Genomic DNA, 229644 nt, shown 5'->3' with positions numbered 1-229644 from the left:
TCCTTCTGAAACTAAATTTATCATTAAAAAAATCGCAAACCATACGTGGGTTTTGAAATCCATTTTACTGAGATGCAAGCCAAGGAATGGCATAATTATTAGCTGTTAATTGGACATAATCAACCTCAACAAATTGACAATATCTTGTTTAAGCTGTCAGGACATTTTATTATTTGCCAAAATATACATCTCGATTTTTTGCAATTATCCACATTTTATTTATTTATCTATTTATTTATTATTTCATGCACATTGACAACCTGCTCCCTGGAGATGTCATTTTAGCTGAACGCGGTTTTGACCAAAGATGATGCCGGATTTTACGGTTGTCAAGCAGAAATTCCTGCATTTACAAGAGGAAAAGCACAACTATCTGCGCTGGATGTGGAAAAAAATCGTGAATTAGCACATTTACCCATTCATGTAGAGCGTGTGATTGGGGGTGTCAGGCAGAAATACCTATTTCTAAGTCACACTGTGTCATTGGAGTACATGATGACCAACTCTGAAAATCAAGTACCCAAAATTGATAAAATTGAAAGGATCTGTTATGCACTTTTCAACTTAAATGAATCTATGGTCTCGCAGTAGGTGCAGATGTGCTTTCGTATGGGGTATATACGAACAATAAAAACTTTCAAAAAAGTTACTTGGCTCATCAGCATTTATTATGGATGAAATTGCAAGTAATTGCCAAACCATTGAATTACAAACACAGAAGTTAAAGTGCACTTTAAAATCTTTAACATTAAACTTAAATAGAACAGTTTCAAAAAGAGACTGGTGTTTTTAAAGTGAACACAAAATAGCCTATTACGTGGCTTTATGCAAATGCAATACAAATGCAAGACTTGGTATTTGTAGATTAGTGGTCCCAAAGAGAAACATGTTCAGCCACCACTTGCCGTTCATTTCTCTTTGGGAGCTTTTCTTTTTGATTTTGGGAGGAGCCTACAATCTGGGCAAAACCATTTTTTTGGTGTTTCATAATTTTCTGCAATTTTAGGCATTCAAAATGAAACCATGAAATAGGACACTTTGGGTTATCAAACATGAGGTCCGGTAACACTCCCAAATTGAACAACTGAGTGGCAGCAGCTACAGCATCTGTCCAAAAAGTATGATTACCCACGATACGCTCTATCGGGGACGAACGTCATCACTGGTCCAAACCACAAAATCGCAAAACAATCTCTCCGAGACAAAAATTTGGGCCTGGACCTGGTAGTAGTAAGCATGCTCATTGGACAGATGAAACTCACCATTCACATTCTGAAGACAAAACGTTTTGTCCTCCGCAGCGGTCATTAAAGACATGTCCTTCTTACTGAACGGATATATAATTTCACAAACACCAAAACGCTCATCCCCGCAACAAAGCTCAGCACACTGAACCACTCCATCCGCTGTTGCATTCAGATGAGGGTACTTGGTGTTTATGATGTGTCCTGAGTCTTTCATCATGAAACCGGAGTGTTCAGTATGCATATAAGCCTCATAAGCTTGTTTTACTTGCTGTTCTTGATCACAGCCCCATCTTGTTGCTAAATCAGCACAGATCGGGGTAGCACACCGATTTGATCACACTAATTGCAGGAGAACCTGCATTTGTGGTGCAAACACTTCAGTTTTGATGCTGTTATGCGTCCTGCCCGATACTGAAACCATAGATCTGATTTTGCTTGCTGACGACTGTGTGCCTCCACATTCTTTGCCCCCTCCCCTGTAACAGAATAATCAACATTCATATCTCTTTAGAAGATCAGCATATGTTAAGGTGAATGGGTCTTTGTCCGTTACGTTTGTAAGAATGGGTGGAAATGCTATAACAGTCTCAGCAGGAACAAATCTTGCTGCATAAGGGTCAACAGAGTTGAGTATGGCCGATCTTGTTATCAAGGACAGGCCTAACAAAGGTCCACTCAGTGCTTTGTCCTGCAGCACTTCCGATGCTCGACACAAAGTGGATGACACTCTGCTTTGTTTCATCTCTGCTTTGCTCATCTCTGCTTTGTTGCTGTTTCGGCCCAGTCCCATCTATGGCAGCATCAGGCCATCTGTGCTGCTGAAGAGAAGTCAACTTTGCTGACAGGCACAGCTTTAACCTGCTTTTGTGTTGGCTCCATCCAATATGCTTTGACCTGGGTGACTGTTGTCTTCTCTTGAATCCGTACTTCAGCGTCAATACCAAAGAGAAGCGTTGCAACATGGGTATAAATTTCTCCGAGCCCTGCCTTGCAATCACTGTGGGCACTGCATATCTGGCCATTTGTCGCAATAACCCACGGCATCAATGGCTTAGATGTCACGCCTATAGCTTGTGAGTGCAGGACCCGTAGTACGAGGATAATTGAAAAGGAAAAGAAAGTGTTAAAATAGCTTCCAATAAGTAATAACATAAGTAACATAAATAAGTAATAGAATAATGATAGAAAACATACTTTTCCACACACCACTCGTAGGTCTGGAGAATTATTTGGGATGTATACACTAGTGTCGTGTAACCAACTATTTGCAAACTGATTGTAAGCCTCAGATGATTTGTAGGCCTGAAAATCCTTTGCTGTGTATGGACTGGGCGTTGAATTGAGGTAGGTCATGATGTCCATGGAATTAAGTCCTGGCAGGTGGGAGATGTCACGGGATCTCTCAACTTCATGCACTAAGTAAGGGTCAATACCAATCAAGGAGACTTTTTGAACATATCCTTCGTACTCCTCAGTTGATATATTTGAGGCATTCTGCGACAATTGAATGTATACGGGGGCAGAAGATGGGCCCGCTACGCTGGAAGCCATGGTAAGTGCTTACCTGCAATTCACCGCGTGTACTCCAGTTGGCATTGCCTAGCAACAGTACGGGTCATGGGTCGTGACCTTGACTGCCGTGCAACCTCCCTATACCCTTTATTCCGCTCGCCCTAACAGCTCTAACTCTCTTTTGAATGCAACCAGTGAATCGGCCTCCACTGTCTTCTGAGGCAGAGAATTCCACAAATTCACAACTCTCTGTGTGAAAAAGTTTTTCCTCTTAGTTCTAAATGGCCTACCCTTATTCTTAAATTGTGGCCCCTGGTTCTGGACTCCCACAACATCAGGAACATGTTTCCTGCATCTAGCGTGTCCAATCCCTTAATAATTTTATATGTTTTTATAAGATCACCTCTCATCCTTCTAAATTCCAGTGAATACAAGCCCAGTCGCTCCATTCTTTCATCATATCACAGTCCCAATGTTAATCCTGGTCAAATTAGGGAGGCCAGGACCCTAAAATTGAGTAAAGGCTTCAGACCATTTGGTCAATTTAAAAGTGCTTTCTGTAGAAATGGGATAAGCTGCAGAATGGTGCCAGTTTGGCTAGAGCCTAGATCAGAGCTGCAAGAAGAGAATGGGAACATCTGCAGACCCTGACAATTAGGTGCAAAATGATTGGAATGGATTGGATGAATGCAAACCAGACATACACTTTGTAAATAATTGTAAATAATGTTGCAAAGCTTTACTTTGTTGAATGTTGATTGGATTAAGTATTGAGCCTTGTCTGGTTTTCTTGCATATCAGGGCAAATGTTGCGATGTTCGTTTCCTCTGAGAAACACTGTTTGAATACAATGTATCAGCCACTGTATTATTAGTTTAGGGAAATGTCTGTTATGTATGGGGTTAATCGATATCTGTAATTGGATTTTAAAGCGACCACCCCCATGTGGTTCGGCCCCTTGAGGTCCGGGGACCTATAAAAGTCTGCTGCCACGAGGTCCTGTGTCGATCTTCTGGGAGAGCGCTTGGGACTGCATGACCTTCTGGAGTGTCTCTGTTTGAGCGAGGCCTAGAGGGCTTGATCAGGCAGATACAAGGATTGAACCCGCGGTGGTTAGGTATGGTAGTTGAACTGTAATTGTATTTTGTCAAAATAACGTTCAGATGCTCAAGTGCTTGACAGTGATTTTTGACTGAATCTAGACTGGGGGGGAGCTTAGAGCGAGCAATTTACACCGCCATCCCTGGAATTAACCTTGTGAACCTACGCTGCACTCCCTCAATAGCAAGATTGTCTTTCCTCAAATTAGGAGACCAAAACTGCACACTATACTCCAGATGTGGTCTCACCAGGGCCCTGTACAACTGCAGAATCTGCTCCTCTACTCAACTACTTGTTATGAAGGCCAACATGCCATTAGCTTTCTTCACTGCCTGCTGTACCTGCATGCTTACTTTCAGTGACAAGGACACCCAGTTCTCGTTGTACTTCCCCTTTTCCTAACCTGACACCTTTCAGATAATAATCTGCCTTCCTGTTCTTGCCACCAAAGTGGATAACCTCACGTTTATCCACATTATACTGCATTTGCCATGCATTTGCCCACTCACCCAACGTGTCCAAATAACCCTGCATCCTCATAGCATCCTCTTCACAGTGCACACTGCCACTCAGCTTTGTGTCATCCAGCTATACCTCTACATCTGGAACTAAAAATACAATTGCTTGATTTAATTCATGCTCTGTATTAATTCCAGTGTGCAACATAAACAAATAATTGTCGCTAAAGAAAAGGTGGCGCTATGGTGGCTTAGGGCACGCGCTATTCACCTCCGCACCGTTTAACGCCGAAAAACTACTGAAAATCCAAACCGGACAGATCTAAAAATACTCAGCAGTCGCGTAAGTGACGTCATCAGAACGCAACCCCGGGACTTTTAATAAATGAAAGGTAGGCGTCTGCCTAAACTCCAGAAACATCAACTGAAAGTTACTGAAGACCAAGAAGAAGCAGCATGGCAAACTCCGGGTTTGGTGGAGGAGATCCGTTCAGCACTGTGTCAGGAGCTTTCGGCTGCGAAGGCAGAAATCTGTGGGAAGATTGACAATATTGATGCCCGTATAGAGGAGGTGAATGCCGACCTGAAAGGGTAAATCCACAGGCTTGAAACCGACATCAGCCGTAAGTTGGAATCTATCCTTGCAACTTCACAAAAACAAAGCGAGGCTATTCGGGAATTGGAAGCTACTGTGGATTCAAATGTCGAGACAACACACAGGCTGACGGATGAGGTGGAACGTATCTCCGAGTTACTAGCTAAAGTAACAAAAAAATGTCTAGATTTGGAAGGGCACGCTAAACGTCAGAACCTAAGGTTTGTTGGAGTGAAATAAGGCAAAGAACTTGGTCGAAATCTTCGAGATTTCACGGCTCAACTAATTCAAGACGTACCCGCTTTGGATGAAAAACCAAAACTTGACCGGGCTCACAGAGCTCTGAGAGCCCGGTCAGACAGCACAGCCCCACCAAGACATTTGATCCTGAGGGTACATCACTGCCATGTTCTAGAAGACATTCTGCAGAAAGTTGCCAACAACAGAAACCTAACTTTTCAAGGTGAAAACATACGAATCTTCAGAGACTTTCCTGCCGAAGTCGTTAAGAAAAGAGCGCTCTTCTCCAAGTCAAGAACTATTCTGAGGAACATACCAGACCTCCGATTTGGCCTATTATATCCTGCCAAATTGCGAGATACTTATAAAGGGACTGAATCCTTTTTTACAAATCCTGATAAAGCATTCAAGTTTGCCCAGGACACTGCGGGATCCGTCATGGGATAAGTAATTGCTCTACTGAGTTTATACCGTGATGATAATCAAGAGGTTTATACTGTGTTTATAATTAATATGTTGTTATAAATCTACTGACTTAGAGTTGGGTAATATGTCAAAACAGAGAACTTGACAGATAGAGAGAGGGAGAGAGGGGGAGGGGTAGAGCGAGAGAAAGAGAGGGAAGCAGAGAGTGGGAGTGAGAGAGAATGAATGTGGGAGAAAGCTTGAGAAAGTTTTGGGAGAGAGGGAAGGGAAGAGGGAGAGAGAGAGAACAATTGTGTGAGACAGGTTGGGAAAGCGTTGGTAAGTTTTGAGGAAGTTTTGGAGAGTCTTGGAAAGTTTTGGAGAGGGAGAGGGAAAGAGTGAGAGAGAGAGGGAGAAAATGAGTGTGTGAAATTGTGTTTGTAATAAGTTGTTATAAATTTACTGACTTAGAGTCGGTTAATATGTCAAAACAGTATTAATAGAAAGTTAAGTAATAAGTGCCGTAAATTAGTTAAACCTCAATATTCAACTACTTAGTTAGAGCACACCAAGATACTTAACATCTTGGGAATGTTGATTCCATGACGGATTTAAATATTGTTAAACATTTTTACGGTTTGTTCTGTTTAGTTTTTATTAACTCCTTAAGGTGCGGAGTTATCTAATATTATCTATCCTACGGAAGCTTTCACTAATCTAACCACCGTTGGGTGGTATTCACCAGCAGCATTCCTATATGCTGTAATTTCCGTTGTTTCTCTTCCTCACTTTCTAATTTCTTTACTAAATATCTTATCTATCTTTACTAATGCACATTTTTCTTGGAGATATCTCTGGGGAATAGGAGAAAAGTGGATAGGGTTTCACCCACTCAGCAGTTAAAGGAAATATATCAAATAATGTATTGGACCTTTTAAATCAAAAGAGACCATGTAAGCTTTAAAATGCAGGATGATGTAGCTAGGAAAATAGGAGGAATTACATTTTGTAGTTGGAATGTTAGGGGTTAATGAGCCAAATAAAAGGGGTAAAGTATTAGCCTACTTAAAATCTATTAATACTGATATATTATTTCTTCAGGAGACGCATCTCAAAAATGGAGCTCACAACAGGCTGAAGGGTAGCTGGATTGGTCAATTATATCATTCTACGTTTTCTTCCAAAGCAAGAGGAACAGCAATTCTAATTCGTAATGGTATACCATTCAAACACAAATCCACTATAGCTGATAAGGAAGGCAGACACATTATAATATCCGGGGAATTGTATTCAACTCCATTGACTGGTGAATATTTATGCTCCTAATTTCGATAATCCCCAATTTTTTAATAAAATATTTGATATAATTTCAGACTCTGGTCAGCAGAATTTGATAATTGGAGGAGATTTAAATTGTGTATTAGATCAATACTTGGATAAATTTTCATGTCAAAGGAAAAGTACTTCAAAATCGAGTGAACTTTTAAACACGTATGAATAATACAAATATAAGTGATGTATGGAGGATTGCCAATCCGTCTGGAAGAGAATACTCTTTTTATTCAGGTGTTCATAACATTTATACACGAATTGACTATTTCCTGGTTGATGCCAAACTTATCCCTTTTACCTACAACCCAAAATATCATAACATTGTTATTTCGGATCACTGTCCTCTCACTTTTTCAGTAAAATTGGAAGGAATGTATAATAAACAATCGTTTTGGAGATTCAACCCACAAATACTAGCTGAGGCAAGTTGTTGTGACTATCTGAAGCGACAGATGAAAACATTTTTTGAGACAAACGACACCTCCGGTATTTCACCATCTTTGCTGTGGGAAACTTTTAAAGCCTATGTTAGAGGCTGTATTATCGCATACCAAGCTTTTCAAAACAAGAAAAATAAGACTGAACAATTGGAATTAGAAAAACAGATAAAACAGTTAGATCTAGAAAACGCGGCTGACCCAAACATTGCAAAACATAATAAGATAGCTGCATTAAAATTTAAATGAAACCAGATTCTCTCTGCAAAAATTATTAGGGTATTTCATTATACTAAGCAAAAAAAAAATTCAATTTGATGATAAACCATACAAGCGACTAGCACGTCAACTACGCAAATTAGAGAATGACCGTACAATACACAAAATTAGATCAGAAAAAGGAGACCTGATTACATTGCCTAAAGATATTAATGAAAGATTCTTACAATTCTATCAAACACTATATTCATCAAAAACAACAACCGATCCTGTAAAGATGAAAAGCTTTCTTGAGAATTGCAATCGCCCATTCCTTAATGAGGAGGAACGGGATGAATTTGGAGCAGAGATAACAACAAAAGACGTAGAGACTATTAAATCATTGAAAAGTGGAAAAACTCCTGGCCCGGACGGGTTCAGTAACAAAATTTTTTTTTAATTTAAAGATTTAATTTCTCCATGCTTACAAGCCCTTTATATTCAAGCATTTAAAGAACAGACTTTACCACAAACTCTTGCTGAATCAACTATTACATTAATTAAAAAAAAAAAAATCTCGAGGAGCCTGGATCCTATAGGGCAATAGCCCTTTTAAATATGGATCAGAAGATACTAGCTAAGACTTTGGCTTGTAGATTAAGCTTGGTTATTGATATACTAATACATCCAGATCAAACTGGGTTTATACCTAAACGACACTCGTTTTATAACTTGAGACGCTTGTTTAACATAATATATTCGCAGCGAATGCCAAACGAAGATCTAACAATTATTTCTCTAGATGCAGAAAAAGCTTTCAACCAAGTGGAATGGTCTTATCTTTTCACAGTGTTGGAAAAATTTCAATTGGGAGAGAACTTTACTTTACGGGTGAAGCTTTTATACACTAATCCAACAGCTAGAATACTGACAAATCAAATGCTTTCACCTAATTTTTATTTATCTAGGGGTAACAGACAAGGATGTGCTCTTTCTCCAATGTTATGTGCTTTAGCCATAGAACCTCTTGCCGAGAGTATCAGGTCCCATTCAGGCATTTATGGATACAATACCAAATATACCACCAATAAAAGAACAAGACCCTTCTCAACTCTAACAATTTCCTTTCAGAATTGTTACTGAAAAGTTCAGATATCTTGGAAGTTACGTGACTAGAAAGTATTCCTCTCTGTTTAAAATAAACTTCCCACCATTAATCACTAAACTATAAGCCTACATTCAATTTCGGAAAACACTTCCTATCTCTCTTATTGGTAGATTAAATGCCATAAAGATGATCTTCCTTCCGCAACTTTTACATTTATTTCAATCAATAGTGATATCTCTCCCTAAATCCTTTAAAAAAAATTGATTCTAATGTCACTAACTTTGTTTGGGACTACAAAACCCATAGAATACACAAAAGACATTTGTGCAAAGGAAATGGAGGATTAGCTCTACCTAATTTTCTTTTTTACTACTGGGCAACTAATATTAAAAATATAACTTTCTGGTTGGACGATACATGTCAACATGTAAATTGGTTAAAAATGGAGAGGGGAGATTGTTTGCCTTTTAGTATAGGCTAGAGATCCTCCTATCTCCAATACATTTGAATAAGTCAACGTATGAGCATAATCCGATAATACATAGTACTATCCGTATCTGGAAACAGCTGAAATTCAGTCTTGAGAAACATGTCTCTCCTTCTTCCTATTGCAAATAATCCCTCGTTTAAACCATCTACTTTAGATATGGTGTTTGTTCAATGGAAGAACCTGGATATCAATACTGTGGGAGACCTCTATAAGGAGACTCTCTCTTCTTTTCAAGAACTACAGGAGGAATATCACTTGAACGGCAACGGGTTTTTTAGATACCTACAAATCCGAGATTATGTGAAAACATATACACAAGATTGTCCTCTTATGGGTCCAGATATATAAGACGATTGTTTGAATAGACATGCCGATACAAGTAAGTTGATATCTTACATTTATAACACTCTTCTAAATATTGACAGCCCACCTTCTGAGATTTATAGGCGAGCATGGGAGGACGAGCTGGGTTTACCCATTTCGAAAGATATATGGGAGGAAAGCCTACTACTATACATACATTACTGTTCTTTAAATGCCAGGCATTGCCTGATACAATTCAAAGTATTGCATAGGTTATATTACTCAAAGACCAAATTGAACAAGATCTTCCATTCTGTCTCCCCTCTCTGTGATAAATGTCACTTCCATGAAGCTACCCTATCCATTCTTATGTATCCTGTATAAAAATACAAAACTTCTGGACGGGAATATTCATTTCTAAAACATTCAAAATTCAATTGGTCAGATTCAAAATTAATAATATTAGGAATGTCAGAGGACTGCCCTAAGTTGTATTGTATTGTATTGTATTGTATTCCTTTATTGTTATTCAGACTTTTCAGTCTGAATGAAATTTCGTGCCTTGCTGTCATAACATAGAATAAAATAACGAAACTCACAATAAACACAGATTTACCATCTACCACAGTGAGTCAACCATGCACCTCCTCACTGTGATGGAAGGCCAGTCTTAAAGTCCTTGTCTCTTCCCTCCTTGTTCTCCCTCTGCGCTGAGGCTTCCGATGTTGCAGGCTTCCGATGTTGGGACCCCACCGGGTAATGGTAAGTCCCGCGGCTGAATCCGAGCTCCGCAAACGGGCCGATTCAAACTCCGCGGCCCGGGGCGGTCGAAGCTGCCACCCTCCAGTCCAGCGGACGAAGCAGCTGTTGCGGGAGCTCCGGAGAACCGGTCACCAACCTGGGACCTGTGAGCTCCCGACGATGTTGTCCACTGGGCCCGTGGCCAAGGCTCCGAAGTCGGGCTGCCGCCGCCGCAACGCCACCACAGCCCTGAAGTCGGCCAGCCTCGCGTTGGTAAGTCCTGGCTCTGCCTCCGGAGCCTCGAGGTCAGTCCCAGTTGGAGGCCGCCAGCTCCGCGATTAGGCCTCAGCGCAGACGGAGACGGATATTCCAAGTTAAAGATATTCCAAAGACGCTTCCTCGACTATGGTTTAATAACTGTGCAAAAACATACTTAAATTCTGGAAAAAGATAATAGTTCCCACAGTGAAGATGTGGATCACAGAAATGACCGAGACATTACATTTAGAAAAAAATAAGGCTTGTTTTGTGTGACAAACCAGATCAATTTTCCAAAATATGGTCTCCTTTCATTGAATTTCTTCAACAACATAATGGTTGAACACAAATTCAAAACCAATGCTAGGGTCGGGTGAGCGGGCATAGGGATGGGTAGTGGGATATACCTATTGGGTTTTTCTTTTCTCGAAATTCTTTCTTTTCTTTTTCCTTTCTTCTTCCTTTCCCTTCTTTCCTTTTTTCCAATTTACTTATTAGTTTATAAAATGTTAAAACTGAAGCTGTACGAAAATTGTATAATTGTTATGTCAATTACTTTCTCTTTGTACAATTGCTTCTAATAAAATAAATATTTAAAAAAAAGAAAAGGTGGCATGCATCACCATTGAATATCATGGCTAATAAGCCCCAGGCCTCAACTCTTCAGTGCCAGTTCTAAATAACCAAAAATAATTGGCTACCTCAAGAGTCAAGAGAGTTTTATTGTCATGTGTTCCAGATAGGACAATGCAATTCTTGCTGCAGCACAACAGAATATGTAAACATAATCCAAAACGGAAGATAAAGTTCAGTGTGTCTATAGACCATAGACCATATATACACAATAAATAAACAGATATAGTGCAATAATAATAATAATAATAATAGACTATTATTGTTCAGAGCTTCTTTGATATTGTGTTTAATATCCTGATGGCTGTGGGGAAGAAGCTGTTCCTGAACATGGATGTTACAGATTTTAGGCTCCTGTACCTTCTTCCCGATGGCAACGGTGAGATAAGTGTGTGGCCAGGATGGTGTGGGTCTTTGATGATGTTGGCAGCCCTTTTGAGGCAGCGACTGCGATAGATCCCTTCGATGGTGGGGAGTTCAGAGCCGGTGATGGACTGGGCAGTGGTCACAACTTTCTGCAGTATTTTCCGCTCCTGGACGTTCAAATTGTCAAACCAGGCCAGGATGCAGCCAGTCAGCATGCTCTCTACTGTGCACCTGTAGAAGTTCGAGAGAATCCTAGACATACCAACTTTCCGTAATCTTCTCAGGAAGTAGAGGCTCTGATGTGCCTTCTTTATAATTGCACCAGTGTGCTGGGACCAGGAATTTGAAGTTTTTGACCCTTTCCACTATCGTCCTGTTAATATAAACAGGATTGTGGGTCCCTATCCTTCCCCTTCCAAAGTCCACAATTAGTTCCTTGGTTTTACTGGTGTTGAGAGCCAGGTTGTTGTGCTGGCACCATTTGGTCAATCGGTCGATCTCACTTCTGACTCATCACCATCTGTGATTTGTCCCATAACAGTGGTGTCGCTGGCGAACTTGATGATGGATTCGCACTATGTCCAGCTACACAGTCATGAGTATAGAGTGAGTACAGCAGGGGGCTGAGCATGCAGCCTTGAGGTGCTCCCGTGCTGATTGTTATCGAGGATGACATATTTCCACCAATACGGACACACTGTGGTCTGTGGATGAGGAAGTCGAGGATCCAATTGCAGAGGGATGCGCAGAGACCCAGATCTGTGAGCTTGGTAACCAGCTTGGAGGGGATGATGTATTAAACGGTGAGCTGTAGTCTATGATCAGCCTGACGTACGATTTTTTGTTGTCCAAGTGGTCCAGAGCGGAGTGGAGAGCCAGTGAGATCGGATATCCACCGTTGACCTGTTGTGGCGGTAAGCGAACTGCAGTGGGTCGAGGTTCTTGTCGAGGTCGAGGTAGGAGTTGATTTGTGCCATAATCAACCTCTCAAAGCACTTCATCATCACAGACGTTAGTGCCACTGGTCGATAGTCATTGAGGCACGTCACCTTGCTCTTCTTGGGGACCGGTATTATTGATGCCCTTCTAAAGCAGGTGGGAATCTTAGACCTCAGAGGTTGAAAATGTCCGCAAAAACTCCAGCCAGTTGGTCTGCACAGGTTTTGAGAACACGACTGGGTATACCATCAGGTTCAGGCGCTTTCCGAGGGTTCATACCTCTGAAGGATCTTCTGACGTCGGCCTCTGTGACTGAAATACCATCACGGTGAATGGGGGCTCGGGAAGGCACATCAGTATTTTCCCTATCAATGCGTGTGTATAACGCGTTGAGCTCGTCAGGGAGTGATGCTTCGCTGTCGTTTGAGCTGCCTCCTGATTTTGCCTTGTAGGAGGTGATGGCATTCAAGCCCCGCCACAGTTGCCGAACATCCGTCTCATCCTCCAGCTTAGAGCAGAAGTTCCTTTTGACCTTTTTGGTGGCCTTACCAAGGTCGTATCTGGACTTCTTGTAGACCTCTGCATCGCCAGACCTGAATGCCCGGGATCTGGTCTTCAGAAGAATGCTGATCTCATGGCTCATCCAAGGCTTCTGGTTAGGGATAGAGCGATAGGCATCCTTGATGGTCGTGCAGCAGTGGTCGAGGGTTTGGTCCTCTGGTGCTGCAGGAGACATGTTGGTGGAAGTTAGAGAGAGAGATTAAAATATCTCCAATGATCTCCTGTTCAAAACCCAGAGAACTGCAGAAATTCTCCACCCTTTGGGAGTAGAACTCATGTTCCCTTTGTTCAAGATATTTGTGGAAATATCTCTGCATAAATGTTCCTAACCTCAAAAGTCTAAAGCAGTTCCTGATAGGATGACCCACCTTCCAGACTTGTATTTTCTTTAAGGACAATGCATTTGTAAAAATATTTTTAAACTCCAATGCCTCCTTGTGTACTATTTGTCCTCTTTGCATTGTTAGAGCAGCAACTATTTTTATTACTTACACAACTTGATCCCTCTGTACTCTACTCGTTTGTAGTCTCACTATATTTAAATAAGTCTGCTTCGACAATCACCACCCATCAAAATATAAGACCTCACACTTTCCTACCTTAAACTACATTTGCCAAGTTTTTGCCCATTTGTTCTGCATTCTTCTACAGACTCCCAAGTATCATTATTGCAGAATACGCTCCAATGTATTTTCACATCATCATTTTCAGTCTGAAGAAGGGTCTCAACCTGAAACGAAACCCATCCGATGCTGCCTGGCCCGCTGTATTATTCCAGCATTTTGTGCCTTTTTTCACGTTATCAAATTTTGACATACCTCACTCAATGTCCCGTCCTCCCAAGTCATTACAATGGTCAATAGTTGAGGTGCGGAAATTGATCCTTGGGGCACTCCACTAGTTATTTACAAGTCTGTAAAAGACCATTTTATTCTTATTTACAGTATTCTGTAATGACCAGTCCATGTTGTGATCCCTATACAGGTTGGAATCATCCAATGGCTTTTAAAGGAAATGGTGCAGGATGCAGTAACTGGTGCTGTGAGCTTGTGGGTACATAACTACATGGGACAAAGGCCTTTAAAAGGTGTGTGGGTTTTATACCCGTGGACATCCTTGCATATCATCTGCCCAGAGGTCAAATCCTTGCACGAACCCATACAAAACCTGTAAAACTAAGCCCAGTTATGTCTAGACTGCAAGCCAAAAGGAAATGTGGGAACAAACCAAGGCATCTGCAGATGAGACCAGAATTCTGGCCTCCGCTGTTGTCCAAGTGCTAATCATGTTGAGGAAGAATATGACAGTGCATGTGGATTGTGTGGAGAAATGCAATGAAGCTGCAATGCTCACAGCTGCAGAGGAGATTGAAAGCATCCCAGAGGATGGGCAGAGTCAAATGACATGGAGGGAGGTACTAACGTTCAAGCAATCACAGGCAGTGAGACCCATGAAGTTCCATAGGACAATGATAGTTCTCGATTGAATAAATCAGGAATAAAAAGAGCCCGGGGGTGGGAGAAAGTGATACTGACAACACAAAAATTAAAAACACTAATACAGCCAGCTCTGAGGAAAGGGGCAAGAATGAAAGAGTGTGGCACACCTAATCTTTGAAACTGGGAGCACAGTATCTAACACCACACTCTACACTTCTGAGAGCTGCTCAGCTTCAAGGGACTCCAGTGCTGAGAATCTGGGAGCAGCAGCCTTGAAGACTAGTCAGAATGAAGGATGTAACAAATTGAGAACCAAGCAGATCTCTCTTCAATGCCACCTACGTTATAGTAGAACTCGATCCTGCAGAGAAGGGGAGACATCTCAGATCAGGGTATGTGCAACAGTTCGTGCCCTGCTTAGACTGTAACTAACTGCTGTGACATGACTATTGATCTTGAACCTTGCCTTAATAGTTTAAAAATTGCAACCATTAATAGAGATTTTACTGTGATCGTCTTCCAAACTAACCCATGCCCATGGAGACAACACTAAGGCACACACCATCCTGACTTGGAAATACCTTTACTATTGCTAGGTCAAACTCCTGGAATTCCCTCCCCAATAGTATTGTGGGCATAACTATACCTCAAGGACAGTGGTAGTTCACAACAGTCACCACCGTTAATGGGGCAATTAAGGATGTACCATTAAATGCTGGCTTTGTATGAAACCCTCACCCCTTGAATGAATAAATAAATAGGTATAGCATTAAGACGATCTTGTTTATAGCTTCTCCAAGGACATCCCCGGACTTGCCTACAAGAGACATTGCCAAAATTCTCTCCAGTCTTTCCCCAGCCTTACTGCAGGTGGATATTTCTCTCCTTCCAATGAAGTATGAAGGGTATCTGGTCAGATTGTAATTCTCTTTCTATATAATCTACCTGACCGGTTCAATAATTTTCTGTTTTATTTCTGTTTCTGTTTGTTGACCCTGGTATTTCTAGCCCAAATTTGCCTTGGAACAAGCCATTTGCAAATATGATATTTCAAGTGCAAGTTATTTTTGGCATAAATTCAGGTTCCACGATCTGTCGTGCTAGCTCACAAAATGTCATGCTTATGTTGGACCCTTCCATTTGATTGTACACTGTCCTAGACTGAAACAATTGCCGTAGCAAGTTTCTGCTAATTGAGTCTGTTTACAAATTTTCCAAGAAATCTTAAAACAAAGGATTACATTTTAAATGCAAGGGTATAGACAGTTTGTGTAAATGGTGCCTAGCAAATTTAAATGGAATTAAATGCACCAAAAATGAACATTTCCATTAATTTGACAAATATATAGTCTATGTGGAAATGTTAAATCACAGAAAATGAATTTTAAATGATTTCCCTTGGTATGTGATATTCTGTAACAAATCCTTTAGTACCAATGTACCAGTTTGCCATTTGAAAATAATTATATTTCAATGAAAAATTACATTCTTGCTTAGGTTCTGGCCAATTTTGTTTGTATTTACAAAAATCTGAACAAAAGCTTGAATCATGAAATAATGTTAAACAGCAGCTAAAACTGTGCTTAAATTAAACTCGTTAAAAAATATCACGTCATGTAAAAGTAAATGATCTCAATATGAAACGATTACTTATTTAACTTGACACAATCCTACTCATGCATCATGGAAAGTTCTGCAAATTATTCTGTTGCATTCTCCATGAAGTTAACATAGATCAAGCTAACTAAATGTTATAAAATGTCTAACTTAAAAATCTCTAACTTAATAATACCCTCAATAATAACAGATTTCCAAAAAATGACTTGCATATTTGACAAGGTAATTTATATCTCCCATCAAACCCTTAAATAAATTTGAGGTTAAAACTGATGCTTTGTGGTAAGGTTATGGGTCTGTTTAAGGAGAATTTTCAGAACTTTCCATGATGCACGAGTAGGATTGTGTCAAGTTAAATAAGTGATCATTTCATATTGAGATCATTTACTTTTCCATGATGTAACATTTTTGATTTGAGTTTAAGATTTGTAAATGGCCAGAATTTAATTTTTAGTTAATACAATTAATAAAATTTAATGTGGTTGTGTAAATCTAAAGTAGCAATTTTGAGCAATAATAGAGCAAAATTTCCATTGGAGTAATATCATGATATTCAATCAAAAATTCCAACTAACCAATTTATTGAATTAATTGCTATTGTCTACCAAGCATTTTAAACTAATTATAGACAAATTAGTAATAGGCACATTAGTAATTCTGACAACAATGCAAAGTAATTGGAAAACAAAATGTACCCATGATTTTGGTTCATAGGTAATGTGGAAGATACTTGCCAGGTTAGGTATATTCTTTGCAGATGGAAATCAAATTTCTCAGACTGATAATCTTTATCAGAATAGGGAAAATAATTGATTAAAGGAAAGCTTTCAATTGTAGAGAAAGGGTTGCAGTATGAAAGAACTAAAGGGAAGGTGTACATTTAGGAGAAGGCGTACATTGGGGAGAAGGCAGAAGAGATAAAAAAACAAAAGTGATGGAGAAGCTGCCAGAAAGACTGTTGAAGACTGGTGAATAACAAACGTTATGTCAGGAGACATTGAATAAACTGGTCAATAAGCTTATTTTCCCCTCGCAGTAGGTGCCTACAAAAAATTAGTAGCTCTCCAGCAATGAAAGAACTAAGTTGAAGCAGCTATATTTTTCTCTCAACATCTGTTAACATTATATATAGCTGAAGGATAGTCATAGCTGCTGTTTAGACAACTGCAATAACAATTTTAAGGTCTTAAGGTCCCACAGAAAGCAATGAAAAACTTTGCCTCGGGGATAAATGGTGGCCATGACAGCGGAATTCCTCTGCTGCACCTTGAATATGGAGACAAAAAAAATTGGTTGAACTGGGTTACATGGAAAAGGCTGAAGCAAAAGTAAAAGCTAGTACCAGTGAAAGTTTAGGTCTGATGTGACAGAAATAGATAAAAGATCTGTTAAAAAGGAAGTGCATTGTTGTATATTCTTTTCATGTATCGATAGCAAAAGCAAGATCAAAACAATGTTGAAAGATATTCTAATTTCCCCAAAAATACAATGCAAAGTGACTACCACATGCCTGTTTTACAAATAAAAACAAGATAATTGGAATAAAACCTATTATTTATAGTGAGCTGTACAGCACAGAAACGGCTCTTCAGCCCACATTGTCCATACAAACATAAATGCCTGCATTTGGCCCCTTCATATCCATATGTCTGTCCAAATGTTTTTAAATGTCAAATGTATCTACTTCTATAGCTGTTTTAAACATTTGGATGACAATGTAAAGCTCCAGATGACACTAACATGGGGTAGAGTGAACAGTGAAGAAGGATATTTAAGTTTGCAACAAGATCTGGATCAGTTGGGAAGGTAGGTCAACGAATAGCAAATGGAATTGAATTCTGACAAGTATTAGGTATTGCATTTTGGTATTTCGAACCAGGACAGGACTTGCACGGTAAATATTAATGTTTGATGTGTCAATCTTAACTGTCACTGTGTCTCATGTTGTCACTTGCGGGCGGAGCATCAAGGCAAACTCCTTGCATGTGAATACTTGGCCAATAAACGTATTCATTCATTCATTCAAATGGTGGAGCCCTGGAGGGTGTAACAAATGACAGTCGCGGGGATTTACATGGGTGCCCGCCTTCAAAGTTTATTAACGTTACCAAATTTGCTTAAACACTTTCAGCAGAGCAATGCTCCAGCAAACCCTGGAGTTTGCCTATCCCACTGCTTGCAGACAGATTGATGTGCCCAGCTCCTCAAAGATAGACACAAAATGCTAGAGTAACGCAGCAGGACAGGCAGCATCTCTAGAGAGAAGGCATGGGTGACGCTTCGGGTCGAGACCCTTTTTCAGACTGAAGATGTCCATGTCACCCATTCATCTCTAGAGATGCTGCCTGACTCGCCAAGTTACTCCAGCATTGTGTGTCTCGGGTGTAAACCAGCATCTGCAGTTCCTTCCTACACATAAGGAAAATGTAGAATGGCTAATTGTTGGCTGAGATGAAGGTGACAGGCGGCAAAAAATTAATCAGAACAGTGAAACCTGTCGGAGAATTCGCGTGTGGGGCACTAGGAACGGAGAGAGACGGGAAAGCAGGGAGTCTGAAGAAGGGTTTCGACCCGAAACGTCACCTATTCCTTCGCTCCATAGATGCTGTCTCACCATCCGAGTTCCTCCAGCATTTTTGTCCACCTTCCAGTTACTTACTGAAGTTACACAAAATTGCTGGGGAAACTCAGCGGGTGCAGCAGCATCTATGGAGCCAGCTGAGTTTCCCCAGCAATTTTGTGTACCTTCGATATTCCAGCATCTGCAGTTCCCTTTTGAACACTTACTGAAGTTAGGCTGGTTATAGTCTGAAGAAGGATCTCGACCCGAAACCTCACCTATTCATTTTTCTCCAGAGATGCTGCCGATCCCGCTGAGTTACTCCAGCATTTTGTGTCTCTAATCTTCTATTATAAGGGTAACTTGTAAAGGTTCTCTTGAAGTCGGGGGGGGGAAAGTCGTTGTTCCTCGGCCGGCGCTGGGGTGTCGCGCGTGGCCGCCCCTCCGCTCTCGAGCGATAATCTTTGCTCGAGCGTACCCGCCCCTCGCGCCCGTGAGCGCGCTCCCGCCGCGCGTGCGTGCATGCATGCGCCGTGGTGACAGGCGGCACTGGGGCGGGCCGCTCGCTCGCTCGCTCGGACAAGTGGCAGCGACGCCACCGCCACCGCCGCCGCCGCCGCGTTCGCACTGCCCCCCAACCGCAGCGGGTCTGTTTAAAATACTCCCACACAAACTATTCATTTTGTTGTCGGGAGACACACAACAACAACAAAATAATTAAAACGTTAAACCGACCCTTTTTCCCCCTCTCCTCCCTCATCCTTACCATTTCCACCCTTTCCATTTTACATCTTTAAAAAAAACCCCAACAACGCGATCGGGGCGGGAGGTTGGTTGTTCACCGGAGAAGCGGCAGCAACGTCGACGGACGGCTCTAAGATGTCGCAGTTCGTGGATAATTTCTGGGTACGTCCGTTGCTTCTTGTCACTTTTTTAAAATAATAATAATATAATAATGTTCGCGGCGAAGGAATGTTCTCGTCCGCCTGCTTTGTTTTTTTTGCGTTGTGTTAAGGCGCTGGGGCTTGTGTTTGAGAGCGGGGCTGGGGAGTGGAGGTGGAGGTGGTGGTGGTGGAGGTGGGTGGCTGAGGGAGCAAGGCTCTCGGCTTGTGCTTGAGGCGAGGGCGCCGGCTCGGGCCTTAGGGCGCCGCTTCAGCCCCGAGCGCAACCGAACTTGCACGTCGTGGGTGGGGCGGAGATTGTCCCGCCCAACCCGCTGATTGGTGCAACGCCCCTGGGAACCGACCGTCCGCTTTTCTCATTGGCCAATGTGGACGACCGTCAACATGTGCCTGCTCTTCCGTAAACAAGTTAGTGTGGCGGGTGGCAGGCAATTGAAACACTGTTGTGGATAAACACATTCAAGAGTGTTTTATTGTAATATGCCCCAGATAAAACAGTGAAATTCTTACTTGAATACAACAGAATATGTAAACAATATAACAAACGAGAAAAAGGTTCACTGTGTATGTGTGTACATATGCATACACACTCTCACACTCGGACACACTCACACATACATATATGTAGGAAAGAAATGTAGATGCTGGTTTAAATCGAACGTAGACACAAAATGCTGGAGTAACTCAACGGGACGGGCAGCATCTCTGGAGAGAAGAAATGGATGACGTTTCGGGTCGAGACCCTTCAGACTGATGTCGGGGGAGCGTATATGTTATTTATAATATATTTTATATTGACAGCAGGAATTCAACAAGTAGACTTCGTGAAATTTATTTAACGTTAATGTTTCCTATTGATTCTGATTGTTAAATGCAGCCGGAGTTTATGGATGTTATATTGGCGGGTTGTGGAATGTTCCAATGAATATTGGGTGTTTCCCATTTATATTTTACGAACGTAGGGTGTTTCAGGATTGGCATTATAAACTGATATGGTGCTAGGAGAGCAGATGCTTGTCTGTCCTGACGGAATCAACGAGTTAAATTTGTGTTAGCCAAAATATTTACCTTTTCAGCCGCACCCAACAGTTGTCAAATCTGGAGACACTGAAAGAGTAACACGTTACTGTAAACTATTCTCAGTAGCTCGGTCAGGATTTATAGAAAGAAAACAGAATTTAATGTCGAAGACCTTTCATCACAATTTTGTTTAACCATATCTGTTGTCTTAGATCAGAAATCTGTAATAATATTGATGGGTTTTGTGAAATGGGAATCAAGCATTTAAAAAAAAATTGAATCTCGATAATCTATGTACTTTAGATACCAAACGTGATTAGAAAGTTTCCCCACGAAAACAAAATTTACATTTATCTCAATTTGGAGGCAAAATAATTTTTTGTTCACGGAAGTGTTACTTTCCCTGAACAGATCAAGATATAGTTGGTGAGTTACTTGTAATGATTTCAGCTGAAAATGTTTTCTGGACTTTGAATTAGTGCAAGTGTGTAATGAAACATCAGTGGTGATCCTGAAAGTATTTTGGAATTCTGATTTCCTCCTTAGCATTATATAGCACTTAGCTATATAAAGTTAAATAGCACTTGGAACTGCTACCCTCTCATAGCAGATCAGGTACACCTTAGTCAAATGGGGGTGGGGGTTTGTTCAGTATAGAGTCTTAGCGTTCAAATAGAAATTCTGCAAAGGAACATTTGGCCCTTTGAACCTGTTCCATCATTCATCTTCTACCTCAACATCATTTCACTGCATTGTCCCCATGATTCCCAATTCCTTTAATATCCAAAAATATATTGATCTTTGTATTGAATAAACAAAATGACAGTCTCTGCAGTCCATTGGATAGAAAATATTAAGATTCACCAATCTGCGTGGCAAAAGTTCCTCTTTAACTCAGTTCTAAATTACTTATTCTGAGGCTATGAACCCTGGTTTTACTGAAAACATTATTTTACATCTAACTCTTGAAGGATTTTGTAAGATTAATGAGATCTGTCATTCTTCTAAACTGTATGGGCATACAGTGCAGGCATTGGCACTTTAACCCATCAAAGCCATGCCAACCATTGAGCTGCCATTTGCACTAATTTTACACTAATTGTTCCAGCTGAATGACATCCTTTCTTTTGCAGAGTGACAAAAACTGAACGCTTGTGGCATCACAAGCATGTTGTATAACTAACATTATGAGTCAATTTCTATACTCAGTACCCTAAGTGATGAAGGCCACTTAGTACGGGAGACAAATGTACTGACTGTGTGGGCAGACACTTTGGTAGTGATTGCCCATGGGGTTCACTGTCAAGGACTTAATAATGCAGAGAGCAATATAAACAGTGGATCGATTAACCCTGGAAAGGGGGGGGGAGACTTCTCTCTGAGTTGGACCCAGGAAACTGAAGCAGGAATTTTCTTGAGGTTATTAACGACAGATAAATGGATGGGAAGGGTTTAGAGGGCTATGGGCCACATGCAGGCAAATAGGACTACCCCAAGACGCCAACTTGGACGGCACGGCCAAGCTGGGCCGAAGGATCTGTTTCCGTGTTGTACAGCACCATGACAAAGGCCTATCCAGTGGGATTGACATGTTTTGTATATTTCCTTTCTAAAGATGCAGTGTATTTTGATGACTATTGCACACTGCAGACCAGAAGCGCCTTCAATACCCAGAGAGAAGGGATGGGCGGGTTAGGTGAGCAGGAGAGTGGGGTTGTTTGCAGTTGCAGAGGGAGGGGGCAAAGGCGGTACAGTTCCCAGTCTCAGCTCCTGTTCTACCGAGCGCGTGGACGTGGATGGGTGGGTTGGTTGGCGGCGGCCGATTGTGTAGCAGAGCTGGCGTGCCTGCTGACTCCCAACTTCCCCCCCCCTCCGGGTCCGGGGCCATGCCGGGAGAGAGCCCCCGAGCACCTGCCCCGGGGCGACTGGCACTGACCTGCTGGCGTCGCCAATGTGAAGACAGTGGAAAGCCCCCGCGCCCGGTGCAATGGGCGGGGAGCTGGAGAGGGGAGGGAAGGGGTCACACACATGGCCGGGAAGCAGAGGGGTGGGGGTGGCGACACACAGGCCAACAATGAGTGGAGAAGGACAGAAACACCGACGTGCAAAGGAGATCTACAATTGTGCATGATCTCTCTCGCGTTATGGCGGGTGATTATGGCCCGCTGTTTCTGATGCTAAAGCCTTGGGATCATTGCCCTTCGTATTGGCGTGGAGGGGGAGGGGGGTATTGTGCTGTTTGATCGCCCCCTGCTATCCCAGGGACAGGGAGACACAGCGGATTTTGAGACTGGTGGGCAATCACTACCAAAGAGTCTGCCCACACAGTCAGTATACCTCTCCTACACTTGTCTCCCGTACTAAGTCACCCAACCCCCCCCTCCTCCCCCCATCTTTCCCTCCCAACTCCAGTCCCTTCCCGACGCCCTGGGAAACTGAAGAGAGCGACAATCAACTGCCACGGATACAAATAATGTCATACACAAGAAAGGGCAGATGCTGGTTGACAAAAAGTGAACACACAGTGCTGGAATAATACAAAGACGCAGCAGAATTTTGGAAACGTCATCCCGTCACCCATTCCTTCTCTCCAGAGATGCTGCCTGTCCCGCTGAGTGACCATACTGTGGGAATTCCCATGTATATGAAGCAGAGAGAGACGCTCTGGCACTGGACCTTTGTAGGTCATCTCAATAGATGCAGCCGCGCTGAATTCTATCTTTAACTCAAAGCCGCAGGATGGAGCTGTCTTCTTTAACACTTGCTTCGCCGCCACCGCCTCCTTGCTGCACAATGGCAGCAAGTGCGGGGCCGAGATCCTGCTTAGTTTTTTTAAGTTCTGAAATGGAATAACTTTCAATACTGAATCATAATATACTTACTGTATGAGATGCTGTCCAGCTCCTCTATTTGATACTTAAAACAGGCCTTAATTCACAGTTGGCTCAAGAGTAACTCGGGAGAGGAACTTGGTAACTCGGGAGAGGAACTTGGTACATCGCAGAAATGAGAAGTAAACGGCAAAGTTAGACATACACGTGGGAACTCGTTTAAAATCGTGAACAAAAACTTGGAATCTCGTAGACAACCACGAGTGTGATTTTTTTTCTTTCACTCGGGATCACTCGTGGGTGGACGCGCACCGTGAGACAGGGCCTTTAGCATTTATTTACATTAAACTCCATTATCAATTCCTCCATCCACTTGTCTAGTTGATCAAGTTCCTGTTGTAATTGTGGACAATCATCCTCACAATCTACAATGCCACTTTACTGTCTTCTGCAAACTTACTCATCATGACATACATTCTCATCCAAGTTGTTGTCATAAACCGCAAACATCAATGGGCCCAGCACCGATCCCTGGGGCACACCACCAGTCACAGGCTTCCAGTCAGAAAAACAACCTTCTATCACCATCCTTTGCTTCCTTTCATGAAGCCAATTCTGCCTTCAATTAGCTAGACGATAGGGTTGAACTAGGTCTCTTGAGCTGTGAGACAGCAGCTTGACTAGAATAGTAGGTGCACCCCATCAATGGCAGTTATATCCTTTTTATGGTAAAGAGATAAATACTCTACTGGGCAGAAGAATGGAGACACGAGTAGAGTGTGCCGCATAGCTCCAGTTTTCTCCCACATACTAAAGAAGCGTTAGTTAATTTAGATACGTTAACTGCCTATCATCAAATGCATCAGCTGTGCAGGCAAATACTAGAATGAAGGAGGAGTTGTTGAGAACGTGGGGAGAATAAAATGTGGCATAGTCTGCTCAAACTTAGTAGAGCTGAACAGTTCATTTCTATTTTCTGAAATGTTGTTGCAAAGAAGATAAACATACCATTTGTCTACTAAATTAGTTGCTGTATGTGTGTTGACTTGTATGCGAGAACATCTGAGTGATTTTAAACATCGGCATTGCCCACTCTTTTAAAATTTAAAAAAATCATGCTGTTTTGTGCACAACAGTAGGTAACCACATTTTCGCAACCTTACATTGCATTTGTCATGTGTCATTTGTCATGTTCTTGCCCACTCATGCATTTGCTCTGTCTACTTGACGTTTTTGTATATCATCCTTCTTACTCACAACCCCACTGTTTTTGATATCAGCAAATTTGGAAATACTCCATGACTACATTATTCATATAGATTGCGCATAATTAGGGCCCACTTGTGCACCACACATGTTACAGCCAGATAAAGATCTGTTAATTCCCTCTCTTCCCTTAATGTCCAATAACTTATTCTCAATCCATGTTTGTGTATTTCAGCCAACTCCATGTGCTCAAACCTTGTTGACCGACCTCCTATGCGACTGATCACAGAACTCCAGCAGATCAATCAAATCATTATTTTCATCAATCCATGCCGACTCTGCCCTATCTTATGATTCCTTTCAAGGTGTTGTTGTATTGCATCCTTTATTGTTGTCTCCAGCACACTCCCACTGCTGATATTAGGGAACAGGTTGATAGCCCCATGTTTTCCCACTCCCTCCTTTATTAAAAATGTGGGTTCACGTTCCAATCCACAGGAACAATTTCAGAAGCCATAGAATTTTGAAAGATGATAACAAGAGCATTCACCACTACAAGAATTAACAGTATTTAATTGTCATATATACCAATAACAGAACAACACATTTCTTACTCCCTGGAGCTTAACAAGTCCATAAACCTAATAACATACAGATAACATATAATAATCAAAAATTCATATATTAATCAAAAGTCTAAAAGGTAACCATAGACACATTCTATAGAAGATCATAGTCGCGGAGGTTAGTGTTGTGTAGTGATCAAGAGCCTGATTGTTGCTGGGAAGAAGATGATCTTGCATCTGGTGGTAGTGAAATGACAGTGTGACAAAGGTGATGTGGGTCTTTGATGATACCAGCAGCCTTTTTAAGGCAGTCTCACTTTGAAGGTGGGGATGTCAGTGCCTGTAATGGACTGGGCAGTCTCTAACAACCTATGTAGTCTCCTTCTTTCCTGGGCATTTCAGGTATCGAACTAGATACTTTCATACCCACCACTTTCAAGACTTAGATGTGGATCAGCTCTTTGGGGTTTATTAGGATTTTTTTCTTACTATGTCTCTTGTATATTTTTTGTACGGTGACATATTTACTTCAGGTCCACATGAGAACCTAGTAATTGGATATTACTGGTAGGTTTTTCATCTTTATGTGAAGAAAGAAACGTTATTTAATTCCTCTGCCATTCCCTTACTCTTTGTTACAAATTGTAGGGTAATCAATCATAGGAAAATGATGCTGGCTTTGCAGAAAGACAAATGTTCACCAGAATGAGTGGATTTAGAGAGTATAAACATAAAGGCAGAAAGTGTCATATGAATGGTACTGTAGTTACATAGAAATGAGGCTGAAATGTGGGGTGCACAAATTCGCACGGATAAGAAAGTTGGTTGAAGGACTATAAGCAGTAAGTCAAAATAGATCATTTCAGGTTGTCGAGCATTTACGAGAAGAATATCACATTGGCCAGTCAAGGGGCTATTTATCTTTATTAATCAATTTGGAGAATGGAACACATTATATTTATCCAAATTTGTAAACAATACAAAGTTAGATGCAAAAGTAAGCTCTGAATGGGCTGCAGAAAGTCTTTGAATGGACAAGGAGGTGATAGTTTTATAAAGTGTGAATTTGAGATTATTTAGTAAGAAGAATATAAAAACAGAATGTTTTATATGGTGGAATAAACTAACTAGTAAGTATTGCTCTTCAGAGGGGTCCTTGTGTCTGTGTATTAAAAATTACCATGCAGATAATGTTTAACCAACTGTTTTATTCATGCCAGCAAGCAATTGAGGAAATAAATGGAGATTAAAGAGACTTCAGTTGCTGGAATCTTAAGCAAAAATCAAATTGCTGAGGGAACTTAGTGGGTCAGGCAGCACCTGTGAAGGGAAATGGGCAGGTAATATTTTGGGTTGTGAACCCTCTTCACAGTATTGTAATGAATGGGATCAAAAATACATAAGACTGATAAGAAAGATTCATTACCAAAAGTGGAGAGAGAAAATAAACTAGTTCTGCCATTCATGGAAACTGACGTATGCATGTATGTCAGACTTCTGAATTTAATAATATACAGTAATGGGAGCTCGTTCATACATAGCGGAGTCTACGATTCTGGCATTTATAATACAAGTTTAGTACCCAAGTATCAGGACAATGTTGATACACTGAATTGATTTGTGAGATAAGAATGTTTTCCATTAGGAATGGGATGAACCTGCATTCACTGGGGTTTTGAAGAATGAGAAGTATTTTCAATGTACCATATAACATTTTTAAGAGCTAGAGAACCGTTTGAAAATCCAGAACTAGGAAAGGTATGAAAAGGTTGTTTTTTGAACTGGAGGCCTGTGGCTGGTGGTGTGCTTCAATGATTGGTGCTGGGCCCATTATTGTTTGTGGTTTATATCAATAATATTGATCAGAATGTACAAGACATGAGTAGTAAAATTTGCAAATTACACTAAGTGAAGATGGTTATCATAAATTACTGCAGGATCTTGATCATTTGGGAAAGTGAGCTGAGGAATGACTAATGTAGTTTAATGCAAGTAAGTTTAAGGAGTTGCATTTTCGGAAGTCTAACCAAGGCAGGACCTTTACAGTGAACTAGACCAAGTGGGACCCATTGGGTTCCGTCCCCTCAACGTGCAGTGGCGGAGGGGTCGGCCTGCGGCGTCACACACACACACACACACACACACACACACACACACACACACACACACACACACACACACACACACACACACACACACACACACACACACACACACTAACCACCCCCCACAGACACACACTAACCACCCCCCACAGACACACACTAACCCTTGCTATATATTAATGTTATTCATTTGCTCCTTTCCCCGCTATCCGCCGTCCTATCCACTCATGCATAGCCTCCAACTGCGCAGGCACGGCTATAGAGGCAGGGGGAGGGGGTAGAGAGGGAGGGTAGAAGGAAGGGGAGGGGGTAGCGAGGGAGAGGGAGGGGGGTAGATATTGAGGGGTAGGGGGGGCGCACGGCATCATGGGAGGGCAGAAGATGGTAGATGGGGCATCGTGGGCGGCATGGACAAGTTGGGCTGAAGAGCTTTTTCGGTGCTGTATTACTCGATGATTACCCAGTTTGGCATGAAAGGCTCGTAAGATTTTGAATCCTTCGAAAATTCCACCACAGAGGACTGAGTGATTGTTGAGTACATTCAAGGCTGAGAGCACTAGATTGTTTTGACTTAAATTGAATGAAGGGATATGGGGATCAGTTGAGAAAGCAGACTGGAAGAAATAGAGGATCAGCTATAAACTCATTGAAAGATGGTGCAGGCCTAATTAGCTTGCCGTTTTATTCTTCCTAAATGTGGAATCCCCGGTGGGGAAAAATATTGTTGCTCATGGGTCAGCTTGAACTATGATAATCAGATCTGTTAAATATTTCTTCGATGCACATTAATTGATACCTAAAGTGGGTAAATAGGATTGAAGTGCACATCAAGCAGGATTTAATTCAATGGCCTCTTACCATTTCTAAGCCTTAGCCAACCGTGCACTGTATTTGCATCCTTAGGTTTATCCAGTGCAACAATGGAAGTTCTATTGCTTGCACCAATTACTGAGATTGGGAGTAGGTGTCAAAATATACTAAGTTTTATAGAATAACTGAACGCCCAAAGGGTCTTGGATTCAGACCCAGTTATTTTACATAAAACTTTTTATTCAAAATCATTATCTAGAGATGGCTTTCACGACAAATCTTGGATGTGAAACAAGGCAAGAATTGTTTAGTGTGACTAAACACTTCACATTCCATCCATCCTCTTTTATCTATTTAACAGTACTATTTTGTTTGACCTTTATTCCAGCAGAGCATATGACTATAAAACATCAGAAATCAACTTTGCAGTGGTGTCATTTTGAGTTATGTTAAATCTGTACTGCACCATTGAATGATACAGCCAAACTAGCTGCAGAATCAAGTTTACTAATAAAAAGTGTATTGCTGTTGCTCACTGGTTTGTGATGGTTTTTAGTGAGTGATGGGGCCAAAAATAATTGGACCTGGATAATTCAAAGTAAGTGGGCCATGTTTGTTTTGTTCATCCAAAGTAGGGCCTAGGAGAGAAAGTTCAAGGTTTTAATTACTTATTAACTTTAAACTATGGCCCCTTGGAGTAATAATCTATCTGAAACCTTACCAGCAAATTCCTATACAAAAGTTTGGTGTTTTGGATTGTGGAAAATTTCTTCCACGTTCAGGTATTTTAAATCATGCATTTGTATGATCAATATCAGTTGTGTTTCTGCATTAATACATTTGAATAAGCCATACTGTTCACAGATACAGTGGTGTACCCTTTCTGAATTTATGTTGACATGTTCTTTAATATATTTTTATATTTCAGTTTTCTTAAATCTGTATTAAATGCTACTTCTTTTAGGTAACATCTCTGTAGAAAAGGAAAAAGGTGACATATCGGGTCTCAATCCAAAATGTCACCTATTCATTTGCTCCAGAGATGCTGCCTGAGCCGCTGAGTTACTCCAGCTTTTTGTGTCTATCTTGGGTGTAAACCAACATCTACATACATCTTTTAAGCTTTTACCATGTATTTTGCATAATTGTCAGACTTATATGGCAACAGCTTGTGTGTAATAATATCAGCTGGTAATTGTTTCTGAAATGTGAATTTGACAGTAGCACCTAATAATAATAATAATAATGGATGGGATTTATATAGCGCCTTTCTAATACTCAAGGCGCTTTACATCGCATTATTCATTCACTCCTCAGTCACACTCGGTGGTGGTAAGCTACTTCTGTAGCCACAGTTGCCCTGGGGCAGACTGACGGAAGCGTGGCTGCCAATCTGCGCCTACGGCCCCTCCGACCACCACCAATCACTCACACACAAGCACTCAAAGGTGGGTGAAGTGTCTTGCCCAAGGACACAACGACAGTATGCACTCCAAGCGGGATTCGAACCGGCTACCTTCCGGTTGCCAGCCGAACACTTAGCCCATTGTGCCATCTGTCGTCCCAACAATTTAAAAAAATTTATATAGCACATTTTTAGTCAACTTGCATTGACCCCAAAGTGCTTCACATAATTACATTCACACACACAGGCAAAGATGGGTGAAGTGTCTTGCCCAAAGACACACACAGGCAAAGGTGGGTGAAGTGTCTTGCCCAAGGACACAACGACAGTATGCACTCCAAGCAGGATTCGAACCAGCTACCTTCCGGTTGCCAGCCGAACACTTAGCCCATTGTGCCATCTGTCATCCCACAATGAACAAGTGCAGCTTGTCATGGTTTTAAACAATTGCAAAATCTGAAACATTTTAAGGCAAGATCATAGGAGATTTTTTTAGAAAGACCCATTAGGTTACTTCCATCTTCATAGTCATCATTATAAAAATAATAGCACGTAGTCTGTCAATCAGTCCATAAAAGGCTCACACCTAAGCCCAATTGGTCAGAGGGTTGCGGATTTTAGGCCTACGTCCCTCAAGCATACTACATTAATATTTGTTATGTGAATGCTAAATACAAGGTTAAACCTTCATAGCCACATTCAGCCAGGGCTGCGGCTTGAGGTCCCAACTATCACAGATACCAGCCGTCAGTGAATTTGATTCAATCTGCTTGACAGCAAGAAATGGCTGACTAGGCTAGATACAACAACAGCTTTGGCAGCAGAAAACATTTTGGCTGTTGTACTGAACTTCCACATTCCTAAACTAGCTGCACTCCCATTATAAAAGTATTGTGCTGTTGGAACATAGGCAGCCACCCAACAATGTGGAAAATTGCCCAGGTGTGACCTGGTCACGAGAAAGGAGAAAAATCCAATCCAGCTGAATTTTGCGAAAGGTTTCTACTCTCAATCATTTGCAAAATGATGGAAATTATCAGCAGCTATTATTAATCAATAATCTGCTCACCAGAGTCCAGCTTGAGTTTCACTGGGACCACTGGAACCCCCAACCTTGCCTCATCTTAGTTCAAGTGTGGACCAAAGAATTGAATTTGAAAAATTAGTGACTACCGAGTTTGGCTTTTACATAATGCCGTTCCATAATGCCAATGAGCGTATAAGGAAAAAAAGCACTCCAGTGCGTGGAGTCATATCTCCCATAAAGGATGATTGTTGTGATCTATGAAAGCCAGTTATTCCAACTCCAACTCATTGGAAAAGTTCCTCAGGGCAACGTTCTTGTGCCTTTCATGTTTGGCTGCTTCATCAATAACCTTCATCAAACAGTCAAAGCTTGACCATGTCAAAAGATACCCAGGCCCCCCAAAATAGATAAGCACTCAAAGTTTTAAATTATTTTAATTTTATATTCTATATTATAAGCTTCTGAAAGCAATATACCACTTTCCATTTGAATAGGTTTGTAATATCTGCTTTCAACCATCTCCCTAGAAAATCCGATCATGGATTTACCAATTGCTTCTGCAGTTGTTCTGGATTTGTTTATTTTAACAAAGAATATTACAACACAAGAATAGACCTTTTGGGCCACAATATCTGTGCCAAATATCATGCCAAAACCAACTCTTATCTGCCTGTACATAATCCATATCCCTCCAATCTCTGCATATCCATGTGATTATCAAAAAGTCTCTTAAAAGCCAATATCTTATCTGCCTCCAGTCCATCCTCGACAGCGTGTTCCTGGCACTCACCACCCTCTTTCACTAGTGTGAAACTAAACTGGCCCTGCACATCTCCTTTAGAATGTGTCTCTCTTATGTTAAAGCTAAGCACTCCAGTATTTAACATTTCTATTCTGGGAAAAAGGTTCTGACTTTCGTAATCTGAAAGGTGAAGCATTTTTGTTCCTGGTTAATTTGTTTTGAAATCCTAAAACCAGCATTGTATATCATTATCTAGCTAACAATTGCAACTTTCAAAATACATTTGATCAGATATATAGATAGGAAGGTGTTAAAGCGACATGGACTTAATATGGGAAAATAGGACTAGCATACAATGCCAAATTGGTCGGCAAGGACAAGCTGGGCCGAGGGACCTGTTTCCATGCTGTGTAGCTCTGTCTCAATTACCATTTTAAAGCTTTAAAGTATAATTTACATTTTAGGGAGAACATGTCCTGAGGAATCCTGTACATGTTCTGTAGGGAGAACCCGTCTGAAAATGGGTTCTGACCTGTTATATCACCTATTTTTCTCCAGAGATGCTGCCTGACCTTCTAAGTTACTCCAGCATTTTAGGGAGAACATGTTTCCTGGCTGAAGAGTTCAGAACCAGGGTTCACATCTCAGAATAAGGGAAAGAACTACATAGGATTTTTGAGGAGGTTAAAATTCTTCTCTGAAAGCGTGGTGAATCTTTGGAATTCTGTAGCCTGACGGCTGTGGCAGCAACGTACCACAGATGAATTAGATGGATATGTTCCCATATTTGATACTGGTCTCCACAATATATAGGAGAGCGCATTATGAACAGATAATAATTATATTAAATTGAAAATGGACCGCAGAACCAACCAATTTCCGTCAGACCGCAGAACCAGACAATTTCCGTCCACCAATGCTCTCCTCCTCCTGCCAGAGCTGATCTTTGTCCTCAACAACTCTTCCTTCGACTCCTCCCACTTGCTCCAGATGCAAGGCGTAGTTATGGGTACTCGCATGGGCCCGAGCTATGCCTGCCTCTTTGTAGGGTACAGTGTTGCGTACACTGGCCCTATCCCCGAACTCTACCTCGGCTACATTGTCGACTGCATTGGTGCTACCTCCTGCACCCATGCAGAACTCACTGACTTTATCCACTTCACCATTAATTTCCACCCTGCACTCAAATTCACTTGGACCATCTCCGACATCTCCCTACCATTTCTAGATCTCACTGCCTCCATCACAGGAAACAAACTATTGACCGACATCTACTATAAACCTACTGACTCCCACAGCTATCTTGACTACACTTCTTCCCACCCTTCTTCTTGTAAAGACTCTATCCCCTACTCCCAATTCCTTCGTTTATGCCGCATCGGCGCCCAGGACGAGGTTTTCCACACCAGGTCATTGGAGATGTCCTCATTCTTTAGGGAATGGTGGTTCCCCACTTCCATTATAGATGAGACAGTAACAGGATTGGATAGCACTAACAGGATCGGTCCGAGTCGGCATGGATTTACGAAGGGGAAATCATGCTTGACTAATCTTCTGGAATTTTTTGAGGATGTAACTAGGAAAATGGACAAGGGAGAGCCAGTGGATGTAGTGTAGCTGGACCTTTAGAAAGCATTTGATAAGGTCCCACATAGGAGATTAGTGGGTAAAATTAGGGCACATGGTATTGGGGGTAGGGTGCTGGCATGGATAGAAAATTGGTTGGCAGACAGGAAACAAAGAGTAGGGATTAACTGGTCCCTTTCAGAATGGCAGGCAGTGACTAGTGGGATACCGCAAGGATCGGTGCTGGGACCGCAGCTATTTACAATATACATCAATGATTTGGATGAAGGGATTCAAAGTAATATTAGCAAATTTGCAGATGACACAAAGCTGGGTGGCAGTGTGAACTGTGAGGAGGATGCTATGAGAATGCAGGATGACGTGGGAGTGGGCAGATGCATGGCAGATAATGTTTAATGTGGATAAATGTGAGGTTATCCACTTTGGTATCAAAAACAAGAAGGCAGATTACTATCTAAATGGCGTCAAATTGGGGAAAAGGGGAAGTACAACGCGATCTGGGGGTCCTTGTTCATCAGTCTATGAAAGTAAGCATGCAGGTACAGCAGGCAGTGATGAAAGCGAATGGCATGTTGGCCTTTATAACGAGAGGAGTTGAGTATTGGAGCAAGGAGGCCCTTCTGCAGTTGTACAGGGCCCTAGTGAGACCACGCCTGGAGTATTGTGTGCAGTTTTTGGTCCCGTAATTTGAGGAAGGACATTCTTGCTATTGAGGGAGTGCAGCGGAGGTTACAAGGTTAATTCCCGGGATGGCAGGACTGTCATATGCTGAGAGAATGGAGCGGCTGGGCTTGTACCCTCTGGAGTTCAGAAGGATGAGAGGGATTCTTACAATACAATTCAATTTATTTGTCATTTGGACCCCTTGAGGTCCAAACGAAATGACGTTTCTGCAGCCATACATTACAAAACAAAAAGACCCAAGACATAACACAATTTACACAAACATCCATCACATCGCTGTGATGGAAGGCAAAAAAAACTTCTCTCCACTGCACGATTGTCCCGCGGCCATTAAAGCCACGCCGGGTGATGCAAGGTCGCACACCGGGTCTTGTTAGAGCCCCCAGCCATTCCAAGCCGCGCGGGGCGGTGCTGTAAGGCCCCGCTCCAGGTGCTCTTCAACCCTGCAACTCGGGCGGGAGAAGTCGCCGTTGCGGAAGCCCCGAAAAGCGGTCTCCCAGCAGGGACCCGCGGGCTCCCGGTGCCGCCGTCCGCCAGACCCGCAGTTGCAGCCTCCGAAGCTCCGGGGGTTGGGTGGCAGCAGTGCTCCACCACTGCTCCACCTGCTCCGGACTCGGCCAGCTCCGCGACGGTGAGGTGAGTAGTCGGTAGCTCCACAACTGGAGCCCCAGGTCATTCCTGTTGGAGGCTGCTCCACGTTGCAGCCCCAACGACAACGGAGACCCGACAAAGAGAAGGTCGGGTCTCCCGTGCAGGGAAAGATTTTAAAGTTACCCCCTCCCCCCCCACCCCCACACACATACCCCCAACAAAAAAAATAACAAAAACTACATAAAAACGAGACAAAAAATAAAAAAAACACAGACGGACTGCAGAGGCCGCTGCTGACAAGTCGCGCCGCTTATTGAAACGTATAAGATTGTGAAGGGTTTGGACACGCTTGAGGCAGGAAACGTGTTCCCGATGTTGGGGGAGTCCAGAACCAGGGGCAACAGTTTAAAAATAAGGGGTAAGTCATTTAGAACGGAGATGAGGAAACACTTTTTCTCACAGAGAGTTGTGAGTCTGTGGAATTCTCTGCCTCAGAGGCCGGTGGAGGCCGGTTCCCTGGATACTTTCAAGAGAGAGCTAGATAGGGCTCTTAAAGATAGCGGAGTCAGGGGATATGGGGAGAAGGCAGGAACGGGGTACTGATTGGGGATGATCAGCCACGATCACATTGAATGGCGGTGCAGGCTCGAAGGGTCGAATGTTTTTACCTCAACATGTTCAGTCCATATGATGGGTCCTGACCCAAGACGTCGATTGTCTATTTCCTTCCAAACATGCTGTCTTGATGAGCAAATCGAACCAGTTGGGTGAGCAGATAGCAGAGGTGAACAAAGGGAGAAGACATCAAGCGTGATAGGTATGCGAGTGACAGGTAAAGGGAACCAGATGTGGGAAGTTGATAATTTGAGACAACAATGGAGAGGGAGAGGGGGAGGGGGCTGGGAAAGGTTAACAAAGCGAGAGCCTGAGTGGACAAGTGGGAGTGAAAAAGAAACATGGGGATTGGATTACATGAAATTGGACAACTCACTGTACATACCATTCATTGGCCTGTAGGCTACCCATGCGAAATATGAGGTGCTATACTACATTACGTTTGGTCTCACTGTAGCAATGGAGAAGGCTGAGGGCAGAGAGGGAATGGGAGGTTGAAATGACAATCCAAACACAAACCAGAAGAACAACACCTTAGTCGTTAATATTGAATGTTGTCTGTTTTTTCCTTTGATTATGTTTGTACCTATCACCTACTAGCTCCTGTGTCAACACTCCCCACCCTTACACCAAAATGGAATCCGCTTATCACTCCCCAACGCCTGGACCAACCCAGCCCATCTGGTTCAATTTATTGCCTACTATCCTCTGCCTCACCTTTTCCTCATGTCTATATACTGGCAAGTCAAGAGTGTTTAATTGTCATATATACTGAAACGCAACCATGAAATACGTAGGTCTTTAACACAGTACTCAATAGATAACATCATCCATAGTCGCTAATATGGTATAGAAGCTGGGATGTAATGTTAAAATTGTACAAGGCATTGGTGAGACCAAATCTGGAGTATGGTGTACAATTTTGGTCGCCCAATTATAGGAAGGATGTCAACAAAATAGAGAGAGTACAGAGGAGATTTACTAGAATGTTCCCTGGGTTTCAACAACTAAGTTACAGAGATAGGTTGAATAAGTTAGGTCTTTATTCTCTGGTGCGCAGAAGGTTAAGGGGGGACTTGATAGAGGTCTTTAAAATTATGAAGGGGATAGACAGAGTTGATGTGGACAAGCTTTTCCCTTTGAGAATAGGGAAGATTCAAACAAGAGGACATGACTTCAGAATTAAGGGACAGAAGTTTAGGGGTAACATGAGGGGGAACTTCTTTACTCAGAGAGTGGTAGCGGTGTGGAATGAGCTTCCAGTGGAAGTGGTAGCGGCAGGTTCGTTGGTATCATTTAAAAATAAATTGGATAGGCATATGGATGAGAAGGGAATGGAGGGTTATGGTATGAGTGCAGGCAGGTGGGACTAAGGGAAAAAAGTTGTTCGGCACGGACTTGTAGGGCCGAGATGGCCTGTTTCCATGCTGTAATTGTTATATGGTTATATGGTTAATATCTCCGAGGCTTTATTAGATCCTTATGTTTGGTAAAACTCCATTAATGTGGTATGCTCGTGACTTTATTGATGCTGGACTAGTAGATTTTCCAGATAATTCACGCCTTTCAATGCACTTTTTTTTACACTTTTTTTTTGATGAACTCGGTGTGTAAAGGGACCAGGAACTAGAACCTGCTCAGTGTCAATATGAATGTACTCCAGTGTACCCAACCACCACCCCAGCTGCACCCACATACCTTCCTGCACCTTGACCAGCTGCATACTAAGCACACGGCCCAGACGCCCCAAAAACACCCTGGTCTCATGAGTGAGCAGTATGATAAATCATTATAAAATGGACCATCAATTTTTTTACTGTTCTAACCATATTGCTGTAATTTTTTATTACCTATAACCAAACCTTGAGGATAGATTCAGGGTAAGAGATTTGAAGAGGATTTGAGGGGAAATTTTTTCAGGCTAAGAGTTGGAGCACCTAGAAGGCATTGCTGGGGAGAGTGATGGAAGCAAGTCGCATTCAGCATGTAAAAGAAACTAGACGGGCACTTGAATTAACTATACATTGAAACCTATGGGCCAAGTGATGTAAGGTGGGATTAATATAAATGGGTACTTGGACGTGGTGGGCGGAATGATCTGTTTCCCTGCTGTTTGATTATATAACTATGAATTTCTTCACTTTACTAAAATTGGAGTAGGCCATTCAGCCCTTCGAGCCAGCAGTTTGTATTCTTTTGATCTTATCTATGATATGTTTATTGCTTAGTCATTGCAATAGACAATAGGTGCAGGAGTAGGCCATTCGGTCCTTCGAGCCAGCACCGCCATTCAAAGTGATCATGGCTGATCATCCACAATCAGTACCCCGTTCCTGCCTTCTCCCCGTATCCCCTGACTTCGCTATCTTTAAGAGCTCTATCTAACTCTCTCTTGAAAGCATCCAGAGAATTGGCCTCCACTGTCAGCCGAGACAGAGAATTCCACAGATTCATAACCATCTGTGTGAAAGTTTTTCCTCATCTCCGTTCCAAACGGCTTACCCCTTATTTTTAAAGAGTGGCCCCTGGTTCTGGACTGCCCCAATATCGGGAACATGTTTCCTGCCTCTAGTGTGTCCAAGCCCTTAATAATCTTATATGTTTCAATCAGATATCCTCTCATCCTTCTAAATTCCAGAGTTTACAAGCCCAGCCGCTCCATTCTATCAACATATGACAGTCCCGCCATTCCGGGAATTAACCTCGTGAACCTACGCTGCACTCCCTCAATAGCAAAAATGTCCTTCCACAAATTTGGAGACCAAAACTGCACACAATACTCCAGGTGTGATCTCACTAGGGCCCTGTACATCTGCAGAAGGACCTCTTTGCTCCTATACTGAACTCTTGTTATGAAGACCAACATGCCATTCGCTTTCTTCACTGCCTGCTGTACCTGCATGCTTACTTTCAGTGACTGATGCATGAGGACCCCAGATCTCATTGTACTTCCCCTTTTCCCAACTTGACACCATTCAGATAATAATCTGACTCCTGTTTTTGTCACCAAAGTGGATAACCTCACATTTATCCACATTAAGCAGCATCTGCCATGCATCTCAGTGCTCTCATTTAACTTTTTTTCCCTCTGTTTCCTGCCAGGCAACCTTGTCAGCTTTTTAGGTTGCCAAATGACAGTTTAGGTGGTCATTTAAGACGGCTTGCATGACACGTGCGATAATGTGCTCGGACGAAGTGCGTAGTTACCAGTCGGAATTATACTCAATGAAGCATTCACATATTATTTCTGCTTCAAATAAAGTCACAAACTAAACATATTCACCAATCAAGACATGATATATCCCACAATGACATGCAGCAAAATTATAAGACAGTATCTCAACTCTTTTTACACATTGCAATTAATGCAATTTCTATTAGTTCTTTCCACTTCCAAACAAAAATGTGGTTGGATTATTCAGCGCATGATCAACCTGTGTCAATAAATCCTGGACCATGGTAACATATATGCGTACGTATAAGTTGTGAATGTTGCTCATTAAATAACTACAGTACTGATACTCCATATTAAGAGCATTGATTTGTAGGAGAATCAATGCGAGGTGGATAGGGTGATCAGCGCAGGATGAATAGATTGGGGGGGGGGGGGGTTGAGAAGTGGTCCCAGGCTAAGGGGGGGGAGGGGGGGGGGGAGGGGGGGGGGGGGGGGGGAGGGGGGGGGGGGGGGGGGAGGAGAGGGGGGGGGGGGAGGAGGGGGGGGGGGGGAGGAGAGGGGGGGGGGGGAGAGGGGGGGGGGGGAGTAGAGGGGGGGGGGGGGGAGTAGAGGGGGGGGGGGATGAGGGGGGGGGGGGGGAGAGGGGGAGGGGGGGGGGGAGGGGGGGGGGGGAGAGAGAGAGAGAGAGAGAGAGAGAGAGAGAGAGAGAGAGAGACCTTGGCCGTTGGGAACTCCTCGCCACCGCCTCCCTCCGCCAGCCAACAGCAAGGTGCGGGGCAGAGCGCACCCCGCCCGCCCTGATAACGACCGCTGTTTGTAAACCCACTAACGGCGCATTCAATACAAACCCTCCTCCCTGCCTCGGCGTGCGGGAGGGTTTGTATTGAAAGCGCGGGTTTGCAAGCAGCGGCCGCTATCGGGGCGGGCGGGGAGCGGGAGGAGGTGGAGATGGAGCCGCTGTTCGGGGCCCGTCATTCCCTCACCCCGCACCTAGTATCTTTACCACGCAATACAGCCGTCACCGCCGACACAAAATGTTGCGTTCCTTTTCTCCATAGATGCTGCCTGACCCGCGGAGTTACTCCAGTTTTTTGTGTCTGTCTTCGGTTCAAACCAGTATCTGGTTGCCAAGCCGGGCAAAATGACTCGGTGTTGAGGTTGCCTAGCGGCGCTTTGAGTGGTCAGTGGCACCCGGGCAACCGTTAATTTCGAGCCCTGGAATCTGCCTCCCTGTTTTTGCTACCAAAGTGGATAACCTCACATTTATCCGCATTAAACTTCATCTGCCATGGATCTGCCCACTCCCCCAACCTGTCCAAGTCACCCTGCATTCTCATAGCATCCTCCTCACAGTTCACACTGCCACCCAGCTTGTGATCTGCAAATTTGCTAATGTTACTTTTATGTTTCTCCAGCTACTCTGGTTTCCTACCATGTCGTAAAGATGTGTTGATAGGTTAATTGGCCACTATAAATTACTACTTGATAAATGAGCAAGCAGTAGAATCTGGGGTGGAGTTTGTGGGAATGTGAGGGGAATAAAAACTGATAAGGATTAATGCAAACGAGTGCTTAATGATCCAAGCAAACTCTGTGGGTTGAATGGTCTGTGTTTCTCTGCTTGATGACTAAATACAGTTAAAAAAGGAATGGTCATTCTCTTCATTAGATTTGTTTTAAAATCCACCAAAGGGAAATCCAAATAAAGAGGCTATAATCCTAATATAGTTTTTAATAAATCATTTTGGGAATTCAGTAGAGCATTTTTGACCAGAAAGTATTTGAATGTGTAAAGCGGTAACAGAAAGCATACGAGGGAGAAAATATAGAATCGTATGATGTGGTTAAATGAAGAGGGTTAAGGGGAAGCATGTGTGGTGTGTAAACACCACGAGAGCTCGTGGGCTAAATGACATTCCCTGCTGTATAATTATGTAGTCAAATCTTGAACAGTCCCTGTCATTTGAGAAAGGATGGAGGAAAGGAGATGATAAACAAGATTGTCTTAGCCAAGGGCTTAGAAAAATAGATAACCTGCAATGCTGTTTTAATAAGTATAGCTGCAGTCAAAGATTTTGGGACGTTTTCCCTTGTGTAGTCTAATCAGCATATAGAATAAATGCACTATTTAATAATGTTAGGAATTGTATTATGGACTCCTGTAGTCACTGGGAATTAGAGGAAGAAATATGCAGGGCGATCACTTTCTAAATATTGATTGTGATTGCCATAATGGTAAGGATTTGCATGGGGTGGAATTTGTTGTGTGTTCACAGAGATTTGTTCAAATAATATGCGAAGAGGCAAAACTCAACCTCCTTATGGGAAATAAGACAGGACAAGATGTTAGTAGGGGAGTATTTTACCCGTGACCATATTCTATTTGTTTTAAAATAGTTATGGAAAAGAATAGGAGTGATCCAAAAGTTGAAGTCCTAAGGACAATTGTGAGAAGCAGTACGAAACCCTGGAAGACAAGAGATGTTGAGGCTCTGGTCAAGAAAAAGGAGGAATATGTCAGGTGTAGGTGGCTGGGATCAAGTGAATCCAACAAGGTTTCAAGTTCAGTTTATTGTCACATGTACCAATTAAGGTACAGTGAAATTCCATACAGCCATACAAAAAAAAAAGTATCAAGACACACAACTACATAAAAGTTAACATAAACATTCACCACAGCGGATTCCCCACGTTCCTCACTGTGATGGAAGGCAATAAAGTCCAAGCTTCTTCCTCTTTTATTCTCCTGCGGTTGGGGCAGTTGAACCATTCACAGTCGGGGCGATCGAAGCTCCCGCAGCTGGCGGTCGACGCCCTCGCGTCAGGACGGTCGAAACTCCTGCGGCTTGGAGTTCCTGCAGTCGGTCTCTACCAGAGAACGCAAGCTCCGTAATGTTAAAGTCCGTAGGCCCTCGCAGTTGGAGCCCCAAAGCCGATCCCCGGCCGGGATCGCGAGCTCCGTGATGTTGTCCGCAGGTTCCGCGGTGGAGCTCTTGAAGTCGTTCTCCTTTGAGGAGTATAGGGGGTGTAGTAGTAAAGAGAAAAATCAGGAGGTCAAAAAAGGGACATGAGATATCTATAGCAGATAAGGTAAAAGCAAATCCAATTAAATTCTATATGTATATTAAGGGCAAAAGAGTAACTGGGGAGAGAATATGACCCTTCAAAGATCAACAAAGAGCCACAGAACATGGGCGAGATGTGAAATGAATATTTGCGGATGACACTAAAATTGTGGTATAGTGGACAGTAAAGAAGGTTATCTAAGATTACAAAGGTATCTTGATCTGGGCCAAGATTACAAAGGGATCCCAGTTTACAAAGGGATCAACTGGGTCAAAGGGTTGAGGAATGGCAGGTGGAGTTTAATTTGGATAAATTCGAGGTGTTGCATTTTGGTAAGGCAAAGAAGGGCAGGACTTGCATAGTAAATGATAGGGCCCCAGGTAGTGCTGTAGAACGGAGAATTAGGAGTGCAGGTGCATTGTTCCATGAAGACGTTTGGCACCCTAGCCCTCATTGATCAGAATATTTTTCAGGAATTGGGACACAAACTGGACATGGAATCTTGATCAAAACACAAGCAAGTCACGCAGTGTCCTGGAGCGAATCAATAGGCAACGTTCTAGGTCAGGACTCTCCTCAGAGTGAATGTGGTGGGTTGGGGAGGGGGGGTGGGGCGGGGCGGGTGAAATAGGTAGAAAAGAGGTAGGGTGGGACAAAGCTTGGCAAGTAATGTGGATACAGATGAGGGGGGGGGGGGTGATTGGCAGATGGGTGGACAAAGGCTAGAGATGAAAAGGAGACAAAAAGTGTACTGTGTGTAGTTCAGGTCCCGAGCTATAGAAAGGCCTGGGTAGAGTGAATGTGGAGGGGATGTTTCCACTCGTGGGAGAGACAATAGACAATAGGTGCAGGAGTAGGCCATTCGGCCCTTCGAGCCATTCAATATGATCATGGCTGATCATCCCCAATCAGTACCCCGTTCTTGCCTTCTACCCATATCCCCTGGCTCCGCTATCTTTAAGAGCCCTAACTAGCTCTCGCTTGAAAATATCCAGAGAACCAGCCTCCACCGCCCTCTGAGGCAGAGAATTCCATGGAGTCACAACTCTCTGTGTGAAACTAGACTAGGACCAGAGGCCATATCCTCAGAATAAAAGGGCATATCTTGAGGAGGAATTTCTTTACTCAGAGGGTGGTGAATCTGTGGAATTAATTGCCACAGACAGCTGCGGAAGCCAAGTCAATGGATATTTTTAAGGTGGAGATTGACAGAATTTGATTAGAAAGGGTATCAGGAGTTATGGGGCGAAGGCAGTAGAATGGAGTTGAGAGGGAACGATAGGTCAGCCATGATTGAAATGTCAGATTGGACGATGGGCCAAATGGCCTCATTCTGTTCCTTGAACTTATGAAGTCATTCATTTTGAAAGAGTGCAGAAGAGATCAACCTGGATGTTACCTGAGCGTGTGGGCTTGCGTTATAGGGAGAGTTTGGATAGGCTGGGACCTTTTTCTTTGGAGTGCAGGAGGCTGAGGAGTGATCTTATTGAGGTGTACAAGATCATGAGGGGCATGGATGTAGTCAACACTCACTTTCATTTTTCCACACTGGAAAATGCTAAACAGGGGGGCATAGGCTTAAAGTGAGATGGAAAAGATTTGAGGGACCCCTAGGGGCAACATTCTTATTCAGTGAGTGGACCATATCTGGAAGGACCTGCTAATGGAAGCTGTGGAAGCAGAAAGACATTTCAATAGATACATGAATAGAACAGGTTTAGATGGATATGGGCCAAGTGCAGGCAAATCTTTTAGGTGGCGCGACCGACGTTGCAGCGGCCTCTGCAGTCCGTCTGTCATTATTTTATTTTTTGTCCCGTTGAGTGTATAGTTTGTCGTGGTTTTTTAAAAATTGTTTTTAACTGTGTATGTGTGGGGGGTGGGAGAAACTTTTAAATCTCTTCCCTGCACCGGAGACCCGACCTTTTCCCTGTCGGGTCTCCGTTGTCGTTGGGGTCTAGCACCGTGAAGCGGACTCTAATCGGAACGACCTGGGGACTCCAGTCGCGGAGCCTGCGGACTCACCAGCGTGGAACTGGCTGGCTTCGGAGGGTGGGGAGCTGTGGTGGCGCGCTGCTGCGGCCCGACTCCGAAGCTTCGGAGGCTCCAGCCGCAGGCCCGCTAGATGGTGACATTGGGAGCTCGCGAGTCCCTGGTGGGAGACTGTTTTTCGGAGCTCCCACAACGGCAACTTCTCCCACCCGAATTGCGGGGTTGAAGGCGACCCGGAGCGGGGCCTTACATCGCCCGGCGCGGCTTTAATGGCCGCCGGGGGCTCCAACATCAAGACCCAGGCAGGGCCTTACATCGCCTAGCGCGGCCTTAATGACCGCAGGACTTACCATCGCTAGCCCGCCGGGGGCTCGAACATCAAGACCCAGGCAGGAGCTTACATCGCCCGGCACGGCTTTAATAGCTGCGGGACTTGCCATCGCCCATCGGGGGCTTTGACATCGGGAAAATAATGGAGAGCAGGGGAGAGACAAGACTTCGCCTTCCATCACAGTGAGGAGGAGATTCACTGTGATGAATGTTTGTGTAAATTGTGTTGGTGTGTGTCTTGGTTCTTTTCTTGTTGTATGACTGCAGAAACCAAATTTCGTTTGAACTTCATTTGAGTTTCAAATGACAATAAACGGTATTGTATTGTAAATGGGACAAGCCAAATATACCAATTTGGTCAGCATGACAAGGTGGGCTGAAAGGCCTGTTCCTGTGCTATATAGCTCTGTTGCTTTATGGGTGATGAACAATGGACTGCTAATTTATTGTTGATATATAACAAATAATTATAATTTATATTTTCACTTTTTTGTTTTCTGTCAATTCTGTTTTTTTGATGATTTGAGATGAAAGCAAACTTTAAACAATTTGTTCCTGGGAAAGAGGAATACAATAGAAACCTTTGTTCAGCACATCCTGTTTGTATCATGATGATAATCAAAGCTTCTAATTAGGTATAATAAGAACAGTTTGCAGTGTCAGCAACTCCATACACTCAGGATAGAGAGGAATAGCAATGTATAGGTTGTGCCAACATGCAGTGTTTTGTTGCATGGTGCATTTTCTTTTTTACTAAAATTCTGAAAGCATACATGCAAAAATAATATTCCTTCAGAGCAAACCCAATGTATGCCTGGTCCCCAATTAAAATGTCTTTGAGACTATTCAGAGGTTTGCCATCCTGCACAGTAGTTTCAAGAAATGGGTAAACATTACAATTTCCATAAATATGTAAATATTTTATAAAACAAAAGAAATAAAAACAAATAAAACTGCAGTGTTGGAAATCTTAAATAAAAATTGATATTGCTGCAAAGGCAAATGAGCCATTGTTTCAGTTTGCTATCCCCCTCTATTTATTTATTCCTTGATTCCATCCTTTCTTCTCAGGTTCGATGCCTTCCCATTTATATCCCCGACACCTTTGATGCCCTCTGCCTTTTTGATGTGTTCCAATTCCCTGGTCACAATTGGTCATCTTTACAATGCACAAACAATCCCTTTACATTTCTATCCCAGACCAGGACCTTCTACTTCTTCCTTGTATAGAGGCTCAACCCGTAACCCTGCACCAGAGTGTAGGAAAGAACTGCAGATGCTGGTTTAAATCGAAGGTTGACACAAAATGCTGGAGTAACTCAGCGGGGCAGGCAGCATCACTGGAAAGAAGCAATGGCCGACGTTTTGGTTCGAGACCCTTCTTCAGACTGATGTCAGGGGAGTGGGCGGGACAAAGATAGAATGTAGTCGGAGACGGTAAAACGTGGGAGAATTGGAAAGGGGGAGTGGATGGAGAGAGAGGGACAGCAAGGGCTATTTGAACTTGGAGAAGTCAATGTTCATACCGTTGGGGTGTAAGCTACCCAAGCGAAATATGAGGTGCTGTTCCTCCAATTTGCACTGGGCCTCACTCTGACAATGGAGGAGGCCAAGGACAGAAAGGTCTGATTGGGAATGGGAGGTGCAGTTGAAGTGCTGAACAACCGGGAGCTCAAGTAGGTTAACGTGGAATGGGCGGAGGTGTTCAGCGAAATGATCGCCGAGCCTGCGCTTGGTCTCACCGATGTACAGAAGTTGACACATGGAAGAGTAGATAAAATTGGAGGAGGTGCAAGTGAACCTCTGCTGCACCTAGAAAGGGGGGGGGGGAAGGTAAAGGGACAGGTCTTGCATCTCCTGCTGCAGGGGAAAGTAACTGGGGAGGGGGTGGTTTGGGTTGGAAACAGGGGGTTCCCTCTTCCATTATAGATGAGGCTCTTACTAGGGTGTCCTCGATATCCCGCAGCTCCACTCTTGCTCCCCCTCCCCCTATTCTCAACAAGGACTGAGTCCCCCTTGTCCTCATCTTCCAACCCATCAACCGTCGCACATAGCATATAATCCTCCAACACTTTTGTCACTTCCAATGGGATCCCACTACTGGCCATGTCTTCCCATCTCCACCCCTTTCTGCTTTCAGCAGAGACTGTTCCTTCTGCAACTCCCAGGTACTTTCCCCTGCAACCGCAGGAGATGCAACACCTGTACCTCCCCCCTCGACTCCATCCAAGGACCCCAACAGTCTTTTCAGGTGAGACAGAGGTTCACTTGCACCTCCTCCAACCTCATCTACTGTATCCGTTGTTCCAGGTGTCAACTTCTGTATATCGGCGAGACCAAGCGCAGGCTCAGCGATCGTTTCATTGAACACCTCCGCTCAGTCCGCCTTAATCTACGTGATCTCCCAGTTGCTCAGCACTCAATTTCCCCTCTCATTCCGAATCTGACCTTTCTGTCCTGGGCCTCCACCATTGAGTGAGGCCCAGAGCAAATTAGAGGAACAGCACCTCATATTTTGCTTGGGTAGCTTACACCCCAGCGGTATGAACATTGACTTCTCCAACTTCAAATAGCCCTTGCTTTCCCTCTCTCTCCAGCCCCTCCCCTTCCCAGTTTTCCCACCAATCTTACTGTCTCTGACTACATTCTATCTTTGTCCCGCCCATTCCTCTGGCATCAGTCTGAAGAAGGGTCTCAACCCAAAACGCCACCCATTCCTCCCCACCACCAGTGCATCTTTTCACCTGGCTGAACTAATTTCAACTTATCTTTCAACACCACTCACTTTCTCTATATCATGAGTGTTTCCATGGGAACTCACGTGAGCCCAAGCCTCTGGGTCTGCATTTCCGTATCCGTCATCTCTCCTTTTCACAGCATCTTCCGATGCAGGATATGCAACACCTGTCCTTTTCCCCTCCCACTATCCAGGGACCAAACAGTACTTTGAAGTGAAGGAGAGGTTTGTTTGCACTTCCTTCAATCTGGTGCATTATATTCAGTACTCACATTATGGTTTCCTCTGGAAGACGTGTTGATTTTGAAGGGGCATCTCTTGTTTCACGATTCTTGCCAGTTTAATTCTCCATCGACAGCATGGCCTAGGTGGTGTGGGTCTTTGATAATGCAAAGCCTCCTGTAGATCTCTGATGTTGGGGAAGTCAATACCTCTTAATTTATCGGATAATGTCCACCACTTCCTATAGTCTTCTTTGTTCTTAGAAACATAGAAACATAGAAATTAAGTGCAGGAGTAGGCCATTCGGCCCTTCGAGCCTGCACCGCCATTCAATATGATCATGGCTGATCATCCAACTCCGTATCCCGTACCTGCCTTCTCTCCATACCCTCTGATCCCCTTAGCCACAAGGGCCACATCCTACTCCCTCTTAAATATAACCAATGAACTGGCCTCGACTACCCTCTGTGGCAGGGAGTTCCAGAGATTCACCACTCTCTGTGTGAAAAAAGTTCTTCTCATCTCGGTTTTAAAGGATTTCCCCCTTATCCTTAAGCTGTGACCCCTTGTCCTGGACTTCCCCAATATCGGCAGCAATCTTCCTGCATCTAGCCTGTCCAACCCCTTAAGAATTTTGTAAGTTTCTATAAGATCCCCTCTCAATCTCCTAAATTCTAGAGAGTATAAACCAAGTCTATCAAGTCTTTCTTCATAAGACAGTCCTGACATCCCAGGAATCAGTCTGGTGAACCTTCTCTGCACTCCCTCTATGGCAATAATGTCCTTCCTCAGATTTGGAGACCAAAACTGTACGCAATACTCCAGGTGTGGTCTCACCAAGACCCTGTACAACTGCAGTAGAACCTCCCTGCTCCTATACTCAAATCCTTTTGCTATGAAAGCTAACATACCATTCGCTTTCTTCACTGCCTGCTGCACCTGCATGCCCACTTTCAATGACTGGTGTACCATGACACCCAGGTCTCGCTGCATCTCCCCTTTTCCTAGTCTGCCACCATTTAGATAATAGTCTGCTTTCCTGTTTTTGCCACCAAAATGGATAACCTCACATTTATCCACATTATACTGCATCTGCCAAACATTTGCCCACTCACCCAGCCTATCCAAGTCACCTTGCAGTCTCCTAGCATCCTCCTCACAGCTAACACTGCCCCCCAGCTTAGTGTCATCCGCAAACTTGGAGATATTGCCTTCAATTCCCTCATCCAGATCATTAATATATATTGTAAATAGCTGGGGTCCCAGCACTGAGCCTTGCGGTACCCCACTAGTCACTGCCTGCCATTGTGAAAAGGACCCGTTTACTCCTACTCTTTGCTTCCTGTTTGCCAGCCAGTTCTCTATCCACATCAATACTGAACCCCCAATGCCGTGTGCTTTAAGTTTGTAAACTAATCTCTTATGTGGGACCTTGTCGAAAGCCTTCTGGAAGTCCAGATACACCACATCCACTGGTTCTCCCCTATCCACGCTACTAGTTACATCCTCGAAAAATTCTATAAGATTCTTGCGCAATCAAGTTACCGAACCAAGCCAAAATGCTACCTGTCAGTATGGCCTCTATTGTTTACCTGTTCAATGGAGTATTTGGAATCATTCTGAATCTCCTCAATCTTCTGACAAAATAAAGGAATTGATGAGCTTTCTTTGTGATTGCATCAATGTCCTGAGCCCAGCACAGGTCTTCAGAGATATTCATGCCCAGCAACATGAAAATGTTCACTGCTGTCCCATCGATGAAGGCAGGTTCTTGGATCCTTGGCTTTTGTCCTGAAGTCAACAATCAGCTCTTTGGTTTTAGAAAATGCTGGAATCATTAAGAAGGTCAGGGAGCATCAGTGGAGAGAAGTTTTTCTCTCTTTCCCAGTACTGACAAAAGGTCACTAACTGTGAATTTTAACTCTGGATATAAGGAACTGTGTATGTTAGTTTATATTTTTTTTTAAAGACACAAAAAGAGAAACAATGGGTCAGGCAGCATCTCTGGAGAACATGGATAAGTGACATTTCTGGTTGTATCCTTCTTCAGACTGATTTAACGTTTTTTTTCCTCCACAGATGGTGCCTGACCCGTTGAATGTTTCCAGTATTTTCTGTTTTAATTTCAGTTTTTTTTCAGCTTCTGCAATGTTTAATTTTACATTTCCTGTTACTCGATGACCAAATGCAGCAGTAGGTAGCATAGAGCAAAGCTCAAAAAGCAGCTTAGGCAAAATGAATATAAAATTATGGAGACAGTGGAAATCCAAAATAAAACAGACATTTCAGAATAGTCAGCAAATGAGGCAACCTGTGAGAAGATAAATACAGCTAATATTTCATGTCCAAGACCTCTCCATACACCTTGTTCACTTAACCTCACACTCTGCCCATCCCTGCTTTTGCCCACTCCCTTCCCCCACCCACAACCAACCCAGCTCACTTATTTGATCTCTTGCATGTTTATTAATGATTATTAACATTACAGCAATTGCAACTATTCTAAATATTTGAAAATATAAGTGTTGTTTCTCCCTGGCATCTTTAAAACATCATGCCAAATAAATGGGCTCAGATTTATTTTAGCAAATTCCCCAATGTAAATTTTGGGGTGTTCCAGCACGTTTGTGCTCTTAAATTTGACTGCATGCAAGTTTAAGACTTATGTGGAAAATCCACCCATGAAATAACCACCAATGAAATGAAGTTCAATCAAACATTATTGGACTTTATCTTGTTCTAAATGTTGTACCCTTTATCATTTATCTGTGCACTGTGGACAACTTAATTGTAATCATGTTTAGTCTTTTCGTTCGACTGGATAGCATACAATAAAAAGCTTTTCATTGTATGTCGGTACACATGACAATAATAAAGTGAACTGATTATTTCCAGCAGATTTTATCCATATATTATTACGGAAATATAATATATAATGGATACAATATTTGAAAATGTTGTTTAAAACATCTGTGCATTTCATTTTATGTATGAATTCTTTAGTTTTAAATCACCATTGTATTAAGTGAATGATTGTTTAGATACGAGATGTTTAAATATTGGAATAGTTTTTTGTTGTCATTTTCAGGGAGAGAAGAACAATGGCTTTGATGTTCTTTACCATAATATGAAACATGGTCAAATATCAACAAAGGATTTGGCAGACTTCATACGAGAGAGGTATTTCATTATTTTAAGGACATTACAAATCTATTGAACAGTGGTGGTTTTTCAAACTTTAAAGTTCAAATTTTAAATGTTTGATTTTATAACCTTGCAATTTGAGATTGAAAATTTATTTTACCTTCTGTGAAAAAGCATAAAGCAGCATTGCATACCCAAGAACAAACATTGAAATAAAATGAAAATACAGGCAATTGATTTTTGCATTCTTGAAAATGTCTTTCAATAATTTGATGTTTACTGTCTTAAAAATTGCAACTATATAGCATCAACATCATTTGTATGGTTTAAATCCATATTTTATGTCCAGTATGCACACCAATTGTAAAAAAAATCTTACGGGCCTGTCCCACTTAGGCGACTGCAGGAGACTATGCAGTCGTCACATGTTCCTGGGTGGTTGCCGGGTCGTCACCTTCATGGTCGTGAGGAGTTCCCGCATTCTGGGAACTAGTCGTGGCCTCATTCTGGTTGCCGCAAATTTTTCAACATGTTGAAAAATTAGCGGCGACCAGAATGAAGCCGTCATGGAGAGTAGCGAGGTGGTTCGCCAGGAGGTCCTAGTGGGTTGCCAGGAGGTCGAAGGTTCTCGTAGGTTGTAGCCGGGGCTGACCGGTGAATTTCATTGGCTCATTGGGGCAAAAAAAGGTAGGCAGTAGTTTTCAGAACCAAGGGATAACAACAAGGATAATGTTAAATGTCTGCCGAGCTTCACAGCTGTGTATCTCTGTCTTCTTAAAAGTTGTCTCCACTGCTTATTCCCCTTCTCCCCCCTCTTCTAAAGGACTTACCGTACACTGTGTAGCAATGTTACAAAATTTTGAGATTTTAAAATTCAAGTCTGCAATTTATCCCATCAGATAAAGCATAAAAATAAGTTTAATTTGACACCTAATTCACTTTCATATCTCAAGTATTAAAAAAGTTATGGCCATTTTCATACTCGGAAATGAGCATCTTGTTCCCTATTGATTTTCTATGGACATAACAAAAAAGCTGTGATCGTGAACAGTCAAAACGCCATAACTTTCTTAAAAATTAAGAGAACTGAATGAAATTTTCAGTTATCATAGATTGAAGCATTCTGAAACAAATATAAAATAATCTTACTTGGATGACCTGAAATTAAAGCATATAATTAGTTAGTTACCTAATTGTAGCTAATTTCAGACTTCAATTACTAGATCTAAACATCTATCCATTTCTTGCTAAATGATTAACATTTTTAAATAGCCTAAATGTCCAAGTAATATTCACAAATAATTCACAATAAAACATGATTTTTAAATCTCATTTACATTAATTTATAGGCCAAATGGAAGGAATTTAGTGTTCAATTGCTGTAAATAAATGCCCATTTAAATCAGCTTTCTAGTGGGATCCTGTGAACGCGCTGGTTTAGAACGTTCACATTGCGGTAGATTTGTGCCTCAAATGCCGAGAAAAATACTGCGGGATATAATGGGTCCAAAATGAGCTACTCGCAATATTAAACTTGGTATAAAGGGATCTTAAGAAGCCCTTTTTAATGTAAAAATATGCAGCATACCTTCAGTTGTTTGCTTTATGAGACCCTGACGGTTGCTGGTGGTCGCGGGTTTAGAGATTGATTTTTAAACTACTATAATTATTATTCAAGGCCTTTAAAACTGATAATAGCTTTTGCGACGGGGTCTTCCAGCGATTTTTCGTTAATAATTAACTAGGCTGAACATCTTCGATTGGAACAGCCTAGAGAAAATCGCGTTTTAAACCCGCCCCCCTCTAAACGGCGCCAAAATCGCGCACACCCGCAGCGACAGATTTTCAGTGACGCTTCAGGTAGGCTTTCCAACATACCTACACTGTGCTTTAGCCATCTTAATTACAGCGCCAACCTTCCCGTTCATTGCAGTATGTGCACCTTGGCTTTGCACTGTGTGAATTTCACCCAGATAGCGCTCCCCCCGCTTGCCCTGTCCCCCGCCTGCATAATGGGCTGGTGAAGGAAGGTGTGTGAGTGTGTTGCTGAGTTTTTTTAAATCATGCCAGTAGCTGGGCCGATAACTGAGTGCATACATATTATTAAGACTTATTTGTGATGGCGTAGTTTGAGGTGCTACACAACAAACAATAATGGTGGAAACATCTGGAGTTTGAAAGACTGGCATGTTTGTAGGTTAATTGGCTTCCGTAAATTGCCACTATTGTGCAGGATGCGCAACTGGGATAACAGGTTATCTTTTCTTCGGTGCAGACTCGGTGAGCCGAAGGGCTTGTTTCCACTGTATCTATAAACTAAACATAAACATAATCACTCATGACGGCTTAATTTTTACACTGCACCACTTTTTTCTAGTATTCTCAACCAACAATACTTTCTCACTCTGCACACCATCATGATATCATGAAAACTAATTTTCAATCATCCTTCCTCAAAGGCTAATGTATCCTTCCTAAAGTGTGAACCCAAGAATCACATAGCTCCTCGGTGTGGCAAGACCAGGATATGTACAGTTGTAATTTCTACTCACTTAATTATTCTAACTCTCTGAATACAAATGTGAACATTCCATGAGCTTTCTTGATTATTTTTTTGTCTCCATCCATGACGTTTTAATAACAATGCAAATGTATCCCTCAGTCCTTCTGAAAGAAAAGCCTCTGTTTATTTTCCACCATTTAGAAACAACTCTGTTTGAATAACCAACCTCACATTGATCTTCATCTGTTTTGTTCATTCATGAAACATATTAAAATCTCTTTTTCAAATTGCTTGAAACTAAACTGCTTCCTTTGCCATCTTTCTGTCATTGGCAAATTTAGATATGTTTTTTTTAATCCCAGTATCCTAATCATTTATAATTATGGTATGTGGCTGTGATCTAGTTGCAACCACAGCACAAGGAATCTTACCTGTCAGAACCTGCCAGTGTAAGTGGCTGCTCATTATCCTTCCCTCTGTCTCTGCCATGCGAACAATATCCAAGCATGGCCTGCTCAATAATGAGTTTTAACTTGCATTAAATTTCCTTACAAAGGACTTCATCAGATGTCTCCTGAAATCAATATTAATAACATCCATAAACATTATTCTGTTCAGAACTTTAGTTACTTTAAAAGATGCAATCAGCTTTATGAAGCTTGACCTACCTTTACAAATTCCCACAGCCTCCTTCTAATCAACTAACTGAAAGTTTCCAGGATGTTCAGTCACTTTATCCTTAATTATGGAATGAATAAGTTCTCCTCAAAGATTCAGGCTAACTGTAATTACCTGAAGTCTCTTTCTCATCTTAAATAACAAAATGATATGTATAATTATCTAACTTAATGGAACTTCACAAATCAAGAGAAGTTTGAAAGATTATACTCAGGAAATCTCTAATAATTTCATCATTTTTCTTTAAAGCTTTGAAATGGAAACTAATTTTCCCATGGTGCTGCCACTCTTTAGGGCTGTCATGTCTTTTCAAACAATTTCTGGTATTTTTTGTGAGTTCCCAATCCCAATACCGGTTTCTTTGTAATGTACAGCATGCAACCCTCTTTCCCTATTGTTAATACTGGCACAAATAATGATTCAATATATTTGTTATTTCCTTGTCATTTACAAAACCATTTAAATTAATTTTCCACATGATTTTGTCAATTTTCAGCTTGCAGCTGACATCTTTTTCATAATATTATGGTAAAAATATTTATCTTAGCAAGTTTATTTTCATTCTCTGCCTTTACAATTGCGATTGGTTCTCATTTTCTGTTAGTACCAATTGGCAGATTTAGTTTTGCATTTTCCTTTTTCTTTTAATGCTGCCATTTACTTCATTGCTCAACTAAGTTCAAAAATGATTTGGCTATATCTATATTTTTCTATTATTGATTCATTTGCTGAATAAAGGGAAAGTGTCTTTCAAATTCAAACATTTTGCTTTTTTGTTTCTCAATCGCATGTTGAGTCTATTATCACTGATCAATTGTACTAATAGACAATAGGTGCAGGAGTAGGCCATTCGGCCCCTCGAGCCAGCACCGCCATTCAATGTAATAATGGCTGATCATCCACAATCAGTACCCCGTTCCTGCCTTTTCCCTATATCCCTTGACTCCGCTATCTTTAGGAGCTCTATCTAACTCTCTCTTGAAAGCATCCAGGGAATGGGCCTCCACCACCCTCTGAGGCAGAGAATTCCACAGACTCACAACTCTCTGTGCGAAAAAGTATTTCCTCATCTCTGTTCTAAATGGCTTACCCCTTATTCTTAAACTGTGGCCCCTTGCTCAGTAAACCCCCCAACATCGGGAACATGTTTCCAGCCTCTAACGTGTCCAAACCCTTAATAATCTTATATGTTTCAATAAGATCCCCCTCTCATCCTTTTAAATTCCAGAGTATACAAGCCCAACAGCTCCATTCTATCAACATATGACAGTCCCGCCATCCCAGGAATTAACCTTGTGAACCTACGCTGCACTCCCTCAACAGCAAGAATGTCCTTCCTCAAATTTGGAGACCAAAACTGCACACAGTACTCCAGGTGGGGTCTCACTAGGGCCCTGTAGAAGGACCTCTTTGCTCCTATACTCAACTCCTCTTCATATGAAGCCCAACATGCCATTTGCTTTCTTCACTGCCTGCAGTACCTGTATGTTTACTTTCAGTGACTGATGAACAAGGACCCCCAGATTGTACTTCCCATTTTCCCAACTTGACACCATTTAGATAATAATCTGCCTTCCTGTTTTTGCCATCAAAGTGGATAACCTCATATTTATCCACATTAAACTGCATCTGCCATGCATCGGCCCACTCACCCAACCTATCCAAGTCACCCTGCATCTTCATAGCATCCTCCTCACAGTTCACACTGCCACTCAGCTTTGTGTCATCTGCAAATTTGCTAATGTTACTTTTAATCCCTCCGTCTAAATCTTTAATATATATTGTAAATAGCGAGCCTTGTGGTACCCTGCTAGTCACTGCCTGCCATTCTGAAAGGGACCCGTTAATCCCTACTCTTTGTTTCCTGTCTTCCAACCAATTTTCTATCCATGTCAGCACCCTACCCCCAATACCATGTACTCTAAATTTACCCACTAATCTCCTATGTGGGACCTTATCAAATGCTCTCTGAAAGTTCAGGTACACTACATCCACTGGCTCTCCCTTGCCCATTTTCCTAGTTACATCCTCAAAAAATTCTAGAAGATTAGTCAAGCATGATTACACTACATCCACTGGCTCTCCCTTGTCCATTTTCCTAGTTACATCCTCAAGAAATTCCAGAAGATTAGTCAAGCATGATTTCCCCTTCGTAAATCCATGCTGGCTCGGACCGATCCTGCTACTGCTATACAAATATGCCGCTATTTCATCTTTTATAATTGACTCCAGCACCTTCTCCACCACCGATGTCAAGCTAACTGGTCTATAATACAGAGGCTACTCCCAAGAGACTTATTTACCGGTCAAGCTTTGTTTGATATTGTTGTGCAAAGCACTTTGGGGATGTTGTCCCATGATAAAAGTACTATATTAATACAATTTGTTATAGTGATGCCATCTCTGTCCACAGCGTTTGATTTTAAGTTACGGTAGACACTATGGTGTTAACTGGTGTGATAATTGAGCCACAAGTTCTTGTGATCTTGGTCAGAGCATTTGCTATGCCAAGCTGTGATTATGTGCGATTATGTGCAGAAAGGATGTTTTCTGTGGTGCACCTGTGGAAATTAGTAAGAGACATTGAGGATATGCTGAATTTCTTTAGTCTCCTGAGGAAGTAGAGTAATTGTGTGCTTTCTTGGCCCTATCGTCGATATGATTCTACCAGACCAAATTGTTGCTGACATTTTCACCTCAGAACTTGAAGTTCTTGACTATTTCCACTTCAGCACCCTTAATGCGGCTTGGACATGTACTCCACCTCTGTTCATTAAGATGATGACCCATACCTTCATTTAGCAGACATTCAAAAAGAGGACATTGAGATCTCGTTGACTTTCCACTGCACTGGACCACTTGGACAATACAAACACATATGCCAGGCTGTTGTTCATAGACTACAGCTCGGCGTTCAACATCATCATCCCCTCCAAACATGTTACCAAGCTCGGGGAACTAGTTCTCTGAGCATCCCTCTGCAACTGGATCCTCAACTTCCTCATCAACAGACCACAAATGGTACGAATTGGCAACAACACTTATTCCTTGAAAACCCATGACTGTGGAGCTGGTTCTAATTCCATCTTTAAATTTGCTAATGACATTATCGCTATTGGAAAAATTGAATGAATTAATAAGTTTATGAATGAATACGTTTCTTGGCCAAGTATTTACATACAAGGAATTTGCCTTGGTGTTCCGCCCGCAAGTGACAACGACATACAGTGGCAGTTAGGAATGACACATAAAACATTAAACATTAATAATAAAACATTATTAATTAAACATGTGAAGTAAATAAAATACCAGAGCAAAACGAGGCTACAGATTTTTGGTTATTGAGTAGAGCTACTACTCGTGGGGAAAAAAACTGTTTTTATGTCTGGCTGTGGCAGAGGAGAAGTGATTCAAAGAGTTTGTGGCCAGGGTGAGAGGGGTCAGAGATGATCTTACCCGCTCGCTTCCTGCCCTTGCAGTGTAGAGTTTGTCAATGGAAGGAAGGTTGCAGCCAATAGACAATAATAGACAATAGGTTCAGGAGTAGGCCATTTGGCCCTTCGAGCCAGCACCGCCATTGAACATGATCATGGATGATCATCCCCAATCATACCCCGTTCCTGCTTTCTCCCCATATCCCCTGACTCCGCTATTTTTAAGAGCCCTATAGAAACATAGATGCAGGAGGAGGCCATTCGGCCCTTCGAGCCAGCACCTCCATTCATTGTGATCATGGCTGACCGTCCCCTATCAATAACCCGTGCCTGCCTTCTCCCCATATCCCTTGACTCCACTAGCCCCTAGAGCTCTATCTAACTCTCTCTTAAACCCATCCAGTGACTTGGCCTCCACTGCCCTCTGTGGCAAGGAATTCCATAAATTCACAACTCTCTGGGTGAAAATGTTTTTTTCTCACCTCAGTCTTAAATGACCTCCCCTTTATTCTAAGACTGTGGCCCCTGGTTCTGGACTCGCCCCACATTGGGAACATTTTTCCTGCATCTAGCTTGTCCAGTACTTTTATAATTTTATATGTTTCTATAAGATCCCCCCTCATTCTTCTAAACTCCAGTGAATACAAGCCTCGTCTTTTCTATCTTTCCTCATATGACAGTCCCGCCATCCCAGGGATCAATCTCGTGAACCTACGCTGCACTGCCTCAATCACAAGGATGTCCTTCCTCAAATTAGGAGACCAAAACTGTACACAATATTCCAGATGTGGTCTTACCAGAGCACTACACAACTGCAGAAGAACTTCTTTACTCCTGAAAGACTTTCATTGTTCTATTTCAGTACATATGCCAATTAAACACTTGAGTCGTGAGGTTGTTGTCTTGACTCCAAGCTACTAAGCTCTTTGTCTCTTTCCTGTATTCCATCTCGTCATTTTTGGAGTTCCGGCCTACTACAGTGGTTTCTGCAAACTCGTAGATGGTTAGGGCAGAATTTGGCTACGTAGTCGTTAATGCATAAGGTAGTATAGTAAGGGGCTGAGGACGCAGGTTTATGGGGCACAAGTATTGAGAATTATTGTGAAGAATGTTTTGTCAGCTATCCATATTGATTGCTGCCTGTGGCCCATGGATTCAGTTGCAGTCAGGGGTGCTAAATCTTACCTCCAATAGTTAGGAGATGAATTTTTGGATAGGTATATAAATATACAGGATATGCACTATGAATGGAGGTTTGAATGCAATCACCTCCTACAAGCCCAAATCAGGAGGCAGCTCAAATGTCATCGAAGCATCGCTCCCTGACGAGCTCAATGAACCAAGGAACTGATTGTGGACTTTGGAAGGATTAGGAGGGGGACCCATACCCCCATTTATATCAACGGGTCGATGGTTGAAAGGGTCCAGAGCTTCAAATTCCTGGGCGTGCACATCTCTGAAGATCTTTCCTGGTCCGAGAACACTAATGCAATTATCAAGAAAGCTCATCAGCGCTTCTACTTCCTGAGAAGATTACGGAGAGTCGGTTTGTCAAGGAAGACTCTCTCTAACTTCTACAGGTGCACAGTAGAGAGCATGCTGACCAGTTGCATCGTGGCTTGGTTCAGCAATTTGAGCGCCCTGGAGAGGAAAAGACTACAAAAAGTAGTAAACATTGCCCAGTCCATCATCGGCTCTGACCTTCCATCGAGGGGATTTATTGCTGTCGCTGCCTCAAAAAGGCTGGCAGTGTCATCAAAGACCCACACCTTCCTGGCCACACACTCATCTCCCTGCTACTTTCAGGTAGAAGGTATAGGAGCCTGAAGACTGCAACAACCAGGTTCTGGAATAGCTACTTCCCCACAGCCATCAGGCTATTAAACCTGGCTCGGACAAAACTCTGATTATTAATAACCCATTTTCTGTTATTTGCACTTTATCAGTTTATTTATTCATGTGTGTATATATTTATATCATGGTATATGGACACACTTATCTGTTTTGTAGTAAATGCCTACTATGTTCTGTGTGCTGAAGCAAAGCAAGAATTTCATTGTCCTATACAGGGACACATGACAATAAACTCACTTGAACTCACTTGAACTTGAACTTGAACTTTTACGCACGCTTTGATAGGGAGAACACTGATGTGCGTTCCTGAGCCCCCATTTGCCATGATGGTATTTCGGTCACAGTCACAGAGGCCGACGTCAGAAGATCCTTCAGAGGGGTGAACCTTCGGAAAGCGCCTGGACCTGATGGTATGCTCGGGCGTATTTTAAAAGCCTGTGTGGACCAACTGGCTGGAGGTTTTATGGACATTTTCAACCTCTCACTTCTGAAGTCTGAGGTTCCCACCTGTTTTAAAAGGGCATCAATAATACCGGTGCCCAAGAAGTGCAATTTGACATGCATCAATGACTATCGACCAATGGCACTAACATCTGTGGTGAAGTGCTTTGAGAGGCTGATCATGGCGCAAATCAACTCGTACCTCGACAAAAACTTGGACCCACTGTATTTCACTTACCGTCACTACAGATCAACGGTGGATGCGATCTCACTGGCTCTCCACTCCGCTCTGTACCACTTGGACAACAAAAACTCATATGTCAGGCTGTTATTCATTGACTACAGCTCGGCCTTTAATACAATCATCACCTCCAAGCTGGTTACCAAACTCTCAGATTTGGATCTCTGCGCATCCGTCTGCAATTGGATCCTCAACTTCCTCATTCACAGACCACAGTCTGTCCGCATTGGTGGAAATGTGTCATCCTCGATAACAAAATCAGCACGGGAGCACCTCAAGCCTGCGTGCTCAGCCCCCTGCTGTACTCTACGTGCTCAGTTCCCTACTGAACATAGTGCGAACTCCATCATCAAGTTCGCCGACGACACCACTGTTGCGGACGTATCACTGATGGTGACGAGTCAGAGTATAGAAGTGAGATTGACCGATTGACCAAATGGTGCCAGCACAATAACCTGGCTCTCAACAGCAGCAAAACTAAGGAACTGATTGTGGACTTTGGAAGGGGTAGGATGGGGACCCACAGTCCCGTTTATATAAACGGGTCGATGGTGGAAAGGGTCAAGAACTTCAAATTCCTGAGCGTGCATATTTCCGAAGATCTCTCCTAGATCCAGAACACTGATGCAATCATAAAGAAAGCACATCAGCGCCTTTACTTCCTGAGAAGATTACGGAGAGTCGGTATGTCAAGGAGAACTTCTACAGGTGCACAGTAGGGTTGCATCGTGGCTTGGTACGGCAACCTGAGCGTCCAGGAGCGGAAATGGCTGCAAAGAGTTGTAAACACTGCCCTGTCAATCATTGGCTCTGACCTCCCTACCATCGAGGGGATGTATCGCAGTCGCTGACACAAAAAGGCTGCCAGCATCATCAGGGGCCCACACCATACTGGCCACACACTCATCTCTCCGCTGCCTTCAGCTAGAAGGTACAGGAGCCTGAAATCTGCAACATCGAGGTTCAGGGACAGCTGCTTCCCCACAGCCATCAGACTATTAAACACAACTTCAAACAAACTGAACTATAATTGTACTTTATCTGTTTATTTATGTGTGTGTGTGTATATATATCTATTCTATGGTATATGGACACACTGATCTGATCTGTATTTATGCCCTCAATATTCTGTTGTGCTGCAGCAAGCAAGAATTTCGATGTCCTATATGGGACACATGACAATAAACTCTCTTGACTTGACTTGATATGGATTATGCACAGGCAGATAAGATTTGGTATCGGCATCATGTTTGGCACAGACACCATGTGTTGAATGGCCTTTTCCTTTGCTGTACTGTTCTATGTTCAATTTTCTATTAATTTGATTGGAATTATGGTGTTAATGAATGTGGAATTTTCTAATTTTGTGTCTTATCTTCCGAGGCATGTGCCTATTATTTTTTGCATTTGATAAGGTCCCACATAGGAGATTAGTGGGCAAAATTAGGGCACATGGTATTGGGGGTATGGTGCTGAAATGGAGAGAAAATTGGTTGGCAGACAGGAAACAAAGAGTAGGGATTAAGGGGTCCCTTTCAGAATGGCAGGCAGTGACTAGTGGGGTAACGCAAGGCTCGGTGCTGGGACTGCAGTTATTTACAATATACATCAATGATTTGGATGAAGGGATTCAAAGTAACATTAGCAAATTTGCAGATGACATAAAGCTGGGTGTCAGTGTGAACTGTGAGGAGGATGCTATGAGAATGCAGGATGACTTGGACAGGTTGGGGGAGTGGGCAGATGCATGGCAGATGACGTTTCATGTGGATAAATGCGAGGTTATCCACTTTGGTATCAAAAACAGGAAGGCAGATTACTATATAAATGGCGTCGTTGGGAAAAGGGGAAGTACAACGGGATCTGGGGGTCATCAGTCAATGAAAGTAAGCATGCAGGTAGAGCAGGCAGTGAAGAAAGCGAATGGCATGTTGGCCTTTATAACAGGAGGAATCGAGTCTAGGAGCAAAGAGGTCCTTCTGCAGTTGTACAGAGCCCTAGTGAGACCACACCTGGAGTATTGTGTACAGTTTTGGTCCCCTAATTTGAGAAGGACATTTTTGCTATTTAGGGAGTGCAGCGTAGGTTTACAAGGTAAATTCCCGGGATGGCGGGACTGTCATATGCTGAGAGAATGGAGCGGCTGGACTTGTACACTCTGGAGTTTAGAAGGATGAGAGGTGATCTTATTGAAACATATAAGATTGTTAAGGGTTTGGACACGCTAGAGACAGGAAACATGTTCCTGATGTTGGGGGAGTCCAGAACCAGGGGCCACAGTTTAAGAATAAGGGGTAAGCCATTTAGAACGGAGAAGAGGAAACCTTTTCTCACAGAGAGCTGTGAGTCTATGGAATTATCTGCCTCAGGAGGCTGGTATAGAGGCAGTTGTCACTTTGTTTAGAAAGGAAACGCATCAATAAAAACTTACTTTTATATGCCATTTTTAAAAAGTAAAATTACGTAAATCGGCAATGATCTCAGGAGCGGTGATTGAAAGGTTTAGTTATAAAGTAGGCTTTAAAAAGTAGTTGTGAAGTTTATGAACCTAGAAAACGAAAGGCAGGTGAAAGAAAGTCAAAGTCAAAGTAGCCTTTATTGAAAGAAAGAACTGAAAGAAATGAAAGATGCACGAAGGTCAGGGTAGAAGGAAATGCGATTGTGAGACTGAAATTTGGTACGTAAGTGCAAATGGGTGACTGATGTCTGTGCTGACCTGCTGGGCAAAGGTTCTGATTTCTAAGACTCCGATATACCATTCAGAATCTTTGCGTTTGGATGTAAAAGCCCTTCATTGACTTAATCTATGATAGAACAAATACAGGCAACCCCTGTATAACAGGTTTGGGCAACAGAAATTTGCAAATCACTACCCAAAAATTTGTAGTACAGAACAAATTCGCTCTTATGGAACTTGTGGAGAAAAATACAAATAAATAAACACAAGATGCAAAGGAAACAATTTTGAATGGGATGATGATCGCAGTTGAGTCCCTCCTTTGCCACTCCCTCTCCAATCCAAGGGCATGTGCACAGACGTTTCAGAGTGCGATATTACTGCATTCTACTTTCTCTGATGCGCTGCATTGTGGGAAGCCACGGTAGCTGTCCCTGCATAAAGTAATCCTTTGGCCTTGAGGAAGTATGGTGACTTCCCCCAAAGACTTTAACCTGTTACCCCCTGAACTACTTCAACACCATATTTCTCCCATGAATCCTGATTCTCAAATTCCAACCTTTTCCCTGATATGCCCACTTCCTAACCCTTTCCTAATTTTTTGGCCTTGTCTATTTCCTGAGTCTAATGTGGGCCTCATGTGTTAAATAATAGCAGTGGGTCACTTTATCATTGCCGATAATGTGGCTTGATAGGACGGAAAAACATCCTGAAAGAATGCATCTCCACTTATAACATGGGATTCAATAGGAAAAGAGGTCATATGGAAAATCACAATGCAGATGGTTTTCCTAGGAATGCCGTTTCTTTGTAACGCTTGAATCATCTGTACAAGGTTACAACATTTTGAATGACGATTTTCTTTTAAAATGTTTGTCATGTTATTTTGAAAATGATGCACGGAACTAATTGTTGAGAAATTTGCAGTTTGCATGCAGTATGTCCAGGTAGACATCAGTATGTCCAGGTAGGTAACTACTTATAATTTGCAAATAAAAAAGAATAATTGTAATTTGTAAGTTTCATGGTCCATCCTGGTCAATAACTTATTTTCTGTATGTACGTCTTTCTGTATGCCTACATATAGGCATTAATCTTGTGCCTCAGTCGTTCTTTTCTTCTCTTGAGTCTTTCTACTTAATTTGACATTGAATTACTCATTTTAAATAAGTCTCTTTTTAAGTGTGTTCCCCCCCCCCCCCCCCCCCCCCCCCCCGTTTGAGTTTCTTGGATATTTGTGTTTCTCCTGTTATCCGTTTGTGGAGTTAGTAAAAATTACTCATCCTGACCAAAGGTTTACTCTATCTCACTGATTCCATTTGTCTTATTGCCACCTAGTGGTAAATGTGAAATATTGTACTTAAAAACAACAACATCTGTTGATTGCAGAAACAAGGAATTGCAGATCCCAGTTTCCAAAAAAAGATGCAAAATTCTGGAGTAACTCAATGTATCAGGTTCATCTCAGGAGAACATGGATAGATGATGGGCAGGCAGGAACTGGGAATAATGGTTTATACTGAAGATAGACACAAAATGGTGAAGTATCTCAGCAATTCAGGCAGCACCTCTGGAGAAAAGGAATAGGTGACGTTTTTAGGCCGGGACCCTCCTTTAGATTGATTGTGGTGGAGGGGGGTGGGGAAGAAAGCTGGAAAAGAGGAGGGACAAGACGAAGCCTGGCAAATGATTGATGAATACAGGTGAGGTTGGGGGAGGGGTGGTTGATTTTGCAGATGGTTGGACAAAGGCCAGAAATGAAAAGACAAAAGATGTGAGATGAGGACAGAAGGGTTGCAAATTGTGAAGCCAGAGAAGGGACAAGTGTTCGGCGAAACATTCACCGAGTCTTTGCTTGGACTCGCTGATGTAAAGGAGACCATATTAGGAACACCAGATGCAGTGGATGGGGTTAGAAGATGTGCATGTGAACCTCTGTCTCACCTGGGAGAACTGTTGATTTTCTGACATGAAACGTTAGTGGTTACAAGAAATTCTGTTGCTAGCAATTTTCACGTATTCACAATCTCCTTTGTCATTCTGCCAGTATACTCTCCCTTGGTAAATACTGATATATGGTGGTTACCCGCCTCTTACGAAATGCTTACTATTTACATGATAATAGGACATTTTTTCGGATTGATATTGACGCACATTTTGTTTTCATGTTTTTTGTTTGTTTCATTTTTCCTATTGACATATTGAATTTAGCCTGATTCTGGTTTGAAAAATGTCGTGTCTTAATGGTAGATGGTTGCCCTAGATTGAGGGTGACTATTCTTCCTCTCTGATCACAGTTATACAACATGGAAACAAGCCCGTCAGCTCACCACATCTACAAAAATCTAGTTTGCCCGCTTTAGGTCCAAATCTTATTGTGCCTTTAATTTAAGTCTAAATGTCTCTTAAAAAGAGTGATTGTATATTACACTACGAGCTCTGGCAGAGAGTTCCAGATATCAATCACCCTCGTTGTGTAAAAATCCTTTCCCCTTAAATCCCATAAAAAAATATTTTCTGTGGATTCTGAGGTGACTAATAAGTCAATGTGGATTCCATAATATGAGGAATTCACTACTATAAGTTGTTTTTCATTATGTTTTCTGTCTTATCTCATTATCCAAGAATCTAGATTTTTGTTCTCTCATCACCAACTCATACCGTAATGTACCAAGCCTTTATCTGAAATGTTAATGATAAAAAACAACACATCATGAACCGTGCATCCAGATTCTTACCAGTTTCTCACTATTTAAAATAAATGTTTATATTATTAAAGTGCATCATTCAAACGTTCCCACTTAGTACTGTTACTCCAATTATATGTGTCTATCTTCGGTTTAAACCAGCATCTGCAGTTCCTTCTTACACGTACTCCATTCTTATAGTTCAAAACACAACCTCATTTGGAGAAATACTACTCGTGTCCGAAGGAATAGGGGTAGATTGAGGCCATTCGGCCCATCAAGTCCATTCCGCCATTCAATCATGGCTGATCTATCTCTCCCTCCTAACCCCATTCTCCTGCCTTCTCCCCATAACCCCACAGCTGTACTAATCAAGAATCTATCTATCTCTGCCTTAACTCACCGCAAGTTATCTAGCAGCTTGTGTGTCACACCTCAATTTCTTTAGAAATACTCGGTATGAGACTGGTGCATGATTTGGTTTGGACTTTGACAATGGCCTACTTCTATCCCCCAACCATCGCTTGAAAAGATTCCCAATGTTCTAAAATCGCTTCTCTCACTAACACCTCATTTATGCACATCCAATCAGTTATATTAGTCACAACCACAGATATGTGACTCCTCAAATGATTTATACAACAAATTTCTCCTGTGCCATATTGGGCAATGTCAATCCAATTATTGTTATTGGCAACAAACTTTCCTCCTGTGCCTTTGGCACATTGCATCTTCCTCCATTCTATTATCAAATTTCTAGGTGTGTTAACGTGTAAATGTAAAAAAGGTGTGGAAACAAGTAAAATATAAAAGCACTAGTGAAAAAATTGTTAACATTTAATAACAAAAATGTAAAATTAATTCAAATCTAGATTATGAAAATCAAGTCATAGTAATGGTCAAGAGATTATTTTAGATGAGATTTGTTAAGATATTTTGCATTTGAAGAAGCATTACATTGGGTTTTTATCCCCCAAACAGTGTCACAATAGAAGATACTTATTCAAGGTCCATGACCAAATTAGCCAAAACAACAAGCAATAACAGCCAGTTGGGGTAAGTCTCTCAGATGTATAGTGACATTTTAAAATGTTGTGGAGTTAGATATTTTGAAATTATCTTTTTTGATTCCTTTTCCTACTTCCACCATGTTTTATTACTTTACAATATGTACTCCTTCAGAACATTTGCACCAGTATGGGATGTTTTAAAATTGTCAACGGAGAAACTAGCCAGTAGCCATTTAGATCTTGTACGAAAATTACAAGAATTAATTAAAGAAGTACAGAAATATGGAGATGAACAGACCAAGGCACATAAAAAGGTAAGAAGATATTTGGTAAATTAGGTATCCATTATCACAAAATGATTTTGGATTGAAATTTAGAAACAATATTTTCATCAATAAATATATATGCCTTATTTAGTATCCAACCTGAGAAGAATTATAGTAATTATATATTTTTGCATTAATTTTTGTCAAGCATCTATTCAAGTCAATCATCCAAATATTTCCATGTTGAAAATGTAATTAGATCAATCATTTGTCTGCACTTAAACTAATAAATATTGCTACATATATAGTGCTCTGTAATGCAAATGCTTCATAATTCAAATTTTGAATACGTTTTGAAGTGCATTGTTTGCTGAGTATCCAAAAACAGCCAGTTTATACCAGCAGTATCCCATCAACTAACAAGCAACCTGTTTATCAGGTTTTGATGAGGAGTAAGAGTGTAATATAATATCTTTGTAGCCACCTCTCAGAAAAAGCAAGAATCATTCTGAGTAACCTTTGCTGAATTCACTCCATAGCAGGAACATCCTAAGATAAGGAGATCAAAATACACATAACACTCAAGGTGCAATCTCACCAAGGCCTTGTAGCATGACATTCCTGCTCCTACACTTGAACCTTCCTATGACGGACAACATAGAATGTGCCACGTCAATAGCATACTGCACCTGCATTCTTACTTCCAGCGACGACTGTGCAAGGTCACTGCACCTCGCCCTTTTCCAACCTATTGCTTTCTAGACAATAATCATCCTTGTCTTGTCCAAATCAACCTGGCCTTACCTAAGTTACCTAAGATCTCACAAATCCATCCTTGAAATCAAGAAGTTGAAGTTCCTATCGTTGAGGATTACCATTACGTTGGCCTGCCAGGTGGAAATTCAATTTAACATGAGATTTAGTTTCGGACATATGAGATTTGAAATGTTTAGTCTCCAATTAACATGGAATGCAACTAGGTACAGAGAAACAGAAATATCCATCCTTGATTTCAAAAGAAATAGGTTTGCATAACAAACTATATTGAATTCTTTGAGAATATAACAGACTTGAACAAAACACAATGGGATATAAGATGCATGGTGTTAATATATTTTCCAATATCACAAAACTTTGCAGCAAAGAAAGAGAACATTCAAGTATCTAATGACTATTATAGAGGTATATAATTAGAATCGTTTCCTGCTCAATTTCCATTTCGAACCTCCCCGGGCTTTGAACGTCCAATTTATGTGCAGCTTGTACATACGAGTGAGCGTTTGGGAGATTGTGATGGATTTTCCGCCTGATGCGGGGCTGCAGGCATCTTCTTCAATGTTTGTAGCATCTGTTTCTGAATGGTAGAGTTAAACATCCTGGTTTTAACTACATCTTGCCCTTGGTTGGCCAAGGCGACCACATTTCCATCTTGCGAATTGTTCGGGTATTGAAGAGTTCTCAGGAGTGGAACATTGTCGTAACCTGAGGAGAACATGAAGCTCTACAGATTTCCTTTATTATTTACAAGAAGGGCTGATGGCTCTTTCTCTGCAATATTTAATTTAAAATAAAGTGATTAATTATTTTGCTTGCACAAAAGTAAATCAACAAAGTCATCTCTCAGACTGACAAAAAAAACTAAAATATGCTGTGAAGTTCAGATGTGAAAGATACTAGTAATTGTAATAAATTATTACATTTGAGTATGTAGCCCAAGGAGTGTATTATCTAACTAAAAGGGAACAATCTGCATGTGGGTAGAAATTACATTTTAAGATTTCAAAATATAATATTCTTTGGCTATTTCCAGTTTATTGCAGGTATAAGCGCAACAAAGATAGTTTTGGTGCCAAATATAAGTTTTAAATTGGTACAGCTTTATGCTTGATAATATTCCTCAGGCTGCATGCCAATTGAAAGGTAGTTGGAATTCAGTGCCTTCACTGTCTTTGATTATATTTTATTTCCAATCATGCAAATTAATGTATAGGGTTTGGTGTTAGAATCATTGCTGTTTTTGATCCACATTATAGTACTGAACTTCTAAAATGTCACCATGGTCTGCATGCAGTGATCATAATCAACAAGTCTTCAGCAAATTAATCTCAGTGCAGGCACAGCTGCCTTACTACCTTAGCATTATTCATAAACTAACAACGCTGAACCTCGCATCCAACAAGCTTCCAGCTGGAGCTAATTTATAGGATGAATGCTTAACAAAAAATTAAAGTTTGATGAAATTAATGAACCAATGCAGGAGGCAGGAGCCAATTAAATGCACATGGAGGACACCTTTGAACTGTAAACTCGCATATCTCAAAGGAAAAATAAATACCTGCACAGTCATTTGAAGACCAGGGCTATATTGAAAACCCATGAGCCGATTGTGGTGGAATGAGCACAGGATATGCAGCAGCCAACTGATAATCATGATATGTGCAAACTTTTTGTATTTTCTAAACAGTCAATCATCCAAATAATCAAAGGTCCAGCCTGCTGAAAGCCACGAGCGGAGTATTTATCTTATGTATCTAGCACCCATTGGAAAAAGTATGTTGCAGAACATCTCAACTGTGAATCTGTTCTTGTCATTAGTGCTCAGTCCAATCTCACTGCCACCTAGACTGACAAGAAGTTGATAAAGCCATATATCAACAGAAAAGCAACATTGGGGGTCAGATGGTACCATTGCTAAAGTTCTATAACTCATAGGAGGGCTACATGACTCACAAATTCACAGCCTTGCCCCCCCCACGACAGGGAAACGAAGTACATGCCAGGAGACCTTGGAAATGATGAAGATGGCCACAGTTACAAGATGGGAGACAAATTCAATTGAAATAACTACAGAGAGGGAAAGTCACATCAACGGTTTCGCTCCTCCAAAAGCTGATTTGTTCTCCAATTAAGTGTGAATCCAGTCCATCTAATGTACAATATACATGACCTTCACTGGTGACAAGTTGAGGAAAGATGATTTTTTTAATCTCACAAAACCACAATTCTAGCATTTTATGACCTTGGGAGTGCTCCATGCTGACTTGTGTTCTTAATTTGATCATTAAATTATTCAAAAGTGCTCTGAAACATATCGGTTAGTGATTAAAAGTCTCACAACCATTTTCTCTGGTTGAAACTCTTCAGTGAAACTTAATTGAAGACTACAGTTAGAATGGGTTCATGGATTACATTTTGTTGAGTCACTGCTGCTTCAAGATGTGGTTAATCAATTATTTTCAATTATAGACAAAGGAAGAGGTGTCAAGCACTTTGGATGCTGTACAGAATATTCAGAGTATCACTCAAACATTGCAAAAATCTAAGGAAAATTACAGTGCCAAATGTTTTGAGTACGAAAAGTTAAAAAAGGAAGGAGCAACACAGAAAGAAATAGAAAAGGTTTGTTTTTAAATCTATTTAGCTTTTAAATTTAAATTATTACCCCTAATTTTCTCCTGCTGAACTGGAATTCCTGAGTTGAAATGTCAATAGAGGACTGATTTCTAAAAACATGGGTAAATTAATATATATGCTTTTATTAGTATTGTAAATTATCCGGCAATTTAGTGATTTATTTGTCGTGTGCAACTGCACAGTGAAATTCTTTTTGCATATTTACACTTGCAGGCGCAGACATGTTGTGGCACCAAGTGTAATAGCTTGCTAATGAATTATGGCTAGTTGAGCTAGTACCAAGGCTAACATATTATATTGCCCAACAAGCTGAGGCAGGAACGATGTAATTGAGTCAAAACCAAGACACAGAGCTGATAACAAAAACCATATTGTTCAAATTTTAGTCAGTACATTTAATCATCTCGTATAGTTACTCCGTATAATTGAAAATCAAATGCTAAAGGATCTCCTGAGTTGTATACCTCTATTAGGCCTCCCATCAGCCTTCTCTACACAAAGGAAAACAAACTTAGCCGATCCAGTCTCTCCTTATAACTGAAACTCTCAATCCCAGGTAAATTTGTTGTAAATCTCACTACAGAGCAAAGCTGCACATAATATTCCAAATGCACTCTTACCAATTTTTTTAGAAAGCTATACCATAACTTCCCTGATTTATTTTTTACACTGCGCTCTGGTTAAATAAGGTTAGTATCCTCCATGCCCTCTTTAATATCCTATTTAGCTGTGCTGGGATATTGGACGTATACTAAAGTCCTTCTGTTCCTCGATACTCCCGGAGGTCCTACCATTCACAGTATATGTCCTACTCTTAATTGACCAACTAAAATGCAAGCACTCTGCACTTATCAGGGATAAATTCCCTCTGCCTTTTCATGTAACATTTACCAGCTGATCAATATCATTCTGGAGTTTGAGACTATCCTCCTCACTATTTATGTCACCACCAATTTTGCATGGAGCTTAGATATATGTTGGACATATTTTCAGGGAGGAAAAGGAAAGGTTGTGATTTAAAGATGACATAATTTATTTATAATAATGAAAGCTTTCTGTGTACCAGATGATACCAGATTGGTATGTGGACCAGTCTGTACAAAATGCATGAACTAGAGATAGTTCAGTTCAGTTTAGTTTATTATCTTGTGTACCGAGGTAGAGTAAAAAGCTTTTGTTGCATGCTAACCAGTCAGCAGAAAGACAATACATGATTACAATCGATCCTTTTATAGTGTAAATAAGCCCTGATAGAAATAAATCATCAGTCAGAAAAGAAAAAAGAGTATTATATAATGTAGTTAGCTAAACAGACTCGTTTTATAATGGGCTAATAGTTTTTTTTAAGAGATCTGATTTGACATATGGTATTTCACAGTCTATGTCCTAGTTCTGTGCTCCTTATGGAAATAATTCCCTGTTCTGATCAAAATAGTACATCAATTTGTTTTGCATTTTGTCTTCTGTTTAGGCAATTGTCAAATCTAAAAAAGCTACAGAAACCTATAAATTATATGTGGAAAAATATGCAGTGGCCAGAACAGATTTTGAACAAAAATTAACAGAAACCTCAAGGGTATGTATTTGATGACTGATAATTGGTACATTTTAGGTGGTTCGGGCATAGTGTTCTTTTTTTTCCACCTATATGTGTTCATGTACATAAATATAAACAGCATTATTATTTTCTATATACATTCAATAATGAATATGGAGGGAGGCAGAATATTAATGTTGCAGTGAAAATGAATGTGTACTGCGGGCGTATAATTAAAAAAATTGCATGCACAATCGACGATTTTCTGTCTGTAAGGTGAAAGAAATGGTGAGGTTTTTGTGTCAGGTTCTTATCATGCAGACATAGAAAATAGGTGCAGGAGTAGGCCATTCGGCCCTTCGAGCCTGCACCTCCATTCAATATGATCATGGCTGATCATCCAGATCAATATCCCATACCTGCCTTCTCTCCATACCCCCTGATCCCTTTAGCCACAAGGGCCACATCTAACTCCCTCTTAAATCTAGCCAATGGACTGGCCTCAACTACCTTCCGTGGCAGAGAATTCCACAGATTCACATTTTTCATATAATAAGCTAGCTGCAACATTAATAAAGTGAAGGAGGATACATAAATGGGCATATCCAACTGCTCTTCAGTCAAGATAATGGTACATTTCATATACATTACTGAATTATATTGATCCACACAATGTGAGTTTGGTTTATGACATAATCAATGGCAATTAGTTTAAATCATTTTGTTTTGAAATCTATAGCTACTAATTTCACTAAATCATTGATGGAATAAAAGCAGTTTAGAAATCCAGGTTACTGCTAATCTAGCCGCAATACTGAAAGCCTTGTGCAAGCCTCCTATACCAAATGCATGAACTGTAGATGAGTCCTGGTAAGATGTATTTTACAAAGAATAGCATAAACTGAGTAGGTATTTGAAGAGGTAAGATGAACAATGTCTGTAGGAAAATGCAGCAAGAATGACAAATGCAGTCACCTGATTAAATTTGCATTTGATGAACATTGTGGATAGAGAGAAATAAGGAAGAGCAAGCAAACAATATGCAATGTGGATGTTCTTATTTGGAAGAGAAATGGCTTGAATCTGAACATACATGTTACTTGTGGTGACCACTATTGAAAAATAATAATCTTTTCCGTTTTCTCCATAAATCAACATTTTGGTTTATTTAGTGCTAATTTAAAGTTTATTTATTGCTGAAATTTCAGTACCCAAGCAGTCTGACGTTCAGTACGAGATATGATTTTCTATGGGAATTGCATAGTGCCTTCAGGTTAAAAAGTGATGCCCTAGTTTCAAGAGCCAGCATAACCTTAAATTTGTTTTTTTTTAATATGGATCATTGGTGTTGCAATGATCATTTTAGAGATTTGCCAATATGGAAGGAATGCCACCCTTAAAGGGACTGCGTGAATGGTTGCCAGGATAAAATCTTTTTTTTTCTTTTTCTGAAGCATACATATGGGCTTTTAGAAGGTATGTAAGAGGTTGAGAAAATAGTGAGGATAGACGTTGGTGAGTGATGGTACTTTCTATTTAACACAAAATTCCTTGTATTTGTCTGCAGTTATCTGCATCATGAATTGGTATTTTTTATCTGCATCATGAATTCAATTTTTGCTCTTTATACTACTGTTTTTAATTATTTTAATATGCTGTGCAGAATATTTTTTAATATTGGACCGTATCACACTTTAAAGCCCATAAGATTATCTGTAGTTACCAGTCACTACAATATCATCTACTATCACCTATCCATGTCTGACCATTCACAAATAGTTGATTGCCAAATCATTTGGTTGCTGTATATGGAATGTAAATAAAATATGTTCAAAGAGCAGTTAAGATAAAGCATTGTATCTCAACTATTGGCTCTTTAATGCTTACCTCCAAGGTTTCTGGATCATTGCCAATAATTAAATAACTTTCCATAGACACAATCCTGATTTTATTTGTGTTTGCTTTCTTGTTGAAGCTGGGCCCACAGTGCTTGTTCATCAATATGATTTAGACCAAATGCGTTTTTATTTGCAAACTCTTTTTTTGCAATCAGTCTGTAATCACAGGATTTCTGGCACTGTCAAATTAAATGTCAAAATGCTGTGTTATTTGATGTTGCTTAATTTTTTTATTGCTGCTTTTCGAATATTTGTTGCCCTTTAATGCACTTGGAATTGTGTGAATGGAATTAAGTTTTAACATTGTTGTATTTATTCACACCAGAAATTTCAGGAAATTGAAGAAGCTCATCTTAAGCACATGAAAGAAATATTGAGTTGTTTCACACAATCTATAGAAGAAACTCATATACAGATTGGTCAGGTAGGTTACCACTGAAAATGAGTTAAAGAACAGTTTTTTTAATAATCCCAAGCTTTAAATATTACATGGTCTGAAAAAGTTTGGAACACGAAAAATCTATTTGATTTACATTCTGTCTAATAAACCATTTATAAATTGTGCTTTTGCACAGTAACAACTGCATATAATTAAGATATCGTTCGCTCATAGTAAGTATCCACCCAACATTGTAAGCAAAGATTTGGGAAGAACCAAGTCACTACACAAATGTGTTTCCTTGGCAGACTAATTGGATAATAATAATAATAATAATAATAGGTTTCATAATATTAATATTGAATGTGTTCAATCCAAATTTTAAAAGGAATTTTACACAAATGTGTTTAGTTTTTTCAGAAATTACATGATACCAGCCCTAATCTGTTCTAATTTACATCTGGTTAAAATATTGATTCAAAATAGATAATGACAATTTAATACAGAACTATCTGTGGCAAACCAGTAATTAATCAATGCTGTGGGTAGCACAGTAATGCAGCTTGTAGAACTGCTGCATTTCAATTCCAGTGACACAAGTTCAATCTTGACCTCTGATGCTGAGAGTGTGTATTTGCACATATACTGTTTGCAGAAATGACCCGTTCTTGAATACCAGATCCAGTCTGGGTGTCAAGGGATAGTCTGACCATAAAATGAACAATTTGATTATGGCATCCTCTGACTCCAGTTCAATATTTTGCTTCATTCTATTTTTCTGTACTTGCTGCTCTGTAGTTTAATTTTCTATATTTATTAACCTTTACAAAACGTTGATTATGCTGCATTTGAAGTATTGTGAGCACAAGTAGATAGGGATAGTAAAGATGGTGCATGGCATGCATGTTGTTATGAGTTGGGGCGTTGAGGTCACATTTGGAGTATTCCATGGCGTTCTGCTTGCCACATTACAGAGAAGGTGTGGAGATTTTGGCGAGGACGGGAAGAGTACTCCTGGATGTTGTCTGGATTAGAGAGTATTAGCTATAAGGAGAATTCAGACAAACTTAGATTATTTCCTCTGGAGTGTGGAGGTTGATGGGGAGACTCGAGAGAAGTTTATAAAATTATGTGGGGCATAGATGGGATAAACAGTTAGAATCTTTTTTCTCATGGTGGAAGTGTCAAATGGTAGACAGCATTAGTTTAAGTTCAGGAGTGAACGTTTAAAGGAGCGTGCAAGGCAATTTTTTTTAATATGGGGATTTTTAGGTGCTGGAACATGCTGCCTGCTGGAACATGGTGGTGGTGGAAGCAGATACGAGAGCGGCATTTAAGACAATTTATATAGGCACATGAATATGCAGGTACTGGAGGCATATGGACCATGTACAGGTAGAAGGCATTAGGTTAATTTGGCATTTGGTATAGACATCGTGGTCTGAAGGACTGTTCCTGCGCTGTACTGTCTTAATACATTATACGTTGCCTGTTCTGCTTTATTTCATGCATGTTATGTATTTTTCCCATTCATGTGAAGTGATTCATATTGTTTAATTTTGAGTTGATCAATTCTAATGGTGTTTAACTTGATCTGTAGCTATTGAACAGCTTTCACTAATTCTTCTGCTGCTCCCACTTTGGTCTGAGAAATAGCTGGATCCTAATATCAATCCTACACAATATCACCCCACTTCTGCATATGTGGTCTAAGAGATACAAACACGTCTTAGTTTTCAACCAATTTATTGGACCACGTACAAAGTTGCAAATCTGTAAATTTGACGAAGTCTTACATGAAGTTATTTCAATGTTCAGGTACCAGCACACTAGAAAATACATATCACTGTCAACTCCCTCAAAAAAGCTTGTTAATATTGTCAAGCATAACTTTCAAAAATAACCTTCCTTAATGCCAATTTACGAGCAGGTTACTTCACAGAAGGAAGAGAGGAGCAAAGGAAAAGCAAGAATTGAGTCATGATGTTTCATATTAAATTCTCATGGGAATGGAGGACTAATCTATCAATCTTTTATAGTTGTAAAATCTTACCATCTATATGCAAAGATTTTCTTATTTTATTCCAATATTGTACCTTAGAAATTTAAGGTACAATATCTTGGTTTTTATTATGGGGATTTTTAATTCTCAAATCCTTCAGAGAGCAATCCTTTGGAGATATCCTGTTGAATGTTTATTGACTGCAGGCATTCTACAATTTTCACTTACAGTAAATAAAGTAGATTTATTTAAAATATATTTCATCTACCCATTTAAAAATAAACTGTTCTTGATTTCTAGGTACACGAGGAGTTAGTGCAAAATATTGAGAATACTACAGTTGAAAGTTTGATACAGAGGTTTTCTGAAACAAAAGGCACTGGTAAAGACAGACCTGGTAAGCATGCATACTCTTGAATGCTAATGAGCTATTTCTGCTGAGTAGATGAAACCTCATACAATTGTATCATTTGTCTATTAAGAATTTTGGTGTATTCATCTTAGGTTAATTTATTGCCATGTGTAACAAGGTACAGTGAAAAGCTTTTTTGTTGCGTGCTATCTAGTTCACGGAAATACTGTATATGATTACATTCGAGCCTTCCCCAGAGTACAGATACACGATAAAGGGAATAATGTTTAGTGCAAGATAAAGTCCGATGAAAGATGGTTTCCAATGAGGTAGATGGTAGGTCAGGACCGCTCTCTAGTTAGTTAGTTCAGTTGCCTGAGCTGGGGAAAAAAACTCCTTGAATCTGGAGGTATGCATTTTTACACTTCTGTCCCTCTTGCTCAAAGGGGGAGGGAAGTATAGGGAGTGTCCAGGGTAAGACTTGTGCTTGATTATGTTTGTGAGCTTGTCGAGACAGCGTAAAGTGTAGATGCAGTCAATGGAAGAGAGTTGGTCGGCGTCCACAATTCTATGCAATTTTAACAACTGCAGGAAATATTTCCTACATCATAATTGTGTCTTAATTTCAAAAATCATACTTTGTTTGCTATAAATCACTGATAATTTGAGAATAGCAATTCAAATTATTTTATCATAATATAAAATACATCTTACATATAACAGGCAAAAGTACAGGAGCACTTCCCTTTGCAACGCTGCATTGACAATAACAGACTTTTGTTCAAGTAAGGTGAGAAATGGCATGGTATTCAGGGATATTATATTCAGGGAAGACAAGAGAATGGGAAGAGAGCTGCTAACGGTATGGAACAAATATACCGTTACAAATTAGAATAGCATAATGTTAAAGAGAGTTACTGTCTGGTTAGAATTGAGATAGAATGCCAGGAGCTATTAGGATTTAGGGAATTTGCTACCAAGATACTAAGATAATGGGAAAGGATTAGGAAAGTAATTTTATGGTGGTGATTACAAAGGAATCGAATTATCCTAAAAATCTGCATAAATCAAATGCAGATTTTTAATCAAAATTAAAATTCTGGAAAATACTTTAGAAAATAATTAAATACCTTTTTAAGTTTTCAATTCCAAATATTTGCATTAATTGGTTCAGAATAGTGCATATTATTTAAAACTTACCTCTCCTTTGCAACTCTTCCTCAAGAATCAAGAGTTTTATTGTCATGTGTCCCAGATAGGACAATGAAATTCTTACTTGCTGCAGTACAACAACAGAATATGTAAACATAATACAAAACGGAAGATAAAAATTGTGTCTATAGACCATAGACCATATATACACAATAAATAAACAGATATAGTGCAGTAATGATAATAGACTGTTATTGCTCAGAGCTTATTTGATGTCGTGGTTAATAGCCTGATGGCTGTGGGGAAGTAGCTGTTCCTGAATCTGGATTACAGATTTCAGGCTCCTGTGCCTTCTTCCCGATTGCAACGGTGAGATGAGTGTGTGGCCAGTATGGTGTGGGTCATTGATGATGTTGGCAGCCTTTTTGGGGCAGCGACTGCAATAGACCCCTTTGATGGTGGGGAGGACAGAGCCGGTGATTTCTGCAGTCTTTTCCGCTCCTGGACGTTCAAGTTGCCGAACCTGGCAACGATGCAGCCAATCAGGATGCTCTCTACTGTGCACCTGTAGAAGTTTGAGAGAATCCTCCTTGACATACCGACTCTCTGTAATCTTCTCAGGAAGTAGAGGTGCTGATGTGCCTTCTTTATAATTGCATCAGTGTGCTGGGACCAGAAAAGATCTTTGGAAATATGCACGCCCAGGAATTTGAAGTTTTTGACCCTTTCCACCATAAATATAAACGGGATTGTGGGTCCCTATCCTTCCCCTTCCAAAGTCCACAATCAGTTCCTTGGTTCTACTGGTGTTGAGACCCAGGTTGTTGTGCTGGCACCATTTGGTCAATCGATCAATCTCACTTCTATACTCTGACTCATCGCCATCTGTGATTCGTCCCACAACAGTGGTGTCGTCGGCGAACTTGATGATGGAGTTCGCACTATGTCCGGCTACACAGTCATGAGTATAGAGTGAGTACAGCAGGGGGCTGAGCACGCAGCCTTGAGGTGCTCCCGTGCTGATTGTTATCGAGGATGACATATTTCTACCAATACGGACAGACTGGTCTGTGGATGAGGAAGTCGAGGATCCAATTACAGAGGGATGCGCAGAGATCCGTGAGCTTGGTAACCAGCTTGGAGGGGACGATGGTATTAAACGCTGAGCTGTAGTCTATGAACAACAGCCTGACGTAGGAGTTTTTATTGTCCAAGTGGTCGAGAGCGGAGTGGAGAGCCAGTGAGATCGCATCCACTGCTGGCCTGTTGTGGCGGTAAGCAAACTGCAGTGGGTCGAGGTTCTTGTCGAGGTAGGAGTTGATATGCGCCATAATCAACCTCTCAAAGCACCATCACCACAGACGTTAGTGCCACTGGTCGATAGTCGTTGAGGCACATCACCTTGCGCTTCTTGGGGACCAATATTATTGATGCCCTTTTAAAGCAGGTCAGACCTCAGAAGTGAGTGGTTGAAAATGTCTGCAAAATCTCCAGCCAGTTGGTCTGTACAGGTTTTGAGAATACGACCGGGTATACCATCAGGTCCACGCGCTTTGTATACCATCAGGTCCTCTCCATTGAAATGAATGAGATCACTGTTCCTGCCTCAGGACTGACTTGGTGCAGGTTCAGTGCTAACATTTCTTAACATGACTACTGAGACGCTGCAGTTAATTGGCATTCTGCAACAGTCAAACTTCTGCAACAGTAACTTACGTGAGGATCTTGGGAGGTGTGGGACCAGAGCTTCCACACCTCAAATTTTTTTTTCTCCCTGAAATAGAATTTCAAATTACCTGGAATTTGGTGGTATTTCCCGGCCCAGTAAGCCTTCCCCAACTGCGCATGTACGACTGCTGCTGCAACTGCGCATGTGCGACTGCTACCGCAGCTGCGCATGTGCGACTGCTACCGCAGCTGCGCATGTGCGACTGCTTCCGCAGCTGGGCACGTGCGACCACTGCCGCAACTGCGCACGCGCGGATACCGGGCTCACTGAGCATGCTCGGGCAGTCGGTGTCCCTAACATGTCACCGGCGCCATTTTCAATTGTGATGCGGCTGATGGGCCTCACCGAACTGCGCAGGCGCGGATGGTCGTAAATTTCCAGGTACATACTTTTATTCCGCAAATCATCCCACGGTCATGATTGGACCCTTTGGCGTCTCCCCGCGCGTGTGATGTGGGCCCGGATTCTGCGTGTGCGCAGTTGGGGAAGGCTTACCGGGTCAGGAAATTTCCGAAATTATTTAATTTCCCTAAAATTATCTGCAGACAACCAGAATTTCCCAAATTTCAGGTGTTTTCCTTCAAAGTGGAAACACTGTGTGGAACATTCAGATGAATACAAACGTTCCACAGAAGTAATTCAACTTCTCAATGTTGCCATCACTGAAAAATAAAAATTCTTTATAATGGTGAAATGTTATAAAACTAGCATTTGATCTTCATGTAGCCATTTCATGGCCGCCTGTTTTCACATAGTAAGAAAAATTCCAGAGGAAAAACAAAATTGGAGCGCAATCAGCGTTTACCCGAAATGCTGGCTCCATCCCACTGGCTGAAAATAAAAATCATGGCCATCCGCGCCTGCGCAGTTGGGGGAAGCCGGTGACGCAGTAGGGACGTAACATGATGCTGTATCACCGCGCGTGCGCAGTGGGTCCAGGCGGGATCAGATCAGATCAATTTTCACTCCACACCAATGATACTAGAGGAGCCTTTGCTCCACACAATCAGAGATCTCCTCGATGCCTCGTGTCTCCTTCTACCTCCCAATGGCTTCAGAGACATGGCTCACCCCCAGCTCCCCAGACTCAGCGGTCCAGCCTGAAGGGTTCTAAATCCACCGTATGGACCGTACACTCTCATCTGGAAAAGGGAGAGGAGGGGGCGTCTACCTCATGGTCAACTCTGCATGGTGCTCAGACGTGGCAGTCCTGTCCAACTCCTGCTCTCCACACCTCGAACATCTGGCAGTGAAGTGCCGTCCCTTCTACCTGCCAAGGGAATTCACCTCCATCATCCTGCCAGCGGTCTACATCCCACCCCAGGCAAACGTTCGTCTGGCACTGGAGGAGCTGCATGCCATGGTCAACAAACACCAGGCTTACCCCGAGGCATTTACCAACATTGCTGGGGACTTCAATAAGGCAAACCTCAAGAAGTCACTCCCTAACTTCCACCAACATGTCTCCTGCTGCACCAAACACCTTTGACCACTGCTACACCACCATCAAGAATGCCTATCGCTCTATCCCTCGCCCTCACTTCGGTAAATCCGACCATAGATCGTTGCTGCTTCTTCCTGCCGACAGGCAGCAATTAAAGAGCGCACCCCTACAAAAATCTTCCGAGTATTTCCCAATCAGAAACCTTGAATGAACTTTGAGATCCGCACTCTTCTGAAGACCAGATACCAGGCATTCATGTCTGATGATACAGTGGTCTATAAGACGTCCAGATACGACCTTGGTAAGGCCACCAAAAAGGCCAAAGGGGACTTTTGCTCCAAACTGGAGGATGAGACAGATGTTCGGCAGCTGAGGCAGCTCGAATGTTGGCGAAACATCACTCCCTGACGAGCTCAATGCGTTTTACGCATGCTTTGATAGGGAGAACGCCGATGTGCCTTCCCGAACCCCCATTCGCTGTGATGGTATTTCAGTCTCAGTTCTGTTGTGCTGAAGCAAAGCAAGAATTTCATTGTCCTATCAGGGACACATGACAATAATCTCTCTTGAATCTTGAGAATAAAACTGTTAGAGACATCAGCCAAAATCAACTGTTTGGAACATCATTAAGAAGAAAGAGAGCACTGGTTAGCTTACTAATCAACAAGGGACTGGCAGGCCAAGGAAGACCACCACAGCTGATGACAGAATTCTCTCTATAATAAAGAAAAATCCCCAAATACCTGTCCGACAGATCAGAAACGCTCTTCAGGAGTCAGATGTGGATTTGTCAATGACCACTGTCCGCAGAATACTTCATGAACAGAAATACAGAGGATACACTGCAAGATGCAAACCACTGGCTAGCCACAAAAATAGATGGCCAAGTTACAGTTTGCCAAGAAGTACTTAAAGGAACAACCACAGTTCTGGAAAAAGGTTTTGTGGACAGATGAGACGAAGATTAACTTGTATCAGAGTGATGGCAAGAGCAAGGTATGGAGGAGAGAAGGAACTGCCCAAGAACCAAAACATACCACCTCATCTGTGAAACATGGTGGTGGGGGTGTTATGGCCTGGGCATATATGGCTGCTGAAGGTACTGGCTCACTTACTTTCATTGGTAGCATAATGAATTCTGAAGTGTATAGACACATCCTATCTGCTCAGGTTCAAACAAATGCCTCAAAACTCATTGGCCGGCGGTTCATTCTAGATCAAGACAATGATCCCAAATATACTGCTAAAGTAATAAAGGAGTTTTTCAAAGTTAAAAAATGGTCAATTCGTGAGTGGCCAAGTCAATCACCCGATCTGAACCCAATTGAGCATGCCTTTTATATGCGGAAGAGAAAACTGAAGGGGACTATCCCCCAAAACAAGCACAAGCTAAAGATGGCTGCAATACAGCCTGGCAGAGCATCACCAGAGAAGACACCCAGCAACTGGTAATGTCCATGAATCGCAGACTTCACGCAGTCAAAGGATATGCAACAAAACACTAAACATGACTACTTTCATTTACATGACATTCCTGTGTCCCGAACAGTATGGTGCCCTGAAATGGGGGGACTATGTATAGATATAGCTGTCATTTCTACATGGTGAAACCAAAATGTATAAAAAGGGCCTTTATTTAAATCTGACCACATGTGTTTTTTTCTATTACAAATCTCAAATTGTGGAGTACCGAGGCAAATAAATGAATGATGGGTCTTTGTCCCAAACATTATGGAGGGCATTATTATTTAACTCATTGTACTTTCTAATTTATTTCCCCTTAAAGTTCTATAAATAAATAAAATAGCTGTCTTCTAATGTTTAAAAACTACTATTTAATAATATATATATTGGTCTCCATCTGCCATGGTTTGTTTTTAACATAGATACAAATGTAATTTTCTGTTATTTAGAAGTAACAGGAAGAGCTCAGACTCTGGAATTAGCACAGAAAAATTGACCTTTTGTGTTGAAGGTCAACATTGAAATACCAACAGTTACCCTTTGTTTTGACAGCAGAATTAATTGAGGCTAAAAGATTTCAAATTCCTCTTCTATCAAGCTGTTCATTAAAAATTGCACTCTGGCTTTAGTGCTGTCAGAAAAATAACATGTTTTGCCATGATTAAATAGCAGAATGATAGTCGGTTCAGTGCTTTTCAGAGAGAGGTTGAATAAACTTTCTACTGCGGAAACAATTCAGAAGTGACGCGCTGTGAGGAGGGTCAGAGTGTGTGCTTCTATCCAGCTGAGTTGTCAACTGGCTCAGCGCCAGGCACGCAAAGGCTTGTCATCTCCAGCAACATTTGAAGCATATCCAATGTAGAAATTGTCCTGTCATGTGTGATTTCATGACTGAATCATAGCTCGTTATAAAAATTGGTCGGTTGCTTGCTTACAATTTTTAGTATGGGCATTTGTTTTGCTTTGGTTATTCCAACTTTGCTACAAAAGCTGGAAATTGAAATACTTTAAAAAAAAAATTATCACATGATTTGGACACATTGAATACTAGATGCGCTAATAGTTTAATCTGATATTTTCATTTGGAATTGTATTTTCCATTGAGAGACACACTTAAGACATTTCCAAAATGGCATTTGATGTACTCAGTTGATGTACTCAGTATTTCATTCTAGTGAACAAATCTTGTATAGGTCCTTTAAGATTTATAAAATGTAAATCAACATCCAAAGATGTTGCTGCTAAGATTACAGAAGTATACTCTCTTTATAAATGATGGTTTAGTTTTAACTTTGCCAGGATTGTATTTTTACAATGTCAGGGAAATGATTATTAAAGGATAGATAATCTGGCAACATCCTCAAAATGAGATTTTTTTTTCTGGTCTATTTGTTGCTTACAGCACAAGATCACACTAGTGTTTTCAAGTTTAACCAGCTGATTTTAATTGTTTTTAACATGGCAGACATCGCACTGAAAATTAAAATGTAACCTGAAATATAATTTATGTTCAGTGTAATGATAGAACAATGTATGTTTGTTTCAATTTTACTCATCAGTAATCTAATTATTGGCAAACCATAGTAGGTACACATTGAATATCATAAGGTCATGTGATAGGAGCAGAATGAGGCTATTCGGCCCATCAAATCTACTCTGCCATTCAATCATGGCTGACCTATCTCTCCCTTCTTACCCCATTCTCCTGCCTTCTCCCCATAACCCCTGACACCTGTACTAATCAAGAATCTTATCTATCTCTGCCTTAAAAATATCCATTGACTTGGCCTCCACAGCCTTCTGTGGCAAAAAAAATCAACAGATTCACCAACCTCTGACAAAGGAAATTTTTCCTCATCTCATTCCTAAGGGAACGTCCTTTAATTCTGAGGCTATGACCTCTAGTCCTAGACTGTCCCACTAGAGGAACCATCCTCTCCACATCCACTCTATCCGGCCTTTAACTATTCACTATTCCAAACACATTACGAATGTACATTTAAAAAAGAGACTTGCATTTATAAAATGTCTTTCATTTCTTCCTGACATTTGGAGAACTTTTCTGCCAAATAAGTATACAAGAGATTGTAGATGCTGGAATCTTGAGCAAAAAACATGGCTCTCATTCAAGCCAGGAAGCATCTGTGGAGGGAAATAGATAGATGATGTTTCAGGTCAAAATGTTGTGTTTTGAAAACATTACATTTTGAAAACCTCTACTCCTCAACTTCACCTTCTGGATTTGACCTAACTACCCAAATATGTATGTACACTTGGATGTACTCATGGCCTTGTACTCATTAACTGAAAATTTAGGATCCTAGGAAGAGGAGCATTTGTATACAGCACCCTCCATAATGTTGGGGACAAAGACCCATCATTTATTTATTTGCCTTTGTACACCACAATTTGAGATTTATAATAGAAAAAAATCACATGTGGTTAAAGTGCACATTGGCAGATTATAATAAAGGCCATTTTTATACCTTTTGGTTTCATCGTGTAGAAAGTACAGCAGTGTTTATACATAGTCCCTCCATTTCAGGGCACCATGATGTTTGGAACACAGCAATGTCATGTAAATGAAAGTAATCATGTTTAGTATTTGTTGCATGTTCTTTGCATGCAATGACTGCTTGAAGTCTGCGATTCATGGACATCACCAGTTGCTGAGTGTCTTCTCTGGTGATGCTCTGCCAGGCCTATATTGCAGCCAACTTTAGCTTGTGCTTGTTTTGGGGGCTAGTTCCCTTCAGTTTTCTCTTCAGCATATAAAAGGCATGCTCAATTGGGTTTAGATCGGGTGATTGACTTGGCCACTCACGAATTGGCCATTTTTATGCTTTGAAAAACTCCTTTGTTGCTTTAGCAGTATGTTTGGGATCATTGTCTTGCTGTAGAATGAACCGCGGGCCAATGAGTTTTGAGGCATTTGTTTGAACTTGAGCAGATAGGATATGTCTATACATTTCAGAATTCATTATACTACCACCATCAGCAGTTGTATCATCAATGAAGATAAGTGAGCCAGTACCTTCAGCAGCCATATATGCCCAGACCATAACACCCTGCCACTGTGTTTCACAGATGAGGTGGTATGCTTTGGATCTTGGGCAATTCCTTCTCTCCTCCGTACTTTGCTCTTGCCATCACTCTGATGCAAGTTAATCTTCATCTCATCTGTCCGCAAAACCTTTTTCCAGAACTGTGGTTGCTCTTTTAAGTACTTCTTGGCAAACTGTAACATGACCATCCTATTTATGCAGCTAACCAGTGGTTTGCATCTTGCAGTGTAGCCTCTGTATTTCTCTTCATGAAGTCTTCTGCGGACGGTGGTCATTGACAAACCCACTCATGAAGAGTTTTTCTGATCTGTCGGACAGGTGTTTGGGGAATTTTCTTTACTAAAGAGAGAATTCTTCTGTCATCAGCTGTGGTTGACCTGCCTTGGCCTGCCAGTCCCTTTGCGATTAGTAAGCTCACCAGTGCTCTCTTTCTTCTTAATGATGCCTAATAAAGCCTAAGGTTTCGCTGATGTCTCTTAACAGTTTTATTCTTATTTCTCAGTCTCATAATGGTTTCTTTGACTTTCATTGGCACAACTTTGGTGCTCATGTTGATAAGCACCAATAAAAGTTTCTAAAGGTGATGGAAAGACTGGAGGAAAGAGTATGTGCTGAGAGCTCTCTTATACCTGCATTAAGGAGGCATTTAAACACACCTGTGCAATTTCAAACACCTGTGAAGCTATGTGTCCCAAACATTATGGTGCTTCGAAATGGGGGGACTATGTATAAACTCAACTGTCATTTATACATGGTGAAACTAAAATGTATGAAAATGGCCTTTAATAAAATCTGACAAGGTGCACTTTAACCACATGTGATTTTTTTTCCTATTACAAATCTCAAAATGTGGAGTACAGAGGCAAATAAATAAATGATGGGTCTTTGTCCCAAAAATTATGGAGGGAACTGTACATCCTTCAACACTATGCCATTAATTAGATAGAAAATTAGCTTTTTTGTGACCTACATGCACATATCTCCTTTCGTTCACAATAATCACTCAGATTTGGATTTAACAATAAACGAGTTTGATATTCCGACTGGGCATGCCCAGGTCATAGGTCACTGGAGATAAACATTCTCGGTAGCTAAGTTGTTGCATGTTTACAGACCTGCATTTCATTCATAGTCAGGATCGCACTCGGGTCTCCGGTGTTGCAAGCGCTGTTGAATTGCTACTGGACCGTCCCCGTCCCCTCCAGAGTGTCCCATCCCTGTCCGAGGGCGGCCGGAGATGTCCGGGGTGACCCTGGACTGACGGGATCCTGGCCCTGAGCAGTGACGGCCCCAGGCTTACAGCCAGCGCGGACAAGAAGCGCTAACTCCAGCGCAACTCTGCCTGTCCCACCAGGTTAATTAACAGCCCTGGACTGACGGGACACCGGCCCAGAGCAGTGGCAGCCCCAGGCTTACAGCCAGCGTGCTGAAGAAGCGCTAACTCCTGCTCAATTCGGCTCCAACTCCTGAGGAACCCGTTCCCCGACAAGCCGGGGACCGTCAGCTGCACCTCACGCCTTATCCAGTGGCTATCGGTTAACCCCCTCGGTGCCGGTGAAAGCCAAGCACCAGTCTTCAACGGGGATGCACACAACATGCTGCTGTAACTCAGCGGGTCAGGCAACATCTCTGGAGAAGGGTCTCGACCCGAAACGCCACCCATGCTGCCTGTCCCGCTGAGTTACTGCAGCATTTTGTGTGCATCCCCGTTGATGACTGATGCTCGGCTTTTGCCGGCACCGAGGTGGTTAACCAACAGCCACGGGATAAGGCGAGAGGTTCTTCTCTGCGCTGGCTGTAAGCCTGGGGCCGCCACTGCTCCAGGCCGGTGTCCCGTCAGTCCAGTGTCACCCCGGACATCTCCGGCCGCCCCCGGACAGGGATGGGACACTCGGGAGGGGACGGGGACGGTCCAGTAACAATTCAACAGCACTTCCAGCGCCGGAGACCCTGGTTCGATCCTGACTACGGATGAAATGCAGGTGTGTACACAGGCAGCAGCTCAGCTGCCGAGAATGTCTCCGCCAGTCCAGTCTCTACCCCTGTCTCCCACTTGCATCTGCCCCCTCTCTCGCTGTTACACCCTGCTCTCCTGCTACCTGGCACTCCCGTTCCTCAGATAAAATATATTTTTACACATAGAAACATAGAAAATAGGTGCAGGAGGAGGCCATTCGGCCCTTCGAGTCAGCACCACCATTCATTGTGATCATGGCTGATCGTTCCCTATCAATAACCTGTGCCTGCCTTCTCCCCATATCCCTTGACTCCACTAGCCCCAAGAGCTCTATCTAACTCTCTTAAATCCATCCAGTGATTTGGCCTCCACTGCCCTCTGTGGCAGGGAATTCCATAAATTCACAACTCTGGGTGAAAAAGTTTTTTCTCACCTCAGTCTTAAATGACCTCCTCTTTATTCTAAGACTGTGGCCCCTGGTTCTGGACTCGCCTAACATTGGGAAAAATTTTCCTGCATCTAGCTTGTCCAGTCCTTTTATGATTTTATATGTTTCTATAAGATACCCCCTCATCCTTCTAAACTCCAGTGAATACAAGCCTAGTCTTTTCAATCTTTCCTCATATGATAGTCCCGCCATCCCAGGGATCATTCTCGTGAACCTATGCTGCACTGCCTCAATCACAAGGATGTCCTTCCTCAAATTAGGAGACCAAAACTATACACAATATTCCAGATGTGGTCTCACCAGAGCCCTATACAACTGCAGAAGAACTTCTTTACTCTTATACTGAAATCCTCTTGTTATGAAGGCCAACATTCTATTAGCTTTCTTCACTGCCTGCTGTACCTGTAAGCCAACTTTCAGTGTACAAGGACGCCAAGGTCTCGCTGCACCTCCCCCTTACCTAACCCCATTGAGATAATAATCTACCCCCTTGTTTTTGCCGCCAAAGTGGATAACCTCACATTTATCTATATTATACTGCATAAATACATAAATTATGAATAAGGACAAGAATTTATACACAGTTTATGCAGCCAGCGCTTCGTTCGCTTTATCTTTATCACAAATGACCTTTGACAAATCCCATGATTCCTTGCATTTTTCAGAATACTGAACTCGCTTATTGACCAAGTATTAATTATCAAATGCAGATATCACCCTTTGTGTGAAGAAATGTCTGCTAAATTAATTCTTGATAACTTTAGTTCTGATTTTTAAACCCTGAATAGTTATTCTAGATTCTCCATCAGGTGAAAGTTAACCTTCAAAACCCAGGAAGTACAGCAATAGTCTGTACAATTTCTCCTCTTAATTTACGCTTTGAAACCCAAGTATTTATGCCTTTTCTAAAGTGTAGTGAGCAGAACAAATCATAACTCCCAAGTTTAATTAAACTGGGGTATTGTACAGTCGAATTTGTTCAACATAATCTACCATCAGATACTAATCCTCTTAACGAATCTGACATTATTAGCTGTATTCCTTTAATCATTTGCTTATATTCCTTAAATCATTTAATCACTTTCTACATCTATCTACAATCTTCAATCTTCTTCTTGCGTTTGAGGCAGCAGAGGTTATGTAACGCCCTCCAGGCGCTGTAGCCAGTTCAATGTGCTGTTGTCGAGGGCCGTGAGGTCTACCCCTCCACCAGGGGAGGCGGAGGACAGCGCAGTCCAAAATGATGTGCTGCGCTGTTTGCTCGTCTGCTCATTGAAGGCTGTCGATCCAGAAGTCCACCAGACTTGTGAACTGTTTCCACCTGGCCTTGCGGACATTCCACCTCTTCGCAGATTTAGTTGGGACCAGCTCGATGGGGTTGTCCGGGATAATCATAGATGGACGTTGTTGTGATTTCGGGAAGTGATCCAGGATTATATGGTGTGGGTAGACAAAAATGCTGGAGAAACTCAGTGGATGAGGCAGCATCTATGGAGCGAAGGAAATAGGCAACATTTCAGGTCGAAACCCTTCTTCAGACTGATGTGGGCATGGTCCATTCAGGTTTGCAAGAGCCAAGTCAGGGTTGGTAGTGGTGTTCCACCTGTCCGGTTGTTTTGGGTCGTACAGGATTTGAATGCCAGTAGCGGAGGCCCAGTCTTCTAGTGCAGCACCATCTGAGTTTGTTGAACGGTAGCCCCAGGTGCTGTTGTGGCAGTTAAAGTTCAATAATCCAAGTACGTTATGGGAAACACTTCAATAATCCAAGTACATTAAGGGAAGGAGGGTAAATAGAGAGTGAATAGGGCCTTTCAGAATCACTGTGTGGAACCGCAGGAGATGGGCAAGGTCCTTAATAAATATTTCTCCTCTGTTTTTGCCATGGAGAAAGAGGTGAAGAATTGGGAACCTGGGAGAGTTAATGAAGATGTTTTGAGGACAGTCCGTATTATGGTCAAGGAAGTGGTGGAAGTCCAAAGGCATATAAATCTCCCAAACTTGTAGTATGTTTGTAGAGCAGAGGGATTTAGGAGTGCAGGTACATAGTTCCTTGAAAGTGGTGTCACAGGTACATAAGGTGGTAAAGAAGGCTTTGTTCTTCAGGTCTCGACCTGAAATGTCTCCCTTTCCCTCTCTCCAGAGATGCTGCCTGTCCCGCTGAGTTACTACAGTAGTTTGTGTCTATCTTCGGTGTAAACCAACATCTTTCAACTCAAGAAGGCTTTCGGTACATTGGCATTCATCAGCCATGGTATTGAGTAAAGAGGTTGGGATGTTATGTTACAGTTGTACAAGACATTGGTGAGGCCTCATTTGGAGTATTGCGTTCAATTTGTGTCACCCAAGGAAGGTTGTTAAACTAGAAAGAGCAGAGAGAAGATTTACAAGGACTTGAGATCATGAATTATAGGAAGAGGCTGGGCAGTAGGACTTTATTCCTTGGAGGCCAGGAGGCTGATTGGTGATCTTATAGATGTGTATAAGACCATGAGAGGCATAGATAGGGTGAATGCATAGAGTAGGGGTATCAAGAACCAGAGGACATAGGTTTAAGGTGAGAGGGGAAAGATTTACTAGAAATCTGAGGGTGAACTTTCTCACACAGAGGGTGGTGGGTATATGGAATGAGCTGCCAGAGAAGGTAATCAAAGCAGGTACTTCAACAACATTTAAAAGATATTTGGACGGGTACATGAATAGGAAAGGTTTAGAGGGATGCAAGCCAAACGCAGACAGGTGTGACTAATATAGATGGGGCAACTTGATTGGCTTGGGCAAGTTGAGCCCAAAAGATCCAGTTTCTGTCCTGTATGATTCTAATGACTTTATAACACAGTATTAAGTCATCTTGCACTTGGCTTGTTAGCTTTTTGCTGTTTAGAAACTATTCCACTTATTCTAGATGTGAAGGCACTGCCCTTATATCTGGCTGGATTAAATGTATTTTTCCATAACTTTTTCCAATTCTGTAATTTATTGTAATAATTTATGCACCCATTTCCACTCCTTTTGATGTTGTCTTTATGTCACCTCACTTGGAAAAATAGCTTTCTTTTTCATCATCAAGGCATAATTAAATGACAATTTTTGAAGCCGCAAAATGGATTTTTGAATTTATGTAGTTACCTTGGAATTTTTATTTCGTAAATAGTAAATGGCATTTTACAATTCTCCAATCTAAAAGAGAACATTGGAACAATATATGTAGAAATGAACAGCAAATGCTGGTTTAAACTGAATAGACACAAAATGCTGGAGTAACTCAGCGGGTCAGAGTAGAGACCCTTTTTCAGAATTTAGCATATCTGCCATGTGAATTACTCCAGCATTTTGTGTCTATGGTGTAAACCAACATCTGCAGTTCCTTCCTAGCCATGTTATTTCTCAATTCTATTAAAAGTCTGAGATGGAAATTATCTAATCCTCATAGATTGTCATTGTCTGTGTCATTTATTTTCCTTCCTTAATAATACATTGCACTTGTGAATTTTAGCTAGACTCCATTCTTCTTTAGCAATTTTTGGAGGGATTGTTAGCATGCTACCCTCTTCCTCTACTTGCTACAGTTAAGGTATTATTCAGATTTTCTGATATTTCTTTAACGTTTACTGTTATTAGTTTTTAATGGGCTTGTGTTGGTTCAAATATACTCTGTTCCTATAAAATTGAAGTGGTGCACACAGTTGATTTTGATATCCCTTTAATATTTATTTACATGCTTTTATATTTCTTACCAATTGCAACATCCTCTTTTTAATTCTGTGTTTATCTTTTTCATTGCTCATGGCTATATTTCATGTCAACTGGAAAGTGTTTTAGATTATTTTCTGAACACTTCCCTCCACTCTGATTTAGTTTTGATTCACTCTATTTATTCCAGAGAGTCTGTTTTGTTCTGTTGAACCACTAAGAACTTAATTGCCATTGTCTAAGAAAATATGGGATTGGTAATAACTATCAACTGTGGAATTCGTTTGGTTTGAAGCTGTAAATAACAGCCAGTCAGCTTTGATTCGCGGGCGGATCTGGTTGAAGGTGGCGGAGGAAGGCCTTGCAGGAGTCTGGGGCTTATCTGGATCGTGAATCACTCCAGTAGACCAAGCGCAGGTGGCCCGGACTTTGGTCTTTGGAAATGGTGCCAAAATATGGTCACACCTGCTTGTGTAAAAATGCAAAAAGAATTTCACTGTGCATTTGCATCTTGGACAAATGAAGTTCCATTTAAGGCCTTAACATTTAGTTGTGGTCTGAAAGCAAAGGGAACTTGCCTTTTCTGAACTATTCCTACTTGGTGAACTTATCTGAGAAAAACTAGATAAATAACTAAGGGCTATTGCTTCTGGGTATTCTTTCGATTAGATTGGTTGTTTGGCCTGGAAACATATTCACCACAGTTTTATGCCTTTCTGAAGAGATATAGAGGGTGGAGATGATCCTGCTCACCTCATTTGTTGCTTCTGCCCAGAACTAAATAATCTCTTGAAACAAAGTAGAAGATTTTTGGGCAAAAACGTCATATAAAAGTTATCTGATTCATATTGAAGATATTCTAAATGTATAAGATATAAAAATAATCAAAAATTAAGCATCTCTCCATAAAAAAAATAATTTGACTGCTGATTTGGCATTTTACAAATTTCTGGCGAAATCTGCAGGAAAATATGGTTATTCTTTTCTTTTTGTTTCAGGTTCTGTTGAATTTGAAGAATGTAACGTAACCAATGTTTTAGAAGGTACATTTTCTACTTTTGTTAAATATAAACATGTTACTTAATTCCCCAAAAATAAGGCGATCACAAATTTCTAGGTTAATTTTTAATGTGTTAATGTCATATAGTAATAAGGAAAGATTTAACATTATTACATGTTTAAGAAAGAACTAGATGCTGGAAAAATAAAAGGTAGACAAAAAGCTGGAGAAAATCGGCAGGTGAGGCAGCATCTATGAAGCGAAGGAATGGGTGACGTTTCGGGTTGAGACCCTTCTTCAGAATGACCCCCTCTTTCATTTTACCCATCATCCTGTTTTCTTTCATATGGCTCTCCACCCCTCCTACTATTTCACTGCTCTTCTCCATATCTTCTTTTTTCTTCCCGTCTCTCTGTTTTCATCCCCTTTACTTCCTTCCCTGTTACTCACAGCTTTCCCTCCTATCTCTTCTCTCCTTCTCTCGCTCTTTCTCTACACTTATCTCTCTGTTCTCTCGCTTCACTTTATTTTTCTCTCACTGCTCTCTTCCCTCTCTCTTTCTGCTTCTGCTCTTTCTCCCTACTCTCCACTCCCTCTCTTTTTGTTGTACTCCCACCTGTGTCTCTGCTCTCCCTCTACTTCTCTGCCTTTCTGTCTAATTTCCTCCCCTTTTCTTTGCTCACTTTCCCCTCACGCTGATTGATGCTCTCCTCCCACCCCCCCCCCCCCCCCCCCCCCCCTTCCCTGCCCTTTCCGACTTTCTGTTCTCTTCCCTCTTTTTCTGTTCCTCTCTTTCCTGTTTCATGCTCTTGCCTCTTTCCCTCTTTTCTGATCTCCCTCTTTCTTTGCTTTTTCCCCCCATACTGTGTTCTTCGCTTTTGCTGCTCTCCTTCCTATCTCTTTGCTCTTTCCCTCCCTTTTTGCTTTTTTTCATCAATCTCTCTGCTGCATTAGCCCTTCACTCTCTCCGCCCCTTCATTCTCTGCCTGCTCCTCTTCCACCATTCTTTTCCTCCATGTCCTTTACCTCTTCTTGTCCCTCTCTGCACGCTTTTTTTCACATTTGCTCTCATCCCTTTCTTTGAGGTATATCACTCTTTCCCTGTCGTTTTATCTATTTGTCTCTTTTCCCTGCTCTTCCTTTCTTTACCACCTCTCTTTTACTCTCTATTCCCTCCTTTCTCTTTCTCACCACTTTCTCAAAGGCAAAACATTTTCCTTGGAGCATTCAAACTATTAGTTTCTATTATTAATAATGTTGCTCTATATAATTTGTTCACATGCATACATTGATGATGTTGATGTCATAAGTAAGGTGTTTATAAAGCTGCTACTTTTAAATCCTGCCTTGAACAAATTCTCTTGCTCTCCACCAAGCTAGAGATTTATTTTAACTGTCACAATAAGCTTTCATTCACTTTCATCTTTTCTTCTTACATAGTGCAATAATATACTGAAACACTTTACCTAATTCATCTTACTCATCAAGATCTCATTAGTTTAGTTTAGAGATAGTGCGGAAACAGGCCCTTCGGCCCACTACGTCCGCACTGCCCAGCAATCCCTACCCATTAACATTACACATCCTACACATACACCAAGCCAATGAACCTACATACCTGTACGTCTTTAGAGTGTGGGAAGAAATCGAAGATCTTGTAGAAAACTCACGCGGTCATGGGGAGAACATACAAACTCCGTACAGACAGCATCTGTAGTCGTGTTCGAACATGGGTCTCCAGCACTGTAAGGCAGCAACTCTACCGCTGCGCCATCGTGCCATCTCATTCTTTATGTATTCTCTCTATACCATCTTTTCAATTCTTCCATATCAACGAAACAGGGCTAAATGGAAAACAGGACAAGTTTGGAGTAACAGAAAAACTGTTTCCTTTTCTTCCTTATCCTTCTTCACTCCATGGATGTTTTCCATTCTACTTCATCTCCTACCCATTTCTTTCTCCTTCTCTTCACCATTTCTCATAGGTTCTTAGTCCCACCTTACCCTTTAAGCCTGCACTGAAAAGGAATAAAACCACAATGGAGATGGATGGCTCTTGGGAGAGATATGGAGAATTATTTGAAAATAAATGATACCTCTCCTATTTAGAAAGCGCATCTTTTGGCATGGATAGGTACATGAATAGCAGGCGCGTGCCATCAGGGTAGGCAAGGTAGGCACTGCCTACCCTGACTAAAATTATAAAATGATAATTATTAAATATATATAGTAAAGGCACGGGAGAATTATGCCTGCCTAAGAGATCGATCTCTAAGGTAAGCATAATTCTCTGTGGCTTTCATGCGCTGGGTACATGTAATACGGGAAAGTGTGTGCAGCCTACGTGCCGTGGACGCTGCTTCAAACCGTCAATTTCAAGCAGAGCTGAAGGCAACTGAAATTCTGCCTTTGCAGCGTGGACTGTGTACTGTGCATGCGCAGCAGCTTACTGCGGCTTTAAAGTAGGAAGCGGCTGTAAAAGGACAGCGCCGCGGGGGGGGGGGGAGGAGGAGAGAGAGTTCCTTTCACAGCGTTTGTGGGGAGTCTGGCCAGCGGTAAAGTTGCGGGAAGGCAGGAGCGTTGAGAAGGAGGGTGTCGGGGATCATGCCAGAGCAACCAGCTCAAGAGCGGTTCAGCGGGCGATGGAAAACAGGACAGCGGGCAGTGGAGCTTACTCCATGTGTCAGTGCGAGTAACCTCAATTGGTCCCTTGTTCGCGCTGACACAGGAGTGTCCACTGCCCGCTGTCCTGTTATCCATCGCCCGCTGACCCGCTCCGCTCTATGATCTTTGCTCTTGAGCTGGTCCCCTTACTGTTCAGATGGAGAGCAGTGCCAGAGGTGAGCGGGCCGGCAGAAGGCGCTGAGGGCCACCCGAGCTGCTTCCCTCCCCGGCCACAATGCTGTGGCTCCGTGCCTGGAGCGCAGCGGCAGCGGTAAGTGAGTGAGTTGCTGACATGATCCCCGACCCCCTCCTTCTCAACGCTCCTGCCCTCCCCGCAACTTTACCCCTGGCTAGACTCGCCACACGCTGTGAAAGGAACTCTCCCCCCAATTGGTCCCTTGAACTAGTATTGTCATTCAATAAGATCACAACTGATTCAACTTGTCCTGGTGTGCTCCCGTTTTCCCCACCATCTCTCCACCTGCCGTCACCCTACACCCCCCCCCCCCACCCATTCAGTAATTCAGAATGAAGGAGATTTGGAATCTTCGGGCAAATTGAATTGTTACTTTCTTTATTTTTATTCTTTATTTTTACGGAGAGGAGAACAATCTGCGCATGCGCGGTTTAAGATTTTTTTTAAAGTCGACTGACTGCCTTCCCCGAGTAATTACTCACGGCACGTGCCTGATGGATAGGGCAGTTTGAGATGGATATGGGTCAACGCAGACAGATGAGACTAGCGTAGATGAGGCATCTTGATTGACATGGACAAGTTGGGCTGAGGGGTAGATTTCTGTGCTGTATGATTCTATGACTTTATTAAATAATTTGGATCTTAGAGGACCAATTGCCTTTTTAGAACTTGATAGAACAAGGTTTTTTCTTGTTGGGTTGAGTTTGCAAAATGATATTTCCAATGCAGGGGTGAAGAAGTCCAGAAGGAAAACTCTTGGAATACCTGGACGAAAGAAAAGAGACAAAGATACGGATTCAGTGTAAGTTCATGTTTTTAATATTTTTTGTGCATAGGTTAACTATCGCATATAACTCATCAGTTTATTGCAGCATATAAATATAGCATATTGAAGCAGAAGTGTGTTTTATGGCCAATTGAACCCGTTCTATCATTCAATGTTCATAGCTGAACCTGTACCGTGTCCACTTTCCCCTCCAATTATCACATCCAATAATATCTTTAGTTTATAAAAAGGTTCACTCTTGATCTTAAACATACCTAACGAAATAATATGCACAGCCCTCTAATTCAGAGAATTTCAAAATTGTATGCAAAAAAAATTGGCCACAACCAAAAGGAGTTTCTCCTCATTTTGGTCCAAAATAATTGACCCTAATCTTGAGTCTTTCCTCCCTAGTTCTCCACTCTCCACTTTGAGAAAATAGAGTCTTGTCATCTTTTCTGTCAGTCTCTTTCAGAATGTTTATGTCTCAACGACATGCTCAGAGAGGATGGTGAAGGTTTGTTAATTGCAACTGATTTATCCGGAGGAGAATTAATTGATGAATGAGTGGTGTGGATGGAGACAAAATCTCATGCTGGGAATGTGAGATACAAAACACTGTAGCCGCTGTAGATTTAAAGTAAAAATTGAAGCTGAAAATATTCAGCAGGTCTGGCATCAGTGGAGATTAAAAATGGAAATGTTTCTCAGAACCACCCAGTTCTCATGCAAACTGTAAGGATGTTGCTCCAAAATCATTTAATTCAAAGTTGAGTCCTGAAGATTATAATGCATTTGGTTCATAATTATTTATAATATGCACTTCTGCAGTCCTTATCTCACAGCTTTTCCGCATCTGTCCATCTACCCCCCTGCCCCCCTCGTCTGTATCTACCTATCAACTCGCCAGGGTTATTCCTGCTCCCTCCTCTCTCTTCCAGCTTTCTCCCCACTTCAATCAGTCTGAAGAATGATCCCAACCTGAAATGTCACCCATCTATATTCTCCCAAGATGTTGCTTGTCCCACTGAGTTACCTCAGGACTCTCACCTTTTGCTGTTCGAAACAGTCACATGTGCCATGAGACATTGCTTGCCTCTAATCAGCTGATGCCTGAAAGCTGTTGAGATATTGCCACATCGCTAAATTGCCAGTATGACATACAAGCACTTTCTAATTCCAGTGCGCTTTTCAACTTGAACTTGTAACAGAAGCGAGGGAGTCTTTCAGTTAGACTCTTTTTAAGATTGAGTGAGAAAAGCAACCATCCAACCATGGGCATTTTTACTCTCACAGTTTGTCCTTTTAAAAATCAAAACTTTCCGGAGTAACATTGTGATTTAGTCAGTCTTTTGTTTCTCTTTTATGGTCGTACCATGTATTATGGTACAGCGCGTCAGTTTTTCCAGCTTTTTTAAATTTTTTAGTATGTTTTAAAGTGTGTATTTTGTGTTTCTTCGTGTGTTTTGTGTGGGGGGTGGTGTGGGGGGGTGAGGGGGAAACCGCTTCAGTCGCCTCCTCCATGGAGAGGCGACTTTTTCCAGGTCGCCTCCCCCGTGGCCTAACATCGAGGATCGACGCGGCCTTTCCCGGAGACGCGCCCGGGGCTTCAGCGGCGGGCGCAGCGTGGACTCTCAGCGTGGAGCGGGCGACCCTCGCTGGAGGGGAGCGCTCCGTTTCGCTGGCCCGGGGCAGCCGGCAGCCTGAAGTCGCAGCCTGAAGCCGCGGTCTGCAGAGCTCCAGCTGGTGCGGCGTCTACAGCCCGGGATCTCACGTTGGGGACCCGGGGGAAGAAGCAGCCATCACTGCCGGCCCGCGGCCAACTTCTACCGCGGGTGCGGCATGGACTTACCATCTCCCCTGGAGGGGAGCTTCGACCGCCGGCCCTGCAGTCTACGGTGCTTCTGGCTGCGGCGGGGACTTTAAATCTCGACCGCCGGCCTGCGGCCTACAACAATCTAAAGCCGCGGTCTCCAGTGAGGAAGAGACGATCCTGGACTGACTGGACTCTGGTCCTGTACACGGGGGGGAAATGGAGGAGGATTGGCCAAATTTTTGTGCCTTCCACCACAGTGATGAATGCTGTGGTGGATGTTTGTGTTACAGTTTTATTGTGTGTTCTTTATTATTGTACTGCTGCTGACAACCCAAATTTCCACCAACCCTGGTTGTGTGGCAAATAAATTATATCTATCTATCTATCTTATGGAATTTGATGTCAGAATTGCAAATTAATATCCAATTTTCCTGAAAAAATATGAACCATTATATTTTGTACTGTTTGGTTTGAAGAATATTAGGTTGCTTAGGTCGTTGTCAAACAGCAGCAGATCTTTTCTATATGTAGCATGGCAAGTTGATTTGAAAAAAACCTGACAACAGCATCATGGACAGTATCTGAAAGCTAATCCAATGCAATAAGTGTCTTTATATTTGAAATTGCAAATTATTCTATTATAAATGTTAATGATTGTGGGTATACGTTAATTAGGTTTGTTTTATGTATTAATTATTAGAATATTTACAGTGACTATAATTTCACTTTGTTTGATTCCTCCGACAGGGAATCTCCAGATGCTGATTCAGTTGTAAGTAAATCAAGCAAAAGTAGAAACATGGTAATGGTCGCAGGACTATTATTCATAATTCAATGTAATTATTTTTATACCCGTGGACATTACATTTCATCGTAAAATAATGATGAGCAAAACTATCAGGATGATCTTTCCTTTCTTCTTTTGCTATTGTGGGCATTGTGAACTTGAGTATAGTTGAGTATAGGAGCAAAGAGGTCCTTCTGCAGTTGTACAGGGCCCTAGTGAGACCACACCTGGAGTATTGTGTGCAGTTTTGGTCTCCAAATTTGAGGAAGGACATTCTTGCTATTGAGGGAGTGCAGCGTAGGTTCACGAGGTTAATTCCCGGAATGGCAGGAACGGGGTACTGATTGTGGATGATCAGCCATAATCACAGTGAATGGCGGTGTTGGCTCGAAGGGCCAAATGGCCTACTCCTGCACCTACTGTCTTTTGACATGTGAGATTGAGATTTCTGACTGTTGTGATATATGAAGATTGATCAGGTGTGGCTAAATGTTTCTTAAGAGGCAAATACATGTATAGATGTGGAAGAAGATAATTTTATTCCATAGTTTTGAAAACATTGCTGAAAAAATCTAATATTTAAAAAAATGAACATGCAGTTCACGCTATAATCTTTATTGGATCCTCATGGCAATACAAGTTACAGGAAATGTGTAGTTGATTACTCCCAGTACTTCAAATTAAAGGTATTAGAACTTCAATTATTTGGAATTGTGTGATTAATCTGTCATAAGTAGCACATTGAACTGAATGTGAGAACTTGGCTGCCAGGAGAAAGTGAAGTTATTTAATTGTGACTTGATTGTCAAATGTTTTTAAGAACATGTGTTTTTAGTCTTTTGATTTAGATTTTTTTTTAATTGATTTGGAATGCGAAATTAAGGACATTGACACAGCAGCTTTGATAGCCAGAGAATCTGTGACCTCGACCTCCCTGATGATTGTCTAGGCCAGTGATTCCCAACCTGCGGCCATATGGCCCCCAAGGGGCCATGGCAAATTTCAGGGGGGGCCACAGAAAAACTTGGGGATTTAGGGGGCCACAGGTTCAATGAAGGGGGCCACTTTTTTTCTGCTAATAATGTCGGGGGGGCACAGAAAAATTAAAGAGCTCAAGGGGGCCATGAACTAAAAAAGGTTGGGAACCACTGGTCTAGGCCATTCCCTCACCAGAACCAACCTCCTAGCAAATGACTACATCCTGGACTATGTTGCAAGAAACAGTATGGTCCAGGATGCAAAGGATCAACAAACTCATAGCAGCAGAAAACTGTCCCAGCCTTTGAATGCAATTCAGTAACATATATTAATAAGAAGCTAGATTCTTTAGAATAAATATACTCAGTGCAAAAAAGTGTTTTCTGATATTCTCCTGTTGTAGTTCACTTAGGAATTGCCCTGAACCAAGAAGTCCACTTTATGCAGTTGATCAGGACATTATGTTTGTTTTTCTAAACTTTGTTAGTCAATCGTTTCACAAACTATATTATTCGTTACTTATTTTGTAAAGCTTCTAACCTTAACTCAAGAAAATAATTTGTCTGATATATTGCATTTCCTATTTAAGAGATAATTCTTTGTATTAGTTTTCCTGATTCTTCACAGATAGTTAGCTTTATTTTATGCCCAGGTTTACTAATTTTAGTGGTCTGATACTAAGTGGCAGAGAGCCTATTGGAAATACAAATGCATCTTGTTGTAGTTAACCATTATATCATTCTGTTTCTTCATTAGAATATACCAGAGGTGGACGAGGAAGGTTTCTGTATCAAGCCAGAAGCGAATCAAACTAATATCCTTAACTTGAACTAACCAATTTGAATGTTATCTTTATTTCAGTATTATATTCAGGCAGCTATTGTGGTGCATAATGCCTACAAGCAACTGTGATATATTGTGTATGTCAGTCAACAAACTGCTATTCAGAGTAAAATTAATCAGAAAGTACAATAGACAACATTTTCAGAAAGAGTGGAATGTTAACAACTTGTACTTCAAATCATCATCAAACTCTCACGCAAAGGGTGGTAGATGTATGGAACAAGCTGTGAGGGGGTAGTTGAGGCAGGTGCTATTCCAACGTTTAAGAAGCAGTTAGACAGGTACATGGATAGGATAGGTTTGGAGGGATATGGACCAAGCGCAGGCAGGTGGGACTAGGGTAGCTGGGTCATGTTGGCCGGTGTAGGCAAGTTGCGCCATAGGGCTGTTTCCACACTGTATCACTCTATGACACTACAGTGCCCTCCATAATGTTTAAGACAAATACTCATCATTTCTTTATTTGCCTCTGTACTCCACAATTTGAGATTTTTGTTAAAAAAAAAATCACATGTGGATAAAGTGCACATTGACAGATTTTAATAAAGGCCATTTTTATACATTTTGGTTTCACCATGCAGAAATTACAGCAGTCGTTTATACATAGTCCCTCATTTCAGGCTCCATAATGTTTGGGACACAGCAATGTCATGTAAATGAAACTAGTCATGTTTAGTATTTTGTTGCATATCCTATACATGCAATGACTGCTTGAAGTTGTGATTCATGGACATCACCAGTTGCTGAGTGTCTTCTCTGTTGATGCTCTGCCAGGCGTGTATTGCAGCCATCTTTAGCTTATGCTTGTTTTGGCGGCTCGTCCCCTTCAGTTTTCTCTTCAGCATATAAAAGGCATGCTCAATTGGGTTCAGATCGGGTGATTGACTTGGCCGCTCAAGAATTGAAAAATTCCTAAAGAGTGTTTCTGATCTGTCAGACAGGTGTTTGGGGATTTTTCTTTATTATAGAGAGAATTATTCTGTCATCAGCTGGGAAGGTCTTCCTTGGCCTGCCAGTCCCTTTTCGATTAGTAAGCTCATTAATGCTCTTCTTAATTATGTTCCAAACATTGATTTTGCTAAGCTTAAGGTTTGGCTGACGTCTCTAACAGTTTTATTCTTGTTTCTCTGTCTCATAATGGCTTCTTTGACTTTCATTGGCACAACTTTGGTCCTCATGTTGATAAACAGCAATAAAAGTTTCCAAAGATGATGGAAAGACTGGAGGAAAGACTAAGTGCTGAGAGCTCTCGTATACCTGCATTAAGGAGGCATTTAAGCACACCTGAGCAATTACAAACTCATGTGAAGCCATGTGTCCCAAACATTATGGTGCCCTGAAATGGGGGGACTATGTATAAACACAGCTGTAATTTCTACATGATGAAACCGAAATGTATAAAAAATACCCTTTAATAAAATCTGACAATGTGCACTTTAACCACATGTGATTTTTCTATTACAAATCTCAAATTGTGGAGTACAGAGGCAAATAAATAAATGATGGGTCTTAGTCCCAAACATGATGGAGGGCACTGTAATTCCCTGGGAACACACACCTGCAAATAAATCTTGGCCATGAAATAGAATTTACCAAATTGTGTACTTAAAAGCTATTACTGAATTTATTTCCACAATTCTTTTCAGGTAAAACTTTCCAAATGGTAAAAATACTCTGTTTCAATTCCCCCTCCCACCCCCCTAATGTATCCTCAAGTTCATTTTTAATTTTCCTGTAATCAGGATTCTCTGATTAGTACTGCCATAAGAATCAGTTTGTCCTTAGATATTCTTTCAATGGTTTTCACAATTTTGAACACTTTGACCAGGACCTGTCTTAGCGACGTTTGCTGTAGGAAGAGCAATCTGATTTTGTTTCTCCATTGAAGATTTTCCATTTGATAGCACGCTAGTAAATGCCCCCCTCTAAGGCAGTGACACCTTTCCTAAAATGTGGTCTCCTGAACTGAGTAAAATATAGCAGCACAGGACATTTGGTGGAAGGCTGATCACATACAACAACAACAAATGTAGATAGCATTGCAAGGTGACCTTAAGCAGCTCTGAGCTGAATTGGCCAGATCTTTGCACTCTGCTCTCACTGTAAAAGGGAACAATTTGAGTAGGATCTCTGACTGCAACAGTAAGGATTCTGGCATTGGAAAGATCATAAATACAGTTGATCTAAGATAGGAACAGGCAATTATTGCTTCTTGGTCATTGTAACTGTCATACAATACAAATTTATTGTCATTTGAGCCCCCAGTGTATGTCATGCCACTACACCTCTGCATCCTGCAGTGTCCAAAGTATTAGGCTGTTGCAAAATGCTATAAGCCTCTCAAATCACATGTGTGCAGACACATGATGGCAGTGGTCTGAGCTTCCATTGAAGAAAAATATCATTTGCCTCGACCTGTGCAGACTGGAAGCTGATATATTGGCTGTCAAATGCTGCATTATGGTTGGCTCCACAACCATGTTGGAAGTTATCCACCACTACCATGCTGGAAAAAAGAGGACTTGAGCATTCAAAACTCTGCACAAGTTTGGCATTGCATCAACATCAACCTTGCACAGGTTGGTGCAATTTGCAACAATATTCTTGGTGATAGTTGGGTTACAATTCTCATTCCTGATATCTAAAACTACACATATAGTAGATGCACTTCATATGTTCAGGACGCACATCCAATCATGTTCAAAGTGCAAAATGAGAGCTTAAGATTACTTAGCAAATAATTTTGCTTACAATAACTATTTGTCTAAAATTCAGCATTGTGCTTCTTTTATAACTGGTAAGCATCAAAGGAACTCGAGATGGTAGTAGGTCATATGGTCAGATGACCATGTTTTGCCATTCACCAAGTCTGTGACAAATCCTGTGCCTTGATTACTTTCCCACTAAAATCCACTTCCTCTAATTTCATTATTAACCAAAAACATTTCAACTTCAGCCTTCAATATAGTCAATAACAGAGCACCCCCAATACTCTGAGGTAGAGAATTCTGAAGTTTTATTATCTTCCTCTTTAAACATCTCAGTCCAACCCTATATGCTGATGGTCTGGAGTTCTAAAACTTTCCAACTATGGAAACAGCCTTTCTGAATCTCTCACATAGATCTCCTCTTCTTCTAAATTTGAAGGGTGAAAGCCCAATCTTTCTGTAGAGGATAAGTATTGCATGTTGCCCTAACTCCAACAAATGTGATGCTCTTGAGCACACAGATGAAAACTGCACTCATTCCAGTGATTCACCAAAGTCGGGCACAATTTTGTTGCTTTTAATATTCCAGTCTCTGTGTTTGAAAGGGTAACTCACTGCTTGCCCTATTGTTTGGTCTTCCTGAATGCTTATCTTCCTGATTTCATGAGCTGGAACACTAAAAGCTATCTCTGTGCCAACACTGGTCTTGGCAATCTAACATGCCAACATTCACTAATTCTCACTGTTTTGAAGCTGCTTTTCTGTTCTTATACAGTACATTCAGAAAGTATTCAGACTCCTTCACCTTTTCCACATTTTGTTATGTTACAGCCTTATTTTAAAATTGCTTAAATTTTTTTTTAATGATCAATCTACACACAATACCCCAGAATGAGGAAGTGAAATCGGGTGTTTAGAAATGTTTGCAAAGTAATTAAAAAGAAATAACTGAAATATCACATTTACATAAGTATTCAGACCTTTTGCTATGACACTCAAAATTGAGCTTCGGTTCATACTGTTTCCATTGATTATCCTTGAGATGTTTCTACAACTTCATTGGAGACAACCAGTAGTAAATTAAATTGATTAGGGCATGATTTGGAAAGGTCCCACAGTTGACAGTGCATGTCAGACAAAGGAATTGCCCGTAGAGCTCCGAGGCAGGATTGTGTCGAGACACAGATATGGGGAAGGGTATAAAATAATTTCTGCAGCATTGCAGCTCCCGAAGAGCATAGTGGCCTTAATTGGAAGAACTTTGGAACCACCAGGACTCTTCTTAGAGCTGGCCGCTCAGCCAAACTGAGCAATCGGCAGAGAAGGGTCTTGGTTAGGGAGGTGACCAAGAACCCGATGGTCACTGACAGAGCTCCAGAGTTCCTCTGTGGAGATGGGAGAACCTTCCAGAAGGACAACTATATCTTCAGCACTCCACCAATCAGGCCTTTATGGTAGATTGGCCAGACGGAAGCCACTCCACAGTAAAAGGCACATGACAGCCCGCTTGGAGTTTGCCAAAATGCATGAGAAACAAGATTCTCTGGTCTGATGAAACCAAGATTGAACTCTTTGGACTGAATGTCAAGCGTCACGTCTGGAGGAAGCCAGGCGCCGCTCATCACCTGGCCAATACCATACCTACGGTGAAGCATGGTGGTGGCAGCATCATGCTGTAGGGATGTTTTTCAGTGGCAGGAACTGGGAGACTAGTCAGGTTCGAGGGAAAGATGAACGGAGCAAAGTACAGAGAGATCCTTGATGAAAACCTGCTCCAGAGCATTCTGGACCTCACTCTGGGGCGGAGGTTCATCTTCCAACAGGACAACGACCCTAAGCACACAGCCAAGACAACGCAGGAGTGGCTTCATGACAGGTCTGTGAATGTTCTTGAGTGGCCCAGTCAGAGCCTGGTTACTTGAACCCGATCGAACATCTCTGGATGGACCTGGAAATCTGTACATTGATGCTCCCCATCCAACCTGACAGAGCTTGAGAGAATCTGCAGAGAAGAATGGGAGAAATTATGCAAATACAGATGTGCCAAGCTTGTAGCATCATACCCATTGGACTTGAGGCTGTAATCGCTGCCAAAGGTGTCTCAACAAAGTACTGAGTAAAGGGTCTGAATACTTATGTAAATGTGATATTTCAGTTATTTCTTTTTAATTACTCTGCAAAAATTTCTAAATACCTATTTCACTTTTTTATTATGGGGTATTGTGTGTAGATTGATGATAAAAGAAATGCATTTAATCCATTTTAGAATAAGGCTGTAACGTAACAAAATGTGGAAAAGGGGGTCTGAATACTTTCTGAATGCACTGTATAGCAATGTTACAAAATTTTGAGATTTTCAAAATCAAGTCTGTAATTTATCCCATCAGATAAAGCATAAAAATAAGTTTAATTTGACACCTAATTCACTTTCATATCTCAAGTATTTAAAAAGTTATGGCCATTTTCATACTCGGAAATGAGCATCTTGTTCCCTATTGATTTTCTATGGACATAACAAAAAAGCTGTGATCGTGAACAGTCAAAAGCCCATAACTTTCTTAAAAATTAAGAGAACTGAATGAAATTTTCAGTTATCATAGATTGAAGCATTCTGAAACAAATATAAAATAATCTTACTTGGATGACCTGAAATTAAAGCATATAATTAGTTAGTTACCTAATTGTAGCTAATTTCAGACTTCAATTACTAGATCCAAACATCTATCCATTTCTTAATAAATGATTAACATTTTTAAATAGCCTAAATGTCCAAATAATATTCACAAATAATTCACAATAAAACATGATTTTTAAATACCATTTACATTAATTTATAGACCAAATGGAAGGAATGTAGTGTTCAATTGCTGTAAATAAATGCCCATTTAAATCAGCTTTCCAGTGGGTCCCTGTGGAACGCGCTGGTTTAGAACGTTCACATTGCGGTAGATTTGTGCCCCAAATGCCGAGAAAAATACTGCGGGATATAATGGGCCCAAAATGAGCTACTCGCAATATTAAACTTTGTATAAAGGGTTCTTTAGAAGCCCTTTTTAATGTAAAAATATACAGCCTAACTTCAGATATTTGCTTTATGAGACCCTGCGGTTGCTGGCGGTCGCGGGTTTAGAGATTGATTTTTAAACTACTATAACTATTTTACGATGCCTTTAAAACTAATAATAGCTTTTGCGACGGGGTCTTCCAGCGATTTTTCGTTAATAATTAACTAGGCTGAACATCTTCGATTTGAACAGCCTAGAGAAAATCGCGTTTTAAACCCGCCCCCCTCTAAACGGCGCCAAAATCGCGCACACCCGCAGCAGCAGATTTTCAACGACGCTTCAGGTAGGCTTTGCAACATACCTACACTGTATGAATTTATATACATTTTCTCCATATGCCACTTTCCTGCTCACCTGCTTAATCTGCCTATATCCTTAAGTAGACTTGTCATGACTTCCTCATAGCCCATTTTCCTAGCTCGCTTTGTTTTATTAGGAAATATGGATATGTTTTGGTATCAATGCCAAATTAGTACGAGTTGCTTAGTACATGTGTCAGAGGTTATGGGGAGAAGGTGGGAGAATGGGGTTAGGAGGGATAGATAGATCAGCTATGATTGAATGCCGGAGTAGACTTGATGGGCCGAATGACCTAATTCTGCTCCTACCACTTATGATCTTATGATGCCATTAATATAAATTGTGACAACTAGTCCCAGTCTACTTACCTGATGCAGTTTTTGGATTGGCCATCCACCTTTAGTCTTTATTCACATTTGTAGAATAATACCTTTTAACTGTTAGGCAAGGTCAAAGGCCAAGGTTCCTGCATCAATGAATGATGAGTCTTCAATCCTGCCTGATTATAGCCACATCCTTTCCACTGTCCATATCTAGGCTACCAACTGACCAAAGAAGCATGGTTGCTTTGTGGATTAAGGTGTTCAGGTAATTTCTGTCCTCCCAGAAACATTATTTTGGATTACAACTTTTTAGAGAGTTATAGAAGACATAGGAAGCCATTGTAGATGTTGCTGCTGATGATCTCGCTGGCCTTGGCAAACTAACACGTTGTGACATTTCATCTGCTTTCCATTTCTATTAAAATGTTCATAATTCAGTAAGTAGAAGATTTCTAGTGATTTCATTTTTATATCAACTAAATATCGATTAGCCTATCAAAAGCTTGTTTCAAAAAATAGTCGTCACATTTAATAAGAAGTGATGCAAACATTGAGCCCGTGTGAGAATATTGTGTAAAGTATCAAGTGGTTGAGCTATGGCCATAGAGTAAAGCGTTGAGTGGTGATAAACAAATTTGATCCATTCATCCTCGGAACAATTACCTATCTTCAGCGCAGATTTAAGACTGCAAAGCCTATGCAGTTATATTTGAATTGCTTTTCTTTTCCTTAACTGATGCAAACATGCCAAAGAAAATAATTTCTATTCATCAAGCGACTCAGGCTCTGGTGATGACGAACCCAAAAAGTTCCACGTGCAAATTAAGCCCATGGAACCTAGTAATGATGCTAACCACACATTAGAAGAGCTGAAAGCTTCCATCGGGAATATCACACTTTCTCCCTCCCCATCCGTAAGTATTACTTTATGCTTGTTCATTAATATTTTAACTAAGGATCAAAGTTAATTTTCTGCTAAACCTAACAGTATACTGGCATTCATTCCACATAGGTAGTGTCTTTTTTGGATCTTGTTTCCACAAATGGAAGCCAGAGTTGGTGATAGTGACCAAATCTTCCAAGATGTGCTCATAATTGCTCAGCAGATATATTATAAGATGCAAATCAGTAATTCGAAATAAATACGTAATTTGCTAATAATCTGTATGTGAAAATGTGAAGTGAAAATTGAATGTTTAACATTTTTGGTGCTTGCTGTGTTGGAATTTATTATGATTAATTAAAGTCAAAGATGAAATAGCTTGATTTAAAAATGCACTCTGAAATGGCTTAACAAGCCACTCAGTAGTGAAGTACAATGATTCAAGAACCCAGCTCACTGTTGACTTATCAAGAGATGGACATTAAATTCTGCTCTTGCCAGCAATGCCCAAACCCAAAATGCATTTCAACAAAAGTCTTATGCCATAATTTCAGTTCTGAAAATGATTCAATTTTTTTTAAATATCTGCTATTTGTTATTTTCGGTGAGCTCAAGTTGGGTTCTCTGTCACCCATCATAAAGGAATGTCACCTTACACCTTTCAACCCATTAGTGCTTCTGGCACAAGCCGCCCAAAGATGATCAGAATATCAGTTATTTCTCTTTCTATGTCATCAGTCTCTACCTTTCAAAATGGTGTCGTTTAAAGGAGGTGGAAATTGTGTAATTCAATTAAACGATTCTCCATATTTGGAGACAGGGCTGGTTCTTAAAACAATTCAGTTGTTCATATTAGTCTAAGCAAGTTATAATTATGCACCTTTTACTTATTAGCTCAGTGGATTTTGTTATGCTGTGGAGAAATGTGAATCAAGAATGGAATTGCAGGATTAATACAATTACTTGTTAATAATTAAAACAATTTTATGTATATTAGATGTTAATATAAACCGATAATGCTTAATATTAAGCTACATTTGGTTGATCTGAGTAAGAACAAGAGTAGATTAGTCTGTTCCTCCTGCCTGTTCTGCTACTCAATAATATCACATTTAATATTTTCCCTCAGCAGTGGTCTCATGCAAACACCACAAAACCTTTGATTCCTTCAATACATAAAAGTGTATTGATCTGACTTGAATAACAGTGATCGAGTCAGTGACAGTGACAATGACTGAGCCTCCAGTGGCCTTTTGGATAGTGAATTTCAAAGGTTAACTATCACTCCAAAGACGTACAGGTTTGTAGGTTAATTGGCTTGTATACTTGGTATAAGTGTAAATTGTCCCTAGTGTGTGTGGGCTTGTGTTAATGTGCAGGGATTACTGGTCAGTGTGGATTCGATGGGCCGAAGGACCTGTTTCCGCGCTGTATCTCTAAACTGAACCAGAAACAAAATATCTTTTCATCTTTGTTCTTGTTTTAAGACTTTGTCCCTTAACTCAACAATTTATTGCTAAGATCCTTTACCCTTTTTGGTTTGTTTCTTTCCCTTATTCACTTGCCTTGTAAAGGACCAACTGGTTCATTATTCTTAATTGAAGATTAAAAGTGTGTTGAGTACTTATTTGCATATCTCTAAATAAAAGTGTTTGGACCATCATATGAGTGCAACATCAAATATATTTTGACCACTTGAAAGCTGCTAGAGAGGCTCAGATTTGGCTTTTAATCATGACTGGGCAGACGCTTAAGACAGCAAACCTGGGCTGAAGTCTCGACTTTTGCTCCACTCCAGCCAAGTGCTATTACTGAGTTACCTGCACTGTGTCACTCAGGATAGTACACACTTCCTTAGATTTTCTGGTACCGAGACCTGTAAATCCGTCTGGATCAGCCTAAAGGGGCTGACTGAAAGCAATGGGTAAAAATAGTCGTGGAGTGGACAATAAATGAAATCTAATTTCCTTTTCTACTTGATTTATTTCAGATGATTTAAAGGTATTTAGTAATTTTTAATTTTGCCCATGCTTTTTAGTGTTTTAACCTACTTTAAGAAATTGTGAATTTATATCTTTAAATAGTAATTTTATTTTTCAGTGGTGTGTGTGTTTAATATTCACAAACATTCAATTTAAACCACAGCTTTGATAGTGGTAAGCTCAGAAGCTAGACCTTACCAGGCTGAAAGTAACATTATTCAGGGACAGAGTTTGTTCACTGACTCTCTGTGAGAAGCCAGGGCTTGCTTATCAGTGGAAGACTGCGTCTGCAGGCATGCTGTAAAAAATGATGTACGTTGAAAGCTGGTGACTGATGAGCTTTGGCATCTTATCAATCAGCAGAAGATCCCTCCCTTCATTTTAGAAATCTATCTTTTGATGCAAATGTTTTGTGCCAATGTCATTCCACAGATGAGTATTTGACATTACCTTTATCTTTCTGTTTGCATGCTGACATCAGAGGCATAGTCCGGTAAGTATTTATTTCATCCCTGAATGATCGCTTGATGAGAATTTTCTTAGTGATAATTTCTATTTGAATTGTAGTTTTAATGCATTTCTGAACTAATTTTGTTTTGCCACTTTAGATCGCAATGAAGAGAAATTCATCGAGTAAGTATGATTATTAGATTTATTTTATTCTAAGTAAATGAGAATGTATTTCATTTTCTGTATTTTACAACTATTTCAGTTGGCAACTATTTTACAGTGATATTTGATTTATTTATGCATACAAAATATTTGTCTTTATGCTGATAGGGGATTCATTGCAGTCAAGGAGGATTGAGAAAAAAGATGCAATTTCCTCCCTCGCTTTAAAGCCAGGGATACTCTTCATCAGGGCTTGTAGGGCCTGCCAATCGAATATTTCTCAAACTTCCTCTTTATATACTATATATTGGTTTGTCTCAATCTAGTGTGCAAACAGTTGCAAAATATTCAATGGAAAATAAGAATCTTACCAAATCTTCTGCCTCCACAAATTTTCGTCACTATAGGCCCTTATATTTCCTTGGTTTCTTCTCACTCTTTATGTATTTATAAAATAAATTTGGATTTTCTTCAACATCACAGTATTCTTTCATGCCCTTTATTTCCCTTTCAGTTTTATCTGCGCATTTTGTACTTTGTGAGGCTTTGTGCATTCTTATGTTCTTGGTGTCTGACACAAGTTTCTCTTTTTTACCATTTCTTACCTCTGTGGCTCTTGCTATCCAGGAGACTGTAGGTTCTGCAGTGTTACCCTTTTCCCTATGAGAACATATTTATTCTAAACAACTTGAATCTATTTCAGTGCCATTGCTCTGAAACTGATTTGCCTTCCAGTAGCAGTTTCTGGTTCAATTTTGAAAAATTACTTCTTCAAATGAGAATCTTCCAATACTACATTAAATCTAACTACATTCAAAAGTACACTCCCACTGATATTCCTTCCAACTGCTCAGCTTCATTCCCTAAAACTTGGTCCAGATTTGACCCCTTGTGCGTTCAGTCAGCTTGCTACATATTGGCTAAAAACATTGGCCTGAATGCATCCTGTCCCCTCTAATTATTGAATAAGCAATTAGATATATTGCTCTTAGAGCTGTAAGAATCAAAGGATATCATGAGAAAACTGGATCAGGGTACTCAATCTGGATCCCGACCCGAAACGTCACCTATCCATGTCTTCCCGAGATGCTGCCTGATCCACAGAGTTATTCCAGCACTTTGTGGCTTTGTTTTGCAAACCAGCGTCAGTAGTTCCTTGTTTCTACTGAATTTGGATGATTGGCCATGATCACATGGAATGGTGGACCAGGCACAACAATCAAATTGCCTACTCCTGCTCCAATTTTCGGTTTTTATAAGAGGAGGCATGGAGGTGCTATATAGGTATAAATTGGATAGGTATATGGACGGGAAAGGAATGGAGGATTATGGTCTGAGTGCAGGTAGATGGGACTAGGTGAGAATAAGTGTTCGGCACTGACTAGAAGGGCCGAGATGGCCTGTTTCCGTGCTGTATTATATAATAATTATATGGTTATATAATCCATTTTCTGAAGGTGCAAAATAAATTTACAAATATGACAGGCAATAGAACAAGCCAGTAATTGTCTTTCCGTAAAAGAGAAAGCTTGGTAAAAGCAAATACTTGCATATTTCAGTTGTCAGATATATTGAGGTTTGGCAAACCCGACTGGCCATTTTTGAACTGGTGCAGTAGGTTAAATCAGACACTGGCAACTTTAAAAAAAGACATTGATTCAGCATCTGAGATAAATCTGTTTCCCAGCCAATTAGTGGTTGGGATTGAGCTACATCATTCATATAACATAGTCACAAATAACTCAATAAGAAGGGTAGAACATGATATTTAATACCACAATGAGTACTTGAGACAAATACTGACGGTGATTAATGGGAAGCTTGATAAACATTAAAAATAATGGAATAGAAGGTTAATGTGACAGAGGTTAACTGAAACGAGGTGGAACAAATCTCGAGTTAGTTGTACCAAATTGTCTGAGTCTATTGCACATTAATATAATACTGAAATTAACTAATGAGAATAATGCAATCAAAATTGCCACATGAAAATTAAAAGTGCATATAATCTCAAGATTTTTGATTTGGCAAATGCAGCAGAATTTTACAAATATCCACTGTATCTATGGATATATATTTAACATGTCCTCGTTAAAATGTTGAAGAGATAAAGCACTTTAAACTTTTTGAAGATTAGTACCAGATGATGGATCGTGATGGATCTGGCTTGTCAGCCAGAACTACCACCTACAAACGAAAGAACCTACAGTTAAACAAGTACTTTGGTTCTATCTTCACTAAGGACGACACAAACAATCTCCCAGAAATACTAGGAGATCGAGGATCCAGCGTGACGGAGGAACTGAAGGAAATTCACTTTAGTCATGAAATGGTGTTGGGTAAACTGTTGGGACTGAACGCAGATAAATCCCCAGGGCCTGATAGTCTGCATCCCAGAGTACTCAAGGAGGTGGCCCTAGAAATCGTGGATGAGGTGAGGTGCAACGAGACCTAGGTGTTCTTGTACATCAGTCACTGAAAGTAAGCATTCAGGTACAGCAGGCAGTGAAGAAAGCTAATGGCATGTTGGCCTTCATAGTTAGAGGATTTGAGTACAGGAGCAAGGAGATCCTACTGCAGTTGTACAGAGCCCTGGTGAGACCGCACCTGGAGTATTGTGTGCAGGACATTCTTGCTATTGAGGGAGTACAGTGTAGGTTCACCAGGTTAATTCCCGGGATAGTGGGACTGACATGATGAACAAATGGATCGACCGGGCTTGTATTCACTGGAATTTAGAAGGATGAGAGGATATCTTATAGAAGCATATAAAATTCTTAAGGCATTGGACAGGATAGATGCAGGAAAAATGTTACCCATGTTGGGAGAGTCCAGAACCAGGGGACACAGTTTAAGAATAAGGGGTAGGCCATTTAGGACTGAGATGAGGAAAAACTTTTTCAGCCAGTGAGTTGTGAATCTGTGGATTTCTCTGCCACAGAAGGCAGTGGTGGCCAATTCACTGGATGTTTTGAAGAGAGTGATAGTTATAGCTCTTGGGGCTAATGGAATCAAGGGATATGGGGAGAAAGCAGGAACAGGGTACTGATTCTGGATGATCGGTCATGATCATATTGAATGACAGTGCTGAATGGCCTACTCCTGCACTTGTTTTCTATGTTTCTATGTACGTCAAGTCAACTTATTTTGCATATACACATACAAGATGTACAGTGATGTGAAAGTGGCAATGCTTGCGGGATTGTGCAAAACAACACAACACAACAGAACCAGTATTTACATTAAAAAAAAGACACAACAGTATTTACGACCTGATGAGATCAGAGTCCTGATGGCCTGTGGGAAGAAACTCCGTCTCATCCTCTCTGTTTTTGCAGCGTGACAGCGGAGGCGCTTGCCTGACCGTAGCAGCTGGAACAGTCCGTTGCTGGGGTTGTAGGGGTCCTTCATGATCTTGCTGGCTCTGGATCTGCACCTCCTGGTGTATAGGTCCTGCAGGGGGTGAGTGTAGTTCCCGTGGTGCGTTCGGCCGAATGCACTACTCTCTGCAGAGCTTTCCTGCCCTGGGCAGAGCTGTTGTCAAACCAGATAGACATGTTTCCGGTCAGGATGCTTTCTACTGCACCAGAGTGGAAGGATTGAAGGATCCTCAGAGAGACTCTGAATTTCCTCAGATGCCTGAGGTGGTAAAGGCGCTGCCTTGCCTTTCTCACCAGTGCGGCAGTGTGTGTTGTCCATGTCAGATCCTCTGTGATGTGGACTCCCAGGTATTTAAAGCTGCTCACCCTATCCACAGTAGTCCCATTTATCCCCAGTGGCGTGTACGTCCTCGGTTGTTGTGTCCTTCTAAAGTCCACAATCAGCTCCTTAGTTTTAGTGACCTTCAAGAGGAGGCTGTTGTTCTGACACCAGACTGCCAGGTCAGCCACCTCCTCCAGGTAGGCTTTCTCATCGCTATTGGAGATCAGGCCCACCACCACTGTGTCATCAGCAAACTTGATGATGGAGTTGGAGCTGAATCTGGCCACATAGTCATGTGTGTACAGGGAGTACAGTAGGGGGCTGAGGACGCAACGCTGGGGGGATCCTGTGTTCAGGGCGAGGGGGTTGGATGTATGTCTCCCCATCTTGACCACCCGGGGCCTGCCGGTGAGAAAGTCCAGGACCCAGGCACACAGGGGAGTGTTCAGTCCCAATTCCAGCAGCTTCTCAGCAAGTCTGGTGGGGACTATGGTTTTAAAAGCTTAACTGAAGTCAATGAACAGCATCCTCACATAGCCCCCCTTCTGGCTGTCAAGGTGAGAGGGAGTGGTGTGCAAAACTTGGGAGACCGCATCATCCGTGGATCTGTTTGGACGGTATGCGAACTGCAGCGGATCCATTGTGTGAGACAGGAAGGCGCAGATGTGGTTCTTGATCAGCCTCTCGAAGCATTTCATGACCACTGAGGTGAGGGCCACCGGCCGGTATTCATCCAAGCAGGCTGGAGAGGCATTCATGAAGCAGGTAGGGACCACAGACTTGGCCAGGGAGAAGTTGAATATTGTGGTGAACACTGGAGCGAGCTGATTAGCACAAGACTTTAGTACCATCTGGGCCTACAGCTACAGTGTTCACACGCGTCAGAGCCCTCCTCACGTCGTGCTCGGACAGAGAGAATGTGTGCACATCCCCAGCGGTTGAACTCCCTCCAGCCTCGCTAGCCAGCGCGCTGACGATGTTGCTGTTAGCCAACGAGCTAAGGGTGTTGTTGCCCGCCTCAAATCGTGCGTAAAAAGAGTTCAGGTAATCAGCTAAGGAGGTGTTGGCACTCCCGGTTGAGGCGGGGTTGGTCTGGTAATTAGTTATAGTCCGTAGCCTCTGCCATAGGCGTCTGGTGTCACGCTGCTCCATCTGCAACTGCAGGAAACTAGTCTTACTGTCCCTTAAAAATCTCAAATGGGGTGGCGAGTCGAGCTGGCTACAAAGATACTCATATCTGTCTGGCAGGCTTTGACAGAGAGCAAATGTAGCCCTCTCAGATTTGTCTTCTAATAAAGCTGTGAAGAAATTTAACACATTTTTAATTTCTCTGACATTTTAGGAAAGGACAATTTTTAAAAATTAACATTATTTTTAAATATTTAAATGAAAACACTTAGAAATTGTTAAACTCTAAACTGAAGTGAAGCATGTAATGAGTCGACTCGAACACACATCAAGATACAACATATGTTTATTAAATCTACCTACAGCAAGAATCTGCAGTCATCACATCTCCGAGCTGCTACTCATTGTAACTAGCGTAAGCAGGCACTTGATAATATGAAGCACATAATAGGCGGAGTCACTACTAACAAAAACTATAATTGGCTTGTATGAAATAGCCAATCTACAAAGCATTATTTTAACAACTCTTCTCCCCATCACCTCTCAATTTATAGGCCAAGGATGTTCAATTAAATAAATTGATAACAATTCCGTAGCAAGACTGGGCTCCACCTTTGAACTGTATGCGAGTGATGGTTGCAGCACTCTTTTCATTAAGCTCCGCATTCAGCAGCAAATGTACAGAAGTTTACTTATTGATGTTCAAACAGCTGAATGCATTTAATTTTGATCAAAGCTTCCAATTTTAGCCAGCAAAATTTCCTTCAGTAAATGCACATTGGAATTTGTATGGTATAGAATAAAAATGAGTATAATAAAAATAGTGAAACTTGGGTCGACTGCAACTTCCAAAACAATATTGCATATTTACTTGTAAAATTTGCAGACCAATGGAGAAGGGGCAGGAATGTGGAACCAATTCAATAATTGTTTTAACAAAAAGACATGAGCATAATGAGCCATTCAAAACTATATATTTGTATTATATATCTTATGAAATGTTTACAATCTTGACCAGAATCTTACCAGCTACTGGTCACGGCGCAGCGGTAGAGTTGCTGCCTTACAGCGAATGCAACGCCAGAGACTCGGGTTAGATCCCTATTATGGCTGATGTTTGTACGGAATTTGTACGTTCTCCCCGTGACCTGCGTGGGTTTTCTCCGAGATCTTCGGTTTCCTCCCACACTCCAAAGACATACAGGTTTGAAGGTTAATTGGCTATGTAAATGTAAAAATTGTCCCTAGTGGGTGTAGGATAGTGTTAATGTACGGGGATCGCTGGTTGGCACGGACCCGGTGGGCCGAAGGGCCTATTTCGGCACTATATCTCTATAAACTAAATTACTGAAACATTTATTCAAAACAATTGTTACGAATTTTAGAAAAGATTTAAAAATTATCTTGGAATATTGAGCAAAACGTGTGATTTTGTAAGTCTGTTAAACTGTTCAATTTATTAAGAAGCCTATTACAATGTCTTGACTTTGACCCCCTTTCCTTTCTACAAGGTGAAGAGCTGATGCGATCAAGATCACACGTTCCATCTGAGTAAGTTGATAAAGAATAAATAAAGAGAAAGTAACTGGTTACACAACTGGAGATCAATTAAATGAGATTCAGAAGGCTGTTATAATAATAATAATAATAATAATAATAATAAACTTTATTACAGACTCGAGGTCCAGACAAGGGGCAACATTACATTAAAAAAATGCATTGCATATTAAAAATATCATAAAGTACATATAAAATCTCAGTATATCACTTATAAAAGCATCATAAATTATATATTTTAAAAACACAATACATAAGTTAAAAAAGTTAAAGTCATGTGTTATTGATTAATGTCATTTTCAAATTGACCATCAGCCGACTTCCGTGGAGATCAAGAATTGGTTATTAGTTGCTTAACTCTTGACAAAATGCAATTTCTATCGCACCTTTTTATTGGCTCAAGAGTACAACAAAGAAGGAACTGCCAACTCGTATTTAAGCATTTTGGTGACTTGACATTTTTAGAGGTGATGGTGAATTAAAAATGTGTGATAACATATTTTAAAATTCTACACAGCTAAAAGTGACAGATCAACAAAATGCTTAAATGGGTTGGCAGATCTTTTTGTTTGCAATTTTTGTTTTTCTTTGTTTTTCTTTCTTCACATTGCTTCCGAGATGGCACCCAACCCAGGGGACTATTTGCGTGCTAGCAACAGAAGCAAATCTACAATCACATATTACAATCGCTCCACACTTTTAAATCTCTACTCCTATAGCAATATTCCCTTTATTCCCTTATCATGTATCTGTAAAGCTGTTTGCATGGGTCGATTGTTCACAAGTTATAGGAGTAGAATTAGGCCATTCAGCCCATCGAGTCTACTACGCCATTCAATCATGACTGATCTCTGCCTCCTAATTCCATTTGCCTGCCTTCTCCCCATAGCCCTTGACACTTGTTCTAATCAACAATTTGTCTATCTCTGCCTTAAAAATATCTACTGACTTGGCCTCCACAGCCATCTGTGGCAATGAGTTCCACAGATTAACTCCCCTATGACTAAAGAAGTTCCTCCTCACCTCCTTTCTAAAAAGAGCGCCCTTTAATTCTGAGGCTATGACCTTTGGTCCTGGACTTTCTCACCAGTGGAAACATCCTTTCCACATCCACTCTAACTATGCCTATCATTATTCTGTACATTTCAATGAGGTCTCTCCTCAACCTATTAAACTCCAGCGAGTTGAGGCCCAGTGCTGTCAAACGCTCATTATATGCTAACCCACTCATTCCGGGAATCATTTTTGTAAACCTCCTCTGAACCTTCTCCAGAGCTAGCACATCCTTCCTCAGATATGAGGCCCAAATTTGCTCTCAGTACTGCAAATGCGGCCTGACCAGCGCCTTATAGAGCCTCAGCATTACATTTCTGATTTTCTATTCCAGTCCTCTTGATATAAATGCTAGCATTGAATTTGCCTACCTTACTACCGACTCCATTTGCAAATTAGCCTTTTGAGAGTTCTGCACCAGCACTCCCAAGTCCCTTTGCACCTCCGATTTCTGGATTTTCTCTCCATTTAGAAAATAAGCTGTAATCATTTATTGTAATCATGTATTGTTTTCCGCTGACTGGTTAGCACGCAACAAAAGCTTTTCTCTGTACCTCAGTACACGTGACAAGAAAACTGAACTAAACTAGTACATTCGGGATTGAGGATGCTTGCAGAGATAAAGTAGAATAATAGCTGCAAACATTATAAGGACAAGGATTTTAACAATAATTAAATGAAATGAATGTGTTCACTTTAATTAAATCTGGGGTGATGTCCAAGCAGGTATGTGCATAAAGTTTAGTGTTATCATACCTAAGATTTAGTATCATGGGACTGAAACAAATACAGGCTCATTGCAGTGAGGCAAGCAGAATAAAGGCATGGTGGAGTAAATTGGAATTTCAGTATAAATTAGTTGAAAAGAATAAAAAAATGTTTATAATTTTCCAAAGTTGCCAATTTTAGGGTTTGCAACAATCTTTATTGTCAGTCAAAATTAAATTAAATGGGTCCCGTCATGGCTTTTGGACAGTCTTAATTAGTGAATTTTAAATGAGCAATTAAATTGCCCACAGCAGAGTCAACTGAGGAATATTTTGGCCACGATACAATGCTCTTGAGTTATTTGGTTCCCACCAAAGGCAAACTTTTAATCTATTGCAGCAGTTTTGTTTATTTAAAAAAATGCTCTCTGCAGGCTAGTTCTTGGCAACATTTGGATTTTGATTTGAAAATATTATCTACAGTAACAAACCGTTTCTCAGACAATTTGATCCTGCACAGCTTTGACATCTACGTGATATTTATTAATGAAGTATACCAGCAAACAGAAAATAGATTCCAGATATGAATGCCATCATTTAATATGAAAATTGGAATGAAAGTACTTATCTTTGATGCTGAGGCAAAAAAAAAAAACACTTTTGGACCAGATCACAAGCTTTAAATCATTTATGTACTCTTTCATCACTATGAAAGTATTGCTGATTATCTTTGATTAATTTGTATGTCTCACATTTCCACATCATCTATCATTGTTTTGCTCACTCACAAGCTGTGTATAAAATCGCTAATATCTGATTGATGAAGCAATTGTGTGTAAAAACAGTCTACATATGTATATAGTGAACAAAACATGAAAGGCTGACTCCATGCCCATTTCTGGATCAATTTTCATTAAAATGTTGTCAGTTATACAATCTTTTGGGAATATATTAGGAATGTTCTTTATGCCATTTAAAGCAAAGTTACAGTGAAGCTCCAATAATCTAGCATCTGATTGTTCGGTAATCTTATTGGACTGGCATCTATGAGCCAGGGATCCAGAGTGCAAGTGTGAATAGCTAGAACCAAAAGTTTGGAGTGCAGCTGAAGTTCTGGACTGTGGGTCTAACTACGTTAGGCAACTTGTTTGTGGTGGGTAGGAAGGAACTGCAGGTGCTGGTTTAAACTGAAGATAGACACAAAATGCTGGAGTAACTCAGTGGGACAGGCACCATCTCTGGGGAGAAGGGATGGATGACCTTTCGGGTCGCGACCCCTCTTCAGACTGGTCTCAACCCGAAACATCACCCATTCCTATCCAGAGATGCTGCCTGTCCCACTGAGTTACTCCAGCATTGTTTGTAGTCGGGTCCAGAACATCGGGAGTCAGAAATGTGAGCAGCTTTGCAATTGGAGCCAGGGTCCGAATATATCTGTATTTCCTGCTCTATTTAAATTCACCTGGTTCATTTGAAAATGTACTATGCTACCGTGTAATGTGTAAAAAAAAAAATGTTTTAATTAAAGAATATATACGATTAATATGAATAAAATACAATACTCAATAACATTTGCAAGTCTAACACCACTAAAAGTCTATTGCTACCAAAGTAACAGAATTGTATTCTATTTATGATTAATGGGAAGGTGCCTTGCATTAAAACTTCTATTTTGGTTTAAATTATAAAGGGCCAAAAGGGTCAACAGTGACTTGTTTTCATTGGATCCATTGTTTGGACCCCCACTTGATTCCTCGTCTTCATCCACATCAACAACTTCATCAGGTAGATATTTAGGTTCTTGTGTTGTTCATTTGTGTAAATATTTCAAATTGAACAAAAGTACTATTTGATATTTTAAAATGAAGTGTATGATTCTTAGGCTTTTTGTTATCATAATTAACACTGATATGCAAAATAATCCTACAAATGTTTATGCTAAACAGTTGCAAATATTTTCATTTGATCTAATCATTTCTTGATTATTTGATATAATTAACTCCATGATGATGGCATTCTATTGATCCAAATCTCTGTTTCTTTAAGTCTTTTTTTCCCCATTGAAGCTCCACTTCAATTGATTTTATAAATTTTAGCATTGATTTCTGTGTGCTCTCAGTTTAATGAAATGTAGAGGAAGCATTGTCTTGTTACTTCATACTTCTAACTGAAACAAAATGATATATTCATTTGTCAACCACAAGCAATTACTTAATTCAAACACAATATTTTTAATTTGTTCAATTTATTTTGGGATACATAGAAATATAGATAACATGTTTGAAAAAGTAATTCTACTAAATATCATTAAATACACACAATTTATTGGTTTGCATGGATGTAAACATATGCATACAAATGGCATCCAGTCAAGGCTTTTGGTATTTCAGGCCAATACTATAAACCCCAGAGAGGAAAAAACATTTATGTTAAGTGACAGTTCCAAAAGAAGTGAGTTAACCAGAAATTATTGAAGTTGCTATTGAATCTGGAGGTGTGCGTCTTCACACTTCTATACCTTTGGCCCAATGGGAGAGGGGATAAGAAGGAGCAACCAGGGTGTGACTCGTCCTTGACTATGCTGGTAGCCTTGCCGAGGCAGCGTGAGGTATAAATGGAGTCGATGGAAGGGAGGTTGGTTTGTGTGATTGGGCTGGGCCTACAGTTCTCTGCAATTTCTTGCAGTCTTGGATGGAGCTATTCCCAAACCATGCTGTGATGCATCCCGATAAAATGCTTTCTATGGCACCTATAGAAGTTGGTGAGAATTGGTGTAGATATGCCGAACTTCCTAAGCCTTCTAAGGAAGCAGAGGTGTTGGTATGTTTTCTTGACCATTGCTTCAATATGGGTCATACAGGAGAAGTTGCTGGTGATATTTATTCCAAGGAATTTGCTTTCAACCATCTCTACTTCTGCGCCGTCAGTGACAACTGCGGTATCTGTGTCGATCCTGAAGTCGATCACTATCTTCTTTGTCTTGCTGACATCAAGAGAAAGGTTGTTGCCTCGACACCAGGTCACGAGGTTCTCAGTCGATTTCCTGTACTCTGTCTCATAATTATTTGATATCCAGCTCACAATAGCGGTGTTGTCTGCGAATTTGTCAATTGAATTAGGCTTGTTCATGGCTGCACAGTCATGGATGTACAAAGAGTAAAGAAGGGGGCTCAGAACGCATCCTTGCAAAGCACCAGTGTTGAGGGTTATCGTAGAGGCTAATTTGTCCCCGACCCTCACCGTTGGGGTTTGTTGGTCAGGAAGCCGATTTTTCCAGTTGCAGAGATGAGTGCTGACTCCAAGTCCCGCAAGTTTAGGGATGGGATAATGGTGATGAAGGTCTATGAATAGGAGTCTGACGTTGGTGTATCTCTTATCCAGGTGTTCTAGGGATGAGTGTTGTGGCGGGAGGCAAACTGCAGTGGGTCGAGAACCTGTGGCAAACAGCACGGAATCAGGCCCTTCGTCTCAACTTGTCCATCGGCCAATATGTCCCACCTGCTAACCTCAGTGCAGTTTTAATGTTTGAAGAGAAATGACCCCCATCGTACTGCTTCTAAATATTCACATTTATAACTTTTCAATTAATCTACATAAGCTTGCAAGATGATGTTTTCCCCATTCAGGGCAGTTAATGATGCAGCTGTGCAAAGTAAATAGGATTATGGCTGTTTGGAAAATCAATTGTATCTTTTTGCCCAAAATTTATGAATGCACCTTGATTTCACTCATAGAATGTGAGCATAGCTAACAAGGTCAGCCAGACCACCAGTGGCCGGAAAATTGGTGGCGGACCCGTATTAAGTACCATGGTAAAGTTGGGTTTATGGAGAAGAGTCTCAAATTAGCCATCACATAGATGGTGTGTGACTCAGGAGATTTTGCACCTCTGGTTGTGCGGTACCTTCTGCATGTAGTACAGTTAGAATTTCAAGCTTTTTCAAGATGAGAAAATGATAATATCGTGATAGTATAGATGGTGTGTGACTCAGGAGATTTTGGACATTGTACCATCGTAATGTACCTATTGCTCTTGTGCTTCTGGTTTGTTGTTTATGGGTTTGGAAAATACTGTTGGCAGCCTTGGCAACTTACTGCAGTGTATCTTATTAATAGTGCACAATTCAGTTCAGTGCATTAGTGGGGGAAAAACTGAATGTTCAATGTGATGTATAGGATGCAATTAAGCAAATTCCTGTAATCTGGATACTGTTAAGATGGATATGCCAGTGCGCTTTTAAATATTGTTAGAACTGCACTAATCTTGGCGTGGAAGTTCTTTTTAATGTCAGAAGTTGGGTAACATGCTGCAGAATATCTTGAGTCTGACAAGCATATACATAATAAAAACAGAAATAGGCCATGTGGTCCCTTGAGCCTGCTCTGCCAATCACTAGGTCATGGCTGATCTGACCTTTGGCTTCAATTCCATTTTCCTGCCAATCTCAATGATCCTGTACTTCCCTGTACTGATCAACTAGGCAGTGCTAATTGAAGATTATTGCGAATACCTTGTCTTGATGCACTTATTTTACATAAACTTTCCATAATCAAAGATACAAGTTCACGATTTCCCAGCACCCGAGGTTCCAGAGCCTTTCTGGATTATCTGTTTTGCCAGACCAACAGTGATCATGTCCTCCAAGAGGAGTTGAACAGAACAAGGATGGTCTGCCTAGGGCACTGAGGGCTAAATTTCTCGCCCGCAAAGTTGGCCTTGGAGAACGTGTCTGCCAGCTCCGGCTGGGCCTGAGTTCCATCGCCCTGGCCACAGGGGGCAAATTTGACCTGTCCACCCGGAGGTCCCAGTGAGGTCAAGATTGGCTGCCTCACGCAGTCTAGGTGCCACATTTTCGGGGGATTTTCAAGTGCGCCCTTGTAATTTTGTCGGAAATAAAGGAGTGCCAGACCACCAGTTGCTGGAAAATTGGTGGCGGACCCGTATTAAGTACCATGGTAAAGTTGGGTTTATGGAGAAGAGTCTCAAATTAACCATTTAATGGTGGAACAGATTTGAAGGGAAAATGTCAATTATTATTCTTAAGCTCCTGTGCACTTGACTCAGCAATCATTAAAATTGACATAATTATTCAATGTTTCCTCGCAAAATAACTGTTCAATTACCCACCATTATTCACAGAACTGAAGAATTCAAAGCTAATTGTTGGGTACGGATTCATGGATTTTCGTCTGATATTTCTCTTTCCACTATTAAACATGCATGGAGGCCTGTGTAAAGTTCTGCATGGATAATTTTAGATTCACCTGGTGCTACACCTAACATATTATTCTGCAGACCTTGTTGATCCAAATTGGTCCTCCACTTAGTTACAAGTTCACCAGCCATAACTGGTGAACTTGTAACTAAGTGCCATAACAAATCAGGAGAGAATGTGGCAGTGATTAAGATATTGGTTTAAAGAGAGAAGGCACGATGTAATAGTATAGAGAAGCAAGATAGGTTAACAGCTGCAGGATTAAGTGCTCATACCCATGTCAGAAGAATTTAGATCAGTTGATTCACCAATGTCATTTGCTGCATGCTGGTGAGGACTGTCCATTTGCTAAGAAGTTGTAAGTGCAATTGAATATCAAACAATTATCCTTTTAATGTCTATGTGTCCTCATAACATCTCTGGTGCATTCAGCTCATTGGTCAATGATTAGACCAATACAAAATTCTCCAAGACCACCGCACTATGGATAAGTGGTGACCCAAAACTCACTGTGTGTCAAGGTGGTGGAAGCAGTCAATCAAGGCTTGAGAAAGGGAACTGGAAGGCAACTGAGGGAAAATAATTTTCAGAGCTGTGACAGAATAGAACTGACAAACAACTCGATCAGCTGAATAATCTACTTCTGAGCCATATTTTTTTACTGAAGCACTGCAAGTTTAAGAACAATGATTCTTAATTTCAAATTTCAAAACTAAGAGTTAGGCAAACTTATCCTTGACTGGAATGCAAGTCCAGAAGCACAACAATGTGGCTGATGTTTAGTTTCACTTTGAAATAACCTCTCTAGGCTCTATTTCATGGAAATAATTGCTGGAATGGCAAGCATTAGGTTTTGTGGATAATGGATGTTATTTTTAACATGTCACATCTTAATCAGTGTTGTGTCAAGTTCAGAGTGAGAACAACCAGATGCTAGTGGTATAATTATCCATGTCCTGTTTATTAAAAGTCTAACATTATTTTATTAATGGATTTTTGATATGTAATCATTCTGGCAGTATATTTCATTAACGAGTTTTGCTTTCGTCTTCCTTCTTGTTTTTCTTAACTTTGTTTCTAGCTTTCCCTTTCCTTCCAGTAAGTAACACTTCTGAAGTACACACGTTTTTAACTTCAGGTAAATAAGACTCTAATGTATTGAAAAGCTATCCAATCGAACATTTTTGTGCTCCATTATCCAACAAAGTGGTTTTATCAGTAACCAAGTAACCACAGTAACCAAGCTTTTAAGAAGGCAATAGAATACAAAGCACCTCAATAATATTTTTTTAATTAGTCTATTGAGGTGTTTTCAATAAGAAGTGTACAATTATTCTCAAATTAACTTTTTCAACTTTACATTGTTACATTTAAACACATTTAATTTGATACGAATAATTAGGAAGTGATCATTAGGAAGTGATACCACCTTGCTGATTGATATGTAGAAAATGAATGTTATTATGTTTGTCGTATTTTGGCGCACATAACTTTTTCCAAGAATGCCTGTTAAGTTTTTCCTACTTCATCTGCACATGACATGAAAACTGACATAACTTTCTCATGAATTCCAGGGCTGTGTAATATATATGAAATAAATATGGTGGTATTTTGTTGAAATATTTTGGCTAGGTCGACAACTTGGAAACCCAAACTTTATTATCTAATTGTAATTTAAAAAAACATAATGTCATACTGCTTCTGTTGCGGTAGTTTCATTGATTGCCCCATTTATTTTCAATTTAACTTTATTACTAAATTGCTACCGTTTCTTTGAAGGATTCTTTAAAAATCTATTAAAGTAGAGGGTTCTTTATAAAATATACAGTGCCCTCCATAATGTTTGTGACAAAGACCCATCATTTATTTATTTGCCTCTGTACTCCACAATTTGAAATTTTTCTAATAGTAAAAATCACATGTGGTTAAAGTGCACATTGTCTGATTTTAATAAAGGCCATTTTTATACATTTTGGTTTCACCATGTAGAACGTACAGTAGTGTTTATACATAGTCCCCCCATTTCAGAGCACCATAATGTTTGGAACACAGCAATGTAAATGAAAGTAGTCATGTTTAGTATTTTGTTGCATATCTTTTGCATGCAATGACTGCTTGAAGTCTGCGATTCATGGACATCACCAGTTGTTGGGTGTCTTCTGCCAAGCCTGTATTGCAGCTATCTTTAGCTTATGCTTATTTTAGGGGCTAATCCCCTTCAGTTTCTCTTCAGCATATAAAAAGCATGCTCAATTGGGTTCAGATTGGGTGATTGACTTGGCCACGCAAGAATTTACTATTTTTTAGCTTTGAAAAACTCCTTTGTTGCTTTAGCAGTATGTTTGGAATCATTATATTGCTGTAGAATGGACCGCCGGCCAATGAGTTTTGAGACATTTGTTTAAACTTGAGCAGATAGGATGTCTATACACTTCAGAATTCATTATGCTACTACTATCAGCAGTTGTATCATCAATGAAGATAAGTGAGCCAGTATCTTCAGCAGCCATATATGCCCAGGCCATAACACCCCCACCACTGTGTTTCACAGATGAGGTGGTATGCTTTGGACCTTGGGCAGTTACTTTGTTCCTCCATACTTTGCTCTTGCCATCACTCTGATATAAGTTAATCTTCATATCATCTGTCCACAAGACCTTTTTCCAGAACCGTGGTTGCTCTTTTAAGTACTTCTTGGCAAACTGTAACATGGCCATCCTATTTTTGCTGCTAACCAGTGGTTTGCATCTTGTAGTGTGGCCTCTGTTTTTCTGTTCATGAAGTCTTCTGCAAACACTGGTCATTGATAAATCCACACCCGACTCCTGAAGAGTGCTTCTGATCTGTCGGACAGGTGTTTGGGGATTGTTCTTTATTAGAGAGAGAATTCTTCTGCCATCAGCTGTGGAGGCCTTCCTTGGCCTGCCAGTCCCTATCGATTAGTAAGCTCACCAGTGCTCTCTTTCTTCTGAATGATGTTCCAAACTGTTGATTTTGGGAATCCTAAGGTTTGGCTGATGTCTCTAACAGTTTTATTCTTGTTTCTCAGTCTCACAATGGCTTATTTGACTTTCATTGACACAACTTTGGTTCTCATGTTGATAAACAGCCATAAAAGTTTCCAAATGTGATGGAAAGACTAGGTGCTGAGAGCTCTCTTATACCTGCAATAAGGAGGCAATTAAACACACCTGAGCAATTACAACCTGTGAAGCCATGTGTCCCAAACATTATGGTGCCCTGAAATGGAGGGACTATGTATAAAGCCAAAAAATAAATTATGGGTCTTTGTCCCAAACATTATGGAGGGCACTGTAGTTGTCACATTTGAAGGAAGACACTTCCTTAAATTGTGATGTACTGTAACATTTTGAAATGAAACTAATGATTAGGCAATGAATGTCAAAGAGTACAGTGGAACATGTTCGAGAGATCATTCAATGTTTACATACCTCACATTCATTGAGCACTGATTTTAGCTTAATGCATAGTTCAACACATATTTGGTGTAGGATCGTACATTTAGGTTTTTGTCTTGGTAATTAAAATTTATAATTGGAAAATGAGAAGTAGTATGCCTATCATCATTCATCTTCGATTGTAGAATGAATTCAGTAAATTGTAAAAACAATTGATTAAATTAATTTTTTTACTCTTTTTTTAAGTGTAATATTGTAAAGTTAAAAAGCCCTGGTTTTCATTTGTCTTAGTTTATTAACCTTCACTTTATTTATCTATTCTTTTTGCTGCTTAATGTATCAAGAATGTTGAACCTTTAAAAGAGTTTTGTTAATTTTCTGTCATTTATTTTTTGCCAACTAATTACTAAAGATTTAACTCCATTCATCATATTTTATATTGGTTTACTGGCATTATAAGTTGACCTCTAACCATTCACCTACCTTTTTGACGTGTTATGACTAACACTTTTATTAATATTTAAGTTACAGTGATTCTGTAAATATGAAGAGAATTCACCTGCGGCCACAGTAGTTGTCTATTGAAATATGTGCGATATTTCCAATAAAAATCATTTAGACAGTTTAGTAGTTCACATTGGAAAAAATGCCTCATGAGGATGACAATGTATATGATAAAGTTAATATTCTACATTTTTATTGCATATTTTTTTGCAAGCTTTTAACTCTTCCTTTTCCTTCAGCTGAATTAACATGGCATGAAGGGAGTTCAACTTTCTCGAGCCCTAATTCACCATGGGGTGTAGAATATGAGTCCTCAGTGAAGCACCAGTCAAGCTGTGAGTCTAAGAGTCCTAGTCCTGGTTCAGGTTTTAGTGTAGCAGCAATTTTAGAGACCTTAAATGGCCACACTGTCATTCCTACTTCACGGACTCAGTGGATTTCATTTAATGATGAGCTAAATTCAAGCAGACCTTTAAACTTATTGAAGGAACCAACACATATTAAAGCTCCATCAAACTCCAATCCTCCTGTGGCCTCCTTTCAGTTGTCGTCTTCCAACAGCACTTTTGATGACCAAAGTGACCTTCAGAATGATTTTACAGGCAACAAGAAACTACCTATTGAAGAGAATGACACAGGAAGTTTTCCATCCTCTGCATCTCAACCTGTGGATGTTAGTTTAACGCCTGTGGTTGCACATTTAAATAATGGTATGCCAAATAAGATTTGTACAAATATGCTTCATAGTTTATGCCCTGAACTTTTAAAATCATTACATCAGAGTGAAATAGTTTGGATAAACTGATTTTAACTGACTGGAAAGTGACTCTAATTTGTGCATCTTTTGTAGTCATGTAAATTGATTGCAATGACTATGCTAAGCTACTTCATTGTAATCTGCAAACTTTTTATATCTAATTCTGGTTTGTGTTATTTGGGGTCAGATAATATATTCTTACTGATTGATTATGAACAATTGGGAAAATGAATTCATTGTGAAGACACGTATTTTGCTTTTAGGATTAAGATTTTAATTCAGATCGACGAGTGGAGGCTATTTCTATAATAGATGTCAGGGCTATTCAGTTCCATATGTTTAAAAAAATCTTATGAACTAAATTTTGGAGAAAAGAAATGCAGGTCTCCCCTGATTAGCAAGCCTTCACGTTGCTATATTGAAGGGCTATATTTAATTTAACTTAATGAAGGTTTCATTTACTACATCAAATGATAAGGAACACATTTGGAAAATGGCTTTCAAACAGGAGGGAAGTTGTGGACCAAACACGCTATTTAAAATAGTGGCAAAAAATTAAGCATTTGCACACTTTCAACTGGCTTGAAAGTTTCAATTTGTAGGTTTCAGCTTGTCAACACAGGCACAATTTGCTTTGATTTACCGCATCCTCACTGGGAGGAAATCAACTGGCTCCTGACGTTTATTCTTACAATCCATGGAACTGGTATTGTTCTTTAAGAACCTAAACTCTGTTAACCGGGGGGGAGATCTGTATACTGATATCTAATTAACACAATCAGTACAATTTAAGTGAGGTCAGGATCTGTGGAATTCTCTGCCACAGAAGGTAGTTGAGGCCAGTTCATTGGCTCTATTTAAGAGGGAGTTAGATGTAGCCCTTGTGGCTAAAGGGATCAGGGGGTATGGAGAGAAGGCAGGTACAGGATACTGAGTTGGATGATCAGCCATGATCATATTGAATGGCGGTGCAGGCTCGAAGGACCGAATGGCCTACTCCTGCACCTATTTTCTATGTTTGCTATTAATGGTGAAGCATTGATCTAAAAACTACAGAACATGCCCTCAAAGATCTGGGTAGATATATCCTTATAGATTGGTAGAAATTTTAGATTGTTTATCTTGTTCTATACCTCTCCAGAAAGGATTATATTTGATTGGAAATTGAGATCTGTACTTCACAGATGAAATAAAATATTTTTAGCCTGGAGGTATAGTGAAATGACATTTGTTGTACCATGTATCATACGATGAATGCTCCATCTGATCAAGTGCTTACCAGAAATTAGGCATGGTTCCTATATCGTGCTACAATCCTTGAAAAATATTAAGATCTGAGATGATCAGATTAACTGTGCACCAATTTGATCAATTAGTCATTTCTTGAACTATTTTGCGCCTTTATAGAGTTTTGTTCAGGAATGCGATTACAGAGGCCTGATCCTAGACAGTTTGGCCAATGATGACACATATGCAAAAGCAATAGATTTGTATAAAACATGGAGAAACAAATGTAATTATTGCAACGACTTATCTGTATTTATTACATAAAATTTATTGTTTTAGTGTTGGATTTTTTTTTTAAACTCCACTTTCTCTGAAGTTTGTAGTAGACAACCATAAATTGCAAAAAGGATGCTGATGTTTAGCTGATGCTTGGAGCTCATTTTGATGGTTCGGCTTAAATATGCCTCAGATTACTCTGAATAATCGTTGTCTTAAATCTTTTATAATCACCTGTTATTGAAATTTATTAATGTCTATCAAAAATATATTTAAAAATTATGCTCAAGTTTCTTTCCTTTTTGTTATGTTGTTTGTCACAACTGATATGGACCTGTATGTATCAAAACATTTGCTCTGGGATAAATTGAAAACAACAGAGCTGGGTATTTGTGGAGCTTTGATTATTTTACACAATGGTGACAGAGGAGAGAGCAGTTATAAAGAAACGTCCAACATGGGATACAAATGTTCTTTCAATCCAGAGACATGAATGATTGAACACAAAAAAAATATGACCATTTTTACTTCAGTACAAATTTTGAGTTTATTATATTGCTATGTGAACATGAGATACAGGGAATTATGTTGTTGAGAAATATGATAACATACCAAAATAACATGCACGTTTTATTGAGAATTTTAGAACCAGATGTGGATCTATTTGAAAGGACATTCTGTTACTATTTTATGAAACCTGTATGTGTTCATTAGGATTAGTTTGATTTCAGAATGCATCTTAATTTCAAAGATATATGCTTTATTTTTAGACTAAAAATAAGATGGATTTAAGTTTAGGTATTTTAAATGATACTAGATTATGCAGGCTTCTTCACAATTCTCTTCACTGTATGCAAAAGGATTGTTTAGAAATGATTAAAAACTTGATAATTAATATGTTTAGTTACTTTATCAATTAGCATTTCTCATTTTAATTTTATTTTTTCTTCTCTCCTCCCCAACTTCTCACCAGTATCGCCGCCAGCAAGACCCACTACTCCACACAATACAAGTATGCTTGTGCCACCACCGCGTCCTACTTCCAGACCAAAGCTTTCGGCGACAAAATTGGGTGGAATTAATGAAATAGTAAGGTTCTTTTTATCATATCATAAATCATCCTTGCATTGTTCATGCACTAATTTTCTAAATAGAGTATTGAAGTAATTTGTAAAAGTTACTGCAGATGGTTTTATATTCATTCTTGAGTACTGAGACAAATATTTCATGGTCAAAGTTTTCAGACTTATTACATGTTTCAGATATTTGGGACAGGAAAAATAAATAATAATAGACATTCCAATTTCTCCTTCATTCAATAAGGTTGATGGGCTTTACAATTACCCCTGGTCTGGGAGATGTAGTGTGGAGTTGTTGAGAGAGAACACGTTAAACATGCTGTGTCAAATGGCCTCCTTTCGTGTTTTATGTTTAGGTTTGTTATTGTTACATACAGGTACAGTGAAAAGCTTTATTTTGCATGTTATCCAAACATATCAGATAATATTATAAGAAGTACATTCCAGTTAAACCGAAGTACAATAGGTAAAGCAAAGGGGAAGATGTAGAGTACAGAATATAGTTCTCAACATAACAGCACACCAATTGTATAGACAAAGTCCAATGACTGCAATAGGGTAGAGGTGAATCGGACAGTACTCGTTTTCCACATTTTGTCACGTTACAACCACAAACGTAAATGTATTTTATTGGGATTTTATGGGATAGACCAACACAAAGTGGTGCATAATTGTGAAGTGGAAGGAAAATGATACATGGTTTTCAAATATTTTTACAAATAAAAAACTGAAAAGTATGGCGTGCAAAAGTATTCAGCCCCCCTGAGTCAAAACTTTGTAGAACCACCTTTCGCTGCAATTACAGCTGCAAGTCTTTTGGGGTATGTCTCTACCAGCTTTCCACATCTAGAGACTGAAATGTTTGCCCATTCGTCTTTGCAAAATAGCTCAAGCTCAGTCAGATTGGATGGAGAGCGTCTGTGAACAGCAATTTTCAAGTCTTGCCAGAGATTCTCAATTGGATTTAGGTCTGGACTTTGACTGGGCCATTCTAGCACATGAGTATGCTTTGATCTAAACCATTCCATTGTAGCTCTGGCTGTATGTTTAGGGTCGTTGTCCTGCTGGAAGGTGAACCTCTGCCCCAGTCTCAAGTCTTTTGCAGACTCTAACAGGTTTTCTTCCAAGATTGCCCTGCATTTGGCTCCGTCCATCTTCCCATCAACTCTGACCAGCTTCTCTGTCCCTGCTGAAGAAAAGCATCCCCACAGCATGATGCTGCCACCACCATGTTTCGCAGTGGGGATGGTGTGTTCAGGGTGATGTGCAGTGTTAGTTTTCCGCCACGCATAGCGTTTTGCGTTTAGGCCAAAAACTTCAATTTTGGTCTCATCTGACCAGAGCACCTTCCTCCACATGTTTGCTGTGTCCCCCACATGGCTTGTGGCAAACTGCAAACGGGACTTCTTATGGCTTTTTTTCAACAATGGCTTTCTTCTTGCCACTCTTCCATAAAGGCCCGATTTGTGGAGTGCACGACTAATAGTTGTCCTGTGGACAGATTCTCCCACCTGAGCTGTGGATCTCTGCAGCTCCTCCAGAGTTACCATGGGCCTCTTGGCTGCTTCTCTGATCAATGCTCTCCTTGCCCGGCCTGTCAGTTTAGGTGGACGGCCATGTCTTGGTAGGTTTGCAGTTGTGCCATACTCATTCCATTTTCGGATGATGGATTGAACAGTGCTCTGTGAGATGTTCAAAGCTTGGGATATTTTTTTATAACCTAACCCTGCTTTAAACTTCTCCACAACTTTATCCCTGACCTATCTGGTGTGTTCCCTGGGCTTCGTGATGCTGTCTGTTCACTAATGTTCTCTAACAAACCTCTGAGGCCTTCACAGAACAGCTATATTTATACTGAGATTAGATTACTCACAAGTGGACTCTATTTACTAATTAGGTGACTTCTGAAGGTAATTGGTTGCACTGGATTTTATTTAGGGGTATCAGAGTAAAGGGGGCTGAATACTTTTGCACGCCACACTTTTCAGTTTTTTATTTGTAAAAAAATTTGAAAACCATGTATCATTTTCCTTCCACTTCACAATTATGCGCCACTTTGTGTTGGTCTATCACATAAAATCCCAATAAAATACATTTACGTTTGTGGTTGTAACGTGACAAAATGTGGAAAAGTTCAAGGGGTATGAATACTTTTGCAAGCCACTGTATGGAAGCACCATTCGGAAGCCTGAAAACAGAGGGGAAGATGCTGTTCCTGAGCCCCATGATGTTCGCTTTCAAGCTTCTGTATCTTCTGCCTGATGAGAGCGGGGATAAGAAGAAATGACAGGGGTTAGATTTTCAAGTTTCTGGATGTTCTGTTCAACAGGAGCGGGAAGAAGAAAGAATCACAAGTCTTTGATTATATTGGCTGCTTTTCCAAGACAGCGTGAAGTGTACATGGAGTCAACGGTGGGGAGTCTGGTCTGTGTTGAGGTGGCTACATCCACAACTCTGCAATCTGTGAGACATGATTTCCCATGCACAATGCCATGCTAACTATCCGTAATCAGTCCATGCCTATCTAAATGCTGGTAGATCCTATCCCTAAGAATTCCCTCCAACACCTTTCTCACTGATATCAGACTCATTGGCCTGTAGTTTCCTGGTTTATTCTTGCTGCCCACTTGAAATAACAGTATAGGGCACTTTCCCAAAAAGTGGTGAGTCAGGTGGCTAGTGTGGTGAAGAAGGCGTTTGATAGGGTAAACTGGGTAAGCCATGGAGATGAGCTGTAAAGAAGGTTTATCTGGTCAGTGAGTAAATGAAAGCAGTTAGAGGGTGAGAACGTGGTAATTGTAAAATGCAGAGCAGGAAAACAAGCCCAACGGGTCAGGCTGGACAGTGCCCCACTCCCAGAGAGAGAGAGAGCAAAGGAAAACATACCAAAACCTGAGGTAATAATACAGATGGGTGGCTGATAGAGAATGAGAAATCAAGTTACTCAAATGCAGTAATTAAATAATCTTTCGCTCTTCATTAGTACGAAAAGAAAACGTCACATAATTGTTAGCAAGGTAGGAAAATGTGGATCCTATGAGTACAATTTGACAGTCATGTTTACTTCCTGGAGTTCTGCCAAAGGTTCAGAAGAAGCCTATTGTACTTCTTTAGGATTTGATCAAGTAATTTTAGGCCCTAAAATCATAAAATGCTATAAATACTCAGCAAATCATCAGCATTCGTGGGGAATGAAACAGAGTTGGTTTCATGTTCTTGACATATCTATTCTAATGAAAAGCCACTGATCTGAAAATTAACTTTGTCATTCTGTACAGATGTGACCTCACCTGCTGAGTATTTCCAGCATTTTCTGTTTTCATTTCAATTCTGCTTTTAGTTAGGGGCCAATTAGTTTAATTCCAGTTATAGGGAAAGTAATCAAATCCATCCTAATGGACAGAATAATTTTTCACTTAGAAGGACACAAAGTGAGCGCTGTTCTGTAAATGGAAGGTTGTGTCTGAGGAACATGGTGAACTCTTTGAGGAAGTAGTAAAGGGGCCGACAAGAACATTGCTTTTGACCTAAATCAAGGGGCATGAAAAAATGTTTGGAGATAAATTAAAACTTGGCCACGTGTATGACAGTGGAGAGAAAATCTTAAGACTGAAGGGAGATAGAGTCATAGAGTTGTACAGCGTGAAAACAGGCCCTTCGGTCCAACTTGCCCACGCCAACCAACAGTTTACACTAGTCCCACCTGCCTGCTTTTGGCCCATATATATCTAAACCTATCCTATCCATGTATCTGTCTAATGTTTCTTAAATGTAGTGACAGTACCTGATATGGTATATTGTGTATATATAGTTGGAGAGCTGTGACCTGTAAGATTTTAGACCAATTGCTGGAAGGTATGTTTAGCTCATTTTTGACCATGGAAGATAGGATAATAATATTTAGTAGGCACTTAGACTGGCAGACAGTCATGCAAGGAACAGAGTGAAATGGACTAAGGCAAATTGGAATAGTTGGAGTGGCATCATGGTCAGATGTGATGAACAGAACCGAACGCATTATTGTAGCAGTCTCATAACTGACCACTCGTATAATCTGTCAAAAATACTTTTAAGCCTTATCGCATCCTTCATGCACAATATTTCCCCAATGCATGATATTTAGTCTCCTCGTTATGTATTGGTGGAAATTATAGATAATTTCTGTTGTACATTTCTACAGTTCACTAATAACATTAGGGAAAATGTTGTCTGTAAGCGTGTGTCAGAATTAAATTGCTACCATCATCAGCATAAATAAAATGAAAAATGTCAGGATGAAAAGGATAATGGGATCTGCTGTATCCAAATGAAACGGATGCTGAAATGAAAATTGACTTTTGAGAGCAATTGAAAATCATTTAAACTGGGATAGAGTATGTATGAATGTGGAGTGGTAACTGGTTAGCAGTAAATGCATCTAGATTAGCAGGTGAACACAAGTATTTCATAGATGCTGGAATCTTGTGCAAGTGTGCTGAAAGAACAGCGGGTCAGGCAGCATCAGGGGAGCGAATTGTCAGGTGATGTTTCGGGTCGGAATCCTTTTGATTTCTCCCGCTTTCTGCAAATCATAGGTGTAGCCATAGGTTCTTGTTCCAAACCTACTCCTACACTCCTCCTCAAATCTTTCTTCTCCACTTCAATGGCTTGTCAATGTTACCACTGACCACCATCTTCCACCCTATCCACAAATTCACCTGGACTATTTCTGCCAATCACTTGTCCACGAATGGATCCCATTATAATTTTCCTGACTGAACAAATTCCAGGTCTGGCATCCTTTCTGTTGCCGCTTTATACCTTCAGCTTTCAAGTCAAGTCAAGAGAATTTATTGTCATGTGTCCCAGATAGGACAATGAAATTCTTGCTTGCTGCAGCACAACAAAATATTGTAGGCATAAATATAGATCAGATCAGATCAGTGTGACCATATACCATAGAATATATGTATATCTATATATACAGAAATAAACAGATAAAGTGCAATAAGCTGTTATAGTTCAGAGTTTGTTTGAAGCTGTGTTTAATATCTGATGGCTGTGGGGAAGAAGCTGTTCCTGAACCTGGATGTTGCAGATTTCAGGCTCCTGTACCTTCTACCTAATGGCAGCGGAGAGATGAGTATGTGGCCAGGATGGTGTGGGTCCTTGATGATGCTGGCAGCCTTTTTGAGGCAGCGCCTGCGATAGATCCCGTTGATGGTAGAGAGGTCAGTGCCGATGTTGGACTGGGCAGTGTTTACAACTTTTTGCAGCCTTTTCCGCTCCTGGACGCTCAGGTTCCCGTACCAAGCCACGATGCAACCGGTCAGCATACTCTCTACTGTGCACCTGTAGAAGTTAGAGAGAGTCCTTCTTGACATACCGACTCTCCGTAATCGTCTCAGGAAGTAGAGGCGCTGATGTGCTTTCTTTATGATTGCATCAGTGTTCTGGGACCAGGAGAGATCTTCGGAAATATGCACACACAGGAATTTGACGTTCTTGACCCTTTCCACCATCGACCCGTTGATATAAACGGGACTGTGGGTCCCCATCCTACCCCTTCCAAAGTCCACAATCGGTTCCTTGGTTTTGCTGGTGTTGAGAGCCAGGTTATTGTGCTGGCACCATTTGGTCAATCGGTCAATCTCAACTTCTACACTCTGACTCATCCCCATCAGTGATACGTCCCACAACAGTGGTGTCGTCGGCGAACTTGATGATGGAGTTCGCGCTATGTCCGGCTACACAGTCATGAGTGTAGAGTGAGTGCAGCAGGGGGCTGAGGGGATCTGATTCTCTTTATTCCTATTTTTTTCCCTCTTCTGTCTTCGTGTCATAACTCCATCCTTCCTCTCCCCTACTTGGCTCTGTATGGCTGTCATCCTTCACCCCCTCCCTGATCCTTCAATCGTCTACTGCTTCTGTCTCACCACTCCCCATCTCTGCCGAGTCCTGATACAGAGGTTTAATCCAAAATGTCAACCGTTCCTCTTTATCCACAGAAGCTGTTCAACCTGTTGATTGTTTGTTGTCCATGGTCAGTTTTTTTAATTAAACTCTGACACATTGTGGAATGTTTTAATGTTGTTAATAATATAACTATCCTTTACTATAACTAACCTTTAAGATTATTGCATTTGTACAGTTAAGAAGACAGCACAGATGGCAAATTTCTATCTTTTTCACAATCATTTGAGAAAGCTGCTAATTTGTACATGGCTGAATAAGCGAGTTCCGTATTCCGACTGCGCATGCCCAGGTCATAGGTCACTAACTATAAAACAGTATTGGCAATGGTGGTGCTGCATTGTGTGCTGCAAAGATACTAGAGCCTTCTATTATCTTTGGTGTGGAGGCTTGCGTTTTGTCCGTGGTCGGGGTCGGGGTCAGCTCTCCGTCGCTGCGGGTGCTGTTGAGCTGTCCCCCTCCCCGGTGTCCGGGGTGGCACTGGGCTGGCGGGACGTCCCCAGACTTGCAGCTGCTAGCTCCACCTCGGCTCTGCCTGTCCCGCCGGGTTGGTCCCGGCAGCCCTCCACCTCCACCCCCCTCAGTTCGACATCGAGATCCTGTTGAAGATGGGCGACTCGGAGCCGCTGCTGCTGGAGTCGTCCGGGTCGGGGAGAGAGTCTGCGGACGAGATCCTGCCGGCCATGGAAGGCCGGGCGCCCGCTGGAGCTGCGGGTGATGGCGGTGCTGGTGGCAGCAGCAACCTCCTCCCTTGCCCAGCCCCAAGCCCAGAGTCCGGGCCAGCTCTAACTCCAGGTCGGGGCTGAAGGCCGCCCGCAGCGTGGCCCAGTCTAGCGCCGGGCCGGAGGAGGCTGAGCCCAGGCTGGCGCTCTGGCGCAGGTGAGGCCGGGGCCCTCGCTCCTCCTCGGGATTGTGGATGAAGTGGCAGTGGGTACCATAGGGGAAGATGCCGGTGGTGTGCAAGGTACGGCTTGTACTTGGGGTGGCAACTGAGGCCGTGGGCGAACTGGCACTTGTCGTCGTAGCGGCCCATTGGAGAGCGGGTTCCTCTGTAGTTGGAGCGGGGTTCGGCTGGAGTTGGCGCTGGCTGTGGGTCTGGGGCCGCTGGTGTCAGTTGGCCCGGCGGGAGAGGCGGAGGTGAGCTGGGGTTGGCGCTTCTCCGCGCTGGGCCCTGGGCGGGGATGGGACACCTGAGTGGGAGGGGAACGGGGACCGGGGACGGTCCTGTGGCGGTTCGGCAGCGCTTGCGGATGTGTGTGTGTGTATGTCCCGCCTGGTCTCCCATTGAAAAGAGACAAAAAATCGAACACAAACTATACTCACTGAATCTACAGCACTTTGTTTGATTTTAATTTATAGCGTTCGACCTCTGACAAATCCCATGATTCCTTGCGTTTTTTGGAATACCGAACTCGCTTATCATAAGCTGAATTTTGGTGGGGTGAGAGGTGAAAGGTCTATAGAGACAGTGGAAAAGAGGGACAGAAAATAGGATTTTTATATGTATATATTTTTAATGCTGGTCACTCCCGAGAAGAGCTGTGGTGGTTGTGATTCTTAAATATTTGCAACCACCAATTATATTGCAGGCAACAAATCAATGTTATGTTTCGTGTCGATTAAAAATGATTTATGTGAGCAGTCAACCTTGGGGGAAATAGGGGTTGTAATTATTGACATTACATTCACATTAGTTCTTCTTGACAATCATGAAACCAAAAGAAAGCCCAATTTGCTTCCTTCCTTTCTCTACCTCCACCTCCTCCTCAGTTATTAGTCAAATTGCTAATATCACGAGATGCCCCCTTGTGGAAGCAGCAAATGGTCACAAAAGTTGGCACCTTTCTTGCCAAACACCACAGGTCCCCCTCAAACTCATTCCAGCCAATTCGGGCATTATTTCAAAATGTCCCTTTCCTGCCATCTTGCTTTGTGTGATATATCTTTGTTCTCCCTTTTTGCGTACCCTGTATCTTCATGTTCCTGCTTAAGCTCCACTATTCTACCTGTTTCCAATGCCCCCTGGTAGAGCCTCCAGGCACCTAGCACTCTCTGTGTTTAAAAAAAAACCCCAAAAAAACCTTGCCTTGCACATGTTCATTAAACTTCCCCGCTCTACCCTCAAAGCTACGCCCTCTCGTATTTGACATTTCCATCTTGGAGAAAAATACACTTGACTATCTACCCGGTGGGCGGCGCGACTCTCGTCAGCAGCGGCCTCTGCAGTCCGTCTGTGTTTTATTATTTTTTGTCTCGTTTTTATGTAGTTTTTGTTATTTTTTTTGTTGGGGTATGTGTGTGGGGGGGTGGGGGTGGGGTGGGGGGGAGGGGGTAACTTTAAAATCTTTCCCCTGCACGGGAGACCCGACCTTTTCTTTGTCGGGTCTCCGTTGTCGTTGGGGCTGCAACGTGGAGCGGCCTCCAACAGGAACGACCTGGGGTTCCAGCTGCGGAGCTGCCGACTACTCACCGTCACGGGGCTGGCCGAGTCCGGAGCGGGTGGAGCTGTGGTTGAGCACTGCTGCCACCCGACCTCCGGAGATTCGGAGGCTGCAACTGTGGGTTTGGCGGACGGCGGCACCGGGAGCCCGCGGGTCCCTGCTGGGAGACCGCTTTTCGGGGCTTCCGCAGCGGCGACTTCTCCCGCCCGAGTTGCGGGGTTGAAGAGCACCTGGAGCGGGGCCTTACAACACCGCCCCGCGCGGCTTGGAATGGCCGCGGGACTTTGCGAGCGCGCGCCGGGGGCTCTAACACCAAGACCCGGTGCGCGACCTTGCATCACCCGGCGTGGCTTTAATGGCCGCGGGACAATCGCCATCGCCAGCCGGGGGCTTTGACTTTGACTCTGACATCGGGGGGGGAGAGTGCAGTGGAGAGATACGTTTTTTTTGCCTTCCATCACAACGATGTGATGGATGTTTGTGTAAACTGTGTTGTGTCTCGGGTCTTTTTGTTTTGTAATGTATGGCTGCAGAAACGACATTTCGTTTGGACCTTAAGGGGTCCAAATGAAAATAAATTGAATTGTATTGTATTGAATTGTACCCTGTCTATCTCTATGTGGTTCTGAACTCTGGCTACCAACTAGTTCTGTAACAACAACTACTTTGTCATACCATACAAAATCTGAAAATACAAGAGCTTTTGCAGTAGACAATCTAATTTTGCCATTTGTTGTCTGTTGGAGTCAGTAACCCAATTAAAATAAAGTTATTTTATATTTAGCTACAAAAATATGTATGAATAAGCTGTGCTTATTCTTTTGTTTCTTTTTCAGTCCAGATCATTCAGTCCTACTTCTTTGTCCACGACAAGTCCACCACCTATAGCCCCACTGGCACGTGCTGAAAGTACATCCTCAATTGGGTCCTCTGCTTCTCTAAGTACAACAACCACACCAACAGTTGGTAGGTCCATAGTGGAAGTCATTTATAGCTGTTAGTATTATGTAATTCAACAACCAAACTGGACCTCATGGATTATTGTTGCTTTACTTGCTTTGAAGGTTGCCAGCGATTGACAAGTTCAATCTCACTTTCTCGTGGGAGTGATATAAATAAGATATCGGTGCCCTGCAGAACACTGATTTATCCTCCAATCCAAACAGCCAGAATTATGCCCCAATCTATTTGTACACTGTGAATGACTCAATTGTAATCATGTAATGTCTTTCCGCTGACTAGTTAGTACACAACAAAAGCTTTTAACTGTACCTCGGTGCACGTGACAATAAACTAAATGAAACTATTATGTGGAAAAGGACATCCTTCAAGTTCACACGAGGTTCCCATGCTGGGGATCTGGCGTGAACCCCATGCCCTCTTTGTTGCTATGCAATGACAAGACGTGGCATTATTCACTGTTGGTTTTATGCCAGGATGCCAGCAGAGCAATGCTGTCAATAACATTTCTCTCTATGTATAATTGTACAATGGCTCATTTTAGAGCTGATTTTGTTACTGCTCTCATTCCTGGAAAAGCATCCCACATGCTGTGAGAAACCAGTGCAGGGACAGAAAATCACTGTTTAATTTGTGGAGCTACTCAGACCATGAATAAAAATTGGTTTACTTATGAGGAATGTAGGTGAGAGCAAAAGAGAGGGACAGTAAACTAAACTAAACTGAAACGGAGAGAGGGGGAGAAAGATTGACTGACTGGATGATTGAATCTGTTATTAGCACAATAGTCAAAAGGCGGAGGTGTCATGTTGCTTTGTGTGCAATCTTGGGTTTCATCACTGAATTTCAATGGGGCAAATTCGTTGTTTTGAGATTAACAAGAGAAAATGCCAAAAATACTCAGCAGGAAGGTTGTATCTGAATGAATGAATGAATAAGTTTATTGGCCAAGTATTCACATACAAGGAATTTGCCTTGGTGCTCCGTCTGCAAGTGACAACATGACATACTGTGACAGTTAGGAATGACACATAAAACATTAAACTTTAATAATAAAACATTATAGTTTAAAGATGTGAATTAAATAAAATCTGTGGAGGGGGAAACGTAACATTTCAGATCAAATGATCCTTCACGAGAATTGGAAAATGTTCACAATATTTTTTACAATTACACTTTAAGATTAGATGGCGATTGTTTCAGTTCTGTGCTGAAAGCCATGAATTTTTGGAAATCATAAACAATGTCCCTTATATGTTGGGGTTTGTTGCATTGGTTTTGGTTTAATTTTATCACGTGTACCAAGATAGTCTTAACAAATCAATTAGATTCATGCAAGCTGGGAAGTAAAATGGCTGAGAAAATCTTGAGTTCTGAGGAAAGGTTCCTGACCTGTAAAGTTAACTGGTTTAACTTTCCACAGATGTTACATGCTTGATTGGTTAAGTTCTTCCAGCATTTCTGTTTTTATAAGAGAAATATCCGTTTTTTCTGAACAATAGCTGCAAGAGGTCATAATGTTGCATCTCAGAATATATTAACTGTAATCAAGGTTTAAGGACCATTCTATCCCTTGAGCCTGCTCCACCATTTAATAAGATTATAACTAATACGTCTGTAATCTCAGCACAGGAACAATGTCTGTGCCAAACATGATGCCAAATTAATCTATTCCCTGGTGCCTACAAATGGTCCATACCCCTCCATTCCCTTCATATTCAAGCGCCTATGTGAAATGCCACTGTTGTATCTGCTTCCACTACCACCTCTGGCAGCACATTCCTACCATTCTTCATGTAAAAGCAAATGTACCCTACATATCCCTTTTGACTTTCCTTTTACCTTAAAGCCATAACTTCTAGTATTTGATATTTCCACCCGGGGGAAAAATTTTCTGTCAACACGATCTATTATAATTTCCTTTTATAATTTCCCAAAGTTCTATTAGGTTTCCCTTGAGCCTTTGATGTCCCAGAGAAAACAATCCAATTTTGTGCAACTTCATCTTATAGTTAATACTGCTTAATCTTTACAGCATCCTGGTAAACCTCTCGTGGACCCTCTCCAATGCCTAAAGGGCCTGTCCCACTGTACGAGCTAATTCAAGAGTTCTCCCGAGTTTACCCTGATTCGAACTCTGAGAATTACGGTAATAGCCGCTTGTAGGTAGTCGGGACTCTCGTGGACATTTTTCAACATGTTGAAAAATCTTCACGAGTCTTCACGAGCTCACCACGTTTCCCGAGTACCTGCCGTTAGCGTTACGAGCCCCTAAGAGACGTCCCGAGCTCCCACGTACCCGCTACTTACATTCTACGTGCTTACTACGAGTTTGATTTTTTTTAAATTCGGGAGAGGTCTTGAATTACCTCGTACAGTGGGACAGGCCCTTAACCCTTCCTGTAATGGGGCAACAAAGACTGCACAAAAGAATCCAAATGTAGCCTAACAAAACTACTATAAACCTGCAATATGATTTCCTGACTCTTATACTAAATGCTTTGGCCAATGAAGGTAAGCACACCACACCACTTCTCACTCTATCTACTTGTGTTGCTACTTTCAGGGAGCTATGGACTTGGTGTCCCAAGTTCCCTCTGTACACCAATGCTGCTACAGGTCTGCCATTAACTGTATACATTTTCTTTACGCTTGATCTCCCAAAGTGTGGCATTTTACACTGGTGTGAATTATACTCCATCTGCCATTTCTTCTCTCATATCTGTACCTGAACTATATCCTGTCATATCTTTTGACACACGTCTTAACTATTCATAATTTTTGTGTTGTCAGCAAACCTAGCCACAAAATAGCCACCCAATCACCAATTCCATCCATGGTCATTTACATATATTACAAATATCACTCTTGCAAAGGTTACAGATTGAGTAAAGAAAATTCATTTTATCTCTGTCTTAAAAGAAAGGCCCTATAATTTTTGAACTGTGGAGCTCTTGGTCCAGATTCTCCTCCTGTTTGTGGACTGGACATTTCTTTCACATTGTTGGATGGATCCTTCTGTTCTAACTTGATGAGTGCAGCTTGGCAAGAGGCATGACTAATGTTGGTGCTGGTCTTTGGCACTACAGCGGGAACGTTTCAATTGTCCTGAGCTGTACTTGGTACTTGTTGATGTTTCTTGGAGCTTGGGAAGTGTTTAAGTTTGCTGACTGTGACGATGAGGGTCTTAGAAAGAAGCGAGATATATCATACATTCGTCCATGTTATTGGCATTCGAGTGCTGGGTTGAGCTAATATGCTGGATCTGAATGTTTTTGTAGACTCCTCCTCCTTCTATACCCTGTTTAATTGTCCAGCAACATTCACAGCAGAATACTTATCTCTATTTAATGCTGCTTTTACTGTTTAACACACATTGGCAGTTGCACTACAACTTGACAATTCACTTTCAGATGTTTTCCCATACCTTGTGATCTTTTTGCTATGCCCTTCTACAGTTGTTATTGAAGCAGGATTAATTGCCTGGCATGATGGTGTGGTAGAGTGAGGGATATGCCAAGCCACAAATTTACAGATTATGGTCAAATACAACTCTGCTGCTGGAAACAGCCCCTTCAGCCCAACTTGCCCATGCCGACCAACATGTCCCAACTTGCCCATGCCGACCAACATGCCCCATCTACACTTCTCCCACCTGCCTGCGTTTGGCCCATATCCTTCTAAACTATAAAGAGTGCAGGAGGATGAGGGGTGATCTTATAGAGGTGTATAAGATGATGATAAGAATGGATAGGGTAAATGCACAGTTTTTTATCCATAGTCGGGGAATCAAGAACTAAGAATCAAGAGGACATTGGTTTAAGGTGAGGGTAAAGATTTAATAAGAACCTGATGGGCAGATTTTTTACACAAAGGCTGATGGGTATATGGAACAAGCTGCCAGAGGAGATAGTTGAGCCAGGTATTATCATAACATAAAAAAAACTATTGGACAGGTACATGGATAGGATAGGGTTAGAAGGATATGGCCCAAAAGTAGACAGGTGGGACTATTGTAGATGGGGAATGTTGGTCGGCATGGGTAAGTTGGGCTAAAGGGCCCATTTCCACGCTGTATGACTGGAGTTACAATTAGAAAATAAGAGGTAGGCTATTCAGGGATGAGACGAGGAGACATTTCATCATTCATTTATTGAGATCATACAAAATAGAGATTGATAGATTTCTGGGTATTAAGGGAATCAAGGAATATGGTGCACGTGATGAGCTGGAAGATCAGCCATGAACAACAGCAGTTCAAGAAGTGAGTGCATCACCACTGTCATCATCTTGAGGACAGTTAGAGGTGTCGTTACATTCAGGCCTCAGCGAGCTTCCCAAATCCTACAGGTGGAAAAGATCTCGTAGGTTCACGGGATTGATCCCTGGGGTGGCGGGACTGTCATATGAGGAAAGATTGAAAAGACCAGGCTTGGATTCACTGGAGTTTAGAAGGATGAGGGGATATCTTATAGAAACATATAAAATTATAAAAGGACTGGACAAGCTAGATGCAGGTAAAATGTTCCCAATGTTGGGCGAGTTCAGAACCAGGGGCCACAGTCTTAGAATAAAGGGGAGGTCATTTAAGACTGAGGTGAGAAAAAACGTTTTCACCCAGATAGTTGTGAATTTATAGAATTCCCTGCCACAGAGGGCAGTGGAGGCCAAGTCACTGGATGGATTTAAGAGAGAGTTAGATAGTGGAGTCAAGGGATATGGGGGAGAAGGCAGGCACGGGTTATTGATAGGGGACGATCAGCCATGATCACAATGAAAGGTGGTGCTGGCTCGAAGGGCCGAATGGCCTCCTCCTGCACCTATTTTCTATGTTTCTATACAAGACACGACTAATGTGTACGACCTAGATGTCACAAAATACTTTTGCCTTCAGTTCAGTTGGTATATTTGTATTCTTAGTTTGAACTTTTATTTCACATTTAGCAAACAGGTTTTTGATGTTGTTATGCTTTTAAAAATGAAGACTCTGCATATCAATCTTGATTGTTTGATAGTTTATTTTAATCCATGTAATGAGAAAATAAATTAATATCGTGAAAATTACTGGCATTTTTGCAATATTTCTTGCATGTTTGAGGGCTACAATTACAATATCTGAAAGGATTTAGTTATGTTAATAACAATTACAATTGACTCCAGCAGTGACAACCCATTGGACACTTGAAAACATTTCCAGAAATTGCTTCTTCAAGTTCCTTCTCTACAGTTGCTTTCCTTTATCTTTCCTCAGTCTCAGAGCTTTTACGTATGAATTTTGCAGTTGGAGGTCACGTGTCTGGTAATTTTTTTTATACATGCACTGATTGTTATGCTTTTATAATTTTGCTGTATGCCTTTGCATCATTTATGACACAACAGAAAGATCTTTGCAAATTATTTTGCAGCATTGCTATAATTCCATGACAGAAAAATGTACTTTGTTTTTCCTGCATGCAAAACAGTTGCAAATATAAACTCATGTTTTTCATACATATTTACAAATAACTCATTCTCTATTGGTATTATTATGAAAGATTAATAGATGATAGTTCTATTTATATGATCTCATGAAATATTAAGCGTCCATTTGAAGCAGCTTTAACATATTAACACATTAACCTTAAACCACTTCCCCGATATCTGTTATTATTTTAATGCTATTTATGCCTTAAATTTATATTGCACCAATCATGCATTTAGAAGGCTCCAAAGTTGTTCTTTATTCATGAAGTCCTTTTGAATTGGAGTAGCTCCAATGCATAATTATGTTGTCACTATAAGAAGATCAATGGCCACATTGTCATAGAGTTTTACAGAACTGAAACAGGTCATTTGGCTCACCTTCCATGCCACCAAGATGCCCCATCCAAGGTATCCCATTTGCCTGAATGTGGCCCATCTCTCTCTTAAGCTATCCTACCTATGTACCTATCCAAATGTCTTTCAAACATTGTTATTCTATCTACCTCAACTACTTCCTTGGGCAGCTCATTCCAAAAACCCGCCGCCATCTGTGTGAAAATGTTGCCCCTCAGTTTCCTACTTAATCTTTTCCCTCTCATCTTAAAACGATACCCTATAATTTTTGATACCCCTACCCTGGGGCATTCACCTGGTTACGATACGATAAATCTTTATCCCAGGAGGGAAATTGGTCTGCCAACAATCATAAAATACAACCAGATACAAGAAACATGAAATGAAAGTGATGAGTGGAAAGGATTGGGGATGTGCACAGATTTGAGGGGGGGGGGGGGGGGAGGGGGAGGGAGGAAGGAGGAAGAGGAGTTGTAATTTGATAGCCAGAGGGGGAAAAGGATCTCCTGTGGGTTTCTATATTGCATCTTGGTGGAATCAGTCTGTTGCTGAAGGTATTCCTCAGGTTGACCAGTGTGTCATGGAGGGGGTGAGCAGCATTGTCCAAGATGCTCCTCACCGTCCACCTCCCATGATCCAACTCCGCCTCCAACATGGAGCCAGCCTTCCTGATGAGCTTGTTAATCCTGTTGGCGTCCGCGGCCTTCGTCCTGCTGCCCCAGCACATGACAGTGAAGAAGGTGACACTGGCCACCACTGATTGGTAGAATTACTGCAGACATTGAAGGATTGGAGCCTTCTCAAAAAGTACAGCTGGCTCTGTCCCTTCTTGTACAGAGCCTCAGCTGGACCAGTCCAATTTACTGTCCAGGTAAACTCCAAGGTACTTCTACTATTTGGTACACTGCACATCCACACCCTTGATGGAGACGGCATAGGGGTGTTCCTCTCCTCCTAAAGTCCACTACTAATTCCTTAGTGTTGTCGGTGTTGAGCTGCCCACAACACTCAACAAAGTCTATTCCCCTCATGATTTTAAACACCTCAATAAGATCACCCTCAGCCTCTTGTGCGCCAAGGAATAAAGTCCTATCCTGCCCAACTTCTCCCTCAGGACCTCAAGTCCTAGGGATATCCACGTAAACTTAATGACATTTTTCATATGGTCATACAGCATGGAAACAGGCCCTTTTGCCCAACTTATGCATACCAATGCCAGATGCCCCATCTGCATTGGTTCCATGTGCCCATGTAGCAGGCAGCCAAAACTGAACACAATACTCCAAGTACTATTTCATTAACATCATGTACAACAGTAACATATAGAAAAAGAAATCCTTATTTGATGAGGGGCAGCATTCCAAAAGCCTTCCTCATTACCCAACCTTTCTGTGATGCCACCTTCAGGGCATTATGTAACTGTACTCCTAGATCCTTCTGTTCTACAAAACCACCCAGGGCTTTCCATTCACTGTGAAGTTCCTGCCCCGGTTTGACTTCCCAAATGCAATAGCACACACTTATCTAAATTCAACTGCATTAGCCATTTCTCTGTCCACTTGGCCAGTTGATCAAAATCCTGTTGTAAATTTATATAATCAACAGCATTGTCTACGATACTTCTTTTAGTGTCATCTGCAAACTTATGTTCATGCCTTGTACATTCTTATCCAAATTGCTGAAATAGAAGACAAATAGCAATGGACCAGCACCGATTTCTGAGGTACATCACTCATCACAGACCTCAAGACCAAAAAAAACACAACCTCCTTCACCACACTCTGCTTCCTACTATGAAACCAGTCATGTGTCTAATTAGCTAGTTCTCATTGAATCCCATGTGATATAACCTACCAGGGCAGCCCACCCTGTGGAATCTTATCACGGGATTTGCTGAAATCCATCTAGCCCACGCCTATGATTCTGCCCTCATCAGCCCGACTAAGGGAGGGACAGGACTTACTCTATTTCATTGTTGAAGAAACAAGGAACTGTAGATTCTGAAGAAGATCCCGACTCAAAGTGTCACTTATCCATGTTCTCCAAAGATGCTTGCCTTAGCAGCTGAGTTACTCCAACACTTTGTGTCTAATTCATTGTTGTTGTGGAGATCTTGGTTTTTTTTTTGTAAGTGTTCTTTACATCTAGGTGAGAAAACACAGGATTACAATTCAATCTTATCCCATAGGAAAGGAATTGTTTCAAAGTGGATGTTGTGCAAATTGGAGCTTTTATTGTTTCAAATGACTGTAATAGGTTTAGTTACCATATCACACCCTCTTGGTTTTTGGCTGCTAGTGTTGTTTATGTAATTATAATTAGTGAAGGAGATTCCCATTTTTTTAATAAAATGAAAAAATATATATTTACCAGCTTTTGTCATCTTCAGACCATGACTCAAATTGTTTTGTAGTGCTCTATTCTGCCAACTGCTAGGAATTGTTTGATTTGCTTCACATTGTTTTTTTCCGTGGTGTTAGTGATGGGCATTATTAATACACATTCTGGTTTTGTAAGATCATTATTTTAATGTTGTTCTGATGGGCTTTGAAATTATTTTTGAGCCTAGCCCTTTATTGTGCATCTGAATTTTTTTTTAACTGTCTGTATAATCGCACATTTTACTGCAATCCCTTAATTCCTAGTTTGCTTTTTAATATATGTACTTGCTTAATTTAGATTTTATATGCATTACAAATATTTATTATTAATGGATTTTTTTGTTTTAGCTTATGATAGCTTTAGTTTAATTCATGCATTTGCCTTCCCTTTTGACCTTGATGCTGCCTTGTATTATGATTTGGTTTTTAAACTGACTTTTATAATATAAGCAAATCCTTGTGACAAGACTGATGCTTTAGAAATGTTGTAGATTGTAACTACAGCATTTTAATTGTGGTGCATTTGTAATTTACTACAAGCTTTCTCTGCTGTGTCTTCTTTCCTATATGAAATAGGTTAATTGTGCAAAATTACAATGATTCTTATTTCGATAACGTTTGATTGGAATAATTTATGTCATGAAACTACCAGTCATGAAACTAACATAAGTACACCATTCATTTGGCATTAGGGACTGAATTTGGCATAATTGGTATTAATTTGAATATAAAAGACATGAACTTCATATATTGCATTGTTTAAACCTACTGATTAAAGCACTGTTAAATACAGTGGCTGGAGATCAGTAGCATTTTCAATCTGCAAAACAAAATAGACACAAGCTGAATACAAGGGTGAAAATCCTGGTACAAATGAGTTATAAGTGCACATAGCATTAAGAAGATAAGATTATTTGGATTTGTTATTCCTAAAACATAACATTTGAATTTTGCACAATTAAAATTAAAAGGCTTTAGCATTTTGCTGCACGGGACCTTTGCTTTAATATCTGCTCATTGCCTCATGGTCTTTGTCTATATCTTTGTGTGTTTATCATATTAGATGGTGATGTGTTCACTGGGAAGCTTCCTTCATTTGAGAAACGCAGTGAGACGCCTGCAGGTATAGTACTTGACGGTGGCCATGAACCAGTTTTTTGGATTTTTTAAATGTTTTATGAGTGGTCCTTTAGTCTTTCCAGCAACAACATAGGTAAAACATAATGAATAAATTGTTTTTACACTCAACTATTTGCTTTGTACATACTGATGCATATGTTGAAATATTCTTGCTTTATTATACTGGTTAGGTTTTTTTTAATTCTCTCATGAAAAGTTCATGTAAATCCAACAATTTATTTTAGAACATAGGTTCATAAAGTTTTAATTAATGTCAAACCAGATCCTTCTCATCTTTGCTTGTTTCTGAAATCTTCTCCATGTCAATAGGTTATAATTTTAGTGTATGATATTAAAAAAATCAAAGTGTGGAGCTGTGTATTCATGTATAGTATTTTCTGATCTGATTGGATGGGTGAAATCCTCAATAAATATTTTTTCTCTGTTTTTACCATGGAGAAAGACATGAAGACTAGGGAAACTTAATGGGCATGTCTTGGGGATAGTTTGCATTTCAGTAGACGAGATGCTGGACGTCTTAAAATGTATGAAGTAGCTAAATCTTCAGGGCCTGATCAGACATATCCAATAACACTGTGAGAAACTAGAGAATAAAATGTGGGAGTCCTGACTGAGATATACAAATCATCATTAACTACGGATAGGCTAGGGTGCCTAATGTTATGTCTTTATAGAACAAGGGCTGTAAAGACAAACCGTGGAACTATAGGCCAATCTGGTAGGTAAGTTACTGGAGGGGATTCTTAGGAATAAGATATACATACATTGGAAAGAAGGGGGTTGATTAGAGGTATACAGCATGATTTTGTGCTTTGTGCATGTCTCATGAGTTCTTTGAAGGAGGTCAATGAGGGCAAGGTAGAAAATCTAGTCTATATGGACTTCCGCAAGGCCTTTGATCAGGTTCTACACGGTAGGTTAGTTCTGAAAGGTTAAATCACATTGGATCCAGGGAGAGCTGGCTAATTGGATACATAATTGGCTTTGTGGGAGCAAGCAGAAGGCGATGGTGGAAGGTTGTTTTTCCGATTGAAGGCGCATGACTATGGAACTGATGCTGAGAACTATATTCTTCCCTCTGTATCTTTCACTTTGTTCTATCTATTGTACTTGAGTTTGATTTGATTGTATTCGTGCAGTATTTTCTGATTTGATTGGATAGCATGCAAAACAAAGCTTTCATTGTACCTCGATACACGTGGCAATAATAAATCTAAACTATTGGTGTGCCTTTGGGGTTGGTACTGGCTCCATTGTTGTTTGTCATCTCTATCTGCAATTGGATGAGAATATACATGACATGGGTACTAAATTTGCAGATGGTTTGATATAGGTGGTAACGTAGATAGTATAGGTTACTACCCCAAATAGTAGCCTAGATGTAGGGTGTATGTTGCAGCAGGAGTTAAAACTGGCATGTAACAAAGGTAATGCCACTGTGGTGATGGGGGATTTCAATATGCAGGTAGACTGGGAAAATCAGGTTGGTTCAGGACCCCAAGAAAGAGAGTTTGTAGAAATCCTCCGAGATGGATTCTTAGAGCAGCTTGTAATGGAGCCGACCAGAGAAAAGGCAATTCTGGATTTAGTGTTGTCCAATGAACCAGATATGATAAGAGAACTCGAGGTAAAGGAACCGCTTGGAGGTAGTGATCATAATATGATTAGTTTTAATCTGCATTTTGAGAAGGAGAACGTTAAATCGGAAGTGGTAGTGATGCAGTTGAACAAAGTGGACTATGAAGGCATGAGAGGGGAGCTGGCCAAGGTAGACTGGAAAGGGATACTAGCAGGAATGACAGTGGAACAGCAATGGCAGGAATTTCTGGGCTTAATCCAGAAGACGCAGGATCATTTCATTCCAATAAGGAAGAAAGATTCTAAGGGGAGTAGGATAGAATAAAACTAAAAGAAAAGATGTATAACACAGCAAAGAGTAGCCGGAAGCCAGAGGATTGGGAAACTTTCATAGGACAACAGAAGGAAACAAAACAGGCAATACGGGCTGAAAAGATGAAGTATGAAGGGAAGCTGGCCAGGAATATAAAGAAGGACAGTAAAAGCTTATTTCGATATGTTAAGGGAAAAACAGTAGCAAAGTGAAATGTGGGTCCCTTGAAGGCAAGCACGGGTGAAATTATTATAGCCAACAAGGAAATGGCAGAAGAGTTGAACAGGTACTTCGGATCTGTCTTTACAAAGGAAGACGCAAACAATCTCCCAGATATACTGGAGGACAGAGGATCTAAGGGGGTAGAGGAACTGAAATAAATTTTCATTAGGCGAGAAATAGTATTGGGTAGGCTAATGGGACTGAAGGATGATAAATCCCCTGGGCCTGATGGTCTGCATCCCAGGGTCCTCAGGGAAGTGGCTCTAGAAATAGTGGATGCATTGGTGATCATTTTCCAATGTTCTATAGATTCAGGATCAGTTCCTGTGGATTAGAGGATAGCTAATGTAATCCCACTTTTCAAGAAAGGAGCGAGAGAAAATGGGGAATTACAGACCAGTTAGCCTGACTTCGGTGGTGGGAAAGATGCTGGAGTCAATTATTAAAGAGGTATTAATGGGGCATTTGGACAGCAGTAAAAGGATTAGTCCAAGTCAACATGGATTTATGAAAGGGAAATCATGCTTGATTAATCTTCTGGAATTTTTTGAGGATGTGACGAGTAAAATGGATGAAGGGGAGCCAGCGGATGTAGTGTATCTAGACTTTCAGAAAGCTGATAAGGTCCCACACGGGAGATTGGTGACTAAAATTAGAGCACATGGTATTGGGGATAGAGTGTTGACATGGATAGAAAATTGGTTGGCAAAGAGTAGGAGTGAACGGGTCCTTTTCAGAATGGCAGGCAGTGGCGAGTGGAGTGCTTCAAGGCTCGGTTTTGGGGCCGCAACTGTTTGCCATATATATTAAAGATTTGGAAGAGGGAATTAGGAGCAACACTAGCAAGTTTGCGGATGACACAAAGCTGGGTGGCAGTGTGAACTGTGAAGAGGATGTTAGGAGGTTGCAGTATGACCTGGACAGGTTGAGTGAGTGGGCAGATGCGTGGCAGATGCAGTATAATATAGATAAATGTGAGGTAATCCACTTTGGCGGCAAAAACAAGGGGGCAGATTATTATCTCAATGGGGTTAGGTTAGGTAAGGGGGAGGTGCAGCGAGACCTGGGCGTCCTTGTACACCGGTCACTGAAAGTTGGCTTACAGGTACAGCAGGCAGTGCAGAAAGCTAATGGAATGTTGGCCTCCATAACAAGAGGATTTCAGTATAGGAGTAAAGAGGTTCTTCTGCAGTTGTCTCGGGCTCTGGTGAGACCACATCTGGAGTATTGTGTACAGTTTTGGTCTCCTAATTTGAGGAAGGACATCCTTGTGATTGAGGCAGTGCAGCGTTGGTTCACGAGATTGATCCCTGGGATGGCGGCACTGTCATATGAGGAAAGATTGAAAAGACTAGTTTAGAAGGTTGAGGGGGGGTCTTATAGAAACATATAAAATTATAAAAGGACTGGTCAAGCTAGATGCAGGAAAAATGTTCCCAATGTTGGGCGAGTCCAGAACCAGGGGCGACAGTCTTAGAATAAAGGGGAGGTCATTTAAGACTGAGGTGAAAAAAAACTTTTTCACCCAGAGAGTTGTGAATTTATGGAATTCCCTGCCACAGAGGGCAGTGGAGTTAGTTAGAGCTCTAGGGGCTAGTGGAGTTAAGGGATATGGGGAGAAGGCTTATTGATAGGGGACGATCAGCCATGATCACAATGAATGGTGGTGCTGGCTCGAAGGCCGAATGGCCTTCTCCTGCACCTATTTTCTATGTTTCTATGATGTTAGGCCACAGAGCGACCGGAGATACGGCCCAGAAAACAATCGCATATCCGGCAGGGTAAGAGATTGAAAAAAAAAATCCCCTCCACCCATGTAAAACAAACCAGAGAACATTTACACAAACTTTTAAAACACATTAAAAATAACAAAAAAAGGCGAAAAGACAGACTGTTGGCGGGGCTGCCAATCGTGCGGTGCCCCTGGTGGACTATCACCCTTTGTGTGAAAAAGTTACCCCTCAGATTATTATTAAATCTTTTCCCCGTCACCTTGAACCTATGTCCTCTGGTCCTCGATTCCCCTACTCTGGGCAATTTTTTTTAAATCCTACCGTAAAGTGTTAGCCAGGAAGATAATTAGCCTCATTTGCCTTTTAATTAAAACAAAGCAGAAAATGCTGGACATCTTACGTTCGGCAGCATCTGTGGAGAGAGAAACAATGATTGGACGGCACAGTGGCACAGCTGTAGAGTTGCCACCTTACAATGCCAGAAACACGGATTTGATCTTGTCTACGGGTGCTGTCTGTACGGAGTTTCTACATTCTCCCTGTGACCGTGTGCGTTTTCTCCGGGTGTTCCAGTTTCTTCCCACATTCCGGAGACGTACAGGTTTGTAGGTTAATTGACCTGTAAAATTGTCCAGAGCGTGTAGGATGATGCGAGTATACGGGCTGGTCGCTGGTTGGCACGTACTCGGTGGGTCGAAGGGCCTGTTTCCACACTGTATCTCTAAAGTCTAATGAGATTGTTTTTTGAAAAACTTAATTTTTTTTTATTAAACATTTTTGATAAGTAATTCTGACATTTTTATTTAATCTTCGCAGTACCTGCAGCATTTTATTTTTTTGGATTGTTTATGATTTCTTTTAACAAGTTTGTATTCCAGATATCAGAGGAATAACTTTAAACAGTTTGTACCAAGTATATTTAGACATTGAGTATTCAGCAATATTCTTGCAGGGTGTAAATACATCAACTTTTATGTCCTAGCAAGATATTGTACACAGAGAAATGAATGTGCATTCAAAATATGCAGATTTTAAAATTTTATTCTATTTTTTAAGTATTAAATGAATAAATCAGTATGTATCAAATTACGTTCATAGATCTGACTCAGAATCATTTAATCAGTAGCAAATTACAGGGGATTGTTTATAGAACAAGTCTTAAGGATTGATGGGTTGCGTTATTAAAATGCTGGAAAATGGTTGCAATATGCATCTTAAATGTGTGCATTACTGGTTAAAAAAAATTCTGTTGCATTCCACTTTGCAGATACTTTCTGCCTTCTAGTGATAATTTTAAAATAAAATTTTTGATCTTTTTAAAAATATTGCTAAGATTTTCACGGATTTAAATAAGGAAGCTTAAAACACAATGATAATTACATTAAATGGATATGTAGTTCTTACTTATTTTCCTTTTTTTAATCTACTAGGTACTTCTCGTGGACCCAGTCCTATAACTCTTGGGTCACAAGATTCCTTACCAGTTGCAACTGCGTTTACTGAATCAGTTAATGCTTACTTCAAGGGAGCAGACCCATCAAAGTATGTGGAACATCTGCTGTACCTAAACTCATTTAGTTAGTCATATATCTCTCGAAAATTGATTATTTAAATAAAAATGATTGTATTTCTGTTAAACTTTTACCTTTAGAAAAAGTGCAAATGTATCTTGAAAACAAGCTTAGGCCAATAAGAATTGGATATTGTAAAATTTAAAATATTGGATTGAGTATGATTTTTTTTTTAAATGGTGCAATTATAATTAAATTGAAGTGTTAATGTTTATGCAATTTAGTCTCTTGTTTACCACATAGTGTATATTGAAATACAAATGATAACTTTTTTTGTTAAAGATTCTTTCAGACTTGTAATTGATGAAATTAGTACACTGTTAAATATTTACTCCCCCGTCACCAATAAGTAAAGAAACGTTTCAGAGTGCATGTGAGCAAGGTCAATGATTCATCTCTTGTGGTTGAGTTGCCTGGCTTTGTTCGGGCAGAATTAGGCAATACACTGTTTTGTTGTTTTGAACCAGGAAGGAAGAAGATAAACAAAGTTCTTTACAGCTTATTTCTGTCAGCTGGTTCCTGCTGGAGCAGGCAAATTAGTACATTGTAAGGTCACAATTGGACTACTATAATCCTTACCAATATGTGAAGTACACCTGTACAAATTCAGTTTGAGAATCATAGGCAGCTGAAGTCAGCATTGTCAAAAGAGATACAAGGATCTACAGATGCTGTAACAAAACACAAGGTGCTGGAGGAACTCAGTTAGGAAGTATCTGTGGAGGGGATGGATAGGTGATGTTTCGGGGTCGGGACAACTTCTTCAGATTGATTGTAGGAGGAGGGTGAAACCTATAGGCCGATTAGGAAAAGGGGAGATGCAGCGAGACCTGGGTGTCATGGTACACCAGTCATTGAAAGTAGGCATGCAGGTGCAGCAGGCAGTGAAGAAAGCGAATGGTATGTTAGCTTTCATAGCAAAAGGATTTGAGTATAGGAGCAGGGAGGTTCTACTGCAGTTGTACAGGGTCTTGGTGAGACCACACCTGGAGTATTGCGTACAGTTTTGGTCTCCAAATCTGAGGAAGGACATTATTGCCATAGAGGGAGTGCAGAGAAGGTTCACCAGACTGATTCCTGGGATGTCAGGACTGTCTTATGAAGAAAGACTGGATAGACTTGGTTTATACTCTCTAGAATTTAGGAGATTGAGAGGGGATCTTATAGAAACTTATAAAATTCTTAAGGGGTTGGACAGGCTAGATGCAGGAAGATTGCTCCCGATGTTGGGGAAGTCCAGGACAAGGGGTCACAGCTTAAGGATAAGGGGGAAATCCTTTAAAACCGAGATGAGAAGAACTTTTTTCACACAGAGAGAGGTGAATCTCTGGAACTCTCTGCCACAGAGGGTAGTCGAGGCCAGTTCATTGGCTATATTTAAGAGGGAGTTAGATGTGGCCCTTGTGGCTAAGGGGATCAGAGGGTATGGAGAGAAGGCAGGTACGGGATACTGAGTTGGATGATCAGCCATGATCATATTGAATGGCGGTGCAGGCTCGAAGGGCCGAATGGCCTACTCCTGCACCTAATTTCTATGTTTCTATAAGAAAGGTGTGGGTGGGTCAAATCCTGGCAAGTGATGAAGGGGAGGGGTGATTGGCAGATGGGTGGAGTGAATGACATAGGCGAGAGATGAAAGAGAGAAAAAGATGTCAGATAAGGAAAGAAAACGAGTTAGATGTGAAGCCAGAGGGAGAAATATAGTTGGATGGGGATATGGGTGGGGGGGTAAAGAGGGGCAAGATAGTGAGAGAAGTGGGTGCACAGCAGGGGGAGAGGCGTAGGAAAGACAAAGAGGGTGAGGAGGTATTACTTAAAATTAGAGAATTCAATGTTCAAACTGTTGGGTTGTGAGCTTCCTAAATGGAATATGAGCTGGTGTTCCTCCAGTTTATGTGTGGCCTAACTCTGGCAGCGGCAGCCCAGAATAGAAAGGACAGTATGGGAATGAGAAAGGGACTTCTTGTGTATGGCGTGCATAGCCTTAAGTTGTATGTTAGGAGTAGACATCCAGGTCAGGACAGCATCAGTTACTGGGTGGATGGCTTTGATGCCTCCAGGGAAAAAGCCTCAGTGGGCAGTCATTCACGCTGTGTGGGACGGTCTGGTCTGGATGTCCGCAGTCGCAAGCAGGGCTGTCTGTCATCCCCCACATGCAGGTGATGGGCTGTTCTTGCATGGAGGGTGCGGATTCTGTTCAGGGTTAGCCATTGCTTGTGATGGAGGTCAAATCCTGGTGGTTTCACTGTGGGGTCTGTGATGGCCTCTCCGTTGTTGGTGTTGGCATCTTTCCAGGCTATGTGCCACTTAGTCTTAGAGTCAAAGTCTTCCAGGGATTTCACTGAAGACCAGAAGGGTTTGCGAGACTTCAGGCGAATGTTGGGCAGATTGTTCAAATCAGCATGGATGGGAAGGTCTGAGTTAGCCTCGATGGGGCACCAATCTTTCAACATCCTCTCCCTTCTGCGTATGCTGAGAGGGGCGATATGAGAGAGGACTGGGAGCCACTGCAAAGGTGTTGACTTAAGCGTCCCTGTGATGACCCGCATTGCAGAGTTAAGGACAGTGTCAACTCGTTTGGTGTGGCAGCTATTAGCCTAAGTAGTTCAGCAAAACTCGGCTGTTGAGTAGACTAGGGCTAAGCTTGCGGTACGGAGGATGTGTGCATTGGATCCCCAGCTGTTGACTGCAAGTTTCCTGATGATGTTGACTCTGGCTTTCAGTTTATCAGCCACATTCTTCAGGTGTTCACGATAGGTGAGGGTATGATCCAGGTTGACTCCGAGGTACTTGGGGAATTCTTCATCCTTCACCGGTTTACCACAAAAGGATACTCGGTGCTTTGCATTGGCGAGCCGATTGCTGAGATGAAAGGCAGTGACAGTTGTCTTAGATAGGGTGGGGTGAAGTCGCCAGAAGGTGAAGTACTCCTCCATCCCCTTCAAGTCTTGGGTGAGCACTCTGCTGTAATCCTCAAGGGCAGCTCCCTGGTAGGCAAGGGCAAGGTCATCTGCATACGCAAACTTCCTGGACGAGGTAGTTGGCATGTCACTCACATAAATGTTGAAGAGTAGGGGAGCTAGGACAGAGCCCTGGGGGAGACCATCATTCAAGGTCCTGACAGAGCTGGTGTGGTTCCCAAGCGAGACACTAAATCTACGGTTGCTGAGGATGGATGCGAGGGCACACATGGTGGTTTGGTACTTCAAGATTCCGGAAGCTTTCAGCAACAGACCATGTCTCCACACGGTGTCATAAACTGATGACAGATCAATGAGAGCAACACCAGTTTTCAGGGCACGTTGGAAGCCAGCCTCCATATTGGTAGTGAGGCCAAGGACTTGATCTGCGCAAGGAGCAAATGAGTAGCGAGCGGGACATCCAGCAGTCCTTGGCGGGCCGAACGCAGGTGTTCGGAGATACAGTTGCCCAGTCTACTCTTCTCTACATATCTGAAATGTCATCTAGCCATTACCTCCATAGATGCTACCTGACCAGCTGAGTTACACCAGCACACTGTTTTTATCAGATGGAAGGGGAAGAAAATTGGGGACAAACCTCTTTGTGCAAAGTGAAATAAATAATTATTTTAAAGATATGCAAATGTTGGAAATCTGTTATAAAATTAGAAAATATCAAAATACTCATAGTCAGGCTGTGAAATGACCAATGACGTTAATAATTCAGGTTAGAGAATTGGGAAAGAGAGCACAGGTTAATTTTAAGTTGCAGAGAAGGAATAGATAGAATAAAGAAAATACCTCTGATAGGGATACTGTACAAGGTGCAAAATACAGTTGAATAAAAGTTCTGTTGTCATATTACCTGTTTTCTCACTCCAATAGAACCACTTGATCTGTTAGGCATTTCCTACAGCTCTCCATTTTGAGGTTTTTACATTCTTTGTTTATGCTCTCTCATTCACCAAATGCCGCAATTAACCTATCAACAGAATGACTCGATCTATCCCCTATCCCCACAGCAACCCTGGCCTTATCTTTCAGAGAACTTGCCTTTATCTTATTCTTTGCTGCCCACTTTTTCTGCAATTTAAAATTAACTTGTTTTCTCTCTTTCTGATGAACGTTCTTCAACTTGAAATGTTAACACTGTTACTCCTTCCACCGATTCTGCCGGACTTATTTATGTTTGCAGCATTTTCTATTTTCATTATAGGAGAAAATAACTAAACATTTGCCAGTTTTGTGTTGCTGATATGAACATTTTGTTCAAAGCAAGTCCCGCAATAATTTTTTTTAATTCATAGCTCTATCTTTGTAGTCCACTAAATCTGGTGGAAATATTTTGATCCTATTTTGATGCATATTTCCTTAAGTAGATCTGATGCACCAATGTCTCAGCATCAGTCATTATAATACAGGTTTAAGATGTAAGGTGAGGCAAGCCATCCAAAGATTTAGAGAAAGGATAAGACTTTTGAAGCTGAGATAAGAGGAACAAAGTGAACTGACATGCATTAGTGAGGGGAGATGATATGTAAATAGGAGTAAGTAGATTATATGAACTTTAAATAATCTAAGCTTTATAATAATAATAATAATGGATGGGATTTATATAGCGCCTTTCTAATACTCAAGGCGCTTTACATCGCATTATTCATTCACTCCTCAATCACACTCGGTGGTGGTAAGCTACTTCTGTAGCCACAGCTGCCCTGGGGCAGACTGACGGAAGCGTGGCTGCCAATCTGCGTCTACGGCCCCTCCGACCACCACCAATCACTCACACACATTCACACACATTCACACACAGGCAAAGGTGGGTGAAGTGTCTTGCCCAAGGACACAACGACAGTATGCACTCCAAGCGAGATTCGAACCGGCTACCTAGAGGGTGCCTAAGAAGGTGTTGGAGTATCAAAAGGTATTGAAGCAGGTGACCTTCAGGTAATGGTGAAGGAAGGTGACATAATGGTAGTGGAATTACATGGTTCTTAGAATGGGCCTGGAACCACAGTTCAGGGCTGAGTAGATGTGAATGGGCTATCTCAGTTTGAGATGTTGCAGGAAAGGGATGGAGCAGAAGACAGGGCATGAAATTCTTAATGAAAACTAACGAAGATGGCTCACAAAAATATTTTATGTTGCACCTTTCACAGTCACGGGATGTTAGAGAAGTGTTTTATAGAAAAATCAATATTTTTTGGAATGAGACAATGTTCTTATTTAAGAAATGATGCAGCCAATTTGTGTTCATTCAGCTCACATTAAAGGCAAGGAAGGGTAAATATTAACCAAAGCACGAAGGGCTAACGCCTCGGTTCGTCTTTGAAATACTGTTTTTGAGATCTTTTCTGCCCATCTGCAGGATTAGATAAAACTACAATTTAATATCTAATTGGGAAGATAGTGTTGATGATACAGGAACACTATCTCAATTGAGTATGGCAGCATCGGCTAAATATGTTTGGGCTCAAGACAGTGATAGAGACTATGATCAGCAGTGGCTCATTTGTTGGCACATTAAATATTAGGTCATTGTAATGTTTTGCTTAAGGAAATTGCACACAAGTGGTCTGGCAGAGAGTGGAGGCAGAGTAATAACCAGTTTGCAATGGTATACATGTGTACATTGACTTCAATATTCACATGAAGTTACCATAGAGCAATATGATGATAAAAAGGTGAGAATAGTATTTGAAGATTAGGAATCAGAAAATGTATCATACAGAAGAAGACCTTTACATATCTGTGGTTGGTCAAGGCTAATCAGCTTTACTAATCAAGAAAAAATTACTCGGCCTAACCCATTTTTCAACACTTGCTCCCTGGCCTCACATAATTTTTCATGTATACGTCCCAGTGAATTTACAACCAAAAGGTGTAGAAAACCTTTCATAATTTCCTGTCTAATCTCCTTAAATTATTTCTCTAATTTAGTTCAATCTCTTCTCACTAGCTTCTGGCCCTGCTACTAAGAGAAATAATCCCCTCACAATTTTATTCATCTTAATTAGACCTCTCATCCTTCATTGCTCCAAAAAAAGCAACTCTAACCCCGTATTCAATATTTCCCCATAGCTGCCCTTTTACAGTCAGGCAACAACATAGTAAACCTCCTCTGCACTTCCCACTGTAATTACATCTTTCCTGTAAAATGGTAACCAGAACTCGATGCAATAGAGTGGTCCAACAACTGGCGCAGCTGGTAGCATTGTTGCCTCACAGTGCCAGAGACCCAGGTTCGATTCTTACATTAGGTGATGTCTGTGTGGAGTCTGCAAGTTCTCCCTGTGGTTGCATGGGTTTCCGCTGGGTGCTCCAGTTTCCTCCCACATCACAAAGACATGTGCGTTTGTAGGTTAATTAGAGTTAATTGCCATAGAGGGAGTACAGAGAAGGTTCACCAGACTGATTCGTGGGATGTCAGGACTTTCATATGAAGAAAGACTGGATAGACTCGGCTCGCATTTAGAAGATTGAGGGGGGATCTTATAGAAACTTACAAAATTCTTAAGGGGTTGGACAGGCGAGATGCAGGAAGATTGTTCCCGATGTTGGGGAAGTCCAGAACAAGGGGTCACAGTTTAAGGATAAGGGGGAAATCTTTTAGGACCGAGATGAGAAAACATTTTTCACACAGAGAGTGGTGAATCTGTGGAATTCTCTGCCACAGAAAGTAGTTAATGGTGGAGTAGCAAGATGGATTCAACAGTGGCTGAATGGGAGATGCCAGAGAGTAATGGTGGATGGTTGTTTGTCAGGTTGGAGGCCAGTGACGAGTGGGGTGCCACAGGGATCTGTGTTGGGTCCACTGTTGTTTGTCATGTACATCAATGATCTGGACGATGGCGTGGTAAATTGGATTAGTAAGTATGCAGATGATACTAAGATAGGTGGGGTTGCGGGTAATGAAGTAGAGTTTCAAAGTCTACAGAGAGATTTATGCCAGTTGGAAGAGTGGGCTGAAAGATGGCAGATGGAGTTTAATGCTGATAAGTGTGAGGTGCTACATCTTGGCAGGACAAATCAAAATAGGACGTACATGGTAAATGGTAGGGAATTGAAGAATGTAGGTGAACAGAGGGATCTGGGAATAACTGTGCACAGTTCCCTGAAAGTGGAATCTCATGTAGATAGGGTGGTAAAGAAAGCTTTTGGTGTGCTGGCCTTTATAAATCAGAGCATTGAGTATAGAAGTTGGGATGTAATGTTAAAATTGTACAAGGCATTGGTGAGGCCAATTCTGGAGTATGGTGTACAATTTTGGTCGCCTAATTATAGGAAGGATGTCAACAAAATAGAGAGAGTACAGAGGAGATTTACTAGAATGTTGCCTGGGTTTCAGCAACTAAGTTACAGAGAAAGGTTGAACAAGTTAGGGCTTTATTCTTTGGAGCGCAGAAGGTTAAGGGGGGACTTGATAGAGGTTTTTAAAATGATGAGAGGGATAGACAGAGTTGACGTGGAAAAGCTTTTCCCACTGAGAGTAGGGAAGATTCAAACAAGGGGACATGACTTGAGAATTAAGGGACTGAAGTTTAGGGGTAACATGAGGGGGAACTTCTTTACTCAGAGAGTGGTAGCTGTGTGGAATGAGCTTCCAGTGAAGGTGGTGGAGGCAGGTTCGTTTTTATCATTTAAAAATAAATTGGATAGTTATATGGATGGGAAAGGAATGGAGGGTTATGGTCTGAGTGCAGGTATATGGGACTAGGGGAGATTATGTGTTCGGCACGGACTAGAAGGGTCGAGATGGCCTGTTTCCGTGCTGTAATTGTTATATGGTTATATGGTAGTTGAGGCCAGTTCATTGGCTATATTTAAGAGGGAGTTAGATGTGGCCCTTGTGGCTAAAGGGAGCAGGGGGTATGGAGAGATGGCAGGTACGGGATACTGAGTTGGATGATCAGCCATGATCATATTGAATGGCGGTGCAGGCTCGAAGGGCCGAATGGCCTACTCCTGCACCTATTTTCTATGTTTCTATGTTAATTGGCAGCTAGAGATTGCCCCAAGTGTGCAGAGAATGGATGTGACCGTGCGATAAAGTAGAACCAGTGTGAATAGGCGATCGATGGGCGGCATGGACGTTGTTGGCTGAAGGGCCTGTTTTCATGGTGGATCTCAAACAAGGGTAAACACATTGAGTGAATGACGGATCTGAGGTATTGGAGGAGGAGAGGACGGTTGTTGCTGTCAAAAGCACACGAGAGGTTGAAGAGCACAAGAACCCCAATTATTTTTAGTGATGTTACATGATCTGTTTACCTCTTGGCTAACTTGTCTGCACAGTTAATTTGGTCCTTCTCTATCTTTTTGAACTTTGTGTCTCGCCAATCCTGCACTCTTATCTTTGTCTCTTTGTTCTTTCTATTCTTAAACTGAGCCTACCTATTTTGTGATCAGCATTCTTGAATTGTTATCATTCTTGCACGTCTATTTATTCCTTTATTTCTGAGTGCTTTGCGATTAGAAACTATTAACATTGTTTGGTTTAAATATTCTTGGGTTAAGGAAGCCAAAGATTGACTGGCATTCATGTGTATAAACTTGTGAATGTGGCAGGATGTAGTGGGAGAACAGTTAAAGTATACGAGATTCATAAATAAAGGCATGGTGTACAGTAGTTGCCATCCGCCCATCTGCGAGAGATGATGGTGTGACTTTGACTTTGTCCTGCTTGGAGAAGGGAATGTTTCGTCTCTGGTTGGATTTCCTGCTGTGTCTGACTCGGCCTATCCTTCACAAGCATACCCTCCCATAGCTTCCACAGGTGAAGTTGTCTCTGGCCATTGGATTGGGGAGTGTGCTGCTGTTGCTGTTGACGCCTAGCCACCAGGGCTTTGTTGTGGTGCATCATACCCACCTTGAGGTCCTTTCACCACCTCCCCCGGTCCTCAGCAGCTGCTTCCCAGTTGTCAGTGTGTACAAAAGCTAGGAATTAAAGTTGGTTCTGTAATCGGGTCACAAGTGGAATATTGTGTTCAATTGTGGTCAGGAAGGGTGCAAAGATCCCAGACAGCGAGCAAAAAAGATTTGCTAGAATGGATCAAGAAACTAGGATTGTTCTCCATGGAGTCGAGGAGGTTGAGAGGCAACTTAATGAAGGACGAGAAGATCATGAGTTAGACACAAGGAGCTGCAGATACTGGTTTACGAAACAGAAACAAAAAGTGCTGGAATAACTCAGCGGATCAGGCAGCTTCTCTGGAGGACGTTTCCCGAGAATGTTTTGGTGGGATCAGAGTCTGAAGATGGGTCCAGACCCGAAACGTCACCTATCCATGTCCTCCAAAGATGCTACTTGACATGCTGAGTTACTCCAGCACTTTGTGCTTTTGTTTTAAATCATGAGTTATTTAGATAGAGGGAAGCTATTCCAGCAGTGATTGACTGAAGGACTATTGACCACAAATATAACATATTGGATGGGAGATATGAAGGTAATGCGAGGATTTTATTTACTGAGTGAATAGTTATGATATGGATCTCACTGTCTTCGGTGCGGTATCACTATGTATTATGCCAGTTAAAAGCCTAAATTATTAGAAATTAAATGATTGGTTTCTGTTTAAAATAAATTATGTTTAATATTCTTTGATAACTGTAAAATCAGTTGCTGTTTAATTTTGTGCTTCTGCAGGTGCATAGTTAAAATCACTGGGGATATGACCATGTCCTTTCCAAGTGGCATAATTAAAGTTTTTACCAGCAATCCATCACCCGCTGTGCTAAGCTTCAGGATACGGAACACCAGCAAATTTGAGCAAATTCTTCCAAATGCACAGCTTGTGTATAGGTAATCTCTTCATACTGTGTGCCCTGGAAATGAAAAATAAATTAAAATATGGGAGTTTATTTTCATCTGTTGAGTAAACAGATTATTATATGCAGTTTGTTATGGATAAGAATTAGATCATGTGAAATTAAGTGCCAACCTGGCTCAATTGGGAGATTCTCACCTGCTAAAGTCAGAAGAAGGGTCCCGATCTGAAATGTCACCAATCCTTGTTCTCTAGAGATGCTGCCTGACTCGCTGAGTTACTCCAGCACTTTGTGCCTTGTACTTCTATTGACCTGAAACAACTACTTTTTATTTCAAACTTCCACTATCTGCAGTTTTTATTTGTTTTAATTCCAAATTAAATGTAATTTTAAATATTCTTGTGTATACGATGGTATTCTAAATTATTGGAGGATCTTGCATTGAATTATGAACCAAACTAAATCCTGGAGACTCACTGGGTTTCTTCTCTGCAGCTTTTATTAAAATTGAGTTTGAAATTTCAATGTCACCTATTTATTACTTTGTATTATCATCATTGCTTGTTATACAATAGTCTAATTGTAGAGAACAGACTTCAATTTGAGTTACACTGGTGTGCATAGTCCAATACTTCCAGTTCATCCAATTTTCCCCCAAACTGGCCAAACCCTTCATTCCTGGAAATCTTTTATGCGCACACTCTTGGACCTGGACCTAGTATTCCATTTATAGCATGATCAGTGTTTTATAAAGATTCAACATAACCTATATGCTTTTGTACCCCAAGCCTCTGCTTATAAAGCGCAGATCCAATCAATGTAACTGATCACCTTGTCAAAGATTTATGGTAGATAAAAATGCTGGAGAAACTCAGCGGGTGAGGCAGCATCTATGGAGCGAAGGAATAGGTGACGTTTCGGGTCGAGACCATTCTTCAGACTTATGCAAAGATTTATGCACATTTATACCCAGATACGCTTGTTCCCGCATTATTTTAGAACTGTGCCATTAAACCAATACTGTCTCTCCTCATTTTGCCTGATGAATTTAATCACTTCATACTTCTCTGTCCATTCTGAGGACTTACAGTCTGCTTCTCATTGTTTACCACATCTCCAGGTTTGGTTTTGTCTGCAAATTAATAATTTCATGTCATTTATACGTAAGTAAAAAGGGCAGTATCTCTAAATTCCAGCACAACATCACTGTCTTTATCCAATCTGTAAAATCATTAATTTACTACAATTTGCAGATTTCTGTCCTTTAGCCCATTTTTATTCAAGTTGCCCTTGACTCCTCTATTCCAAGGACTTCACATTTTATGTTGCTTTGCCAAATGCCTTCAGAAGCTCTATAGAGATAACATCTACTACTTCACCTCAACATTCTTCTTTGTTATTTTATCAAGAAATTCAGTCAGGTCCAGTCGGACATGCTTTATCTTTAACACATCATTACTTATTATCCTTTCTTAACTTGTTCTTTTTCAAGTGCCTTGGACTTTTCCAAGATAATTACTTCTAAACTGTTTGCATCATTGAGATTAAATTGATGAGCTTCCAGTTGCCTGGAATGCCATTCCACGCCTTATTGAACAAGTGTGTTGCATTTGTCTTTCTCCAATCATCTGCCTGCCCTCCTGGAGAGGAATGAAAGATTGTGCTTTTGTTCTGATGGAGCTTCTATCTACCAGAAGTAAGCCCTGCTATAATCTCTATCCCAGCATCCCTCAGCAACACAAGATACATCCTCTCTGAATCAAGTTATTTATTCATTTTATGCAAATCAAGCCTTTCTGAAGCTGTTTGTGAGTTTTCACCCCATTATGTATTTTGCCTGTGCTTTTACAAGATTTTGCTATCATCTTCCTTGATAAAGACTGATGCACAGCAGTTTTGACTGTTTTATCTATGCACTCTGCTTCTCCACATACTTTTTTGATTGCAAATCCGATCTCACCCATCTTCTTACTTTTCACATATCTGTAGGTGGTTTTTGGGATCATTTTTATGTTAAACCACCATTCTTTCTCCCCTTTGTCTTATTTGTCTTTTCATCATCTCAGGTATCTTTTCAATATCTACAATTACTCTAGATACCTGTGGTGATCAGACCTATCTAAAGTGCTGTATTTTTCTTCTCTCAGTGATCCATCACAGTGCGACTCCAACACAAAGGACTTTTGGATGAACATGCAAACGCTCACTGCCTACCTCAAGAAACTGGCTGAACAGAATCCATCTTCTTCCTACTATAATGTGGATATCATGAAATATCAGGTACAACAGACTGGAATAACTGCCTGGGGTTTGTCTTCATTTTATTCAGATGAGGTCTACTTAACTGAAGTAGTTTGCTGATCATTCAGCTGTCACCTTCTAGATGCCCGCTTGACAACAGGGTCAATACATTGTCAACAGGGTCATACATTGTATCAGGAGATGGAATCTCCTGCTTTATGGGGGTTAGTGCAATTCACTGATCCTGATCCAGTGAGTTTTTTTTGGCAGAAATGCAAAAATGTATGCCAAGATGTATAATTTCTGAGTGTGACCCTAGACTTTCTCAGGTCACTGGTTCAGTGACTATTTGGAGGTTGAAGGGGATGGGGCAGGAGACATTGTTGATACCGGAAATTTGAAGTAAAATCTCTGGAAATACTTACCAATTGTGGAAAGAAAAATAGAGTCAATGACCTTTTACCAGAACTTGGACAAGCTAGAAATAAAATAAGTTTAAAGGTGAAAAGAAAGATAAAGGGCAAAGCGAGCATAAAAAAACGTTTAAGATTGGGTGAAGAACAGGATAGATTGAATCATGTGTTGGAGGTGCTGGCTGAAAGACAGTGGTAAAGGTTAGTGAATGACAATCACAATCAATCAATCACAACCACAATAATACTTTATTAGCCAAGTATGTTTTGCAACATACGAGGAATTTCATTTGCCAAGTCAGTCATACAAATAAAAAGCAACAGAACACACAAAACACATTTTAACATAAACATCCACCACAGTGACTCCTCCACATACCTCACTGTGATGGAAAGCGAAGTGTTCAATCTCTTCCCTTTGCTCTTCTGCGGTCGGGGGCCTCGAGACGGGACGATCTTGACACCCGTAGCCGGCGGTGTTTTGGGCCCTCTGCGACGGGGCGATCCAGCTCCCCCGTGCCGGGCGATCGAACCCCGCTTCGGGGCTGGACAAGCCCATCCCGACTGTGAAGCTACGGTAAGTCTGCAGGCCACGCGGTTGGAGCGATCCCAGGCTCCGATGTTAAGTCCGTGCCCCACGGTGGGGCCCAAGGTCAGTCCGAGGAAGCCTCCAGCTCCATCGATGATAGGCCACAGAGTGACCGGAGACACGACCCGGAAAACATTGCGTCTCCGGCAAAATAAGAAACTGAAAAAAAAGTTTCCTCCGACCTCCCCCCACATAAAACAAACCGGAGAACATTTACACGGACTTATAAAACCCACTAAAAATAAATAATAATATTTTTTTTTAAACAAAAAAACAAAGACTGTTGGCGGGGGCTGCCAATCGTTCTGCGCCCCTGGTGATCATTCAAGGAGAATGCCTGGAGAGTACAAGGAGGAGGACATTCTCAATTGTCCTGCAATTAACTCACAAGTATCCGTAAAGATGAACTTTTAGTTTAGCTTAGAGATATAGCGCAGAAACAGGCCCTTCAGCCCACCGAGTCCATGCCGACCAGCGATCCCCGTATACTATCCTCCACACACTAGGGACTATTTATAATTATACTAAACCAATTAGCCTACAAAGCTGTACGTCTTTGGATAAACCAGAGCACCCAGAGAAAACCCTCGTAGGTCGCGGGGAGAACGTACAAACTCCGTACAGAGAGCATAGTCAGAATCGAACCCGTGTCTCTGGCGCTGTAAGGTAGCAACTCTACCAGTACGCCACCGTGCTATGCAAAAATCTACTAGTTGTGGTCTGCGAGGGCCGTCAAGGTATCAGGGCCTTGTGCAACATAATTGGGTTAAATGAGCAACCCGGAACTACCCCCACCCATGAATCTTCCCTGAGAAAATATTCGTCAGACAGCCGGGCTGCAATTTCAATTTTTTTAAATGCTCTCAGTGTCCCTGAAAGTACTGAGTTGTCAAATAAAACAGATCCTCGTTTGTTAATGCCGTTCATGCCAGCCTGCGCCCAGCTTATTCATGTGTGCCATTTTCTTACTTTACACAGTGGTGCAGCGGTAGAATTGCTGCCAGAGACCCAGGTTCGATCCTGACTACGGGTGCTATCTGCACAGAGTTTGTAGGTTCTCCCTGTGACCATGTGGGTTTTTCCTGGTTTCCTCCCACACTCCAAAGACGTACAGGTTTGTAGGTTAATTGGCGTCGGTAAAGATTGTAAATTGTCCCTAGTGTACAGGATAGTGCTAGTGTACGGGGATCGCTGGCCAGCTTGAACTCAGTGGGCCAAAAGGCCTGTTTCTGTGCTGTATCTAAACTAAACAGCATCCCAACATAATGAGTTAAAATATCTTTCCCTTCACCATTGCTGGTGAAATCCCTTGCACACATGACCTCCCCCATCCCCAACATCAGACATGAGTGGTGGATTGTGTCAGTGGCGCTAGTTTCTAGAGAACAGTCAATAATTTTATACAATTGAAATCCTCTTATTTGGATGGAGCTTATGTCCAAAATAAGTTTTGCCACTTGAACCTGTGAAAATATGAGATCTTTAGTCGGGATTCAGAGACAATTTACAGTAGCCAATTAATCTACCAGCTTGTCTTTGGGGTATTACCCCAAAGTGCCAATCTTGAAGCTGCAGTCGAATTTTTTGATGTATCGGTTACCTGAAAAATGCTTTTCACTCAGTCTGTATGTAAGATTGCTGCTCTTTTTGGATGTTAATTGGATAATTAGTTCTCACCTCATAACTTCTACAAACAAGTTGGTGTAAGTGTTAAATATTTATTCCACCAGGACTTTCAATGCTCTCTCTTCCATCTCTAACACAGGTGTCCTCAAATGGTATTCAGTCAACACCACTAAACTTAGCTACCTACTGGAAGTGCAGTCTTACCACTACAGATATTCGAGTAGACTACAAGTATAACCCTGAGGCAATGGTAGCTCCCTCTGTACTATCAAATGTCCAGATTTTGATGCCAGTTGATGGTGGAGTCACCTGCATGCAGTCACTGCCTACTGCCACCTGGTAATTAAGAAGTTCAAATATTTTATCTTCGGGTTAAGAAAATTGTGCTATCAGAAAGAGAATATTTTAATGCTTTTTACCGTAATAAAATATTGTATTAGAATTGAAATGGGTCTGCGAATAGTTGGACCAGAAACACTGCAATGGGGGGGGGGGGGGGGGTTGTAATTTTCTGTATAATATACTATATAATAAAGTTGGAATAGGTGTACAAATATTACAATATTATTGTGCTTTCCTTGTGAACTCTGATTCAGGAATCCAGAACAGAAGAAGGCCTTATGGAAACTGCCTGAAATTTCAGAGAAGTCAGAGAATGGAGGTAGGTAACATGTTACGTACTTCCATCGAGCAGCAAGAAAGACTTTGTTTATTTCTAATAGTGGCCCTGAGCAAATTTTAAATTGCTGCAATGAAGGAAAATGGAAAAGAGTTATATTCGAATCAAAGTAATTTGGGATTAGCCTCCAGTCCCTGCCACATTGTTAATAGTACTAACACTGCCATCTTGAATATGAATTCAAGTGAGAGATTTGTGTAATTTTATTGACCTAAAGTAGAACATTCATTTCCATTTCCTTTAAATATCAAATTCACTTCATTCCATTTCTTAATAACATGGTCCTCTACAGACACTTTGTTGTCACAGAAACTCTCTACAGCTGCTCACTATGGTTCAGTTGTACTTTTACTTTTTTTGTCATGTGGTAGGAGCAGAATTAGGTAATTCGGCCCATCAAGTTTACTCCGCCATTCAATCATGGCTGATCTATCTCTCCCTCCTGTGTTACAAGATTGAATTTTAGTGGATAAGGAATTGCTGAACACAGTCAGAATGCTACAGTGTGCATGGTGGCTAACAGGAACTTCGGTTGCATGGTACCGTGTTAGTGTTGATGCATATCTGAAGCATAGAGAGTGCATATAGATGTTACCAAAACCGAAATAGATTCACAGATGCAACACCGCACTGAAATTCGATTAACTGGGGCTATCCTGTTTAGCACAGACATGAGAATCAATCGGATAGATTTACAGAATACTGCAGGACGAGATTAGTCTGCCCAAGGGTCAGTGCCGTTCCATACAAGAGAAATCAACCAAGTCCCGCTCCAATGCCCCTGCCCCCCTTGTCTGAGAGATTCTTTTATCTCCTATTCTCATCCAGTTCCATCTTGATTGTTGTAATTTAATCTGCCTTCACTACTACCCTTGCAGGTATTTTTCAGAGGCTAGTCACTCACTGTTTAAAATTTTTTTTTTTAATCCCCCGTCACGTTTGGTTCTTTTGCCAATCACCTCCATTGCACAGTGCCAACAAACAGAATGCTGGAGAAACTCAGCGGGTGAGGCAGCATCTATGGAGCGAAGGAAATAGGCAACGTTTCGAGTCGAAACCCTTCTTCAGACTGATGTGAGGGGTGGGGTGGGGGGGGGGGGGGGAAGGGAAGAGGTGGAGCCAGTCGGCTGAGGGAGAGCTGAGAAGGGGAGGAGAAAGTAGGGACTACCTTAAATTAGAGAAGTTAATGTTCATACCGCTGGGGTGCAAACTGCCCAAGCGAAATATGAGGTGCTGCTCCTCCAATTTACGGTGGTCCTCACTCTGGCCATGGAGGAGGCCCAGGACAGAAAGGTCGGATTCGGAATGGGTGGGGGAGTTGAAGTGGTAAGCCACCGAGAGATCAGGTCTGTTATTGCGAACCGAGAGGAGAGAATCAGGTTGGTTATTGCGGAGGGAATCAGGTTGGTTATTGCGAACCAAGCGGAGGAATCTAGAACAGAAGAAGGCCTTTTGGAAACTGCCTAAAATTTCAGAGAAGTCAGAGAATGGAGGGAGGTAATAGGTTACATACTTCCTTCGAGCAAGAAACAGAAATTCCTTTGTTGCCAGCTTCTACCACTGAAGAGGGATATTTTGCAATATTCATAATATTAATTTGAATAAAGCTCTAAAACTTGTCATATAATTCTCCAAATCACATTAAATTGACAATTTTTTAAATCCAGTGTACTTGAGGGATTCTTACTAGAAGTGAATGACAAAAGTAAATGTCAAAAATAAATGCAAGTTAATGGTATAGCACTACATGCTGGAATAATTTTCACAGATAGTGTAAAATCATAAAGCATCTAATTACTATTTTTGCTGTGTTGCTGGAATTTTTTTATATTTCTATAGTATTTTGCATTAAGAAAACATTTTTTTAAAAGATAAATGGATTATAGCTGTTTACATTGCTGCAAATTCAACAACTCTTCTTGCAGGTTCTGGGTCTCTCCGAGCCAAATTTGAAATTTCTGAAGGTCCTACAAAACCATCAACACTTGCAGTCCAATTTCTCAGTGAAGGTTCCACACTGTCAGGAGCAGATGTGGAACTTGTAGGCACGGGCTACAGACTTTCTTTGATAAAGAAGAGATTTGCTACAGGTAATAGCTGCAGAATTTCCACGTTTGTTCAATTATAGAATGTACTTTCAAATGTATGGTCTGTTTAAATAAACACCACCAATTTTAGTATTCAGGTATTATTAAGAATTCATTCTAGTCAAATCAACTTTATTTGTCACATACACATACAAGATGTGCAGTGAAATGAAAGTGGCAATGCCTGCGGATTGTGCAAAAACTACAGAACAGAATAGAACAGAATCAGTATTTACATGTTAGAATTTTTTTTTTTAAAAGACACAACACAATAGTAAATTAGTACAGTAAATTAGTCCCTGGTGAATTAAGAGTTTACAGTCCTGATGGCCTGTGGAAAGAAACTCCGTCTCATCCTCTCTGTTTTCACAGCATGACAGCGGAGGCGTTTGCCTGACCGTAGCAGCTGGAACAGACCGTTGCTGGGGTGGTTAGGGGTCCCCCATAATGCTGCTGGCTCTGGATCTGCACCTTCTGATGTATAGGTCCTGCAAGGGGGCGAGTGTGGTTCCCATAGTGCGTTCGGCCGAACGCACTACTCTCTGCGGAGCCTTCCAGGCTTGGGCAGAGCAGTTCCCAAACCAGATTGTGATGTTGCCGGACATGATGCTTTCTACAGCCCCAGAGTAATTTTAAATACCGGTAGTTAAGAGGGCATTTCATTAACAATCTGCTGGCAGTGGGCTCAAATATATTGTCTAAATAAAATTTGTTAATTTTATTGTCGAGGCAATACTGCGGCATCCTAGGTTTAGGTTTTTGATTTGGACCTTATAGTGTTTGGCCCAAGCATCAGTTTGTAAAGCAATGAACTCTGCTTCCTATCCAATTACCAGAAATTAGTTCCTGCAGTTAGCCAAACTGATGACAGTAACACTGTAATAGAGTATGATTTTAATGGAACGATTTTTTTTTAATAACAGTAATTATAGGGAGTTGGGTAGAAGCTTAAAAAGCAGGACTTCAAGGTTAGTGATCTCCAGATTACTCTTGGTGCCTCATGCTAGTGAGTGTAGGAATAGGAAAATAGGACAGGTGAATATGTAGCTGAGAAGTTGGGGCAGGGATTCAGATTTTCCAACCTTTGAAATCTCTCTTGGAGCAGGGGTGACCGGTACAAGAGGAACGGGTTGCACCTGAATTGGAGGGGCACCAATATGGACACTGGACACTGTGAAAAGCTAGAGAAGAAATTGCAAGAGTCCTGGCTAAGATATATGAATCATCAGGGGTCGCGGATTATAGGACCCTGGGAGTGATGTAGAGCAGAGTGATCCAGGAGTACAAGTACATCTATCTATCTATACATAACTGAAACTCTGATCTTGTTATCTTCCGGTTTGTGCAGTCTTTCTATTTGCGCAAAAACGGTTCGCGATAGGATTACGATTGTTCGCCAGTTCACTCACCGTTCTCCTGTGCTGCGAGTGCAAGGTTTAAAAAATCTTAAAAACGGCGCGTGCGCAGATCGATCTCTTCTCCCGCCGTTCAGCGCCGCGCGGATTAGTCTCTTCCCCTGTCACTCACCGGGACGGTCCGCCCCTTCCTGCGCCATCGCGTCTTTACTGGAGCTGAGGATGGCCAGCGGAGGTTTGCAACCGGACACAATTTTTGGAGGGACTCGAAGCTGCCCAGCCCAGCCCCGCCCTGCCCAGACACATGCAGCCCAGCGTTGGAGACCCGACCCAGCCCAGAGTCAGAGACCCAGCCCAGTCCAGAGTCGGAGACCCAGCTCGGAGTCGAAGATGTTGCTGATGTCGCCAAACAGAAAGCAGAGACTCTGATCCCTGCGGAGGAGAACAACCAGCGACCAGCGCCCTCTGTGAGTCCCCACCGCACTGCCCATTCCCGCCACTACCCCTCTGGTCCACCTCGCTGGCTCCTCCCCCCTGTGATACCCCCCTCTCCCCCATGGCTCTTCCCCCGTCTTTTCTCCGAGCTCACTGGCTCCTCCTCCCCCCGCCCACACACTCTTTCCCCCCCCCCCCCCCCCCCACAAGTGCAACAAGTTTTGTTCCGATCGGTGGCATATTGTAAAAGTTAACGAGGATTAAAAATCTTAAAAACCGCGAGTGTGCAGATCGATCTCCTCTCCCGCCAGTCAGCGCCGCGTGGATTAGTCTCTTCTGTCACTGCCCTGGACGGTCCGCCCCTTCCTGCGCCATCGCGTCTTTACTGGAGCTGAGGGACGCTCTGGATGGCCGTGGAGGTCTCCAACCGGGCATAATTTTCGGAGGGACCGGAAGCGGCCCGGCGCGGAGTCAAGAGATGTCGCCGATGTTGCCACACGGAAAGCGGAGACTCTGATCCCGGCGGAGAACGACCAGCGCCCATTGTGTCCCCATCACAGTGCCAGCTCCAGCCCCTTCCCCTCTGGTCCCCCTCGCTGGCTCCTGCCCCCTCCCCCGTGATACCCATTTCTCCCCCATGGCTCTTCCTCCGTCTTTTCTCTGAGCTATCTCCTCTCCTCCCCCCCGCCCACACACCTCTCTCCCCCCACAACTCCCCCTGCCCACCCCCCACCACCCCCCCTCCCCCCACACACCCCTCCCACTTGCCCACACACCCCTCCCTTCCACAACCCCCCTGCCCTCAGACCCCTCCTCCCCCCACAACCCACACATCCCTCCCCTACCCACTAACACCCCCCTGCTCCCCCCTCCCACACCCCTCTCGCCCACATACACACCTCCCACCCCACACCTCACCTGCCACACACACCCCCTCCCCCACAACACCCTCTCCCCTCCTATACGTTCCTGCCCACACACACACCCCACTTCCCACTCCCCCTCCCCTCCTCCCCTCCCACACATGAAGAGGAGGGGGAGTGCTGGGGATTGAAGGGAAATGAGCCAAGCCTGAGCAGTTAGGGGGTATGGGTGAGTGGTGGAATATTGCGTTGGGGGAACGGGTGAGTGGTGGAATATTGCGTTGGGGAATGGGTTGCGTTGGGGGACCAGGCGTCCCAACGGGTCCCACTTTGTCTAGTAGTTCCTTGAAAGTGGCTTCACAGGTAGATAAGAATAAGTTTATTGGCCAAGTATGTACACATACTAGGAATTTGCCTTGGTGCTCTGCGCGCAAGTAACAACACAACATAGAGTAAACAATTAAGAGTAAAACATTAAGAATAAAACATTATAGTTTAAACATGTGAATGGAATAAAATATTTGAGCAAAAGGAGGCTACAGACTTTTGGTTATTGAGTAGAGCTACTGCTCGTGGAAAATGCTGTTTTTATGTCTGGCTGTGGCGGCTTTGACAGTCCGGAGTCGCCTTCCAGAGGGAAGTGCTTCAAAGAGTTTGTGGCCAGGGTGAGAGGGTCAGAGATGATCTTACCCGCTCGCTTCCTGGCCCTTGCAGTATACAGTTCGTCAATGGGGGGGGGGGGGGGGGGGGAGGTTGCAGCCAACAACCTTCTCAGCTTATCGAACGATTCGCTGCAGCCTCCGGATGTCGTGCTTGGTGGCTGAGCCAAACCAGACCATGATGGAAAAGGTGAGAATTGGACCATCATTGCCAGTGGCAGATTGTGTTTCCTCTGCTGCCGCAGGCAGTACATCCTCTGTTGGACCTTTTTGACTGTGGTGTCGATGGTGGCCCCCCATTTAAGGACCTTGGAGATGATGGTTCCAAGGAACTTAAAAGACTCCACAGATGTGACTGGTGTTGTTGATGGTGAGTGGGGGGAGGGGAGGGGGAGCTCTCCTAATGTCTACTATCAATTCCACTGTCTTAAGAGCATTGAGCTCCAGGTTGTTACGAAGGCACCAGGATGCCAGCTATGTCTAGATGGGGTGGTGAAAACTGTTTTTGGAATGTTGGCGTTCATCAGTCAGGGAATTGATTATTGGGGTGTTATGTTCAACAGTTATACAAGATATACGTGAGGTTGCATTTGGAGTATTATGTTCAGTTTTTGTCGCACTGCTATAGGAAGGATGTCATTAAGCTGGAAGAAATGGAGAGAAGATTTACGAGAATGTTTTTAGAACTCGAGGATCTGAGCTATTGGGAGAGGTGGGGCAGGCTTTTTATTCTGGCCTTGTAATGCCGGAAGCTGAGGAATGATCTTATGGAGGTGTATAAAAAATCATGATATGTAGGTTGAAGGCAAATCTTTATCCCGCAGTATGGGAATCAAGATATTGTGTGCATAGGTTTAAGATAAGAAGGGAAATATTTGAAAAGATTTTTTCAAACTGAGGGTGGTGAGTATTTGGAACAAGCTGCCAGAGGAAGAAGTTGAGGCAGGTATAATAATATATTTAAAAGACATTTGGACAGGTACATGGATAGGAACGGTTTAGAGCGATTATGAGCCAAATGTAGGCAAATTGTACGAGCTTAGACGGGGCATATTGGTCGTCAAAAACAAGCTGTGCTGAATGGCCTGTTTCCCTGCTGTATTATTAACAAATAATACATTCAAAACTTCCTAATTTTACAAGATAAATCTGGTTCCATTTAGGTATCCTGCCGTTTCAATTATGTCATTTGGTCCAACAATAATTAGAAATGAGTTTACCACATGACAGCACAACTGTCTCTTGGACTTCTTCAACATGGAATTTTCATTTTAATTCTAAAGCATATTATTCCATATAGAATAATTCGAGGGTGTTACATGAAGTTGATTGTTTTCTTTGCCTCTTTAACAGGTCGATACATGGCAGACTGCTGACATTTCCATCAGTAAATTTTGTCTCACTGAAGACATGGCATTTGTTTTGATGGTACATTTATACTTGCCTTCAGTCACAAACTGCAAGGCACGCATGAGAAAAATGATGGACAAAGAATATTTTCAAGAATATGAAAAAAATATATATATTCTGCCTTCTGCCTTTTTTGGTAATTGTTTTGAGGAAATTCTTACTACACAATTTTAAATGCACTTTCTTTTAGAAAAAAACATCATATTGGGGAGAATAAGTTGTATTTTTATTATGTTAAATTAGCACTGATGTGATTTTCAGCACTGTTTAATTTTTTTGAAACCTGCAATATTCAGGAAATTTTAAATAAATGTTTTTGAAGACATTATTTTATTTAGACTTTAATGAAGTCAAACCAGTGATCAGTAGCTATGCTGAAAATGTAAAAATGTATAATGTATATCAAACAGTTATAAATATATACAATGGAAGAGCCAGCATTAACCATTTGCCTTCACTTTGCTTCTACACTAAGCTGAAACCTTTACAAATTACAAAGTTGTGCTAATTGTAAAATTAGCTAATGCAAAAAAATATGTTGGCAGATCGTTAGCAGATATACAAGTTGTACTTGTGAACCTGAACAGGTTTACAACCTGTATGATTCTGTTGTTTCTTGTGCCATACAAACAAATATTTTCTGAGGACGATATTGATCAGCCTAAATGGATGATATTTTATTATTTTAATTCTCACAATTGGTAAGTGAGTTCACAAGTGCTTTTGAGATACTATTTCACACAAGTGAACAACCACCTTGGAACTATTGTTGTATGATCACACTGTTCTTGATAGCCTTTCAATTAACTCTGGAACACTGCTGCAGACCATTTAGTGATTCATGCATAATCTACCCTTTCATTACAAAGTAATGAATACCGCTGGGTAAATTAAATGCAGTTACTTCTGTTTACAGTGTAATTAATGATCATATTCCTGCACAGTGGAATTATCACTAATCACTGTAAAATTAAAATGATCTACCATTCATTGGAATAAGTGCCATCTCTTTCTGTGAACTTAAAATTGTTAGTAAACATGAAATAAAACAACTGTCTAAAGGGCAGAAAGAATTGACATAGTCCGACAATTGAGAATTTAGGTACTGGTCTACAGTTTCACATGGTAGATATTTTTGGGAGCAGCATTGGGCGTGGTATTATGTTTTTTGTTAAACTGGGAGTGCCTGGAATTTGTCTTCTTCAAATGTACTTGTATTATTTCAGAATTTAAATAAATGGCATCTAGAGTTTCACCAAGTCACCTGGTCAAGCAAAACTGGAAGTATTTTTCTATCTTGTAGTGTTTCAGGTCAGATTATTTTGCTTTAAATAGATAAAATCCTTTAACTACCCCATTGCCAAAAATTAACAGTTCACATGCTAATATAGCATAGATATATTTTATCAAGGCTATCGTTAAAAATAAAATGTGCCTCTATTGTGCCTGTTTGGTTTTCACAATGAAAAATTATTATCTAAAAACATTTGTATCTATAAACATTGCAATCATTTGTATATAATTATACTCAAAATACTTAGATTCTTTTATATTTGGATTTAGAAGGGAAATGGATATAACACATCTACATTCTTTGATAAATAATCTTTTGAATATTTTATTCCATTTGCTAGGCAATTTGTAATAAAATGCAGCCATTGTAATTGGAAACATTTGTTTAATATTTTATAAGATACTCATGTTCTTCGTCTGATAAATAATGCATCTACTGTTGAACAAGTGACTTGCCTTAGTGCCTCATGTTGGCAAAGTCACGACATTGTCACCATGAGCATGGTCAACTTCAAAACTCAACATAAAATCAGCAATATATAGTAAAGATATTAAGTTTGCCTTTGTTTAAATTGTTGGGCCAGAATATGGACTCTATAGTACATAAAAATCACAGGTATCATTATTTGTCTTTTTTTAGAGTAACAATGCTTCCTAAAAGGTGATATAATTTCATTTATAATGTTTTACAAAGTGCAGGGCTGGTGACGTACTGTGACACATACCTAACATTTCTTTATAGAACTTTCTGTGTTATTTTAATGATTTTTTTAAAACTGTGGCGGAGGTGCACTTGCTAAATTTGAATGTTGTTTGGCAGGAATGTATTTGTAATAATTTTTTATGTTGTCTTGTTCAGAAAATATGTATAAATCTTTTATGTTGCAGACGTTTTTATAATCTTGGCAGCGTCACATGTAAAATCTGCATGGAATACTAAGAATAAGAGATTAACAGCTATATGGTTAACTGTTGCATTAATTTGAACTAACATGTTTATCTAGAGCATTTTAATAATAGAGTGTGAGGGGGGGAGAAAGGCTAACACTTTGTGATTTAACAAATCCAATTCAAAAATTACTGATCAGTTATGGAGTACGACAAAAAGTCAGCTATTGTAAAAATTACACTACACAACTCTGTGCCTGTAACTCTTCTAACAACTTATTGACCTGGCAATCTCAAAACAAACAGCCGAGAAAAGTTTCAGTTCCAATTCTTACACAATGCATTGTTAATCTGTCAAAGGAAGGGCAGCATCTTTGATTAATGCAATCGGGTTTGGATCAATGGATTAGCAACGAACAAACTAGCCAATTGCAGTCTAGAAGTGTACACATGTTATTTTTGGATGAACAAGGGCTTGGGATTTACTGTGATGCCCTTTTGTTTGAAAAACTCACTCGCTCTGTCCAGGATCATATATTTAAGTATGACTACTTTAATTAGATGCCAGAAAACCAGTGACAGCTATTTCGAATTACAATCCAGCACAAATTCCTGCCTTTTGCAGATAAAGGGGAAAATATCAAACAATAAAAGGGCCAAAATGTGTAGGAAGGAACTGCAGATGCTGGTATATACCGATGATGGACACAAAGTGCTGGAGTAACTCAGCGGGGGAGGCAACATCTCTTGAGAAAAATAATGGGTAATGTTTCTCAGAAAGGTTTTATTTTCGTGTGCAGTACCTTGCAAGTTACCATAGAAAGGTTGATTGATGAGTTTTAGATAACAGACTAGAGTTAATAAAACAATAATGGAATGTTAACCAGTATTAATGTCCAAACCACCCAATAATTTTACGTTAACATATTCAACACAAGTTCTAAGCCTCCAGAACTTGCTGTTCAATATTGTTAATGCATAGAGCATTTCCTCCTTGTTACCTTGTTACCTATAATTCCTAAGAATTTACTGGATTTTAAATAAATTAACCACAGAATATATCCCAGTGAGTTAAATTTTATTATTAATCGGTGAAAGTATTGCCAACAAAATAATTGTTGATGACCGTCAATCAACCACTTTGATCCGAAACAGAAAACGTGAGATTATGACTTTTTTCACCCCTTTTCATTTCCTCTTGCTCAAAATACAATCTTGTTCTCTCTTTCCACTTCTCTTTCCAGAGCTCAAATTTAATTTATTTCGTACACAATCCTTTAATCACATCAATGAAGTTAATACATTACCTTACAACTCAAGCCTTGTGCTGCCTGCCCTATTTCTACAAGTTCAGATCCAGTCAGTTTATAAATTCAAGTATTTTCCAGCAAATGAATGTTTCCAAAAGTAGATCAATTATGATTGTTTTTATAGGTTTGAAATATTCCCATGAAAGATGCTTGTTTGTAATTATAAATACATACATTTTTAAAAATCAAAAAAAAAATCAGCTTTCCAGCAACTGAGGATAAATCTAACTTATGGTATAGAAATAAAGGAAGTAAGAAAGACTTGCATCTATAGAGTCACAGATAATGCCAGAAATACTCAGCAGGTCAGGCAACACAGAGAAAAACAGAAGTCACATTTTCAGGTCAATAATCATAAGTTCATAAGTTGTAGGAAGGAACTGTAGATACTGTAGAAAATAGACACAAAATGCTGGAGTAACTCAGCGGGACAGGCAAAATCTCTGGAGAGAAGTTTTGAGGTGACGTTTTGGGTCAACACCCTTCTTCAGACTGAGCTCATAAGTGATGGGAGCAGAATTGGGCCATTTGGCCCATCGAGTCTACTCCGCCATTCAATCATGGTTGATCTACTTTTCCTCCTCACCCCCATTCTCCTGCCTTCTCTCCTTGAGGACAGTCCCACAAACATATTTTTTGTTAAAAAATAGATATTCAATTTCAGTAAATGAAAATTAAAAACTGCAAAAATGCTGCAAATAAAACTGAAAATGCTGGAAATGAAACAGAAAATGCTAGAAGCAATGAGCCATCAGGCAGCATTTGTGGGAAGAGAATCAGAATTAATCGTGAGTTTGAAGACCCATTGTTAAAACTGCTGAACATTTCTGGCATTTTCTGTTTTAATTTATAATCTACTCCAGTGATTATGGTTGAAGATATAGATTAGTACAACAATTTTAGAATTTCAGTGCTCTTCTAACCCAGTGGCAATCTTACTCCTACTCAGCCACAGTTGGTCTAATTCATATTCTGTTTAAGTCGTGCTTGGTCAGTGCAGTGGATTTTATGGAATAGCTGGACAAGGAGAACATAAATGCTCAGTGGAACTGTCAAAATTCTTGCTTCTGACTGAGGTTTTTTTCAACACAGAATCTTAATGCGTTGATGATGGGTGCAGACGATTCTAGCTTTTGTCGAAGGGCATAACTTACCTTCACTTAGAGTCTATTGCCTAACTTATTTGCAAAGAATACGTGGTCTAAAGAACGATTGTGATACATCAAAGTTTGTTTTGCTTGTAGGCAAGTTTGAGTTGTTTAATTTACTATAATCGACTACCCAGCGAGTAGATAATTTCTGGAATTCTCTAACAAAGAGGGTTGTTGAAGCTCATTGCTCAATGTTTTCACAACTAAAATCAATACATTTGTAGATAAATGTTGAGGGAATCAAGTGATTATGGGGTTGATACAGGAAAGTGATGACCTAATTGAAAGGCAGAGTTGAGCACAAGAGTCTAAATTGCCTCCACTTGCTCTGATTTCTTGTGTGATCTGTGCTGTATGATTAGGTCAAGATTGGGTAATGGTAGAAAAAAATAGGTTTGTGCTGATGCTTATTTAATGAAATAAGATCATCTACTAAACATCCTGCCTGATACAGATCTGATATATTATTCACTCATCACAGATAATTGAATCACGTGTAAATGTGAATATTTATTTGAAATATGTTCAGAATAATATTTGCCCCATTCCCTTCAATAGTACATTGTTAAAAAGGCTATTGCAGAAATAAATGGTATGCATTCAGAAGCATGAGTTAGAATTAAAATTAGATGATTACATGGTACACATTTGGGAACAGCTTGCTGGCTAACATACAAATGCTCAATAATGTAAAGATGGAAGTTATTTCATCCGGTAGTATTAAGAAAAAAAATATGGAGCAGAATTATTTCTTTTTTGATTTAAGATATGATTAGGTCTTTGGTGCCTGGTTCACATCCGTTCAAGCATGTTGCTTAATACACATAGAAGTCATTGGGAGACACAAGAGACTGCGGAGGCTAGGATCTGGAGTAACAAACAATCTGCAGGAGGAATTAATTCAACAGGTCGAGCAGCATCTGTTGGGGGAAAGGAATTATCCATGTTTCAACTTGAAATCTTACATCAGGACTTGTATACCTCCAGTAGAGTATTTGTTGCTTCAGAAGCCACTGGAATTGCACAGTGAACTCAAATATCTCACCCGACATGTTTTAGATCATTTTTGCAAAATATATTTGCAAATCTGATACAAATGGCAGGAGCCATTCATTCATAGGCAGGTGTTAACTGGTGAATTGAACTGGTGAACTGGCTTCTGCTTAAATTCTAAGCTTTAACTAGTCTGACCAAGCAGTTTGTCCAGTATGGCCATGAAGAGTGTTATATGTTTGCTCACAAACCATCTGACCAACCGAATACATGTAATCTCTGATTACATGACCAACTACCACATCCCAAATCACCACCTGCTATTCACCTGCTATCTTTTCTAAGCCCAGCCTCTGTTATCCTTCAGATCTGACCCTTTCCATCCTCCCATGCTTCACAGGTTACCTGGTCTGCTTCACAGCAATAAGCAGGTGAGAAATGTACTTGCATTGGCCTTACGCACAAAAAACATTAGCATTGATTTAACTGGGCCCAATGGGCCATCCTCTATTGTTCTTTCTGTTCAATTCTATTGATTAAAGATAAAACCAGCTGTGAAGGCAATTGATAAAAGGAACCTGAATTTTCAGGAGTTTTGCCAATGATATGTAAACATTTATAATTGGAATTCTTGTCCATTCCTCAATGTGCAGTTTTATTAAACCATCTATGCACATTAATTATATAAATACAAATCAGACATAACTAATAAGCTGAATGAACGTACTGTAAGTGGAGTCATATGTAGGCATTGGAGATCAGTAATGCTATTTAAAAGCTATTTGAATGAAACAACAATAAATGTATCCGATACCTATAATCTCTTGTTTTTCATATTTAGCAAGCTGGTTCTTGCTTCCTTACGCAGTGGTAGCCTTTTTAAGCTCCCTTTTGCTCATTTAAACAAGTTTGTGAACTCTTCTAAGAATTGAGTTTTAATAAAAATACAAATTACTTCTGATTTTCATAATGCAAAGTCTATGAATGTATCTTGTTTCTTTTAAATCTTCTAATAAATGCATAATATATATACATTCCATTTGAGCACTGTCTTATTTGCTTCCAAGATGGTGACCAACCCAGGTGACTATTTGCATGTCAGCCATAGCGGCAGATCTACAAACTCTTATTACAATCGCTCCACTCTCTTAAATCTCTATTCCTACAGCAACATTTCTTACTTTAACTATGATCTTCTTAAACTCCCTTATCTTGTATCTATCTATACACTATATATGGATCGATTGTAATGTATTGGCTTTCTGTTGACTGGTTAGCACTCAACAAAAGCGTTTCACTGTACCTCGGTACACGTGACAATAAACTGAACTGAACATTAATTTTCAGATGAAATCTAGCAACTCTACTCATTACAGTGTTTGGGCAGCGTCATGTTCAGAATTGGAAAATTTCAACAATTTGTTTCAGACTTCATATATCGCTCACTTTGACATGGCCTGTCATCAACTTGGCAGCACGGTGGCACAACGGTAAAGTTGCTGCTTTACAGCATTTGCAGCGCCGGTGACCCGGGTTCGATCCTGACTATGGGTGCTGTCTGTACGGAATTTGTATTTTCTCCCCGTGAATGCGTGGGTTTTCTCCAAGATCTTCGGTTTCCTCCCACACTGCAAAGACGTACAGGTTTTGTAGGTTAATTGGCTTGGTAAATGTAAACATTGTCCCTAGTGTGTGTAGGATAGCGTTAATGTGCGTGGATCGCTGGTCGGCACGGACCCGGTGGGCCAAAGGGCCTGCTTCCGCGCTGTATCTCTAAGCTAAACTAAACTTTTCTTCTATCAACTTCTGCATTTCCATTTTGTTACGGCCAGCCAATATCTACTATCCCTTTTTGTCACTTAATCACTCGTTTTTCCCTCCCTTGTATTTCTGCCTCTGTATATACTGGGAATTGGAAGATGTTTATTTTCAGACACTGTCACCTTTAGGAAATGTGACTCTTGCCACAGAAACTGACATTGACACGTCATCACCAATCAGTACATAACTACTTTTTTTCCTTTCATCCACCATTTAGCATGTACATACTACCCTAACATTCTAATTACTAGTTTAAAAAAATTACTATAAAGTAGAACATTTCCCTACCAGCTAACCAGGACCTAATTATTTCTGTTTTCATACGCTTAAAATTCAGATTAAACTTAAGAGATACAGCGTGGAAACAGGCCCTCCAGTCCACCGAGATCGCACCAACCAGCGATCACCCGTACACTAGCACTATCCTACACACTTGGGGTAATTTATAATTTACAGAAGTCAACTACTAACCTGTACATCTTTGGAGTGTTGGAAGAAACCGGAGCAACCGCAGAATACCCACGCGGTCACGGAGAGAACGTGAAAACTCCGTACAGACAGCACCTGCAGTCGTGATCGAGCCCGGGTCTCTGGCGCTGCAAGGCAGCGACTCTACCGCTATGCCACTGTTCCGCTGGCACTACTAACTAACTTGAATCTGTATTTACTCTTGTTATCTCTCATTTACAATTGACTATGAGACTATGTAAAACTTTCATACAAACTATTGCATTTTTAATCAAAGTTGAATTTAGTTTCCTACAGTTCAAGTCACAATATAAATTGGGTAATGCCCCAAAAAATTGCAATAATCTGCCACATTAGTAGCTGACACACAAGAAAAGATTATACCCTTATGAATCTCCCGACCTAAGCTTGCTGCAGCTCGCTGGCTCCAACATATGCCTGATCACTGCTCTGTGGCAGTGCTTTCTGTTCAAATCCTGACGTAATTGGCCAGAATAAGTCCCACTCACAGCTTTGGAAACCAACCAAGATATACTGCAGGCATACATGGCTGTGAAAGCAGAAACACTGACATTCCAGAACATGAGAGGAATATACAAAATCAAGAGAGGAATAGATTGGGTGGATGTACACTCTTGCCCAGAGTTGACGAATCGAGCACGTGGACATAAGTTCAAGGTGAAGGGGAAAAGATTTAGTAGGAATCCGAGGGGTAACTTTTTCACTGAGAGGGTGGTGGGTGTATGGAACAAGCTGCCAGGGGAGGTAGTGGAGGCAGGGGACTATCTCAACATTTAAGAAACAGACAGGTACATGGATAGGACAGGTTTGGAGGGATATGGACCAGGCGCAGGCAGGTGTAACTGGTGTAGCTGGGACATGTTGGCCGGTGTGGGCAAGTTGGGGCGAAGGGCCTGTTTCCACGCTGTATCACTCTGACACTGACAATTACACAGTATTTCTTAGCTGTATTTTCTGCTCTCTTGATGTATGTTTCTGCACCTCCTTCGCTGTAGGAAAGGGTTGATTTCTTATATGATACTAAAAGTAAAAGGATTTTTCCATTGTAATTTTTATTTCTTCTAGTTTTGTTCAACAAAATGATTTGACAATAGACAATAGGTGCAGTAGTAGGCCATTCGGTCCTTTGAGCCAGCACCGCCATTAAATGTGATCATGGCTAATCATCCCCAATCAGTACCCCGTTCCTGCCTTCTCCCCATATCCCCTGACTCCGCTATCTTTAAAAGCCCTATCTAGCTCTCTCTTGAAAGTACCCAGCAAACCGGCCTTCAACGCCTTCTGAGGCAGAGAATTCCGCAGACACAACTCTATGTGAGACCGACATCCACTATAAACCTACTGACTCCCATGGCTATCTGGACTGCACTTCTCACCCTGCACCTGTAAGGACTTCATCCCCTACTCCCAATTCCTCCGTCTACGCCGCATCTGCACCCAGGGTGAAGTGTTCCACACCAGGGCATCGGAGATGTCCTCATTTTTTAGGAAACCCCCTCCCCTCTTCTACTATAGACAAGGCTCTCACCAGGGTCTCTTCTATACCCCGTGACTCTGCTCTCACTCCCCATCCCCCCCCCACTCATAACAAGGGCAGTCATCCTTGTCCTCACCTTCCACCCTACCAGCCGTCACATACAATCCTCCGATATTTTCGCCACCTCCAACGTGATCCCACCACTTGCCACATCTTCCAATCTCCTCCCTTGTCTGCTTTCCGCAGAGACCGCTCCCTTTGTATGTCCCTGGCCAATTCATCCCTTCCTTCCCGAACCACCCCCTCTCCGGGCACTTTCCCTTGCAACCGCAAGAAATGCTACACTTGTCGCTTTACCTCCCCCCTTGACCCAAGCAGTCTTTCCAGGTGCAGCAGAGGTTCATCTGCACCTCCTCCAACTTCATCTATTGCATCTGCTGCTCTAGATGTCAGCTGCTCTACATCAGTGAGACCAAGCGTAGGCTTGGCGATCGTGTTGCCGAACACCTCCAGGCAGTGGAGGCCGATTCACTGGATGTTTTCAAGAGAGGGTTAGATTTAGCTCTTAAGGCTAAAGGAATCAAGGGATATGGGGAAAAAGCAGGAACGGGGTACTGATTTTAGGTGATCAGCCATGATCATATTGAATGGTGTTGAGTCAGAGTTTAGAAGTGAGATCGACCGATTGACCAAATGGTGCCAGCACAACATCCTAGCTCTCAACATCAGTAAAACCAAAGAACTGATTGTGCACTTTGGAAGGGGAAGGATGAGGACCCACAATCCTGTTTATATCAATGGGACGATGGTGGAGAGGGATAAAAACTTCAAATTCCTGGGCGTGCATATTTACAAAGATCTTTCCTGGTCCCAGCACACTGATGCAATTATCAGCGCCTCTACGTCCTGAGAAGATTACGGAGATTCGGCATGTCAAAGAGGATTCTCCTGAACTTCTACAGGTGCACAGTAGAGAGCATACTGACTGGTTACATTGTGGCTTGGTTCAGCAACATGAACGCCCAGGTACGGAAAAGATTGCAAAAAGTTGTGACCACTGCCCAGTTCATCACCGCCTCTGACCTCCCCACCATCAAAGGGATCTATCGAAGTCGCTGCCTCAAAAAGGCAGCCAATATCATCAAAGACCCACACCATCCTGGCCACACACTCATTTCACCATTGCCATCAGGAAGGAGGTATAGGAGCCTGAAAACTGTAATGTCCAGGTTCAGGAACAGCTTCTTCCCTACAGCCATCAGGCTATTAAACACGACAACAAATAAGCTCTGAACTACACCAGACTTATTATTATTGCACTATATTTGTTTATTTATTGAGTATGTGTGTGTATATACACACTGAACTTTTTTTCTCCCGTTATGTACTACATATTCTGTTGTGCTGCAGCAAGTAAGAATTTCATTGTTCTGGGACATCTATAATAATTAAAAGTCTCATCTCGACCACTTCCTATCTGTGCTGTATATTGATTTTAGAAAAACAGCTACCATATATCGCTATGATTTTTGGCCATCTTACTCACAGTCCTCCTCCGCTGAGCAGGCCCCGAGGATTTTTCCCATCGATGAAAAATAAAAAAGTTTAAAGTTTAAAGTTTAAAAAACCTTGAGATCCACTCACTGTCAATCACCGCGATGAAGGTAACACCCCTTCCCGGAGGGGTGGAGAGGGGGGGGGGGGGAGCGGGACTATAAAACCCCGGATGCCTGCACATGACTCAGTCACACTGCAAGATCGCAAGGGAGAGGCCACGACTCTCGTTCTAAGCTGTGAATCAACTGAACTGTGAGTCTGCAATGTACTTGCAATAAATGATTTGTTAGCCCGTAATGAAAATGAAATGAGTTGTTTGGCCTGCCCCGTGCTTGAAACTGCAATGGCAATGGAAATGAAATGAAAATGCAATGAGCTGTTTGGCCTGCCCTGTGCTTGAAACTGCAATGGCAATGGAAGTGAAATGAAAATGCAATGAGCTGTTCGGCCTGCCCTGTGCTTGAAACTGCAATGGAAATGAAATGAAAATGCAGTCAGCTGTTTGGCCTGCCCTGTGCTTGAAACTGCAATGGCAATGGAAATTAAATGAAAATGTAATGAGCTTTTTGGCCTGCCCTGTGCTTGAAACTGCAATGGGAATGGGAATGAAATGAAAATGCAATCAGCTGTTCGGCCTGCCCTGTGCTTGAAACTGCTATGGCAATGGAAGTGAAATGAAAATGCAACGAGCTGTTCGGCCTGCCCTGTGCTTGAAACTGCAATGGCAATGGAAGTGAAATGAAAATGGAACGAGCTCTTCGGCCTGCCCTGTGCTTGAACTGCAATGGCAATGGAAGTGAAATGAAAATGCAATGAGCTGTTCGGCCTGCCCTGTGCTTGAAACTGCAATGGCAATGGAAGTGAAATGAAAATGCAATGAGCTATTCGGGCTGCCCTGTGCTTGAAACTGCAATGACAATGGAAGTGAAATGAAAATGCAATGAGCTGTTTGGCCTGCGTCTTTGATTGAAACTGCAATGGCAATGGAAATGAAAATGCAATCAGCTGTTTGGCCTGCCCTGTGCTTGAAACTGCAATGGAAATGAAATGAAAATGCAATGATCTGTTTGGCCTGCCCTGTGCTTGAAACTGCAATGGAAGTGAAATGAAAATGCATCGAGCTGTTCGGCCTGCCCTGTGCTTGAAACTGCAATGGCAATGGAAGTGAAATGAAAATGCAACGAGCTGTTCGGCCTGCCCTGTGCTTGAAACTGCAATGGCAATGGAAGTGAAATGAAAATGCAACGAGCTATTCAGCCTGCCCTGTGCTTGAAACCGCAATGGCAATGGAAGTGAAATGAAAATGAAACGAGCTGTTCGGCTTGCCCTATGCTTGAACTGCAATGGCAATGGAAGTGAAATGAAAATGCAACGACCTGTTCGGCCTGCCCTGTGCTTGAACTGCAATGGCAGTGAAATGAAAATGCAACGAGCTGTTCGGCCTGCCCTGTGCTTGAAACTGCAATGGAAGTGAAATGAAAATGCAGTGAGCTGTTCGGCCTGCCCTGTGCTTGAAACTGCAATGGCAATGGAAATGAAAATGCAATGAGCTGTTGGCCTGCCCTGTGCTTGAAACTACAATGGAAATGGAAATGAAATGAAAATGCAACGAGCTATTCGGCCTGCCCTGTGCTTGAAACCGCAATGGCAATGGAAGTGAAATGAAAATGAAACGAGCTGTTCGGCGTGCCCTATGCTTGAACTGCAATGGCAATGGAAGTGAAATGAAAATGCAACGACCTGTTCGGCCTGCCCTGTGCTTGAACTGCAATGGCAGTGAAATGAAAATGCAACGAGCTGTTCGGCCTGCCCTGTGCTTGAAACTGCAATGGAAGTGAAATGAAAATGCAGTGAGCTGTTCGGCCTGCCCTGTGCTTGAAACTGCAATGGCAATGGAAATGAAAATGCAATGAGCTGTTGGCCTGCCCTGTGCTTGAAACTACAATGGAAATGGAAATGATAATGCAATGAGCTGTTTGGCCTGCCCTGTGCTTGAAATTGAAATGGAAATGAAATGAGTTGTTTGGCCTGCCTGAAACCACTAATTTTGGCCCACAAAGCCCCTATTAGCCGAGAAACCAGCCCATTTTACCCAAAATGCCCGTAATAGCCTAGGAGGAGCATTTTCGCCCAAAAGGCCTGAGCCACTCCAGGAAAAGTGCCTTTCACTCAGATTTCACTCAGATTTTTTTTTAAAGAGCCCCTTCAGCCCATCAGGCCTGTACTAGCCCAGGAGGAGTCCCTTTGGCCCATCAGTACGTATTCCCCCCCTGCAAGTATTAAATCTCACCCCAGTATGTTTTTCCCTCCCTTCATTGGCTCCCTGTGAGATCCAGGCCAGGATAGACTTTCCTCCTTCATTGTTGTGATCCGCAGAATAAGATGAAAAATGTCTAAAATTGATTCCCCACCCTCTTCCCCTTCTCTCTCACGGAGGCTCTCACCTGTTTTGGGCAGAATTTCTGGCAGTTTCTGAGCTGCCAGCCCACCAGGCCTGAATGAGTGAGCTGCCAGCCCACCAGGCCTGAGTGAGTGAGCTGCCAGCCCACCAGGCCTGAGTGACTGAACTGCCAGCCCACCAGGCCTGAGTGACTGAGCTGCCAGCCCACCAGGCCTGAGTGACTGAGCTGCCAGCCCACCAGGCCTGAGTGACTGAGCTGCCAGCCCACCAGGCCTGAGTGACTGAGCTGCCAGCCCACCAGGCCTGAGTGACTGAGCTGCCAGCCCACCAGGCCTGAGTGACTGAGCTGCCAGCCCACCAGGCCCGAGTGACTGAACTGCCCAGCCCACCAGGCCCGAGTGACTGAGCTGCCAGCCCACCAGGCCCGAGTGACTGAGCTGCCAGTCCACCAGGCCCGAGTGGCTGAGCTGCCAGCCCACCAGGCCTGAGTGACTGAGCTACCAGCCCAAGAATCCATTCGACCCACAATATCCATACTAGCCTCTGTAAACCAGTCTCTTTGGCCCACCACACCCATACTAACGCTCCAGAAAGCCCCCCCCCTTCCCACTGGCCACCAATATTGGAATTGGTGGAGAGGCGGAATATTGCGTTGAGGGACCAGCACTCCTATGTGAACATGGGACCCAACAGATCCCACTTAGTCTAGTATGACAATAAAACACTCTTGACTCTTGGTGCTGGCTTGAAGGGCCGAATGGCCTATTCCTGCACCTATTTTTCTATGTTTCTTCAAAGCTTGAAATCTGAATATCTGAAATGTTAACCAATTTAGATTTACTGACAACATGATTAGTATACACCAATTATAATATAAATGGTGATGTACCAGCAATAGAGGAATATGTACCTAAGGATCCTTGAAGCCACCACGTAAGGTTGTTAATGAGGCACGCCATAGACTTAATAACAGTTTCTTCACCTCCATCTGACCTCTGAACCAATCACCTCTTACACACCCCCTTCCCAGGGGTGCTGTCTTACTCATACTCCAAACTCTTCCTCATTTTGTTATTCCAGTTATTATATTACTCGTATTTTGCACTGCAACATTGTAGGTATGTTACAAAACTTACCTTCAGCAGCGCTGCAATTCTGCCACTGGCCGTGTGCGTGATTTTGGCGCGTTTGAGTGTGGGGGGGGGGGTTAAAACGGGGTTTTTTTCCCGACCTGGTCCTGAATTATATTTGTTGGAGTGCAAGATTGTGCTAAAGAATCGTTCCTACGGCCATTCTGTGTGGGGTTTTTTTTAATTCACACGACAAGTTAATCGCTGGAATTATTTTAAAACCAGCTTCTGAAGCCGTCAATGCCGACAACTGGGACGGATTTTATGGAGGACCAGGTAAAAGAAAGTAGTTTATTTTTATGTATAAAAGTGTTTCTTAAGATGTATTTAATTCACATTTTAAGTTGCGAAACGGTGATTTTTCCCCCCGAAGAACCGGCTATGTATTTGCTGCAGATATGGGGGTATAAATTCACCGCATCTGAACGTTCCAAATGGTCCCCTTCCAGAAAATCCCACTCGCAAGCTGATTTAAATGGCCATTAATTTACAGGTATTAAACATTAAATTCCTTCCATTTGGCCTATAAACCCATGACAATGAGATTTAAAAATTATGTTATATTCTGAATTCTAGTGTGAATGTTATTTGGACACTTAGGCTATTTAAAAATGTTAATCTATTCTTAAGAAATGGATAGATGTTTAGATCTAGTAATTGAATTTTGTAATTAGCTACAATTAGGTAACTAACTAATTATATGCTTTAATTTCAAGTCATATAAGTAAGATTGTTTCATATTTGTTTCAGAATGCTTCAATCTATAATAACTGAAAATTTCTTTCAGGTCTCTTAAATTTTAAGAAAGTTATTGGCTTTTAAATGTTCTCGATCACAGCTATTGTGTTGTCAATGAAAAAGCAATAGGGAACAAGATGCCAATTTCCGAGTATGAAAATGGCCATAACCTTTTTAATACTGAAGATATGAAAGTGAATTAGGTGTCAAATTAAACTTCTTTTTATGCTTTATCTGATGGGATAAATTAAAGACTTGATTTTTTAAATCTCAAAATGTTGTAACATTGCTAAACATTGCACCACGCTGCTGTTTTGCACTCCTCGTTGTATTTGTTCTATTTGATATTACTGTACTGTATACTCCGTGAACTTCATGTGGACAAGGAACTTCATTGCAACCTGGTGCATCTGACAATAAACTAATCTGATCTAGATGCGATCCAGATTTGACCAGTCAAGACCAGTTGAGAGTGCCTGGATAAGGTAAACAGGGGTCGGTAGGTTTATCCGTTCTGCTGGATATAAATAACTGCTAAAGATCTCTCGCTGTTTTTGTTATTGAAAGGTTTTCGTTGACCGTCGAGTTACATGTTTAACATGAGCCATCTGCGACCCATCCTATCGGTGCAAGTTAAGAGCTGATCCGCAAGGTAACACCTCCGCTCTAGCGACCACCGGGTCCAGCACAGTTTAAGCGTCCACCGTTACTGAGTGGCACCTTGGAAATTGCATGAATAGATAGTTGTGTCTTTCAGGGGTCGTCCAGGGAAAGGTCGAGAGATTCCAATCGCCGAAGCATAACTTGAGTGAGACCTTTTGCATTTTGTTAGTCCTGCTGTTTGCGACTAAAACTTTTTTTAAATTGTACCTGTTGATTGAAATCTGCACCGATTCAGCTGTCAAACTGTTTTGCGAGAACAGGTAACCCAGGCCAGAGAACTGAGGCAGGCGCTCAGCAAGTGTGGGGTGGGCTTTGCTAAATTCGCTACAGGCGCTGAGGTAGGGGGTTCTTGTTTATCACTGTCCACAGTCACAGAATACATATATATATATAAATTAATTAACTCATGCCAATCGTTTGGCATCTGTTCTTTCTGTAAGAAAATTTGTAGTAATTTATGTAAGAATATTGCGGTGATTTCTGTAATTAATTGCAAATATATTTTGCTGATTTAGACGTTTTCAATTAAGCAAATTAAGCAAGGGTCTTGGTTGGAGCTTAAAGTGAAACCTTGAAATAAATGTTGTATGATCTCTCGCATAAGGCACACACTTGATGAACTTCTCCCCCCCCCCCCCCTTCTCCCCTACTTGGACTACCACCTATTTCCCATCTCCACCTCCACCTACATTCCTTCCTCTAGCCTCACAATGCACAACTCTTCAATCCTTTTGTCTCACATCTTCTGTTTTTTCATGCTAGATACAAAGTGCTGGAGTAACTCAGCAGGTCAGGCAGCATCTCTGTCCCGACCCGATATGTCACCTCTTCCTTTTTCTCCAGAGATGCTGCCTGACCTGCTGAGTTACTCCAGCGCTTTGTGTCTATCTTTGGTACAAACCAGTATTTGCAGTTCTTTGTTTCTACCTTCTGTTTTTTCATCTCTGGCCTTTGTCCAACTATCTACCTGTCCGACCCCCCCCCCCCCCCCCCCCCGCCTGTGTTCACCTGTAACCTACCATGGTTTGTCCTGCTCCTCCTCTCTTCCAGCTTCACCCCCCTCAATCAGTCTAAAGAAGGGTCCCAATCTGAAGCGTCACCTATCCATGTTCTCCAGAGATGCTGCCTGACCCGCTGAGTTACTCCAGCACTTTGTCTTTTTTTGTAAACCAGCATCTGTAGTTCCTGGATTCGAAAAATGACTTGGGTTATTCCTTTAATTTCAAGGGGCATTACAAATGAACTTTGGTGGGAGACGAAGGATTTTTTCAATTCATTTATGGGATGTGGAAGTCAACGGAACCCTGGCACCTACTGTCCGGAGTCAGTCAGGTTCATAAGTCATAGGAGCAGAATTAGACCTTTCAGTCCACCGTCTACTCCGCCATTCCATCATGGTTGATCTATCTCTCCCTCTCAACCCCATTCTCCTGCCCTCATAACCCCTGACAGGATAGTGAGTCTGGACTCACTGGTTAAAGACATCAGCTTTCTTTGCTAAAGGACATTAATGAAGCAGATAGGTGTTTATACAATACAATAGTTGTGTGCTTACCACCTCTGATTGCAGTTTTTCTTTAAAATCAAGGTTGATTAAATTGCATGATTTTCCCCGGATTCCACAGTGAGATTTGAACTTGCAAATTTGGGTAAAAAGCCTAAAATTATGGTGTCTAGCAAATACCTTAACCATGTCAAAGTTACTGTATTCCTGCAACTTTGGGACTCAATATTTTCAATTATCATTGCAATTAGTTTTTAGTTTAGTTTAGAGATATAACATGAAAGCAGGCCACGCGACCGTCGATCACCTGTTCACACTAGTTCTATTCCACTTTCTCATCCGCTCCCTGTACACTAGGGGCAATTTACAGAGGCCAATTAACCATCAACCCTGCACATCTCTGGGATGTGGGAGGAAACACAAATGGTCTCAAGGAATAACTCTACCCCAGACAGCACTTGAGGTCAGGATTGAACCCGGGTTGCTGGTGCTGTGGGGCAGCAGCTCTACCAGCTGTGCCACAGTGCAGTCAATAGGTGCAAACATTGAAAGAGAGGAGCCATTGCTGTCTCCTCCCCTTCTCAGCTCTCCCTCAACCCTCTGGCTCCTCCTCTTCCTTTCTTCTTCCCGCCCCTCCACCCTGCATCAGTCTGGAGAAGGGTTTTGGCCCGAAACGTTCCCTATTTCCTTCGCTCCATAGATGCAGCCGCACCTGCTGAGTTTCTCCACCATTTTTGTCTAACTTAGAAAGAGAATCAATGCTTAGATTAGATGAGAAGCCCTTAACTTGAAAGGGTCATTCTACGACATTGCACAGATACTACCTGGTCAACCAGCAGAGGGTTTCCACATTTTTTCTAATTATGTTAACAAATTCTCATGTTGGTAACAAATAATGATGCCCATGCTGAAATGCATTTGCTATTTTTCATGTTGAGCTAGCCAATCCGATAGAGAATTGGCTTCATTGGAAGGACATTCTTGTCATAGAGGGAGTACAGAGAAGGTTCACCAGACTGATTCCTGGGATGTCAGGACTTTCATATGAAGAAAGACTGGATAGACTCGGCTTGTACTCGCTAGAATTTAGAAGATTGAGGGGGGATCTTATAGAAACGTACAAAATTCTTAAGGGGTTGGACAGGCTAGATGCAGGAAGATTGTTCCCGATATTGGGGAAATCCAGAACAAGGGTGTCACAGTTTAAGGATAAGGGGGAAATCTTTTAGGACCGAGATGAGAAAAACATTTTTCACACAGACAGTGGTGAATCTGTGGAATTCTCTGCTACAGAATGTAGTTGAGGCCAGTTAATTGGCTATATTTAAGAGGGAGTTAAATGCCCCTGTCCCACTTAGGAAACCTGAACGGAAACCTCTGGAGACTTTGCGCCCCACCCAAGGTTTTCGTGCGGTTCCCGGAGGTTTTGGTCAGTCACCCTACCTGCTTCCACTACCTGCAACCTCTGGCAACCACCTGCAACCTCTGGGAACCGCACAGAAACCTTGGGTGGGGCGCAAAGTCTCCAGAGGTTTCCATTCAGGTTTCCTAAGTGGGACAGGGGCATTAGATGTGGCTAAAGGGATCAGGGGGTATGGAGAGAAGGCAGGTACAGGATACTGAGTTGGATGATCAGTCATAATCATATTGAATGGCAGTGCAGGCTCGAAGGGCCGAATGGCCTACTCCTGCACCTATTTTCTATGTTTCTATGTTTCATAGAAGGAAGCAGAGGATGATGATGGAGAGTTGTTTTTCGGATCTGAGGCCTGTGACTAGGGGTAGAATGCCTCCGGGGTCGATGCTGAGCCCATTGCTGTGTATATTAACGATTTGGATGAGAATGTATAGGGCATGATTCGTAAGTTTACAGATGACATTAAAGTGGGTGGTATTGTAGATAGCGAAGATGCGTATTAAAAATGACAGCAGGATCTTGATCCGCCAGGCAAGTGGGCTGAAGAAAGGCTAATGGAGTTTACAAGTGCGAGTTGTTGCATTTTGGGAAGTCAAACTAAGGCAGGTCCTTCATAGTGAATGGTAGGATCCTGGGGAGTGTTGTAGAGCAGAAGGATCTAGGACTATAGGTAGATAGACGCAAAAAGCTGGAGTAACTCAGCGGGTCAGGCAGCATCTCTGGAGAAAAGGAATAGGTGACGTTTTGGGTCGAGACCCTTCTTTAGAGTATAGGTAGTCACCTGAGAGTCGCTTCACTGGTGGATAGAGTGGTCAAGAAGGCTTTAGGCATCTTGGCCATCATCAGTCAGGGTACTGAGTATCAAGATTGAGATATTACGTATGTTACATTTGTACAAGATGTTGGTGTGACCGCACGTGGAGTATTGTGTTATATCTTGCTGTAGGAAGGATATCATTAAGCTGGAAAGAGTGCAGAGCAGATTTAAGAATATGTTGCCTGAACTATAGGGAAAGGTTGTGCAGGCTAGGACTTTCTTCCTTGGAGCACAGGAGGCTGAGGGGTGATTTTATCAAAGTGTATAAAATTATGAGGGGAATGGATAGGGTGAATGCTCAGAGTCTTTCACCCATAGTAAGGGAATCAAGAACCTGAAGACATAGGTTTAATGTGAGAGGGGAAAGATTTAACATGAACCTGAGGGGCAACTTTTGGGTATATGGGACGAGGAGGTAGTTGAGACAGGTACTATAACAATATGTTAAAGACATTTGGACAAATGCATAGATAGTAAAGATAGTGTAGAGGGATATACCGTATAGGCTTCTCCATGGACTGTCACCATGTCGTGGTGGAGAACCTTATGTGGACCTGAGATCCTGAGAGCGATGTCGTCTGGAGCTATGATCCTGGTAGGGCGGTAAGGTCGAGGGGGAGGTCTCTGACAAAGAGCAATCCAATTAAGACCTCAACAGTGGAACAGGCGGAGGACGATGGCTGACCTTAGTGGAGCGTCACAACGGCTGGGAAGACGAATGAAGGCTGCAGCAGAAAAGGGTCTCCGGTCGTCTGGGACTCCATGCCACTGGATCCTGACCCAGTTCTTTCAAGGACTGTGGGGTGGCTGTCTGTGCACCAGTCTCCCCACGTTAAGCAAAGGCATGCTCAGGTGTCCTCCATATAGGGAACAGCACCCTGGAGACACCCATGGTCAGCCATGACCGAAGGTGGCCTACGAAGAGGGGGATATGGTTGGTCTCGCCTTGATGAGGCATTTTGGTTGGGCCGAAGAACCTGTTTTTGTGCTGTATGACCCTACGATGCTAAATGAAATGCACGGTAATTATCTTCACAGGTTCAGCCACAGGAAAAACATCACAGCATTTCCGAGAAGTTGCATTGTTGGAGATAACAGTGGGAACTGGAAACGCAGGCAGAACAGGAGTCTTTGTACTCGTATGTGTTGCTTCATTTCTATCTCCTGCAATTGTCATGACCACCTTTGGGTTACAAGCCTGTGACTGTGGTGGAGTTTCCTGCAGCATGATCCTAAAGGCCACTGGACCCAGTTTATGCGGCTTTGCATTGATATTCATCCTGCTTTCAAGATCGAGAAGCCTGGTTAATTTGACCCGACTGGAATACTCAGCTGACCAACGGTGCTATCGCTCTTGTGGCGAACAGACATCCTTTGCCCATTTCCTCATCTTTGGTGTCCTGTTTTGCTTGAGTGGGATGCTGCTGACCACGATTGGAGTTTGGGCTGTCACCTGCACTGGCACCGTGGACGGCCAAGCACTCAACTTCCCAACGAGAATTAATGAGAACGAGAAGTGCAAACTGCTGTTTTTACAAATCATGGGCCCGGCAGTGACATTTATTGGTATTTGCTTCTTGTTAATGGCCCACATCAAAAGGAAGGTGGCATCAGGTGCCGATGAAGAAAGTCCACCTATAAATGATCACGAGCCGTGCACCTCAGGCACATGTCATATTGTAACAGGTATGTGGAAGTATTTAAACCATGTGCCAATGTGAAGGGGACAGAATACCACTTTGCAAGAATGGACAATTAAACTATAACAAATAAAAGCACTTCCATTTATGTTGTACCTTATATACATAATGGTAAATGGTAGCGAATTGTGGAATGCAGTCAAACAGAATAACTGCATAGTTCCCTGAAGGTGGAATCTCATGCAGATAGGGTGGTAAAGAAAGCTTTTGGTGTGCTAGCCTTTATAAATCAGAACATTGAAGATAGAAGTTGGGATGTAATGTTAAAATTGTACAAGGCATTGGTGAGGCCAATTCTGGAGTATGGTGTACAGTTTTGGTCGCCAAAATATAGGAAAGATGTCAACAAAATAGAGAGAGTACAGAGGAGATTTACTAGAATGTTGCCTGGGTTTCAGCAACTAAGTTACAGAGAAAGGTTGAACAAGTTAGGTCTTTATTCTTTGGAGCGCAGAAGGTTAAGGGGGGACTTGATAGAGGTCTTTAAAATGATGAGAGGGATAGACAGAGTTGACGTGGATAAGCTTTTTCCATTGAGAGTAGGGAAGATTCAAACAAGAGGACATGATTTGAGAATTAAGGGACAGAAGTTTAGGGGTAACATGAGGGGGAACCTCTTTACTCAGAGAGTGGTAGCTGTGTGGAATGAGCTCCCAGTGGAACTGGTGGAGGCAGGTTCGATTTTATAATTTAAAAATAAATTGGATAGGTATATGGACGGGAAAGGAATGGAGGGTTATGGTCTGAGTGCAGGTAGATGGGACTAGGTGAGAATAAGTGTTCGGCACGGACTAGAAGGGCCGAGATGGCTGTAATTGTTATATATAATGTAGACGCCATGTAGAATTCTGCAGCCAACAGGGAACATGTGAGTGTAATCATTCATGTAACATGGGGAACTGTTGTAATAACTTTCCACAAAGTTTTAAGAAATAAGAGAGCCGCACATCCTCCTTTACTTCCTTAATTTTCCATCTTACTGCCATGGAGACAAAATAAGTTAAAATGCTTTCCTAATTGTTAACTCTTGTCTTCCTCTCAATATACTATGAAATCACAAATCGGATCAGACTAATCCGTGCCAACCAAGGTGCCTTCCTGAGCTAGACCCATTTATCTCCATTTGGCCAATACCTAATTTCCTATCCAGGAATCTACCCAAAGTATTTTGCAGACATTGTAATTGTACCTGCCGCCACCACTTCCTTTGGCAGCTCATTCCATATACCCACCACCCTCTCTGAAAAAAATCTGTCAAGTGCCCTTTAATTTTTTTTTCTCTCACCCTAATGCTATGCCATCTAGTTTTATGCCCCTGTCCCACTTAGGAAACCTGAACGGAAACCTCTGGAGACTTTGCGCCCCACCCAAGTTTTCCGTGCGGTTCCCGGAGGTTTTTGTCAGTCTCCCTAATGGTCGAAAGTGGTTTCCGCTTCTTCTATGTTCCGGCGATTATTTCAAAAAATTCAAAACCGGCCGCGACTAAAAATAGGTTGCCGTTTTAAAAATCGGTAATTTTTTAGTCGAAGCCGGTTGCGATGCTAGTTGAAGGTGGTTGCTGGAGAGACCTTCCACTACCTGCAACCTCCGGCAACCACTTTCAACTAGCATCGCAACCGGCTTCAACTAAAAAATTACCGATTTTTTAAACGGCAACCTATTTTTAGTCGCGGACGGTTTTGAATTTTTTGAAATAATCGCCGGAACATAGAAGAAGCGGAAACCACTTTCGACCATTAGGGAGACTGACAAAAATCTCCGGGAACCTCCGTGAACCGCACGGAAACCTTAGGTGGGGCGCAAAGTCTCCAGAGGTTTCTGTTCAGGTTTCCTAAGTGGGACAGGGGCATTAGATTCCCATATCCTAGGAAATAGGTAATGACCATCCACCATATCTATGCCCTTCATGATTTTCTAAATCCCTGTAAGATCAAGCCTCGTCTTTTGTTCCAGGGAAAACATTCCGCCTATCCATCCTCTCCTTGTACCTTAAACGTTAACGTTTCAGGTATTTACTGTTCTCTTCCCTGGATTCCAGAACTTCCATGACCTTCTCCATGGTAAATACAGATGAGAAGTATTCATTTAAGGCCTCACCCACTTGCTTAGCTCCACACATTGACTGACCACGCTGATCCTTGAGGGAGTGATTCTCACCCTTGTTCACCGATGCTTTTCCAGGGACTTTAGTTTTACTGACTGTTTAATATGCACCATTTCCTTCTCCACCTAATGAAAATTAGCTTGTTAAATTTTCAGATTTTATTCTTTGGTGGGATGGGGTCCAGGAAATTGAGTGCATCTGAATTTAGTGCATCAAACAAGAGGACATGATTTGAGAATTAAGGGAATTTGAGAGTTTAGGGGCAACATGAGGGGGAACTTCTTTACTCAGAGAGTGGTAGTTGTGTGGAATGAGCTTCCAGTGGAAGTGGTGAAGGCGGGTTCGCTTTTATCATTTAAAAATAAATTGGATAGGTATATGGACGGGAAAGGAATGGAGGGTTATGGTCTGAGTGCAGGTAGATGGGACTAGGTGAGAGTAAGTGTTCGGCACGGACTAGAAGGGCCGAGATGGCCTGTTTCCGTGCTGTAATTGTTGTATGGTTATATGGCAAAATCCAGGCTCCTAATTTTTATATTCTGTTTGCATTGAACGTTGCATTTCAAACCAAAATACAACCATATTGCACAATAACTAGCAATTAAATTATATCATCTCTGTTACGTTTTTGAGGGGTGAGTGCAGTGAATTAGTTTAAATCCTAACAACTATTTTAGGAAATACCAATTGATAGTTCTAAGAAACATAGAAAATAGGTGCAGGAGTAGGCCATTCGGCCCTTCGAGCCTGCACCGCCATTCAATATGATCATGGCTGATCATCCAACTCAGTATCCCGTACCTGCCTTCTCTCCATACCCCCTGATCCCTTTAGCCACAATGGCCACATCTAACTCCCTCTTAAATATAGCCAATGAACTGGCCTCACCTACCTTCTGTGGCAGAGAATTTAAACGCACAGTGTGCTGCAGTTCCTGAATTTGAATGATGGTGTGAATGCCAATGATGGATTGTGGACATGTTGTTCAGCATGACTTGAATCTCTAACAGGGGAAGTAAGGGAATTGAAAAATAAGATTAGAAAACAAAGAAACACAACAGATGCCGTTGTCTGTGTGCTTGGGTAATTTAGCAAACATTACTCGACAGTCTTCCTGAATCTCTATGTCTATTTAATGTCTATTAAATTGTTTATCCACTATTCCCTTAAAAAGCATTACAAATTAATTGCCATTTAAATGCACTCTTCGCTTCTTGTGCAATGCCAAGAACTAAAGTTGGAGTGTCTGCTTGAATGAACAACAGTGCCACCTAATGTTAGGGAGATGGACACAAAATACTGGAGTATCAAAGCGGGACAGGCAGCATCTCTGGAGAGAAGGAATGGGTGACGTTTCAGGTCGAGACCCTTCTTCAGACTGAGAGTCAGGGGAGAGGGAAACTAGTGGTATGTAAATGTTAGGGAGACCCTGTAAGGCAAGTCAGGACCAAAAGCAAAAAAACAATTCTGTGTCAGCAGTTTTTAATACATTGGGAAACTCCATAGGAAATGCGTGTGAGATGGTACATAACAAATAGTACTTACTTTGTAAATTTTCCTGAGCTTAAAGGTTTGTCTAGTGTATATTTTCAATAAGCTGATCATCCAGACATTCTTTTGTGATGATGCCAATATTCGCAATCAAACATATTGAACACTTTTATTGTGAGACTATTGCTGGAACATGCCACTTGTTACATCTTGCTCATCAGAAATGCCTACTGTCTGTTTCGCAATATGTAACGTATTAACCTATTATTTTCTCCAATAACTTTAGTTGCTGCATCTTATCAAACGCTTTCAGGAAAATGCCGTACATCTACCAGTTCTTCTTTATCCACAGCAAGTTATGCTTCCAATAAATTAGTTCCTCTTTGACAAGACTGTGTCGATTTTACATAATTACCTTTAATTTGACTCAGTGCCCTGCTCTAATACCTTTCATAATTCCTTCTAACATTTTCCATATGACAGATGTTAAGCTAACAGGCTTGTAATTTCCTGCTTTGCCTACTGGCCTTTGTGAATCGCAGGTTACGTTCTCTATTTTTCAATCTAAATGAACTTTCTCTGCATCTAAGGAATGTTTGAAAATTAAAATCAACACGTCAACTTGGTCACCCACCACCATTTTTTTTAAGATCCAAAGGTGAAGTCCATCAGAATCCACAGTCTTGCCAGCCTGTGGATTTTAAACTATTCTGAGGATGCAATTTTCCTGAGTTTATCTCTGTCCCTGATTTACAGCTATTTCTGCAATGTTACTCCCACCATCTGTAATTCATACCATTGTTGTCATTCTGACCTCTCGTTCGTTCCCAGCAGTCCCTCCTTTCGCTACATCATTATGGACTAGACAGGTAGAAGATTTACTCTGCCAAATTTTCTCGCTAAACCTTTTCATTTATTTATAAAATCTTAACTGTCGAGCCTTGACCATGCTTTGTAATTTCCTCTACAATGCCAGGATATTGTTTACATTTTGATAATCTGGGAATCCGGGAATGCCATTAAAGTGCAAGAAAATAGTTTGGTCAAATTAGAATTCTGTACTGAATGTGCTGAAGTGTTCTACTTGATGTTATCCAGATAGATCTGGGTTGGTTTTTCCATTTCCGCCGCCTTACTTCCTTGAGCCACCACCAATGGTGAATGATGCCTGTGAAGCCAGCTGGCTTGCCCCCAGTGAAGACCCTCCGTCTTATTACAGCATCATCTTTTGCAGGTAAAAAAAATCTCTCTTTAACTTACCATCAGAGATTGCTTACAGCTTCCTTCCAGACACACGAGGACCAGAGGCCATAGCCTCAGAGTAAAAGGATGTACCTTTAGAAAGGAGACGAGGAGGAATTTCTTTAGTCAGAGGGTGGCGAATCTGTGGAATTCATTGCCACAGACAGCTGGGGAGGCAAAGTCATTGGGTATTTTTAAGGTGCGGATTGATGGATTCGGATTCGTATGGGTGTCAGGGGTGATGGCGAGGAGGCAGGAAAATGGGGTTTTGAGGGAGAGATAGATCAGCCATGATTGAATAGCGGAGTAGACTTGATGGGCCGAAAGGCCTAATTCTGCACCTTTAATTTATGACCATTGTAAATTCAGCTATCTCAATTTTATTTTCTCGTTGTGACTGAAGGAGGGTTCGTACCCGAAACATCACCTATCCATGTTCTCCAGAGATGCTGCCTGGCCCACTGAGTTACTCCAGCACTTTGTGTCATTTATTGAATATCTCACTGCACAATCTCACCGGAGAGCAATATCCATTTTATGGAGACACAGGGAATTATAGATGCTGGAATCTTGAGCAAAATACAAAGTAGTGGTGGAACTCCAGTGAGTCAGGCAGCATCTGTGGCAGGAATTGACAGGTGCCATTTTGGGTCGGTACCCTTCCACAGACCAATTTACTTTGCTCAATATCATGCAGTGTAAATCTGATTCTAACTTCGAACAATCATTTGTTCTTTTCCCTTTGAGTAAGTAACATAAACTTTTTACTGAGATGAAATTTGTTAGCTGTTGGATTTATTGATTAGGCTCATTGCAATCACAACTTTTATCAAAATCAGATCTGAAAGCTTTGAAAGAAAATTGCCATTTCCAATACATCATGGTGGTGCAGCGGTAGAGTTACTGCCTTACAGCGCCGGTGATCCTGGGTTTAATCCTAACCCTGGGTGCTCTCTGTACGGAGTTCGCACGTTCTTTACAAATAATGATTTTTTTTCTCATTCTTGTGTGGCTTTATCTATCTATTTGATCTGAATTATTAGGAAGGTTTTATGAGGCGATGAAGGGGAAACCCATATTCTATGGTTTTTTGAAGGTTTTATTTCAGCAACTTATCAAACTTCAGTACATAGAAGTGTTAGAAGGAACAGCAGATGCTGGTTTACACTGATCTGACACAGGCCCATCGTGTCCTCACCAGGGATTGAACTCATGCAAAAGTTTTCAAAGCTTCGGTAAATCTTGTCAGGATCTGCTTGTATATCTCGCACACGAAAAGAAAATCAACAAGATTGTCAAACAGACGCCTAATTCACTGTTTTACAGTATCTATCATAACGAGCAAAAGACACACACAGTATTGGAGTAAGTCAATGGATCTTGCAGTTTCTATGGGGGAACATGGACTGGTGACATTTCGGATCAGGACCCTTCTTCAGACACAATAAGAATTCAATAGATTGTAATAACTTGTTTCATCTCATACTCAACTGACTTGAAGGACCCCAATTTGAATTGCCCTGAAATTTTATAGTACCCACTTTCCAAGATAGGCTGCCTATTGTGATCAGAAACCATCTTGTATTTTTACATGGTAGACACAAAATGCTGGAGTAACTCAGCGGGACAGGCAGCATTTCTGGAGAGAAGGAATGGGTGACGTTTCAGGTCAAGACCCTTTTATGTCCCTGACATGGGACTTTGGAATGAATTTTACCTTTAAGAGATTGCTAGCTCAGCACCAACTAGGGACCATTGTAACTCAACAACTCACCAAGTGATGTATTTATCCATTAAACTATCAGAGCAATTCAAAGTCCCTTTTTAATGTTTGGATATGGATCAGCAGATTTTCAGGACACAAATGTTAGAACATATTTTAAGCTATTTATTTACATTATCATTGGAGTGAGAGTTAATGCACAGACAAATATGTTAATATATAATAAAAGTTTGATCCTTGCAGATTTACCTGTAAGGAAAAAATGGGTTGTGTCACGAGGAGACAGCAGTCCAATTGCACTATTTAAAAATTATTTAATTTTAAATTTCTTGAGAATCCATCATGTGCAGAAAAATCTTTCTTTCACAGGAACGCCCTTAACTGCTGCAATATTTTTGCAGCTTCTGATCAATACTGTATGTTTAATAGTGGCAGAAAGGTATAGGCACCCGGGGCTCAAGTACCTAACTCAGACTGACATTGAATGCCATGCAGAGACCTGAAGCCTTTCATTAGCAGGTAGATTCGCTTTTGGTGGCATTTTGCATCCAGTCCAGTTTTTAAAGACTTTTCACAATAAGTTACATTCACACACATAGCTCATCTAAATTCCTCTATGTATCTTAAATATGGTTCATTTATCGAGCTTTTTAAAATCATTAATTGCAAATAATCAGAACATACAATACAGCACAGGACATACAATGCAGCACAGTAATGGGCATTTCGGTCCACAATGTCTATGCCAAACATGTTGCCAAGATACACTAATCTCATCTGCCTGCACGTGATCCATATCCCTCCATTCTCTGCATATCCATGTGCCTATCTAAAAAGCCTTTTAAATACCCCTTGGTTTGTTTTGAAACGGCACGATTCTTTCCTCACTTTCAGTGAATCGTTACAAAACCAATCTGCCTCTTTTTTTGGTGAAATATGGGTTTTGTGCACAGCTAATTTAATAAACTACTTGTCATACTTGTATTCAAGGTGGAAGAAGAGTCTTGCTAAAGTTAAAATTGGTTATTGGCAGTGTAATTTGTGGGATGTGGGACGACAGATGGCACAATGGGCTAAGTGTTCGGCTGGCGACCGGAAGGTAGCCGGTTCGAATCCCGCTTGGAGTGCATACTGTCGTTGTGTCCTTGGGCAAGACACTTCACCCACCTTTGCCTGTGTGTGAATGTGTGTGAGTGATTGGTGGTGGTCGGAGGGGCCGTAGGCGCAGATTGGCAGCCACGCTTCCGTCAGTCTGCCCCAGGGCAGCTGTGGCTACAGAAGTAGCTTACCACCACCGAGTGTGACTGAGGAGTGAATGAATAATGCGATGTAAAGCGCCTTGAGTATTAGAAAGGCGCTATATAAATCCCATCCATTATTATTATTATTATTATGTTGTTCAATCAGGTAACAATTAATGATCATGTAGTTGGAAGTGAACATTTTAGCAATGTTAACACATGGTGATAGTGGAACGGGTCCATTGTCTGCTGTAGTCAACACTGTCTTGGTTGAAGATCAATATTAAAGTGATAAAACGCTTTATTAAAATTAGTTGATTTTGTGTGCCTAACAGAATGTTAAGCTAAGGTGCCTAAATCATTTGAAGCTAAGAAAGTGAGTTAGACTGGGTCTTACATGTTCAATGCATTGAAACATCTTTCAATGCAGACCAATGAAATAAACAAATTATACTATGACTCTGGGTCGTGGTTAAAGAGGTGGAAACTCATTTGGAGAGGTTTACATGAGATTCCAGGATGAACTGAAGAGCCAGGACTGTCAGGGTCATGACCAGCTCCTCTGGCCAGGTTGGTAGGATGATAACTAAATCTGTGGCGTTTGGTCGTGTAGAGGAGGGCCAGCAGGCTGAGGGTAGAGTCACTATAAGGGTCAAGTTTTGAAATAAATGTAAACCTACCTAAAGTGTATGAAGAAACTGCAGATGCTGGTTTAAACCGAAGATAGACACAAAAAGTTGGAATAACTCAGCGGGACAGGCAGCATCCCTGGAGAGAAGGAATGGGTGACGTTACGGGTCTGAAGAAGGGCCTCGACCCGAAACATCACCCGTCCCTTCTCTACAGAGATACTGCCTGTTACTCCAGCATTTTGCGTAAACCTACTGAAAGATGGTTCACAACATCAGATGTCACAGGTTGCGACCGATTCTTATAGGCTCCTGGATCAATGGCCTACTCAATCTGTACGCAGTTGGAGACTACTGAGCTTATATGGGCACCTCCATGTAGGACAGGGAAGGAAAATTTCAATCATGATTGATCCCCCAAAATTGTAAAGGCGTTCTTTCTTAGGAATTTCAGTGCCTGAGAGCTCTCCAGTAGATCTTTCAGCTGGGAGCTTCAGTGTGGAGCAGTGCACTTTCCGCAAGTTGTGGGCATTAAGACCTCTGCAAGCATACAAACCCAAAGGATTTGCTGGAATAAACCTAGTTTTAATGCCTCATTAAATGCTTTAATCATCAAAAGGAAAAACGCAAAGACCTCATGATCCAGTTCTGCACAGTGCAAGAATTTTAATATTGTAACATTAATCATTAACTTGCCACAACGCACTTTTTGTTGTTGTTGATGACACCGTGCTTTAGACACTATGTACCGGTCCAATCTCTTTTTCTTTCACGGGACGGTCACACAGCAGAGACTGTGCGAGCCAAATGGAGCAGTGCAGCAGCAATGTGGAGGATTTCTCTGTGAATGTGTTTTCTGTGACTCCCTGCCAGTCTCAGGCTCCAAGAGTCCAGGTGTCAGATGGGGACAAAGCCGGGGCCACACTGCTATTTTCCGGTGTCTTTTTGGTTCTGGTCGGCATAACCTTCACCGTGATGGGCTGGATTAAATATTATGGAACCAGTGACTTGGAATGGACGCAGCTGCTGGGGCCAATTCTACTTTCGGTGGGAGTTACGTTTGTTCTCATTGCTGTCTGCAAGTTCCGAATGCTAACTTGCAAAACCTGCAAACAAATCAATGAGAGTGCTGTGGAGACTGAGCAAACTCCTTGTGGTCAGTCATTTGTCTTTACTGGGATTAATCAACCTATAACTTTCCACGGAGCTACAGTTGTCCAGTATATTCCACCCCCATATGCATCTCCTGCGCAGGATGCTGTTGCTATCAACACAACCTGCTTGCCTTCGTTGAACAACACACAGAGCACTAATCCACCAAATGGTGCTACCGGAGCAACCCCTTGCCCTCCTCAGTACTACAGCATCTACCCCCTGGACAGAGCAGCTTTTACAGGAGATGAGAATTGCCCACCCTACCAAAGGTTAGGCAATGAAACAATCAGGTAAGTTCTCTATATAGACGCAAGAAACTGCAGATGCTGATTTATGAAGAAAGACAAAGTGCTGGGGTAATTCAGCATCTCTGAAGATCATATTTTGGCAACCTTCTGGGTCGGGACTCGGTCTGAAGAAGGGCCTTGACCTGAAATGTCACCTATCCATATTCTTCAGGTTCTCTCTATAGTTGCTCGCAATTAATCTCCAGAGTTCAGAATTTCATTAAATCATTTTCCAAGACAATCAACATGATGTCCAGAGCAAAATAATTTGAACATTCAATGAAACTGCAGAACCTAGTTGAATTATTTTTTGTTGTAGGATGTGTTAGCTTAGTGTAACCAATGGAACACGAAGGTAGTTTCAAGTAAAAAACAGTAAATGGTGGTGATGGAGACACGAGGAACTGCAGATGCTGGTTTATTTTAAAAAGTCACAAAGTGCTGGAGTATCCTAGTGGGTCTGGCAGCATCTTTGGAGAACATGGATAGTTGATGTTTTGGGTCAGGACCCTTCAAGGAACTAATTGTGATGGGGGTTGGGGGGTGAAAGCTGGAAGAGAAGTGGGAGCAGGACAATGCCATGGGGAGTGATAGGTGGATACAGATGAGGGGGGGGGGGAGTTTGCAGTATCAGTGGGGAGAGGAACACATTTAATGTTTAGTGTTGATTACCTTTTGTAAGATCTGGTAAAAGCTAGAGGTCAAATCAATATGCATTACTTTAGACTTTACTTTAGATTCTAGAGATACAGTAGAAACAGGCCATTCGGCCCACCAGCAATCACCCCATACACTAGCACAATCCTAAACACTAAGGACAAATAACCTATTAAGCTGTATGTCTTTCGTGTGTGATGGTTCGATCCTGACTACGGGTGCTGTCTATACGGAGTTTGTGACCCTGTGACCACATGGGTTTTCTCCGGGTGCTCCGGTTTCCTTCCACACTTCAAAGACGTACAGGTTTGTAGGTTAATTGGCTTTGGTAAGTTGTAAAATTGTCCCTAATGTCTGTAGGTTGGCATATGTGGTGATCGCTGGTTGGCACAGATTCGGTGGGCCGAAGGGCCTATTTCCGTGCCGTATCTCTAATGTTTCTCGTCTAAAAGTCAGGAATTAGTAAAAACATGTCAGAGATGCACCATGTAAGACTGAGAGTAGGATTGAAATTGGTGGTGAAGGCTAATTCAACATGTTTCTGTTTGAGAGCAGGAAGCAGCATCAATGTAGAGACAAGATTATTGAGTGGATATTTTTAAGGCAGAGATAGATTCTTGATTAGAACGGGTGTCAAGAGTTATGGGGAGGAGGCAGGAAATAGGATTAGGAGGCGGAGATCAGCCATGTTTGAATAGCGGAGTAGATTCAATGGGCTGAATGGCCTAATTCTACTATAACTTGTGAATATAGTCATCAATACCCCACGGGACCTGAGTGGGACTGAACCAATGTCACGTTTCCCACAAATAGCCACATGTGACTTGGGGCCCTTGTGGATTCTCATGGCAATGTTCATTGATTTGGAGGAAGGGAGTGGAGTTAAAGGAAAAGTCGTTCAACATGACACCAATTCAATTCAATTCAATTCAACTTTATTGTCATTGCACAGATACAAGTATGGGTACAACGAAATGCAGTTTAGCGTCTGTTCGTAGTAATAGTGCAATATAGAAATAAAAATACAGAATAAGCAAACAATGTGGACGGAGAGACTGGAGAAATCTATCAGCGGGACTCCCGAGTTCAGCAATGTGATAGTGTTGTTGAAGAAGCTGTTCCTCATCCTACTTGTGCGAGACCTGAGGCTCCTGTACCGCCTCCCTGATGGGAGGAGGGCAAACAGTCCATGGTTAGGGTGGGAGGGGTCCTTGATGATCTTCCCGGCCCGTCTCAGATACCGTTTTCGGTGGAGGGCATCCATGGCAGGGAGCGGGGCACCGATGATGTACCAAACTCAAGAGTCAAGTGTGTTTTATTGTCATATGTCCCAGATAGAACAAACTAGTCAGATGAATAAGGGTGAAGGGGAGTGGTTCAAGTGGTGAAAAAGATTGGGACCAGGAAACTACCAAAATGATGTAGACATTGTGGATAGACACAAAATGCTGGAGTAACTCAGTGGGACAGGCAGCATCTCTGGAGAGAAAGAATGGGTAACATTTTGGGTAGAGACCCTTCTTCAGACTCCTAGATATTGTGGATGTTAGTGAGAGCAAGGGGAGAAAGGATAGAGCTAGTGAAGTTAGAAATGAAATCTGTGGGGGGAAAAAAAAGGTTATCAATTATCTGTCGTGTTTTACTTATAAACCCAGAAATGCAATGTTTCCCACCAATGGTTTGTATGTCATTAGATAAATACTGCATTCTCACTGCATTTAATCAAGGTTAAAACATCCAACTGGTTGTATATACTTCCTGTGGCATGATTCAAAAATCTGTATGTAGTATAACATCTTTAGCCAGAGGATGGTGAATCTGTGGAGTACACTGCCACAGATGGCGGTGGAGGCCAAGTTATGGGTATTTTTAAAGCAGGGATTGACATATTCTTGAGTAATAGTGGTGTCAAAAGTTATGGGGAGAAGGGGGTTAAGAGAGAATGATGGATGAATGGTGGCATAGACTTGATGGGCCGAATGGCCCTAATTCTGTTCCTATGACATGAACGTATATAAATATTATCATGGTAAACTCTATATAATGGTAAAATCTTATTTAAATATATCTTATTTTATCACTGAACCAGTCAAATATGAGAAGCCATGTTATTTTTAAGCAAGGGAATTGTTTTGTTAAAATTCTAGTATTAAACGAAATATGAAAGAAATGTAAAGATTATAATTTTCACAAAAAATAACGGGGATTCAGTTTTTGCTTATTACACTGACTTTAAATAAAGTTATTTATAATGTTTGATTAAGATTATAAAGTGATGGCTTGCAACAGTATTATTCGCTGCACTATTATTCCACAGTAAACTAGCAACCCAAAATTAATCTTAACAACATTATTGATTAGCTAGTCTGTGCAAGCTTTTATTATATATTATTTGCACCACAGTTTTCATTTGACTGCTTTTGGTGGGCCACATGCCACGCCATCAAATTGTACAATAGACGTGCATTCATAGCCGGCTCCTCAATGTGTTTGTAGAAACAAGGAACTGCAGATGTTGGGTTGACACAAAAGAACACAGTGCTAAAGTAACTCAACGGGTCAGGCAACATCTCTGGGGAACATGGATAGGTGATGTTTCAGATCGGGATCCGTCTTAGATTGAAGACTAGCTCCAAAACATCACCTAACCGTGTTCTCCAGAGATGCTGCCTGACGTGCTGAGTTACTCCAGCACTTTGTGTCCTTTCCTTAATTTGCTTTATGTTTAATTGGAAGACCTCTTGGCTCTGCTGGCTCCAACATCTCGATTGGTTTACCTTAATCTTCCATCGGACTAAAAATCAATAGTCCTGTTCTAAAGATCTAGTTAATGTAAGTTCAAATATTACCGTGCATAAGTAAAAATTCATTTTTAAAGTCATGAAAGAGATGTACCATTAAAATAGAAACATAGAAAATAGGTGCAGGAGTAGGCCATTCGGCCCTTCGAGCCAGCACCGCCATTTAATATGATCATGGCTGACCATCCACAACCAGTTCCTGCTTTTTCCCCATATCCCTTGAATCCTTTAGCCCTAAGAGCTGAATCTAACTCTCTCTTGAAAACATCCAGTAAATTGGCCTCCACTGCCTTCTGTGGCAGAGAATTCCACAGATTCACAAATCTCTGTGTGAAAAAGTTTTTCCTCATCTCAGTCCTAAATGGCCTATCCTTTATTCTTAATCTGTGCCCCCCTGGTTCTGGAGTGCCATTTAATTCTCTGACAGTCAATAAGTACTCATTGTGTAGAAAGGAACTGCAGATGTGGGTTTAAACCGAAGATAGACACAGAATGCTGGAGTAACTCAGCGGGACGGCAGCATCTCTGGAGAGAAGGAATGGGTGACGTTTCAGGTCGAGACCCTGCTTCATACTCATTAATATGCTGTTGAAAAGGAAAGCTGTTAACCTGGCCAACTTTGACTTCAATCTCACACCACATCAATCTGGTTGATTCTCAGCTGCTCTTTCAAGTGATCTAGTAAGCCATGTGATTGTATTGTATCATAAATAGTAATTTAAGCGTTCCCCATTTTAGAGCAACTAGAATGGGCGGAAGGTGTCATCTTTATGGGCAACATCAAAATTCTGAGTGTGTTTCATGTAGACCAGGACTAATTCATTTCCATTAATCGAAAAAGGAGTTTTAAAATTTTTTTAAAAGGCCTTTAAAAGTCCTTGAAGAATAGAAATCAACTAGCTGAAGAAATGGGATACATTTGCATATTAGTAAATACTGTTCCAATTTAAGGGATATGATAGTTAATTTAAGCACACTATGGAGAGCAGCATATTACCAGATAATCTGTTAAAGAGATTTTAATTATACATCAATATTTCCCAGGACAATGCGAACAACACTGCTAGAAGATGCCTTATGATCTTTTACATCCAGTGGAGGTACCCGACAAGGCTTTTGTTAATGCCTTACCCAAAATATGGCAGTTCTGACAAATTATTACCTCCTCAGTACTGCAATGAACTATCAACATTATGATTCACTACAATATTATCATTCTTTGCAATTACTTCTTAATTAAAGTAGACACAAGGAACAGCAGGTGCTGGAATCTGGATAAAAATGTCAACGTGTTGGAGTAACTCAGCGGGCCAGGCAGCATCTCTGCAGGACATGGATAGGTGACATTTTGGGTTGGGACCCATCTTCAGACTGATTGTAGTGGGGTGCACAAAGCTGGAAGAGAGATGGGGGTGGGGCAAATTCCAGCAAGTGATAGGTAGATACAGGTGAGGGGGGTTGGCAGGGGGGCAGACAGATTTGACAAGGACACAAAAGGCTGTGAGATAAGGATAGAAACAGGCTTGAAATGTGAGGGCAGAGGAAGGGATGTGGGTGGGAGGGGATGGATAGTGGGAGTAATGGGCGAGATCTGGGTGGAGCTCAGAGAAGGATGCAAGGAGATAAAAAGAAGGAACAGTTACCAGAATAGTGTAGAATAATTGGCAGAATAGAATAATTTGGAATAGTTACCAAAAATTTGAGAATTTAATTTTCATACCACTAGGTTGTAAGCTTCTCAAGCGGAATATGAGGTGCTGCTCCTATAGTTTGCATGCGGCCTCACACCGGCATTGATGGCGATCTGAAACAAAATGGTTGGTATGGGAATGGAAAGGGGAGTTACGATGGTTGGATTTGCACCTCCTCTTTATTTTCTCTTCCCGATGCCCCCCTGAATGCGTACTAATTTCTCCCTTTCCCCTGTATCCCTTCATCTGGCCTCACATTCTATGTCTCTTCACTCCGCATATTATAGCCTTTTGTCTCCTTTTCATCTCTGGCCTTTGTTCTTCAAACTTCACCTTCACCTGTATCCACCCATCACTTTCCAGGCTTTGTCTTGCACCCACCTCTCTTCCAGCTTTCTCCCTCCAACTACAATGAGTATGATGAGCATTCGTCGGCACTGGGCCTGTACTCGCTGGGGTTTAGAAGAATGAGGGGGGACCTCATTGAAACATACCGAATAGTGAAAGGCTTGGATAGAGTGGACGTGGAGAGGATGTTTCCATTAGTGGGAGAGTCTAGGACTAGAGGTCACAGTCTCAGAATTAGGCTATGTGGAGGCCAAGTCAATGGATATTGTTAATGCAGAGATAGATAGATTCTTGATTAGTACGGGTGTCAGAGGTTATGGGGAAAGGCAGGAGAATGGGGTTAGATGGAAAGATAGATCAGCCATGATTGAATGGTGGAGTAGACTTGATGGGCCGAATAATAATAATAATAATAATACATTTTATTTATGGGCGCCTTTCAAGAGTCTCAAGGACACCTTACAAAAATTTAGCAGGTAGAGGAAAAACATGTAAGGGGAATGAAATAAATAGTAGAGACATGACTAGTACACAAAGGCCTAATTCTACTCCTATCACTTATGGCCTTATGACAATCAGTCTGAACAAGGGTCCCGACTCGAAATGTCTCCAATTCAGGCCCTCCAGAGATGCTGCCTGACCCGCTGAGTTACTCCAGCACTTTGTATATTTGCTCCTCCACTGTTACCTTCAGTAATGACGTCCCAATGTCTAAGTTTGATGTCTGTGTAATATTTGCTGGGCAATTACTACATAATTAGTTGAATATTCCAAACTTACTTATATTGGTAATATTTCCCACAGAGCAGAGGAAACCCACGATGATTTACAAGACACGTTAACAGTGGATGAAGTTCCCAACAGCATTCCACCGCCTTCATATGATGAAATCTTCCCTGTGGAAAGTGAGGATGCCTCTGGACATTAGCTTCAACGCTTTTCTCGAGCTACAACAATAGGATTTGAATATGATTGTGATTATTTTTCATGCACTCTTCTTTATTATACATCTTTCCGTTCACTATTGCTCGTTACTTAATGTAGAGATACATCCCATCGGCCCAGCGAGTCTGTGCCAACCAGTGATCCCCGCACACTAACACTATCCTACACACACAAGGGCCAGTTTGCAATTTTACCAAATTTTACCTTTGGAGTGTGGGAGGAAACCGGAGATCCTGGAGAAAACCCACGCAGGTCACAGGGAGAACGTACAAACTCCGTACAGACAAGCACCAGTAGTCAGGATGGAACCCAGGTCTCTGGGGCTGTAAGGCAGCAACTCTATCGCTGTGCCACAGTGCCGCCCCTCTTCTTGCAAAGAGCCAGAATAAATGAATTGTACCTAGCACACAGAGTATTGAAAGCATTCCTTGTGAGTTATTCTATTCTGGGGTATCTTTTCACACCTTAATTAATCATCTATGGTAGGCAATACAAATCCCAAAGCCAGATATGCCGAATTTCCTAAAAAAATGTATATTCATTTGTTTGGATGAAAGATAAACAACCTTTCAGAATCCAGCTACTATTAGACTGCTTTCATGTTATTCATACCCAAGATGGTAAATAATTGGCATAAAAGGAGCATTTTGTTCAATAAATGATGAAGTACTTGACGTAATTCAAAATGAATAATTGAAGATGTTATGAATTGGAGCAAAAAAAAATACAGATGCTGGAAATCTAAAGCAAAAACAGTATTTGCAAGTCAAGCAGCATCAATAGGAAGTAAAGAGCTAGCAAAAGGTTGGTGCAGAAAACTGACTAAAATCTAACAGAATGTTGATGTTTATTAAGTACACTTCAGCTACTTTACGTGGCACGGTGGCACAGCGGTAGAGTTGCTGCCTTACAGCGCCAGAGACCCGGGTTCGATCCTGACTAAGGGTGGCTGTACAAAGTTTCTACGTTCTCCCCATGACCACGTGGGTTTTCTCCGGGTGCTCCGGTTTCCTCCCACATTTCAAAGACGTGCAGCTTTGTCAGTTAATTGGTCTATAAAAATGTAAAATTGTCCCTAGTGTGTGTGATAATGTTACTGTACGGGAATCGCTGTCAGCGCGGACTCGGTGGGCCAAAGGGCCTATTTCCGCACTGTATCTCTAAACCAAACTAACTGGTGATTGCTGTGACTTCAGGTGGAGTATTGTATACCTGAGTAATCTTCTTATTTAAGGAAGGAGAAGTTAATGCATCAGAACCAACAGGGATTCATGGAAATGAAATCATGCTTTACTAATCTACTGGGATCATTTGAAGATGTGATTTGTAGAATAACTAAGGGGTAAACAGCAATCTGCAGAAGGCTATTGATGAAATCCCACACAGGAGGATTGTCAACCAGGTTAGAACATATGGAATTGGGGGATGTATACTTACATAGATTGAGATGAAACTATCAGAAAGAAAGCAAAGAGCAATACTAACTCTACGAAAGTGGCAACACAAGTGGATAGAGTGGAAAGAAGTCATATAGTATGCTTGCTTTCATAGGTTGGGACCTTGAATATAAGAGTCAGCAAGTCATGGTGCAGCTTATAGGACTTTGGTGAGGCAGCATTTTGAGTCTTGTGTGCAGTTCTGGCCATCCAATCACAGGAAGGAAGTGGAGGCTTCGCAGTGTGTGCAGAGGAGGTTAACTGGAATGATGCCTGGAATAGGGTGTATTAGCTACAGGGAGAGACTTATCTCTGGAATAACGAAGGCTGAGGGGACACCTGGTAGAAGGATATACTATTATGAGAGGCGCAGATAGGATAAATCTGTGACTAAAATTAGAGCACATGGTATTGGGGGTAGGGTGTTGACGTGGATAGAAAATTGGTTGGCAGACCGGAAGCAAAGAGTAGGAGTGAACGGGTCCTTTTCAGAATGGCAGGCAGTGGCGAGTGGAGTGCCGCAAGGCTCGGTGTTGGGGCCGCAACTGTTTACCATATATATTAATGATTTGGAAGAGGGAATTAGGAGCAACACCAGCAAGTTTGCGGATGACACAAAGCTGGGTGGCAGTGTGAATTGTGAAGAGGATGTTAGGAGGTTGCAGGGTGACCTGGACAGGTTGAGTGAGTGGGCAGATGCGTGGCAGATGCAGTATAATATAGATAAATGTGAGATCCACTTTGGCGGCAAAAACAAGGGGACAGATTATTATCTGAATGGGGTTAGGTTAGGTAAGGGGGAGGTGCAGTGAGACCTGGGCGTCCTTGTACACCGATCACTGAAAGATGGCTTACAGGTACAGCAGGCAGTGAAGAAAGCTAATGGAATGTTGGCCTTCATAACAAGAGGATTTCACTATAGGAGTAAAGAGGTTCTTCTGCCGTTGTATAGGGCTCTGGTGAGACCACATCTGGAGTATTGTGTACAGTTTTGGTCTCCTAATTTGAGGAAGGATATCCTTGTGATTGAGGCAGTGCAGCGTAGGTTCACAAGATTGATCCCTGGGATGGCGGCACTGTCATATGAGGAAAGATTGAAAAGACTAGGCTTGTATTCACTGGAGTTTAGAAGGATGAGGGGGATCTTATAGAAACATATAAAATTATAAAAGGACTGGACAAGCTAGATGCAGGAAAAATGTTCCCAATGTTGGGCGAGTCCAGAACCAGGGGCCACAGTCTTAGAATAAAAGGGAGGTCATTAAAGGCTGAGGTGAGAAAAACCTTTTTCACCCAGAGAGTTGTGAATTTGTGGAATTCCGTGCCACATAGGGCAGTGGAGGCTAAGTCACTGGATGGATTAAAGAGAGAGTTAGATAGAGCCCTCGGGGCTAGTGGAGTCAAGGGATATGAGGAGAAGGCAGGCATGGGTTATTGATAGGGGACGATCAGCCATGATCACAATGAATGGCGGTGCTGGCTCAAAGGGCCGAAAGGCCTCCTCCTGCACCTATTTTCTATGTTTCTATGATAGATAGTGAGAACCTTTTTCCCAGGATGAGAGGCGAGAGGGGCAAAGTGTAAAAGAGATGCGCGGGCATTTTTTTTTACGCCGAGGGCAATGAGTGCCTGGAACCCGTTGCAAAAGGTGGTGGTAAAGGGAGATACAATAGTGGCATTTAAAAGAGTTTTGGTTATTCAGGGAATGGAGGATTTGGATTATATGAAAGAAGATAAGAGTTGGTCATGTTCTGCACTGTGGGCTAAAGGGCCTGTTCCATTGCTGTACTGCTCTATGTTCCATGTGAAACAATTTGGAGGCATGCTAGGTGCAGGAAGTTATTTGATTAATAAAAATAAGCTACTAATGTGGAATATGGTAACCTCATTATCCAACTACCATGAAATATGTGTGCAGAACACCTCAGCATTAAATGAAAGCTGACTCAGTATCTCCCTCTGTGGAGCATAAATATAACTTTCTTAATTGAAAATAAAACAAGTTAGATTTAATTAATTTAGAAATAAATTGATGTTAATTTAATTAATTTTTATTTAATTAATTTAGAAATTCCATTAAGTTAGAAATAATGCTCAATTTGACACAATGCTTTATTAGAAATTAAAAGCAGCTTCTCATTTTCACAAAATCGATGGCATTAAAAAAACAATAAATTTATTTACGGATTATAGCTTTGAAAACAAAGTTGTGAAATATTGTGTGATCAAGAATACACTTAATTTCAAAAGTTGTCAAATATATTTAGGCCTGAGAATGTCATAAAATTTTTGGGAACAGAGTTCCAAAATTCTATTGCACTTTTTAACACATTCTTGAATGTGTCAGCTCTGATTGTAAAGGCAAGACTTTCATCTGAACTGTGCAGGAAGGAACTGCAGATGTTGGTTTAAACCAAAGATAGACACAAAGAGCTGGAGTAACTCAGCGGGTCAGATGGCATCTCTGGAGAAAAGGAATAAGTGATGTTTCGGGATGAGATCAGACGAAGGGCGGCAGGGTAGCGCAGTGGTAGAGCTGCTGCCTTACTGTTCTTACAACGCCAGAGATTGGGTTCGATCCCGACTACGGGTGCTTGTCCATACAGAGCTTTTACATTCTCCCTGTGACCCCATCGGTTTCGTCTGAGATCTTTGGTTTCCTCCCCCACACCAAAGATGTACAGGTTTGTAGGTTAATTGGCTTGGTATAAATGTAAAATTGTCCCTGGTATGTGTAGGATAGCGTTAATGTGCGGGCATGTTGGTCGGGGTGGGACTAGTGTAGATGGGGCATGTTGGTCGGCGTGGGCAGGTGGACTCGGTGGGCCGAAGGGCCTTTTTTCCCGCACTGTATCTCTAAATTAAACTAATCTGAAGGGTCTTGACCCAAAACCTCATCTACAGTATTCCTTTTCTCCAGAGATGCTGTCGGACCCGCTGAGTTACTCCAGTATTTTGGGTCTATCTTCATCTGAACTCTCCACCAAAAGAAATTATTATTTTTTTTTTATGAATTGCTTTAATCGCTTTTATTATCACTCCTTTTCTTGAGTTTCTCTACACCTTTCTTCAATTTTCCTCTCACTGTCTGAAACAACAAGTAGTTTTGGCCTCAAGTAAAAACACAAAGCTGGAGTAACTCAGGAGGAAAGGCAGCATCCCTGGAGAAACTGGATAGGCGACGTTTCAGGTCCCTTCCTGTGACTTTTGCTACTTTACTGACTTTAGACCTCTATGGTAGATGATAGGTCATCTACTCTGACAGTCATCTTCCTCAGCACATCACTGCTGATGTTACAGCTGTGACCACAGTATTTGCATCTCCTCTGTTATTCAGCATTAGTATTGATGCATAAACTATGCTGTGTGCTTTTTCTGAATATTTTATAACTTCAAGCATGTCACTGAGATATTATGATGCTAGCCTCCACTAGTGCCAAGCAATGGAGGGTAATTGCCTGATAAAATGTCCACACTCTCAGTAAAGAATATGTCTATGTAGAAACATGTATGTAAGAACTATGGAAAAATAGACATTCGGCCTTTTGAGCCAACACCACCATTCAATATGATCATGGCTGATCATCTAAAATCAGTATCCCGTTCCTGCTTTTTCCCCTTATCCCTTGATTCCTCTAGCCCTCAGAGCTAAATCTAACTCTCTCTTGAAAACATCTAGTGATTTGGCCTTCGCTGCTTTTTGTAGCATAGATGCTGGTTAATATACAAAAGTACTGGAGCAAATCAGCAGGTCAGGCAGCATCTCTGGGACACAAAGTGCTGGAGTAACTCAGCAAGGCACTTACCTCTCTTTAGTCAGAGGGTGGTGAATCTGTGGAATTCTTTGCCACAGAAGGCTGTGGTGGCCAAATCATTGGATATATTTAAGGCAGACATAGATTGTTGATTAGTAGGGGTGCCAGAGGTTATGGGGAGATGGCAGGAGAATGGGGTTTGGAAGGAGAGATAGATAAGCCATGATTGAATGGCAGAGTAGACATGATCAGCTCCCATCTCTTTTGATCTTATGAAGTCTGAAGAGGGGTCTCAACACAAAACATCACCTATCCACTTTCTCCAGTGATGCTGCCTGACCTGCTAAGTTATGCCCCTGTCCCACTTAGGAAACCTGAACGGAAACCTCTGGAGACTTTGCGCCCCACCCAAGGTTTCCGTGCGGTTCCCGGAGGTTTTTGTCAGTCTCCCTAATAGTCGAAAGTGGTTTCCGCTTCTTCTATGTTCCGGCGATTATTTCAAAAAATTCAAAACCGTCCGCGACTTAGTAGTGGAAGTCTTACCTTCCACTAACTGCAACCTCCGGCAACCACCTGCAACCTCCGGCAACCACCTTCAACTAGCATCGCAACCGGCTTCGACTAAAAAATTAACGATTTTTAAAACGGCTAAAAAACGATTTTTAGTCGCGGCCGGTTTTGAATTTTTTGAAATAATCGCCGGAACATAGAAGAAGCAGAAACCACTTTCGACCATTAGGGAGACTGACAAAAACCTCCTGGAACTGCATGGAAACCTTGGGCGGGGCGCAAAGTCTCCAGAGGTTTCCGTTCAGGTTTCCCAAGTGGGACAGTGGCATAACACCGGAACTTTGTGGCCTTTTGTGAAAGAATATGTTTATCATGGTCAAGAAGAAGAGTGCAGGGAGTGAAAACAGTCAATTCCATTGAGTTTGTACATCTAAGTATTCATTGCTTCTAAAACTGGGATTGTGATAATGTAAAAATGCAATGACTTCCAGTGCTTTTATGACCAAAAGTCAATGGAGATCCATGCGGATAAACAAAAGTGAAATAAGTTACCTTACCATCATATAAACGCCAACCCAGACACTCGCACCGTAAAATACCGAGGTAATAAGAAGCAGGCGACAGTAGTTGCACACAGGCAGTAGGTGATGGACGTTCACCAAATGCTCTAAAGGAATCCTTAGATGTACTGCACAATGGTTCTACATGCCTTTGGATCTTCTGAGTTGCTACATAATTCTGACTTGTTAAAAGAAGTTGAGATCAATTCTACCCCGGGGTTGAATATTTAAGGAAATCACGTGCTCACCCTTGCCCGCCATGACCATTCACATTCTCTCCAGACTCTCCCATGAACATTGGATTCAGGACAGAGTGAATGAATGGATAGATAGCTTGCTGGCTGCAGGATGGAGAGATTGGTAAAGGATAACACCTTGGAGAATAAGGTGGGAAATCATTCAGCATGAAGATTTTTGGATGTGTATCCACCATTTTGATGAATTCTGACGTGCTCATTCTTTTATAACAGATTGTCCATTACCTTAATATTTTCTGATGTTTTATTTCTGGGTTGGCATTTGTAACATTTAGGAAATAAGACAGATCTGTCTTCTAGTGGTTAAAAGGTTTCTATTGTTCCACAATCTATAATAGATGATGGATCTTTGTAATAGGAAAAAAATAAAAAAGAATAAAAATAGAAAGTGTGATTGCATATGTTGTCAATACAAGTCCCATGGCTTTATTGCCTTAAAGATGTTTCAGGAGATGTAAATAATAGAGTGCTTAAATTAGGTTTAGGTTTACTAGTGTCCCAAGCTTTTTTTTTGCATGCTATCGTAGCTGATAAAATATACTGTACACTAGACTAAGTGGGACCCGTTGGGTCCCAGAATTACACGGTAGGGCTGGTCACCCAACGCAATATTCCACCTCTCCACCAATTCCAATATTGCTGGCCGGGGGGGGGGGGGGCTGGGGGGGCTTAGTATGGGTGTTGTGGGCTTAGTATGGGTGTTGTGGGCTGAAGGGACTGGTTTCTCCAGAGGGCTAGTATGGACATTGTGGGCCGAATGGATTCTTGGGCTGGCAGTTCAGTGAGTTATGGCTGGTTGGCTGGCAGTTCACTTTCTCAGGGCTGGTGGGCTGGCAGTGCAGTCACTCACGGCTGGTGGGCTGGCAGTTCACTTACTCATGGCTGGCGAGCTGGCAGTGCAGTCACTCACGGCTGCTGGCCTGCAGGTCAGTCACTTACAGCTGGTGGGCTGACAGTTCACTTGCTAAGGGCTGGTGGGCTGGCAGTGCAGTCACTCACGGCTGATGTGGTGGCAGTTCATTCAATCACCCCTCCTCCCTCCATCTCCTCATTCTTCTCCTTGTCATTCCCCTCCCCCCCCCCCCATGCAATCAGTACATCTCCCCACAACCTTCTCCCATGCACTCTTAGTGGCCCTCCCACAGAGCAGCCATTCCTGCCTATTAGGTTCCCATTGTGATGAAGAACACGCAGGCATGAAAAGTGGAAAAAGGATTTATTAAAGTTTAAAATGTGAATGACACTTAAAATATAAGAACAATTTAAATGTTAAAGATGAGAATTATTAAGTTCTTTCTTGTTCTGTCTCTTGTTGTGTTCTGCTGCTCACTGCCTCTTGATGTCTATTTGCTGTTGATAAAAAAAGAGATAATTTTAATATAGAGAGATTGAGCAGTTGTAAATTGTAATTCTCAATCCTCTGGGCTCACTGAAGAATTTGTGCAAAAATTTTTTTTGAGGCGGGTGGGGTGGGGGGTGGCAAACATCCTGCAGCCGAGGGAGGGGGAGCATCCTATAGCCAGGCGGAGGGCAGCGTCTTGAGGTGGGGGATGCCAGTGGGGGGTGAGGGTGGCGGTGAGCGACCTACTCATGGCCTCTGGACTCACTCACTGCCTTGGGACTAACTCATGGTCTCTGGACTGACTCACTCACTCACTCACTCATGGCCTCTGGACTGACAGACTGTATCACAGCTTGTGGACTGACTGACTTATGCCTGACTTCTGGAGTCACGTCTGACTTTTGTAAACTGAAAACTGTAACATCCACATTGAGGAACAGCTTCTTCCTGACAGCCATCAGGCTTTTAAACATAACGAATAAGCTCTGAACTACGAAAGACAATATTTGTACTATTTATTATTTGTTTATCTCAGACTCTCAGACACACACACACACACACACACACACACACACACACACACACACACTCTCAGACACACACACACACACACACTCTCAGACACACACACACACACAGACACACTCTCAGACACACACACACTCACACTGACACAGACTTTCAGACACATATACACACACAGACACACACTCACACATATAGGGAGGTTGCACGGCAGTCGGGTCACGACCCGTGACCCGTACTGTAGCTACGCTACGCCAACTGGAGTACACGCGATGAACTGCAGGTAAGCGTTGTTTCCAGCGTAGCGGGTCCGTTAAAACCCGCCGAAATGGTCAATTTTTGCACTGTAAATAATTATGGAAATCGGGATAAGTGTGAGAGGCATTTATCCTACTTCAGGACTCCAGAAATGAGGAGAAATGACGGCAGATAGAAGCAACAGCTGAAGGGACAACAACAGTCAAAGTGCTTGGCGAACACACGCACACACACTCACATACACAGACTCACTCACTCACACAGACTCACACACACACACACACACAGACTCACACTCACAAAGACACACACATACACACACTGACTCACACACCTACACACACACTCACAACCAATACTAAAATGCCAAGTAACTACAGAACGTGGTGAACATACAGTGTATAAATTGAATGATTCAAACATTTAAATCCACCTGTAGAGGCTGCTGCTGAAGCAAAAACGTGCTTTAAATAACGTCCAACAAACACACTCACCATAGATGGAGCAGTCAGCTCTCTTGAATTATTCAACGGCAAGGCAATTTGACGAACACTTTACAACCAATCCAATTTCTGAAAACTTTTTAAAAGCCAAGGCAATTTGGCAAACACTTTACAACCAATCCATTTTCTGAAAACTTTTATCCCAACTCAATATTCCACCATTGAGCCATAGCCCCCTACTGCGCGTGCTCGGCTGACGGCAGAAGTTAATTTAAAGTTAATAACTTTGTGTTTAATTTTTCCATTACCTCTCCATCCCTATATCTCGCTATCCCTATCCTCCATTCCCCCTCATCCCGCAGAAACCCTCCCCCTTCCTCTTGAATCACACTTTTCTTTCCACTCTCCTCCTCCCCTCCCCATTCCCTCCCTCACCTCTCCCTCCCTCTCCTTTCCCCTACCCTCAGTCACTCCCTCCCTCCACAACCCCTCTCACCTCCCGACACGCCTTCTCTCCCTCTATCCCCCTGCTCCCCCACTCCTGATCTCCCTCCCACCCTACCTCCTCACCTCCCCCACTGCCCTCCTCTCCCTCTATCCCCCACTCCCTACCTCCCTCACTCCCCCCCTCCTCTCCCTACCTACCCCCTCCTCTCCCTCAATCCGCCCACTCTCCCTCCTCACATCCCCAGGATCTCGCTGTAAAGCACCGCCGGCCCCGTTTTCTCCACCACGTCAGTGAAGGTTGTGCTTGAGGCAGGGATTGTCAAGGGGGGCAGGCCAAGCGGCGTGTAGCTGGTGGTGGGAGAGGCCGAGGCTGCGGCCTAGTCCTTGCCCCGGGTACCGCTTCTCTTCCTCCCCACACTCTCCCTCCCCGCGAGCCCAGTGCTGCTCCTCTCCCTTCCCATGGGCCCGGAGCAGCTGTAAATGGAAGGAAACTTACCAAACGGAGCCGTTGTGTCCACGTTGTGAGGAAGGAAAAAAAAGATGGTGGTCTGAAATTGTGCAAAGGCCGCAACTGCCAGTGAGGACCTATTAGATGTCCTTCGTGACGCCAGTCAAGTAAAGACGGCAAGTGAGGACGCTGTTGTAATTTTTTTTTAGTTTAAAATGTCAATAACTTGTAAAATATACCATCAATCTGAACCAAACGATACAGCACACCACAGGACAATGGTGAGCAAGGTGGGGCAAAAATTGTGTATCGTGTAGGCGTAATTTCAGGATCACACTCATCACAGACATGCACACTCACATACAAACAAACAAGATGAGAGTTTTAGTAATATAACTAGACTAAGTGGGACCCGTTGGGTCCCAGCATCACACGGGAGGGCTGGTCCCGCAATGCAATATTCCACCTCTCCACCAATTCCAATATTGGTGGCCAGTGGGGGGGGGGGGGGGTTCTTTCTGGAGCGCTAATATGGGTGTTGTGCGCTGAAGGGACTGGTTTCCAGAGGGCTAATATGCATATTGTGGGCCAAATGGATTATTGGGCTGGCGACTCAGTCACTCAAGCCTGTCGTGTTGGCAGCTCACTCACTCACGGCTGGTGGGCTTGCAGTTGACTCATGGCTATTCATTGAAATTCCATTTCAAGCAGGATGCAAGGCCACCAAATTCAAGTGCAGTTTCATACCACTTCAAGCAGGGTGCAAGGCCACCAAATTCAAGTGCACTTTCATACCATTTCAAGCAGGATGCAAGGTCACTAAAGACAGCGAGTCATGACCTCTGCCTCCCCCATCTTGCAGAGACTGAGCCACGCCCACACTTCAGGGTTTTATAGTCCCTCCCCCTCCCACCAGAAGGGGCGTGGCCTCCATGGCATGATTGACACCAGAGAGAATCTCAACATTTTTAAAACACTAATAACTCTTATTTTTCATCGATGGGAAAAATCCTCAGCACCTGATGTGTGGAGGGGGACTCTGAGTAAGATGGCCAAAAAATCACAGCCGTACTTAGTAGCGTTTTTTTTCTAAAATCATTATAAATCGCAAACAGGAAGTGGTCAAGATTAGACATTTAATTATATAGAAGGCAAGGCAGCTTTAATTGGGCAAGGCAGCTTTAATTAGGCAAGGCAGCTTTAATTTGGCAAGGCAGCTTTAATGAGGCATGGCAGCTTTAATTGGCAAGGCATCTTTAGCACTTTCAAAGCATAGGCAATGCAGCTTTAGCACTTTCAAAGCAAAGGCAATGCAGCTTTAGCACTTTCAAAGCAAAGGCAACACAGCTTTAGCACTTTCAAAGCAAAGGCAACACAGCTTTAGCACTTTCAAACCAAAACACACTTTTGCATTTTCAAACTACATTTTCAAACCACATTTTCAAACCACATTAAGGGCACTGAAATGTCAATAAAACCAGTCACAGTTTAGTAGACATGTGTTCAGTGCTATTCATAGCTCAGACAGAGAATTGCGACCTCTTGCTCCTCTATCTTGCAGAGAACTGAGGCACCTCCACACTTCCAGATTTTATAGCCCCTCCGGAAGGGGCGTGGCCTTCAGGAGAGAGAATCTCAACATTTTTTAAACCCTAATAACTCTTTTATTTTTCATCGATGGGAAAAATCATCTTGTCCTGCGCAGCGGAGGGGGACTCTGAGTAAGATGGCCAAAAATCACAGCCGTAAGTGGCAGCGTTTTTTCTAAAATCAATATACAGAACAGCAGAAAGTGGTCAAGATCAGACTTTTAGTAATATAGATATATAGATTTATAGGTTTGATCTGCAATAGTTTCCCATTTACACATACATCAGAATAGGATCAGCTCTATTAGAAATTTTAGCCACATTGGGTTACATTTTTAAAAGATCACCAAATTCATTTACCTGCTAATATCCTTCCCATTTTCTTTGATGTTAACTTTTGCTTCTAAGGGGACATATTTTGTGAAATGGGCATTCTTTAATTGTACAGATTTGGCCCTAATAATATAATTTTAATCATGTGCCTGAGCAGCAAAGTGGTTTTCACCTGGTCGCCCATTGGGATGTTTAGTAGTGAGAAGAGGCTCAAAGAAGCAATGTGTAGGAAGGAACTGCAGATGCTGGTTTACACCGAAGATAGACACAAAATGCTGGAGTAACTCAGTGGGACAGGCAGCACCTCTGGAGAGAATGAATGGGTGACGTTTCAGGTCGAGACCCTTCTTCAGACTGAGTGTCTGGGGAGAAGGTGTCTAGAGATAATGGAAGAGAAGAGATATGGAAGGGAGCGGAGGTGTTCAGTGAAACGATCACCGAGCCTGTACTTGGTCTCGCCAATATCGAGGAGTCCACATCTGGAACAGAGGACACAGTAGATGAGGTTGGAGGAAGTGCAAGTGAAGCTCTGCCTCACCTGACAGGACTGTCGAGGTCCTTGGACAGAGTCGAGGGAGGAGGTATGGGGACAGGTGTTGCATCTCCAGCGGTTGAAGTGGAAGGTACCTGGTGGTTTGGGTGGGAAGGGATGGGTTAACCAGGGAGTTGCGGGAGGGAACGGTCTCTGCAAAAGTGGAAAGGGGTGGAGATGGGAACATGTGGCCAGTAGTGGGATCCCGTTGGAGGTTGTGGAACTGCCGGAGGGTTATGTGCTGTATGCGACGGCTAGTGTGGTGAAAGGTAGGAGGGGGGCGGTGGGATACCTGCTGATGTTGGATGGTCTAAATGTGCAGTACAATTGTTGAGGTGCCATTCAAACCCAATGGTTTGACGTCATCTGAATATCTCCTGGCCTCCAATAATCACAACCATCTTCCTGTTCTGTGAATTAAAATCCTATTCAGTGAAATATTTCCCTCTTGATCATCTTTCACATCTACTTTTGTTTGCACTACTTTAGATTGCACTATAATTTTTGCACCATTAGTCTGTTTTGCATTCGTCGTGGAATTTAATGTTTACTCTGTGTTCTTCATGCAAACTTCGAATTTCATTGCACCCTGTGTTTATGACAAAAACTAATGTAAATCTGAATACTTTACCAAAATTCCTCATTGCTATACTCGGCTAAATCCTCGGATATAATTTCATGCATAAAGCTGTGTTGGGGCCTAAACCTACAATGGCACACAATCCAATGTATTATTGATCAGCCAACTTGTTCTTTAACTTGTTCACATAAACCTCTTGCCTTAGCATCAAGAGATTTCCTTGTAGTGTGTGAAGATAATTGGTAATCTGAACATATTACAAGGTACACAGTTAATATTAAGGGTGCAAGAAAACGAAGGTTAAACAGACATTTCAATGGTCATTAGAAGAAATGTTGTTCAAGCTCGGAGTTTGTGTTTATTTTAGGAGTCACAGCATGGAAACAGGCCCTTCGACCCAACCTGCCCACACCGACCAATATGTCCCATCTACACTAGTCCCACTTGCCCGCGTTTGGCCCATAACCATCTAAACCTATCCTATCCATGCTTCAGTCTAATGCGTCTTAAACATTGCTACAGTACCTGCCTCAACTACCTTAACGGATAGCTCATTCCATACACCCACCACCCTTTGCATAAAATAGTTACCCCTTAGGCTTTCATTAAATCATTCCCCCCGAACCTAAACCTGTATCTGCTGGTTCTCGATATGAGACAATAATAACAAACCAAAGCGAGTTAGGACATCAACGGGGAGATCCTGGATAAACCCAAGGTAGACACAAAATGGAGGAACTCAGCGCAACAGGCAGCATCTCTGGGGAGAAGGAATGGGTGACATTTCGGGTCGAGACCCTTCTGATATGCGGCCTGTCCCGCTGAGCTACAGGTTGTGTCTATCTTCGTTTTAATCCAGCATCTGCAGTTCCTTCCTGGCCGAACCCGATTGAAAGATGAGAGGCTGGGCGATAGAGCACTGGGTGTGACAAGGATCAGGCTTCAGTAAGCAAAGTAAAGAGAGGTGGCAACGTTATGGAAATGAAGCGGGTAATCCGAGTGATGGCGAGACGGTATCCTCTAATGTGTCGGAAAGAACTGTAGATGTTGGTTTGCGCCGATGATAGACACAGTAATACTGGAGACAGACATAAAATACTGGACGGGCAGCTCTGGATAAAAGGAATGGGTGACGTTTCGGGACGAGACTCCGAAGAAGGGTCTCGAACCGAAACGTCACACATTCCTTCTCTCCAGAGATGCTGCTCGTCCCGCTGTGTTACTCCAGCATTTCGTGTCTATCTTCCGTATGCTCTGTGATGGTCATCTCGGAGTCAAGTGGCAACTCTGGTCTGTAGACACGAGGAACTGCAGATGCAGGAATCACGAGCAAAACACAGAGCGTTGGACGAGCCTGACCCTTTGAGTTCCTCCATCACTTTGTGTTGAAGTCAGGTCTGGACATTGCTTGGCTCAGTCTCAGGCGCCGGCTAACTAGGAAGGTCGAGTCAAAGTCCAGCACTAACACTCAAGAAATAACGTTTGCGGCCTGATGTTCCAATATTTAATTGAAATCATTAATAAAGTAAATAAATAGATACCGGTCTAATCAGTATCTACGGGATTGGACAGGCTAGATGCAGGAAGAATGTTCCCGATGTTGGGGGAGTCCAGATCCAGGGTCCCAGTTTTACAGTCTACCGTGGGAACTCTTTAACTCAGTAAAGTAAAGTAGCCTTTATTGTCATATCAGCGCACAGGTTGATTGTTGCTCTATTCAGTTTCCCAGGGGGTCGGGACGGGACTGGAGTTGGGAGGGAAAGGTGGGGGAGTCGAGGGAGAGGAGGGGGAGACAGATGGGGGTGTCTTCATTTACTGGCGGCGGGTGTCTGTCACTGAAACAGGCAGGTGAGATTTCACATCCACCTTGTGTGTGCCTCTCTCTCTCTCTCCCTCCCTCCCTCTTACACAGGCTGAGAGACTCTGCCTCTGTGAGTGTACGTCTCTTTCTCCCCCTCTCCCACACACAGTAAGACCGAGGTACTGTGCTCAGTCCATCTGTGTCTCCCACATACACAGTAAAACATGTCTCCAAATGAGCCAATTCAACCAAGGGAGGATATTTATAGTGTGTGAAAAAAAAGTGTCATCATTTGTGCCACGTGATGATTTAACAACACTTCACAATGTTCATTCAAGATTTAACGGGAAAGCTCGGGAGACGGACAAGTCACTCGCACAAATAACAGAAATGCCGAGTACCGTGGGAACTCTTTATCTACCCCCCGTTATATCGTGTGATATCGTGCTAGACCACGACCACTTCACTCTGGTTACATCTTGCGTCAAGTCGCCCCGTGAAAAAGCCACTTAAGTGATGAAAATTACCAGTGTAGTCAGAAATTATTCATGTTGCTAAGAGTTTCTGTTATAAACAGAATCAAAGTTAGGAGCAAACAATCATTTTTTTTTACCTTCACATCAGTTAAATTGTACACTATGGGCAGACTGTTAGCTCTGATTGCAAAGGCAAAACCTTCATTTCGACTGTGTAAGAAGGAACTGCAAATGCTGGTTTATACCAAAGATAGACACAAAGTGTTGGAGCAACTCAGCAGGTCAGACACCATGTCTTGAGAAAAAGAACCAGTGACGTTTTTGGTCGGAACCCTTCTTCAGACTAAGTTGCTCCAGCACTTTGTGTCTTATCTTCGGTATTAGCTTTATATGGCTATTTTAGACTGCAAGGTTTAAACTATAAAATCTTAGCAAGATCCATCTAATGGAAGATATTGATTTCATATTGGATGCCAACATGGACCAATTTCTGTGTTGTAACAATGATAACGTAGATACTATGAATACTTTAACTGTGGGAAGGACAAGCTAACAGTGTTTTGTAAACGTGACATTGCTCAATCCTGGAATCACAATACAGATGAGCTTGTATTTGCACTTAGTCAGTTATTCCAGCCTCCTGGTGGTAGTGTAGATTTACAGCCAAATGAGGAATAGACGTAAAGGTGTAATTAGAAAGTGCATGTGGCTTTTTTTCACAAGCTGAGTGTATTGGACTGGGAGCAATAGGTCCCAGATTCACTACATGTGAAAAGTTTGAGCTGTGAACACTCAAGGTCGCTCCATGGACCTTCTTTTAATGTGATTGATCTCAGTCATTGAGAACTCTGCCAACATTAGATGCCAATGCAAATATTTGTCATCATATTAACTAATGTGTATAATGACTAAACCCAAAGTACTTAAGACATCTTAACGATGGTGGCCTTGACATTCTAGGCACTGCCATTAGTGGAACAGAACTGTTGTTATCTGTTTCTCATATACATGGAACACAATGGGCATTTCTTTTCAAAACATCTTCAGTGTAATCATTGGAAACTGACATAAAATGGCATTACCTATTTTGTATTAAATCAAAAGACTGTACATTTGCAAAAAGAGGAGGCTGCAAGTTGTACTTTAATTCCATTAACATTAGTGGTGCATTTTTGCTTTCTGATATGATATACATCACTAGATATATATCTAGAGCAGAGGTGGAGGGCTCTGTGTGTACGTGAACAACACCTGGTGTACAAACACAGTGATTGTCGACAGTCACTGCTCCCCGAACCTGGAGTATGTGACTGTTAAATGCAGGCCCAT

General features: G+C 41.7%; 3 protein-coding genes across 7 annotated transcripts; all 3 read left to right on the top strand.

Annotated features, from left to right (window-relative positions):
- Positions 1-19087: 19087 nt before the first annotated feature.
- Positions 19088-178941, top strand: fcho2 (FCH and mu domain containing endocytic adaptor 2). Of its 5 annotated transcripts, XM_033018684.1 has the most exons (30): positions 19088-19446; positions 49242-49333; positions 64794-64868; positions 64995-65136; positions 68335-68487; positions 69974-70078; positions 72263-72361; positions 74619-74715; positions 90618-90662; positions 94209-94281; positions 96809-96833; positions 98583-98640; positions 105810-105979; positions 108412-108423; positions 108539-108563; positions 114884-114923; positions 118380-118474; positions 122987-123043; positions 126068-126538; positions 129062-129177; positions 138397-138526; positions 143772-143819; positions 147782-147841; positions 153135-153246; positions 162882-163037; positions 165151-165283; positions 168012-168211; positions 168469-168533; positions 170477-170641; positions 175304-178941. In XM_033018684.1, the coding sequence occupies exons 1-30, from the start codon at positions 19420-19422 to the stop codon at positions 175324-175326; spliced, it is 3069 nt and encodes a 1022-aa protein (XP_032874575.1). In that variant the 5' UTR covers positions 19088-19419; the 3' UTR covers positions 175327-178941. The 5 variants fall into 5 exon arrangements, with proteins under 5 accessions (XP_032874575.1, XP_032874576.1, XP_032874577.1 ...); XM_033018685.1 differs by lacking the exon at positions 143772-143819; XM_033018686.1 differs by lacking the exons at positions 143772-143819; positions 147782-147841 and having other exon boundaries at positions 19089-19446.
- Positions 178942-196052: 17111 nt separating this feature from the next.
- Positions 196053-213178, top strand: tmem171 (transmembrane protein 171). The gene is made up of 3 exons (XM_033017210.1): positions 196053-196695; positions 201403-201538; positions 212883-213178. The coding sequence occupies exons 1-3, from the start codon at positions 196185-196187 to the stop codon at positions 213004-213006; spliced, it is 771 nt and encodes a 256-aa protein (XP_032873101.1). The 5' UTR covers positions 196053-196184; the 3' UTR covers positions 213007-213178.
- Positions 205947-206588, top strand: tmem174 (transmembrane protein 174). The gene has a single exon (XM_033017212.1). It carries the CDS (start codon positions 205947-205949, stop codon positions 206586-206588), a length of 642 nt encoding a protein of 213 aa, XP_032873103.1.
- Positions 213179-229644: the final 16466 nt, after the last annotated feature.

The sequence above is a fragment of the Amblyraja radiata genome, chromosome 3, assembly GCF_010909765.2.
Source record: "Amblyraja radiata isolate CabotCenter1 chromosome 3, sAmbRad1.1.pri, whole genome shotgun sequence".
Taxonomy (NCBI): domain Eukaryota; kingdom Metazoa; phylum Chordata; class Chondrichthyes; order Rajiformes; family Rajidae; genus Amblyraja; species Amblyraja radiata.
The sequence above is the reverse complement of the archived record's forward strand: the minus strand, read 5'-3'. Positions and strand labels throughout refer to the sequence as shown.

Bases quoted from the DNA above. Each gene is read 5' to 3' on its own strand.
- tmem174 (XM_033017212.1), top strand. From the start codon at position 205,947: ATGGAGCAGTGCAGCAGCAATGTGGAGGATTTCTCTGTGAATGTGTTT.
- tmem171 (XM_033017210.1), top strand. From the start codon at position 196,185: ATGACCACCTTTGGGTTACAAGCCTGTGACTGTGGTGGAGTTTCCTGC. The intron at 196,696-201,402 runs GTATGTGGAAGT...GATGTTATCCAG, and splicing joins CACATGTCATATTGTAACAG to ATAGATCTGGGTTGGTTTTT. The intron at 201,539-212,882 runs GTAAAAAAAATC...TATTTCCCACAG, and splicing joins TACAGCATCATCTTTTGCAG to AGCAGAGGAAACCCACGATG.
- fcho2 (XM_033018684.1), top strand. From the start codon at position 19,420: ATGTCGCAGTTCGTGGATAATTTCTGG. The intron at 90,663-94,208 runs GTACATTTTCTA...TTTCCAATGCAG, and splicing joins CGTAACCAATGTTTTAGAAG to GGGTGAAGAAGTCCAGAAGG. The intron at 143,820-147,781 runs GTAATTTTTTTT...TTATCATATTAG, and splicing joins AGTTGGAGGTCACGTGTCTG to ATGGTGATGTGTTCACTGGG.